Genomic DNA, 288,358 nt, shown 5'->3' with positions numbered 1-288,358 from the left:
TGTCATAATTTTCAGCTGATAAACCGTCTGCATCTTATTGTGATACATATATACAATTACTTTGATAGATCGAACTTAATTACTAAAAACTGGATGAAATTTAAATAATTATCGAGATGACTAACGTGTAATATAATCAATTGAGGAAAGTGATTTTGATATATCACGGTATGTTAATATAAATAATGGAATTAAATGTATTTTAATATTTACTGAGGCGTAATAATTATTTGCACAGTTACCAAGGTAGGTATTTTGTTATTTTTGAATTATGAGATTCGTTTGTTATGAAATGCCCCACACAACGTTTGGGCGATTTTGATGACGTTGGGTATGTAGGTGTAGTGCGTCACTACAAACACAGTTGTGATATCATTTACATGTACTTTATTTAGGAATTGGGGGAGGGGGTTGGGGATCGTTTGGGGGACATACGTAACGTGCCCGTTACAATTAGCACTCGTTTTATATGTAGAACGTATATTTCAAATAATACTACATAGTACAGAGATGCTTTATACTAGGCATGCTGTTTTTATACGAGAATATATAAAATTAAATGTTTCATTCTGAGACATGTTTGCCTTTAAATTACTCACTGGTATTCAGTAAATGTATACTGATTGCGTATTCAAAATTTATAGTACTTTCTAAACAATTCATAATATACATTAATGGCTTTTCAGTGAGATACGCTGATGGTTTAAAGCAATATCGATATATATTAACGTTTAACTACAGTTTACATACTTTTTTATGGAAACGTCGATGAATTTTCGTGACATAATTTTCGGCATGCTAATTATTAGATCATGAATAATATCAAGCAATTTCAAAGACAGGTATTTCGGTAGGAAAGGTCAGTTATTGTTATCATGAATATTAAACAATAGATGTAGATTCCTTAGTCTATAAGTCATAGTTATAATCATCATTCTATGAAGTGGATCGTAAGATAATTTCAAACTTACCCTTTCCCTTGGTTGAACTCACAGTTATATCGAACTCGTATTTTACATGCATAGAAGTGATACAAATTTACAGAAGTTAGGAAACATAAATTTATTCAAATCAGTCTGAGACGGTTAATACTATTGCTACTATATACGACGCTACTTCTGGCGGACTAAAGATTAGCACCATGGGAAACGATATACAGAAAGTGCAGCCATCACCGCAATAATGATTTAGTACGAAAAAGCATGTCAACCACGTGTCACATACCGAGTAGATAAACTACCTGATCCAGGTTAAAAATATAATTAACAAACTTAAATATCTATACTAAAAGGTAACATGTAAATTACGTAATGGCTGAGTTAGTTTATGTATTTATTTATTACTGTAATTAAGTTGATTAGGTTTTTTCCAACACATTTCCCCTTATTTATCTAATTTCAATTTAATTACTTGATCGACATCGTAAATTATTTCAACGACTCATTTATGTCTATGATGTTTATATTATATCAGTTTATTGTCGAAAAAAAAGATGTTTTATTATACATTTTCTATAAAAAAAAATTGTGATAAAAGGAAATTCGCATATACAGCGATAAAACGTTACACTTGGTCGAATTAAGGACACATCGACTTGCGTAGTTTAGTCATAAAACGGATGTTCATACTTGGTATTGTAATTATCGCCTTGTAAGCTTTTCCGCGTAATCATAGCAAGTAATATTCATATGACACTCACGATAAAACACAAAATAGTTTATCATTAAAACATCTACACAAAATGAAGAGGGTTCTTCAGAAAAAAAGTAGATGACGCTGATGTTTGTAAATAAAACCTACTTATAGCTACTGCGCTTTGTTTAACAGTTCAAAATAGCATTAGGCACGAGATAAACATTTGATAAACATACTTGAACAAAGACGTAGTTTGTACATGACGGATGCCTAATTAAAGGAACCCTATCAACCATGCTTACATACATCTACCTAATAACATATATTTGATGATCGGTAAGTTTTATCTCTCACAGTTTGTTTTTGTAAAACTTACTGGGTCCTATCTTAACAATACAATTAAGACTGCTATATGTGTCTTGGCGACACGTGGTATAACAAGTCTAAACTTGTAATGTTGATATATTGATGCAAAATATAGAAAAGGCAAAGAAAAGACGGCTAGGTGAGATAAACGACGAACTGATCAGGGCCCAGTTGTTCAAAAGGCGATTAGCTTAATCACTTGATGAGTGAAAATCTCATTTCTCCTTAACATCAACACCCAAGTGTGTGTGTTCCATAAAATAAGCCTGTAGTAAGACTAACAAGTGTTATAGCCTTACAGTTACAGTTATAGTTTTACCAGAAATTATTTATCAGGATTTGTTAAACTGTGCTTAATCACCTTTTGAAAAATATGGGCCAGGGTAATGAGGTTTTTCAGTTGCTGTTATTTACAGCTATTTTTATCATAACATGACCGAATTCATTCAGTTCGAGATACTGTCTTGATTTTGTTTTAATATCCCTTCATTTCAAACACGGCCTTGTAACTTTTAGATTTAGAGTGTCGTCAAAGAAGCATCCCATTTTGAGGATGTGACTAAACCTGGTTTCGACCAAAGATTTGCGAAGAAGCATTGCTTACCTGTGCGGGACGCATGGCCTTTTTTCCTCAAAACATGTTTGCGAGGGACTTCATGCTCTGTCACCAGAAAATATTGTTAATGGGATAAATAGTTTTAAAAGTTATTGCTATATACTCATACATTAATAAATCAAGTTCAAATTCACTTATAATATTATGATTATATTAAGTTATGCTCTATACAAAGAATCTGATTAAATTTGTGTTAAAGTTATGTATTTACGCGGCGTTGTATTTATTATTAAAATGATATATACCATTTTATAGATAGTAATCCTTTATGCAAGTCAAGCTGCATCGGAGTTATTAAACTGAACGTTCCTATCAACTACGATCTACGTCTTTATCGTATAAATTTTGTATAAATTGTTTTGTCCTTTTTTGTTCAAACTTTTTTGTCTTCACTATGGCTCTGATGAAAACTGCGTTTGTATAAATATCGTCATATAGGAATCGTTTGAAATTCAGTTGAATCCTTTTCAAAATATGATTTTTTTTTTAAATTTCACCCTTTTCAAGCATACTGTGTTCAATATAATGGGGTTTCCCAAATATTTCGATAAGAGAAATTGTATTGCCCTTTAACACTCCGTACAAAGTCTGTACGATTGAGGGATGACCTGCATGAAAAAATGTTATACTCTACAACTAGTACAAGAACTTGTCAAAAAGTGCGCATGTCCAACGATTATCACATCATAAATGTTACATTATATTAACTTAACTCTGTGCGTTGGACCAGATACCTTTATATTAATATCTATTTTGCTGATTGGGCCAACATTTAGCATATAGAATCTATGTTAGTCTTGTTAACACAGTATTTCTGCAAATTAGATAACGTTCGCGTTCTATTATGAAGGAAACATATTCAGTTTTAGTGGTAAATAACATGAAGAGAGAATCCAATATTTAATACGTTACATAGGTATATAGAACAGACATGCTATATATTATATAAGACTACCTATATATGTGCGAATTTTATGCATTGCATTGTGGTATTTCAAGTCTGGATATTATTTCTTAACTAAACAAAAATTGCTGAATTTTGAACTTTTAATCTGATCCATTTACTCGGTTGAGAATTTCGCTCCTTGTAGCATTTTCCCCCTTTTGCATTTGGTTGCAATACCGAAATTGGTACTATATAAACTGACAGGTAACTATATAACGAATTCCCTGTTTAAGACCACGTGGCTATACAAGTATGTCAATCTGGCACTCCCTTGACTGGGCAAACCTGTATCCTCCTCCCACGCCCGAAGGTAACGGCGTACCACTCCTTCACTGTTCTCGTTCTCGACCCTGTCCTTATTCCCACCAAACCGCCAACAGTCAGCAGTCTTGTTTCCTTAGACATTGTCATTGCATTATAGTTATAAAGGGTCATAATCGATTTCAAAGGTTTTACCAACACTTCTCTGTATATTATTCTGGTTGATCAACAAGGTCTTGATACGTCCATATGACCAAGAATGAAAAAGATTTCCCCAAGGGTCCGACCTCAAGATCACTTAATAGTTAAGTTAATCCACTTTCTTGGTTTTAAATGCAAGATTTCAGAGAATGACATGTCGATTCATCTAATTACACATGTTTCGTTTTTAATTGTTTTGTCTACATACTTCTTAAACCGTTACACACACATATATATATACTTACTACATAACGTGGAGAATCTTGACGCGGTTGACCTTAGAGCATCTGCCTTTTAATTAATCTATCTAAACCATTTGAAAATTAAGTGCTGTTGACCTTATGGAAACCGGTATTTTTGCTAATTCCAAAAATCTTCATTTGCCTATTTTAGGCTTTATGAAAAATCACTTGCAAAACAATTGTTAACAGTTCCAATATTTAACTAGAAACACTACACAATTTTGTCAACATACACGGCTGAAAATCTGCACATAATTTGCATTTCACGTTGATGGCAAGAACTTATTTTGTACTGACTTTATAGGTAATGGAAATTTTAGCCATATAAATCAATAATTGACGCAGACCTTTGTAACTCGATATAATTAGGCTTCCTGATATATCTATCAATTTCACATGTTACAATATGCGAGTGTGTGTGTGATATTCCATCCATCAGCGTCCTGCTATATTAACGATAAATATTGTAAAATGCCACTACATTTATTCCCGTTTAATTGTTGATGTTCATTTATAAAATGACGTCACGCTATTGTCTCAGTGATGAAATGTGGCATTTGGCCAATCGCCGCTATACAGAGGAAAGAATTGAAAAAATACATGGATAAGCATGCTTCTCGAGATCTATAATGAATAAAATGTACCCCGAGTGTCATGTGGTATTGATATAATGTTAATATTTCATGAACGCTCGTTTTGAATGCTTTATTTACATGATATCGATTTGCTCTTGCACAAAATGTTACATTTCAACAGCAGTATATCACATAAATCGATGTGCCATGTATATGACGCCTACAAATGACAAATTAAATTAAGTCCATGCAAGCATTAATTTACATGTACGTGATTACTTAATGTTTGTCTCAGTTTTTAAAGATTGTCAACACTTACGGGATTTATATTTTCGCTGCATTCATAAACACGTCTAAAGACTCAACATGTATTAACTCATAAAACACTGGTAAAATATGACACGTACAATTTTATTCAAGCAGACTGGTAAAATATGACACATATTCACGCAGACTGGCAAAATATGACACATTTTCACGCAGACCATGAAAAGCTACAAAGAAAACAGACCAGGTGTTCTGGAAGTTTGAGCGCATGCTGCTTCATCGATGACACCTTATATCAAAATTAAGGTTTATCACGCTCTCATAATGAGAAAGTCATAAAGAGAGAATCAAACACGTCCAACTTCATGACACATCAAGAAATTAATAAAACCTTATTTAGATAAGTCACATACGATACATATCAGTATACACTTCACGTTATGAAGATCGGACGGTGGTCCGTCAGGGCTCATTTTTCAGCTGACACCAATGCTTACATCATAACGGGATTTGTTGGCCAAGCAAAACGCGTTTCTTATATGTCTGGTCGGCGGTATGTTCGAATCTAAACAGTGTTTAATCATGTGAATTCATACTCTGGTATGTCCGTTGTTTGCTACTTTCAATTCGGTCCGGGGTAGTTTCCGTTGCAACAAAGAGAAAAATCAAGACATTGTACATATAAATACATCGTTTTAGGTGTGTAGTGACTTGCGATGGGCGTGACAATCTTAGTTTGATAGACAGTCGTATATTATCAATTCAATAACGGCCAACCATGACGGGTGCTGACAAGAAACCGAATCTTGCAAAGGTTTATCATTTTAATTGGTTGATTGAAACATGAAGAAAATGAACATGATTCCCACCGTCAGATATTCATAACGTAACATAATGATGATCTATATCTCAATAGGATTGAAATAGATATATCCGAAGGGAGTAGCGATGACTTCATCAGCCTGTTTTTTTTTTAAATCTATTTATTATAAAACTTTCGTAAGAGATCGCCACTTACATTTATGTATCGAGGACACAGTGGTTTGGAAACGCGACATTGAATATCGATTTGGCTATGACATGTAAACACCGTGCGGTAAGTAGGTTTGTGACTGTCAAGAAATGGGAAGATAGCAATATTTATGTTCGTATGGGAATGATACAGCTTAATGGTAGACTTGTCTCTGACGAGTACGTTGTGAATAAACATCGAAATAAACTTCTAAGTGGCTTTAATCTTCTTGATTTCAAATTCTTTGGGGTATATATAGACTAGTCAATGAATTTTAAATGTTTTAAAGACAGCGTACCATCACTATACCGGTATATTTGCTTCCTCTGACAAGCTTCTCGGCGAATTCAGCTTCTTATACCATGCAGGGCGATAAAGTAGAAATTTTGTTTTTGCTGAAGGTAATACAAAACATTGTTAACCATGTAATTCAAGTTTCATTACATTATTAGTTACTTATATTATAATTATTCAAAATGGTGTATTGGTAACATATGACTGTATCATAAAATGTCTAAGAATAGGGAAGACACTTGATTCATATAGTACGAAGGTCTTGACCTAAGCGTAAGCTGGTCCAGATATCTAGTTCTATTTTTACACTGCAAATATTTATATCCAGATCTTTTTTTTTAATTTAAGATTTCACTGTCTTGATCGTACGATAAAATGTAATTTCATTGATTTTCATTAAATCCCATTGTATCGTTGTGTTAAAGAGCAATATATTAGTTATGTATATATACTTAGGCATATTCCACTGCATGTTGATGTATATGGAGTGAGTATATTTCATGTTCATTGTTATTTTTGTTATTTACTTTTACTTGACATTACTATTTGTAGTATATTCCACTATTAATACATGTATAAGGTAGAAATGACCTATACGATAATTAAAAAGATATTTTCAATGGTATGTTTTCAATCTTGAGACTGCTGAGGGATAAGCCTGCTTGGTTGCCTTTAGTAGCTTCCGAGATTTGCATGTTTAAGTATCTATGTGATATACACAATTTGTAGTTATTTCAAACTGATCCTATTTCTAACTTTTACCTAAGAAATTGAATATGGACCTAATCCTCTTCTCTCGTATACATTTGGGTTTGGTTGGCTGATTTTCCTAACTTCCTTTTTGGATTCTCAAATTTTGAATGTCTACCATCATTGACGAGGGAATAAATAAACAGCTGTAAGGCGAGTTTGATATTCAGTTTTTTTTTGTTTTTTGTTTTGACATTTACGCTCTATCTTTTCTTAATTCGGCATATTTTAGAGTGGTACTATTGGCTTGAATAATGACTCTTTTGCGCAATTCTATTCAGGGTTTGATATTTCTTTCAAACGTTTTTGAGTTCGCCTCCTGTAGGTATCAATCATTAGAACCTTAGTATCACTGATGAGCCTAGAATAATTAATTTGGTTCTACTGCCTCCAACTCTTCACTGGTTTTGAAAGCTGCTGATATCTTGCCTTTTGTAGAATCTCCCGAGCCAAACGACTACAAGGAACATTGTTACATCACAAATATGTAAATTGGGTATACTCCCCAAAAGGGTTCCGAGTAAATTTGTGGTGTACTGCAAGTACACTGAAAGTCAATCAGTAAAGATTAATTATCAGATGATCCTTAATTAAAACATGTTATGTAAAGATGTTGTACCGCCAATAGTACTGGTAATGCCAACATGATATTAATATATAAACAGTATATATCAGTCATGTAAGATGTCGTCTAAGCGATGATTTTAAATAACTTATAAAAGCGCTACCTTTGCACTGAGGAGCAAATAAATCGAGAAAGAATGGTAAATAATGAGAGCAAAGAATAAAAACAATGATAGAAGGTGATGATGTTTTGTAAGTCACTTACAATAGATGATAAAGTGATTAATGTTTTGGAGGAATTAGGGTAAAATTTGTATGTGCTTGTTTGTGTTTTGTAAATTTTGGATTATTTTGTCTTAAAATTAATTACATTATAATTATGTTAATTGCTACTATTCTATCGTTTGTTCAATCAATTAATCAAGCAATCAATCTTTGAATTAATATCAATCGATCAATGTACAATTTAACAGTCAGTCTTAGATGTATATAGCGCTACGAAATTACAATTACAATTTTAATTGTGCCTAATTGATTACATTCTTTATATCATAAGATTTTAATGAATATAGATATTTTTGTTTATATATATGTTAACCTCTGAGGTGGTCTACCACTATTATAAAGTGTTTATCGTACTCTTTCGCCTTCGATACACATGTCGTAATCCTTAGTGTAATTCTCACCCTATAATTGACATATATATTGAATGTCCATAGTAGGTCGTGGGTATATATAAATACTCTCGGAACGCCTCTGGCTGTCACTGATTGGTCGGATAGCGAGCTGCTTCAGGTTTGTCCGAGAATTCCGAGGTTATTTTGAATTCAAATCAAACGAACCCGAGCGAAATCCACATGTTGCACAGGTGTGGTAAGTGTTTGTTCTAATTTTATATGTTACTGATTTTATTTTAACCGACCAAACATTTCTAATGTGTATTTTACTTAATTCAATTTCAAATGTCATTATAGCTGTAGGCAAACTTAGTCTTCCGAGGTATTCAAAATGTTTGTTAAATCGACTTGTCAAAGATGAGTTTGATTGGATTAAGGTATTCCTGGAGCATGATAGACATATATATATATATATATATCCAAGGTACATGTACAAACAGTAAAACTACGGAGCTGTGACTCAACCACTTAACTTGTGATTGCATAAAAGGAAAGAATTCTTGACACGGCACAAAACTTTACGTGAATAGACTTGAGACATACAAATGACATGTATAACACAATTATCACCCTGTCAATCCACGACGATATTATGTTTGAATTTAACAGGCAAGGGGTGATTTTTTTTAACAAAATAAAAAAGTTTGGGTGATTTCACACGGAACTATTTTAAAAATCAATAAAAATCATGTGTAAATTAATGGGTGCAGTTGAGAGATTGATATCGGATGAGTTAATGTTGTGTCGTGAAAGTCTTCCTGTACATTGATAAAAATCTAGGGGAAATATTTCGCAATAATGTTCCTATATAGTCTATATTTGTGTATATCCTCTATGTAGTTGTTGCTATGACTCCATGCAATGACATGATATTCGATCCGGAATGTTGACAACGCCTGTGTTTGTTTTATTTATTCTTATATCGTTAGGCGCATGATTTAATATGTTATGTTCTGTATAAGCTATTCATTAAATAAGCTAAGTTATTTATGCCCCTTTACTTGTTTGTTGTCATTGTTTCATGAAACAAATCAATTTCTTAAACAATCAATATCAAGTTTTTCTTGCTGAATTTTATTCAAATACACTGTTGTAACGAAAACTATTTCTCTAATACTTTATTACATTAATTATTACATTATTGATCTGGTATGTGACTGGTCAATTAGTAATACAATGTATCTCGATAGATACAATGATATGTATATAGTATTAATTAAGTCAATAGTGTCGTTGCGTATAAGACTGACCATAGTTCGGAGTACTTTCCCTTGGCTAACGCTATTGAGTGGTCGATATGTTTTATACAATAAGTGTCCTTATGATCAATATTTGTATGGACATGTATGCACTGTTGTTTTACGCCATTTATTTCCTTTTAATGTTGTTAAGATTCATATTATTGATTGAGGTTATTATACAAAATATGTGCAATAGAAAGTAATCCTGATCTTTTATGAATGTATGGCTGGTCTGCACTAAAATAATATAAACTATTTCTCTATAAAACTTATGATGATGGCTTACGCTGGCATTACTTATCTATGTTCTAATAATAGAAATATTTCTGTATAAAGATGATGATTTATAAAGGTTCGACTAGTCTATATTCTAATATGTTTATATAAATGTTATATTGTATAAATGTCATGATATAAATGTCATATGGGATAAATATCATATTGTATAAGTGCCATATGATGTCATATAGTACAAATGTCAAATCATATAAATGTCATTTTATAAATGTCATATGTCATATGGTGTAAATGTCAAATTGTATAAATGTCATACCGTATAAAATAGGATAAATATAATTTGGCATAAATATCATGTGGTATGAATATATCATGGTGTAAATGCCATTTGGTATAAATATGTGGCAGAAATTTCATATTGTATAAATGTTATATGATGTAAATGTCATATTGAAGAAATGCCATATGGTTTGAATATCACATTGAAAAAGTGTCATATGGTATAAATGTCAAATTGCATAAATGTAATTTTGTATAAATCTACTTTTACTTTTCTTATCACATACATATTATTCAATTTTCGATCAATGTTCTACATTTAACAAACTCCTGACTTTTCACATGGATGTATAAAGTATTGATGAAAACCAAACCATTGTTTTTCCCCTTGATAATTCAAAAGTACAAACATTTTACTGTTCTATATTTATGTGCAGGCACATCTTTATCAATAATATACATATCCTTGTGCATAGGAAATTGTAGCTAGGTTGTATAGTAATATGATTATATCAGTTTTATTAAATTTTACACAATAACAAATCATTACCAATATTGATTAAATCGTAAACACTGGGACGCCTAATGAATGTATAAGCCTTTGTTGTGTTAGGTCGCATATCGGTAGTAAATATCACGTATATATTGATTAGAGTATCCATGTATCACATTTAACATTTCATATGGAGAATTATGTATGAGTGATATCCTGGTCATGGTATGCAATCATTCTATTACATTAATCTACTGTACGAGTGTATTAGGTAGTGAAATACATGTATATGGAATATTGATATTTTCTAGGAAGTGAAGTTTATGGAATATCATTATTCATTAAGTAGTGAAGTATATGGAATATCATTTTATGCTAAGTAGTGAAATGTATGGAATACCATTTTATACTAAGTAGTGAAAGATACAGAATACCATTTTATACTAAGTAGTGAAATGTATGGAATACCATTTTATACTAAGTAGCGAAATATATGGAATACCATTTTATACTAAGTAGTGAAATGTATGGAATACCATTTTATACTAAGTAGTGAAAGATACAGAATATAATTTTATACTAAGTAGTGAAATGTATGGAATATAATTTTATACCAAGTAGTGAAGTGTATAGAATATAATTTTATACCAAGTAGTGAAGTGTATAGAATATAATTTTATACCAAGTAGTAAACATATATGGAATGTCGTTATTCATTATGTATTGAATTATATGGAATACCATTATATATACTACGTAGTGAAATATATAGAATATCATTTTATACTAAGTAGTGAAATATATTGAATATCAGTATATACTAAGAAGTGAAATATATGGAATATCATTTCATACTAAGTAGTGAAATATATGGAAAATCATTATATACTAAGTAGTGAAATATATGGAATATCATTATTCAGTAAGTAGTGAAATATATGGAAAATCATTATATACTAAGTAGTGAAATATATGGAATATCATTTTATACTAAGTTGTGAAGCATAAAAGATGTTGTAATACAAATATATTAGTACATATGTATATATTGCATGAAATGATTTTATGCAAAATCATAAAAAACATAAGGCAAACGGGATAGCGAGTATACATCATTATTAGATAAAACTTTTGAATAGATATGGAGCATAAAACATACCACCCTGAAAAATTGACATTTACCACCTGAAAACATTGTGCAAATTTAGTAATGAAATTCCATGGTCCTAATTTGAAGTCAGTGTCAACCTTCCAAGAAAAAAGTATGTATATATATTTAAGATTTAAAACAAATCTGTATATGTATCAAATATGTACATGTACTACACAAACTTATCAAATTCTAAAAATTCTGTAAATAAATAGGTATTGCGGCCTTGTTAATTCGTTGACAGGGTATAAAGCAACTATTCATTTAGTAAGATGTATAGCGCCCATACAGATACATGTATACATTTTTTTTCAGTTAAACGAGCTTCGTATAGAAACAATACTAAGATAAACATTTACCCGGAAGCATGCTCACATTGAACATAAATGAAAGCCACATTATTCCAAGCGTCACCGAGTACAGAAGCTGTCCACGTGTCGCAGTTACAGGGAGATTTCGTCACGAAAAGTCAGTGAAATATGTGAGCATCAAATGGATTGATCGACATTGACAATTCCGAATTCTCTTTGTGAGCATTCTCAGTCCTGTTTGTGAGTATATGAGGGGTTATTTGACGAATAAAACTTCCAGTTCAACTTTTCAGTATTGGAGGTGTTAGTTGACAACGTCAACTCTCAGTCCTATCCATAAGTTTTGGACATAGAACACTTTCAATTCCCTTTGTGAGGGAGTTAATTGACGGAGTATAGGTTGATTGACAACGAAAATTCCCATGCCTTTTGAGTATTGGATGCGTTCGTTGACAATGAAACTTTCAGCAATGTTTAGGAGTAATAGACGAACTACGTACAAGTCAATGAAGGCTGTCAGCCCACCTCGTGAGAACATTGGAAGGGGACATTGTCAAGGAAGGAAATGTACCCTCTGTGTGAGTATGCAAGATAGTTATTATCAACGAAGGATGTTACAAGCTGTTTGTAAGTATTTTTGGGGATCCTGTACAATTCTCTAAGAAATATCCCTTTCTTTGTATTGAATGGGGGCAGGGGGAGGGGGTTATAGTGAAGGTTAAAGGGGGTAATTTCATTGTTAGCGAACGATGGAAACATTAGCGTTATACCGCCACTACCCCCTCATATCGACCGTCAGTACAATTATAAACCGTAATGAAGGAATATTGTATTATAAATCATGTCGTGTTAATTAGAAAAAGAATGGATATCAGTGTTAATTTAATATCATATAACATCTGAGGTTGACTCTTTTAAATCTATTTATAAGTTTTATAAGGTAAATGGTCCTAATACACGTTTCAAGTAATTGAGATATTGTGTTAATGAAAAAAATTAATATCATTACCCACTCATCTTTAAAAGTTAATAAACAATCTATCTAAAATGATTAGTCCTTCTTAAAGCTAAATTTAGTCCTAAGATCTAAGTATTTTATTGTCACATAACTATATTAAGATTAAGTTTTGTGGTGTATTTATTTGATATCGTGTTTCCACTTGTTCCTCATTAAGGAATATAACGCTGTAGTGCATAGCTGACACAGTTGATCAATTCCGAGTGTTCGAATCATATCACCTCGAAAAACGTGTTACCACAAACTACATTATGTAGCGATATGATAGTGTCTCACATTAAAATATTATAGCGTCTCTTATACACTCTAACTCATCAGTACTTTTAGAGATATTTTCCAGCTCGTGTGCGTTTATGATGTGTAGTAAACCCATCTGGTGCATAGGAACAACATGTCACATGTTTGTTTGCAGTATATGTATACTTTACAGCGCTGCTAATGTTAGAGATACATTCTCACGCCTTTTCACTATTCACCGTACAGGTATAAGATTAAACCAAGTTTTACTTTCTTTACATTCGATATACGACTGTAGGGCTGTATGTGTATTACGTACTATGTATTTAATACACATGTGAATGTGTGCGGACGTCTTTATCCAATCAACGTATTGATTTGCTGTTACTACAAAACACACGGCTAAACATATATATATATATATATATATACATGTATGGTGTCGGTCACGCTCGCTTTATCAATCGTATTTCGAAATAGCTATGCGTGGCACCGTGTTACTACGCTTGTTTTCAGGGAAAACCCACATGTCCAACCAATCAGGTTACTGAGACAATCCGTCTAGTTACTGGTCAATATATCCCGTAATAGACCATACCACGTGTTTTTGGTGTTTGCACGGGATCGACTGATAATCAAACTTATCTTAATATACTAAAGTACTTATTTATAACGATCAATCTATACAACTACAGTCATGGTAGAATTAGATGTAATACCTATAAATAGCATTGATATCATCATACGTGGACGTCTTACAAAGCAAATTTGAATGTGACGTCATTATAGACACACCCACACACGAGCATGTGAATGGATTCTACTATATCTGACCCTAAGTGACATATGGAGCATTATGTTAGGCGGGAAATATTGTCTAAATACATACGTGTTGCGTGAGCATTGCCTTGCCAGCACCCGGCGTGTGACGGAAGGTCTGAGGAACATTCTGGTAACTCGGGTGTGTTATGTCAATAACATATTATATATTTATTTCTAATGGGATTTTACATACGGATACCAGGACTATGTATCTGAACGACAGCAGGTGATATTTTGGTGAATTTCTACCATTATTTTGTTATGGATCAAGTAAGTTTACTGATCGTTGGATGAGTGTATTACCGGCCGGTTTATACGGGTTGATCAATAATGGGTCCACCCATTCTGCTATTCAATACTGACTTAACCGATGCGTGGGTGTTGAACTTTCTAACGATTATTTGAATTGGATAAAAGCGGCACTAGCTTTAACGAGAGGTAACTGTCAGCGGTACATTACGACATTTAAAAAATATATTATTTCCTAAAACCGACCAGGTGAGTTATATAGTAGATCCCGAGGAATGAATTTAACGTTGTGTTATATTAGTGTTTACCTATATAATCTGTCTTTTTTTGTGTAGATTTGAATTGACAAAAATCTATATTAACAGTGATTGGTTTTCCCATTTCTTATATTTTACCGTTAGCACGGGACTTAACAACCGGACAGCCATCTCCCGCCAGCGGTGGACAGAACAAGGAGCCACATGGTGGCCCCACGTCAGACTGTGAATCCTTACTCGTTGGGGCCTTTGCGTGCCTGTCATGTTTTAGTTACCATACTGGCCTGCAAAATCCCAAATGGAGTAAGTTTCTTCCTGCATTGTGTATCTGCATTAACTGGAAATGACTACCTCCTGTGAAAGATGGGCGGAAATTTTATCATCAGAATTCAATGGGATTAGGCGTTTTCTGTTTCTACGCAGTTCCCCGTGTCGCTTGCTCGATTGTACAGTCAATGTTCTATTTTAAGACATTGTGCAATGATGGTGGATCTGCATCAGTACTGCTTCTAGTGTTTTTTTGTTTGTGTCTATCGTTACTCTCTGTGTTGGCTTTAATTTCGCTGTTTGTTTGTTGTCTCTCTATTAATCTATAATTTTGTCGGTTCCATGACAATGTTTTATTAATATGTTTTATAACGGCTTTAGAATCAATGTCTGTTCCTTCCATTTTGTTGTCCCTGTTTATATTATCTGTCATGTTTTTTCTGTCTTTGTTTGACTATGAAATTATTATCTGCTGTTTTTAACTGTCTATCTACTGTCTGCCGTTTATTTGACTGTCAATCTCTTGTCTACCGTTTATTTGACTGTCAATCTTCTGTCTACCGTTTATTTGACTGTCAATCTCTTGTCTACCGTTTATTTGTCTGTCAATCTCTTGTCTACCGTTTATTTGACTGTCAATCTCTTGTCTACTGTTTATTTGACTGTCAATCTCTTGTCTATAGTTTATTTGACTGTCAATCTCTTGTCCACCGTTTATTTGACTGTCAATCTCCGGTCTGCCGTTTATTTGACTGTCAATCTCCTGTCTACCGTTTATTTTACTGTCAATCTCCTGTCTACCGTTTATTTGACTGTTAATCTCCTGTCTACCGTTTATTTTACTGTCAATCTCCTGTCTACCGTTTATTTGACTGTTAATCTCCTGTCTACCGTTTATTTTACTGTCAATCTCCTGCCTACCGTTTATTTGACTGTCAATCTCCTGTCTACCGTTTATTTGACTGTCAATCTCCTGTCTACCGTTTATTTGACTGTCAATCTCCTGTCTACCGTTTATTTTACTGTCAATCTCCTGCCTACCGTTTATTTGACTGTCAATCTCCTGTCTACCGTTTATTTTACTGTCAACCTCCGGTCTGCCGTTTATTTGACTGTCAATCTCTTGTCTACCGTTTTTTTAATATCAATCTCCTTACTGTTGTTTATTGTCGTTTTCTATCCTTTTACAGTTTGCTATATGTCATTCTCTTGTTGTATCTTATCTAACCATCTGTAATTACCTATACATCTGCTCTACGTGTCTTGTCTGTCACACTGTTGCCATTTTCGATCGTCTCCCATGTTACTTATTTGGTTTCTGTCAATGTCTTCTCTTTCAACTGTGTTGTCCTTCTACACCCTTTTGTTGTCTGGCGTCAGCTCATGTTTGTAATTTGTTGTCTCTACTTTTATTGACTGTCAGTTCTTTATCTCCCCTTTGTTTTGCCTTTATATATTTTTCACTCATTCTGATATCTGACAAGAGCATGCCTCTCTCACGTCTGACAGTCGGTTTTCCATCAGCCTGCTGTATGTTTGTTGTCAATATATTGATATTGTTAATATAAAACGTCTGCTATAATAAAAACATTCAGATAATTAATTTTTGATAAATGTATATCTATGTTGATATTTTCCTACACGTGACATACAGGATTAAGTCACGCGATCACATTGATACAAGATCTATTTATAGTCCTGGCTCGAGACCAAGCGTGACCAATGCATGTGCTCTTTGAGTCATGATGAACTATTACTACGAATTTCGCTGAAATTGTTTAAAGGCGAAATACATGTTGGCTGTTTAATCACGACGGTGTGTGGATAAGGAGTATATATTAAGATACAGGAATGATAGACGCAATATTTAATTATATTCAGAATTCATCTGTTGATATTGAGATATTCACTACCTGAATTAGTTTATAATTATGGGTAAACTTGTAGGGTATCGGCCTGTACCGTGGCCTGTACCATATAATGTTTGTATTGTAGGTGTCCTGTGTAAAGCGGTTGAGGAACTAGGACATTACACAGTAGATTAATCAATAGGTATACCTCAGACTGTAGTATAACACACCTTGTGACGTGCATGTGGGGTTTCAGGTGAATCTTGGCAGCATCGACACGGATGTATAACGTGGTAATTTTACAACATTCTTGTTTATTCTGAGAGTTGAGTGAATTACGTAGACATGACTTTTTAACCCCTCAGTGAAATGAACACGGGGAGCTATAGAGGTCGTCCTTGGTTACCTGTTGTATTTGTTTGTGTCGTGATGTTTTGTTTTGGTCACCATAAGCCCACGGAACAGCGATACTTAATAGATTAAAATAGTACGTGCCGAACTTAATGGCTTCTCATTACACTGTGAATAAATCTGACGTCATTTGCTTAAGAAATCTAAAATTAGTCGACTCTGTTTGAAAGGGTGATATTTCATAGCAATACATATGACTACATTTCGTAAGGAGAGGAATATTACGAAAGAGGGCATTGTGTCAATTTGGACGGTCCAGTGTCATGTGTTTAAAGTCAATAGTTTATAATTGATATGAATAGTGACGAATGTTACACTCTCATGTGACGACTTGGAGAAATGTTGTGTATTAGATACCCTGTGTTGAACCCGTGTTGTATATCTCATGTACGTACGACGACGCCTTTCCGTGTAGATCCGTATTGGTGTGATAGCTTATATAACATTTAGAAAAGAGCAATAAATGAGAAGCAAAGAAAGAAAGACAGAAAGAAAGAAAGAAAGAAAGAAAGAAAGAGAGAAAAATTTTTTTTTAGTATCCTTTAAGGTATTGAATTATTTAAATCTAAATCTGACTCCAACAAAGCACTGATCTTTATTTATGTATTTATATAATTCATTCACTCACTTACTGGCCGATTAGCATGCATAATGTGTCGCTAAAGCAGAACAACTAATGCAAACCTAAAAGATCTGAGGCGGATATTTTTTTTTTTAATAGAATGTCACAATAAAAGTATTTTTTACAGCAAAAATTAAGTAAACAATAAATAAGATAAACAAGAACGTACATGCAGTTTGAAATTCTGAATCTGTGGTGTAAACAAGTATTTACTAACCATCATAAGTGTTGATATATGAATCAACAAGCATCAGGTTGTATTCCATACAGTGCGTTGTGGGGTGTGACGAACAGGTGTATACCATACAAACTCGCGGGGTGTTAAATTATTACGAAATGTACTTCGTCATCTGCCAGGTCAGCTGATCGGTACAATTTAGATATGATATGAGGGGATAAGGAAAGCATTGTCAGATGTACGGACAGTTAACAGATGATCTTTTCAAACAGATTTATTTCAATTACAATTCTTACATTTAAAGTAGCCTAATTCGTTAATATGTTATTACTGTTAAGTGACAACAACTGCTGAGTAATAGACACACCACAAGGAAGTTATATTTTCTTCCCCATGGTTTAACCTAGCTATATCCTGCGCTCTGAAGGTCACAGTGGTTTTCATGCACAGAAGATTTGAGAGAGTGAGAGAGAGAGAGAGAGAGAGAGGGGGGGGGGGGGGGGGGGGGGGGAGGAAATACTGTCAATTACACTTTAAAACACTTTATACACTTGATCTGATTAAGTTTGCAATACAATTAGGGTAAATATGAACAGGATATAGTTTAACTTAGATAGTGGATACCAAGACAAACGTCATCATATGTTTCAGAAGGAGAAGTCTGCTTCATCTACAAAAAAGTTGGAAGCCATCGTCATCAGAAACAAATATACCACTCACTGTCTTTTTGTCTGCGATAAGAACGACCAATCAATACATATCCGGCATGTCCTTTTGTTTATTTATCTATATATTTGTTTGTATATTATTTATTTATTTGTTTGTTTATTTATTTCATTATTATGAAAAAACAAGTTAATATTTTTGTTGAATTTATTTAGAAAACTCCTCATAATTTAATTTCTGTCATGTGACTTTTTTCCTTCGGAAGGACATCAACAATAGATGGAAACGAGTTAATTGATCAAAGTGTTTGGTGATAAACATTATGTTTGTCGCTGTATGAAATAAAAGTAACTCATTTAGTCATCTGTTCCTTCCTGCTTCCTCAAAGTGGTTCAAATATAGTGAGGTGTGTTGATATCGGAATATTTTCCTTGATCGCTAACACCTATTACAACACTAGCATACGATTATTTGACTGATTGAGACATTTTTTTGATGGACTTGTATGATAAACATGTACACCGTAATCAGCTGCCTGTCGCTTTTTATGCTCCAAATCTTCTTCTGATTACTAACATACCATGTTATTGTTCTCCGGTTACGAATTGTGTGTAATTAAATAGCGAATCCGAATTATACATAGCATACCATCATGTACCTCAAGGTTGACCTTTCATCATTTTTCATTGAAATGTGATCTGTACAAGTAGTTGAAGAGAGTAACAGAAAATTGAATGTGAAATCGAAATCATAATTGTAACTCAAAATCAATAAAACGAGCGTAAAATACGAACAAAATTGCATAACAGAAGACCGGCGTTCCGGAATGGTAAGCGTCCTCTACTTCACTGACGACCACCAGGCCAATTTATTGAGGAAATCCAACACATGATATTCTTAATGGTACCGATGGTCTTATTTTTATAAGGATTATCCGTTAATAAAAATGATCAAATTCATAAGCAATAAGACATTGTCTTTTGTGTAATTTGATTGTTTATAACACATAAAATGTTCTGTCTGCAAAAAAAAGGAATTATTGCTTATTAATAAAGCATCAGATTGGGTTTATATGGGATGTTTGTAGTGAATTATTATAGGCAGTAACACTGACATACAATAACTCGGGGACCAATAGATAACGATTACGTTTGTAATAGGTGTAATAGCTTTTGATCGTCTGCTCACTGGTATTGACTGATCGCCTGCTCGGCGATATTGACTAATCGTCTGCTCACTGGTATTGACTGATCGTTTGCTCAATGGTATTGACACAGTACTTCTGAAAAACTAATTTTAGAGTGAGTAGTTGGACGTAGTTTACAATACCACACTATATACCTAAGTCAACATTTTGTAGTACGCAGCTATAATAAGATCTCCAACACTCATCACTCTGTTTAACCCTAGTAACTGGTTTTCTTTTGAAACATCAGAATGTATGGGAAAAATATGTATGAACAATACTGTTATGTTTTTCTCGTCTTTATTTGCACGAATTTGTCAGATTTGAATGTCGGAACGATAATAGTACTCCATTGAGTGTTAAATTGAGTATTATTATACAATGTACATGTATATACATATACATGTGTTTATTGTACTGGTATTGATTGGTTAAAGGGACATTCCTTCGTTCGGACATCAAAAATATGCACAATTTCTATTCATGAATCTATGTCCGAACGATGATTATATGAGTGTCTGTGCCTACAAACAAGAAAAATGCGTATCGTATACAAATACCGTATGTCTTTGCTTTAATTAGTGATAATTCGGGTCGAATTAAGAATTCAGGATGCAATACTCGAAGAACTTTGGTTTATCTTGAGAGTAAAACTGCCTTATTGATGTAAAGATTATAACATTTACTACTTCCAGTAAGTTTAATTTTGACGACCTTAACTGTAGGAATGCACCATTATAGAAGAACAATGTATCTACTGCTTAAGATGGAACATGGCCAAGGTAAGAGATATGGTCTGGGCAGATTTAGTTATATGGCTAAATGTAAAATAATATATTGAATTTGAGCATTTTAATATCAAATTCATCAAATACTAAAACATTAAAATGCCTTCTTTGGTAAGAAGTTATTGTCCTATAATGCTCACCGGATTGCAGACAAATTGAATAATGCAAGTAAGCGCGTTGTGATTCTTTTGTATAAATTGTTGCAAGTTGCATTGATTATTTATTGAGGATAAAATACATGTTTAGCCAAAGGCTAATCTTCCAAATGGTCCCCTTGTTAGTAAATTACATGTGTCAGATATGACATATTAATTCATGAACTATTGATATCAATAATAAACATTATTACCAAAATAGGTCCATTGCATTAAAGTTACATAAATATCGTTATGCAATCGACATAGTATAAAATAATATCACAGCTATACATAATAAAAAATAAACACAGAATGCATATTTTTATGCAAAATTATTTTCGTCAGGTAAATGGCTTGACCGCACTTTGACATAGTAATAGGGTAAAACAGCATAATCTAAAAATATGTAGTTTTCTATCAGATAAGAAGTTAATTAAAACATAAAAAAATGATTTTCCTGCGAGTGTACTATATACATGACCCTGAGAACAGTGGCCAAGTAAAATTCTAAGAAATTAATGTACAAATATGCCTAGCAAGTTTTCGTTTAAAAGTGGTGAAATTTCCTATTTTCTTTAAGTCACTGGGCAAAACATTCCATTCATTTATGCTGTTACAAGGAAATGTCTGGAAAAAAACAGTTCTATGTTTTGACACTTGAAAATGTTCTTTAGTGGCATATCTTGTAATCCTACAGTGACCATTACGTGCGAGAGATACGATGTTTGATAAATATTCAGGCACAAGCTCATGGTGACATTTGTATAACATACACAACCTTCTGAACAGATAGTATCTATCAATTGGCATCCATCTAAGGAGCTGAAACATTTGCTGTGAAGGTGTTTCAAATGGTACATTTAAGATAAGTCTCGCTGCTTGGTTCTGGACCTTTACTAGTTGTCCCAATACATTTGCACTGCACCCTGACCATACTGTATTACAATACATGAAATGTGGGCAAACACAGGAATTGAAATAAAATCAGCTTTTTTGCATGCGTAGATTGGAACCATAATACAGAATTGTGTCAATTTTCTGTGTAAAACATCATGATCTACCAAATCGAACGTCTTTTTTTAACTCCTGTAATAAACCCATCATCTATGTGATTTGCCCAGGAGCTGACAATATTTAAAAGTGCTGTTTTGCATGAATAACACAGATATTGGCCTGTAGTTGATTACATCAGCAGTACTGCCACTTTTGTGCATGATAGTTACTCTTGCCTTCTTCTACTGCGTTTACCAGACTGAATACTAAGGTTCATAATATAGGTAAGGGACTCGGCTACTTCAGTATGAGCTATTTTTAACCACTTAGCACTATCCTAATCCATACCAGTAGCGTTTTTGCTCATCCAAACCCTTTAAAAACTTAATTACAAAATCTTGGGATATATCAGGAATAACTAAGTTTATATCATTGTCAAGTTTATCAGATATACACTCTTTAAACTTCTGGAAATAAGTTATAACATGTTCAAGTTAAGATGTTAGTTTACTGGCAATCTCAGCGAAGTATACATTTGAACTTGTTCGCCATTTCACTTTTGTCAAATACATTCTCGTCTCCTATCATTAACATATTTGCCGATGACATGCTTTGCTTTGGACCAAGTTCATTCATAAGCTTCCATAACTTTTAAGAATTGTCAAGGTTTGTTCCAAAAACAGTTTTGTAGTAGTCTGAGTTTGCTGTTCGAATCATAAAGGTAGCCCTGTTACTTTGTGTTTTATCATTCTCTAGGTCACCTTGACGTTTAAGTTCAACTCTAGCCCAAATATTCTCAAGAATGGCCTCGTCCATCCATTCTGTTTTTTGTTTTATGTTTTACCTTTTCCAAGGGTAGGTTAATCATATTTTGCAATCTACAGTGAATTCCTTCGAATAAGAAAATGTGACATGACATTTAAGTTTTAACGGTACTTAGATGGTGTTGATTTGTCTTCAGTCTCATATAATAGCTCTATATTGATATAACGTCGACTAAAGACAAAACTCTGACCTAATTCGATTTTTGTATCATTACCGATCTGCCTCAGTTGTTTAAAAGGTGCGAGAGAAGAATGATTAATTTGAAGAATGTCTTCATAGAATCTGCCTTGAGAGTGTTAAATCTCCAGCTAGATGGGTTGATATTACCTGGTTTTCTGACCAGAGATTCTTTCTGTGCCGTACCTTCTATGATAGGGGATAATTAGTTTCACCAATCATATTATCGCTTTATCCTTGGTTTGAGTGTGTGACAAAGAAATATCCGATCCCCTCTTGGGTGATTTTTTTGATTTTGTAACCCAAGGTTCTGCAGTGGGTTAGACAATCTAGAATGTCACCACGAGGATTTGGGATATCTTTGTCACGCCCTCAAGGTAGATTTCACCACAAGGGTTTGGGATATCTTTGTCACGCCCTCAAGGTAGATTTCACCACAAGGGTTTGGGATATCTTTGTCATAACCTCAAGGTAGATTTCACCACGAAGATTTTGGATTTCTTTGTCATACCCTCAAGGTAGATTTCACCACAAGGGTTTGGGATATCTTTGTCATACCCTCAAGGAAGATTTCACCCGAGGGTTTGGGATATCTTTGTCATACCCTCAAGGTAGATTTCACCACAAGGGTTTGGGATATCTTTGTCATACCCTCAAGGTAGATTTCACCACAAGGGTTTGGGATATCTTTGTCACGCCCTCAAGGTAGATTTCACCCGAGGGTTTGGGATATCTTTGTCATACCCTCAAGGTAGATTTCACCACAAGGGTTTGGGATATCTTTGTCACGCCCTCAAGGTAGATTTCACCCCGAGGGTTTGGGATATCTTTGTCATACCCTCAAGGTAGATTTCACCACAAGGGTTTGGGATATCTTTGTCATACCCTCAAGGTAGATTTCACCACAAGGGTCTGGGATTTCTCTGTCACGCCCTCAAGGTAGGGAATGATTATTTCTCTGTCACGTTAATCCTTTACTCCGGTTGAAATAATTTCAAATGGATGTGTTTACAAATGGCAGACGACGTGCGCAAATGTACTTCCGGTTAGCCTGTCTATGAAATCCTCGCTTTCTGTTCTGTCGCTTAATGTATTTACATTTCATGGCATCGTTTTACAACTGTCCATTTTCTTCTTTTTTACATATTACACACATTTTCTGTGTCTGCCACCATGTTATCACAATATTCGGTTAACCTCTATTGTCCGTACAGGAAGACCAGGGTTATGTTGTTATGTCACATGACTTGTAAATAGTATTTATTACATTTACATTTATTACCCACGACCCTTTATCTATGAATTCAGATTCCAAGAACCATTCTATCTGTGAATTCATGACCCATGACCCCGCTTACCTGTATATACATGAATTATGAACTGCGAAACTGTGAAAATATTACGTGGGTAACTATGACCAAAGTTAGTTGTAAATGCATGGCCCTAGAACTCATCAATTTATGAATTCATGACCCATGACCCCGTTTACCTGTATATACACGAATTATGGCCCCGGACCTGTGAAAATATTACCGGGTATAACTGACAAAATCGAGTTGTAAATGCAAGGCCTGTGAAGTTGCGTGAACTCATCTATCTGTGAATTCATGACCCATAACTCTATTTGTCAGTGAAGACATGATCCACAACTCAATATATAGGTGATTATAACCATTGAATCCAGCTATGTACATGTGTACGTGTATCTACATGACCATGAACGCATCTTTTTGTTAATCAAGCTTTATGTGAATTCGTGACCCATGCCTCGTTGTACCGGTAAAAACAAGATCTATTACCGCACTTATCTGTGAAAACCTGACGAATCTATCTCTATCTGTGAATATTACAAAAATACACCATTTAGCGTATTCTGATTCACATATGTATGTATTAAAAAATCCACATCTCTTGCTTATATATATTTGCAGGACTGGAATTCCGCCAATCCCATCATTAAATTAACGGTCATCAATTTGACTTGTATGAAAAAAAGACGTTTCAACTGACCTTAACTAAAAAAAGTCCAGTTTAGTTTGTCATTTTACAAACAGAAGTAGATAAACCTATCGTTAGTTGTTTGAATACATATAATTCATATACTGCAAGCTAACTTATCGTTAACTATAAATGAGGCCTTATCATTTGAATAACGATATATAGCCTCCCCTAAAATCAGCATATGGCCAATCTGAACCCTAAACACTGTCGTATAATGTCTAGCCAATGTAAATAAAGGCATGTCGGTGGATTTGTTTTTGAACAACTGGCGCGTTTGTTTAATTGATTATTGACGTCAAGATACGTTGTGATGTCGTAACATGAAATTCAAACGTTTGTAGTAACAGCCATTTTGATAAGAAAATGCCAAATGATAATTTATTTTGAACGAACGGTCGATATTGTTATTCTTCTGTTTAGCTCTACCAGTCTACCAACAAAATGTTGTGTTTCTCATGATTTGTGTGTCCAGACAGAACATGACGGGGGAGTAACAGTCACCAGACTAACGTGTACACATAGAGAAATGCTAACTACGAGTTGTATTGATAACGCATTGCATAACTTGTTTGCTCTACGCAAATTCTAAGCAACATGCAAAACACATGGTAAACAACGTGCATATTTTTGTATATAATAGTCCCGAACACCAAATAAGTGATGTAGCACTAGTTTTCCATGACCTATATTTATACAGGTATATATATATTAATAATAAATCCGATTTTCTGGTCATGCTCACCTCGTAAATGTCAATAACGTTACAACACAGAAATAATACACCCTGATTATTGGTTATATATGGATATATAACTTGAAATCAATACTCGTTTGAAATTATTTGTTACATAAAATCCGTATTATTTGTACCAATTAAAACAGCTACATATACCATTGTGGTGGGAAATCGCTGTATACTCGTGTGGAATAGCCGACGCCATCTGTCCTCAATTGTGTCGTGCTATATAAAGGCCAATAATAGGCTCGCTATCATGTCATGTAGCCACGCTATCACTGACCCGGTTTTCCTTTTGAGGACGTCTCATTGTTTATGATATATGGTTGCCCTAGAAATGTCATAGATGACGTAAAAACAAAACAAAACCCATTTTTAATAATCGATCGACCTTTAAAATGGTTATGAAAATTTCATTGGTATGTCACAAGTTCATATTTTGCCTTCGTTCATCATTTTTTGGTTTTTGTTGTTGTTGTTTTTGTTGTTGTTTTTTTTTCCATTATTTTTTTTATTTATTTTTTTATTTCTGTTGTTGTTTGTTTTGTTTAACGTCTTTCTTTAAACCTTGGTATTCACTGGTTGGAAAGGGGGATGCGCACCTGTTTAACCTAACGGTTATGTGTACAGTATATTGTGTATAGAAAATGCTGTCTCTCGCTGTTTTTTGTTCTGTATCGTGTTTAAACGATAATGTGCAAATAGTTGTAAGTAACGACATTTGTGTACGTTTGTATCATTTTAGTTATGATATGTACAGAAAATAGTCAGTAACAGCTTATGTACTTTTAAATAGGGTAACATGTTTAGCAACGTTTTCACAGTCCGCTGTCGGGATAACAGGTGGACTTGTAGTGAATGTGATTCTCTATTAGACTCTATGTAATGATCCTACCTCGATATCCGTTACACAGTTTATATACGTAACTCGGGGCCTGCAACATTAATTTTGTCTGTTTCTATTTCATTATATACACAACTCAATATTTCTTTATGCATTTAATAAACAGTTGCGTTGTACGTAATATCAACCTGTTCTAACTCTTGTTTGGTCGGATGGCAGCCCGTGAAGAGTCTTACTCTGGGATGTAAGTGTCCCCGGGGGTCTTACTGTGGGATGTAAATGGTGTCCCCGGGGGTCTTACTGTGGGATGTAAATGGTGTCCCCGGGGGTCTTACTGTGGGATGTAAATGGTGTCCCAGGGGGTCTTACTGTGGTGGAATGTAAATGGTGCCCCGGGGGTCTTACTGTGGGATGTAAATGGTGTCCCCGGGGGTCTTACTGTGGGATGTAAGTGCCCCAGGGTGTCTTACTGTGGGATGTAAATGTTGTCCCCGGCGGTCTTACTGTGGGATGTAAATGGTGTCCCCGTGGGTCTTACTGTGGGATGTAAATGTTGTCCCCGGGGGTCTTACTGTGGGATGTAAATGGTGTCCCCGGGGGTCTGACTGAGGGATGTGAGTGGTGTCCCCGGGGGTCTTACTGTGGGATGTAAGTGGTGTCCCCGGGGGTCTTACTGTGGTGGGATGTAAATGGTGTCCCCGGGGATCTTACTGTGGGATGTAAATGGTATCCCCATGGGTCTTACTGTGGGATGTAAATGGCGTCCCCGGGGGTCTTACTGTGGGATGTAAATGGTGTCCCCGGGGGTCTTACTGTGGGATGTAAATGGTGTCCCCGGGGGTCTTACTGTGGGATGTAAATGGTGTCCCCGGGGGTCTTACTGTGGGATGTAAATGGTGTCCCCGGGGGTCTTACTGTTGGATGTAAGTGGTGTCCCCGGGGGTCTTACTGTGGGATGTAAATGGTGTCCCAGGGGGTCTTACTGTGGGATGTAAATGGTGTCCCCGGAGGTCTTACTGTGGGATGTAAATGGTGTCCCCGGGGGTCTTACTGTGGGATGTGAATGGTGTCCCAGGGGGTCTTACTGTGGGATGTAAATGGTGTCCCCGGGGGTCTGACTGAGGGATGTAAGTGGTGTCCCCGGGGGTCTTACTGTGGGATGTAAGTAGTGTCCTCGAGGGTGTTACTGTGGTGGGATGTAAATGGTGTCCCCGGGGGTCTTACTGTGGGATGTAAATGGTGTCCCCGTGGGTCTTACTGTGGGATGTAAATGGTGTCCCCGTGGGTCTTACTGTTGGATGTAAATGGTGTCCCCGGAGGTCTTACTGTGGGATGTAAATGGTGTCCCCGGGGGTCTTACTGTGGGATGTAAATGGTGTCCCAGGGGGTCTTACTGTGGGATGTGAATGGTGTCCCAGGGGGTCTTACTGTGGGATGTAAATGGTGTCCCAGGGGGTCTTACTGTGGGATGTAAATGGTGTTCCCGGGGGTCTTACTGTGGGATGTAAATGGTGTCCCAGGGGGTCTTACTGTGGGATGTAAGTAGTGTCCCCGAGGGTCTTACTGTGGTGGGATGTAAATGGTGTCCCAGGGGGTCTTACTGTTGGATGTAAATGGTGTCCCCGGGGGTCTTACTGTGGGATGTAAATGGTGTCCCCGGGGGTATTACTGTGGGATGTAAATGGTGTCCCAGGGGGTCTTACTGTGGGATGTAAATGGTGTCCCCGGGGGTCTTACTGTGGGATGTAAATGGTGTCCCCGGGGGTCTTACTGTGGGATGTGAATGATGTCCCCGGGGAAAACTCGCTTGGTCAAGAAGTCACCCCATACCATTTTACTCCTGATTGGAGATTCGAACCCTGGTCGCGTAGGTAGACACGAGTGCGTTACACTTGGCCACCCGACCACCGTTTTATAGTAGCGAATATAATCAAGTGGATCCCGGGGGTATAATCACATATATGATACTATCTATCATAGCATCGGTCGGTATCTGCTTTAATATAACCCAAACAACATTTTGTCTAAATCTAAAATCAAATTTGAAAAAGGTTTAAACAGGTTTTTTATTGTTGGTTTGAGATATATATATTGCCATTATCTCTGTCAATAACAGCTCCACTAAACAAACTTACTAACGATGACTGGATCAATAGAATGTCATAGTCTATTGGCTTGACCTTTCGCCGTTGTATGACGAACGGAATAAGAACAATGGTCTTACAATACCAAAAACAGTTAGAGATAGGGGATTCGATCACACACCAGCAATCAAAGGCTAGCGTCCAGAGCAGTACCTGGCGATGGTGTGTGTGATCAAGTAAACGCCGTGTACTTTGTAAGACAATTTACGAGGTTTGTTAGCATTGTGTAAAGGTAAGTTATTACCAATGCGTCTGTCCTGTCTACAAAGCGGGAAATATCGCCCATTGTACGAGGTGTTGGGCTATGATTGTATCAGTTACGTAACCATAGCGAGAGACCCACAACGCCAAGTGCACTAGACCTCCATAGCGATCGTGATGATCGACATGCTCTTTGTTAGGGTAATGTCAATATAGCTAACACCAAATTATTTGCATTAACAACGTATTTACAAATCGATTTAATATTTTCATAATCCATGACCCTCCAAATGTGAAACAGAAACCTTTTTAGTGACCATGTATGGAATGCTACAAATTCATCTCAATTGCATTGGTGTGATATTGAATGTTTGGTTTTTAATCCAGTTTTGATAAACATATATCTATATGTTATGAAATATTACCAACGTACTTCTGATGATGATTTACCTGCAAACGTTTATGATTGTAATTGAATTATGTTATCTTTTGACCATGCCTAATTAACCAGAGATAATTGCCTAATCGAGTGAACACAACACAATCCGATAACAAGGGTATGACGGGACGATTGCTTTGGTGCCAGATAATGCGTACTTATCTCTAGTATGTAAAATATGTTAAAATGTTAGCTAAGAGTATAACAATTGTCTACTGATGGAAATATTGTTATTATATTACTTCTAACTAGTATTAATTACTGTTAGACCAAGTATTTGATTTCTGATAGCTGTTGGAATCGATCACTGCCTGTTAGGAGTATGAAAAATGAAAAAAAAAATGGGAAGACTATTAGGTAGAAGAGCGAGATTTGCTTACTGTTAGGTAGAAGAGTGAGATTTGTTTACTGTTAGGTAGAAGAGTGATATGTTGCCTATTGTTACGTAGAAGAACGAGATTTGCTTAGTTTAGTTAGAAGAGCGAAATTTTGCCTATTATTAGATAGAAGAGCTAAAGTTTGCTGTAAGGCAGAAGAGTGAGATTTGCTAATTGTTTCGTAAAAGAGTGATATTTGCTGAATGTTTGGTAGAAGAGTGAGATCTACTTATTGTTAAATAAAAGAGGGAAATTTGCCTGTTGTAAGGAAGAAGAGTGAGGTTTTGCTTCTATAAGATTAGAACGGGAATTTGCCTGCCTATAGGGATTTTCTGAATGATAGCTAAGGACATGACATTTGATTCTTAATAGATAGGTATAGGAGATTTGGCTACTGAAAGCTGGATATAGGCTTTTGCTTACTAAAAGCTAAGAATACAAATTTGGTAACTGATAGTTTGGTGTAGGATATTTGGTTACTGATAGCTAGGTATAGGAGATTTGGTTACTGATAGTTTGGTGTAGGAGATTTGGTTACTGATAGCTAGGTATAGGAGATTTGGTTACTGATAGTTTGGTGTAGGAGATTTGGTTACTGATAGTTTGGTATAGGAGATTTGGTTACTGATAGTTTGGTGTAGGAGATTTGGTTACTGATAGCTAGGTATAGGAGATTTGGTTACTGATAGTTTGGTGTAGGAGATTTGGTTACTGATAGCTAGGTATAGGAGATTTGGTTACTGATAGTTTGGTGTAGGAGATTTGGTTACTGATAGTTTGGTGTAGGAGATTTGGTTACTGATAGCTAGGTATAGGAGATTTGGTTACTGATAGTTTGGTGTAGGAGATTTGGTTACTGATAGCTAGGTATAGGAGATTTGGTTACTGATAGTTTGGTGTAGGAGATTAGGTTACTGATAGTTTGGTATAGGAGATTTGGTTACTGATAGTTTGGTGTAGGAGATTTGGTTACTGATAGCTAGGTATAGGAGATTTGGTTACTGATAGTTTGGTATAGGAGATTTGGTTACTGATAGTTTGGTATAGGAGATTTGGTTACTGATAGTTTGGTGTAGGAGATTTGGTTACTGATAGTTTGGTGTAGGAGAGTTGGTTACTGATAGTTTGGTATAGGAGATTTGGTTACTGATAGCTTGGTATAGGAGATTTGGTTACTGATAGCTTGGTGTAGGAGAGTTGGTTACTGATAGATAAGGGCATGAGAGTTGGTAACTGCAAGGTAGAAAAGTTGGAAATAATTATGTTTAGGTAGAAAAGATTGAATTTGTTACTGCTAGGCAGACAAGTAGGAATTTTTTACGGCCTTCGTAGAAAAAGGGGAAGTTGTCACTGCTACGAATAGAGGATTTCGTTACTGTCAGTTAGGATTATGGGGATCGTAACTGTTTAAGCAAAATATGAATCATCAATTTATGAAATATCAAATTTCAGTAATGGATGGCATAAGAATATATTCCATCATTACGCGCTATCAGTATTGCATATTACAAATAACATCGAAAACCTCGTATTTCTGTATAAAAAAAACGAGAATTCCTATTCCGTAGCTTCTGAGAATACCATTGATTAAAAATACGACAGCATTATATGTATTGAAGCAAGAGACAAAAGACTCACTATCAAAGCAGTTATAACAAAGAACCTCGTGTGTATAACATTGGTCCACATTTCAGATCGCTTTGTACAGATCAACGGATCTTATTACCACTTACGTAATAGACTTTGTAGGACTTCGAATTGTTGGTAACTTTTCAAAACTTAAAACAACAGAATGTGTCTAGCCAAGCAAATTCTACGTTTTGATGACACCTGCACATAACTAATAATTGTTCATGGGAAAATAAAACAATAGAACCAAACTCATGGTATTTAATAACCTTGACGAGTAGTCCTGTCCTTAGTCCTTCTTAGTACTAGCTCAGTAGATTACACAATCAGTAAGTTTAAGTTTCTTCTTTTATCAAAACTTACATTATTGTATATCTTAAATCATTTCCTGTCTTTAAAGAATTTTCTTTCCAAATGTCAGGTTTATTGTACTCTAGAACTTTACATATGTTCAAAAGAGTGAATACATTCGTTTCCTAAAGACAAAAAATATCAATAAAAAGTTACATAAAATTATAAGGTTTATCCCATATTTCCTCGTGACGACAGCAGGCTTTAGGGGATATCTTTGATATGTTACAAACTTCAAATATACTTACATTGTATACTATATACCATTTGATAGCTGGAATATAACTAATAAAATGACTATATTCAAAATATATATAAATGCTACGTGAAACGTCGAATATCGTTTGAATCAAGGACAGCACCTAATACTCTGTTACTAATTATAGCCATGTGTGACTGTAAATGTGGAAAAGTCACTGTCTATCAAAAACTGCTACAGGACTGTGATAGTTCATCGTGAAGATGGGAGAAACTCAGTTATCGTGAAGTTACTGTCTATCCAAAACCATTACAGGACTGTGATAGTTCATCATGAAGAGGGGAGAAAACTCAGTTATCGTGAAGTTACTGGAGTGACGTATATCAAACTATGTCATAATGATAAAATGACGTTATGCTTTCAATTTTCTATCAATTAAATTGTTATCATTCTGTCATTGTGTATCATGTACGTACGTGTTATGTGTAAACAGCACAACAGGTAATATATATTTTTTTATTATTATTTTGATAAATGTTATATTTTTACACAGGTTGAAGTAATTTATTTTGGTTATGAGAGGGGATTTACCAGTATGCTGAGAATAAGAATGAAAAGCCCAGCATAACTGCTCATATTGGTGAAAAACATACATTATCATAAACCGATATAACTTATCGTTTAATATAGTGACCAAACATACACTAGAAACCTATACTGGTATGGTGAAAACCTACAATTGAATATATCACTGGTATTGTGAAAATCTACAGTAGAAAACTACGCTGGTATGGTGAAACCTAAAGCAGAAAACTACACTGATTTGGTGAAAACCAACATTAGAAAACTCATATACTGATACTTCTACAATGACTACTTTAAAGAATTACTCACATTTTACTATTTATATGATTTGGTACACTTACCTAGATGAATACATTCATGACGACATGGGAATACAGTGGATCATATTTGCATAAGGTTCATACCAGTTAATGTCTTCTTATAAGAGTAGAATGGTAGCAAGTTATCCATTCAAATTTCCTTAAAGCCTCACTCTAAAATAAGCAGTTCTGTAATTTCAGTACTATGTATTACCATTCCAAAGTTATTCCTCAGATGTATAAAATTCCAAATATATTTCAACACATAGATGATTTAGTTTATAGAAATATTTGTATATTTGTCTATCATTGTCACTATGCTTTGTGTCAAAAGGAAAATAAAAAACATTTTGAAAAACAAACAAACCGTTGAAATTGGTATGGTGAACACCTACATTAGAAATCTACACTGGTATGGTGAACACCTACATTAGAAATCTACACTGGTATGGTGAAAACCTACAGTAGAAATCTACACTGGTATGGTGACCTACGGTAGAAATCTACAGTGGTATGGTGACCTACGGTAGAAATCTACAGTGGTATGGTGAAAACTTACATTAGAAAACTATACCGGGGTATGGTGAAAACCCGCATTTGAAATCTACACTGATATGGTGAAAACCTACAATAGAAAAACTATACTGGTATGATGAAAACTTACATTAGAAAACTATACTTGTATGGTGAACACCTACATTAGAAAACTATACTGGGGTATGGTGAAAACTTACATTAGAAAACTATACTGGTGTGGTGAAAACTTACATTAGAAAACTATACTTGTATGGTGAAAACCTACAGTAGAACACTATACTTGTATGGTGAAAACCTACATTAGAAATCTATACTTGTATGGTGAAAACTTACATTAGAAAACTATACTGGTATGGTGAAAACCTAGAGTAGAAAACTATACTGGTTTGGTGACAATACATTAGAAATCTACACTGGTATGGTAAAAACCTACAGTTGAAATCTACACTGGTATGATGGAAACCTACAGTTGAAATCTACACTGGTATGGTAAAAACCTACCGTAAAAAACTATCTTGGTATGGTCAAAATCTACAGTAGAAAACAATCATTGGTATGACAAAAATGGATAAGTAAAGAACAATACTGGCATGACGAAATTGTTCCTTTGAGATAAGTAGGTATAGTGGTAATAAGAAAACAATGGCTTGATGCCAATGTGGTCCTTAGTGATAAGTCCATACCTTGCAGGAAGACACTTTATCTTAACACCAATTTCTATATGTATATCAGCTCATAGATAATTTAAGTGTCAAACAGGCTCCAGATGGATCATTTAGTTTATTTTTAGCTGAAACAGTTTTGATCAATTTCTTTTAAGAAAAAACCCCGCTAGCATTATGGAAATGATGGTTGCAATGATCAATGAGCCCGGTAGAGATGGGGATGGGAATAAAATACAATATGTACCATCCGGGACCTTTGTTGATGCCGTGACGTCATTACGCGTGGATGAATTGTTCATTAACTCGTAATTCGATACCGTGACGGTAAAATGACATTAGATTACGTACTGGGACACTGTGAGACTAAAAGCTGATATCTACAACAATAGATTACAATAAACATTTCTGTTGGTAAAGCAACACGAATTTTATTGTTACGACAGGTTATATTTGTTACACCAGGAAGCACATTGTTCCACCTGCTTATCTTTAACATTTTTAACGAATCACAGTACATACAAAGACGCGTTGTGTAAAATATACACTGCATCTGGTTGTGACGTACACACCATCGAATCAACAGATATTTAAATTAATGAAATTTACATCAGTCCTTTAGAAAGACTTTATGTCTGAAACGAGGGTGAATCATTGACGTATCATGCAATGGTTGCTGACGCATTGGTGCTATAAAATGACGATTGTACCATAGAAATATTTCCTTAAAAGAATGTGTTGGAAGGTTATGTTACGTTACAAGAAGACTGTTTACGCAATTCTAACAATGTTTATTACATTAGATGTGATGTCTAAACCGTAATCAGATATATTTAAACGGAATTAAAATAACATTTTGGAAACATTTTGTCTTTTGTATTATTTATAAGTGATATAATTATTGTGAGCAAATATTGTAAAAATCTAATTATAATACCATCGTATGAAGTAAGGAACTCTGTACCATGTACATTACCTTGAGAACTAATCATTCAATATTTACCATTGTATGGCACTGCCACTATATAACCCTACCAATTCAGTTGCGAGTTCACCAGCTTATGAACTGCCAACTGAAATTTGAATTTGAAAATTTCAAAAAAAAAAAATCGCACGACAAATAAAAAATCGCAGATGGTAAATATAAGCATTGAACGGCTTTCAGTTGGCATTCATAGTCAATATGAATGCCAACTGGACAGAGGCAAATTCAACATGAAGCGCTAGGGCGCTTCATGGAATTTGCCTCTGTCCAGTTGGTATTCATATTGACTATGAATGCCAACTGAAAGCCGTTCAATGCTTAGAAATACGTCAGGAATGTAGAACCATGACATCAGATTTGTAGCTACATAAGACATAATTGGATTAATTATGATGTCACCAAATATTTAAGTTTTATGACATACATGTAGGTTATTTTATAGACAACAGCTAATACTCTAAATGTCTTACTTCAAATGAATGCAAATAGTCTGCAGTTCAACGTTCTGTGCTTTTTGTCAAAATAGAATACATGTACGCCACCGAATGTAATGCGCTTAGCTAGAGCTGTGTAAAGCGGCATTGTTCATACCTTTGTAAATTTACTTTTATAGAACCCATTTCAATCAGGTCAGTACATGTAATTTAGAACAGTATATGTTGTATTCCTTTTTGCAAAACTCTCATCTATTGCTTCAATGCCTCAATGGTCTAATCGCTATGAACGTAACAAATGATGCCGATTTATGTCCTAGTCTCTCACAAAACAGGGAATTCTATGGGGGCTGATGAGTGCAATTTTCGCTTTTTCAAGTTAAGATTGAAACGCAAAAATGGAACTTAACAGTTACCGTAGAATACCGATATGTACATGAAATAATATTTCTTATTCTATTGTTGTTTTGTTTTTGTTTTTTTTATTCTTTTATGGTTAAAATGTTACACAAGTTAATAACCTTTTAAAATTTATATTTATTTGTACAATGTACTTCATATACCGAATATAGAATGTAAAACTACATCCGTCATTTCTGTATATGACAAGAAAGTCATCCTCGGTGTATTCACAGCAAATATTCTACGCCCCGGATATGAAAAGTTTGTTTTATACAAACCAAACCCTATAACAACTATAGGCTCCTTTGCACATTTATTGCGTAGTTTTCTATTCAGGAAAAGAACAGGAACCTCGCGTGACATTTTCTATCCTGCCAATTTATACAGTGTATGTCTAACATATCTCTCTGGCGATCTGTATTTGGATGCTCGGGTTACAAATCCCCTCCAACCTAGCTTAGAGAAGGTTCTTCTGTTTTCGTCTGATTACGGCAATTGGAGGTTAGGAATGACTTTACGGAAATTGACGACGAATTTCGATTCACGTCTAAAATACACCGCTTGTTTGATATTGGTCCAGGCTTAGTCGAGCTGGATGCATGCTTAATGTCCCTTTTATACGTAATGGATATACTTAGTACATGGATTTCAAAAACTCTACATAATTGCGCCGTTAGCGACATTCTGTAATGCGTAAGACAAGACTGTCGTGAATCGTATTGAGGTCATTGAATGTTCTGGCCCGATATCACAGTTATCCTCTAAATTAATCATTATAGATAGCTGGGCCTAGTTAAAGGTCAATACACTTTTGACTTTTCGTAACATCTTTAAACGGAAATGAAATATCATTTCGATTGATCCTTGCGCTACCTCGTTCCAGCAGCATGATTCGCCTTACGAGACTATTCATATACAATATCTGTCAATGTTCCTATTAAAACGATGTTATTTATTTATTTAAACAGGTTTTACAAAATACTTGTATACAGGAGAGAGCTAGTACTGAACTGTTTATGTGACCTTTTTATAAGCCACTGTCCATTGAAATGTACATGATCTGCACTCACCCGCGAGACATATATAAATATATTTGTAAAAGGTTGGATTTACAAAGGATAAAGAGTGAAAATGATTTAATTTAAGCACGACCCCCATCTAGGTAGACTGTAGTATCTCCTCGTCGTAAATCTGGTATTACCAGTGTTGGGTAAATATCTCAAGTTGGCTCTGAAGATCCCGTCTCAAGGAGCAATCTATTCTAGAATTTGAAACTCGATGAATGGAAACGTTTCATCATCAACATCCCCTTCTTTACCAAATAAAAGATAAAGTTAAATTGGACACATTATCATTGAATTTGAAATTATTTTACAATATAAACTAAACAAGATAAGATTTACGTACTGATTAATCGTCTAATTAAATACAAATCGGGTATAATATTAGGCTCCCCATTAAATACCATTTTAGCTGAGAATTGTGCACTCACACCATTATACAACTCCTCGAACTCTCAATTTTACTGTTATGCTTACCAAAAATAAATTATTCTCACAATTAATCTCGACAACAATGTGAAATTTTCATTCTGCATTATAGGTCCTAAAGCTCCACTCGGATCTGACACTAACATCTCATTAAAATTACAATCCCCATTCTATCCATTGTGTTATTGCTGGAGGGATTACACGAGTAAATAACCTTTTTAAGTACAGACTTGTAAACAAAATAAATACAAAACATATCATCTCAATGTATCATCACAATACAGTTGTTTTTCTCGTTTGTGTTGCTAGGGGGCCAAAAAAAAGTGTAGAAGGCTGAACAAATGTTCAAAAATACAATGCGAAATCTGTTTGTCCAAATGTGATGGTATTTATAGCATGTTACTGTGTCTTTAAACCAGACAAGCCAGATTTCATGATACCAAGGTTTAATTTTTAATGTCTACACTGGTATGGAGACGGATATTAACATAGCCCTTAACTCCTATGTTAACTTCTTCGTGAAAGAGAGATAAATTATCAACAGGCAATGAAATGTAGCTACATAGATTACTAAACGTAACTTACAGTAAAGACACGCACGGCGCTCTGTATGGTCAACGACAGTAAATTGATGATAAGTGAAATATGCAAGTCTTTCCCCAAATATCCTGTCAAATGGAATTTAACTGTAAAAATTACCGTTGGAAAATATAATCAGGCGTACTTTTTTGTAACATCAAACAAAGAAAATTAAAAGTGTCCGCAGCCGTGTTTTGTAAGTAAATAAACAAATCAGTGCAAAAAACATTTTGCAGGTCCATCAAGAGTGCATGTTACCGCTCCTACATGGAAACAGATTGCAGTGCAGACTCGCATGACTTCATTCCCTACACACATCACAAGAGGTAAACACTGTTTTAAAACTCGTAAAAATATATTTACAGATTTTATGCGGTATAAGCTCATACATTGCTATATCTAGACCCAATTTCTCTATGAGTATGAAATCTACAGTTAAGTATACGAATACCTTCTGTTGGTGATTATAACATGTTTGATGCTCGATGATAGTTCTGTTTTCCACTACCTCCCCACCCAGGTTTTCAGTTTAAGGTTGTAAACTAACAGGATTTGACCAGATTTGTATGGCGAGTACCAGTGTCGTCCGTGAAGCAGAAGACGTGTATCCTTCCGAAGCACGTGTTCTTATTCCTATTCTGATTTTCATTACATTTTGAATGGCCCCCTCGCAAATCTATATTTTACTCATATTTGGTTCTTGTTTTACAGATTTCGAGTGAGAAGTACGTCTACAAGTGTCTGGCTACTGCCATCTCACCATAAATGAACAATCTCAAAACCATGGAGAATCTAGAGGCGCATCTGGTATAAAACAACTTAATTAAATAATCCATTTTTATCATACGTTATAAATGTGACCATGTATACTATTAAGGTTTGTTTCGGATAATGACAAATTGTGTCTATAAGTTATCAAGCACATATGACTTGATGACAGTGCCTACATTTACATGTATGTAGTCTGTATTACTTACAAGGTGATATACGATGTTTGATTTTTTGTTTACTTGTAACCATTGGTTACATTGTATAAATATTAAGATACCTAGGTTAATTGTTTTTTCTATAGTTGATATATATTGGAGAATGTGTGTGCATAACATGTATAAGTCGTTATAACTTGTTCCGCATTTGCTGTAAAAATAGGTAATGTTTACAAAGATGCATACATTTACATAGAGTGTTCTATATGTACATTAAATAGGGACTAATTTGAACCAGTTGTACACGAACTTTTAATATAATCTTATCATAAATCAACCACACGATACAGAATATTTTAACATTTACATATCTATTTTAACACTGGAGTGTATTATAACATTAAGCTCTCTACCAGCACTACGTAACCTGTATTAATCGTGTTGATGCGTCTTTAAGTTTCAATTAAATCGAATCATTCTGCCAAATTAATACGCGTTTTAATCATATCGATTTTTGGCAAACCCCGCGTGACAGGGACGACATGAATTAAATGATAAACTCGTGTGATTTAGAAACAGCCAGTCGACAGATAACTTGAGATATCTCGAATAATGTACCTAATGACACCTATTGTGTCTGCTCGACATTCCGTCTGTTGTTCTCAGACGTTCCTTTGTCCGCCAAAATTCAATAAAAATATAATGTATTTTATTGTCAGACATTACAATCAATAGCTAATGCATGTTTTAAAAAAGTATTTGTCGTAAGAGTTTTTGACGTCACTGAAACATGTCCAGTTAAAATATACAGATGACGGGGCCTCTCAAGTGTCACAATTCAGAATGCATTCTCGCTGAAATACGATTACTTACTGTATCACGAGCCAAGAGGTAACCTGTCTTTACGGTGTGGTTACATATGTACCTGAAAATAAAGCCTGTAAAATGAAGCAATGATTTCTGTCGTTTTTTTAGAAATTGTCTGAAAGTCTTTATAGTAAACCTAAAAAACAGTCATTCAAAGCAATTTGTTTTGGTTCTCCTTAGTTCTTCTTTTCCTCGAGTCTCCTCATTTCTTTTTCCCTCCGAGTCTCCTCATTTTTTCTCTCTATGTCTCCTAATTTCTCCTTTCCCATTTGTCTCCTTATTGCCTTTTTGCTTTTGTTTCGTCATTCCTTTTTCTCGGTATCTCACAATTTCCCTTTTCCCATGTGTCTCCTTGTGTGGTGTCTTCTTTCAGTCTAGCAAATCCTCAAAGAACTTCTTTTTTTTTCGGGTTCTCGTCAGTTCCTGTTGTTCGGTACCTTAAATGACCTTAGCTGTTTATAGGACGATAAACAAAATAAACCAAACCAAACCAAACCTTGGATTTCAAATTGTTTAGTTGTGATCTTGTTTGAGTTTATGTATTATTATAATCATTATATCATAATTGTCATTAAAAGAAGTATATGTACTTCATCTTTAGTTAATCAATCTTAAACGATAATACACATTCAAAGTACATGTTAAGTCGAGCCTCGTTATCTCGAGATCAGCTGGGCCATGAAAAACATCGAGATATCCCGAGTATTCAAGTTAAATATAGTATACATATATCTATTTATTCACTGTTGAAAAAGAATCTGAATTTCGAGTTAAGCAGAGTCTTACGGTTATAAGAGTTCGACATAACAAAGTTCGAATGTATTATCATCTTAAAGTTACCTGTAGGATTATAATAATATAGTATCATTCTTATGATTCGTTTATACAATTTCAAATGTTGACATCTTAAATATTAAGATTAAATCGTAATGTTCAATTTCAATTGTTATTTAGTTTTTGTTTATTAAAACATATATGGACATATACTCCTTTCATTACGTAGAAAGAAGAACTGTTTTTTGTTTGTTTCACAATCAAATAATAATGATAAGCCATACAGTTATGTTAATTCCACTGTTTGACCCGCATTGACGCGCACCCTTACTGAAAGAAAACTCCCTATAGCTAACACAGATATACGCAGTAACATCATAATCAGAAAGAAAGTAGATTATGGAAAGAAAACTCCCTATAGCTAACATAGATATACGCAATAACATAATCGGGAAGAAAGTAGATATACTCCTTTCATTACGGTAGAAAGGTACTCTAAAACTCATTTATATTAATCATTCTTGTTGACCCGGATGTAAACGCTACTCTGTAGGGTGTAAAACGCCCTTCAGCTAAAACGGCGGTCAAAATAAACCCGACTGGCTATTTATCAGTTTGTTTATTAATTCATTTGTGACCTTTATGAATAACCTTCCGCCAGGAAAGATAACGTCCCTACTACAATATACGTCTCCGTGTACAAATGTAATCATAATGAGGATTATTCTGACAGACATGTGCGCTGTCAGCCCGGAATAAGTTTTAAGACAGACAAACACATATTGTCTTGTTAGATTAATTTGTTATCAAACAAAAACAGCTAAACAATTAATCCTAAAGAACATGTTTCTGTCACTATGATGAATTGCCATTTTATAATATACCATCAAGTGCTTTAACACTTCCGAAAAAACAAAAGGAATACATATAATTATATACCGACAACGAGGCCCATGCTTATCTTAATGGGAAATTTCAAGGATCACAATGGTATCAAAACTATTTTAAACATAAAATCAATATTTCCATGGGTGAGTATTGGTATGTAAATCATTGTGCTCTTGACAGATTTTATCTAGCTTCCTGGTGAGACGACAACCTGACAGTGAGAGGAAATGTTGTTATAAATATATCTCACCGACATTCATACCATATGTGTATACATCATACAACTATATCTTCACCTTCCTTGAGCATATTCCAAAATTATGTTACTCCAGATTAAAATACATTAAATCGTTCTTGTTATTATGGCTTCAGCGATAGGTAAATTAGTATAAATCATACGGAGTTAAGGTACCAAAACAGTTCTTTTAAATATGATTAATGTCGAGTAAACCTGGTAGAAAATGTAGAATGCACTTTGGGTAACCCTTGAGAAAACACCGTTCATTTTTTTTCTAATTTTTATTGTCCACCTTTTGATATGCAGAGGCGTTTACTTTTTCATAGTCTCTAAATTTTAGATGCCGTTATTAACTTAGAGTTACTTCTTTGTGGAAATGAACATCTGCCCTTAGACACAAACATAATTATATTAAGAAATGTGCAAAGATTTGCTAATGTATAAAATTAGTTTCTCCTTTACTCCCTGAGCTTTTGAATCTTCAGAGAACAGTGTTACAAAAAAATTTAATTGATGACCTTCACTTGTTTTTCAAACTGATGAACTTTTGAAATGCTTTGGGAAAGGGTTTTAATACTGTTGTTAAAACTTGTACCCAATCCTATATGCTTTGTGCTATGGCAATAAAAATATGTTTAAATAAATCACTCTATAGGTTCAGAAATATATTAATCTTAATGAAGTAGCGCTAGTACAACTCGGTCATATATTTGAGTTAATATGCGACAGACTTGCAAATGGTTTTTTTCTCACCTGTTTTAATTTCAATAACATTTACTCAAACTGACAAATGAATGGAATTGAATAGGAGATAATATAGAATGGTTTATTTCCATTTAAACTGGACACCTTAAAACTACTTTTACCAGATGGATATTGGCCGTGCTTGTGATAATGTATGTGCTTTCCATGTTCAGTAATATTTGCATCAGAGACGGTCTGTGAAAATTTCCCCAAAGTCTTTGCATAAGTTTCGGCAACAATGGCAGACGTGTGAAAATATATTCCCTCCGATTAAAAACGAATTTGTTGAATTAAGATACATGTATAATGATAGAATCTTGCTTTGTCGATTTCAAACGACGATGAATTCAAATTGGTCTTGATGACACACTCAACTTTGTTTAAATACCATCTTAATTTATCCACCCATGAAATCGAAATAAAAACAAGGCTCATTTGATGACAGTGGCCACGAATAAAATGGGTTACCCCCTGGCGCGTTGATAGCATCATTTTACTGAACAGAGCGATACCTTCATCCGGTCACAGTATACCCGCAATGGACGAAGTAGTCCCTACCGCAAATATTTAGCTGAACGTCGCGCAGAAAGCACCAATATACTACAACGTAGAGGAGAACACTAAAGTGCAATACTGGGCGATGGCAACGGCGTCAAAAATAAGAAAAAAACATTGGATATAAAGAAGAGAAAAGATAACATCTGAAATAGGCGCAATGGGGGCAATAAGTACATTTCTTACGGTCCTTCCTACAGAGCAGTAGTATTTAATAACGAACTGCACTAAAATAACCAGGAAAAGACGTCAGCAGACTCTACGGATAATATAGCTCAAACATGTTCATAACTTATATCTAACCCTATTCACTGGTTACTTTTGTAATCCTTACGTTGTATGGGGTTAATAGATAGGACAGTTAACAAGGCGTGTACAGGAATAAAGGTATTATGCATACTGAATTGCAAAGATAACAGAAAACAATTCGTTTAATAGTTTATTGGCCTTTAGACTTTCGACTAATCAGTATAAACATGTACAACTCATAATACAATAGACATTGGGTAGGTGATTCATGGTACTACAGACATCATGGAGGATGGACAATTTGGACATTTCACCTAAGGGTAGTAGCAGCAATGAGAAATTAAGAGAGATTATTTAATTTCTTCTTGTTTTTAATAGTAAGTAGTTTGATTAACTTGAACATAGATGGTCGTGTTCTATAATATCTATCAGTGACCTACATTAGATAATGTGTGATTTGTTTTGGGCAAATGCACCAACCCAACGGAGAACACTTGTTTTAGCATGTGCAAAGCTATGGACATAAAAGTATCAAAGGATTTGGCGTCCCAACAAAATGTATGTGAAATAGGCCAACTACAATGTAGTCAGTTGATATTTTGTTAAGTTTGAAATTAGTGATAGCTATTAACAGTATTGACCGAATATGGAATAAGTTTGCGAATTTGATCTGTCTTCAATTAAAACAAAACATATATATTATATAAGTCACTGAAACTATTATATGACGTCTTGTTTAAAGTTCTGGAAGTCTTTATGAACAAGAAAAAGACAATTAAAGAATAACAGAGTTTTCACTATTACAATCTATATTGAAAATGTTAAGCTACAATTTTTCTTGTTTAGACTATATATGCTATAATAAGGTACTCGATCTTAAATCCGTATTCCATATATTGGATAATGCTATGTTTCATTGTTTCTTTATACTTTTGAATAATATAAATTGTTTATATTTCTTTGTATACGTTCCCAAATATTTCAATTCTACATCCATCCCGTTGGTTGTCGTGTTCCTGACACCATAGATTCTTGATATTTAAAAAACAATAAGAATTGAATAAAAACATTCTGGCTGAATAAAGTGAAACTCTACGTATCTTTGTATACACTTAAGCTTTCATCGAATGATCGTTAGATAATGATAGAATATGTTATTTCCATATTTTTTATGTATGCATAGTGTCAATTTTTCGGATTATAAGCAATGTTCTTGATGAAATTTCCCTGTCTACATATTATATAACTACTTGGTGTAAACTTTCCTGTCTACATATTATATAACTACTGGGTGTAAACTTGCCTGTCTACATATTGTATAACTACTGGGTGTAAACTTGCCTGTCTACATATTATATAACTACTGGGTGTAAACTTCCCTGTCTACATATTATATAACTACTGGGTGTAAACGTCCCTGTATACATATTATATTACTACTGGGTGTAAACTTCCCTGTCTACATATTATATAACTACTGGGTGTGAACGTCCCTGTCTACATATTATATAACTACTGGGTGTAAACTTCCCTGTCTACATATTTTATAACTACTGGGTGTAAACTTACCTGTCTACATATTATATAACTACTGGGTGTAAACTTGCCTGTCTACATATTTTATAACTACTGGGTGTAAACTTCCCTGTCTACATATTTTATAACTACTGGGTGTAAACTTGCCTGTCTACATATTATATAACTACTGGGTGTAAACTTCCCTGTCTACATATTGTATAACTACTGGGTGTAAACTTCCCTGTCTACATATTATATAACTACTGGGTGTAAACTTCCCTGTCTACATATTATGTAACTACTGGGTGTAAACTTCCCTGTCTACATATTATATAACTATGGGTGTAAACTTGCCTGTCTACATATTATATAACTACTGGGTGTAAACTTCCCTGTCTACATATTATATAACTACTGGGTGTAAACTTCCCTGTCTACATATTATATAACTACTGGGTGTAAACTTCCCTGTCTACATATTATATAACTACTGGGTGTAAACTTCCCTGTCTACATATTATATAACTACTGGGTGTAAACTTCCCTGTCTACATATTATATAACTACTGAGTGTAAACTTCCCTGTCTACATATTATATAACTACTGGGTGTAAACTTCCCTGTCTACATATTATGTAACTGCTGGGTGTAAACTTCCCTGTCTACATATTGTATTACTACTGAGTGTAAACTTCCCTGTCTACATATTATATAACTACTGGGTGTAAACTTGCCTGTCTACATATTTTATAACTACTGGGTGTAAACTTCCCTGTCTACATATTATATAACTATTTGGTGTAAACTTGCCTGTCTACATATTATATAACTACTGGGTGTAAACTTCCCTGTCTATATATTATATTACTACTGGGTGTAAACTTCCCTGTGTACATATTATATAACTACTGGGTGTAAACTTCCCTGTCTACATATTATATAACTACTGGGTGTAAACTTCCCTGTCTATATATTGTATAACTACTGGGTGTAAACTTCCCTGTCTACATATTATATAACTTCTGGGTGTAAACTTCCCTGTCTACATATTGTATAACTACTGGGTGTAAACTTGCCTGTCTACATATTGTATAACTGCTGGGTGCAAACTTCCCTGTCTACATATTATATAACTACTGGGTGTAAACTTCCCTGTTTATATATTATATTACTACTGGGTGTAAACTTCCCTGTCTACATATTATATAACTACTGGGTGTAAACTTCCCTGTCTACATATTGTATAACTACTGGGTGTAAACTTCCCTGTCTACATATTGTATAACTTCTGGGTGTAAACTTCCCTGTCTACATATTATATAACTACTGGGTGTAAACTTGCCTGTCTACATATTGTATAACTACTGGGTGTAAACCTTCCCTGTCTACATATTGTATAACTACTGGGTGTAAACTTCCCTGTCTACATATTGTATAACTACTTGGTGTAAACCTTCCCTGTCTACATATTATATAACTACTGGGTGTAATTATTATCAGTCGTATAACGACATCTGTATTACAACATACATTATCACATTTCATGTTTAATTTCCTCGGGTTCTGTTAATACTACAAACACTTAAATATCGCTGCTTGCTTACAAACCCATTTAACATATATTACGGATGTCGTATCTTTACAATATTTCTGTGAGAAATTTTCTGCTAAATTTACATGTTAAGAAATATACCAAACACTACCTACAAATGTCACTCAAGATTTAACGACAAACATCATTCGATTGTTTATTTAAGATTTAAGAGACGTTCTTGTTCTAATCTGTATTCCTGCTATTTTTTAAAAGATTTGAGAACTGTTAAAATTCTGTTTTCCTGTTATTTGTGTTACAGATATGGGAGACCACCGACAAAGCCCACGCGAAACTTTAGGAATATTTTATTGGAAAAACCCGGAATGTTGTAGCGGCCATTGTTGAATTAAGATGACCTCATCAAGTAGTAATCTGTTTAAGATATCTACCAAGCTATTTTCTAACAATTAATGAAAATTTGAAGCATGAGTAAACAAACTTATCTTAGATCAGTTGAAGCATCAGCATCCCTATTCAGTTTAGCCAAGTTCGGCCTGTATTGATTACAACATTAGAAGTAAGAAGTCTCAGTGGTGTATTTGTCTTAGGGACTTGGCTCGAATTTCCAACCCACAGTTCATATTATATATATCATATTATAAAAGAATCCACCATGGACTGGGATTCCTGCCAAGTCCCTGTGGTATTTGTTTCTTCATATTTTACATGTTAAGCAAACACTATAAACACATCACTTGAACATATTTGCTGTTTCTACACAAAAATAGAAACTCAAAACTTCAACATGATTTATGAAGATCAAACAATATGCGGAGTGAACTTGTGACGTCTTAACGACAGGCTTGTACAACCACGCTTCCCAGTCACAATACTATCATGTTTTACAGGTTTTGTTTACGCAAGCATAAGGAACTCGTTTGTAGCTTTAAAACATTGTCATTCACATAATTTGACACATCTGTGGCGGTGTTAGAGCGTTAAAAACAATAAAGATTCCTGTGTAAACAAGTCGTACAAGGCTATGTTCCACACCTTCGTGACATTGGCGGGTAACTGCTGTCCAAGGCCTTCTGTGAAACAGAAGTCGTGCTAGAACATTTAGACTCGATTTTTACACAGTGATCGAAATCCAAGGTCAAAGTTTTTAAATGGAACCAGTGATAGTTCTCCATTACAACTAAGAACAAGTAAACGCGGTCTTCCGCGTGTAAGAATATAACTTTTATGTAAAATTCTTAAGCAGCGATCGGTATCCGAGGTCAAAGTTGTTAATCTGGAACGGATTGTAGTTCTCTGTAGTAAGAACACGTGAACTCAGTCTCTCACATGTAAGGACAGGCGAGGCAATGCTCCGTCACTAGTTTGGAAGAACATGGAAAATATATTCCAGACACCGTCCAAGCAAGAGTCGACCCCGTGTTCCCCAGCGTGATGATTCCCAGCTCTACCAACTAAGCCAAAGAAAATATACACTATCATTAATAGCACCATGTACGGGTAACGCCGGCCCGTTTTTTATACTGACATTTTTTTTATCTCTTTTTTTTTTATATTTATTTAATTTTTTTGTTTTTTTTTTGAACGGAGGTTCGTTTGACGTACATGTATGTCGACAAGAAATAGGAAGCACACATTGAACCCACATCTTCGGAGTGATCGTTCATCCCTATATCACCATAGGAAAGGATATTTACATTCCACTTCATATACCATAAACATGCCAATATCACCATCCCTCGCAGGTTCATTGCCTCATTTAACATTACGATTTTCTCATTCATATAGTTTCAATATCCACCACTGCAGTGCTACAACACCTAATAAGAAATATACCTTCATTGCATATCATGCTATCTATCATCGGATATTGGATAGAGAGTTTTAAACATGTTATGGTATTCTAATTTGGTACAATTGGTACCGAATGTTTACTTAACCCCCCCCCCCCCCCCCCCCCCCCCCTCAATAACGCTATAACGCGGGATAGGTCCAAATCCATATATTCCTGTTGTTGCATTAAACAATAAAAATATGTCTAAATCAAATACAGATCAACAAATTGTCTTGTTCCTTAGGTCTAATCGTACTGGTTTGCCAGAAACTGTCTCATGGTCACGCATATGTGTATTCAATCTCTCGTACAGGCATCGGCAGGTTGATATCATTGAGCATCATTAAGCATTTAGCAGGCTATGGTAGGCATATCAAATAACGCGTGATACACTGATTGGGCATGAAGGACGAGATCCTGGTTCAATATACGTAACGTTACGACGGGGTTGTGAAATGTTCATTAATATAGGTGTGTTGGTAACATCGAAATACAACAGTAACACATGAGTTGAAGATACATAAGGCATTTCAATTAAATACATATAAGTTATAGGTTTTTTTCACATAGGGGCTCGGTTCGGGGATTCTGAGTAACATATGACACCAGTTAATAACCATAACCACTATATATTAGGTATTCATATACATTCTAAAACTTTATAAAAATCGGGGTTATCGATGTATAAAAAATGAACATTTTGTATATGAATACTTAATTTATATAGTATTAACTGATGTCGTATGTTACTCAGAATCCCGAAACCGAGCCTCTGTGGTTTTTTATGCCGTGGCCACATGATTTGAATGGTGTAGTAGCCATTATGTTTGTTTCTTCTTTTGAATTTGTAAAATGTTATTAATTAATATATAAATAGTGTTAAATAGATAACGTACAGATATGGTCCAGCTACGCCCCTGAGTTAATCAAATACAAGAAATTATGTGGAAGTGATGTCGCCATAGTTCGCTCCCTTTAATTATGCAAAAACCTAGGGCCTGTTCGTTAATGCGGACAAACCGGTTCGTCATTTTTTAAATGTGATATTTCAAACAGATATCTTGACGGACCTGCAAATGTTAATGCAAGTCTTGGTAGTCTTTGTCAAGGCTCGTCTGAATACAATATAAAATCTCGAGATCCGTCTTTATTTCATAAATTAACAAGACCGGTCCAACTGGTCCGTCAGTTTGGACCGCAAAAACGAAAACGGCCCCATGTAGAGCTAATGATAAAAGGACATGTGATCACATTTTTTCCAAATAGGAGACAGGGGTATTGTTTTTGGAACGTGGAAACTACCTGACGCGGATTGAGGGACACGTAAGCTTAAGGTGTAGGTCGGATGTACATTGTACTATAGAGGAGGCAAGGGAGGTAATAAGATAGAACAAAAATCCACCTTTAATTGTATTTAGTTTTAAGGTCATCCCCTCTTAATGTATTGGAACATGATATGACAGTATTTAGATAAGTATATTTGATTTATGTATACATACATGTATTATGAGTTCATCGTGTGAGAATCTAAGATATGATAAAAACGGGTGAAAATTAATATATATATATATATATTTTTTTTTAAACTTTGACAAAGTTTTCTTGATTCTAAAATTAAAACTGAATATATATATATATATATAAATTGGTAAAAATCGTATAGATGGCATTGTGTTTATGTACATGTATTTCCTCTGTTAAGCTTATCATGTCGAAATCCTATGCTTTAAAATCTCTTTTTGTCCCAACGGTAAATTATAAAGATTTTAAATCACGAAACTCGTGATCGAGGGAGTGCTCTCCCCTTATATACTAGGTGTTTACCAACGCCAACAAACTAATGAAAACTTTCATTTAAAACATTCGGATAAATACGTTAAAATATTTACAATTTAATAAAATCAACTGATTATTTTCACTGCAGAGATATTTAAGTTCTGGTGACACGATGTGTTGCTTCATTAAATCCAAACTGTTTTCTGTAATTGTTGGTAAATAAGGGTACATCATTGTTAGTAAAATACTGAATTAAGGTGTAGGAAAAATCACATGGTACCGCGCAAGTACCGTTAAGGTTTCGCCAGAAATCAAGTAAAAAAATGGTTAAGGAGGAAGAGACCTCATCAATGTGCATGGAAATGAGAGATTTTATTGACAGATAAAATGACAAGGGTAACAGTAAAAAAACATAGACAGGTTGGTGTTCCTAGAAATCATACAGGAAAAACACCTGTTTAGACAGGTTGATGGTTCATAAAAAACCCACAGTGGATCATAAGGAAACATAGAATAAAAACACATACTAAGACATGTTGATGGTTCATAAGAAAACATAGAGTAAAAACACATACTAAGACCGGTTGATGGTTCATAAGAAAACTAAGAGTAAAAACACATACTAAGCCATGTTGATGGTTCATAAAAACAGAGTAAAAACACATACTCAGACCGGTTGATGGTTCATAAGAAAACATAGAGTAAAAACACATACTAAGACATGTTGATGATTCATAAGAAAACATAGAGTAAAAACACATACTAAGACCGGTTGGTGGTTCATAAAAACACAGTAAAAACACATACTAAGACCGGTTGGTGGTTCATAAGAAAACATAGAGTAAAAAAACATACTAAGACATGTTGATGGTTCATAAGGAAACATCGAGTAAAAACAAATACTAAGACCGGTTGATGGTTCATAAAAACACAGTAAAAACACATACAAAGACATGTTGATGGTTCATAAGAAAACATAGAGTAAATACACCTACTAAGACATGTTGATGGTTCATAAGGAAACATAGAATAAAAACACATACTAAGACATGTTGATGGTGGTTCATAAGAAAACATAGAGTAAAAACACATACTAAGACATGTTGATGGTTCATAAAAACACAGTAAAAACACATACTAAGACATGTTGATGGTTCATAAGAAAACATAGAGTAAAACACATACTAAGACAGGTTGATGGTTCATAAGAAAACTAAGAGTAAAAACACATACTAAGACATGTTGATGGTTCATAAAAACACAATAAAAACACATACAAAGACAGGTTGATGGTTCATAAAAACACAGTAAAAACACATACTAAGCCATGTTGATGGTTCATAAAAACACAGTAAAAACACATACTAAGCCATGTTGATGGTTCATAAAAACACAATAAAAACACATACTAAGACCGGTTGATGGTTCATAAAAACACAGTAAAAACACATACTAAGCCATGTTGATGGTTCATAAAAACACAGTAAAAACACATACTAAGACATGTTGATGGTGGTTCATAAGAAAACATAGAGTAAAAACACATACTAAGACAGGTTGATGGTTCATAAAAACACAATAAAAACACATACTAAGACATGTTGATGGTGGTTCATAAGAAAACATAGAGTAAAAACACATACTAAGACAGGTTGATGGTTCATAAAAACACAGTAAAAACACATACTAAGACATGTTGATGGTTCATAAAAACACAATAAAAACACATACTAAGACATGTTGATGGTGGTTCATAAGAAAACATAGAGTAAAAACACATACTAAGACAGGTTGATGGTTCATAAAAACACAGTAAAAACACATACTAAGACATGTTGATGGTTCATAAAAACACAATAAAAACACATACTAAGACCGGTTGATGGTTCATAAGAAAACATAGAGTAAAAACACATACTAAGACAGGTTGATGGTTCATAAAACACAGTAAAAACACATACTAAGCCATGTTGATGGTTCATAAAAACACAGTAAAAACACGTACTAAGACCGGTTGATGGTTCATAAGGAAACATAGAGTAAAAACACATACTAAGACAGGTTGATGGTTCATAAAAACACAGTAAAAACACATACTAAGACAGGTTGATGGTTCATAAGGAAACATAGAGTAAAAACACATACTAAGACATGTTGATGGTTCATAAAAACAGAGTAAAAACACATACTAAGACCGGTTGATGGTTCATAAGAAAACATAGAGTAAAACACATACTAAGACATGTTGATGGTTCATAAGGAAACATAGTATAAGATAAAGATAAAATGACAGATAACTACACTGTTCAAATATTAGCGATATATTTCATGTACGTAACATGTTTTCATATAAATGATAGAAAGCAGATATTCTCTTGCTTAGGTAGGAAGAGTTAGCTCCCCTCCAAACTGTCAAAGGGAAGTTACTCGTCATGTCTCCGCGTATGTATATCACACTTGTCCAACGCCGAACTGTTGTTCGCCAACTCAAAGGCTATAGGACTTGTCAACAATGGTGACAAATCAAAGAATGAGGAAAGTGACATCTATGTTGTGGATTGCACATTTCTGAATATCTGATGACATCATGAATAGCCACATGGAATGTAAGATGATAGACGATCGCAATTAAGGTCCAAAACCAGAATAAATGACCTTTCGGTCCGTCTGATAATTTTGCACATCCTCGATGTAACCACAAAATTTCTACAAATACAATCCACTCTTCTACATCAGAAAAACACGTTTGTGGTTCTTAATATCCGCTCGCAATTCAATCGGCAACGTACAGGACCGCTATTCTGTTCCAAAGTACCGACTGTTATTAAAAAAAAATCATAATGAATATACATATACACGATTTTAAGTATTCAATTTTACATTACATGTGCACTTGATACTAAGATATACATCTCTACATGAAAATTACATATTAATCTTTGTTTTTTGTTGTTGTTTTTTTCAGATGCTTTTAATTTCAGTTGCGAAAATGACCCGCAAAAGAACACGTTTTCCTTTGGTTAAACCGGCCCATGAAAAGGCAAGTGGATTTTTTTGGTAATAATTGACGATAATAAAGTCCTCCTTGTGCCTATAAAGCCGTTACAAAAGGCATAAAATAGATACAATGTTTTCCGGTATACACTGGCAAAACATTGTATATCGTGTGCAGATCTATAATGAAAATCAAAGATATTCCTAATTCGTACTTTTGTTTGGATTCGTGATCAGGCAAAGTATGATAACATGTATATTGTGCAGACAACAAATGTATTACCGATGACTACAGGGATATATCACGTGTCCATTTGATGCCTTTAATGTGTAATGGTTTTGCTTGCACGAGGAGGACGTATAATTGTCTATCATTACTTTCAGTGTTTTATTTTCCTGTATATCCACTCTATTGAGGCCCTAAGTGCGTGTGCTGCTCTTTTCCTAAGGAAAATCTGCTTTCTTTTGCGGGTCATTTTCGCGACTATTACATTTAAGTATGAATTGTTAAACGATGATATTGAATACCTCAGCCTAAAACAATTAAGATTTTTGTCTCAGATGTTTAAAACATATGAACCACTTAACTTTCAATATTTCTCCAATGCCTTTTTTACTTTTAAGATATCTATGTACATATATATAAGATTTGTCGGCATGTTGTTTGTACTTTAAAATTCTGTTGATGAAATGTTCATTCTGTGGGGGAAATAAAGAGAATAGGGTAAAATGATTCACATACGTAAATATTAAGTGAAACCGTGTTTATATATAAATTATGATTTTGAATAACAGCCGATGTGTTGGAAAAGAATAACATCCGGTACCTTGGCGAAATAATCGTACATGGATACTAATACGTGAGTATAAAAACCACAAACGTGTTTTACTTACGTAGCAGTATGATTTAAATAGTATTTGTATTATTTAGAAGGCCGAATGGTCATTTCGTCTCCAGTTCGCAGCAACTTATTATGGTTTTAAATTTAACTGTTGGCATCTTTACACAACTCAATGCTCCAGTGTTAAAGATTGGAATATCCGACATTACTGTACGTGTGAATATCCAGGATGCTATAAGACATTCGGAATAGTGAAAACAACGACATAGATTCACTTTCCTCTCCCTCTGTCGCCATTGTTGACTATAGCCAAGGAGTTGGCTGTCCGGCGTTGAATTTGTCGCCGGTGCTTTTCCTTTTACCACTTTGATGGGTCTGCGGGTAGCTATAGGGCGTAATATTTTCTTATGCTACCCGCAGTGAAGGAGGCAAATAAATTATATATAATTAGCGGGCTGAGTTAGCAGCAGATTCGTTATGCGTTATTGGGGATTCGAATAACGAACGAAGGTGTTATTCGAATCCCCAATGACGAATAACGAATCTGCAGCTAACTTCAGCCCGCTAACAAAATTGGGAATCTTATCTTTCTCTTCTTTTTAACAAATTCACTTTTCAAGATGTCACTCTATGCCCCTAGCTCGGCCATGACCTTTAGTCGAGCGTTCGCGCCTGGGAGGAATGCTTGTGGATACACATAGACTGTAACAAATTCTCAAATTCAATTAGAAGCGGCAAGAATAGTTACAGGTTTAACTTCTTTCGCAAGTCGGCAATCTCTATACTTAGAAACTGGGTGGGAACCACTATCTGAAAGACGGAAACAAAAGAAATTGTTATTATTTTATAAAATGCACCATAATTTGGCTCCGTCTTACTTAAATATCATTTTGCCAAACAGAGTTAACGAAAATATTAATTATAACTTAAGAAATAATCAAAATTATATACCACCTAGATGTCGCCTTACATTATTTGAAAAATCATTCCTTCCTAGTACTGTGAAATTTTGGAATTCTTTAGACATTTCAATACGGTCTTCAGAAATTGTGTCAAAATTTAAACAAAAAATTAAACCGAAAAAACCTGTAACTAGACTGTTCATAGGAAACAGAAAACTTGATGTTATACATACAAGACTCCGACATGGTTGTAGTGCATTAAATGGTGACCTCTATAAAGTTAATATAATTCTGTATCCATTTTGCAATTGTTCCTTTCCTGTTGAAAACGCATTTCATTACTTTTTCGAGTGTAATCAATTTAATAACCAACGTGCAATTCTTTTGAGAAAATTATCAATACACAGTGTTAACATTGATTTGAAGTTGATACTTAATGGATCTGATGACCTAAGCGAAAAAGATAATGAAAATATACGTTTAATAGTCCAAGAATACATAAAAAATACTGAACGTTTTCTGTAGTGGTTTAATTTTCATGACTTATAGTACAGTGTATTTTATATCTTCAGCTACATAATTATAGTATATATCTTATGATATGTATACAAAACGCCATGTAATGGAAAGCTTACTTTCTATATAAATTATGGGTACTGGTATGCCAAGTGTATTATTTCTTGTCACCTATAATAATTAATGTTGTGTTTCTTTTATATATACGTATATATGTCAACATCATTCATTATAATTGCTGCCATTGTATATATCATCTCATACTTGTATATGGAAAAGGACGATATATAAGTTGAATAACTTGTGTCCAATTCCTATTGAATTTTTCAATAAAAATATGTTTAAGCTAAAACGAATTCTCTTAAACCTGCGGTCACTTTAATGTGATCGGGTAGGGCATATGTATATACTTCAGTGAGCTAGCCTCCCACACACCACGCATGTATCTCGCACACAGTAGAGGTCATGACATTAATTAATAACTGCTCCGAAACAATCAACGAATGAATGAACGAAATATTTTTGAAATAGCTGTACACAATGTATTTATTCATTCAAAATTCAATAATAAAAAATTGCCAGAAAAATAATTTGGATGGACGAATTATAAGAGTATTTCACTTAGCTTCAATTATGAGGTCATATTTGCAGTATATATGGGATGGATTGTACCAGGAAATAAAGACAATAAACGGTTTATATATCACAATGATCCATGTATAGGTTTTCGGACGGCCTAATCTATTTAGTATATGTTTCCGGGCGGCGTGGTCTAAATACTTACGTTTCCGGGGGCGTGGTCTATTTTGTAGCGTGTCAGAAAGATTTGTTAGTACTTGATTTCATTTGTTGATACCTTGTTGCCCAACAACTAGATTCAAAGGCGAAAAAGCACCAGAATAAGATCCCAAGTTCTACAATCGGACAGCAATTAATTTCTGACCTCTATATTCTATAATGTAGCCAAATTAAAAGACACAGAAGAAATATGCAGGATGTCCACTTTTAGTCTTCTCGGCTACGATCTAAATGTACAGGAAGACAATGGGCTCGTGCTCCCGATATGATCCAGACAAAAGACCGAGAACAAACCACTGTGGTCCTGTAGGGACCCACAACTAGTCACCACTTACATTTGTACATTTGTACATGACATGCGATGAGCTACAGTTCTATTCCAGATCCTGAACATGTTTTAATAATCACAAGTAAAAACGAAGTACATGCATAATTTTTAAAAAATCAACTAAGCTGATATTCATATTTAAATAAAATTGCAATACTGTAAATCACTTATATTTCGCGTAGGATTTATTTTCACGTGTAAACACAGAAAAGTCAATCGCGAATTCGAACCCTGCGCAATTATTTGCACGTAAATAACATCTTTGGATAGTGGCCAAGCTATCACACAACAGTCCCCTATGATAGTTATAAATATATAATACAGGTGAGACAGGTATCACACAACAGTCCCCGGTGATAGTTATAAATACAAGGGCCCGTTGGAGGGCCACAACATACGCCCGCCGCAATATTTGACACTTGGGAGGGAATGGTTTCACAGGTTGTAATGCTTTAAAATGAAGTATCATTGTTGGAAAGTTATATGTGCCCGAAGTAAAATCATGAAAGGGGAATAACTCCACAAATAAGGGGGTAGGGGGTATGATTTTGGTATGCGACACTTCGGCTCATCAAGATGTATATTTGTGTCAAGTATGGAGAGCCTTGGTCGAGTAGTATTGGAGTTATGGACCGGACAAGTAAAATCATCAAAGGGGAATAACTCCGCAAATACGGGGGTAAGGGGCATGGTTTTGGTATGCGACACTCCGGCTCATCAAGAAGTATATTTGTGTCAAGTATGGAGAGCGTGGGTCGAGAAGTACTGGAGATATGGTCCGGAAAAGTTAATTCATCAAAGGGGAATAACTCCGCAAATACGGGGGTAAGGGGCATGCTTTTGGTATGCGACACTCTGGTTCATCAAAAATGTATATTTGTGTCAAGTATGGAGAGCCTGTGCCGGGTAGTATTGGAGTTATGGTCCGGACAATTAAAATCATCAAAGGGGAATAACTCCGCAAATACGGGGGTAAGGAGCATGATTTCGGTATGCGACACTCCAGCTCATCAAGATGTATATTTGTGTCAAGTATGGAGAGCCTGGGTCGAGAAGTATTAGAGTTATGGTCCAGACAATTAATATCATCAAAGGGGAATAACTCCACAAATACGGGGGTAAGGGGCATGCTTTTGGTATGCAACACTCCTGCTCATCAAGATGTATATGTGTGTCAAGTATGGAAAGCCTGGGTCGAATAGTATTGGAGTTATGGTCCGGAAAAGATAATTCATCAAAGGGATATAACTCCGCAAATACGGGGGAAAGGGGCATGAAATTGGTATGCGACACTCTGGCTCATCAAGATGTATATGTGTGTCAAGTATGGAGAGCCTGGGCCGGGTAGTATTAGAGTTATGGTCCGAACAATTAATATCATCAAAGGGGAATAACTCCGCAAATACGGGGGTAAGGGGCATGCTTTTGGTATGCAACACTCCTGCTCATCAATATGTATATTTGTGACAAGTATGGAGAGCCTGGGTCAAGTAGTACTGGAGATATGGTCCGGACACCATATGTGCCCGAAGTAAAATCATCAAAGGGGAATAACTCCACACATAAGGGGCATGATTTTGGTATGCGACACTCCGGCACATCAAGATGTATATTTGTGTAAAGTATGGAGAGCCTGGGTCGAGTAGTACTGGAGATATGGTCCGGACACCATATGTGCCCGAAGTAAAATCATCAAAGGGGAATAACACCACAAATAAGGGGGTAAGGGGCATGATTTTGGTATGCGACACTCCGGCTCATCAATATATATGTTTGTGTCAAGTATGGAGAGCCTGGGTCGAGAAGTATTGGAGTTATGGTCCGGACAATTAAAATCATCAAAGGGGAATAACTCAGCAAATACGGGGGTAAAGGGGCATGCTTTTGGTATGCGACACTCCGGCTCATCAATATGTATGGTCGAGTAGTATTGGAGATATGGTCCGGACACCATATGTGCCCGCCCGCCCGCCCGCCAACATGATAACATAATATGTCCCGTCTTTCGTCGGGCGTATAATAATACAGATTAGACAGGTATCACACCACAGTTCCCTGTAAAAGTTATAATGAATGTAATATAAGGGAGGTAGGTATCACACATTAGTCCCCTGTGATAGTTAAACTATAATACAGGTGAGACAGGTATCACACAACAGTCCCCTGTGATAGTTAAAATATAATACAGGTGAGACAGGTATCACACCACTGTCCCCTGTGATAGTGATAATAAATGTATCATAGGGGAGGTAGGTATCATACCACAGTTCCCTGTGATAGTTATAATGAATAAAATACAAATTAGACAGAAATCACACAACAGTCCCCTGTGATAGTTATAATAGATATAATACAGGTGAGACAGATGTCACCCAACAGTCCCCTGTGATATTTATAATAAATGTAATTAAGGGGAGATATGTATAATACCACTGTCCCCTGGATAGTTATAATGAATAAAATACAAATAAGACAGAAATCACACAACAGTCCCCTGTGATGGTTATAATAGATATGATACGGATGCGAGAGAAATCACACAACAGTCCCCTGAGGTAACTATATATACTATAGGGGCGACAAGTATCATACACAGTCCCCTGTGGTAGTTTAGTTAGTTTAACAATATTTTATATTAAAAACTGATTCACCCTGTACTAGTGATACTACATGTAAAATAGGGGAGACCAGTATAATCCTCAGTGCTAATTATATGTATGTTGTATAGACGACAAGTTTCAGTCCCCTGTGATAATTACATATATGTGGTATAGAGGACACACTACAGTCCCCTATGATAATTACATATATGTGGTACATAGAACACACTACAGTCCCCTGTGATATTTACATATATGTGGTATAGAGGACACACTACAGTCCCCTGTGATAATTACATATATGTGGTATAGAGGACACACTACAGTCCCCTATGATAATTACATATAGGTGGTATAGACGACATGCTACAGTCCCCTATGATAATTACATATATGTGGTTTATAGAACACACTACAGTCTCCTGTGATAATTACATATATGTGGTATATAGAACACACTACAGTCTCCTGTGATAATTACATATATGTGGTTTATAGAACACACTACAGTCCCCTATGATAATTACATATATGTGGTTTATAGAACACACTACAGTCCCCTATGATAATTATATATATGTGGTATATAGAACACACTACAGTCCCCTATGATAATTACATATATGTGGTTTATAGAACACACTACAGTCCCCTATGATAATTACATATATGTGGTACATAGGACACACTACAGTCCCCTATGATATTTACATATATGTGGTATAGAGGACACGCTACAGTCCCCTGTGATAATTACATATATGTGGTATAGAGGACACGCTACAGTCCCCTATGATAATTACATATATGTGGTACATAGAACACACTACAGTCCCCTGTGATATTTACATATATGTGGTATAGAGGACACACTACAGTCCCCTGTGATAATAACATATATGTGGTATAGAGGACACACTACAGTCCCTTATGATAATTACATATGTATGTTATATAGAACACACTACAGTCCCCTATGATATTTACATATATGTGGTATAGAGGACGCGCTACAGTCCCCTATGATAATTACATATATGATGTATAGACGACACACTACAGTCCCCTATGATATTTACATATATGTGGTATATAGAACACACTACAGTCCCCTATGATAATAACATATATGTGGTATAGAGGACACACTACAGTCCCCTGTGATAATTACATATATGTGGTATAGAGGACACACTACAGTCCCCTATGATAATTACATATATGTGGTATAGAGGGCACGCTACAGTCCCCTGTGATAATTACATATATGTGGTATATAGAACACACTACAGTCCGCTGTGATAATAACATATGTGTGGTATAGAGGTCACACTACAGTCCCCTATGATAATTACATATATGTGATATAAAGGACACGCTACAGTCCCCTGTGATAATTACATTTATGTGGTATAGAGGACACACTACAGTCCCCTGTGAAAATTACATATATGTGGTATATAGAACACACTACAGTCCCCTGTGATAATTACATATCTGTGGTATATAGAACACACTACAGTCCCCTGTGATAATTACATATATGTGGTATAGAGGACACGCTACAGTCCCCTGTGATAATTACATATATGTGGTATAGAGGAAACACTACAGTCCCCTGTGATAATTACATATGTATGTTATATAGAACACACTACAGTCCCCTATGATAATTACATATATGTGATATAGAGGACACGCTACAGTCCCCTATGATAATTACATATATGTGGTTTATATAGAACACACTACAGTCCCCTATGATAATTACATATATGTGGTATAGAGGACACACTACAGTCCCCTATGATAATTACATATATGTGGTATATGGAACACACTACAGTCCCCTGTGATATTTACATATATGTGGTATAGACGACACACTACAGTCCCCTATGATAATTACATATATGTGGTATAGAGGACACGCTACAGTCCCCTATGATAATTACATATATGTGGTATAGACGACACACTATAGTCCCCTATGATAATTATATATATGTGGTATAAAGGACACGCTACAGTTCCCTATGATAATTACATATATGTGGTATAGAGGACACGCTACAGTCCCCTGTGATAATTATATATATGTGGTATAAAGGACACACTACAGTCCCCTGTGATAATCACATTTATGTGGTATAGAGGACACGCTACAGTCCCCTATGATAATTACATATATGTGGTATAAAGAACACACTACAGTCCCCTATGATAATTACATATATGTGGTACATAGAACACACTACAGTCCCCTGTGATAATTACATATATGTGGTATAGAGGACACGCTACAGTCGCCTATGATAATTACATATATGTGGTATAAAGAACACACTACAGTCCCCTATGATAATTACATCTTTGTAATGTAGGAGGCTAACTATAGTTTCCGGTGCTAAATACATGTATGTTGGTGTTATACGCTGCAATTCCTTGTGCTAGTTTTATTGTGTGATACAGAGGCCACGCTTCAGTCCCCTATGATAATAACATTTATGTGGTATAGAGGACACGGTGCTAGATACATGTATGTTGATGTTATACGCTACAATCCCCTGTGCTAGTTATATATATGTCTGTAAGTGACACACTACAGTCCCCTGTTCAGTCCCTTGTGCTGTGTTAGAGGCACCGATCTTGCTAGTCTGTGGTAATGAAATATTACATGTATTAAAAACTATTTTTCAAATATTGAACTCTATTCCACTGGTTCAAGTGTACATGAGCGCCGACAGTGGCGATAATTGTAGGGATGACTAGCTGAATTACTTAGGAAGGATTACCTGTTAATTTGTACCAAATCAGAGTCACCTGGATGGTATTCACATAGAGACGAACTAGAGTATAATCAACTTTAATAGTTAACTTAACATGCCAAATTAACATTAATCAATAAGTGTTCAAAACTTAATCCAGGTTTACGGAAATAAATATCCGCACTATTTTGCAAAGTGAAACTCAACTTTCAAATGAAAGTACATCATAGTAAATAAACCCATGAGTTAATATCGTCATTGAACTCCAGTTGGTATACTTTTAATTTGACTATTTTATCAGACACGGTCTTACTAAACATCGACGTTTTTAGGTCGTATGCGTGAACTGACCTCTCAAGTAGCAGCTGGAATTTTGCTCTCACACGTTATCAAATTAAATACTTGTCCCTGACGTTTTGAATCGTAGGCTCGATTTCGTTCTACTCCGCCTGAGTCGTGAATCCACAATCTTTGTTTTGATATCCAAATTTCATGCATTCGTAATCACATGCATTGTTTAAATTTTCCGGATGATAATGATATGAATTGGTGTTAGCTCGTAGGTTATTTTTACATTCTGAAACAACTTCAGAAATTCTTTCTGTGAAGTCAAACTCTACAGTGAAAGAAAAACCTAATGCAAAGTCAAACTCTACAGTAAAAGAAAAAAAAAACATCACCACAATGAAATTAAAACCAAATAAAAAGTAAAACTCTACAGTGAAAGAAAAACCAAATACAAAGACAAACTTCAAAGTGAAGGAAAAACAAATACAAAGACAAACTTCAAAGTGAAAGAAAAACAAATACTCAGCTTAACTGAACAGACAAACAAACGACAAATACACAACTTCCTAGCACGAACGTAGTAAAAAGTTCAATTCTACGTATAAAAAAAAACACACAAAAAATTCAACATTATATCTCAAGAAAAGCATAGATAACATAGTTAAACTCCACGTCCAAAGGAAAGATAAACACAAAGTATTACTCCACAACTGAACACACAAAGTATTACTCCACAACTAAACACACAAAGTATTACTCCACAACTAAACACACAAAGTATTACTCCACAACAAAAGAATGGACAAACAAACAAAGTATTACTCCACAACAAAAGAATGGACAAACACACAAAGTATTACTCCACAACAAAAGAATGGACAAACACACAAAGTATTACTCCACAACTAAACACACAAAGTATTACTCCACAACAAAAGGAAGGACAAGCACACAAATTATTACTCCACAACAAAAGGAAGGACAAACACACAAAGTATTACTCCACAACAAAAGAATGGACAAACAAACAAAGTATTACTCCACAACAAAAGAATGGACAAACACACAAAGTATTACTCCACAACTAAACACACAAAGTATTACTCCACAACAAAAAAATGGACAAACAAAGTATTACTCCACAACTAAACACACAAAGTATTACTCCACAACAAAAGAATGGACAAACACACAAAGTATTACTCCACAACTAAACACACAAAATATTATTCCACAACCAAAGGAAGGACAAATGCACTTAGAATTATTCCACAACCAAAAGCCACCAATGTATATATTTATATTTTATAACAATAAAGCAGTAAGGTTCAGCTCAATATCAACATTTAATTTTGTAATCTTTATTTTTTATCTAAACCGGAGAATTTTGAAATCGCAGAAAAGTCACCACAGCACCTGTACACTACTCACTTTTTAACTTATTAATTATTATTTTTTTGTTATAATTTAGCCAATAAGCAAGTTAACGCTTTCTTCAGAAAGTTCAAGATATCGTCTTTGTCGAGTGCCGGGGGAACTTGCCCGAAGGCATCGCTTTCACCCCCAAGAAGGAGAAAGCTGTCGTATAATGAATTGTACCATTATTAATTTTCTGTTCTGGGTATTAAATAAATTAGATATTTACTTGTTTTACTGAAAACTCTTTCGAATCTCTGTTATGATAAATACAATACTAATATATTTACAGTCCATACCAATTAATTATTAAGTGCCGTTATCCTATTTTACGAAGAATAATTCAAAACAAAAGTGTTTCATAGAAGATAACAATTCAATACTCTATTGTCATCTCTCACGTAAAGAGTTCTAGAAACAAGGAAGAAATTAATTTGATCACTAATGTTTGCCCATAACTACATCCGGCGATGGCGTTTAAATCTGTTCGGTCTATTGTACTGTTTGGACATGATGACCTGACGATGTCAGGATTCTTCCTCGTCTGACATATTCGATTCCTTCCTTCCTGTTGTCGAATAACAATAACTCGGTATCCGACATCAGTGTCAACAGGATAACTGGAAGTCGGTACTAATAGATACTCACTAGATGGACATGTGAACGCTAGATTTATTTGAAATTTTGGATTGTCATTTCCTGATTTTCATCATTACCTGAAATGTTATAGGCGCAGCTAATCATTTTCGTGCAGCCAAGCTGCTCAGTATATAACTAAAGCAGACCAAACAAGTATTACAGTTTACAGAGTGTCTGACAGTAAGGAACATGTAAGTATGAACATTCGCACAATGATATATCTAATCTAATAGAAATACTTATTATTCTAAACTATTTGTATGGAATGTAAATTCTGGCATCATTGATAATCAATACTTGATGTTTCAGTGCGAGTTGGGTCATAAGCATCCTGTTAACAATATGGGTATCACATGCGAATTCTAGTTCAACACACACAAGATATTAGAACTTTTTTTTATAGTAATTGAAGTTAGAAAAAGTAAAGCTAAAATGAATTTAACTGCATAACAACAGCTGTTTCGTTTCTCCAATAAAGTCAATAAACTTTGGACATTTGGCAGACAAATATGGAATGTGGAATTTCTGGAAGCTTGAATAGCCAATTAAAATGCATTGTAATATTTTAATTGTATTATGGTATCTGTCACTTCTGTTTTTATTAAGAGACAATTTAACTGTAGATGCTGTCTTTATCACGATACATATTGGTTTAAAGCGACTATAGCTGCGAAAATCACTGATGGAAAATATAATCTGGCGTGAATTAATATATGAAAAATAACAGTTTGCTTATGTTACGCTGTGCGAACTCGTCACGTGCACGTACCCACGTGGCTCCATTCGGCGTTCTCCGTGTAGCATTGTTTACAAACATCAATTAAAGTTAACGGTTAACATATATTTACAGAGGTTAAAGGTTTAAGGTATAATAGGCTCGCGTATAGCTACATATTTCATGTAAAGTATCGACAGAGCGCGTGTCACCTCATGTTTGAAAAGATATTCAATTTGATGCAATAGTATAAGGATGCAATTCAATGATGCTCCATCTCCGATAAAGAGTTATCATGATGGATTGAAAATAAGATTAAGTTGGTATATATTTTGTATAGTACCAAAAGTTACAGGCTTTACACCATTATCAGCCTCCAAAATATTGAACTTCTAATTTTATCTTTTGAATTTAAAGTGGATAAATATTCAATTTCATCCAGAAGAATATGTTTAATGCAGATTTCGGTCTTTTAAGATATCCTTATTAAGATGCAGTAAATAATGCTATTCATTTGTTTAAATTAGATATGAGAAGCTGCGTGCTGTATACGTTGTCAGCGATGTAACATACGAATCTTTCAAAAAAGAAAGAAAAAATGAAGCTACTGTTTTAAGCATTTTTTTTTGTTTTTTTGTTTGTTTGTTTGTTTTTTTTGGTTTTTACATTACGTTTTCCCTTTTTTTCTTTTTTGTTTGTTTGTTTTTTTATTTTGTGTTTTGTTGTTTTTTTTTGTTTTTTTTTGTTTTGTTTTGTTTTTTTAATATTCTCAATTTCCTCTTTTCCTTTGCATTTAATGCCGACTGAATTCAGTTAATTCTTGTCGAAAAAAAAATCATACATGTACATAATGTATGTCATTTTATAAAAACGATATGCCGACGCATTAAGTTGACACTCTCTTGTGTCAATTAACTCTCCGAACATGCAAGATTATTGACAAAAAACGATCAACATTTACGATCTATAAAAAATATTATTAAAAGTCAACTATATAACAACGGTTTGTTATGATGAACATGTTAATTTCAGCTTAATTTGCTTTGACTCGTTCAATGCATAAAGAAATCATCCATGTAATTCCATAGCATGTTATTTGGTAAAGTCCATTGAATACATGTTTGTATTACAGCAGTACAATGCTTGGCCAATAAAGACCTTGAGTATAACTCGCTGGAATGCACCATACATCGACACTGCTATATAAACTGTCATGATGTGTCATGTTCAAAGTAAGTTAAGAAACATATCGGAGTTACACTAAAAGAGACAGGATTTATGCTTGCGTGTCTCCGTGTCTGAGTTAGAATCCACCCTAATGTCCCCCATACATATACACGTTATATACAAAATGAAACTAACACACCGGGTAAGGGTTATTACCGTGAACTGGTTCTATTGTTCCACTTCTGAGAAAAGCATGCTTTAACCGGTTGATTTGAGTTTGGAAACTTCACGACGCATTCAAAATGGAATTTATTTATCAACGAAGACGCACGTGATTTGGGGTTTCTGTTGGCATCTCTTTCCTTACTTTTAATGAAAATGCCCCCAGAAATCCTAAATAAAACGTGTAATAATCATCGGAGAGACTCCCATACCAGGACAATCAATTGACGGTGGAATAGCGAGTTCAATATTAGCAGCACAAGCCAGACAGGTAAGTATTGTTTTACGTTGACAATAAATGCAGCTTGTTTCATTTGCATTGTTATCTAATCAATTGAAATAAATAAGCTTCATACAAGTTGTGTTTGATATGTATTGATTTATTTGAAATATTATATTTAGCTCTTTCTTTTCAGAAATCGGACCTGTTATACTGACTTATTTTTAAACATTCAATTGTGAACAGTATGTAACGTTGAAAGACCGACGTACTAGCCCTGAAATATATACCTTATATACATATATATAAACATATATACGTATGTGCATATATACCCTTTATATATAGAGACATTTCGAACAAGAGAAATTTACTTCCGCGTTCCAACATTCTGATTGGTCGATCGAAACAACGTTGATTGGCTTAGAGTTAAACACCTTGTCCCATATATTCACATACCTGATCTGCGGTGTACATGTCTATATATATATCGCAATGAATATATCATCAGCCCTACGAATACGTCATACTTACCTACTGTGGGTCTGTGACGTCTCAATCTGCAGAGGAAGGGATTTGATTAATCAAGGGACATCTAAACAGCAAATCCAGTCAAAATAGTGATATATTACAAGTCTATAAATTCCTATTATGGTGCAATTTAACAGAAATGAACTTTTAGTATGTATCATGGCAAACCGTTGGACACGTGTTGACGTGTAATTTGTTAACCTTTTTGTAAATTTCAACAAAACATACGAAAAATGCATGTTTCAGGGGGACATTATAAGCTCAAATAGGAGCATTGGTTTGACCATATTTGACTTTCCTATATGTATAAACACTGTTTAAACTTTTAATACCCCTACCCTGTGCTAAAGACACTTGTGAGTATAACAGCTTGGCTATTTGTCAGGTCTGGTCATTTGCTTGATTAAGAATTATTCCATGCTACACCTCACAACAGGGTAACTCTATAGAAGGAACTGATAACATCTATAAAGCAAATTATTGGTGTTTGTATAGATGACCCTTAAATATGCATTTATATTGTAGCAGTTGTATTTATATTATGTTTTTTTAGATATTGTTCCGCATTGTAATTTAAGCTACTATCTTGCTTAATGGTATATGCTCAACCTCTATATCAGACATCAGACTTGCAATCTATACATAACTCTGTTATACATTGAAATTTATGTATAATACCTTTCTGTAACAGATATTGCGGATTTTTTTTAATATGAATATTGCACACATATCCTTACATTAAGGATTAGCATATTTAACTCTATGGTTAGTTTAAACTGTATAAATCAATACAAGTAATTAGCAGTACAGCAACATTAATGTAAATAGTCTATGGTTGTATGCTAAACCTACAGAGGTTACAACATGGCCTTTGCCTGGTACATTGAAATCATACATGGTTTCATCATGTAAAGGCGCACATTGATAATATTACAAATTGTTTGTCATTTACCTTAATAGTAAATATATTATACATTTTATAAAACACGGGAATCATCACATTTAAGACAGCATTTATAAATATTTAAATAAGTAAATACTAAAATGTGATTCTGGAGCTTGAAGTTGAAAAAGTGCAAAATAAAAACTTCAGAATATGAGTATTAATAATTGGAATGCAAGGATCGGTGCAGTTTTTATAAGGTAAGTACATATTTTTTTCAACGAAACGTGTGCACACATACTTGCCAATGTACACATGATAAAATATCACCTATTCAATTTAGTATCGATGTGAATGTAACTTCATTTTCCCCTGTCTGTTTCAAAAAATGTAATAATAGTATTCGTTAAAGACGAGGAATGATCATGGTGAGCTTTAATATATGTTACACAACTTTGTGATAAATAAAGGATAATATTGTTACTACACGCTATATCCATTATGTGAAATCACAAACCCAGTCGTGGACTATACAATTTTGGGTTTGAAGTAACAGTTAATCTGCATTTGCTTCCAGGTAACAAGAAATGTAAATAATTGGATTTTTTTCGTTGATATTTTCATAATTTTAACCACAGATGTTACAATGAAAATAATAAATGGTTGGAATATCTATAGTTCTGTTTTGATCTAACTTGTTAATATCCAAATACCCAGAAAAAAATGCAAATTTCAATACGCTAATATCGTATTCGATACAAATATTCAAGTGGATATGTTATTATAAACAATTAGTCGTATGGTATGTTCAAAGTGATATCTTACATATATAAAACATAGGCTAAAAAGTAACTCAAATGTTACTTATCAAACAAATTTGTGTAAAATGATGAATACAAATCTACCCTATGTAAATCTTACGTCACGTCTTGTACGTTAAACAATTTGTCATATATGATATTATATTTTATATTTGACATAAGTTAATCTACATAAACAGATGCATGTGGTATGTAAATTGAATTAGAATGTACATGCATATTGATGTTTAAATATAAAACAACAATTTTTCATTACGTCCCTTATATAATATGAAACAAGTGTCTGCATAATAAATTATAAAATATTCTTATTAACTGTGTAAGGATCTTATAAGTATGCATTGAAATGTCCACACGCTTTTTGTAGCTAATATTTCAAAATATCCATATAGCATTTTATATTTTAAATGTGTACATTAAAAGAATGTATTCGGTTTATAAATACTATCTCATAGTATGTAATCTAGAAATATATGGATGTGTAAAACATAAATATGATATTGACATCACGTCTTGTATATACTATACACACCGAAAATATATACACGTTTGCATATAGTGATAAGATAATTGTAGAGATAATTGAACGATTGTGTATATATTAAACCATCAACATTGAAAAATTTTCAACATCGCATGAGTTACCGGGCTTTGTTTAAAGGAACACCAAACTTAAGCCCACACGACCTATTGACCCGATAGTTTCTATGTTAATGCATGTTTCAAAGTGATTTATTACATAACATCCTCCAAATAATGTCACAGAAATGTCCAGTAATTCACTTTTATAAATGATATTAAGAATTTTACCCGCCCAAAAGAATATCCCTCGTTATCTTATGTTATGAGATATATTAGTCCCTGGGAAATAGGCCAGATAACCCAGCCACTACGTTTGAATATGACATAATTGACATGGGCAAACAAAGAGACTTAACAATTTGATAGATGCGTTCACACTCGATCTTGTTCCTAAGTCTCTGTCTGTTCCAGTAAATACGCACCCAACAAAAACACCTATTTGTTGAAAAATACATGACATTGGCTGTTAAATGAAGACAAGCATTTGTTTTAAATTCCAATAAAACAACACCTGGTAATTACCATTACTCATCCTATACAAAGATAACAAGTAAAAAGCATCTATAAATGTGAACTTGATGAAACATAAGATGAACACCAAATAATCAATGTCAAACTGCATAATACAAACACTTTTGTTCAAGAACACATCAGTGATGCAAGTGGCGGACAAATGAATGAATGCCAAAGGGGATATCAGAAAAATCTAAACAAAGCGACCCAGAAAAAACACATTTCTTGAAAATTAGATAATTTTAATATAACAATTTTAAAATCCTGATAAAATCACTCTTGGTGATTAACAACTCTCAATACTACTCTACAGTCTCGTCCTACCTGTCTCTCTTACGGAAGATAATACACAATGTTTGAAGTAAAGAATAAATGAGATTTGCACTAATCAAATGATTAAGCTAATCACCTTTTGAACAACTGGGCCCGAGATAAGAAAAAGCTAATTCTCTCGACAACTACAGAAGATTATGTTGACTATTTATGTTATAAAGTTTTAATAATACGGACCAAACTATTTCTTTTGAAGATGGTACAGAACTAAAACCAAAATTGCATTTCTGACAACTTATGTTTAGACCGATAGTTTTTATCTACATTACAATATCAATCCAGACAGTACAAGGTCACAAACAATCGCTTGCTTCTATGTGTTTACTACAAGTCATCCTTGTTTGTTAGTTACCATGACGGACGTTTAACCAAACTGTGTCTGAGTAGCCCTATACACTTGTCTGGGATAAATAATTAGTCTTCCACATGCAACATACTTCACTAACAACACAAGTTTACATAAACATCATTGCCATGAATTATATAATGATTATGATGTTATGTCTTACATCATATTTACCTATTCTCAGAGTTGAAGCATTTCATTTGCTTCTCCTTTTAAACAAAATCTTTTAAATTTATTCTATAGCAATATCTGTACAATTCAAATCTTTATCTTCGGATCACTAACACATAGTGCATATGATACATTGTGTTATTTATTTGATATATAACATACATGTAGTAACACAATTGACAAAGGAAGAAAACTTTATGACTCGTGTTATATATCAAATAATTAGAACAATTTACCGTATGCACTATGTGTTGGTGATCCGACTGTGATGGATATTAATAATATGAGTACAATTCGCATCCATGTATGTAAATACATTGCATCCAGGTATTCATATCATCTAATAGACGACTTCCAGTAGGATAATGTCAGGATATCAGGCCGACCATCACTGCGCCATTGAAACGGTTTTTTTTAGCTGCGGGTATTTTTGGCTAGGCGATTGGGTGCCGTAGATCGTGAGTTCGAGGCCCGGTCAGGGCACGAGTAATAAAGTTGTCTTCTTCGTCAATTGTGTTACTTTCTTTGATATCGAGAAAAAAGTTCGTGTCCATGTAGAGTTGGATATATATATATAACAACTTAACGACAAACTTTCTAGCGCTTTCACAGCTCTTGCTGCTCTTCAGGAAAGTTTATTTTTGAAAGGACAACTTGATTACGTCACAAATAACGTCACAATGTACATTCGTTCACATGAATGTTATCGATATAATGGTACTACATTGAATTGATCACCAGCACAGTTATGAATATGCTTATTGACATATAAATTACGTAATGAGCGAGTCTTTGCTTGCTGCCTATGTACAGTCATACGAGTTCTAATTTCATTACTAGTTTGACCAATTTAAAATCACTACAATGAGAACAAATTATGGCATATATCACACACTTTGATTTACAATTCAGATTGGCTTTTACAGTAAAATATGTCATTTTAAACGTATACGTACTAAATTCAATAATCATTGGGCATGTAAGGTGTCTTATATTTAAACACCCCGAGGTTAACACTTGGATTGTCAAATTTAGAACATGTCGATATTTGTTTTAAATTTGTATGTTGACGTCTACAATGTAAAATAGTATGTTTATATATATATTTCTTTCGGTACAACTACGACAGGAAATTCAAATCTATATCTTCGGATCACCAACACATAGTGTATATGATACATTGTGCTAATAAATAGATATATAACATAGAAACACAAATGACAAGGAAGACAACTTTTTGACTCGTGCACTGACTCTTTAAGAACGCCGATGTGGCGCAGGGGTATAAGCTGTGGGTATTTCTGGCTAGGCGATTTGATGCCGTAGATAGTGAGTTAGAGGCCCGGTCAGGGCACGAGTCAAAAAGTTGTCTTCCTTCGTCATTTGTGTTTCTATGTTACATGCTATATATATAACAGATATAAACTAATAAGTTATATATCTATTTGTTAGCACAATGTATCATATATACTATGTGTTGGTGATCCGTAGATATAGATTTGAATTTCCTGTCGTAGTTGTACCGAGAGAAATATTTATAATATATGTACAATTCGTATCCATGTATATAAATACATTGCGATCCAGGTATTCATATCATCTAATAGACGACGTCCACAATGATCATGTCAGGGTATCGGAAACGTTCTTTTTTAAGAATGCCGATGTGGCGCAGCGGTATAGACTGAGGGAATTTCTGGCTATGCGATTGGGTGCCGTAGATCGTGAGTTCAAGGCCCGGTTAGGGCACGAGTCAAAAAGTTGTCTTCCTTCGTCATTTGTGTTTCTATGTTACATACTATATATATAACAGATATAAACTAATAACTACTCTCTAAGAAAACCGGATATCCGTTACACCAATTATAGCTGTTATATGCTATGTGTGGGGTAATATACACGAGTCAGAAAGTTGTCTGATAAGAACTACCAGCTTGATTCCAAGTTTACTTTTTGATAAAAAATAAACATAGCAACATTTGATATTTTATATTTCAATTCCTAAACTGTTAAGCTTTAAAAACATGTATTTGCTATAAAAGACGTAACATACAATGTATACTGTTTAGATATGTGACATCACGTTATAACATTAGATGGAGTGTAGCTGTTGTTGTCTGAGATGTTGGATGGCCTGTTTTTTTCCGGTGTAGATTTTCCAGGGTCACCACGTAAAATCTTGTTATGGAATACTCCACCAAGAATGCTTCCACCATCCATGTTACTCAAGCTATCACGAACGGCTACGTATGAGGGCAATTTATTGCAGATATTTCGAGTTTTGCCATATCGGGTTAAACCCTCTGTCTAAAAGTTAATCTTTACTATCATCCGGTAATGTTTAGCTAGAATCTAGAAGTTTGATCTATATAATGCATTTAACTTTATTGAATCACACACACATAAAATATATATATTATATGTGTATATAAAACTACGCATGTTATAATTTCATATGCTAAATGATTGCACTACCCGAGCTGACACGCTATGCCTTTGTATATGTATCATATCGATGAGATGTATACTCTCAAGACTAAAAATGATCGAATTAAATAATGTCTATAGCAAATCATCGTGCAAAAACGTTTTGGTTATTTCCGTGTGATATAATCGTTATATTTAAGTTTAAATGTAACAATGGTAATGCTTTGTCAAAATTGCTTTCGTTGCTTTTTTACATTTCGTAGTAGAAATAGTTCTTTCACACGTATATGGACAGTGCACAGCGACTCAACCAATCAGTGCGTCTGAAGGTAATTTTAGAGGTGTGTAGCCTAGTATATATTATTCATTATTTGGTCTTAGTACTATGACAACGCGGTACACATGAACAAACCTTGTTTGTGTGCAATTCTCTAAAGGGAAAAATTGTATCTGGAAAGAAAAAATCATGTGAAAAGTATCAGGTTATCATTCGAAAATTAATGGACAGAAAGTTATATGGCTGATAACATGAAACAACATGATAGTCTAAAACTCACATATTCTTTCTTTACCGAGAGGCCATACATGGGACTAAAAATCCGATTCTACAATACTCACTGCCTCAACAACTTACGATTGCTGCCTGATAAATTTCTTTATACAAGGTATGCTAATGTGTTCGTGTCAGTTAATAAAAAACCCAACTTGAATGGTATTATATTCGCTGAAATTCTTAATTCATACGAATGTCTTACATATTTAACTTTTATATATACTTGTAGGTCCATGTAATACTTACGTGTTTAACCTTTGTTTTGCCATGTTAGTGTCTAGCCATGTAATTGCATTTCCGTTCGTTCACCTATCTGTTTGATTTCTGCATATGACAAGGACGTGAACGGAATTTATGTCATTAATTAGGCGTATAGGAGCCGGAACGGTGATACATGTATAAGCCACTGCATTATTACGTAAAACAAAGAAAACATTTCGACAGAAAAATTGTTTTGATAACTGATAAAGCATGTATAGTCTGACCCGGCTTCTCAATAAGATTGTCACAGAAAAATACTGAAATACAATGAAAGATGAATCTATAAACAAGTTGGTAAATGATTTCTTAAAATATATGAAAGGACTTTGTTATGAACATTATCAATTTCAAAGCTTCACAATAAGATGCGGACATTGGTTCACAAAGTCGGCAAAAGTTGTAATTGAGAATTTAAGAGTAATTAAGAATTTAATTGATTGTAATGCAGCTACAATAACGATAACCATAAAATCACAATATGTACATTTTATTATGGTACTATCGTCGACTGTCTTGCCTACACCCAGTTTATGCAATGCACATATTAGTTTGTCTCCATGTTGAAACCAGAGATCCCTTTTCTCACGTATCCTTACTGACACCCTGTCGAATGCTCTCTTAGCTTGTCGACCATGACACTGAATGTCTATAAAGGTAGAGAGCTTCCCCAGTGTAAAGTATTATGTAATACCATTCAAAGTTGTGAACTTGACTGTGATGTTTATCGACGCGGAATACCTCACTGAGGAACACGAGAGGAGATATAAAACATTTACTTCTCTTGATAATCATTGGGTTATCATTACATATCCTATAATATTATTAACAAGGAAGGTGTGTGTTCTTTTCAGACTTAAAGTCGTGCAAAAAACAAGATTGTTTTGTTAATATAGCCTAACTATTATTGCTATCTTAAATGTCAATATGACCTTACCACTGTTAGTTTTTCTAATTCGGTACACGAAAGAATTTCCAAACATATGTACAGTGAACATTCTTTACTATAATTGATTAGGAAGCTTGCTGAAAAACCTTATTTCAAAGAAGCTCCACAGCCGACGGCGTATTCACCCCTTGTCATAAAAATACATTAATTGACACCCAAACGGCCCTGTCATTTCTAACATCGAAACTTACATACCAAGGAATATCTTCAAAATGCAATAAATTATTCTTATTTAATTAAAATTTAAATCTTAAAAATTCATTTCTTTTTAATTAGAAATTGAAAAGGAAAAGCAGCTCAAATGTATCTTTTGCAAGAGTCTCTTGTTGTTTTCAGTCTTTCAAACACGTCCTTACTATACGATGGTCAATTGCTGTGTGTAAACAAATTTAATTTCCGGAACTAATGGCGTATAACTGTTGGAAGTAAATATACACAACCCATATCTTATTTTTCAATTAAACATATTACATAGAAAACAATACTTTTATATTGGTATTATGTATATCAATTCCTTTTGAATTATTTACTTGATATATATTACAAGATAGTACATATAATGCACGATCGATATTCAATAATTGATTTGATAAATCATATGATTATTACATGCAAAGACTTTCTTACATGTATATCACAGCCAGATTAGGGTCAATCTGTCATCTTCATCAGATTTCCCTGTAGATGAAGGTGACAGAGTGTATTGTCCGTTAAACATCATACATGAAAGGTGTGACATTTTCACATGTACATACTTACCAGAGTTCTTTACGCAAGATAATCATCCTTAATTTTGTAATAGCAAAGCATTACAAAATTAGATATTTCTTTTTCATTAGATGCAAATATACTTTCTTATGGAAAGTGTTATGATAAAAGATGTACTTTGGTTAAAGAGCGTTGAAGAGGAAATCAAAGCTTTTTTTTTCTTAAGAAAGCATTGGAGAATTTAAGAAAAAAAACATCAGTTAAGGGGTTCTGATTTGTTATAACTGAGATTTATTGGTCTTTAAACTACCTTTCATACTTTGAAAAATATTCTTAAAATTCTAGTATTTCATTGATGAAACCATCTTTACTGATTTTTCATTTTTTTGTGATTTAATACTCCATTTATAACAATTGCGTCTTCAATATCTGATGACTCTTGTGCATACAATACAAGTACAGTTTATGTTTCTTATCGTAATTTGCTATAACATTTTAAGTGAACAATTTTTCTTGAATAAAGTTCTGTAGTAATTTCCATTTTCTGATACAATTTCAGATTTATTACAATTATAATTCCTTGCTTATAATTGTTTTATTAATGTAATTGCGCGATTTTAATCTTCAGAAATGTTTCTTCCTTCTTTCTCCATATTGCTTGCCATAATTTCGCCAATTTATTTAACTATACTAATAAATAGTAATTAATACAGAGACAGAAAATCGAAAAAGATGACGACGCCGGATTGTAAGAGACGAGTGGTGAAAAATGCACCAATGTGCATGCGACAGCACCGTTAACACAGACTCTTTTCTCAAAGACAGTTTACAACAGTAACCTAATTTGAATAACACAATAATCGAAAAAAAATTGTCATGGCAATTATCTACTGATCAAAATATTCATTGTAACACGCATAATATAAAATGTGTAAGAAATTATAAATCATACAATTACAGAATTATGTATGCAATAATAACATTTAGATTTTTGTAAATTATGCAATAACTAGGCAAAATATTGGTCCGACAGGATATGCTACGACTGAAAATATGAAATATTCAGATGTGCCATATAAACATTTACGAAGTACAATATTTGAATTATAATCGCCAGGGCACGGATAACGCATAACACTTTTCTGAAATCTAATGATATATTTTGCAATGTTTTTTTTTGTTTTAAGAGGGGTTTAACGTCCTTACAAAAATCCTTCGTCAGATGGGAACGGATCCTGAAGATGTTTTACTGTTTCAACTTTAATTTCGGTTACAATATCCTTGTTGATCACTAAAAGTTTATCTTTTTCTGTGATGATTTTGTTTATTTATAAAACGAAATTTTTATAGTTATTTAAGAAAAAACAACGAGGAACACCAAATAAACAGTTTTGACGAATTATTCCAGTTAGACAGTTTAAAATTTCCTGGAAAATGCAATGAAGGATGGCTTATGAGTCAGATGTTTATCACACATGTATTGTATCCTGTTTCGCTGATAATAAATAAAGTCTACGAGACCATAACCACAAGCCATGTTTGCCGACCCGCCTACTTTTGTCAGTGGTACTTCATCGTATCCGGAAATTGACCTTTTGAGATGGATTTTAGCAGGGATCACGTTTGTGCCTGTCTGTGGGGAGACATAATACACATGTAGAATTCCATTCAAAAGGTAGTGTTATTACCATTTTTACCTTGTTTATATAAACAGAATGACGTAATACTATCATCATATTAATTGTACATAGACATCCATTTACATATATACGCCATAAAGAAAACAAAAGGAAATACCCGACAGTAATCAACAAAATCCCAAAGTAAAATGGAAATTATATAGGTGTTTTGTTACTTATCTGGTAGGGCCATCTTTTCTTAAATATACATGTATGGAAATCAGTTACCAGCTGCAAATAATGATAAATGATTAAATTAAATTAAAATCAATTTTACTGCAAAAATATTACACAAAAGGATCGATGATTGAAGAAGGAAAACTAAAATATATGAATACATTACGTTTAATGAACATATCTAATCTACGCCTTCCAAACCTAATTCTTGTAAAACACCATGCAGTACATGTTAAGTGGACACAATCAAGAAAACGATGACCAATTATTAAATTTGAGGAATTAAACAAGACTTTTATTTACCTCTATACATGACATTGTGTGTACGACTGAAATTAAATCGTATATTGGGAAGGCATTGTTTCCCAACTTACTGGATCTCCTACCAACGTGAATAAGTGGTGATGTATAGCGAAATTCAAACATAAAATTCAAAGCAAATCATAGTATTGTTTGTCATTATATTCTTTAAAAGTAAGAAAATTAAATTTATATGATAAAAAAAGAATGTGTTGAATTAGCGTTTCAAAATAATGCCGGACAGAGGTTAAAATCAACAAAACGTATTTGAACTTTAACTCAGATAGGCAGGAGAAACATACAGCTAGTCTTGTTAGACTCATTATTCGTTCTGATATATTTCATTTTCATTTTCAAGCAAAGAAAAAAGTTTACTTCTATTATTTTTACAAATATGATATTTATTATTCCATCTGTCCACATTGTTCATGTAAAACGAAAAAAATGATCTGACGACAGACTGCAATGATATTGTTATGACGCGGTAAAATGGCAAACACAATCGAGAAACGTTAGGTGGTGATAAACATTTGATATATAAATGGAGATGAGAAATGAAGAAAAGAAAAAACAAAAAGGAAATGGAACAAAGAGAAATACGAACACCCGTCAAATTGTATCGGTTACTCAGCATTCAAAGGTAAGTATTTTATATATTTTTAAAAACATAACTAAGACGACTTTGCGAAGTGTTAACAAATAAAGTTTGACATGGTATTAAGTGATAACAGTATGTGTTGATTTAACGGTACAAAGGATTTGTACCATAAATGAAACCGAAACAAATACATAGCGTAGACAGAAACGTCCAATGCAATTTGACCCATTAATAAGGGACAGAGACTTACATACAGATGTCTGTTATTGGTCACTAACGATTACGTACTTAAATGGTAATTACATAAATTCAACAGGTCAGTCCATTTTGATGGGAAATCAATCTTAATAAGTCCAGACATTTAGAAAGAGGAGATATATTGAGAAGTTATCAACGAAAATATGTGTTGACATTCTTAGAAGTTGGAAATAATTACTAATGAAATAATATTTTCTATGTTGATCTAGTTGATGTGTGATCCTTAGACAGCCATATCAAGTTTGACCATTTAAATAAAATATATATTCAATTACATGCTGGACTAAGATATTACACGTAATATAAACATACCATATGTTTGATACCAATGTTATACACCTAATGTGCTTCAAACTTAAATATAAAATGATATATATTTTCAATAAAATCATATTTTCCCATAGATCTAGACGTAAGTGCGACCGTTTGATATCTTTATTCATTTATACCACTGTTTCAAAATTTGGATGTCTCATTAGGAGAGGCAATAACATATTAAAATCTCTATTTTACACGTCATATACATCAAATATAATACAAATATCTTACCGCTTATGTGCCTCGAAATTCATCAATACACGAAACTCAGACATAAATAATCAAATACGTAACCAAATACAGAAAGAGATATCAAAAACAAAGATCACATATCAACTAAACATAGATCACATGTTAACTAAACATAGATCACATATCAACTAAACATAGATCACATATCAACTAAACAAAGAGCACATATCAACTAAATTTAGATCACATATCAACTAAACATAGATCACATATCAACTAAACATAGATCACATATCAACTAAACATAGATCACATATCAACTAAACATAGATCACATATCAACTAAACATAGATCACATATCAACTAAACATAGATCACATATCAACTAAACATAGATCACATATCAACTAAACATAGATCACATATCAACTAAATTTAGATCACATCAACTAAACATAGATCACATATCAACTAAATTTAGATCACATATCAACTAAATTTAGATCACATATCAACTAAATTTAGATCACATATCAACTAAACATAGATCACATATCAATTAAACATAGATCACATATCAACTAAAACATAGATTGCTGTTCTTTGTGTTTTGTCCGATACTATATGTCTTCATGTTGTATGCGAGTAGGAATGTAAGGTGGGTTGGATCTAAAATAATTATAGTTTGATCAATTAATCTGTTCAAATGAGAAAATGAAGAAAATTGTGAGCGAGTAATTATAGAATTGTACTTGTGAAATGTAACCTGTTGTTGTTTATCATGCAAAATGTTTAAAAAATAAAAGAAATATCTATATATATAAAAGAAAAAGAAAAAAGAACATAGATCACATATTAACTAAACATAGATCACATAGCAACTAAACATATGTCACATATAAACTAAACATAGATCACATATCAACTTTACTTAGATCGCCTATTAACTAAACACCGATCACATATCAACTTTACTTAGATCGCCTATCAACTAAACATACATCACATATCAACTTAGCTTAGATCGCCTATTAACTAAACTAAGATCACATATCAACTAAAGACAGATTTCATTCAACTAAACATAGATCACATATCAACTTAGCTTAGAACACATATCAACTAAATTTAGATCTCTCAACAAAACTTGGATCACATTCAACTAAATTTCGATCACATATCAACTAAACTTAAATCACATTCAACTAAATTGCGATCACAAATCAACTGAACAGAGATCACATATAAACTTGACTTATATCACAAATCAACTTTTCTTAGATCGCATATCAACTAAACATACTGTAGATCACATATCAATTAAACATAGATCACATATCAATTTAACATAGATCACATATCAATTAAACATAGATCACATATCAACTAAATTTAGAACACATATCAACTAAATTTAGATCGCATATTAACTAAATTAGGATCACATATCAACTAAATTTAGATCACGATCACATATCAACCAAATTTAGATCACCTATCAACTAAATTTAGAACACATATCAACTAAATTTAGATCACATAACAACTAAATTTAGGTCGCATATTAACTAAATTAGGATCACATATCAACTAAATTTAGATCACGATCACATATCAACCAAATTTAGATCACCTATCAACTAAATTTAGAACACATATCAACTAAATTTAGATCACATAACAACTAAATTTAGACCTCATATCAACTATACTTAGATCACATAATAACTAAAACTATGTACCTGAACGAACATTTCCAAATATATTATCAATTGTCAATTTAAATGACCAAAGAGATTTGGTTTTGAATAAGCTATTTCAGAATCAACTCCCTGCAGATCCTAAGCTTGATGATAAAAAGCAGCTAGTATTAGTTAAAGAGTAAAATTGGTATGAAGAAGAGGCAATACTATTGCTTAACCTAAAAAGAACGAAAAATTTGCATAGATGTCTACTAAAAGTAAATTTGTAACACACATGTAAAATATAGCGTTGTTTTTAACGTTTCTATTATCTACTCACCTCCGAGGGATTGATGATTTAGTTGCAAATGAAATACTTAGTGTTAGGAAGCGTTGATACAGTGTTTGATAATATTGAAAAAGATAAAAGAGTTAAATTATCAGCAGATGAGATAAAATTTATTGTTGAAAGCCAAAACTTCACTAAAGCATTGGGTGTAGTCGTTGGTAGTCTTTCAGATATCAATAAAATTGATCTAATGCAATGTATAGTATGATTTATTGATACTGCATGAATCATAAAAAGCATGCTTGACTAAATTGTCCCTTTAAGTTAGACGAACATAGAAAAATGATAATGTACCAATTTGACTTTTTGCAAAAAACACATGTTTATCAGATATTGGACCATCAAGTTGATATACATATACAATGTACATATATATAACCGTTCACATGTGAGGAATAAATTGCACCAATTAAGCCTACTTATATACAAAATATAAGGAATAATGTAACTACTGTATATAAGTGGTGTTTACTTCATTATCAAATCATTCAGTTGTTAATTGTCAAAATAGTATCGGTCACCTAATGAATAAGACTGTTCATAATTACGCAGACCAACCGGGTGTTTTAACAAATAGATCAAACATTGTAAAACTACTCCTATATGAAATTCTAGGAAGTGATCACCTTGCTAGGTCAGAATTCTGCGAAATTGGAGAAAGATAAAAAAAAAATGTTAACCACCTCAGTTTTAAATACTTTGGCGTTGTAGATAGCCTTATTCGGTGGACTAAATAACATGTGAAATTGCATGCAGTCAACAAACGATTTTATTCTTTAACAAACTTTGATCATGGTGGTTCAGTAAAACAGATTTTGTTTCGTCTCTTCGGCTGATTTTTATATGGGGTCATCCTTTACGTTGATGAACTATGTTTAATTGATGTAACGCTCTATATTCCGGATGGTACGCTATTTATTCCGGATGTTAGGCTCTATATTCCGGATATTGCGCTCTATATTTTGGATGTTAGGCTTTATATTCCAGATGTTAGGCTCTATATCCGGAATATAAGGCTCTGTATTCCAGATGTTAGGCTCCATATTCCGGATGTTACGCTCTATACTCCAGATGTTTCGCTCTTTATCCCGGATGTTAGGCTCCATATTCCGGATGTTACGCTCTTTTTTCCGGATGATGCGCTCTATATTCCGGATGATAGACTCTATATTCCGGATGTTAGGCTCTATATTCTGGATGTTTCGTTCTATATTCCGAATGTTCAACTCTCAAATCAGGATGTTACGCTTTACATTTCGGATGTTACGCTTTATATTCCGGATGTAAGTCTCTACATTTCGGATGCTAGGCTCTATATTCCGGATGTTTTGCTCTATATTCCGGATGATAGACTCTATATTCCGGATGTATCGCTCTGTATTTCGGATGTTACGCTCTACATTCCGGATGTTACGCTATACATTCCGGATGTTACGCTCTTTATTCCGGATGTTTCGCTCTATATTTCGGATGGTACTCTCTTTATTTCGGATGTTACATTCTTTATTCCGGATGTTACGCTCTATATCCGCAATATTACATCAACAACAAAGAAGGTGTACTTTATGCAACAATAAGATGCCCATCATTCTTTCCTTTATAATGTAAATTTCCTAGGCGCCAGTTTCATAGATATTTTAATAATATTAAGAACATTACCTAAATTCAATTTTTGAATAAAAAAAGGTCTACGAAATTGAAGGAAAGTTCTTTAAATACTATACATTTTCTTTATCAAATACGTTTTTCTATGGATTTTGTTTTGTATCCAAAACTTGATCTATAGTAATTAATTTTTAAAACCAAGGACATGAAACCAGCTGGGGCTAGAAGTGGTTAAGTCGGCTTTTTTATATTATAGTCTACTGCATCATGTATTTAACCATCTATCTATAATGGAAAACTAATTAGAAGCATAGAATGAAAACAGCATAAAGTTGCCTAAAATATGGAAGATGTGGAGACCAAAACCCAAATTAGCACTAAACATAAAATCCTAGACATAAAAATGTACACAAGGCCAGGATGCACCTTAAACTTAAAGCTAACAACGGTGTTGACGAAGATGTAACAGGTAAGACGTATCACATGTGATGTCTGATAAAACGCTAGGGCATTGAAAAGAGTCTATCATTAGTATACATAGTAACAGTGCTTGTATTTCCCTTTTCTTGTTACAAAACGAAAGATTTTAACAACTTTTAATTGAAACAAGATAAATGAACTCCAAATACCGATATGGAGGAAACTGTCAATTGACTAGCTAGGATGTACCCTACAAAATGAAACTACCAGCCACGTTTTGTAGTTTAATCCTGGTGTCGAGTCGATGGAAGCGATACATTCTTGATTGTGTCTACAATGTTCGCTTTATGCATCGAGGATTTGATTGAAATCAAGTGTAATTTAACCAAGTATGCAATTTAGATAAACCTAGACCTACCCTAGTATACACGTGGGGAAATCACGTACTACCAGGACCGCAGTTTAACTACATGTGGTGTCTTTACGATAGAGCTATCATAACGATTTCCACAATGTGATAAGTAGATCACTATGACGATACGTCCTCCGCCATGAAGACTATCTTAGGTAGTATGCTCTCAACAGTCACTTGTGTTGTTGATTTATACTGTGCACTAAGTACAATAATGTACAACCGATATGTGTTAAGAGTAAGATAACATTCTGTTATGGGTGGTTTTATCATCAAATTTCTTCTAAAAACGTAAGCCTGCGAACATAGCAAATTCTGTGTTGAACAAATATAGATATTGAAGAACTGGAGACATTGTTCAATTTTAAACTTGACGGAAATGGTTTTAAAGAAATAAAATAAGTTTGTTGATTTGTTTAGCATACTGGTGTCGGTATTTGTATCCTGTGTCGCGTTGAGACAATACAATAATATGTTCTATTCTTTGCTCGTGTCATGCATCAATATCTTTCGAGATTTTATTTTTAACGAAATGCCCATGAAGGTTTGAATAAACATCTCTCTGGTCCTGATACCAATATTGGATATTTGGATTAAAGCGACCATACTTGGCATTACAATTGGTCGCTATACCAGCCATGTTGTGGGAATTGCACATGGATATAAATAATCTGTCTTTGATTGGCTCGCTAGCATTATTTGTTTAACTGCTATTTGTGATGTCACCATTTGCAGAGGGACCGTTAGGGAAATTATTTGCAAGCAAATGTGATTATGATAACATCAGAGAGACCCGAAAGTTCAAACATGTTTGTTGAACATTGTTCTGCTATTACACGCACGGTGGTGCTGTTTTTAAAATGGTCAGAAATAGATAAAATCAGAGAGATATGTGTATGAAAGAAACTCCACAGTACCACCCGACAGATAGCAGGTTTGCAGTTGTCCGCTTGTTGACGCACTTTACACCACATGAGAATAGCGTCTAAAAGGCGAGGAGTCTATCTAGTTTTGGTACAATTGATAACAGCGTAAGAATTAGAGATTCATGTATATCATTCCATTAGTTTAACCACACCATGGAATAAACCGTAAAATTACCCGATTCAAACATTTACCAAAGCAATTAAAACAAGTCTAGCATTGTTGAAAATGAAGTTGTAGTTACCAATGCTTTCCTAGGTACCACTGTCTATAAAGATCGTGATCAATTGTCATAAACTTAAGATAATCAGTATAATTTGGTCACGGTAGGACTTTCGTTGAAATGCACCATTAAAACTTCAGTTAAGGTTAAATTGCACATGTCCCATTGTTCTATAAATAGATAGGATGAAGAAGGTGATATATGGATCGCCACATTTTCGCGATGTAAGGTGCGAGGTACCGAGAAGCCCGTTAAATATATCCTGTTTAAAAGATAATGACAATTTCAGTCCATATTTTATCTATAGGACAATCATATTTAGTACAATACGATGGACAAGTCATCATCCAGACACCCATCTAAATGTGTGTTTTGTCTTACAATGTCCATCTTACGCATGCTATGCAATCGCCATTTGATGCGATAATATCGACATATTTCTTGTCAGAAATGTATGCGTTGTCGATTATTATCAAAGTGTATTTTATTATGCTGTTTCAAAAGAAAACTTGCTTTATCTGTCTAATACTGAGACGATTCGTGGATAAGGGCATTTCAGATGCATAGGCCTGTCGCCAGCTTTTACGTGCTCAGCTCTTGGGTGGATGACAGCTCCGTTGTAACCCCGGTATGCGTTACACTATCATAGCATGGATGGAACACTATTTATTGATAGTAAAATGGTATGCATGCTCTGGAGGCTTGATATGTGGGGTGCAGTCATATACATGTACATGGAAATACAACCTCCACTTAACCACATCATGTGACCCAGGTACTCTCTCTACCTCTGTTGCTGGTGTCTCTTCGCCACAAATGTACCTTTTGATAATAATATTTTGCTGACTACACTGCGTACCATAGTTTAATAGATTAACTTTTTAGCAGAGTACGTATGCCGTTACATAATAAGTAAACGGTCACGGTGAATTAAGAGAGATGTGAAATCCAGTGCCACATCCTGTCTGACTGAAATCAAAAGGGGGATTAATTATATCAAATTTCACATTGCCTAATATCTTGGGGTTCTATTACCGATTTAAGCCGTGCATTTTACATGTATTTGTATACTAATTCAGAGTCATGGTACACTCTTTATTATTACAAGCTGTAACACATCACCTGTTATTCATGTTTTCCCTATTTTATGGAGAATTATAACAGGTGTATAAGATACGTGTACATCGATTATTCATGTATGCCGCTTTTAGGTGTACAACAAGGAGATCTGTCGTAACCGTCCGTATTTCAAAGAGCCAATGAAGTAACACGGCATCCAAGCATAAATGCATGTACTATGCAGGATATGAAACGTTCCATTTGCGATTTTAAGACATTATTTTGCGACAAATGACGAATTAAGGAAGCCAATTTATGACCCGTGTTCTAACCGGTCACGGGCGGTTCATTGTTTCATTAAAATTCACGACATACAGTGTAAGGTTCTGTATATTGATAATATTTGCGTAGAATTTAATTTCGCTATACTCGCGATCATGGATAGAATTGTTTACTGCCGAATATTTATCATAACGCTATGGTTGCGCAAAATATACCCTCAAGCTAAGTCCGACTGGAACAACTGCGAAAAAATTACCCTCTGAAAAAAACATACTTTCCGTATGGATGAAATGCCTTTACAAAATGTAATCGCTTTTATAAATTTGATTTAGACTTATTTATGTTTTCATTCTCAATTCTTCAGTGTCACATAAAACAGGTGTAAGTTCCGTTACCCACGCCCCAAATACTTATACCCCCATGTCTGATGCTGTTTTAGTACATAAATTCCACTACCAAGGAAAGTATACAGACACCTTCGTCTGGCCACTGCCAAACCCAGGCCGTAAATATTGGACATGAAAGTTCATTAGTTAGTTGATTGGTAAGTCAGTGAGTTAGTTAGTTAGTTATCGTTCGTTCGTTCGTTACAGGTTTATGGAATTTGCCTATACGTGACTCGTCTCTCTAGGCAACTAAATTGTATTAGGTGATTAATTTGATCTTGTTGATGAGAAGCAAACTTCCCGAGCATTAGTCACACGGTGTTCTAAAGAGTTGGCTGAGGCAGAAAGGATGAAAGTCTACACAAATTAGTTAGTATGGCTGTTTATATAATTGTTTTAGGATTTCAGATCCTAATTCTTGTTATAATTTTGATGGATATTCTTTTATATTAGCTTCGTCAAATTAATTTATTTTTTTAAATATGATAAAGTTACAAATTGTCACAATCATTACATTGATAACGTGAAATTCAGTTCAGAGTGATGTTTTAAAGTCAAAACATTATACTGTAAAAAACACATATCTAATGTATGCATAACATTTTTATTAATTTGATTATAACGTTTGTTTTAAATTACACTTAGAAATGTCATCATTCATCAGGTAATGCGCGCAAAATTGAATGACAACTCTCAAACCAAGTTGTCATTAATATCATAGAGTATTTTGAATGTGTGTCAAGATCAGTATCCTAAGATATCCTATAATCAAAGAAGAAATATCTTGCTTTATATGAGATATATTAAGTAAACTTAATTTATATGTAAGATATTTGATATACATTGGAAGATATCTTATATAATAAATGATTATTTTATACTGTGTCATGCAAGATATCTCATTTAATAAATAAGGTATTTATCAAATAAATACAGCAATACAGTATATCTCATAAAGTAGATCAAAATAAAATATTTATATATTATGAAGAAAATCATCGTAAAATTGCACATATTTTTATATAATATCTCTGATTGATGCAAACCATGAGGTTAGGCATCACATGGACTATTAGGCCATGTATATTATTTGGGATTAGATTCTTGCTTGTGGCGAACTTTTTCATTGGCTTGTTATCAAGCGATAGGCCTAACGTAAAAATATGACGTCGCCGTTTGAACGCCGCGTTGGACTACTCTATACCAGAGACTTGTATATACTGTATAACGAGGCTACTGTACAGTTGCGTGAACATTTCTAAGGGAAAAATGTCTTTTATTGATAGTACAGTAGAGCAAATTCTATTTTTGTGTGTGTTATGGTTCCATAACATAAAATATATAATCAAGCTATTTCTTTTAATTTAATTTTGAATTCCGGAAATCTTGGATAGTATGGGTCGTAATATTACAACTTTTTATTCAGTTCCTGTTTACATTGGTTGGGAAAAGATTAGGCTTTAGGCCTAGGATATCAAATGATATCATGTCCGAAAATCATAGCGTCAATCTAGTTTTTGAAAAGGTTTCCTTCGTGAATAAGGTAAGCACTCCTTAGATTTATCATCATATGCACTGGTAGATAAACATAGACTGTTTGTTAGGTTTGACAAGTCATTTATTATGATAATATTCAGCTAAAGACAACGTTATATTTTAGATGAATACAACATTATTTGTGCGGTCGTATGATTTTTACTTGCATTTGTGCAGACTTTCGTAATAAATGAATATTGGTACATATTTTTGTTTGGATCATAACGACTGTAATAATTACAAAAAACTACTGTAACTGTACATGAACATCTGATACTTTCAGTTTACGTATTGTTTGCATTATCATTGACTGAACATGTAATTCTTAATTCTTCCAGATCAGCATTATATTGAAAGCTACTTCAGATGATGATAAACCGATACCTGGTTATCTTTACCAAGAAATAAGCAGTATCCTTGATCAATATCCAGTTTAATTACCCCTTACAAATATAATATATTTACAGTACATAATATGACTCATATTATGATGTACATGAATGCCTATAGCTACAACATCATCGTCGGAGACCCTCGGTTGATTGCACTACGCTAACTGCTACACTTGTGATAAGTGTAGCGTATAGCATAGTGCAATCAACCGTGGGTCTACGACAATGCTACAACATCTACATGAAGTTAAAGTATAATTATAGGTTTTGTAGCTATGGAGATGTCAGATGTATATATAGTTGTTGTTATACATTTGTAGTTGTTGAAGAATGACAAGTCGTTGATTGTTGGTTCCTCTGTTTATTGGTGTAGGTATATATGTTGTATCCGTATAAAGATGGTTAGGAGTGACGTGTCCGTACGATGTACGGGAAGGAGTGACAATGTAATCAGCAAAATGGTATTCTTTATATACTTATATAATTATCATAATGTGCATCGGCCGGACAGATAGATTTCCCCTGACTTAATTATAATATGGTCATGGGGTTCGTGACCTGAAGTCTACATGCATATGTAAATACCACATTAATTAGAACTACATGAAGATAATTGAATACAACTAGTATTACATAAACATAGTTTAGATAACATCCAAGTTGTTTAGAGAATCAAGGTTTATCTAATTACTGGCAAATAATTAGCTAACACGTGTACATGTAGATATGATGATTAACAGGTTCTATGTATAAGTATACAAACTGCTACTCAACATATTAAAGTACAAAGTCAACTTCCCAAATTTGTAGCTACATTGTTCATACATATACCGTATAGTAATTTTCAAAAATAATCTAGTTATTGAAATCTTGCATATCTAGAGAGAATGATGAATGTTTTTTTTACATTGTGTAACACTTAAAGTTAGACAATGTTACAATAGTCAAATGGGTACAGTGTAAGGGCTTTTAAGTGAATCAGTATTTAATTCATATATAATTTACATTATGAAAATCCTGTTCTTTTATATATCACACTATTTTATGGGAATATAGATATAATGATACACAAAAAGATTCATTTTTACAATTCCTTCATTTTTTAAATTCCTTCATAACTAATAAGAAATTACCCATGAATCTGATGGTTACTGTGAAAGTACCCTGGAGTACCTTGTGGACCGGCTGGAGAAGAACTCGTGTCACATCAAACTGAAGGTTATTGCATAGCATGGATATAATGAGTGTTTGGCTGATTTTCAATAAATTATAAATCATATTATAATGATATTAAATTACTAAAATTGAAGGGGGGGGGGGGGGGGGGGGGGGGATCATTTCTTTCTCATGTATTGACAAAATCAGAAATATACTATGATTTTTAGAAATTAGATTATAATAAGAGACTAGTAGAATTAACAGGTTAGTTTCTTTACACAAACATAAAGTGTGTATGTATATTAAAAAAACATGCAATAAAGAAAAATTTAGTGCAGTATTTATAAAAAAATTAAGTTTTTATAAAGACAAGATGACTGCAATTATATTTTATAATGTTTTAAAAGTTTTTAGAATAAAACATCGTGGTAATACATCATCATGTACAAGTGAAATGAAAAAAAAAATCCTTTCAATACTATATTAAGCACTTTGTTTGTTTGCAGGTGATAAAAGTGATGAAATATTTGCTAGAAAATGGGCACAGGAACTTCAGATTTGGTTTATTGAAAAATGCCAGAGGTATTACTGCAGCCACTAGTAAGTGTTACCATTTCTTTAAAATTACTGAAAATTAAGATATATATTGACATGATTCCTTCCATAGGCCAGTCATTATGAATCAATCTTTATATGATGTGATTTTTAAATTATTTATCTTTTCAACAGATACCTTTAAATAATGGATATTTATGAAATGAAATATTAACTTAAAACTTTTTAACTGTACATGATATATCCCATTTTGACAAATAATCCCATAGGTTTGAAAAAGTTCCATATTATGCAGAACTCATTAAAGATTACTTCATAAAACACAGTATAATGACTAAATGATATTTCTATTATTGTATTTAATAATATTTTGATTGTCTCCCACAGCAGTATTAGCAGATGAGACTACAGTACATGTCAGCTTTTAATTTCTACCTTAACATCGGTTGTAACAAGAGAATTAAGACTTGAAATTCTTTTTTATTAGAATTCAGTGGTGCTCCTGATCCTTTGCATGGAAATGTACCCTACCTCATGGTCCGCAAAGCTGCACAGGTGAAAACATTTATCATTTTGTAACCCATATTTCTGATTCAGGATTTATAATGGTAAAATTTGAACTTGATTCATAAACTGTAAGAAGCCTTATTATGAAGAATATGCAGACCTCAAACAACAAAATGAATGGTTTATTAGATGGGTTAAATGTTATGATAAAAATATCTACAGTAAATGTGTATTTGGTTACAGGAGCTATCGGAAGTGTTGTTTGATACAGAGACGTTTGAGGGGAACCAAGAAGGCGAGCCTACCAGCCTTATCAATACAGGTGAACATCCAGTATCAGTATATCTTATATACCTACATATATACTACAGGATATCTTAAAATATATAGATACTGAAGAAGTCTGGGAGGGCAAAACCGGTCGACAAGTACCAAAGAAATTAAGAAAACATCCACTCTTTATGCTGTTGTGAACGATACATGTATCTAGATCTGATTTTCTCTATTGCTCGATCACCCTGTATACCATTGTGTATCCAGCTGAGGAGTAAGGAACTTATTACTGCCCAACCAAAGCAAATCATGTTGGCTCTATTACCCGAACTCTTCTTTTAAATATATAGTATATATTCTATACAAAGGTTACATTGTTTGGAGTCTATTCTATTTGTCTAACATCTGCATTCAGTCATTAAATACACAGGGAGTTGGCACAAGTTTCAAACTAACAGGGACTGCATTGGCACAATATAACTCCCCAGATGGAAAATGCTAATTTAAAAAAAAAATCAAATTGTCTTTTAGAAATTTTGCAGGATAGGAACTAAAGTTATATGTATATTAATGTATAAAGAAATGTTTTTATCTAACAACAGTACTGGTATATTTTATTTTTATCATATCACAGTTTGCTTAATTTCATCATTTGAACGCTCAATCGAAAGATTACCCGGGTAAATATGTGCATTAAATACTGAACACAAACACAATAAATGGTAATAATCAATACCCTTTTACTCTGCGCATTGAAAATTACCTCTCGATAAACTAGTTTGTAAGAAGTTATCTTTAATTTTACTGTGGATTTGAGCCAGGGAACAGCCATATTGTAAAATTTTTAAACTGAGGTTTTGAGATAGGGAACAGCCATATTGAAATTTTTTAAACTCTGACAGTTATTATACATGTATTGACTTTTCAATTTTTAAAATCAGTTGGTTTTATTTTATTTTTGATCACCCCATCACTACTAATCAGTGAATTGTGTTTCTTCCTACAGATAGCCTTGGCTCATCAAATTATCAGAAAGGAAAGTTGGAAGGATTTGGAAATTCCCCTGCTGTACAAAAAAGTATCTATCGAAATATAAATAACAAGTATATATAAAATGTATGAAGGTAACTTCATGCATGATTGACTTGTTTAAAACATGTTGTCTTTCAAAATTCTTTTCTGTGATTACCCAGTAATAATTGATCATCAATTGAGAAAAATATAAACAGGCTGAATTTCTTCTTTTATTTCATTGAGAAGTTTGATGACAATGTTTGTAGAAGCATTGGAAAACAGCATAATTGACAAAACTTGGTAAATGTACTGTACCTTCAATATTTAATTTTTTTTTTTTCTACATTGGCCATGTTTATATATTGCTTATAGATATACTGTATGTTTTGTATAAGTGTGATTGACAGTGTACATGTGTATAAGTGTGATTGACAGTGTACATGTGTATAAGTGTGATTGACAGTGTACATGTGTATAAGTGTGATTGACAGTGTACATGTGTATAAGTGTGATTGACAGTGTACATGTGTATAAGTGTGATTGACAGTGTACATGTGTATAAGTGTGATTGACAGTGTACATGTGTATAAGTGTGATTGACAGTGTACATGTGTATAAGTGTGATTGACAGTGTACATGTGTATAAGTGTGATTGACAGTGTACATGTGTATAAGTGTGATTGACAGTGTACATGTGTATACAATCTTTACAGATACACTTGGAGACAGCCTGATTGATAATGTATACAAAATGGCTGAAAAGATGAGTGAACAGCCAGCGGACCGCCAGCGGGAGCTGTTGAAGACTGTACAGGATGTTGGAGGGTACAAACCACCGATAAACTACCCAGCTGACATGGCGCCACTTGTTGTACCATTTATAAAGCCAGAAATCAAAGCTCACCCAGGTACACTGATTTGTAATTTCATATCAAAAGTCAGCTTCGCTAGCCAAGGGTGTTCAATACGATACTCTCCTTTTTGATTGGTCGGGTATTACGTAAATGGAAGGGGCGCAACTGTGAATATCCAGCACATGGCACAGTGCGGAAACATCGATTTTGTCATGAGATCTGCCAATGGTGAAAAGGAGAGTATCGTATTGAACACCTTTGGCTAACGAAGTTGATCAAAATGACAATCATTTGTTATCTCCTCTAATCTAAAGACATTCAAGTCATGACATAGTACTGAACTAAATAGGAGATCCATAGAGCAGTAGGATTAATCAATGGGTCTTAGGATCCAAGACAAAATAACATTTCACCAAATCTGATACTGTGGTAGATTTTGGAATCTGAAGACATGATTCACACCAACCATTTATATGAAGTTTTTACCACAAACGTCAGAAAAGGAAGAATATTTAGTTTTTCAGTATGCCTTTCTATTCATGTTCAAGAATTTTAGACTGATTGTTGATATAATCATCAGAAATGAAAGTGTTTATCTGTAGCAACATTTCACAGATGATATTTATGAGTTCAATAATTTGTGCTTGAAAACAAAGAATAAATTCCTACTCTCTTTAGCTCACTAATCAGGATTAATCTATTGAATGTCAATATTGTGTTAAAATCCTAAAAGTCTTGGATATCTAGTCAGAGAGACCTACAAGACCTACAGACAGCACAGACAAAACAGATTGACCAACAGACAGAAAGGTGAGGCTAACTATAAGGCACCCTCAGTATTTCTATACACCACAGATGTGTACATGTAGGCCCTATTTGAAAGGTGTAAGTACTATAGCTATGACTGCTTCCACTTCTCCCTAAAAACTACAATGCAACTACTGTGATTGCATCAAACGTGATATAATTATCTATATGTAGTCGAGCCGCTGAGGAAACATATTCCAGGAAAGGCAGGTGGAGGCTGGGATGACAGTGATGATGACGACGCTGATAGTTGCCCTGCACACAGCCAGTCCTCTGGCAAAAAAAGTACAGGAAGTAACGATCTATTAGAAAGGTACTTTATTGTTATGTTTAAGACATTTTACTGGAAAAGTCGTTATGTGTGTGAGGATTACTATTTCATAACAGAAACATTTGTACAACTCTGAAGCATAGGTATCGAGGTACACTGTTAATAATTATAGTTATTTAATATGTTACCATGCTGTCCATCTCTTTGTTTACACAATATGACCCAATTTTCACATGAATATTTTGAGATTCGGTTGTTACTATAGATACTCCCAATTTCAACTGAATAGTATTAGATTATAGTGAGAGGATAACATATCTCATTTATAACCTGGACTTTTTGAGTACTTGTGACTGTAACTCATCAGGCTGGATATTGAACTCGTTAGATACATGTATAGCAACAATTTAGTCCCAGTATTTTTACTGAATATACCACATATGGTTCATGTGATAAGGATCACATAAGTTTTTATATTCGAATTTCATAAAGAGAATGCAGCATCAAATTAAAATGAAATATAATAAAGGGAGATAACTCCTAGTCATTCTGAACCCCTCTTTAACATTCCTCACTATTGTGTTGGATGTGACAGCTGTTTTAAAATATTGTGTTGTTTTCTGTCATTTTCTGCAGGATGGACGGTGTAACACTGGAAGACTGGAGTGGGGAGGAAAGTCTAGTGACCAATACAGTGGACAATGGTCAATCATTCCTACTGAAGAGGACGGAGATAAAAATTTTTATAATGAGCTGTCATCAATTAGGATGTTATAAAATCCTTGAACTTTTGAATCAGCGGTTAAAATCAGGAGTCGACAACCACACAATGGTGAGTCTTTTACTGTTAAAAAAATGATGATAAAGTGAGGACTATTCCAGTAAAATTTCTACCCAACCATAGGATAAGCTGCGTTTTCTCCAACACCCAGCATACATAGGACTTATTTTACCCTCGAATCCATTGGCTATATATTATATTAGATTAACCCTGATACAGGATTACATTATTTAACTCAATAATTGAGGACAGATTTGAACATGATGTAATTCATTTATAGACATTTGATATGTGTAACAGATCATTAATTGCACATCATTTATTAGGAATGCTAGAAATTTATTTCAATAAAATATTTATTTCTGTAAGATATACAGCTGTAAACCTTATGCTCATTTAAAGAAAAATGTTTTGTTGTTTTAATTCTATCCTTGCATAAATTCTATATATATTAATATTGATCTCATAACTGATATGTCATGTTATACAGCTGTGTCATAGATTGTGAAGTAACTCTTGTGACATCAAAAACAACTGACATTATGATGATGTCACATGATTGTTACGTGGTGGAAAACTTAATGACTGAGTTAAAATTAGCAAGTTCCAAAAAAACTCATGTCATATTAAATTATAGAATTGTTTAATATATTCCAAAATACATTGAAAGTCATGTAAAATTCTCTATGTATAAGATTGTACTTTTCATTTGAACAATGTTTTCCTCTGTTATGACCTTTCACAGAGGTCATTATTGCTGGTGGAGAACCTGCTCACTACAGATTTGATAAGTGTTGATCGAATGGTTCGGACATGCAAGGAAAGCCTGGTCTGGTTAGTAGCGAACTGTAGTGGACCAATAGCATCCAAGGCAAACAAGGTATGTCTGAGTAGAAACACAACATACATGTTATGAATGAGTAATTGTTTTCTTCAAAGGAAAACATTAGAATTAAAAAACAAAACAAGACTTGATCAAGCATTAAAGATTGTTCATAGTGGAAGGGAGACAATTAAACTATTTTTCAATTCAAACATACAATTTCATTTAAATTTTGATGATACTTTAATTACACTTTGAATTGTGTTGCTATCATATTTTGAAATGTTGTAACTTTAATTACACTTTGAATTGCCTTGCTATTATATTTAAATGTTGTAAATGAAAGTTTTGTCGTCAAAAAAATTACACGTAATGCACTCTAGCGACTTTCAATACCTACATTTAGTAAGGCAGTTCAGTACTTATATAATACATTTCACGATAACTCACCATAACAAAATTTATGACATTGTGACAGGTGCACTCTGGATGGCATTTACAGTCCTATAAATCACATTACATTCTATTTAGTATATATTGCTGTTGTAAATTTGGGGTTTAAAAGACATAAACAGGCAGTAGTGAGTGCATATATACATTATTGTATACTAAACAGGGACCTGAACATGTGATACATAAATATAACTTGATTGTGAATTTGTACTTATTTTTTTAGATCATTAAAATTTTGGAGAAGTTATCAAACAGCAGTTTACTTGGAGGAACACTAAACAATACTGTTAATGCCAATGCCTGGCGATCTGACCTGCTGGATCAGGACCAGCCAGAACATGATGAGGGACCACAGTGTGATGTCAAAGAGGAAGTAAATACAAATACAAGACAAGACATAGAGTTATTATTACAACCAGACCCTAGTGTTAATCTTAACAGGACAGAAACACCCTGGGACACCAATAGGACCAATATGGATGTCACCTAGTCTGCAGTATAATTATAGCTGGGGGATAGCGACGAGACGCTACTCATATAACATACCGTCAGAACTTAGAAATGTGTGATTCTTGCTATATATCAATGCCCGTTTGTCTTCCATTTAAATAATTATCACTGAAACGTTGGATATTAATTTGGGGTCGTTCGTTCGTCTGTCCCTCTGGCATGCTTCTTTTCCATGCAATAACTATAACAAATGTCAAACATTGTTATCTGCTGTTTCCATGAAACAACTGGAACAGATGTTACCAGATTTTCTTCAGACTTGATAACAAGTTTAAATGCCTTTAAGGCAAGGCATTATTTGATTGCCCCTTTTTTCTGGACTTTTTTGGCAGAGTTATGGCCCCTTGATTAACTAAAAACGTAGTTTTCTGTTGTTTCTGTGAAATAACTGGATCAGTTGTTACCAGATTTTCATTAAACTTGATAACATGCTTAGATGCATTGAGGGCTAGTCGAAGTTTGATTGCGACTTTTGACCGACATTATTTCACAGAGTTATGACCCCTTGATTAATTGTTTTTTTCTGCTGTTTTCATGCATATACGATTATCATGAAACTCAGCAACAAAGTTAACACCCCTCGAGTTATGAACTACATTGCTATTTGCAGTTAATTAACTCTTCAAAATATTTTCCAAAAGTCTTCAAACTTTGGAAGAGGATTTAATGTTTAAAGGGCTCTCAACCAAATTTGTGACAGGGATTAGTAATAACAGATGCGAAGAGAAGTTTTGCAAAATCAGTTTTTATCTCATAATATAATACCACTAGCTTCTGTACAAGGCTTTATTTTTTCTTCAAGTTTCAAGCAATGGTTCAACAGAATTTATCATTCTGTCAAACTATAATTACTCAAAAATGTTTACCTTAAATGTCTGGTACATTTATGTCAGGAAGGCAGGGGATATGAATTCCACAAATTTGCTTGTTTGTTTTTGTGTCCCAACATTTACCTATGTTAGTAACTTACCCATGTTTTTGTGCAATATATTACTTTGTTATCACATGTTAATGTTCATCATTTTATTATTGGGTATTGTTTTGAAAAAAATGAAATGTGTATATTAGTTCATAGAATAAATGATAAAACCTATGAAGATTTTTATTTCTTTTGTGTGAAGCAAATTCAACATTACATTAATTTTTTTCTATTCAATCACCATACACATCTAGTCTAAGACCTGAGATGCACATTGCGATTTGCCAATAGATAAGAATCTCCCTTTGGTATAGCACTATATATCATCAAAATGTGATACACCAATCGACAATTATCGCCTTTTGGTACAGCACTATAATTAATTTTCCATAATTTGTACGCAGAATGCGGCTTTCTGATTGGTTTAAAAAAATGTTCATACCACTGAAAAAAATTCCGAGAAATTGATATCAATGCTTAAATAAATTATAATGTGATAGGTCTCCCACAACTAATTCGGCCAATCAGGTGCTGGTTTCCTTGAACCAAGTCCCGGAAGAAAATGTATTTCTTATAGGTTCGTAGCGGTTTTAAGTACAGCACTATATATTATAATTCCTCTATTTCTATAGATAAATCAAATACCTTTTAATGATCAAGTGACTGACAAGATATTGACATAGTCTGTCAAATATCTATAGGATTTTAAATAGTTTTCGTTTCATATGAGATGTAATGAATTAAACAGCATGTCAGGCATTACTTAATGGATAAACAAGGTAACAGAAAAGGTGGTCATTTGGTACATAAGTGATGCGTGGGTAGAATGATCTTTTTGGATATATATAAATAGAAAGTGGCAAGAACACATTGCGCAACCTAGTCGTGGTAATAAGGACGTAATATGAAAGTGACACCTGCATAGTTGTCCATTTTGAACAGTCCTCATAGTCATTGAGTGTGATAAGGGTTTCAAACAGAATATGACCATCTGGTGTGAACTAAAGAACTTGAAACCATTGGGATCATGTCTTATGTGAAATCAACGACAATAAAGAATGATACATGAACTGTCAAACCAAACAAGTGGTACTAGTGTACTTCATTATTTGTCTCCCATTTGAAAACAGTATCTTTGTCAACCTCTTAGGGAATGACAAATTGTGCACACTGACCTAGTGATCACGCATGAGAGATGATTGAGTGACAACGATAGTAAGTTTAGAAACACATATTTACTAACCTTGTGTGGACACAGACACATTCCAGACACAGACACATGGCCTAGGTGAGCATGTCAACACCACCCTTTGAGGCCCCATAGGTTGAATGGTCTTGTAAAGCTATTTTGGAAGCTACGCTGGACATGTTGACAATAACACCTCCTTGTTTCCTCACTATCATTCCTTTAACACACACCTGGTAATGAAATTATCAACATCATTCTAATTAATTAAAGATGTAAAACTGTATTTGTTTATAAAAATGTAATATACAGTCAATAATATTTTATCTACCAGTAAATACAAAAACTGTAGACGCTCAGTGAAATTATTTAAGCATTGATGTCATTTTTTTAGTTTCATCGGGGTATATTTACCATTGTATGGCACTACCACTATATAACCCTACCAATTCAGTTGCGAGTTCACCAGCCTATGAACTGCCAACAGGAAGTGATCTCTGCTACTGGTAAGCGCGGGAAATTTGAATTTGAAAATTTCAAAACAAAAATCGCATGACAAATAAAAAATCGCAGATGGTAAATATAAGAATTGAACGGCTTTCAGTTGGAATTCATGGTCAATATGAATTCCAACTGGACAGAGGCAAATTCAACATGAAGCGCTTGCGCGCTTCATGGAATTTGCCTCTGTCCAGTTGGCATTTATATTGACTATGAATGCCAACTGAAAGCCGTTCAATGCTTAAATGAAACAAATTTTGTTTGCAAACTATAAATCCGCGTAGTGGATTCTTACAGAAGTTTGCAAACAAAATTTGTTTCATACCCCGATGAAACTAAAAAATAATTGACATCAACGCTTATAATTAATTTTTGAAAATGATTTTCTAATTTAAAACATGTTTTATGTACAATTTTACTGGTTTTAAATGGGATTCTTTTTCTCAAATCATTACGCAACGTCAATTGTCGTATTGTGACGTCACATTTTTCGCGCCATTCTCGGAATTTCTTTCATAGAAGAATGAAAAGAATTTTTCGACCAAACACATTTGAGTATTTACCATGAAAACAAAGAAAAATTAATTATTTAAGCATTGAACTGTTACCAAATGGTAGTATACAGTCGATATGAATACAATTTGGGTGACAGATAAATAGAATAAAATATTACGCTGGTGTAACGTCCAGTCCATTATCCATTACGACAGTAATAATTAAGGTCCGAGTGAGACAGGCCTGTATTTTAATTAATTTTACTCGTGTCACGGCTTATCTGTCTAGGCCCCGATCATGATTATTACACAGGTGTATACCGACACTGTGTTTTGTATCTGTATCAGTAGGCACCATAGCCATATAGCAATAAACATGTAGTTAGCACATACAGAGTCTGTCTTTAATTTAATTACGACAGCTGGATATTTCCGCGTCGTTCCGTAGTTTACCTCTGTGACCATAAACCCTTGGGTCACTTGGTTATTGAGAAGATGTTTGTTGAAGTCTATTTCACAAAATTACACATTCGAACCTTTACCCATGCCGATAACCGGAAGTTTATGTTTGACAAAAAAAAGTTTCCTTAAAAAGATTATTTATTTTTTCTTCTTGAAAACTTAACAAAGGATGAATTAATTACATTAAGCCATTAATGAGTTATGGCGATTAAGGTATTTACGGATATGATGTCATGGAAGGCATTTTGTTTTTTCAAAGCTGTCTAAAACTTTGGGAAAGCATTAATTATATTCTTGCTATATTATTACTCATTTGACGCAAACAATACAACGTAAGAAAATTTAATTAACATACATGTCCCTCAGAACAGAAACAGTAGGTTTAGTGAAAAGCGTTGATTATATTGTACACTCTAGTTTTACTTAAACGACTACCATCGTGAATTACCAATCCTTCAACAAAATTGTAGCCAACATACAAAAAATGTAGGTTTTATCCTCTTGTGTAAAGTTAACCACTAAATTATCAGACTTTAAGGAGTCCAACTCCACCAGCTTCTTTGCAATTTCACGCCCAATACCTGTTTAGATTAGATATAAATGATAACCGGCCTACGGTCAGTACCTGGCAACTGCCACACGTAGGTTTCGAACTCGCAACCCAGATGTGGCGGGCTAGTGATAAAGTGTCGGGACACCTTAACCACTCGGCCACCATAAAGGTAATCGAAGGTCAACATGTAACAGCAAAAGACATTATTAATCTATGATTCCTTCAAAGTTCAAATCATGATATATTTCATCCCCAAAAACTCGGTTAAAACTGGGGACAATGGGTAGCAATGAAATCAATATTTTTTGGATGAGTCAACCGGATATCGTGACCTAAAATAAGACTTTTCGACTACCCTTTCAATTGATTTTTAATATCCAATCTAGGCTTTTCTATATACATTAGAATTACTTATATGTTTATTCAATTTTCGTTAAATTTAAACATAGCACTTTAGGAATATGATATTCTAATCATACTGATTGCCACCCGACATTGTCATTACATCCCGCAGTTTTGACAGAGTTTTCTAGGACAAAATTACTTGTGTCTAAATAAAGGACCCTGCCTCTGAATTGGTCTCCAATTTCCCCTATATTGTACTCCTTACAGCATGCACACGACATTACATTAACATACACATTAAGTGTATTACACGTCATAGAAAATTGATTGTAAACGATATCCCTTTTAAATAGTATGTTTTACCATCTTCTATGAGGGGCCGCGGTGGCCGAGTGGTTAAGGTGTCCCGACACTTTATCACTAGCCCTCCACCTCTGGGTTGCGAGTTTGAACGTGGGGCAGTTGCCAGGTACTGATCGTAGGCCGGTGGTTTTTCTCCGGGTACTCCGGCTTTCCTCCACCTCCTAAACCTGGCACGTCCTTAAATGACCCTGGCTGTTAATAGGACGTTAAACAAAAACAAACAAACAAACCATCTTCTATGAATGCAGGATTTGGAAAACATATAACAGAGCGCATGATTAATTGAATTTAAGTCACTGTCACCGCTAGTGGTCTATCCCGGGACCTCTTACTAATCTATGCTCGACCGATCGAGCTAATGAGAAGATCTCTAGGCGAGCGGTATATTGCGGCTATTTACCAGAGTTACATACAGTTACGAGTGGCTTTAGTGCGTTTTCATTGTTTTTTCCTTTTCACTTGAAGCAAGGTTTTTTGTCAAGCTGAAGTTTGTTTGATTCCGTCTTGGACGATTTTTCGTGGATAATTTTGTTGTTAAGTACATTGTATGTATACAACTCACGCAGTTGGCATTTCTGACCTTTTCTGCGCTGACTTTCGTGTAGTTATAGGGTATGCTTCGTTTAGTGTGCCCCGGGTGACATGAACTAAAATGAAGGTATTGATGTGTATCTGTAGGCTTGTAATAGTTGTCCGTATTGATAAGTTTACTCATTTTCTTTACTAGAATATCAAGATATGCTACTTGATTGCAATATATGGCTATAGTGAAATTGATATGTATGTATCCAGAGATTTAAGTAGTTCCTAAATCTCTAATGATTTGTCATAATCATGCTGCCGTATGCTCCTAGGTATCTGAATGTGTTGCATAGGTAGGTGTAACTTTGGTGCCCATCGCTGTTCCCTTGGCCTGTTTAAAATGTTAATTTTTTAAGAAAATGTCTTGGTTTTTAGAACCGGTTCCATTGGGTTTAAAATGAATCTTTTGAGAAAGCGTTGATGAATGTTGAGTCTACTCGTGGTGTCTCCCTTGTGTCGCCTTCCACAGTAAAACACTACTGTACTAATGAAGGAGTTCCAACAAAAGTTGTGCTTTAGCATATTGATCTACTTCCAAGTTACCTCAATCTGTTTCTAGACTTAGTATGCTGTCCTTAATTCTTTGTTTCGATCCGACATATTTCCAAAAGGTTCTCAGGTTGGTCTTGCGATCCTGTGAAACTTTTCACTGATACTCCCAAACTCATTTCCGTTCTCGTTGCCAAAGTTTCCTTTTTTGTTTAACTCCATCTATTACTGGTTTCTTTATCCAAGGTTTGTGTACTCTTGATACTGTCTCATAACTTGTCGACAAAGAAAATCCATGTTTCCCTAGTTCCTAAATCCTTAATATGTATATCCTATTACTAATAACAGATTATTATCCTATGATTAATAACTGTTGATGAGTCATGGGGTAAAAGACACTAACGTTTTTATAACGATACGATAGTGACATGGCCCTATGCTTCATATGCGCCTGTTTCACAAGAATTCTGCTATATGATATCAGATTCTTCCTGGATCTTCCTTCGATCTTTTCTTCTTACCGACACATTGAAGACGGAATAAATAACCAAAGCAGAGTTAATGATATCGAAAGGAACAACCAAGATATTATATATAACTAACACAAAAACTGTACAAGAATCCCCTGTGTGAGTATGACGAAAGATAATACCAGAAAGAAAATAACCACCTATTTGAGGCAAGAAATAAGAATAAAATGACCTTGAAGATCAAGTATCTCGTACAATAACCCTAAAGAACAAGGACCAGTGTGTAATATCTTGGAGGACAAAACAGAAAACCTGGAGCTACTGGACAGATTTAACCATAACAGTTCTTCACATAGTCTCCTACATTGTAGTTAGTGATTTGAACAATAAACAGATCGATTGACAATCGAACACAATATACTTTGGATACAACCTCCAGCCTACAAGTTCTTATCCAAGATACAAAACTGCGTACTTTTACAACGAGTCTTGGAGCCAGCCAGATAAGGAGAGGGTCAACAAAGCAACGCCCTAGACCTAGATTTTTTAACAAACGAGGAAGGGATGGTCGATAATCTGGTATGTAATCCAAGTACGGGATTAAGCAACCATTGATTACTCTCATTTTATCTCATTGATTATACGGAATGAGTTTCGGGATCTTAAAATCGCCCATAGACCGAAAGGTCACAAGCGAGATTATACAACCATCTGTAATAATGTCAGACAAATCCACAAAGGAAATTCAGCAAAGCATTTGATAAAGTATGTCTCAGTCTCCTACTTTACAAAATAACGAACAGTGTTCGAGTGGTGACATTGTTCCAGTAACAAGCAGTGTCCCTCAAGGAAGTGTCCTGGAGTCAATACTGTTTTCTCATCTATATGAACGATTTACCAGGAGTGGTATCATGCCTAGTCAAATTACTGCGGACGACACAAAGATCTACTCGAAAACTGCAAATCTCGCTAAAAAGCAAGGACTACGAAACAATATTGTGATCTGATTAACTTTTTCTGACCAAGTAAATTCTGCAGCATCTAAAGCAAAGCAAAAATAATGGGTAAAACAGGACTTTTATCCACATCGATCCGGATCTATTCAAAACTGGAATATGTGACCAATGTCTGATACAAAAGATAAAACCATAATAGAAAATGCCAAGAAAAGGACCACAACAAGTGTGCCATCCCTCAGAGACCTACCCTATGAAAATCGTCTGAGACTACTGGGTCTTCCTACGCTGGAGTATCGTCGCAAAGTAATTGATAAAAACTATCAAATAGACTCAAAGAGAATGTATAGCAAACAGACTTATAGAGCAATAAGAGGAAACACATATTTACAATTCCAAAAAAGTTCCGACTCAATAACAGTAGGAATAACATTTTCAAGCAGAGTCGTTTGCCTTTGGAATGATTTATCAATCAAGGTTGTTGCTGCGAAAACTGTCATTAGCTTCAAATCGAAACCCAACAAACATTGGAGGAACAACAGGGATAAGTTCTCGGCAAATGATGTCAACGAATGGTAACAGTCCTGCAAAGAAATTCAATCAACTGATAAATAATCAGGTCGGTTTGTTCGTCAGTTAATAAGAGACATTATATAACATATGTAAAATAAATATATTAGTGTGCCCTAGAACAAGTCTTTTGGGGGTTGATCCGCCACTTGTCGGGCCACAATTAAAGTATGAGCTTATGAGTAATTTTATGAATGGAGCTACCACCGTTCAAGTTCAGTTGTTCAACCAGGGGCGTATAGTAGGCCTACATACATTCATGTATGTTCTAGTTCCACATTTCTACACTTATTGATAGACTCCTGTTCTCAGTTGCAATTTTAAAAGTGTAAAACAAGTAACAATATTTCCATGATATAATGTTGTGTAAAATGATTCCAAAATCAGCAATCGGAACACCTCGCCTCCGCCAACCTTGGAAGTAAGTGTATGAATACACAGGAAAAGATAGGTCAAGGTGATTCGCCGGACGATGACCAAATTACCGCAAACTATATCTGTCGACAGCAACAGTACCTGCCAGCGTGCATCCGCGACTGTACTTGTCTCTGTCTATACAGAAAGTCCCAAACTGCACTGCGGCGCGTTCGAATTAAAACGCTGATGTTGTTGTTATCTTTGTATATTGTAGGGTTGAAACTGTCTATCGTCAAGGAAACTTTATCAAGATTTTGATAAAGAATCGGTTATTAAGTTTAAGACGATACATTGGTAATTGCTTATTATGACCGACTTGTATCATAAAGCACTATCATTGTTCAAATAATTTATAATAACATACAACTGACATCCAACGTTGTAGAATACATAGCTCCAAACCAATTTATACTTTTAAGCCTGCGCTATGTATCAATATTGGTATGGGTTCTGATATTGACCGGTAAAGTCAGGGATGTAAGTCAAAGTTGTATTATATCGTTGATACAGGTACTGATGTTGACCGGTACAGTCAGGGATGTAATTTAAAGCTGTAGTATATCATAAATACATGTACTGATGTTGACCGGTACGGTCAGGGATGTAAACTAAATATGTATTATATCATAAATACAAGAACTAATGTTGACCGATACAGTCAATGATATCATTGATACAGTTACTGATGTTGAGCGGTACAGTCAGGGATGTAATTTAATGTTGTATCATATCATTGATACAGTTACTGATGTTGACAGGAACCGTCAGGAATGTACTGATGTTCGGCCAGGGATGCAAGTTAAAGTTTTTAATATTATTAAGTGTTGATGTTGCCCATAAGGTCAAGGATGTAAATTAAAGTTGTAGTATATTATAAATAAAGGTACTGATGTTGACCGGTACAATCGGATATGTAAATTAAGGTTGTATTATATAATTAAGGGATGTAAATTAAAGTTGTATTATATTATCAATACAGGTACTAATGATGACTGGAACGTTCAGGGATGTAAATTAAAGTTGTAATATATCATTTTTACAGGTACTGATGTTGACCGGTATGGTCAGGGATGTAAATTAAAGCTGTAGTGTGTCGTAAATACAGGGACTCATGTTTCCTTCGTACACGACTTGTATGCATTTATACGAAAAATGTCAGGTTTTGTTTCTGAGTGAATTAGTTGCATATGTAACACGTAATTTTGATAACCAACCAACATAATTTTGTTATAACATATTTTTCACGCTTTGTGACTGGCTAAACCATTGTGAAGTGATTCCCAATAAAAAGACATCTTAACCGGCCATACAAAAAAAAAAAGCTGTTAAGAATGCTGGTTGACTGGATGCTCTTTAAAGTAGATCAATCATCAGTCCCTTCCCCTTGGTGTTGCCCAACTGTGCCAGATATATTGCACGCTATTGAAGCATGACAAACAATAACTCTGAATGTTCAAAAGTTATCAAAATGATGAGTGTGCTGCATTAGTTAATTTGGATTGTGCTGTGTTTAAATTAAATCATCAATACATTGTATTTATCAACCAGTCTTCATTCCATGTACAAGTGTAAATTAATTACAAATCATAAAACCAAATTGTTATAGGCCTTGGTTTCGGCCAATACCTTATCAATTATAATATCATAATGAGCAATAATATATGCATGATATACATAGTGCAACTTCTACACTGTTTTGACATCTTATTAATTGTGCACAAGGCATTAATATGACTTACATGTTACATAGGCAAAGTGAGGAGTGTAGAAGATGGTTTCATCCTGGTTGTGTTGATGCTGTACGGTAAAAACTTAACCGCTTTATCGGAAGTAAAAGAAAATACACTCTTTATTTTAAACATGTTAGTGGCCAGCCCATGCTCCATATGGTTTAGATGTTAATGCGTGAACAAATCAAGTCAGGGTATTTTTTCATATGATTTTAAGAGTCTTTCTAAATGGATATATGTTCGGCGATTGTTTTTTTGTTTTTATCAATGAGCCACCATGTCTGTCGAAAGTTGATGCCCTTGTGTTATTTTGTGTAAAATACCTACAGTCAATATTAATATTGTCGAAAATGTCGATTATTCTCTCTCTTACTTCCAATGGTTATCCAGCGATTGTTAGGGTTTGGTTTGGTTTGGTTTGGCTTAGTATTGCTTAATGTCTCATCAACAACTAAGATAATTTAATCAAGGCCTCCCCTTTGCGCGATATGCATGCACAAGGTGTATGCATGTGTATTTTGTGAGGCTGCAGTATGTTTATGTTCGTCTCACATGTCTTCGAAGACAGCAGGACATGCCACCCGGTCACATTATACTGTCAACCGGCAAACCAATCGTCCCACTGACTCATGTCTTTACAGGGGTGGGTAAAAACAGCTGACACGTACGCTAGTACATCAAAATAATGAATTGTAGACTTGACAGAATTATATTTTTCCCGGGAAGTCAGAAGTCAGGAATTGGAATCGCCATCTCAACCATAGGGTTTTCGTTTTGTGATGGACGAATTACATATATCTTTATTTCGACTGGATTTTGTTTTCTTTATTGATGAACATGTAAGAAAACGTATCAAACATTGGCATGTTCTATGGACGGGGATCTCGAACTTCCTTTAAGAGGTTAGCTGGCCAGCACACGACAAACCTTGTACTGGACAACCAGAATGTTGCACTCTAATTCAGATAACCCTGTCCACGGAACGGACCCATCAAAGGACCGATGACCTTATGCCAAGGCGCTTCATCCGTTGCCCGTCCGTCCATCAACTTTCCGTTTAAACTAAAGCTGGTCGTACTGAATGGATTTGGACTTTTGCATCAACAGTGACCAAATCCGACGCTGAATCTCGTGTCTTTTGAAACTTTAAACAAAATAACTTACTCGTGTGAAATAGATTCTATATCCAACAACCACTCGTTGTGTAACCTCTATTTAGGCGATAACTTGTGAATAAATACAGTAATTACATCTTCATGCAACTTTAATCGTAGTTGTGCATCACCCACAGGCAATGTGTTGTATACTATAATGGATCATAGTAGTCATCATTTCTAGTCAAATTGAGTACAAAATTTCAATATCCAGTTAGAGAACATGGGATTCGTATTTTGTTTACTATTGATAAAAAAATTCATTATATATAAAAATACATGTAAAATTTAATGCAATTTCATCAGCATTTTCGCAACCTCTGTTCACACGATTACTCTAAGAATAACTCCATTATTAATCATCCTGTTCAGTCCAAAATATACATCGAGTCTTTATTTGCACAGTCCGTTCCATATGTCCTTCATCCGAGGAGAGAGAAATCACAGACATGGATTTGGAATTGACTTTCGAAGTAACTGTTAACGGTTAAGCATATTCTCAAGGCGACTAATTATAAATAACCCACCAATATATCGTTCAGTCAACATTAATAATCTCAACAAGGATATTTTAAAACTCCCTGTTTATTGTTTGTCATATGGTAGACTACCTCAGTTCTACACATAGAGCCAGATGTGTTAGCAATGCTTGATCCTGCTGTCGATAAAAAACATTCTATGTACATCGAATAGATAAACCATTTGTGGTAACCTCTAACCACAAACTTTTACTATAAACACTTTTTAAACAAAAATGTAAAGACACAAAAACAAGTGGTGGTTTTCTGAAAGCTATGAAGCTTGCAAGAAAATAATCTATCAATACATGCAAAGGGCTGGCATTTTCAAAAAGTTTTTCCTTTCGGGCAGATATATTTTCTAAAGAGACACAGTTGAGATTTAACTGCTTTGAAAAGAAAGATTAACTAAATCCAAAGCGTTTCGTGCGATCTTTATTATTTACGATGACCGAAAACGGCAAACCAAAACAGTATTACTACATAGATCGTGGCAAAAAACTATTACTCTATACGAATATTCATCTGCACACAAAATATCTCTAGCATGAAAAACGTCGCAGATAAGGCACGCTGTGGTTGTAAGCGCAGCAACTATTATGTTAACATATCTATTTCATTATCATGATAGTGTAGGTACATAACTAAATTTCTCTTTAAGTGTCATTCTACACCTACACTGTACCTTACCTCGCAATGAGCCCCAATTTATCTTCGGAACCAAACCAGTTAATGCTTATAATTACTGCAGGGACCCTTGATGGGTCCTTGCGATAATACACTGGCGTGGATGGACTGAACAGTGACATAAAACATGGAGTGAGTAAGTGATCGTGCGCGTGGATGTTCGCACTAACTGGAACTTGATCTGAATGGTTTATGTATTTGAACGTCCATTTTAATTTGTTTATTGATAATTCCTTTGTTTCATATCAATCACTTGGAATTAATAAAAACTATTTGGAAACTGATCCTTTGCCACAAGTACACGTTCAAGTGTGATTAAGGTTAATTGGAATTTGTCACTGCAAATTATTAGTCAATATAGAACCGCGTAGCGATCAGCCACAAAATAAAGGAATGTAAATTGATATTCTGTGCAACAAATTTTTGCGTACACATTGTATGCCAAAAATACGATGGCCGACACCGGACTGTCAAAACGTTGCTTGACTAACGATTTTTTGTACCAAGATATTTACACCATTAATTACAAACAGCTATCAATGACAGCGCTTTCTGTACATATTACATATCCCAATACAAGCTCCGATGTGTCATTAATAATCCTGATAAAAATAAAGAACGATCCATCATGTTCTATTATGTAAAACATGATATACGTGTAAATTCCTTAAATCGTATCATATTTAAAATATCATAGACTGAAGTAATGTTTCTTATGATTTGTAAATATGACCTGTTGGTTGGTGAATCACGGTAGACATTTGATTTAGTTACCTAGCCAGATAGATATACCCTCATCAATTAAGTGGAATTGAAAGAAATATTTCAACAATGAAGTATATTATATGGAACAACTTACTTTTGATATTAAAAGCATAAGGAATACCAACAGAAACTAATATTGCATATATTTAGGGAAAGCAATCGAATTCCCATAAAGGGCCATTGATATAAAATACTACATTGTGTAATTTTATTTTCAAAAATAGATGTGCAATCAAATTGATTGCCAACAAGTGTAATAGTAATGCCATATATATGGTAATAATATGCCATTAAAACACTTTTTCACTACAATGCACAATGTATTTAATGATATAACCTTACAATACAACACATACCTTTACATATTGTCCTATTTTACACGTTTGTTATCTGGCCGAAAACCATGGGAAAATCACATATCTCCTTTTTATGTGATTCTTTTATATCCCTACAACATTATATAAATCTCAGACACTCGGCACAACCGTAGATGATATATCAACAGTCATTGTAAATAGAACGGTTGCTGTCAGTCATAATTGAAGCACGTGTCAATATCGCAATATCATTAGATTGGACTAAGTGGTGATTAATTTATTTTCTTGACAGGCTCTGAAAATCACAAATCTGATAGTAGGACATGTATAATTTATTTTGGACTACATCATATATGAAACATATATTATAAATTGCTAGTAGTTTTACCATTGACACTCTAATGTTTGACCTGAGATGCTTGTTGTGTCATCCATACTCAATAACTCTTATTAAACTCCTCTGATCATATAACACACTTGCGTACATCATAACTCAAAAGATGTTTTCCTACGAGCGGCTAAAATCGGTGTATAAGAGTGTTTGTCAAAGTATGAATAACATGTTAGATATCAACAATATAATCCATTCCATAGTGCTACCGTACAGGCATCCAAATATTACAGAGTATGTTATACTGAACTTAAAAAGAGATGTACGAGGGCTGATTGATAAGTTGTAAACCTCGTATTAAAATATTTGAATTTTGCCGGACATATTGTACTATTTTTTAACATAATCCAATTCAGTATCAATACATTTTTGCCAGTGGTGTTTAAGGGCCTCAATGCCACTTTAATAGAACTCCCTTTTTTAGCTATTCAGAAAGTCTTCCACTGTACTGTTAGGGTAAAAGAAAGTCTATCGATATTCTGGTTGTTTTATTTTTACCCATGGCACAGATCAAATGGACGTATCTTTGGTTTTGCCAAACTACAGAGATGCGCAGAGAAGATGTATAACGGAGACCTTGGATTTTGAAGACTCCATAGAGGTTAAGAACAAACAAATGAAATAGGAATGAATATTACCCTTAACATATAGTAATGAAATGATAAATATGTATAATAATATATATTTATGTAATATGACACGATTCCGTCACGATTTACCATCTTAGACTCATTTTTATATATCAAACTTTAATCAATTATTAATTTCAAATTGTCAATAATTATTACACAACAGTTGTAAATGATTGACATCCACTTCAAACATAATTGAAGATCATGATTAATGAGTGTGATAGCAGGTTCTCTAGCTACAACACAGTCCTCCTTCCAATAGCATGGAGGTACCATTGACCATTGCACTCTTGTCACTCAGCAGGAACAGAGTGGCATTCACAACATCTTCTAACTCTGTCAATGAAAACAAGACACATATCAGATTCAGTGTCCATTCCACACTACTTTTATGCTCACATTATAGTGTTTGACATAAACTTGATACTACAGATAACAGTTTACTTGTATATATTTACATTTCTCCTTCCTTCAGCTTTGTTAACTCTGACTTTGAATCAATTAGATTATACGCAGTTACAAAAGACTCAGCAGATTAATAAGCGCGGGAATCGGTGATATTATCATGACGTCGTCTCTTTGTGATGTTATCGGAACGTCATCTAGACAGAACCATTTTAAAAGGACTGATCAATGCAATTTTAGCGTTTTCGCCTGTTCTCTCTGTACATAACGTTAACGTCAAGTGAGTATTTTGTCAAAAACTAAACTGAATAATGCGGAAAGGGGTGCATATTTAACTTCTCCAGGTGGTAAGCTAACAACAAATGGCTGAAGCGTACAGTTCTAACACAACATTTGAAAAGGTTACTACTAAATCTGTGTCAATACACTCTGTGCTTGACAAACATAGTTAATCTGAGACGAAACTTCTGGATTGTCAATATAATATAATGAATTAATTAAAAACGTAAAAGGTATTTAACAAAAATGTTGAGTTGTTTCTTTTAATTTTGTTAACAGTACAGGTGTCTTTACGTAGCTTCACTGGAACTTTATTATCTTAGTAGCCATGGCTGCCGCAGTTACCAACGTCGCAACACACCATGAGTTTTCTTTTCTTCGCACTGTATTTAAACGATTTGTTTGATGTGAATATAAGGATTTGACCACAGGGAATGTTCGTTGCCAACTGCCGGCAAACTACCGTATACGCAGTCAAAATTAGGTGCCATCCCTTAATGATACAACTCACTTGCAAACTTATTTAATGGAGTTCTTGCCAACTTTGGGCCAGACTTAGCCGGATCACCCCATCCTTTCTCACTCATCCTTGTCCTTACACTAGTCGGATTCACAGAATTTACTCTTATCTACAAGTGAAAAGTACCGGTATAAAAACTTTGCTTTTCCTTTGTACAAAGGCATTTTCCTCTTAAAGCAATTTGAATATCTCATTTAAATGAAGTACAAGTTACTCCATGCCCGTTAAAAGCTTAGGTAGCAGACGATAGTAGCCGGGGCTGGCTTCTGGATGATATATATGCTAATTCTAAATAAACCCTTCACAATAATTGATAGTCATTTTGAAGTAGTTAACAGGGGAAGGCTTGCTATCTTTCATCATATAATATCTGTATTCAATTTGGCCAGTATCAAATCTACTTCCACACGAAAAGCTATTGATGTTTAACTTACATGTACATTGATTTGTGCTAATGTAGTTTAGTTTAAACATATATACTGTCCGTGTATAATAATTGTACTTAAAACACTGGATTAAAGTCATTTCCTGCATCACGTTTGTTCCAATCACAAGTATATGTAGAACATGACAACATAGAGCTCTACACCTTGTTCTGATTTATGGACAACAGGTTAATCACGATGCTCAAGCTGCACTTTCGATACTGAGACGAAAGAAGGGAAGACAAACTAGTCTTTGTTGTGAGCACCTTGGCATTTTGTTGAAAGAAGACGGACATTCGCAATTGATTATAATTAGATAATGACATAAAAAAAAACAGCATGTCAAGCAGTACTTACTAGGAGAACGCAGTGGGAACGAAATTGGCACGTTAAACATGCGTAGTGCGAGCATAGAAATATATTTTGGCTTTAAAAAGAAAGAAGTAAGAACACATTGATCATGATGGATGCATAATGATGCGAATCCTAAGGATTTTTTGGAAACGTCTTTCACTACTGTGACAGCAACAACAATCAATAATGATTTATCAATTGTCAGGCTAAACTAGCGCTCGTGAAATGTATGTTAGAGAAACCAAATTCTATAGGGATGAGCTTTTCTCCCATCAATCATTATTTGTCTCCCATTTAAGTTTAACCAGTTTCATTGTCAACCCCCAGGGTATGATAGAGTGCACTCGCTGACATATAGTGATATATAGTGACCATGCACTGGAAGCGATCGAGTGTCATCTACAGTAACATTAGACATACAAATCGCTAACCTTGTGTGGACCAAGTTCCAGACACATGATCTTGGTGATCATGTCTACAGCACCCTTTGAGGCACCATAGCTTGAATAGTCTTGAAAAGCCATTGTGGAAGCTACGCTGGACATGTTGACAATAGCACCTCCTTGTCCCCTCTCTATCATTCCTTTTACACACACCTGATAATGAAATTATAAACATCATTCAAGATGTAAACCTGCACTTGTTCATACAAATATAATATACTGTCACTTATCTTTTATTTACGAGTACATAGACGTTCAGTTGGCAATCATTAATGACATTGACCCCAACACACCATAAATGTGATGGCCATCATTATTGTACGTTTAACTCTGATAATACTAAACTTACTTATAATTTGTTTATGAATGAAATTGGGCAACAGCTACCATCATTATGGTGAATGACTTATAGACTGTGAAATTAGTTTGATCTAATTAATTGTGAAATATATTGATACTATTATATGTACTGTTCAGCGATTATGAAATCAATTCCATCGATTTTCAGATCAGTTAATGTTAAATGATTGTTTAATGAACAATATCCTTTCATCGTCCCATCACTATTCCCTACCCATTTGACCAGTTGAGCTATTATTAAAAGAAATGTTCATTCCAACACCAATAACTTACCTGTGATACATTTACTATAGCCTTCAAGTTAATGTCAAATGTACTGAAAGAAGAAACAGAAGTTACCAACCTAAGGAATGTGCCTGTACAATCCAAAAGTATTTATAAAACAGACATTTCAGAACACCTGTCGTTGTCTATTAAAATCATTGCCAAATATTTATTTTGTCTTATTTCCATACACACTAATTAATGTTCATTAATTGTTATTCAGTAAACATGTAATTGATAAATAGTGAAACTATTTTTTGCTTTTTTGAACGCTTCTATGGCATCTTTAAACAGAACTGGTGATTGTTTTAAAACATTTTATTCGATAGGCTGATTCATTCTGAAAATCATTATAATTGCCACACAATCCATTTTAACCAAAACTTACAAGATCTTTTTAGGATCATTTGATTACCTATTAAGTTGGCATGACCAGCATTTACCCAGCTTATATAGATGACAATAAAAAGAAACAGCCATGGTCATTTTGAGGCAGGACCTCTTCGTAGTAGTTGGTGCTACTTCACTGAACAACATACGGGAGGCCCGTCACATATCATTCAGAGCAATAGTAGTGTAAAGGACACAGCTACACTAGCACAGATTGGTCCGTTTCTCAGAAATGGTGGTCGCAGATGGACAGGAGCATTCCAATTATACATTTCATGTAAATATTGATAGCCTATCAACTATTATACAATAGTATTTGGCGGATATGAATTCTTACTTAATATGCATTCAATCTCTAAACAATAAGATGAATAATCATTTATAGATATTGTAAACAATCACATACAAATCAAGTTGCTCCTTCTTGACCTCCAGGAATGGAGCATTCCTCGCCACTCCAGCATTGTTGACAAGAAGATCAATGGGACCAAGCTGTTCAACAATTTTCCTTGAACCATCCCAGTCTTGTAAATTAGCCTGCACAATGTTCATGCTAGGTACCTGTGTCAAAGACAAATATAGCATTTTCACTCAGTCTGTACATTGCTGAATACACAGGTACAACACTTTTCCATTCACAATTATATTATTTGCATTTTCCTTTCTTATACAAATAAATGCACCTGCAGGAAGATAGTAGCACAGATACAATAGAGCCCTTTTTGCCAAAAACTGACAGTTTACGAAAATCTCCATAAGAGACAGCTATCTCAATAGTATTAAAATCAATGCATTACTTGATTAGTTGCAGAGGTAGATGTGAATACAACTGATATTTAAGGATATTAATACTGATTTTGAGTGATTTAACAACTACATGTGTACTCGACTACTTCACCTCAGACTTTAAGGAGTCCAGGTCTGCCTGTGTCCTACTGAGGGCAAACGTTTCTGCTCCACATTCTACTAGCTTCTTTGCAATTTCACGTCCAATACCTGTTTTATATATAAATTGCGAAAAATACACTTACATGTTGTTTTTTACTGTAAATGGTTAACATATCATAGAATGCAACAAATGACAAACAATGATCTGACTATAATTCCTTTAAAGTTCAAAGGTCTGCTCTTACTGGCTTTGATTATTGGCATTTGCCGAGTGCTGTTTTAAACGCGTCTCGACTGATTTAGTGCTGACTGTACTTTCGTACAGCTTGTTTTATTCTCTCACGGGTAGGTTGTGAATTCGTGTTAGGCCAGCATCTGATGCCTGATAATATGCCTATTAGCCGCTGTTGTATTTGCGTCTCTCTACCCTGCTTTGATGTTAAGTTTTCCCAGTTTGTGTCCGGCCAATTGAAGCTTCCTGTTATTATGATGCCTTGTTTGGATGTTTTTCAAGTTCCTGTGGGTCTTTATTTATCTATTTATTTGTGGCATTTCGAAACTAGACATGTGCCTGTCCTGATGTTGGATGTTGCTATTTTGATCGATTCTAGTTCACATTACTTAATGAGATCTTGCTGCTCCTTGTAGATGATGCTGTTCCTTACGTTTAGGCTGCTGGTCTTGATTATGCAAAATACAGTTAGATCTTATAGATCAATAGCATCTAACATGGGTATGTTCCGCGGACAGGGATATCTCAACCTGAGTGTAAGAGTTTGGCAAGCAAGAATGTGACTTGCCGAGTGCTGGCCCGACAAACTCTTACACGAGGGTTGGGATATACTTTTTCGCGGGACAGACCCATGCGTTGTTATTTTTCTCACATACTTGCAAGCAAATGTAATTTTTATAAAAGTTTTCCATCGCGCCATCTACAATGCTCCATGGAATGTGTGTAAAAATGCCTACGACATCATTTACGAAATGGTTACTCAACGCAAAATAATGCAAATACGTAACTGTGAGCAGCGAGGAGTGTTACATCATAGTTCATTTATATCTGTGATTGTCGAATCATTTCTAAAACAGTTAGTTGCCAATCAAATTGTTGTTGCGGCTGTGTTATTCTTCTGGCTTGAAGACACGTATTAATTCCTTCATCTGCGCATGAGCACCTGTTCCACAAGAATTATCTGACTACTATGCTATCTGATTCTTGATCTTTTTGCGATTGTCCTATTCAGTACATATTTTGAAATGAAAAACTTTACCAACACCTGTCGAATAGATATATAAAAGGAACAGTGGTTTTAGTAAAAATTTATATTTTTGTCTGGCGAACAAACACACGTATGACGTAGACTCTACTTGAGTGTAAAGTACTTTCATATTTTGTCACGAAATTGATAAGTTTTTAACCGCGGTTCAATAGCTCCGTATTTCGGTTTGGTCCTGAATAAGTAGGCCTAAGTTCATAGTTTTTTGCAATCGATTGTAGTTGTTTGGTGACAGCAAAGGCGTGTCTTATTTATGTCATATCTCAATCGCTACACGCCTCTGACTCCGTACATTGTAACCCGAGATTCCTCTGGAACTGACACCATGTCAACATGTGTCACTTCTGGCTTCGCACTACGTAGTCGTGCAACCGCAATGATATAAACACAAATTAAACACTTTTTTTCTCAGGATTTACGACTTCAATCAGGTCTGTGTATATATCTAAAATTACCAGGAAACAGACAGGAAATAGGCAGCTGCGAATTAAACTGGATACAACACTTGGGGCGCAATTCAGAAAAAAAACATGAAAACATACGACAATATGAGGCGTTTTAATTTGTGCTGAAACCGTTTTATACCTGTAACCCGATTTCGTAGTGGCGTATGTATGATCACGGCTGGTATGGCATGGTATTGTATGGGCCAACATTGATGAGGTATAGGCCGTAGTGTACACCAATTCAATAATATTCATTTTATGATTCTAGTCAGATTGTCAGAGCTGATGATGCATGTGCAAAATACATACATAATAACAAGAAGTAATATAGCAATAGAAAGTTAGTTAAAATGGAGACTGAAATGTTTACAGGGCATGATATAAAGAAGGAAAGAACATAATCGTGCAATGATGCACTAAATACACATAAATTGTTCAAAGGAGACTGAGATATTTGCATGATATGATGTCATGATGTAAATAAGATATATGATTCAACAATCAACTTTAGATGGGACAGTTGTGGACATTGATGTACCTAATATAAGTGGCATGTTCTTTGTTTTGGTATCTCTATACTCAATATCGTACGAAGAGGACTAGTAGACAATGGTATATACTATATGTGTTTTGATATATGGTTTTTGTTTTACATAATTAAGTTTGTGTAATTATTCTACTTGTGATCGATTTTGAATAAGACATGAATGATACATACATAACATTGTTGTCTGCACCGAACCGAAATAACCGAAAACCGACAGTAAAACTGATGTCAGAACCGAACCGAACCGAGAAAACTCCTAAACCTTGACATCCCTACTAAGCATATATATATATATTAAAAAATGAAACCTGAACAGAATTTGTATAATGGTTATATCAATGACAGAAACTATATCTTTTGAAAATAAGCTTGCCAGTTTTCTGTGGCGTGTGAAAACTCCTATGGCGTGTCTATGGCGTAAATTAGTTTTAGTGTTAAACAATCTATTTTTATTTTTGTAAAAATGGCATTTGGCATAAATGCCTATTAACATGCATCCATCGTGTAATCGACAAATATATTTTCAAAAATACGATCACAGATGATGTAACCGGCGAGCAACTGGCATGTTGACATACATCCATCGTGTAACCGACACATATGTATACCACCGTTCCAGTTGTTCCATGTTCCTAGAGTTACACTAGAGAACATATGCGCGTGTTGCTTTTTTTTTTTTAAATAGAACGTCTAATTCCGAGGGTCTCTTCTTAAAGTGTAAAACAAGTAACAAGTTACCTTTACCAGCACCTGTCACGAGTGCCCGTTTGCCGTGAAAAGATATGTCCATGATGATGTTTGAAACAGCTCCAAAATCAGCTGCAGATGCATTCGGTACACCTCGGAGGATTCATCATCATGATCCATCACCACAGTTTCGTATGACCACTATAACAAATAATTATGCAGGAATTTTGCTTTTATTATTGATAAAATTAGCATTATATAATAATATGATATTTCCAATCACATATATTGAAAGTATTTATAAAAGACAATTTGCAATCATGCACTCAAACGACTGGAATAATCCCGAGTCATTCCAATTCACTTCGAGGGCGGCACGTAGATTTAACCCATACTACACCATACTGATACAAACAACCCATCATAAGTCATAATAGCAGATATATTAAGTAAAAGAATTATTTTATGCTATAACTGTAACAAAGTAATGGGCTTGTTATTGACTAATTGGCTGTTTGGTTTTAGAGGAAATTTTGCAATAGAAACCTGTATGATCACGTTACGGAATAGAGCAATGTTATCGCTGGGTAGGATAGACGTTACATTTGTGTTATCTCACATTGTTTGGCAGACGGTCCTCGAACAGGTTAGAACTATAACATTAGTATCTGGAGTAATTATTGTTTTGTCTTGCTATGTGATGTGACGTATATCTGTATATTTTAATGAGTTTGTGTGTCTGTTTGTGTATATGTATACTTTGTTGTAAATATGTCTTTACCTTTCTTATTTCTCCTGTGCAGTTTTTTTCTCGCTTTATATACATGTATTACTTATGAAATTGATTAATGAGAGATGTAATAACGAAACTATTTTGATTTTGAAAAAATACAAGAATATAATAATAAGATATAATTGCATTTTCTGTTAATTAAAAAAAAATATGAAATCATTTAAATACAGTAGCACTTTTAATAAGTCATAGTTCTCTTGTCAAAAGTCATTGACAATCTCTATATTTTTTTACTTGTTAATAGAGAAAACTGGAACATTCAAACTATTAACAAACATTTTTAATCTACTCTATGCTCTCTTAACATGCACATATTATAATTTCTCTTTTATGTCAATCGTTTTTGAATTTATATAATGATAACTAAAATCTCGAAATAAAACTTTTTTTTTTGAATTACCATTGTGTGAATGGACTAGACAGACATGAGGTCAGAATGATGTATGATGAAAGTAAAACAAAAGGTTGAGTGCAAAATGAGAGAGACCCCCTGCGTGGGGCTATATGCTGTCAGAGAATTGACGCCAGGGCTCCCAGCCCTGGACATCTTACAAAATTCCGCTGGGGAAATAAAAAATGTATTTGCAAAAAAAAAAAGTACCTTGAGTAAACATCTCGATATGATTAGGCAACAGTAGCATAATCTTAATATAAAAGGCACCCGGCACACGGGGCAGTAAGTGATTGAATTCATGTAGTTGATAGAGTGGATAAAAAAGACAGTGGTTTTATAGTTCGAGAGGCCAAAGGCAGAGATAGGGCAGAGGCATTGAGAGCCCGAGAGGACAAGACAGTGTCTCCAGAAAAACGAAACCATGGCTCCAATCATGATAGACATTAGAGTAGTGTATTAACAGTTTGTCTTCTAGAACTTTGGTACGTGTACATGTATTGATACTGTGAATAAGAATAAACAATGCTATCAGCTATTATGAAAGTGTGCACGCCTTTTTGTGTTACATAAATGGTGAATTTATTTGATTAATTGGAGACGGGTTCTAGTACTATCATGATCAGGAGTGAACCGGAACAAGGAAGGGCCGTTTCACATACAATGTACTAATAATCATTTTCGGTGTATGTTCATTATATAACCTTGCTAACGAATACATCGTTATCAAGTGTGTAAATTTCAAATTTGACGCGTAGGAATACAAGCTGGGCCGGTGCACACGTGGGCAATTTGTGTGAAAGCGCTATTACTATTTTCGTTTCTGTTTTATCCTTTTTTAATAAAATATTAATAGAATTCTGTAGAATTGACCAAAACATAACTATAGAAAAATAAGAAGTTACATCTAACAGGAATCGAATTTAAAAAAAAAACGATGTTACTGTTGAACTATATTTTGCTTAATCCTGCAGTTGGCAACCTTTCCCGCCAGATTGGAATATGTTGTTTAGCGATTCCGTTAATTGTTCGAATGTTACGTCTTTTCGTATAAAGCCGAAAAAATAATACCAATTTATATTTTGAATAACATTAAATAAAAACATAGGTTAAAATATAAATTAAGGAATAATAATCTTTTTATCGTTTACTGATGTGTAAATTGCATTTTTACAGGATTTTTCAACATGACGCACTAACGTTACTTAGATAGATATATCCCTATTTGATACGGAAGCTTATCACATAATTATTATATCTCAATATTTTGACATGATTTTTCCTGGTAAAGAATTCCATCTCCTCATCTTATTATTGGCAACAGTATTACAAGGACTTATCGTTATATCAAATATCCCAATCTGTAAGTTATAACTATTAATCTTACTCACTTATCTTTGGTCTGTTGTTATAGCTATCTTATAAGTATTGAAAAGATAAAGGTACTTAATCTTCATATAATAAACTTACTTAATGCTTATTGAAAAAAATTGTAGCAGTATACATATTAAAACGCGTTGCTTATTTGCATGTACATACTTATAACTAGCAAAACGGAGTGTATGTTCATCTGTGTGTCAAGCTGACGCTTCACATTTTGGCCATCAGAATGCATATTAGAACAATGAGCATTTTGTCCAGGCTCAATAAACAAGGCATATTAGCCAAGTCTGAGTGACACTTACTGATAGAACAGCTACCCTGCGTCAATTAAAAGACCCCCTCAACTGTGACAAATACCGACTGCCGCTTGTGGGATAAACTCACCCCTTTACCTACCAGAAGTTGCTGAACTGCATTGTTTTCAGAAATCATTTTAATCATTGAAATATCTAAGCTATACCAAACTGTTATTAATGCAAATAAATGTCTAAAAACGTAATGCTTACTTGTAATCAAGTCTGCTACAAACCAGATCGCAATAGGCCTAGTCTGATGCATGTGAAACATCGATGTCAGCCATATTGATTTTAATAATCAGAAGAATCTTAGACATTCAAGGTAACAGGAGTCAAATAGGATACAATCTTAAACAAATTTTTCCGAATAACCGATAGGCCCTGCGAGTTGATAGTAGGTCTGTGGCATGCTGGAGTGAAACGTTACCAAGTTTGTTCATATGAAATACCTTTACGTACATTCGCGGTCATAGCGATAAAATAGGCTAAGATATATAAGCGACTTCTTCACAATAACCAAGAGGTCCACAATAATGCAAACAGAGAGATGGACAACATGGTAATATGTTTCCAGGTGCAGGCGTAAAAATAACACTATAATTAATAATGGCTACCTTAATACCTAAGCTTCAGAGTTTTACTAATACTTATTTTGCCGGAGGACTTGTTGTGTGTGGGGGAGCTGTCGGCGTCATCATCATCATCATCAATGTCATCTCAGCCACCACCTGCCTTTCCCGGGATATGTTTCCTCAATGACTCCACTACATATAGAGTTATATATCACATGATGTCTGATGCAATCACAGTAGTTACATAAAATTTTAAGTGAAAAGTGATAGTAGTCAGAGCTTTAGCACAGACACTTTTCAAATAGGGTCTATAGCGCTTCATGCAATATATTGCTTTGTTATTCTTTTTTTTCCCATTGTTGTATTGCTGAATATTGTTTTTTTAAATGTGTGTTTATTTGATATTTTTACTTCGTAGGTGGAGGATACAAATCATCGCGTTGCTGTAATAGGTCACTTTTCGTTGTTGCATTTTTGAGAGGATACATGATTAAATATTCTATCTTGCAACCTTGTCAACTCCATTTTAGAAACATATTGCTAAACTTAACATTTCATATTCTTTGAGTCTTGTAATTGAAAAAAAAAATGTGTTAACAAAACTGATAAAACGGTTTTTTCAGTGTGTTTATCTTTTAGAAAAGGAATTGAGTAAATATTTTTTTTTACTTTTTGATAATCCACGAGAGGGCGTCCGACAGTTTACGTTACTTGAACAAATAATCCACATGATCATGGCACAAATTTCAAGTGCATTGTCCACTTTATGGTGTATGGACCTTGGAGTGGGAAGTGACAAGTCCCTGCTTTTCAGGGAGAAATTGGCATAACTTCTCTGTTTTGTTACACTAGTACCTTGATAAATGCCCTGTGTGCTTAAATATGGTGAATTTGTGAGAGACTTAAACACCAACTCAAGAATTTCATTTTTAGAAATTATTTTATTTAGTTATACAATAATCTCGAAGATCTTCTATCTTTAAAGTGGGAACATCACGGTTCTAGAGATCTTGGATTCTAAAACAGCGAGTCTTACTTTGAATTCAATGCATTACGGGTGTTTTTAAAGTGACATAAGGATTATAATATAAAACATTAAATGAGAAAGCTACATAAAAATATACATGACTATGGGTAAAGATTTCACTTTGTAGGCGAGTACATTTCTGTTTGACAGAAAGCATAGCATTAATTTCTCTAAAGAGCTATCATACCTCAAATTAACCATTGAATGTAATTCATGACTGCAAAACATGAACAACTCTTCAAACATTTAAAGATTTGTTTTTGAGATCCCCCTACCTCGCCCCAATAGGGGTGAAAGATTATATTGGTCCTTTGGCTACAGCACTATGAATAATCATAGCATAATTTCTCTTCCTCTAAATATAAATCACATATATTTTTAATGGTCAAGTGACTGACAAGACATTGACACAACCTGTCAAATACATATAATGAGTTTTCGTTTCATATGAGATTTTACGAAACCAGTCTTTTCATTATTGCTAGCAACATTAACATTTCCAGAGGCATTTTATAGATGTGAACATATTCTAAATACAAAATATCATTATCACTTAACTCAGAAAACCTATGTTTTGACTGGTTAAACAGAGTCAGGCATTCTGTTGTGCCATTAACACATTTACATGTTGTGATTATCAATATTATGACTACACAATCGATATTTGAATGGCGCATCCAGTAATAAACTGTCCAGGGTATATTACACCGACGACATATAAAAAAAAAAATATTGCACGGGTGAATTCACTAGCAACCGTTGAATAGTGTGATAAATATGCTAATATGATTTCTTCAAAATCAAGCACTTACAGTGTGATCACTAAGTTATTTCCCCCCCCCCCCCCCCCCTAATTATGTGACATACAAAAGTCCTAACAAGACCACATTGCAGATAATGACTGGTTCTGTATAACAATAGCAATGAATAATACAGCAGCATTACGAGAAGTTTAATGCCGTCAGACTTGAACTTTAATAATCTCTTAAAGAAGGAGTTCCTGGACTGTCTTTTCTGGTTGTTTCATTTTTACACCTGGCACCGATCAAATGGACGTGTCTTTGGTTTTACCAAAATACAGAGATGTGCAGTGAAGGTATATGATGGGAACCTTGGATTTTGAAGACTGCATATAGGTTAAGAAAAAACAAATGAAAAAGGAATGATTACTACACCTAATATATAGTAATGAAATGATAAAAATATATAATCATATACACATGTAATATGACACGATTCTGTCACGATTTACCATCTTAGCCTGATTTTTACGTGATGAATTATTTATTTCAATTATCAATAACTATTACAAACAAGTCAATCAATGATTGACATCCAAGAAGATCATGATTAGTGAGTGTGATAGCCGGTTTTCTAGCTACAACACAGTCCTCCTTCCAATAACATGGCGGTACCATTGACCATTGCACTCTTGTCACTCAGCAGAAACAGGGTGGCATTCACAACATCTTCTAACTCTGTCAATGAAAACAAGACGCATATCAGTTTCAGTGTTCATCCCACACTACTTCTAGCTCACATTACAGTCCTTGATATAAACGCACTGATACTTCAGATAACAACAGTTTACTTGTATGTGTTACAGCTCACCTGCAAACTTATTTAATGGAGTTCTTGCCAACATGGGCCCAGACTTAGCCGGGTCACTCCATCCTGACTTTCCCATCTTTGTCCATACAACTGTCGGATTCAGAGAATTTACTCTTATCTACAAGAGAAAAATACCGGTATGAAAGTTTGCAAAAAATAAAACCCTTTTAAATTAATATTTAACCTACATGTACATCAATTAATTGTGCTAAAATGAAAGTGATGTTTGATTTAATTAGATGGGTCTTAGGAGAAATATTAGGAGTAATATGAAAGTGAAACCTGCATAGTTGTCCATTTTGACCACGACCCTGTTGGGTTTCTTTTTGTTTTTGTTTTTTGTTTTTTTATTTTTTTTTTATTTTTATTTTTTTGCAGTCCTCATAGTCATTGAGTTTGATAAGGATTTCACACAGAATAGGACCATCTTGTGTGGACTAAAGAACTAGAAACCTTTAAATTTGTGACCATGTCTTCTGTGAAATGAACGACAATGAAAAGTGATATATGAATTGTCAAACCAAACTATGTTAGAGAATGAGTGGTGCGAGTGTAGAATGATCTTTTTGCATCTGGAAAGGGAGAAGTAAGAAAACATTGCACTGTATTTATATGCGTTATCATGTGCATATTTATGAATATTTGGAAACTTTTGCACGCAGTAAGAACCTAGAAGTGACGTAATGAGGCCTCAATATGAAAGTGAAACCTGCAGAGTTGTCCATTCTGACCACGACAATAAAGAATGATATATGAATTGTAAGACCAAAACCAGTGCTACTAAAATGTATATTAGAGAAACAAAATTCTCGAAATATACATGAAATATATATGGATGAGCTTTTCTTCCATCATGCAGTATTTGTCTCCCATTTGAAAACAGTTTCTTTGTCTACCCCAAAGGAATGACAGAGTGTGCACACTGACCAAATGATCATGAATAAGAGATGATCGAGTGACATCGATAGTAAGTTTAGAAACACAGATTTACTAACCTTGTGCGGACCAAGTTCCAGACACATGACCTTGGTGAGCATGTCTAACGCAGCCTTCGAGGCACCATAGCTTGTATGGTTTTTTAAAGCCATTTTGGAAGCTATGCTTGACATGTTGACAATAGCACCTCCTTGTCCCCTCTCTATCATTCCTTTTACACACACCTAATAATGACATTAGAAACATCATTCAAGATGTAAATCTGGATATGTTTAAAATATGTATAAAATACAGTCAATAATTTTTCATTTACCAGTACATAGACGCTCAGGTGAAAATTACCGACAGTTTTAAAGTCATTGAGCTCAAAACACCATAAATGTGATATCTGAGGAAACGCATTACTGTAATTTTAACTCGGAAATACTGAACTTACCTAGAATTTCAATATGAATGAATGAAATTTGACAACTAATATTATTATTATGATAAAAATATTATACACATGTAGGCTGTGAAATTTGCTCTAATTCATAGTGAAACATATTCGTATTACATACATTGATCATCGGTTATGAACATTTCCATAAACTTTCGAACAGTTCATTCCTACAACAATTACTTACCTGCGATACATTGACTACAGCCTTCAAATTAACGTCAAGTATACTGAAAGGAGAAACAAAAGTTATCGATATAAAGAATGCATTGTATCTGTATAATCAAAAAGTATAAAAAGTATTTATAAAACACAGACATGTACAAGGGGGTGGGAGTGGGGATTGGGGGTTGGGAGGGGGGTGTTGAGCGTGAAACAGCAAAATAATTGGGAGGGTTTTGTCAGACTGTCTTGACCCCTATTTCTCATAATAGTATCCGATCTTGTCAAGTTATGTCTGATATAACGAATTAATTTAGTCGAAAGAATCATCAGTTGTTGTTTCTGAAATTCCGGGATTTTATGTTTTGGATGTGGGACAGAATAAAGTGAGGGCGGAGTTTGGTGACCACTTAGGCCCTCCGAGACACTGGTGATAAAATGATGCGAAATTCTTCTGACACTTTCTCAATGCTGACTAATGGAGAAAACAATAAGATATGGTAAATTGTATATTAAGATTTCTTTGTATCCCCACAGAAATTCTCAAAATCTTAGTGTTAGGAATCAATTATTTCGTTTCTTTTTTAGCAAAGACGGGGTTTATTTTGTCATCAATCAAGTTAGCATTAACAGTATTTCCACAGGTGATAATTATCACCCTATGGACAGCCAGAATTATTGAACATAGTAGCATTACCATTGTACATTTAATGCATAAACTGACAGTCTACTAATTATGATATAAAAGTATGGCTGAGATGAATAATTAATTAATTCATGATAACGGTTCTAAACAATAAGATGAAAAATCATTGGTAAATACTGTAGAAACTAACATACAAATCAAGTTCCTCCTTCTTGACCTCTAGGAATGGAGAACCTCTCCCCACTGCTGCATTGTTGACAAGAAGGTCAATGGGACCAAGCTGTTCAACGATTTTCCTTGAACCATCCCAGTCTTGTAAATCAGCCTGCACAATATTCATGCTAGGTACCTGTGTCAAAAACAAATATAGCATTTTTTTCACTCAGACTGTACTTTGCTGAATACATAGGTACATTACAATATACATAATTGATTTGAAATGTCCCAAAAGAATTATGACAGTCAGGATAACGAAAAGAATCTTGACCAAAAGTATGCTTTTAATATTTTTTCAATGCCTTTATAAAAAAAACGCCTTAATAAAAACAAGTCGGTTAATTGTTTCAGAATCAAATTTATATACTAGAAATTGAGACAGTTTGACAAGTTTTTCACCTACATTACACACAATACAAGGCTTTTAAATGTAGAAACGAGTGTAAAGTAATTCATAGACATCTATCCAAATTAAATAGTTGTTTTCAGTCCCAAATACAACCACATTCGGAGTTATTATGAGTCAATATGTATAGCGTATACAGATAAGCAAGAGTTGTCTCCCCTTGCCCATACAAATCTAATGCTTCACAAATTAAGCAATAGAAATTTGTCCCCTACCGAATAAACATCACCCCAACATGTTATAGACCAAAATAAGGTTTGGCATTCCGTTATTGAGATAGTGCGTTTTGAAAATGTTCTGCATCATTGAACCCAGTGACCTTGAAATTCATATTAAGAAATTTTATACCAAGAGCTAGAACATATTGCTCACCAAACATTGTGACATTGGGTCACTTAGTCATTTAATATTTAATTCCTGCCTAAAACGGGAAGTTTTCCTTTGATGGTCCATCTAGTGCATACGCTTGACAGCCCGCCATTGACAAAATATCAATACGCTAGGTATCTCCGTTATTTCGTGTTGACCTCTTTGACCATAAGACCTTGGGTCACTTGGTTATTGAGAAGTTTTCTGAAGTTTATTTCACAAAATTATACATTCGAACTTTTACCCTGATGAAAAACCGGAAGTTGATGCTTGACAGAAAACAAATCAAAAGATGATTTAATTACATTAAGCCATTAATGAGTTATGGCGATTAAGGTATAAACGCTTATTTTGTCATGGTGGCATTTTTTCACAGAAGTATAAAGCTTTAAAATGATATGTGGGAAAACATTAATTATATTCTTGCTATAAATTACATTACTCTTTTGACGCAAGCTATACAATTTAAGAAAATTTCATTGACAAACCTCAGCACAATATCAGTAGGTTTAGTGGAAAGCCCTGATTATATTGTATACTTTAACTTAAACAACTACCATCATGAATTACCAATTCTTCAATAAAATTGTAGCCAACATACAAAATTGAAGGCTTTATCCTCTTGTGTAATTATCAATTATATAATTGCTGAATGGAAGTTAGCTGCAAAATTCACTTTAAATGATTTGCAGTGATTTAACAACTACACTCGACTACTTCACCTCAGACTTTAAGGAGTCCAGGTCTGCCTGTGTCCTACTGAGGGCAAACGTTTCAGCTCCACATTCTACCAGCTTCTTTGCAATTTCACGTCCAATACCTGTTTTGATTATATATAAATAACAATAAGTACACTTACCTGTATTTTGCTGTAATCAAAGGTTAACATGTACAATGTAATAGAATGCAGCAAAAGACGAAACATGATCAAACTATGATTCCTTTAAGGTTCAAATCAGGATATATTTCGTCCCATAATACTAAACTCGGTCAAAATTGTGGGTAGCAATGACAACAAGATTTTTTCGGATTAGTCAACCGGATATCGTGACCTAAAAATAAGACTTTTCCACCACCCTTCAATTGATTTTTAACGTTCAATCTAGGCTTTTCTATATACATTTGAATTAGATATTTATTCAATTTACGTTTAATTTAAACATACTACTTCTAGTCAGGAATAAGGGATGCTAATCATACTGATTGCCACCCGACTCTGTCGATTGCTATCCGCAGTTTTGGCCGAGTTTTCTGGGACGAAATGAACCAACTGTGGAGATAAACAAAAACATTTGCTATATGGCACGCGCTGACTTGATAAAGGGACAGATTGCCGCTAAAATTCTACAATTTACGCTATTACTACAAAACAAATCATAAATATATTATATATCTATAGTTCAAATAAGAGAAACACGTTGTGTGTATATGTATAGAATGAAATAGTGTTTAAAACAGAAAAGATTTGATTCAGTTTATTTTCAGTTTATATTCAGATGCTCATCTGTCGTTACATAGTAACAATAGTACATGATGACATCATAGATTTGTTGACGTCACACTATATGTACGAATCTTAAATCCAAAACAGACTAGCTTAGGTTTAAACAATTTGATGACAAACTTTTCTCACTTTTCTTAATAAAGCAGTGTTTGTTTACATTTTATAAAAAGGATTATTTTGAAGTTATTTTGTCCACATACAAAATGTACATCAAGATGTCCAGTTAGATGCATTTTCCTATATTCAGGAGAGTGCATATGCTGCTTGTGCACTCGGACCCTGCCTCTGAAATGGTCTCCAATTTCTCCTATTTAGTACTCCTTACAACCTGTACACGTAATTACACCAAGTACATTTAGTGTATTGCACGGCATAGAAGAATTGATTGTAAATATCATCCCTTTTAAATCTTTGATTTGCCATATTCTTAAAATGCACATGTGCCATATCTAGGGTCCTTACATCAAATTTTGCTGACTTAAAATGTCTCTTCTGTTTTCAGTTTTGATTTGCTTAATGTTCATTTAAGAATTTTCAGTTCCATTTTTGCTGTTGTTGATTTTTGACTTCTCAAGTACTCTTTCCGTTTTTTGGTCGTAACTCAATATTTCCTGAAGGATTTTGGCTGTTGGATATATGCAACAGAGCGCATGATTGATTGATTTTAGATCACTGTCTCCGCTTGGGATCAATCCCGGGACCTCTGGCTTGCTTATCTTATACGCTCAACCGATTGATCTAAAGAGAAAATCTCCCTAGCCGAGCGGTATCTTGTGGCTATTTACCAGGGTTACAAACATATTCTTGTTCCGGGTTATGCGTTGTTACGGGTGACATTAATATGTTTTCATCGTCTTTTCTCTTGAAGCTAGGTTTTTCTGTCAAGCTTTAGAGTTATTTCGATTCCGTCTTGGACCACTTTCGTGGTTAGTTTTGTTGTTAAGTATTTATACAACTCATGCAGATGGACATTTCCTACCTCTTCTTCGCTGTGTAGATTGTCTTTGCCAAGTTATAGGGTATACTGCGTGTAGTGTACCCGGATAGCATGAGCTAAAATGAAGGTATTGATGTGTATCTGTAAGCTTGTATTAAATTCCGTATTGATGTTTTCACTCATTTTCTTATCTAAAATATAAAAAATGCTACTTGATTACAATATATTGCCGTAATGAAATGTAAATGTGTATCCAGATAATTTAGTAATTCCTTAAACTCCAACGATTTGTAATCATCATGCATATGCTTCTAGGTATCTGAATGTGTTGCATAGGTAGTTACAACTTTGGTGCCCATCGCTGTTCCCATGATCTGTACAAAATGTTCATTTTTAAGGAAAATGTGTTTTTAGAACCAGTTCCATTGGATTTAAAATGAATCTTTTGAAAAAGCGTTGATGAATTTTGAGTCTACTCGTGGTGTCTCCCTTGTGTCATCTTCCACAGTAAAAACACTACTCTACTAATGAAGGAGTTCAAACAAAAGTTGTGCTTGTAGCAATATTGATCTACTTCCAAGTTACAATGTACATCCGTCTGTTTCTAGACTTAGTATCCTGTCCTTAACTCTTGTTTTTGATCCGACAAATCTCCAAAAGGTTCTAGGATTGGTCTTTGGATCTTGTGACACTTTTCCCTCATACAACCAAACTCATTTTCTTTGTGTTGTTGTTGCTCTATTTCTTGCTATCCTGTATTGTTCATGATTCCCAGGTGTTTTATCTCTCAGGAATTGTTGCCCGAATTTCCTTTTTGGTTTTAGTCCATCTATTACTGGTTTGTTTATCCAAGGTTTGTGTACTCTTGATACTGTTTAACAACGTGTCGACAAAGAAATTCCATGTTTTTGTCTAGTTCCTAAATTCTTAATATGTCTGATTACCCTATGACTCATAACAGTTTATGAGTCATAGTATAAAAAGACACATCAAGTGTTTACAAAGCGATACGATAGTGACATGGCCCTGTGCTTCATCTACGCCGGTTTCACAAGAATTCTTTGACTGCTATGGTATCTGATTCTTCCTTGATCTTTCATCGATTTTTTTATTTCTTACTGACACATTCAAGACGAATATACAATTGACCAAAGCAGAGTTGATGGAAGACTTAAAGGACGACGTACATGAACTGGTAGACAGAATAAAAAAAGAACGACAAGAACGATGTTCAAAGGAAGATATTATCCTCTTCTATGTGCCAGAAAGCGATAGCATGAACGGCAATGTAATAAGACCCCATCATGTCTTTGCAGACCTTTGTTTAATTCTTGGAGAAAAGGTCCCAGAAATTCGGTCATCAAATAGTCTTGACAGATACAACAGAGACATTACCAAACTCTTTGTGATAGTGTTAAAAAAATAAACAAACAGGAACATAAATGATTACTGGAGAGTTCACGACGTATAAAATCCACGGCCTCGGGTGAATTGATGAAGGTCATGCTAACCATGGACCTGACTTATATATATGTCCAAAGAGATTAGAGGAAAACAAAATATCTAGCCAAGCAAGCCTCTAAAATAAGGAAAAAGAGGACCTCATACGGGGGAAAATGGAAACATCTAACTAAGTGAAATACATTACAAACGTTAACAACACAGGGAAATGGCTTGTTGTCTGAAGATTGCGCTCTGCAACATGCCCCTTACCTGTTGCAGAATGAGAGCTCCCCAAAATCAGAAATAAAAAAGAAATTATCAACAAATTACATCAGTCTTATTAGGAGCGTGACATCGGGAGTAAGACTAGTTACAGCAGAAGTATACAATGATACTACCCTAAATTCCTCTCAACTCCTAATGGTGAAACGTTGGCCTCTATTATAATCACTGATGATTATCCGGCCACTGATGCACTAGTTTCCATGGGAAATGAAACACTAACCAAGTCCGATAGGAAACATGCTTTAACACTTTTAAAAGATTTGCATTTAAATCATCCAGAAACTGCAAACTCTCCAAAAAACTATCAGTTTAATATATACTCTAACAGTGATACCCGGACATCTACATCGAAAGGAAGAGCCAGGTATTATATACCATACCAAACAACTGTGCAAGAATTCCCTGTGTGAGTATGACAAAAGACAATACAAGAAAGAAAATAACCACATATTTGAGGCAAAAAATAATAATCAGGAATCAGAAATGCACACAAAAATTTAATTAAGATTAATTCTCATTTCATTTGACTAGATAACCTTAAAGATCAAATAGCTCGTACAATAAACCTAAAGAACAAGAACCAGTGTGTAATATCTTGGCGGATAATAACATAAATAATGGAGCTACTGGACAGTTTTAACCATAAATACTGGAGCTACTGGACAGAATTAACCATAAATACTGGAGCTCCTGGATAGAATTAACCATGAATACTGGAGCTACTGGACAGAATTAACCATAAATACTGGAGCTACTGGACAGAATTAACCATAAATAATGGAGCTACTGGACAGAATTAACCATAAATAATGGAGCTACTGCACAGAATTAACCATAACAGTTCTTATCCAACATCAAAAACTGCGTCCTCCTACAACGAGTCTTAGAGTCTGCCATATAAGGAGAGGGTCAACAAAGCAACACCCTAGACTTATAGAGTTTTACAAACGAGGAAGGGATGGTCGATAATCTGGTATATAATCCAATTATGGGATTAAGCAACCACTGATTATTCTCATTTGACCTCATGGCCTATACAGAATTAAACCAGGATCTTAAAAACGCCCCTAGCCGTAAGGTCACAAGGGGGATTATACAACCATCTGTAATAATCTCAGACAAATCGACAAAGGAAATTCAGCAAAGCATTTGACACAGTATGTGACAGTCTCCTACTTTACAAAATTGAGCAATATTGGGCTAATGAAAGCTTCTGAAATGGATCAAGGACTTCTCATATTATGGCTCAGAGTATTTATTAACGGACAGTGTATCAACAGTGTTCCAGTAACAAGCGTGTCCCTCAGGGAAGTGTCCTTCAGCCAATACTTTTTTTCTTATCTATGTGAACGATTTACCAGAAGTGGTATCCTGCCTAGTTGAAATTTTCGCGGGCGACACATACTCGAAAACTGCAGACCTCGTTAAGGAGAACTACAAAACAATATTGATGAGATTGTGAACTTGTCAGAAGGCTGGCTTATGAAGTTGAACCTCACTAAATGTAAACACATGGAAATTGGCAATAGTACTAAATCATCCAGCTATGACATTAATTCCGGGGATACTAAATCCAGCATCCATCAATTGAAAGGTGAAACAGACCTGTTCCTAACCAGGTAAATTCTGCAGCATCTAAAGCAAACAAGATAGTGGATGTAATCTTCAGGAGTTTTACCTATATGGATCCGGACCTATTCAAAACCCTCTATAAAACTTCCGTGTGGTCACAGCTAAAATATGTGACCAATGTCTGGTACATAGCTCTCAAAAAATAAAGCCATGATACATAATCCCAAGAAAAGAACCACAACAAGTGTGCCATCCCTCAGAGACCTACCCTATGAAAATCGTCTGAGACTACTGGGTCTTCCTACGCTGGAGTATCGTCGCTAACCTTCTGATTTGATTCAACTCTACACAATAATTGATAAAATTATCAAATAGACTCGAACATAATATTTAGCAAAAAACTTGCACAGCAATAAGAGGAAACACATATGTTCTATTCAACACATTTTCAAACAGGGTTATTAACCATTGGAATGGTCTACCAAACAAGGTTGTTGCTGCGAAAACTGTCATTAGCTTCAAATCCAAACCCAACAAACATTGCAGGAACCACAGGGAAAATTTCTCGGCAAATGATGTCAACTATAATGGTAGTTGAAATAGTAACAGTCCTGCTAAAAAATTCAATCGACTGGTAAATAATCGGGTCGGGTTATTTGCCAGCTGATAAGAGACATTATTTTATTTTTGTATAAGTGTACCCATGAACAAGTCGATTGGGTGTTGATCCGCCACTTGTCAGGCATCAACTATAGGATTTTTGAAAAAGTAGGTCATTAAATTCCATTAAAATAAGCACAAATACAGGTGCATGCATAATTTTCTATGTCACTGTATTTTTAACAATGCATATATTAGTTATATGAAACCGGAACTCATAAGTCTGTGTAGGAGGGGAAATACCCAAACTTGACACGAGGTCGAATAGCTGCGAACCACTATAGCGAGCTGCCACCGTTACAGTTCAGTTGTTCAACCAGGGGCGTATAGTAGGCCTACATTACATGTACTTTTCATATGTATGTACACTATATACGTTCCTGGTCCCACATTTCTACACTAATTGATAAACTCCTTTTGCATTTTTTGCAGTGTAAAACAAGTAACAAGTTACCTTTACCAGCACCTGTCACGAGTGCCCGTTTGCCGTGAAAAGATATTTCCATGATGTAATGATGTGTAAAACGATTCCACAATCAACTGCTAGATGCTTTCGGCATACCTCGGCAAATTCATTCAATGATCCATAACCGCAGTTTCGTATGACCAGTATAACAAATAATTTAGAAGGAATATAGCTTTCATTATTGGATAGAATTAGCATACTATGACAATATGATATTTGCAATCATATTCATGTAGAAATATTTACATATTATGTAAAGCAAGTATTTCAAATAAAATTTCTGAAAATGACTTGAAACATTCTTACGTAAACAGTGCAGTGACTGCTTTTGATAAGATGGGAAGCGTTAACCTTTCAATGTTATTTTTTGGCGCCAAAATACAGATATGAAGGATAAGCATACGATTTTAACACCTGACCATTTCTAAGTCGCCTGCCCGAAGGGCAAGTGAGCTTATGCCGCACGTGGTGAGGCGTCCATCCGTCCGGCATCAACTTTTTTCTTCTAAACAACTTCTCAATAACCATGAGCCACAGCTCGTCATTACATTGGGTGTGTAGCATGCTTGGGTAAAGGGCTAACAGATTCAAATATGCTAAAATCTTTAAACAATTCATTCTCAATAACCAAGAGGCCAAGTGATTTGATATTCAGCCTATAGTATGCCCGGATAAAAGGTTACGAAGTTTGTTCAAATGAATGACCCTGACATGTATTCAAGGTCAACCTAAAAATCTTTGAACAACTTCTTCTCAATAACCGAGAGACCAAGGGAGTTGACATTGAGTCTCTTGCGTGCTCTGGTAAAGGGCTTCCAATTGTGTTTTAATGAAAGACCTTGACCTCAATTCAAGGTCAGGTCAATTAGGCTAAAATCTTAAATAATGACTTCTTCTCCATAACCAAGAAATTCAGTGTGTTGATATGGGGTCTGTATCAGGCTGGGAAGAAGGTTTACCAACTTGTTCAAATGAATGAATTCAATATGCATTCAAGGTCACGGGAGCAAAATAAGCTAAATCATTAAATGACTTCTACTATAATGTAAACAAAGAGATGGAAAACATGGTAGCATATTTCTAGGAGCAGGCGTAAAACATATGTTTTAGGGTCGTGCTAATGTTCTTGTTATGAAATAGTAATCCTCACACACATAAACATAACAATTAAGTACCTATCTAATAGATCGTTACTTCCTGTACTGTTTTTGCTGGAGGACTGGCTGTGTGCAGGGTAACTTTCAGCGTCGTCATCACAATCAACTCAGCCATTACCTGCTTTTCCTGGAATAATTCCTCAACGGCTCCACTACATATAGAGAAATATATCACATGTTTGATGCAATCACAGTAGTTGCATTGTATTTTTTAGGGAGAAGCATCGCGGCAGTCATAGCTGTAGCACTTATAGAAATATTGAGAGTGTCTTACAGTGAGCCTTGCCGTGACATTCTATCTGTGTGTTTTGTCTGTGCTGTCTCTCTGACTAGAAGACATATTAGGAATATTGGAATCAAATAGATTAATTCATATTCGTGAGTTAAATTACGTAGGAGTTGATCAAGAACTTAAAAATGTGTGATTCTTACTTATCAGTGTTGGTTTGTCTTCCTCCGTTCAAATCATTAGATTCTGTGTTCCAACATTTACCTTTGTTACATATTATTTTTTATACAATATATTACTTTGTTACCTTATGTTAATGTTCATCATTGTATTGCTGAATATTGCCTAAAAAAAGAATGTGTATCTATTTGACTAAATGATAAAACGTGTGAAGATTTTAAATTTATTTTGTGTGGAGGATACAGATTTTCACGTTTGCTGTAATAAGTTCCCCCTCTGTAATCAAGCTATATCTCTCCCAACTTCATCCTCCATCCTCGTCAATTGCAGTACACAAAAAAAGTACTAAACTTAACATTTCAGATTCTTGAGCTTGTAATTGAATCAAGACCGATAAAACAGTTTGTATCTTAGAATAGGAATGGAGTAAATCTTTCGAAAATTTTGGATTTTCCACGAGGTGTTCAAATAGTTATGCATTACTTATACATTTACACAGGATCTTGAAACAAATTTCCAACCCATGGTCCATTATATGGTGTATGGACCTTGCAGTGAGAAATGCCATGTCCCTGTGTTACAAAGAAAAATTGGCATAACTTCTGTTTTGTTACACTAGTATCTTAATAAATGCCCTGTGCGGTAAATATGGTGGAAATTGCATGTCCATGCATTTGTGAAAAGACCAAAACATCAACTCAAGAATTTTAGTCATAGAGTTAAATTTATTTTGTTATAAAAAATGATGATGTCCCAAAGATTTTCTATGCAATGTGAACATCATGGATTAAGAGAGCTTAAATGTTTAAACAGCTAATCTTAATTAAATTACAACAAATTAACGGTGTATCATCGTGACATAAAAATTATATCAAAAAACATAAAATGAGAAAATCAGATAAAAATACACGTGTACATGGATAAAGATTATGTTTCAATTTGTAGGTGGTACATTTCTGTGTGACAGATAGTATAGTATGAATTTCTCTAAAAACTACCTCCACTGCCACCCACTGAATGACTTTCTCATAAATGCACATATCTTCAAACATTTAAAAAATATTTTGTAAATGTTTGCATGAACTTTGCTGGTAGATACACTGTATCCACAATTGAATTAATTTGCAATCACATTTATGTGGAAAAAAAGACACAGGTGTCATTAATATCAGTCAATAATATTATATCAAAATTCATAAACTTCTAGTCCAAAACTCCATGCATAATATATACCAACAGACAATCATCTCTCTTAGGCACTATCAACTAACATGTGATACGCTTATAAACAAATAATCTCCCTTCCGTACCGCACTATAAATTATCATCATGTCATACACCAATAGACAATTATCTTTGTTGGGTACAGCAATATAGAACAGTTTGGTACAGCACTTTCATCACAATGTGATATACCAACAGACAAATATTTGTCTTAGGTATAGCATTATCAATCATCATAATATGTACCAATAGACATTTAATTATCTCTGATTAAATAATTATAATGTGATATATACCAATAGACAATTATCTCCCTCTGGTATAGCTTTATAAATTATCATGATATAACATACCAATAGATAGTTAATTATCTCTGATTAAATAATTATAATGTGATACACCGATAGATATTTACTTTTGTATCTCCATTTGATACAGCACTATAAATTATCATATTGTGCTATACCAATAGACGGTTATCCCCCTTTGTATAACACTTTAAATTATCAGGTGATACACCAATAGACAATTATCTCCCTTAGGTATAGCACTATCAATTATGACACACCAATAGATAATTATCTCCCTTAAGTACAGATAATTTTAATGGTCAAGTGACTGACAAGATATTGACACAGCCTGTCATACATCTATAGGATCATAAATGAGTTTTCATTTCATATGAGATTTTATGAAACAAGTCTTTCTTTTTTTTCTTTTTTATTTTTGCAAGCCTTAGTTTGCGAAAATTAAAACTACCAGGCAAATTTCATAAAAATCTCATGAAAAAAAAAGAAAAAAAAAAGATTTAAGATACTTTTTATCACATAACTCAGAAAACCTATGCTTTGACACAAGTTTTACAAATGCAGAGGACTTAATCAAACAAAGACCACCACTTTGTTGCACCATTTACACTTCTTGACATGTCATTGTCCATATTTTGACTTCAGAATACGGTGTACATATCTGACTGGCACAGCCAATGATAAAAACTCCAGGGAATATTACACTATGGCACATACAAAACATTTACACAGGTGAAATCATTAGATAGCAGGCTTATTATGTAATAAATATGCTATATGATATCTTCAAAATCTAGCATTTACAGTGTCACCATATAATTCCTCTGCCCCCTTATATGATGTCATAAAAAAAGATCCTGTATTGCAAACAATAAAATTTGACTGATTCTGTATAACAAAAACATCAAATTGAATCTACCAGCAGGATTACAGTAAAGTTCTATCTCAGCATTGGCCTGTAATAATCTTTTAAAGGGCATATTTCTGGACTGTCTATCAATATTCTTATTCTAAATTGTTGTTTTTTTACATCTGGCATCGACCATATGGAGCATAAATCTTTAGATTTGCCATCATACAGAGATGTGCAGAAGAGGTTCAGAACAAAGAAATGAAAAAGGAATGAATAATACCCTTAATATACAGTTAATTATTACCCCTAAAGAGACATTATGGTAAAATCATTATTTCTTTTATTGATTGTACTTTTTTGATACATTTCTAGTTACGCTTCTCTGTTATCCTGATATTCACATTTATTTCCAGTATCCAACTTGAACATAAAATTTAGTCAGGAAGCTCCTTTCAAATATAACGCTAATAATATCACTTGGCTGTTTTGAAAAAGAGGTAGACATTGTGTAAACAGGAACCCCTGATGCACGTGGAGACACAGTACGCAAACACCTGTTTTTTGAAATTGGATTAGATAAAGTTGTGGCAGATATTATTTGATAACTCAAAATCAATTCAGAATTAGAAAAAGATGACATTTATTCCCAGTATTGTATCAAATATATAATATGTGTACACAACAGGCAGAGCTAACCATACATTCACATTTGCCTTGTCTGTCAATACACACTTATAGACAATGCTGCAGAACATGTGCATTGTCCAGATAGTCGCAGCTTGCATGAACAGCTCCCGTTTGTTATACATGTTGCTTCCCTAGCAAAATGCAAGGGGTTTCTTTTGCCCATTTGACAATCTTTCATATATTTTTGTAACTAATGCTGTAGCCCTATTAAACAGCAGCTGATTCACTTGGGAATCCATGTTTGTTTACAGGTGTGTGGTATATGTCTTGTGCGCATGGGCATGTGTGCATCACACATGACGCAAACAAAAAAATCCAGACTGTAGGAGGTTCATTCCCTTTTATAGTCATTAATTCACGTCTTCATGTACATATTTCAGCAAAATCCAATTGTCATTGTTCATAAGGTGATACACTTGATATATATCGAATAACAAAAACAGTTTCAAAAAATGTTTTATCATGATATATACAGAGGAACTTCATTAACTCTTACTGGGAAAACTCAAATACCCTGCTTCACTTGAAGTATGTTGTCACTCCTGGCTGAATTCTCTCTTTATCCTTGTAAAAAAAAAACTCAGAAAACTCGGAATCGGAAATCTCGGATAATATGAAGTGAAAATTAAGTCCCAACAATAAAAATCCTACTTGAAATGAACAAATAATTCAAAGTATTGGGTTTTTGTTTAACAACGATCAGTGGTGAAAGCAGACATTTTTTTAACATCGAATTTCCTTTTGCGATAGGCACTTAAACCTACCGATTACGGTATTATATGCTATTATAAGTGTTTAATAATTTGTCTGTGGAATCTTATAACAAATCTCGCTGATAAAAAGTACTGCTTTACTTACTTCAGGTAATTTCCCAAGGCAATCGCCGATAATAATACACACAACAGTCAACAACTCATCTACCAGCTCACCCAAGCGGAACTAATCTCTGACACACTAGTACTCGGATGATGTTTTACAGGTGTAAAAAAGAAAGTCACCACTGCTTATTAAATATTTCAACCACTGAAACAATAGCTTAGGTGTTCAGAATACGTCTGTATTAATGGTCACTGCTGTCTATTAAATCAGATGACATGCCAACTCAATAACAGTAACAATTTATACGCACTTCCACAACTCAACTTCCTGTGTTAATAATACACATGGAAATGGGGTTGTTATTGGTGAAACACAAGAAGGCCTATCAAACAGCATTTTATATGTCAAATACAAGGTAATGGTCAAGGTCGGAAACAAGATTTTCAGTTGGGGGGGGGGGGGGGGGGGGGGGGTTCTAGTGTATTTCACGATAGATTCATACAATTTTAATTTTAGGGGGGGCATGCGCCCCTCACACTCCCCCTTAAATCCGCCAGTGGTGTTTCTGTTACATTTTACATATAATCTGTGTTCTATTTAAACGGTTATTTGACTTGATGTTAGTAAATTGTTATTTGGTTGAATTCCGTTTTATCGTTATTCCTTTTGCAAACATAACATGTACATTATACCGTTATTGAAGTGACCAAGTGAAAGAAACTCTATCGTGAATGTATATTGGCAAAACTACCCCAAACTATGAGTGACAGGATGAAATATTACATATGCATGTACATGTATTGACCAGTCTTTAAAATAAACAGATGAGTGACAGAGCGGAGTTAATGATTATATAATTTTGACAAATATTCACCAAACTTTGCACCGAAAATGACAACTCGCTTAATTCAAACACTCGGATAACTCCAAGTTTTCTCGTGGTCCTGTCGAGTTCGAGTTAATGAAGTTCGATCCACTGTATAGTAATAAAATAATAAAAATACATAATCATATATCATATATCATATGGCACGATTCTGGCTTGATTTGTCATCTAAGTCTCATTTTCACGTATCTCTCTGTGTGAACTGTGATCAATTGATCAATTATGAATTTCAATTATCAATAACTATTACAATTATAAATGATAGACATCCACTTTAACATAGTTGAAGAGCAAGATAAGTGAGTGTGATATCTTCAGACAGCAGGATTTCTAGCTGCAAGACAGTCCTCCTTCCAGTAGCATGGAGGTACCATTGACCATTGCACTCTTGTCACTCAGCAGGAACAGGGTGGCATTCACAACATCTTCTATCTCTGTCAATTAAAACAAGACACATATCAGTTTCAGTGTTCATTCCACACTAGTTTTAGTATTTGACATTAAGCACCGATACTATAGATAACTGTTCATTTATGTTACAACTTACCTACAAACTTATTCAATGGAATCCTTGCCAGGAGGGGACCAGACTTAGCCGAATCACTCCATTCTGCCTTACCCATCTCAGTCCAAACAACAGTTGGATTCACAGTATTTACCCTTATCTACAAGAGAAAAATCACATATATCAGAAGTTCCTGAAAATCCTCTGTACAAGACATTTTCTTCTCAAAGTACTGTGAATGGTCATTTAAAGTAAATACAACCTAGCTACACTGTACATGTACTCTTATAAAGTTAAGATATAATTCCTACTGTTAAAGAGTGAATTAATAATGATCTGAAATGCAAGTGGTAAATTGATAGATTATCTTTCAATTATAGACTGTCTTGTTAACCTGTGCAGGAACATAACAATTTTATAGCTATCTGGGCACTAGCTGGCTTGCTGGCGGATTGCATCTATGGGTTAAATTAAGGTCAATTGATCATGATGCCCTCTATGGATTAAGGCACAACTTCATTCAAGCCTCTTTCCATATGATAGTTGTTTAGAGAATGAATTGTTATGTAAAGGTATATCGAGGGAATCCTGTATGTAACAAGAGGCCTACGGGCATTAACGGTCATCTGACTCTAAAGACCCTTCTACTAATGTAGCTAGTATACAATGTAAATACTCTATAGCAATTATAGTGACACTGTTGACCATAGCAGTCATCTTCGATTTTTGACAGACCCGAAATATACCTAATAACACTTGAGCAGGACCATGTGACCTCAGGATCATTTCAGGTAAGTTAAAGCTGAAACTTGAAATAGGTGTTATCTAGCAAAACCATGATTGCGAAATCATGTTACAAAATGGCTGTCATGGCAGCCATGTCAAAGTTTTTACAGGGCTTAACAATAACAACACTTTGTTGGCTCCCATTCCTTAACATCTTTACCAATTTTCAGCTCAATGGCACCAATGGAACTGGAGAAGATGTTTATTTTATTTTTTTTAAATGGCTGCCATGGCGGCCATGTTGGCCATGTTGGATTTCAGACCGACCATAAAAATAACAACACTTGGTCAGGACTATTTCAGAGCTAAATGCCACTGGTAGAACTTGGATTGAGAAGAAGTTTGAAATGTGAAAAGTTTAAGCGCAAGTCAGTTCCATTGTAAGCCTCCGAGTAGGCAAATATCTATGCTAACTGTCAAGTCTAATGAAAATAGTATCAGACGATTGGAATTTAAATTGTTATACAGTATCGGGGACTGTGAGGTTGTACCTACCATCAGAATTGTAGAAGTTAAAATTCAAGATTGTTCAATGGAGGGCAGCTAGTACGTACATGCCAATACCCTTATCTTAGCAGAGAAATGGGCTAGGGTGCTGTTAGTCATTAGTTTGATTCCCAGAATTATTGTCAGACCAGACTATAGGGCTACTAAGAATAAATATTATGAATGACCGAAGATGCAACAGCTACTCATGGACACTGCCCCTAGTGGTGTCACTTTATAGAGTTATAGTATCTAGTAGTATTCCTATCATTTCTTGTTTGTGATGTAGCTCTCTTTGTTGTCTTAAATGACGAGTAATGTGGCATGGATGCTCTAAGGAATGGAATCGAAGTGCATGCCTAATTCTCCCAATATATATATACTGTTTGCATTCGGATCATGTGATCAGGTAAATGGATATACATGCATGTATGTAAGAAAGACCAAATTCTAGAAACATGGATGAGCATTTCTCCCTCCATTCATTTGCAATGTATTTGTTTCACATTTGTGTTGAAATACTTTCTTTGTCAACCCTTAGGATATGACAGATTGCACACACTGACTTAGTGATCATGAACAAGAAATGATGCTGTGTCATCTACAGCATCTTTAGAAATAACAATTTACTAACCTTGTGTGGACCAAGTTCCAGACACATGACCTTGGTGAGCATGTCTACAGCACCCTTTGAGGCACCATAGCTTGTATGGTATTTTAAAGCCTTTGTAGAAGCTATGCTTGACATGTTGACAATAGCACCTCCTTGTCCCCTCTCTATCATTCCTTTTGCACACACCTAATAATGAAATTATAAACATCATTCTAATTCATTTAAGCATTGATGTCATTTTTTCTTAGTTTCATCGGGGTATGAAACAAATTTTGTTTACAAACTGTATGAATCCGCATAGCGGATTCTTACAGAAGTTTGCAAACAAAATTTGTTTCATACCCCGATGAAACTAAAAAATATATATTATAATTATAATTAATTTTTGAAAATAATTTTCTAATTTAAAACATTTTTTATGTACAATTTTACTGGTTTTAAATGGGATTCTTTTTCTCAAATCAATACGCAACGTCAATTGTCGTATTGTGACGTCACATTTTTTTGCGTCATTCTCGGAATTTCTTTCATAGAAGAATGAAAAATTCTTCGACCAATCAGATTTGAGTATTTACCATGAAAAATTCCTCGACCAATCAGATTTGAGTATTTACCATGAAAACAAAGAAAAATTAATTATTCAAGATGTAAAACTGTATTTATTTGTTCGATAGAAATACTTTGCAGCCACAGACCATTATAAAAAGATATCTAATATACTGTCCTCTTTTTTTTAATTTACCAGTACATAAATGGATGTTCAGATGGCAATTAAAACAGTTCAAATATCAATGACCTCAACACACTATAAAAATTTGACATCTGAGAACATTGTTATTGTAAGTTTAACTCAGAAATACTGAACTTACCTAGAAATTGCATATGAATGAAATTTGTCAACAACTGGACATCATTATCGTAATTTATAGGCTGTTAAATAATTTTGATCAAATTCATAATGAAGAATATTTATATATATGTACTGGTCAATGATTATCAAAAATTACCATACACTATCAGATCAGCTGATGTGAAATCAACATCCTATCACTATTCTTTACCCATTTGACTAGGTGAACTATAAATAAGAGAAATGTTCATTCCTACAACAATTACTTACCTGTGATACATTTACTATAGCCTTCACATTAATGTCAAATGTACTGAAAAAAGAAACAAAAGTTACCAATATAAGGAATAGATTGTTCCTGTATAATCTAAAAGTATTTATAAGACCAAGACATGTATAACCGATACAATTGCCGATGATTTCGCATGGGAAAATTATAAATACCATAAATTTTTGATTGACTTGAATTTCATGGACAGGACAATAATATTGTGTAGTTTTAATTAGTGGTTATAATTAGCTACAAACATGCAATTAATGACCATGAATGGTTAAGGTAATGAACACTTTTATTTTTAGATCATCTGTTGTTGTCGATCTGATAAAATCAATGGCAATCATTTTCTCTTATACATATCAATTAATGTGAATGATCTCGATTTAACAGAATACAAATCTGTAGGTACATGCCAATGTTAAAATATTTTTGATCTCTTCGATACAGTAAACTCCACATTTCACGAAGTCGGATTTAACGATATACTGCATTTCACAAAGTCTTGAGAAATCTCCTACCGAGCCGCTATATAATCTTGCTTAATTTGTACGAATTATCCTTTATACAATATAGTCTGGGGGTCCCTGCGGGGAAGTTTACCTATTTGAACGAACCACCGACACTTCAAAAAACACTGTACATTGTCCTGAAAACAACTCAGCTGTTCAATGTTAATTATACCGGTATAGATAGCTGTAAAAACAAGTCACTGTTCATATACATGTAGGTTTGTCACTTTACAAACGTATACCTGAATAGGAAGGGGTGAAAATGACTACTCCTAGAAAAAGAAAGATTTTGGATATCCAGACTAAACTAAACTAAACTAAACAACTTTTGATTGACGTTGACAAAGGAATTCAATCCAAAAAAGCTAAAGCTGAAGCATATGGAATACCACAAAATTCTTTGAGTATGTTGTTAAATGGTTTCAAATAGAATTTGCTTTTAATACTGGAAATTTCAGTCCAAAACGGAAATATTTACGGGCTGCAAACCACACTGTGGAAGCCTCATTTAAATGGTTTTATAATGTGTATGATAAAATAACCTTTGTAATTATAAACTGATAAGTGAAGTGTATTTTGCCGCTTGAGTACAGTCACACTTACACTAGGCCTAGCCTAGTAGAAAGGTGACCAGAATATTGTGTCTAATTTTAGACGGATAACCCTTGCTGTGTTTCATGAAGTCCGGTTTCTACGAAGTTCTTCTGTACGTACTGTACCGTTATTGAAGATTATGGTAAAACCACATTTTAATTTGATAAACCGTAGGCTGATGCATTCTTAAAATCATTATAAAATCCACACTATCCATTTCAACCAAAACCTAAAAAGATGTTTTTAGGATTATTTGTGGATGGTCATAGATGACAATTAAAAGAGACAGTATTTGTTTATTTCTTTGGTTTATTGCTCCATGAACAGCCAGGGTCACTTTGCGGCTAGGGCTTCTTTGTTAATATCTGGTTGCTACATGTAACTCACTAAACAACATAAAGGAGGCCCATCATATGTTACCCAGAGCAATATTAGGGTAAAACCCAAGGACACAACCACAGCAGCAAAATCTGGTCCATTCTCAGCTTCCCTAGAAGGTAAGGAGCATCAAACCAAACACTTTGCATCTTCACCTGAAGTTACATAGGCCGTCGCTCTAAACGACTGAGATACTGCGTCACCTCTCACAAGAAACAATTAAGGTATCACTGAAAAAAATAATCCCTCCCAAATCGTCTTTTTGACCTGAAAATCCCATTTGAGTCATTGTCCAGAAACTAAATTTCTATTTAAAGTGACAGTGACCAATGCCTTTGACATTTTATACCTAACTAGAGCTGTCACCGAGGGGGTGACAAGTATACCCCCCGCTTTTCCATGATTGGTTTGGATACTTTGTGAAGCTGCCTATTTATGGTACTATAACCAAATCAAACATGTTCTTAAAATGTTTAGGTAAGAACTAAGTGAATGCATAGCCGAACAAAATTTTGCTCGTTTTTAAAGAAAAAGGGGCATAACTCTATTAGAACTAGTAATTCCGCAAATTCTTTGCATAGAGCTAAGCCTCATAGGACCCTCTAACTACATACCAAATTTTAGTAAAATCCATTGAAAACAAAGCAAATGCATAGCCGGACAAGCTAGTAACCATTTTTTACATAAAGGGCATAACTCTGTATAAAGGTATTTTTTTGGAAGAAGCCGTTACTGGAGACAAAACTTCATGCCATCCTTCAACTCAGTATGAAGTTTCAAGAAAATCCATCAAAAACTAAGTGAATGCATAGCCGGACAAAATTATGACACATTTTGTATGAAAAAGGGGCATAACTCTTTTAAAAAGGGCTAAAGTGCACTGTGGCATAATTTGTTTAATAGGACTACTTGGGGAAAATCACAACACCATATGGTCTTTTAAGTACTATACACCAATTTTGTGAAAACTGAGGAAACGCATAACTGGACAAAATTATAACCATTTTTCAAATAAAGGGGCATAACTATGTAAAAAGCATATTTTCGGAAAAAGCATTTACTGGAGGCACAAGTGCATGCAGTCCTTCAACTGTGTAAAAAGTTTCAAGAAAATCCATAGAAAACAAAGCAAATGCATAGCCGGACAAGCTAGTTACCATTTTTTACATAAAGGGGCATAACTCTGTAAAAAGGTTTTTTTCTGAAGAAGCTGTTACTGGAGACACAACTTCATGCCATCCTTCAACTCTGTATAAAGTTTCAAGAAAATCCATCAAAAACTAAGTGAATGCATAGCCGGACAATATTATGACACATTTTGTATGAAAAAGGGGCATAACTCTGTTAAAAAGGGCTAAATCGCGAAATCACTGCAGGGGACACAAGTTCATATGGTCTTCTAACTATATACCTAATTTGAGTGAAATCCATAAAGAAATGAGCGAAAGCATAGCCGAGCAAATTTTGTGACAGATGGACGGCCGGACGGCCGGACAAGGTGTTCCAGTATACCCCCCTAACTTTGTTGCGGGGGAGTATAAAAAGAAATCCCAAGCATCGGCACTTTTGATGTGTGAAGTTTGAGCTTGATCAGTAGACTCAATAATAACAACACCAAGACGAAACGTCTTATAAATATTGTAGAAAATCACATACAAATCAAGTTCATCCTTCTTGACCTCCAGGAATGAAGCATTTCTTGCCACTCCTGCATTGTTGACAAGGAGGTCAATAGGACCAAGCTGTTCAACGATTTTCCTTGAACCATCCCAGTCTTGTAAATCAGCCTGCACTATATTCATGCTAGGTACCTGTAACATATAACATTTTTCTCTTCACAATCTTATCATATGTTTTTGCCTTTCTCAGGCAAATAAATGCACATGCAGGAAGGCCATATCACAGATACAAAAGAACCCTTTCTGCCAAAAACTGACTGACAGTTCATGAAAATCTCCCTTAGAGACAGTCATGTCCCTTGTCTTAAAAATCTAAGCATTATTTGATAAGTTGCAGATATTGATGTACATGAACACAACTCCTGGAATTTCAGGGATATACAATCACTAAAGTATCTATCTATGACTAATCCAAAATATTCCTATTTAATATACCTCTGACAGCAAGTGCAATTCAAAATTTCCCAACTGGACAACCATACCAAATCTCCTGACTGACAAAAAATGCAACCTCTCAAAAAATCTCAAACTCTCTTAGTCATACTAAGTCTTCCTGACAACTTTAGATTATAAATATTGTACATATGTATAGTGGTACCCCTGAACAAGTTAAAGCAACCATCCAAATAACTGACATATCAAAAATCCCAAGGGTATACTAAATCAATTTATATTCAAATTAAATACCTTTCATGGATTTGTTCAAGAGTTTCCCCATAATATCTAAGTAACCTTTGAAAGTTTTCAACAACGAATAGATTATAATTACCTGGTAACATTTTAAAAATGTGGATATTTAAATAAGCCTTACAAAAACAAAGGCCATGCAGGTTCAAATTTGATATGATTCCTGTCTGTGATGATTAAGTATGATATCACTGAACAATTTCTTTGATTTTAATCATTTAAGATAAATTCAGTTAAAGGGAACAGTGCAGATTGATCAATACACATATATTCAATACAATTTATATCATTAATCAGATGAATATTGAAAATGATGCTCTAAGAAAAAAGATACTTCATGAACTTGAACAATTTTTGATAGAACAAAAGTATCTGATGTCATTGATCTCATATTGTCAGTATCAAAAAAGCAATGACTATTCCAAGCAAGGAACTTTGTACGCCCAAGGAGAAGAGCAACAGTATTTATTCAGATTTTTTGGTTGGCGATAACTTTTGTGTTTTTCATAATTTTTTTTTCATCTTGTCTAATCCATCCAAAATGGTCATTTTTGTTTAAATTTTCTCACTGATTTGGGGGTTATTTGGGTTATGTATCATGATTAACGGCAGTATAGTTCCGTCCCTCTTCTCTTTTGGCGTACAAAGTTCTGTGATTGGTATTGCCCTAGCTTTTTTGATATCGTATGAGATCAATGACATCGGATACTTTTGTTCTATCAAAAATTGTTCAAGTTCATGAAGTCTCTTTTTTCTTAGAGCATCATTTTCAATTATTGTACATATTCGATGAATGCTGGTCGTTTTGGTAATAAGTCGTTTCGGGAGTCCCGAAAAGTCTTGGGGTCGTTTCCGCGCGTACATGTACATATGCAAGATTTTTCGGGACGTTTCGGTACTTAATGAAACCAGAGATCTATATATTTAAGTCTCTGATGAAACAATGCAGATTCTATCATTTTTGTGTTTTCATTGCATTTTTAAGTGACTATAATTACATCAACAATCTATTATTGGTATATATAATGCTATAATACTTACTAACCACGACTTAATGTCCCTAAAGACGTTTACTGTAGACTACCATGTGATAACGTTAAATGATCATCAAAAAAACAACAAAACTCTTGCTATTTTTTTTTATTAATATCAAACAATCATAATATACCATCCATAACAATAATATTGATAATTAATATAACTTGATATTATAAATCAACAACAAAAATGAGATGCGACCGTTGGACACACAGCTTAATTTTACCATTGGGCCAACGTCGGCATATGACCGTCGCGTTTGTGCCGTTGGCCCAGCAATGTAGCTTGCTATCTGTTTTCTTCCATTCTGATATCCGTTTCATGTGTGCCGCCCGGATCGGGAAGGATCAGAAACATGACCTATAAATGTTTGGAATTAATTCAATTATACTTAATCGATTAGAAAAAAAAACATTAATATATTATATGGATAAATGGAGCATTTTGGATTAAGTTGTTTCTGTAATTATAGAAAAAATGGCATGGAGAGGGGGCAGTTAAAACTACGATTACTGTATAAGATGAAAAATAATCTAACTCCAGATTTTTAAAATATTCTAGTGTCCCAATCTGTTGGTCTAAACACTCCTTATGCATTGAGATATTATAGAAATAATTTTGTTATTCCCAACTATAGGCTTTCTAATACAAATTTATCCTTTTTACCTTCAACTCTTTGTCTATATCAAAATAATAATAATAATGATATTAGATCTTCTCCTAGTTTGAGCATTTTCCGAAATGCTATTATGCCAGATATGAATACATTAAAACCTCAAAGTTATTATGGTTTTGGTGATAGGAAAATTAATATATTTCATACTAAGTTAAGGTATCAAAACAGCTCTCTCAAATATGACTTATTTCGTTTTAACCTGGTAGAAAATGATGAATGTATTTGTGGTAACCCTTGTGAAAATGCCTTTCATGTTTTCTTTATATTTCTATATCTATATCTCTCTATCTTTACATATTTCTATACATGTATATACTTCTCTATCTTCACATATTTCTATATAGTATACATGTATATATTTCTCTATCTTCGCGTATTTCTATGCATGTACATATTTCTCTATCTTCATGTATTTCTATATAGTATACATGTACACTGTATATATTTCTCTATCTTTACATATTTCTATACCTTAACATATATTTCTCTATCTATATGTATTTTTCTATCTTTACTTATTTCTATATCTTTACATATATATTTCTCCAACTTAACGTACTTCTATACCTATAATAATATGTATATATATATATTTGTCTCAATTTTAAATACGTAATGATTTAACAAACCTAATACAAAATCAAAAAAAGTAATGAAATCATCTTGCAAACTTTATTTCTCGGGCAAGTTGTTTATTCTAATTTTGATTGAAAGTACCGAAACGACTTGTTCATGTCTCCCGAAACGACCCGGACTTCTACCGAAACGACTTCCGAATGTCCCGAAACAACTTCCGAAAAAGTACAGTAAACGACTTGTTACCGAAACGAACCTGACACCTATTTGACATGCTAAACAAAATGGAGTATTTACTTTAGTGTGCTTGGGATGGGATGACAGTCTGTCAGGGTTACAAAAATAATCTTGGTAAAATATGCAGTTAATGAGTATGAAATTATGAATACATATCAATGTATATATGTAATTGTTTCAGAATGAAATATTTGTTACATTGCATACTTTAACTTAAAAAACTACTAATTAATCCTATGTAGCCAACATGTATCATATCCTCTTAGTAAACTACTAAATTATAAATTATTTGACTGCTGATTTAAAATTTAACTCGATCCTATCAGGGCATCCAGTAGACCCTTGAGAGTATATGTTTTTGACTCCCCAAACTGAGATCTGACTCTAGGGTTTGAAGGGACATGTCTATGTGACATATGTTTTGACCCTTCAGATTTCCCAGAAATAGTTATTTGACTTCTGAAATTGCTAAAAGTCAAGGGTCAACTAGGGTCCTCTTATAGTTCACTTTTCAATAAGTAAACTTATAAATATATACATTGATTTGGAGTGATTTAACAACTACACTCGACTACTTCACCTCAGACTTTAAGGAGTCCAGGTCTGCCTGTGTCCTACTGAGGGCAAACGTTTCTGCTCCACATTCTACCAGCTTCCTTGCAATTTCACGTCCAATACCTGTGTTGATTATATATAAATAACAATTAAATAACAAAAATACACTTACATGTGTTTTGCTGTAATCAAAGTTAACACGTAAAAGAATGCAACAACAACAGACAAAACATGATCAGACTATAACTCCTAAAGTTCAAATATATAGGCCATTGACCGATGGTACATTGTACATGCACTCTGGCACAGCTATTACTAGAACGAATATTCATACCCTGCCTACACTGTACCATCTGTCAGAAATTGTCCGTCCGTCGTCCAGAGCTACGTTATCGCAGCTAAGCTATTACATGTAAATGTAGGTCATACTGTTAAATAATCTAATTTTATCTTAAACACGGGGATTTGGCACAAATACCTATTAACACACATCCATCGTATAATCGACAAATATATTTCAAACAATTTAACAGAAGTAATACGATCACATATTATGTAGACTGGCATGCAACTGGCAATGACTGGGCTACTGTCTGCCTGTACCAGAGACATATATACAGAGAGATTGGCAGCTCTCTATTTGCCCTTGTGTTTACATAGTGGCCCCTGACCTTCCCACAATCCTTTGCAGTCGCTCGGTTCAGTCTTCACCAGACGCCATATATTGGAGAAAACTTGAAAACCAGACACATAATTATCGATAATTTCTATTTGAAATCATCACCAAGATCCAATTATGTGCTTTAATTTTATTAATATCAAAGTGCAGAAGTGTCATCAATATGAAATATATCACAATTTGCTGTCCAAGTGTTTGTATTTTGAGTATGAAAGTCAAGCACAACGCAGGAAAGATCGGCGGGAATCTCCAATTTTCGAAAAGTCCCTATGGGGTTTTCGAGAATACGGATAAATGACAACAATGTGCATGATAATCAAGACCACATTCCATAAGTATGATAGTTTTTGGTTAATGTGGTAACTTTTGTAGTGGCCTAGATAAAACAATGTGCTTTTTGTGTGCGTTTAAAATTGACGATGTTTTGGTCGGACGTAATGGCTGCTTAATTACAAAACTTGGACATGTCGATAAGACCCAATGGATTTTAGAAAATACGGATAAATGGCAACAATATGCATGATCAATAAGACTTTATCCCATAAGTTTGATAGTTTTTGGTTAATGTGGTAACTTTTGTAGTGGCCTAAATAAAACGATGTGCTTTTTGTGTGCGTTTAAAATTGACGATGTTTTGGTCTGACGTAATGGCGGCTTAATTACAAACTTGGACATATCGAATAGGACCCAATGGATTTTCGAAAATACGGATAAATGACAACAATATGCATGATCAATAAGACCATATCCCATAAGTTTGATAGTTTTTGGTTAATGTGGTAACTTTTGTAGTGGCCAAAATAAAACGATGTGCTTTCTGTGTGTATTTAAAATGACGATGTTTTGGTCTGACGTAATGGCGGATTAACCAGAACATGTCGAATAAGTTCCAATACTACGATACACACATGCGCAAAGCCCGATTTACCTGCGCTCGCGTGTGTTTGATAGGAGACAAGACGCTCTCGATAAGGGATATGCTTGAGTTGTCACGAATAAAGGGAGCCACTACGTGTACGGGGAAATAGCGATGTTACTAATCTCTCTGTATATATGTCTCTGCCTGTACCTAGCACAGTTCCAGTTGTTCCACGTTACAGAATGATAGAACGTCAATTTCCTATCGTCTGTCGCACTTTCCGAATTGTAGAACAAGTAAAAAAATTACCTTTACCGGCACCTGTCACAAGTGCCCGTTTGCCGTGAAAAGCTATTTCCATTGATGATGTGTGAAACGATTCCCCCCTCAAATTAGCTGCAGTCTGCAGACGAAGCCAAAATGACTTTTAAATCGAGTCGTTGAAATGCTTGTAGGCTACGTGATTTCATCGAACTTGAAAAGAAGCATCTGCTCTATTATGATTATGATCAGGATCCCCTGTGCGTTTCTAGTAGTGAAAAATAGAGAACCTTTTGTTGACATGGATGAATAGGAAAATGCCTTGACGCTAGGGTTTATTCGTCTACAACAAACTTTGCAGTATGCATTCGATTTTCTCATTTAAAAGAAAAGCCAAAAACTGATGGAAGTAAAACGAAAGAAGTCATCTAGAGTAAGTTTACATAACACATTCTTCATTTATACGAAATTCTCTAGATTTTCAAGTTTATAAATTACGAGTTTCGTCTGGAGACTGGACCCAGGCTCAGGCAGCTAAAGTCGAGTATTTTGACAGTTTGACCACTGGGGTGCGTTTAAAAATATTTTATATATGAGATGGATCGCACATAAATATTGTTTGACAGATATATAGATAAAATCAATTACACTGTACCTGACACAGGTGATGCATTTGAAAAAAGCATACCGTACCCGTAGTCGCGATCGTAGCACAGGCGTCTGAAGTTCTGACAGTAAACTGAGATATAATACCATAGAAAAAATAAGAGTATCTACTATTATTTTTTCTATGGTATTATATCTCAGTTTACTGTCAGAACTTCAGACGCCTGTGATCGTAGGCTAGAACTAGAATATTTTCAGTCATATGTGCATGTCTTCTGAAGATTTAGCCCGAGTGGTTTCCTCTAGCTCTGAATCTATGTTAATGTAAGTCTAAGAATTCCACGTTTTCATATAGTGGTGGGTTTGGCTGTATACCAGACATGATGTCCGGGCCAGAGGAAACTCGGGCAACTGATCATGATCATGAAGATTATATATTTACATTTTTAGCTCACCTGGACCGAAGGTAGAAAGGTCCGGTGAGCTTATGTCATGGTGCGGCGTCCGTCGTCCGTCCGTTGTCCATCAACATTTGCTTCAAATCGCTACTAGTCAAAAAGTTCTTGTTGGATTTTGACCAAATTTGATCAGAAACATCCTTGGGGATCAGATTTTACATAAATGGTGACTCTGACCCCCAAGGGGACAAAGGGGCGGGTTTTAATAGGGGAAATAGAGGTCATTCCTTTAAACCGCCACTTGTCATAAAGTTATGAATGGATTTCAACCCAATTTAGTCAGAAACATCCTTGGGGAAGGGGAACAGATTTTGCATAATTCGTGACTCTGACTCTCAAGGGGCCAGAGGGGCGGGGCCCAATAGGGGAAATTGAGGCATTCCTTTAAATCGCTACTAATCATAAAGTTATCTATGGATTTAAACCCAATTTGGTCAGAAACATCCTTGGGGGAAGCTTAAGGGGAACAGATTTTGCTTAAATGGTGACTGATCTGACTCTCAAGGAGCCAAAGGGGCGGGGCCCAATAGGAGAAATAGTTGTAATTCCTTTAAATCGCCACTTGTCATAAAGTTATGAAAGGATTTGATCCCAATTAATGAATTTGGTCAGAAACATCCTTGGGGGAAGGGGTACACATTTTGCATAAATGGTGACTCTGACCCCAAGGGGCCAAAGGGGCGGGTTTCAATAGGGGAAATAGAGGTAATTCCTTTAAATCGCTACTTGTCATAAAGTTATGAATGGATTTCAACCCAATTTAGTCAGAAACATCCTTGGGGGAAGGGGAACAGATTTTGCATAATTCGTGACTCTGACTCTCCAGGGGCCAAAGGGGCGGGGCCCAATAGGGGAAATAGTTGTAATTCCTTTACATGGCTACAAATAATAAAGATTTGAATGGATTTGAACTTAATTAAGTCAGAAACATCCTTGTGGGAAGAAGAACAGATTTTGCATAAATGGCAACTCTGACCCCCAAGTGGCCGGAGGGGCGGGGATCATAAGGGGAAATAGAGGTAATTCCTTTAAATTACTACTAGTTATAAAGTTATGAATGGATTTCAACCCAATTTGGTCAGAAACATCCTTGGAGAATATAAATTAAATATAAAGCAAAACAGATTTTGCATTAATGATGACTTTGACCCCCAAGGGGCCAAAGGGGCGGGGCCCAATATGGGAAATAGAGATAATTCCTTTAAATCGCTACTAGTCATTAAGTTATGAATGGATTTGAACCCAATTTGATCAGAAACATCCTTGGAAAATGACTTTGACCCCCGTGGGACCAAAGGGATGGGGCCCCATAGGGTAAATAATGGTAATTCCTTTTAAATCGCTACTAGTCATAAAGTTATGAATGCATGTTGTAAACTTAGAGACTCAGAGTCTGGACTTCATTATTTCTTTAAAGCAGCTGGGATCCCCACACTATAACCATATATAGCACTGTTTGAGGTTGACAAACAAAATGAATTGAACATGAACATTATTTTGACATTTGGTCAAATCCAACCAGGTGAGCGATACAGGTCCCATGGGCCTCTTGTTCATGCAACAGAGCAGAGACGTGTATATCATCCTGATATATACAAGTCTCTGAACAGAGTAAATATTGGATGCCTTGGCACTGGAGTAGAACAAGCGATATTCATTTGAAGAAATTACAGTTTTTTTTGTAGGATACACCGACATTTTCACACATAATTAATTTGACGAAAAAAAATGTATATATATTTTAAAGGACATGGTCAAATTATGTTAAGAATATGTAGGTAGGAATATCTTGCATCACAAAAGAAAAAACAGAGGATGTTCTTCACACATATAGATACAATGTAGCATATAGCATGTGTATAGGGTTTGTAATGATAAGAAAAAATGTTCAGATCAATGTAACATAATGCTCAGTTCAATGTTTATGTTGATCTCCACTCTTTTGATTAATAATATAAAAACAGGTATTGCCTGACACAAATGCAGCATCTAACTGTACACACATATAGACTATAGTGCACTGCAGTTACTTTTTTTTTTTCGATAAAACAGACTGATGTAAAATAAATAGGAATGAAGATAAAAGTATTTGAATGATTAATATATGTAGTTCAAAAGAAATAAAGATTATTTTAGACCTGTCTGTGGCCTTAGCTTGTTGTAATGTTATTGGTGTGGTAAAAATAGGGACAGCAAAGGAACTTCATATTTGGATGCATTATAATTATCAATTATAAAATGCTTTCTGTATTATAAAAAGTCTATTGGTAATTAACTTTCATATATATCCTGACATTATATTCTTAATTTATCACGCTTAATCGTGTAGAAAAAGAAACAAAGCTTCTTGCAGTGAGGGGAAAACAGAAAAGTTCAAAGAATCTTTGGTTTCTGTTTTTAAAGAAGCACAAATTTTACTTATCTCAAGTAAAAAAAATCACTTTCACATTATAGAGATATTTTTAGAAAGTATGGAAAAAATTATTAGTATTGTAAATGTTAAAGACTGTGGTAGCTCTAGATCTATATGCTTGCTAATTGTGTGACAAAGGATTCTGGGAGCATAGTATTTCAATGTTACCATGACTACAATTGTTTGTACATGTTACTGGAAAAGAGCCTCTTGTGGCTACGCTGCAAGAAGAGCTGTGCTCTTATTATAAATTTATTATTGCAGACTCTACTGCTGTGAACATAGAGTAAACCATACATGAACTTTTTTTGTACTTTAATTTCAGATTCAAGTTACATGAAAGAAGCTTCACCAAAATGGACAATTTTCTACCACTCCTCTCTGCAGTAGAAGCACTTGTTTATTCAAAATTGTCTGTAAACAAACTGTAATTATTTTGACTGAAAACGTTTTACTGATGATTGCCATTGCAACAAATTTGTGTGAAAAGTATATGATGCTGGCAGGGAGACTTTCATCAGTTTTGATGTTTTTCTTTCGCTTTGCCTGGCATTCTAGATTCACATTACCAAGCATCCTTGTAACAGCATGGACACTTAATATTCGTGTTCGAGTAGAGATTGAATTTCAAAATGTAGGATAATCTAATATGTCTTGAAATTTGTGCTGTTTTCTTTTAAATATCAATATAATAAGTCTGATAGCTGTAATAATGTAATCAGTAGTAAAAACTGATTTTCTTCACATTCCGTCCAAACAACCTGTGATATTTTATCGACAATGAGTCGTGGTGTAAGAGACTTGCGTGAACTGATATGTGTTTCCCGTCTGACCTTTCGGACCAGTGATGACGAAGAACCCCAATTTCTCACAGATGAGGAAGTGGTAACCAAAGACTTTGATCAGTTATCTATAAGTAGTTCCGATTCAGTAGGAGGCATAGAGGCAACTAATGGAGGGAGGCACATATCTCCAGATTCTGGGTGTGTTACCAATGGAAGCACCCCTCCAGAACTGCCTATTGAGGAGGATACACCCCAATCCACCACACCTATCATTGTCAAATCTCCACCTGTCCCTACCAAGGTGGGCAGGGCTAGAAGAAAGACAAAGAGGGCTCGTCACAAAGTTTTGAGCACAGAACCGTCTAGACACGAACTACCAAAACCACCAAGAATCCCTCCATTGCGATCACAATACAAGAAAAGCTTAAGTTCTGATAATGACTCTGATGTGGATATGGAGTCTAGGCCTGTGCACAGATACAGCTCACAGATGACAAAGTCACAGGCTGAGGGGAACTTTGATGACATTCTGTGCTATATGGATGCTACTATTGTCTCCAACTGGTTGGAAAGAGCCAACAAGATGGTCTCCGAGATAACTGCCTACTGTAACAGTGAGGACAACTTTGTGACATTTGCACATTTCTGGTTTTCTGGTTTCGAAGATGTCCAGAAAATTGAATTGTTTGATTTAGAGCATAGTATTTTAATTGAGGAGATGAGCTTTGCTTTTGCGGTGGGGAAAGACCAGGGGAAAGTGAATCAAAGAGACATCAATAACTTTATCAGAGCCTTGTTCAGGGAATATCCAGACAAACTGCTAAGTACCAAAGGACCAAATATGTTCTTGAACCACTTGGATGTTCTGTCATCACAGAAACACGCTCAGTATAAAATGCTGTTGTCAGATGTCAAGTGTTCTACAAAAAACAAACAATATGCCCAATGGATACTGGCCACTCGTTCATTTGCCTTAGTCAGTGTTTGGTCAGCTGTAGTGAACTTTTATCGGAATCTACTGGGTAAGGTATTGCCACCAAGGCCGTCCTCAAGTCGTCCCTCTCCAGACGAGGACATCAACCTCACACGACTAGGACAGGCCATCAGATTGGGTTTTGTGGATGTGGTGCACTACTACTTCACTGAAGGTCTTATTAAACCACACTTCATTGATGCACATGGTCGCACCTTCATCTTCTCTGCTGTTATGTACAACCAGTGTAGTGTGGTACACTACCTCACCAGCAGAGTAAGTGATAATTCTATACTTTATATGATAGTGACACCATACCTCATTAACAAGGTAAGTAATAAAATACTGCCTTAATAATAGAGTAAGTATTGTATGTGGAAATACAATATGATCCGCAATTAAGCCCCATCCCCTACTGTAAACATTTTTTAGCTCGTCTCTTCGAAGAAGAGTCAGAGCTTATGTTGTCACTCCAGCGTCGGCGTTGGTTTTTCAAGTGTTATGTTTTTGGTGCAAATGTTGAAAGGCATAGTAATTCCTCCTGCTGGAGTTTAACTAAAAGATTTTTTTGGGGAAAAAAACAGAATTTTGAAATTGTTGGTACAAGTATTGAAAGGTATTAATACATCACTTTATAACTGTACTAGGGTGCTGATATTTGGCAATAGAGTCCCTCTGGAGTTAAAATATCCCCTGCCAGAGTTAAACTTCAAGATTTTTTTGAAAAGAAACCCAGATTTTTCAAATTTAGAATATTTCTGCGTTAAGGTTTTGGTGCAAGTGTTAAGAGGTTTTAATATATCACTTTATAATTGTACTAGGGTGCTGATATTTGGCAATAGAGTCCCTATGGAGTAAGACAGTCCCTTCCTGGAGTAAAACCTTTTTAAAAAAATTGGATTTTTTCTTTTTAAATCTGTGTTTTTTTGTTTTTTTGTTTTTAAATCTTTGGACTTTGTGTTAAGTTTATGTTGTGAGTGTTGAAAGGCATAGCAATACATGGTATTAGGTTCCCTGTGGGGGTTAAACTATCCCTTGCCGGAGTTCAACTGAAATATTTTTTGGGGGAAAAAACAGATTTTTTAAAATTTTTGTGCAAATGTTGAAAGCTATTAACACATCACTTTATGATTGTACTAGGGTGCTGATATTTGGTAAAAGAGTCCCTATGGAGTTACACTATCCCTTCTTGGAGTGAAACTGAAAAAAAAACAATGTGAAAATGCTCACATTAGACAATTTATACCGGTCCACATTTTTCAAGGGAGACAACTCTCATAAGGATAATATTTTATCAAAAAATTAAAGAAATATGTCCAAAAGCAATTACATTTCTATTTAATATATTCATTCAATCTACAACAGCATAGCTTGTCTCCAGAATATTTGTCAATAAATAATTTATATATATATATCAATTGGTATGGTTTTGAAAATTGCATGAATTCACAAAACAATCTGATCAAGTAAACAATATAAATATTATTAATGCAATTTGCGAAACCATTCCAATTAATAAATATTAATCATTTATTGACAAACATTTGCGAGACGAGCTATGCTGTTCTCCAACAGCTCTTGTTTTAAGATTGGAGTAGTGGGCTAATATTTTTTATCATTTGTGATCGGAAACCACCATTTGTCTTAAGTGACTGTTTTGAAATTGATTAATCTGCAAAATTACCTTCAGGGTAAGACAAGGAGACCTCAACCCCAGGGAGGCAAACACAAGGTGGTATTTTTTGCGCTAATTGGGGAAGTACTATCAACAGGTCTAATTTAATTTTAGCTTCGATATTAAAACAGAAACTAGAAGTATAAGTACATATTCTTGAAATACATACTGATTAACATTTCTTCATACAAATGATATTACAGGGACTCTTGAACAATTTTCCGATTGGGTTAATATGAACATGAAATTGGCAAAATACAACACAATCTCACTATAGTGCAGTGATAAAGGGCCTTTATTCGGCCCCAAAAAAATGTACCCAAAAGAAATCACTGGACTCTGCACAAATTCCTAGCTCTACACAAGTATATATACATTATGTACATGGACAATTTTGGGTTGAGAATTTATGTGAATTTCCTGTGATTCTGCCACGAAATCAAATGCCATACATGCATGTACATAGGTATATACCATGGGCTGTATATTGAGATCACCATGCATGAAATGTTGGGCTAATTTGCTGTTAACTCTAAGGTGACCACGTACACTTTCCCTGTTAATTAACTTAAATTTCAAATTAAATGCCAATTAAAGGGCTTTATCTAAGGGCTCTTTGGGACCAATAATGGGTCCCATTTCCAATCAAATTTATTTCATATCTAAGCCAAATTACCAAAATTTGCAGTTTACTCCTGAAAATCTCCTGCCTAACTCTTTAGCTTTCTTCCCAACTCCTGAAAATCTCCTTCCCAATTCTTTAGCTTTCTTCCCATCATGAGACAAAAATGTCCCATCCCAAATCAGTGATAAAAAGCCTTGATGCTGTAGTGCCATACCTTGAGATGTATATTGCTTTTAACCTTAATTTGACCCGTCTTAATTACAAATTTCTTCATTTGTTAGGTGAAGCCTGTGATAGATGTGAACCAGCCATCTGACACTGGTAACACTCCCCTACATGCAGCAGCAAACAGTGGTAACGATCGGCTGGTGGAGATTTTGTTACGATGTCCCAACATTAATGTAAACACCATCAACCCGCAGTGTGAAGATTCTACACCTCTACACCTGGCAGTTATGCACGGTATTGATCATCTTGTACAGAACATATCAGCCATTTAATAAAACAACTGAAACTGTCTTTAAATAAATAATTTTACGAAAACTGAGTCAAAATTTCATAACATAATTAAATAAATTATAATGTATACTACATGTATATATACACAATGCAACATGTAGTTTTACCTTTTCTTGACATTTTTACAAAAGCAGTTCCTATTTTCTTCAAGCTGTAAAGATAGAGAAATGGAATGTCACTGCATTAATCATTTTATCCTTCTAGTATACCGATATATCTGTTTAAAAATACATCGTGATTTTTTTTTGATTTTTTTTTTTAGACAACATGATTATGACTACTCCAGACACAAATGTATATAATCGGAACTAAGATCTTTTCACTTGATGTATTTTATAATGTAATTTATTATTGTATATTTTGCCTGTTTTAGGTCACAAAACTGTGGTTGAAATGCTTGTTAAAGCCAAAGCTGACTTGTCACTAAAGATGGGAGATTTGAATGCAGAGGACATTGCTAAACAGTTTGGTAGCTTCTCTACTTTACGGGTGCTAAGAGATTGTGCAAGACCGTAGCAAGGTGAAAGTATGAAAGTCATTTTGTTTTGACTCTATGTACAAGCCAAGCATTTCTTTGTGTTACAAGTGACTTGAGAGGATAAGCAACTGTTTGCTTATACTGTAACTGAAGATATTTTCAATACACGATGTGTGAAAGGAGAGCACTATTTATAAGTTGTTTGTTGATAAATGTATTTGTTGACTAATACTTCATTAGGACTATATTATATATGTATATATATATTCTTACTACTACATGTATAAATTGTACATGTAGCAAGATAAAAAAAACTACCCTAGTTTTTTGGCTAAAGTATCTGTACAAGAGAGTGGTTGTATTTTTTGTAAATTTGTTTCATTGTAGGCAGTTTGACTCACCACCAGGGAGACAATCAAACAATTCTATAGTGAAAGGTCATAATGATGTGCTTATATTGGGCAACTTAATACAAAGTATTGATTGTTTGATAGAATGTATAATTTATTAAGTGTTTGTGATAAATCCTATGTGCAGATGGCAATTAAACATTGTCGTAGTACATTTATTTATTTTTTACTTGAGTAGATTTTATGACAGATGTGTTGTTTTTGGATTGATTTGTGAAATGTGATGTTTACAAGTTAGTATGACTTTCTTATAAGTTATAACTGTGCTTGATAATTTACAAGTATTAACCTGGTACAAAATATGGTGTATTCTGATTACCAGAGTTACTTCCCTTCATTTTACTAGCGGTACTGCTTATTGATGAAAAATAATAGATTCCAATTCCCTCCTCCCTCAATGATGTGTTCTCTTCCGAGAAAAAAACTATAATACCATTTTGCCTGTAAATATTTGAGCCATATACAAATCCTGAATAAACATTTTGCTAAACCATGGCCTTATATGTATGTATAGGTAGTTGTCATGGACAGAACGTGTACAGAATGAAAGGTTTTTAATATCTAGAAGTACAGCTTGCCTGATCACCTTCCTTAACACTGCACATTTGCTATGTTTGTTACATATAAAATGAATGTTATTGTTATATAGTTTAATTTGCTGACCATGTTATCAGCCTAATAAGAATTTTAACTTATATTTCTATTCTTTTACCCTACAATACACTCTAGTATTAGATTTTGTGACACATCACTTGATCAAATTGATAAATCTGCCAAAGAGTTTAATTATAAATGCCTTTAACTTTACAGCACTTAATATTTCCATTGTGTCAATATTTTTCGTAACTCTTTAAATATAATAATATATGATTCAAAAACAAAGAAGATTTTTGAAAAGATAACATGCTGATAGCTTCTTGAAAAGGCAAACTACTGTATATTTAAGATGGAGACAACACATTTTTTCCTGCATGTTTATGTGCTGGTTAACGTTGCTGATTTTTCTTAAGGTTAGGATATACATTTCAATGATGCACTTGCATAACCATTCTTGAATTCAATTACCACATAGACAGCAAAGGGTTATCCAAACGTGTAGATGCTTTGAATCTTTCTTAAATATAAGATTAGGATATTTAGGAGATATAAACAACTGTAATTAGAGAGCCAATGCAACAGACTGTTCTTAACCTTTGATGATTGAGTTCAGTATTAAAATTAAAGTGATATATTTCATGAAAGAATACAAAATACTGCTTGAATGGAAAACTCATTCTCTGTACTACCTACCTATAATTGCTGTCAAGATTTGAGCCGACTCATAATGCCAACAGTCATTTTGAAATGGCTAATTAAGTGTACTGATAAGAAGTCTCTGTCACCTGAAAATATTGTTCATATCACATAGAATTATTAATGTACATTAAAATAGAATTACAGTTATAATTTTCCATTCTCAATATAAATCTATCCATCTGTTGTTTTTTTAGCATACCTCTAAAACAGTTCAACACTTCATAAAACATCAATCAAGTGGTTTGTTAGTGCCTTTGCTATGAAGCACTTTTCAGTTTAAATATTTCCATGGTTTCCATGGAAACAAATAGTCCAAATATTTCGAAAATAGCTTATTAATAAGATAAATTCATAAAACTTTCTACACTCATTAATCCAGTGGTCTAGTATTGCTTTTGCTGTTATTATAATACAGGAGTTTTCAATTTTGATATTTCTTTAATTATGAAAACAGCTTGTCTAATTCACTGGTTCCAGTGTTTCCTGAACATATCTGCAGAGCTTTCAAAATCACTTCCTTTAACTTTATACATCCAATGTGTTTATCAGAGTTTAATCACCAATTCCGTTCTATCCTTCTTGTTGACTTTTACCTCTAAACATTCAGATAAATAATCACAGCGTGACATGCCCATGACTAGGCTCTCTTGGCGAAGGATGTATGATGCCAGATTTCAGTTGTATGGTCTCATTTAACAGAACATTAAGGTATCAGTATAATATTGTTATCAATGCATATCAAGCTGTATTCCAGTGTTGTTGAGTATACATTGTATGTATGCCGGTTGCCTTCAGTCTTTGGTGAGCTGCTGTGATGTCTTAGTTATAATTACATCAGGAAACCAGAAAAAAACTCTTTTGTATAATAAAGTGTTTGTTATATCTATGTTTTCGTTATGTCTGGTGATATATTTATAAGCTCCCCTGGTCCGTCCGTCTGTCAACAATTGACTTCTTCTCCATAACTGCAGATCGGAATTTGACCAAATTTGGTCAGAAGCATCCATATGGGGTGGGGACTCAAAATTGTGCAAATGGTGGGGCTGACCCCCTGGAGCCTGAAGGGTGGGGCAAAATTGATCAATTTGGCTAAATTAATATCAACAACTTATTCTCTAAAACTAAGCAATGGATATCTCTCATATTTGACTGGAAGCACCAACCCATAACCATATGCAGCATCGCTGGCCACCACGAGATAACCACAATCCTGTTGTAGAAATAGGCCCTTGGGTCTTTCCCCACCCCTAGGGGACTATTATTTACTTTAAACACAATCATGTTGTAGAAGCAATCCTTGGGATCTTTCCACTCTGAGGGAGACTTGACTGTATTTCTGGATTTTATCATTGAAGCAGTTGAGGTCCCTTCCCCATAACTGTATATATAGTGTTGTTATAAAGCTATTAACAAATTGAACATGAACATATTTCGACATTTGGTCAAACCCACCCAGGTGAGTGATACAGACCCTCTGGGCCTCTTGTTGATACAAATGGTACAAGAACTGATATTTTAGCATAGTTATTTGAAATAGTTTCTTGATTCACCAACCTATAGGGATATTTATGCAGGTGCAATCCCAAACAAACACTTTCAGTTTGATGAGTGAAGGAAACTAAGGATACTAATTTTCGTTCTCGGATTATTAGGTCTGAATTAAGTTACATGAATCTTGCCTTCGACACCAAACCGTGAATAGCAATCTTAAACTCTGAGATTAGTCTGGGTTAGATAAACTATTTATGGTATATGACAATCTTCTGATGCCTTTAAAAATGAATGAAAGCTTTATACTTTATTAGTAAATGTACTTATTGCTCAAATGGTGTATGGGCGAAGACCTATTTCAATTTAGTACGACGTTTTCAAACGAATGAAATGAAATATTGATTTTACCTATTTTAGAATTTTAAAAAAAACTGCTTTAATTCTTATTCAAATGTTCAGATATGTATTTTAAAATCGATCTCATTTGTTAAAACATATTTCAATAATATAACGACAAATATTGGAAATGATGAATTGTTGCTATCGTATGAGGTTTTATTGATTATTTCCCCATACTTTAATATTAATTTAACACTATATAATCAATACGTCCCGACAATATACCGAACAACAGAAGTTCATTTTATTGTTATAGAACACATGCTAACACGTTCAATGGTAACATAATTACCACGTCCTCAAATCTAAACTGAGAACCGAGATGGTGACAATGCGTCGAACAAGTCGTAACTTCACATCGGCCAAGGAAGTAGAATATGTGCCAAGTGAGACCACGATGTCGACCTAAACCTTACATAAGGTCTGCATCGACCTGCATCTCTCCAAACACACAATGCAATTGTGATAATTGGAACAGGTCCTTGAATATTGAATCAACTGGGACGTGTAAACAACGAAAGTAGGAAAAGAGGGGATGCTACTATCTAGAAATGGAAAATCAATTTCTGGAAATTTGAATCAATAACTCTTATACAGCTTCATGTTCTCCTTGCTGGTTAGGTTATATATAAAGATGTAGGTAGTTGTTGATGTTGAATGATCTGTAGTGACCTAATTTAAACGACAACGACCAGTGAGGGTTTTTATTTGGTGATCAGATCCAAGTGAAGCCATATAAGGATAGAGAAAACTCTTACATATATATATATCTAAATATATGATCACAGGGATTTAATTGGAACGAATTTCCAACAAACGGTTAATATATATTTATAGATTTATGGTACTATAATACAAACATGTATATATTTATTTATAAATGGACCGCGTCCACTGTCCATGGGTGTATAATTATGTAAAAATAAATAAATAAGAGAAAATGAGAATGGAACCTATCGACTGCTACTCCATTACAATGATGGAAAAAAGTATTTCAATATGTCGCTATCTGCACAGGCGTCTGAAGTTCTGAAAGTAAACTGAGATATAATACCATATAGAAAATAAGACTTTTTAGGTCATCTGACCCAAAGGGTCAGGATGACCTATAGTCATCGTGCTTCGTCCGTCGTCGTGCGCCGTCCGTAAACTTTTTCTTTCAAAACGCTACTCCTCCTTAACGCTTGGGTGGATTACTTCCAAATTTGGTTTGAAGCATCATTGGGGGAGGGCAATCATATTTTATATAAATGAGGCTGGTCTGACCCCTGGGGCCAGAAGGGCGGAGCGCCAAAAAGGGAACTTAGGTGAATATTACTATAAAATCCTACTCCTCCTTTACCCTTTGGTGGATTACATCTAAATTTGGTGTGAAACATCATTGAGGGAGGGCGGTCATATTTTATATAAATGAAGTTGGTGTGACCCCTGGGGCCTGAGGGGCAGGGCCCCAAAAGGGGAACTTTGATTAAATTTTGCTATAAAATCCTACTCCTCCTTAACCCTTTGGTGGATTTCAACCAGATATTGTGTGAAACATCATTTGGGGAGGGTGAACATATTTTATATAAATGAGGCTGGTGTGACCCCTAGGGCCTGAGGGGCGGGGCCCCAAATGGGGAATTTTGATGAAATTTTGCTATAAAATCCTACTCCTCCTTAACCCTTTAGTGGATTTCAACCAGATATGTTGTGAAACATCATTTGGGGAGGGCGGTCATATTTTATATAAATGAGGTTAGTGTGACCCCTGGGGCCTGAGAGGCGGGGCCCCAAATGGGGAACTTTGATGAAATTTTGCTATAAAATCCTACTCCTCCTTAACCCTTTAGTAGATTTCAACCAGATATGTTGTGAAACATCATTTGGGGAGGGCGGTCATATTTTATATAAATGAGGCTAGTGTGACCCCTGGGGCCTGAGGGACGGGGCCCCAAATGGGGAACTTTGATGAAATTTTGCTATAAAATCCTACTCCTCCTTAACCCTTTAGTGGATTTTAACCAGATATGTTGTGAAACATCATTTGGGGAGGGTGGTCATATTTTGTATAAATGAGGCTAGTGTGACCCCTGGGGCCAGAGGTGCGAGGCCCCAAAAGGGCAACTTTGATGAAATTTTGCTTTAAAATACTACTCCTCCAAAACCCAAAAGTAGATTATTACAAAATTTGGTGTGGAACATCGTTGGAGGAGGACAATCATATTTTATATAAATGCGGCTGGTTTGACCCCTAGGGCCAGATGGATGGGGGCCTCAAAAGGGGAACTTTGGTGAATTTTTGCTATAAATCCTACTTCTCTCTAACCCTTGGGTGGATTAATACGAAATATGGTGTGAAACATCCTTTGGGAAGGGTAGTCATATTTTATATAAGCGAGGCTAGTGTGACCCCTGGGGCCTGAGGGGCAGGGCCCCAAAAGGGGAACTTTGGTGAATATTTGCTGTTAAATCCTAATCCTCCCTAACCTTTTGGTGGATTACAACCTAATTTGATGTGAAACATAAGGTGACAGCAATCATATTTTTTAATGAGACAGGTCTGACCCCTGGGGAAAAAAAGATGGGGCAAAAGGAGCGCTTAGGTTAAACATTTCTTAAAAATGCAATTCCTCCTTAATGCCTTAATTGATTACAACCATATTTAGTATGAAACATCATTGGGGAAAGGCAATCCTAATTAATATAAATGAGTCTTGTCTGACCCATTGGGACAGAGGGGCATCATCCCCAAAAATGGGAACTTGGCTAAAATTTTGCTTTATGATGCTGCTCTTCCTGGACAAGCTAAATGGATAAAAACCAAATTTGATCTAAAACATAACTGGCTGCGATAAATAATTTATGGTAATAATGCTGGATTGAGGGTGTATCCCTGCTGTAAGTGTCAGTGTTTGTCAGATGACCGTTAAGGCCCATGGGCCTCTTGTTTTATAGTAGAATCTAGATACTGTTATCTTTTATATGGTATTATATCTCAGTTTACTGTCAGAACTGCAGACGCCTGTGCTATCTGTGAGACCTATCCAGATGCAACATATTGATTTGTCTCACACAGACACATCACGTACAATACACTTGTTTGGCTAATTAAAAAAATATTCGATCTCATCGAAAACTGAATTATATCAAAAAGTAAACCTATTCTCTCTGGGTGGGTATATATATCAATGATGATATATCTACTTTAGAAGAAACCACGACAATAATGAGACAGATTTGTAGTCTATTTAAACGACATGTACAACTGCTAGGATGACAGTCGGCTACCAGTAATTTGGTATGAGGATGTCAGGCTACCTATCTGTAATGCTCATGTCTTCTCTGATTGGTAAGTTACTTTTCTACATTAAAAAGAAAACTAACGATATTAGCAAATAATTGAATCATATTTTTGTAACAAATATTCCAATTTATGTTATCAGTCCTTTACAAAAAAAAAAAAAAAAAAAAGATGACATCGCCGTTAGTTACGTACGTCTCTTTTGACTGGTTAATACAGCTGCGTAATAATATGTAGGGAAAAAGAGTCCGTCGATTAAAGTGGACTTTCACATGGCCGGATTGTGTTCAGTAAATCAAATTGAAAGGATTACTGTAAACGTACATATTTTAGCGGTAATGTTATTTTTAGCGTTTTTCATGCTGGAATCAGTCCGCTAAATCCTGATTACGCTTATTGTAGTTTATCTACAATGTTTTCTATGACAATCATTATTGGCGCGCTTATTCATCATTTCGTCAATGTGGGTTTTTTTGGGTTTTTTTTAGGTTCAAAAAAAAAATTATTAAAAAAAAGACAACATTTTACAAAAAAATTGTCCACACGCAGGAGGAGACTCATTCGCCATACACTATCATAACACACTTATAATTGCTAATATTTTAATTTGGATTTGCACTAAAATTTGAATGCATCAAATTAAGTAAGCTTAGAGAGACTTGAACACATACTCATGGAGCTGTAACACTTCGCTGTGTATTACGTAAAAATAAGATTTTTGTGTTATATCTCCACAAAATAAAAATGTATTCAAGTTGATGCTTAAAGACACAGATAAGGAACAGCGTTGTTAGAATGTACAATGTAGATTACATCTGTACCATAGCATACTGAATACCGACATGTACGTGAAATCACCATTCTAACTTAAAATTGATAAAACGACGGCGAAACGAACAAATATAGATAAACATGGTACACCGGAAAAAGATCAAAAGTAATAAACATTCATAAAGGGTATGCTGTAAGCGATTTTAGCTTCATTGACAGCACATGCATATATAGGTAAAATCTTATTTCATGTCCAAAATGAGAGCCCGGATAAAGGTGATAAAGGAATTACCTACTAAACATCAACGAGCATTGAATTGGTCTGACTTCATATCGCTCAGGCAAATAGAATTGTTCCGAATGATAATCATATACATACTGTTTGCACTGTTTCTAGGTCATTGGAAAGCTCAAAGCTTGTGTGACCGCTCTCATAAGGTTCTTAAATCCTTGTGTACTTTTTAGGATTTGCGCCTGGCGTTATGGCGATAAGAAATATGCTGTACAATTAATTAGTGGTTAGGAGGAATTGTAGTAAAAGGTACATTTTGGTTATACGGTATAAAAATTTTAGATTTCTAAAATGTGTAGCAACGCAACAATTTTCATTACTGTACACGTAAAATGCTTCATGCTCACTTATTTGTTTTTTTTCCGTCTGATGCAAGCATCATTTTGCTATAACTTTCAATAATATATCTTCAAAGTGTTTGTTACCATCACTGACCGACCTTTTTTTTTTATCTCTTGTGTCCAAACCTTTACTTTACGTTGAATTGATAAAGTTTTGAACGTGTTACTAAATAATGTGATATTTTTGTTGAAATGCTTCATGCTTCAAAAGTTGAACTTATCAAATACAATAACGCTTACGGCAAAACATTATCACAAATCTGTTGAGTCCAAAGATTTTATACCAATGAATCAAGAAATATCACGGTGATAAATAACAATAAAACAATCTACTGGTTTTTCACTACAGCGGCGAGCCATGAGATGGACAGATCTGCTGGATTTCGACACATGATCGGTTTCATGGGTAACAAGATAGGAGAGGACACCAAACTGGAGATAACGATCACCAACCCAAATGATAACATCACAAATGTGTCTGTTGCTCTTCATCCAGATCAATCGTTTAGCCCCATGGAAAATGGGTTTCTGCTCTATCCAGGTGGCTATCGAAATATTACTATGCCGTCGAATTTTGCAGTCAATGAGTCTGGGAAAGGTGAGACGGGTGTTCGGATCGAATCTGATAACCCCACGATTGTCTATGGGAGCAGCATAGAGACGGGTCATACCTCAATGGATTCCTTCCTAAGTATCCCACAGATAGCACTTGGAAATCTATACTATGCTATTACTGGGATTAATAGAGCTCAACTATTGGTTGTCGGCCTGCATCCTAGGACATCAGTGAACATAACTCTTCGAACTGACCGTGACGCATCCTACCAAGGCAGTTTTTATTCCTCCGGACAAACAATTCAAGAGACACTGAATGAATACCAAACACTCCAGGTAGAAAGTAAAAGACCAAATGCCGACTTTACTGGGACTTCAATACGGTCATCCAAACCTGTCAGTGTATACAGCGGAAGCAGGTTTTCTTCGTCAAGTTTTCTGGTTGAACAAATGCCGACAGTGGCATTTTGGGACACGCATCACGTGACTGTTCCTCCTGACGACAATTCAATATACAACACGACAATTGTTTCAGCATGTAAGGATACCCTTGTCAGGTCCTTATGTACCGATGGCTCAAAAATGTTTTTTACATTAACGGGGCATGGAAACTTTCAACGAATGCCCCCTTCAAATGCATCGTGCTCGATTTTGACTTCTGAACCGGTAGAAGTAGCGATTGAAATATACGGTCCAACTAATGACGCATCCATGACAATCATACAGCCGATGAGAAAAGTTTTCAAGGATCTGAAGTTTCTTGTCCCTGATATTATCAGAAACATGCACTTCACGTTGGTGTTCGTTACCTACTGCGATACCTACCTCAGTCTTGACGGAGTGACTATCAGCAGTCTTAAGTTGACGGCGTTGGACGAAGATTCAGTCATTTGTATGGGACGTATTTCCATCGGTAGTGGTGGCCATGTCATCAGTAGCTCAGGTGTCAACTTCTTCATCTCGGGATATTTACATGGAACAAAAGGCTACAACACTATCGCTTTCCCGTTAGTGCCACATCTTGATTCAGTAAGTATATATCACATTTGTTAATCGGACCGGTATTCGTATTTACAACGCTTAATTTGTCCAGCCACCAGCCCGTAAGGAATCATGGAGACCAAAATCAGAGTCTCAATTTTATTTATAATTTTAGTGTTTTAACGTCTAATTCATTTTGGCTCTACTGTATCCAACCTCTATTGATTTTGAAAGGTGCTTACATTTTTTTTTTTTTTTTTTTTTCACTTATTTGTTTCTTTTATAATTCTTTAAAAAGAAAGGAGGGACAAAGGCGCCGCGCGTGCATGCTTGAATGTGCTAGCAACGATCATTTCTATTTTTCTACGGTCATATTTGTTTTTGATGAATTAGAACTATCTCAATGTCATTTATAAAATAGTTAAAGGAGACGCACTATCTTTTAAAGCAATCAATGTATACAATTTACGAATTTCGTATCTTAATGAATGCCAAACATATTGTGTTTTCCGAAATGAAATTGTGTATCCATACCACTCAAGTATTTTCATTGCATCAAGATAAGTCAGAATCATTGTTGAAGAAGGAAGAATATTTGACATAAGAGTGTAATTATAATGAACGCCAATGCACGGCATTATTTACCTTGGACAAATATGTATAGTGATTCACTGTGTATACTTACAGGAAGGTGAACAGCCGATACATACATGCGATTATACAAGTATTGGTAAGTGACCGCAAACTGAACTTTAATTCACTTAGTTCAACATTATTATTTATCAATATATCTCAACAACTGATTTCTTTTAGGGGGAGTGGCTATTTGTAATGTACTTGGTTGGTATTTAAAAAATTGTTTACAAAATAGAACGACAGAAATCAAGTCTTCAAACATCGTCTTCTTTCTGTGACGACCGTCCTGTCTGACAGAAAGATGCCATATGCAGGTAGTATGATACATCCTCAAAGAAACAGAACATATAGGACTTAAGCGAATGAAAAACTGGAAAGTACTTATGTACATATCCCTTCAAGAACTCATTTTCTCAGGATGGATGGACGGGACCCAGTGAACATATCTGTGCAGTTGCACAGCAAAGCGTCGAATGAAATACAAGGGCAGCTTTTGACCTGCCCAACCCTTACTGACAAGCAATTTACGTGCATATTCTTCATCACTTACTAGCCAATCGCAACCTCGTGCATTTACGTAGCTCCGCCAGTATGAACTAAGCCACGCCCCAACAATTACACCACAATTAAATTCTTTAACGTTGGTATTATATTCATACGTCCTAATTCCCGACGAAAGATCAATATATTTTACTAATTAATCGACCCTTCATTTAGGGCGTAAGGATTCATGACTAAATTTGTTATCTTATCGATCTCTTCTCTTCTTTCTAAACAACTTTCTTCTTCATCTGAATGTCTCCATTGACACTGCCTCAAGTTTGGCCTTTCGTTGAGCGTTCGCCCCTGTGAGGAAGACATTTGGTTCTGCCCCTAGCCGAGACATACCTAAAAAATGGTAGTTACTACTAATATTTGATGCTCTGTATTTTTGGAATGGGATGACTGGTTTGTGTGTTGTCAGTGTAATGTGACCGGGTTGGATGTCTTCGGCAGTATACTTCAGTGAAGAACAAATACGTGGCACTATCAAGTGGACAAAACACAAACATACTACAGACTCTAAAAACACACTCACCACACCAATGTATCTCGCAAACTAACTAACAATACGCAACCAAACTAAACCAGTTTTTATGTAATCCATTTTACCAACCTTTTATTAGTAACCATATACATGTACATTGTAATTCTAACATCATTTTACATGCTACGAACGGTAGTCTGAAAGTGCATCTACAAAAATAATTCCTAATTATAGTTTATTGAAACCATGTGTTTGACATAATACTTCATCCTAAATGTAATTGCAGTCTAAAAAAAAAAAAATTCAAAAAATAAACTAGTTAAGTAGCATTACTGTAAGCGTACATACAGTGTATTTTGGTGGTAATCACGTTTAAGAGACATTCCGCTAAATTTTAATAAGGCTATAACTACTTGCGCCCATTTTTATATTGTTTTCTACGACAAGTACTTTGAGTGCGCCATTTCATCATTCTGCTAATCTGTTTCAATTTATGCGCTAAAATGTGTGTACGCCATATTTCATGAATTTGCAGTTTTTCCATTTATGATGAGTGGTGATTTTTCTTTTTCTTTAAGACTCGTCATCTCCTGGTACAAGTATTACGACCACAGGGAGGGATTATGAGATGGAGCGAAATGAAATAAAAACAACTATGGAAACTACAGTAGAAGCTACAGTAGAAGCTACAACGGAAACTACAATAAAAACTACCATGGAAATTACAGTAGAAGCTACCATGGAAATTACAGGAGAAGCTACCATGGAAACTACAGTAGAAGCTACCATGGGACCTACAGTAGAAGCTACCATGGGACCTACATTAGAATCTACCACGGAAGCCGCTATGGACACTGATAATGGAATGTCGTCACCGAGTACTCGTGAAACTTCCGGACCACTAACGTCTGTTTCCGGAGAAACCGATACATCACCTTCACGCAGTCTGGAAGGCTTATGCAGATGTAGTTGTTCGTATAAAACTAATGATAGGAACACTACATTAAAAACCATGAAAAATAAACTGTCTATCCCCAGGAACAAGACAAGAAGATACATCAGGTCTTTGACCTCAGCTCCAGATGACAGGCCGTCCTCCAAGACCATTGGCATTACGGCATCAGTGGTTATCGGACTGGTATTATTTACCATTTTATTTCTGGACTGTACACACCTAATGGGCATGTTTAGACGTATCAAACGTATGTCACGTCACTGCTATAATGGATAAGCAACAAGGATCGGTTCAGATTTGAAGAAATGACGAAATACCCTATTTTTATCCCCCGCCATGAAAATGGGGTGGGGTGAGTGGGTGGGGTAAGTGGGTGGGGCGGGGGTTCCTGTCTTGTCCCGTCGTGTTCCGTCCCGTCCCGTCCCGTCCCGATAGCTAATCTCAGAAACTGATGATGCCATCCTCACCAAACTATGTTTCGAGGTGTCAAGTGGCAGCAGGGACATTTATGTCTTAGTTATTTTCTAGTTTTAGATCTAAATGACAAATATGTATTTAATTGTCTAGGCAAATTATGTGTTACCCGTCTTTTTATCTTATCGATATTTTCAATGCTATTTTTATATCAATGATATGATTATGCCATATGAGTTTCATAAGCTAGTATGTCTATTAAATAGAAATATGTTAGGAAGTGCTACGTGTTTTTTAACTAAACATCAGTCCGTTTGCCAGCAGGAAATTAGGAGCTTTGTCAGCTTTCACTTTCAAATATATGCGTCTGTAAATTTTGTCTCGAGAACATCAGATTCAAGAAATGTAGACTTTGATATTGTTTTCATTTTTTATTTCATATAGAGTATTTTATACTTAATAATAAGCAATTAATATGAAAATACTGAAGAACTGTTATGATTTGCTGCCAACGACACTCGGCCAAGTAGGAAATGTCTCGAAATTTGCTGTTTTGTTGATAAATGTTTGTGCATATATGTTTATCATAGATTTGATTATTAGAAAATACATCTTTTGAATTTTTTTCATATGCTTGATGAGAAGGTCATCATTTGATATATATTTTTTGAGAATTAATCAATCGATTAAATCTTTTACGTTGGTTTCGTTTTATGTATTTTTTATTTGTTATTTCTTCAATGCGCTGTGTATTTAGGACAGAAAGAATAGCAGACAGTATCAACAGGCATGCAACTAAAACGTAACATCCATACTATACTACCTAACTGCTCAATTAAACATTGTTTAACGGAAATGCCTCGGTTTGTAACAATTTGAAACACATGATATGGCTAGAAAAACTTGCTAATTTGAATTTTTAATAGATTTTTTTCTGCTTAGTCATTTGACGATGATATTTAAACAAAAGGTCAAGTCGACGTCGGGAACTAACCTTGTAACTTTGCATGAAGTGCAATGTGATGATTTTTAAGTGCAATGTGATGATTTTTGAAGTGCTATGTGATGGTATGTGAAGCGTGATGAGATATATTTCCTATAAAAGATGCTGAAGTACACGTATATGATTTTACCAAAGTGACCTTGATCGTATCAATTTCTGACCTCGTTAGCTATAAGAGAATACTCTGCGATCAGATACTTCAGCACTTTTTACTACTCTTGGGATATATTGGTTGTGATAGCATACACATATCATATCTAGTTTGTTAACATCCTGGCAACATTTAACGTTATATGGACTATATCACTAATAGAAAGAGCAGTTGGTAGGGGATGGATCAGAACATATTTAGTTTAATATATCCCAAGTATAGTAAATGCTGTAGTAAAAAACTACAGCTGGTCCAATGGCAGCCGTTTAGCATTGAACACACCACATCTATCTGTTCTTTCTGGAACATCCAGATTGATCAACACAACAGCACATACCGGGTAACATAAGATATTCGTGGGCATTTTTAAGCTTATTTTGTGTTATTATTTTTCGTGATTCATTATTAACCATGAAACTTGATATTCAGTTGTAACTCGGATTATTGTTCCAACTGGTCCGCTTAACTAGTACAGAAGGTCTCATAGTCTGCAACCTGAGCATTCTTACCATAAATTGTGTATTCAATCTGTGCAAAAAAGTAAATTATCATTGAGACAGCTTTCAAATCAAAATAATCGTACTGTAGAAGAAGTGAATATAAGCAATGCTTGTTGTTTTTGGGGTAAATATTGTATGTCTCGATTTTACTACTCTTCAGCGTTAGGAAGCTTATCAATTTAAAGTTTCCAAAGGGAGGCATCATCAATCTTATCAAAGGTTTATGATCAATATCTACCAGTAATTTTTTTGTGAGTTTACAGAGTAGAAAATGAACATCTAATGTTTAGTAGATTGAGGCATTAAAAATGTTCCTTAAATTTTGTAAAGCTTTCAATCGGAAATTTGTACTCAAAAACTATTCCCTTGGGTTAAGGATTGGTGAACAAGGGACTCGCTACAATATATATAATACACAAGCTTTATGTAAACCGATCCGGATGTTTGGTGACTAGACCTGTTTACCAGTGGCTGACACATGTCACTTGAGAAAAGATACACTATGACAGATCGGTCGACCTAGTACATGTATGACATGACGGCAAAATAAAAGTTAAACGACATCAGCGGAGAAGATTTGTTTATGTTGATTTCAAAATCAATGTATATATAATTTAAATCAAATCCAAAATAACAAAACATTTCTAGACTTCATATTAAAGCAAATTATTCTAAATCACCTTACACTTATCACTAGCCGCGTGGCAATGATTATCTTTTGAAGATATGTATTGTATAACTGCTTAAAACACCATATGTAAATGAAGTGGTTGAGCAGTTTGTTCATTTAAGATGCGTAATAGTTATATACACATGTATGTATATTTGAGTGATATAAATGTATCAGGTATGCATTGATTATCGCTCTATACATTGCTGAGTAGGCCCAGTGGGGCTTGATACAATGAACAGACGCCCATAACTTTTTATCAGCATTTGGTAATTGGTTTAACAGTGGAAATGAACTCCAAAATTCCCCCCGCTGAGAGCTGTCCATGTTACCCAAGACGACAATCAGTACATATCTTTGAAGGTCAGTCTTGGCATAGATCGATGCACGAATTTTGTACATCTGAACTCTTTTTCCTTTATATATATTTTCCATGTTTGAAATGACATAAGATATGCAGACATATTTCAACAAGATTCTGAAATTAGGTATGCTGGATTGCACGTGCACGTGAGTACCGACTGGACTTCTCGCGTCGGCGCGGGACGAGCTAGGAAGCGGACCGTTTTCCCACCATGAAGTGACTCATCAATACAATACAATATTATCGTTTCATTATACACCAGTGTGGCCGTCTGCAGCCTATTGCTGCACATGACTAGCAAAAACTGTTACCTGTCAAGGACTTATACATAAATGTAGTAAGTCGTTTATTTCTTACGGTATATTGATGTAATCTCTTTGCACAGCACTTCCATCTGTTTAGCACAGACTTATTAATTACGCCGAGACTTATTTTAAGCTAACCAGACACTCGACATCCAAACATCGACTATACATCCGTCTATCCCCATCAGACACTCCTACACTGATGCTCGTTACATTAACAGGATCACGTTGTATACATTGCCCTCCAGGCTCGCTACGACATTAGTATATATTTTAATACACGCGCATCTTCTGGTAAATCCGATACTGACTAGATAGTCGCCCAGCACGCACCATATCACTCTTTGTAAGGAGGGGTTTGTCAGCTAGCAAGGAGAGTGAGGATGTGTGTGATTATGTTTACTCCGGTGAAATTTGTGGAGGTTATTTACGGCTGAGGAGTACAGTGTTCTAATGCCTTGATGCAAAGGGTTTCAACAAAAAACAGGTAAAGTAATCAACAATTGTTCCTCTGTAAATTGTGTGTAAGTAAAATTTTAAAACTGGTTAAGAAGTATATTTTAACACGTGTTTTTATAATTATTTTGTATGACGTATATCATGCCTAGGTACATGTGATACTTGTGATGTACGAGGCCATGTGTGGAATGCGATGTGTATTATGTGTTCTATTTATATCTCTACGTACAGGTACACACTGTGCATTGTCTTACTGTTGTAACAGGAAAGTCCCGTGCTTTCTTTGCAAGTGTCCATCTTCATGTGTATACCGTAATATATGTAAGAAATTATGAACTAGGTCATCACGACTTGCAAGACTAGACCAAATTATTATATTCCAAGAGTGTCCACTTGTGTAGCCTCTCGGTGTCTGCCCAATTTGTCATCAGACCGGCAAGTTGACATTTTGAGTGGTAGTACACGGACACTTAAAATTCCAGATGCTCGCTGCATCAGCTTACTGTGTATATGTATACAAGATCACATATAGTGTCGACCGCATATGCTCAAATTTTGTTCTGTAAAATTAATAATTGCAATATTCTAGGTGACTGTATAAATTACAACAAAGCCATTCTATATTACACACCGTCCATGGTCGTTGTTTTGTAAATGGATATACATGGCATCACAATATCACTGTTCCCCATAACAAACGATGGTCAATGATATGATAAAACGACGTTTCTCGTCTTATCTGTACGAGTCCACGCCCCTGGCACATGTGAAACATGATGTTGTTATCAAATTTTACTCTATCTACTGCTTCTTTAGCACAATATACACGTGATTGGTAGTCCACTGGCTGCTGTTAATCTCGTTTAGTTCATTGATTTCACCATGCCTGCTCTGGCAGTCACCACATTGCCTAACCGTTGGAGACTATGAATCAATATTGCTGCATAAACTTCATAACGTGCAGTATATAGACGCTGTCGTAAACATGGATGAAAAATCATTAACACATCCGGTCTAGCTGGAATTCGTGTGGACTAGCCAATTTAAGAGGCGTGGAATTATTTCATATCTCAATGAATTTATATGTTAGTATAACGAATATCAATGCACATGTTCCAGGGCTGTAGTTAATCGTTACGCTGTTTTAGCGGAGGTCATGCTAGTTATTATGTGTTACACCATTAAAGTAGAGACACAATGACAGAAGCATCAATATGATGTCTTTTAATTGTTTGTATTCGGTTTTACAAAAGACACGCATTGCCTACATCATTTATGTAGACAGCTTTAATGCTAGCCTGGCCCAAAATCCTATAATGTTTGCTTATGAACACTTGGAGTTAATGCATTCCTTAAGTTACGGAACGTTGATGAAACCGGGACCTGGTAAACCAACTATCGAAGGAGGTATATTGGTAGATATTTCAGTAAATATCCTAGCTTAAAAAAATCTCTATTGTTTCAACACCAGCCTAACGCCTCTTCGTAATACGGCACTCAGCCAGACTAGGTATATGTAGAGATAGGGATGCATAGAACGAGGATAGGATCGTATGAAAGATGTGCAAAAATATGGACGGTGCCATTGAGGACTTGGTCTGATCGGATCTTGTATAAAATGTGGTTGATAAGATAGAATGACAGGAGGGGTTAGAGGAGGGATACTTAAACGTTAAGACGCTGGAATAGAATGGCTCCTTTATCTAACGTTCGCGGTTTCGTATCCTAAAGCTGTCCATTTTACTAGGTTGGTGATGACGTCTGATGCTCGAAGACTGGGGTGTTTCAGTAGATAAGAACACTACCCAGAACAGGTGTACAGGGGGTTATACATATCACAGGCACTTGGCACGAATGTACAACCCACGGTCCATATATATAAGTCCATGTGATAGAAATATAGCGTCTACCAGAACGGCTACGTTTTCAGTAAAAATTGAATCTTCGCTAGCCAAGGCTTCTGATTGCGTTACACGTGAAGTTTAACGCAATCAAAAGGCCTTGGCTAGCAAAGATGATGAAAGTGTAAAGTGTTACAGTTTTTCATAATACACATTTCACTTAACTGCATAGAACAGCACACTTTATGTTTTCAAACGTACAGTACAATATGTACCACACAAAAGTGTAACGTGGGAAACAATTATGCGATGGCCGACATTTCATATCATTTTGCACTTTGCTACACTTTTATATGGTGCACAAATGTATGAAAATTGAACTATTTGCCTACCATAAAAATGTATTATGGTACTAAGATTTAAAAAAAAAAAAATCAAATTATTACTTATCGCGTTACCCTTTTCATTTCTTTTTGTTTTTCCAACAGTATAATATATATGAAAAAAGTAAGCCACTAAATAATCCGAATGTTTACTTTCGGTCGGCATGATCATAACTGACCCCGGACAGTAAAGCCCTACCTATTACTTTAACACAAAACATGAAGTTTATCAACCGAAAAATAGAATTAGTCAATTTGGTAAGTATTGGAATCCAGATTTGATCAAAAATAGGGCATCTGTATATTTCGTCATTTCCCTTGTTTTGATAGATTTTTAGATAGTAAAAGAGTCGTTTAACTAGATCATCATATTTCCAAAACGTATTTATCAAATCGTGCATATTTTTGGTGAAATTAACATAACATGTTATAAGATGTCATAGCATGTGACGACAGTCTTATCCGGATGTACTTTGTCATACTTTGTAACCTCTAATGCTGGTTTCACATGTGTTTGTATCACGACTGTGTTCGGCCGTTAATTTGGTACAAAACAATACACATATCTTTGTGTACCATACAGAAAGATATAAACATTCATATCATTTTGTCTGGCTCTGACTGGTCATTGTAGTTTTGACTTAACTATTAGTACAAAAGAATATAGTGTACCATATCCCATACCGGCCGGTGCACTTTGACATAGTTAAACGTGATCCTCAAAAATAAAACGCGGTACCCTTTTAAATGCCAAAGCAGTCAAATATGTACCACAATAACATAACGTGGTACCCTATAAACAGTAGAAATTGTTAATTGTGTTCCACAAAATAAAACGCGGTACTCTGTTAACAGTATAGTAAAATGTGTACCACAAAAATATAACGCAGTGCAGTTTTAACAGTAAAAATGATAAAATGTGTACCACAGAAATATAACGAATACCCTCTAAATAGTAAAAAATAGTCAAATATGTATCACAAACATGACGTGGTACACTCTAACAGTAAAATAATAGACAAATATGTATCACAAAAATATAACGTAGTACCCTTTTAACAGTATAGTATAACGTGTACCACAAAAATTTAACGCAGTACCCTTTTAACAGTAATAATAGACAAATATGTACCACAAAAATATAACGCAGTACCCTTTAACAGTATAGTCAAAATCGTCAGAAAATTCGGCAAAGGACATCTATTTATCTCTCCCAATAATAAAGTGGTAAAAACCATCACATTGATATATTAACATCTCTCCCTTTTGCGTTTACGCCAATTTATTCGCAGTCAGTTTACTTAGCTGAAGTAGGGAGAGATGTGAATGCATGACCATGAACTTATGGTCTTAGTCTACAAATAAATATGAGTTTATATATACTGAAATTAATGTACTTATGTGTAAGTGTGTGAAATGTTTCTTTCATAAGTTGCTTCGCCTTACCCTTGTGTTATTATAAGTTATTTTGTGTTATCTATTTTTCATTTCATTTGATAAATGGAAAAGCAAAACACTTTTAAGTATGATAGCATTTATAAGAGACAAGGCCGTTATCGGCCTTCGTCTTTAGGACACAGTAAGCACGTACTGCAAATAGACATGCTCTGTAAAAATTAAAAACATTGTATAAGTTGTGTAAGTGTAACAGAGCGCATGATTAATTAAATTTAAATCACTGCCTCCACCAGGGATCGAACCCGGGACCTCTGGCATACTAGTCTTACGCTCAACCGATCGAGCTAAAGAGAAGATCTCTCTAGCCGAGCGGTATATTGCGGCTAGTATTTACCAGGGTTACATAAGTAAACATTACAGAAATAACCAAATCTAAATATCGGTAGTATAGGCTTAATGACTAATGAACTTAAACTACCATTGTGTATTTGTTTCAGATCTCCAAAGATGAGCGAGTAATAGATGAAAAAAGTGTCCGTGACAAACCATCAATCAAACTACATCTTTGTATTCGGAAATAAAGCAATTCATCACAAGGACATAAAACGCACAATGGTCTACACGGTCCTTCTTTGCCTCCTACCTGTATTGCCTCTGGTGGCACCAGTCCAGTATCATACACTTGACACACCTTTAGGAAAAGTGGCTGGACGTCAGGTACCGGTTGGTACAGGAAATACAGTCTATAAGTTCCTGAAAATCCCATATGCAAAGCCACCTGTGGGTGAGTTACGGTTTCAAAAGCCCGTAGCTGTTGAAAGATGGAGCAGCATCCACGACAGCACCGAGCATGGACCGTCTTGTCTACAAGCGATTCCCGCAACAATCAAAAATGTGCTGGAGAACAAAGAGGTTTCGGAGGATTGTCTACACCTAAATGTTTACACGTCCGGCGGATTGTCTTCCACGACCAACAAGAGCGTTATGGTGTTTTTTCATGGCGGTGCGTTTGTTACTGGCCAAGCTCAGTTATACGACGGTTCAGGCCTAGCTCTCAATGGTGACGTCATTGTGGTAACCGCGAATTACAGATTGGGTGTTCTGGGATTCTTTAGCACTGGAGACTCAGTAGCAAGAGGAAACTATGGTCTTTGGGATCAAATCGAAGCCCTCAAGTGGGTGAAAAATAATATCAGATCATTTGGTGGAAATCCTGATTCCGTTACAATCTTTGGAGAATCAGCTGGGGGATTTAGTGTTTCACTTCTAGCTCTTATACCACAGAACAAAGGATTGTTCCATAGAGTCATCATGCAGAGTGGTACTTACAGTTCCGCGTATGCTATTAACGAAAAACCGAAAGATTTTGCTATTACATTTAGCTATCTATCTAAGTGTAAAAATGTACAAACTTCACAGGCTATTTTTGATTGTGTCCGAAATATTCCAACCGACCTTATCATTCCAACACAGACAAATGCCATTCGTATGGGACTATTAGCTCCTGATAGTCTGTTCCGTCCGTCATGCGCCCCAGTCGTTGATGGTGAACTCATCAAACGTGCCCCCATGGTGTCTATGAAAAATACGTCTTCTGATGTGTACGCGTTCTTTCAATCACTTGACGTAATTGCAGGATGTGTAAGTGCCGAAGGATCTCTACTCCACGCCTATATATATCCATATATGGAAGAAAGTTACGGATTCAATACGAGCGAAGGAGTTCCTTCGTCTTTACTTCGGTCATATTTTGCGCGGGTTGTCGCGGAACAACTTTACAAAAACCAAAGTAATGTTTGGAAGGCAATTGTTGACAAGTTCGGTTCAAGTGATATTCAAGTCCAGGCAAGAAAAATCATGGATTTGTATGGCGATATCTTTTTCTATATGCCAATGATTAAAACATTGGATATCCACGCTTCAAATAATAAAGATAGCAGCACCTTCCAGTACCTATTTAGTGAACCAAATCTTGTGTCATTATCTGGGAAACCACATCCATCTTGGTTCCGAGGATCTGAGCATGGTACAGAGTTGATTTTTCTATTTGGTATCGAACAAATGAAATCAATGAACATCAATATATCCTCCTCCACCTTGGACTTCGTAAAGCAGATTATAACGTACTGGGCTAACTTCGCCAAATACGGGTAAACATATCATATATTGTATTTTTATGGGGCATTGTATTTTATTCTTAGAATTTCATGCGTATAAGTCATCTTTTAATACCTTATGTGTTAATGATTTATTTACCTTTTATACCACTTATATGTTGTTCAGTTAGGTAGTCACCATCTTCTACAAGGATACCCGCATCAAAATGACCAAGGTTCTTTATGGGGCGTTGACCCAGCAAAGAAGTCCAATGACATTTTTTTGTGCTGTATAGTGATTTTATTATTTTGTTTTCCAAGATCCAATTAAGTTTTAGCACGATGGAGCATTGCAGCTCCATCGCAAAGTTAAAGATAAGGACGGAACTGATAAAAAAATCTTGAGACAAACAGACATGAACTGTCTAAAGATTTAAAATAAATTTCATTCCGTTTTGTAAAAAACTGATTGTCAAACACAATGCATTCTGGGAATAATGTAGCTGATTTCTCCGTCGTTTCAAACTATTATATATAAAATGAATGATATATTAAAATGCTGTTACTAATATTCCAAACTTATGTATGACATGCTAAGTGATTTTATATTATATTTACCTATGACATATGATTTATATTACATTGACAGCATCTCAGTCGACTACTAAGACTGGGCAGATGCCCTGGTTTCTGCACATGTTTCTGTTGTGGGAGGTGACAAAACGAGTTATTTTAAGTGGGGATAGTTTGAATTGATGTACTCTTCTATGGAGATCCCTTTGCAGGGCTTACATTCCAGAGCTTTGTTCCTGATAAGTTTTTTCTGTAGCCCATTCAGTTAATGTGAGCATATTTTGAAAACTTTAAAATACAAAACATATATATCAATTTGGTATCAACAGGTCCTACAATTGTATATGGAATGATATAGATCATAGATGCTGAACTTGAATTTTGAAAATAGAGTAACTGTGACCTACTTTTCGAAAAAAAATGCCACTGAACAATGAAAATTAACATCTTGGGTGACCTATAAATTCTTAATCTGATTTTATTAGAAATAATTAGGTTACAGTGACCTACTTTTCGTGACATTGCAATAGAACAGTGGAAATTTACATCTGGGTTGAGTAATAGATGCTGAACTTGAATTTTGCAAAATAAGGTCACTGTGAGCTACATTTGAAAAACAACCACAGAACAATGAACATTTATAATCATATTGATATACAGTAGATCCTGTTGTTTAGAATTAGGTCGCAGTGACCTACTTTTCTATAAATTGCAAAATCAGGTCATGATCACTGAGACCAATTAAAAAATATTCATTGGAATATCAAAATTGATATATGGAATGCTGAACTTGAAATTTGCAAAATCAGGTCAATGTTTGTCTAAGAAATTGTCATAAGGAATTTTTTTTTCCAAAAAGACCCCTTGTCATTTAAGAATGGCATACCCATGTATGTGATTATTTTGAAGCTAGGGCTACGGCTCATTCGGTATGTTGTTATAAACGTTATAATGACCTCAGTAATTTCAGTGATCACTTACTTGAATCTCTCAACATTTAATATAAACATTTTTGTCGACAATTGGTCAATCAAGAAACCACTCTATACGATTCATTGAACATTAATGAACTGGACCATCGTGCTACGAAGCCATTTGCCTCTTGTTATCAATCCCATTATACTGAATCCTATTTTCCTGTCCTATTTTAGGTTTTTGTTCTCGCATTGTTTTGTTTCTCCTCTTTTTTCATGTTGCAGTTGTCCATTAGAGTGTATTAAATTGTATGTGTTCATTTTATTTCGTGATTCTATTATCCTTATTCATTCCTGTTCATATAGTCCTATCATCATGTATTGTAATAATCCTAATATTCTGTGATGTAATTGCAGTGATCCTATAGTATTATGACGTGGTTGTAGTGATTAAATTAGTTTGGGTTGCAAATCATCTGACAGGAACATTTGTAGTGATCCTTTTATCTTGTGTTCTGGTTGAAATAGTCCTATCCTTTTGTTGTCCTATAATCATATTTCAAGAGCAGTTGCAGTGATCATATCATTTTTTGTTGTATTTTCAATGATCCTATTATTTTGTGTTGTAGTTGCAGTGGTCCTATTTTGGGGGGTTTTGGGTTCAATGATCCTATTTTTGTGTGACGTAGTTAAAATGATCCTATTATTTTGGGTTGCAATGATCCTATTATTTTGTGTTTTATTTGCAGTAATCCTATTATTTTGTGTTGTAGCTGTAATAATCATATCATTTTGTGTTCCTATATATATTACAGTAACAGTCACGGTGATTCTATCATTGTGTGTTGTAGTGATCCTAACCATGGGGCGGATGATGGTACCCGATGGCCGGAGTATGATGAAGTAAACCGTAGTTATATCGATCTCGCTGTGTCCTCCATCTCCCAACAGAAGTCAATGTTCCGGGATCGTGTCAAGTTCTGGGAGAAAGACCTTCCACTGATCGCTAGTACTCCGGTTACGGACAGAGCGGCGTCCCTGATGTCAGTCAAATGGACTCTACTTATTATGTTATTTCTTTATCACTTAATCCGTTGCCTTTAAATGTAAAGTTATGAATGTACCTTGTATGATAAAAATCACGTCCTCCTGAATTTCGCTTATCTGACTGAACTCCATCGTAAGAAAGAATATATGTGATCGTCAGGGAAATCAGTGTAATAGAAATCCGTTTATATTTACTTGGTAGATAGAATTGATTTGATAGCTTCTGTAGCTTTATATGATGAAAGACCTTTATCTACATATTAAATGATAGACATTTTCATTCGGTGGACATTGATTTGCCTGTATGTTGATATGTTTAAGAAATTAAAGTAAATGAAAACATGATAGGGCATTTTGGATGCCAACAAATCACATTTCCAATATCAGAATTATTTACCTGAACTGTTTTGATTACCGATATAAAATCAAACCATGGTATTGAACCCATACTCCTGAGTGCTTGTTGCAGATCTTAAGATTATATACTTGTAAAAATGCCTTCAGCTGCGTGAGAATTGTTATATGAAAGAGACGGGAGTCAGTGTGAGTGCAATTTTGTAAATCCAGATAGTGTTCATCAAATAAATTATTTACAACCAGACACTGTCCCTGTTTTTTGTTCATTGTTATCTCAAGTTCATCCAACAGGTTATCACTGTCTTAGTCATACAGCAGGTACGGTAATATTAACTTGCATTATCATTATAAGAGACTGTCATTTCTGAAGCTACTGACGTGAATACATGCTGTTTCCTTAAAAATCACATTGCCTGTACAATGCATATATGCTTATTTTACTTCCACTTCGAGTGTATTTGATTAAAATTATCGCAGCTATTTTTGGCATGTAGCATTTTGAAGTAACAGTTGACCATTGGGCCAGTTAAGCTGAATGTACAACCCCCGTTTGTAAACCAATGACTACCATGACATAGTAACCCTGTCAAAACCGTTAAGGGAGTCCAGTCCTCATCATGAAAAATGTCGTATTGTTAATTAATAAACAGTTCAGTGTGACAATAGATCAGTTAACACGTTTCCTTGAAATCGTTATAATTGTGACACTCCAAACTCTTTTGAGCTGTCAAGTTTGTTTTAAAAGATTTTGTTTCGCGGAAAAATCAAAAGTAACAAATTTGGTTCTTTTTGTACCCTTTGGGTATCCATGCATAAAAAGTGAAAAAATATCAAACAGATAAACGTGCTCCTACTTTAGTATATATATAAAAGTATATCATATATAAGTAAACAAGTCAGTTTTCATTTTTTTTTGTTATCAGAAATAGTTTTACTTATTTTGTTTACACACCAAAATCAGTTTTTACAAAATGGTAAAAACTCACAAGTCTTGCCATTTTGTAAAATTTAAGGTATTACATATAACACGTCCGTGTTAACAAAACCACGCCTCTCATCTTACTGTGTTATTATCACTGGTGATGTAACAATCCAACCCTGGGGGAAACAACCCACTGTAATAAGTAACACAAACTACAGAATATCAGTAGATGTGATTTGTGGGGAGGCTATCTTGTCTGGTGTCTCAGCATGTTGGATAAGTTGGGAGCTGTGCACTGAACTATCCTACATGTATCTGTAACAGTGGGTTTTCCTATCACTGTTTCATTTTGTTTTTATGTTTGCTTTTGTTTTGTAATCTCGCCATAGTATATGTGTTCTCGCCCCTAGCCAAATATCAGCTTGAGGTAATTAAGTGACGATGATATTTGTAAACAGCATGGCGCGTCTATATTACTCATTCAGATATAGATTACACATATGTACAAAATCCACAGCTGTAATCTCCAACTTTGTTACTTTATCAAAATAGAAACCGTAACGGACGCTACTGTTAGTGCCTTCAATCATAGAACTGAATAACTGAAGACTGGTCAAATCAAACTAGACTTTGACAACGCTATCTGAAAAAAAAACATTCAAAGCTTAACATGGAGTATTGATAAGATAAACATAAACGTCAAATGAACACTATGATAATTAATATATAAAGCAATTCACTGATTAGACAAAGCTGAACCGTAATTGACAGTGTAATGCAAAAATACAACTATAAATGATGAATGTATGAATGTCATATACCATTATATTTAGTTAAGTGCACCATTCCTGCTCCTTTTAACATTTACATTTAATTTTCACAAATTTTGAGCGAAAACCATATTTCCTTAACGATAATAGCACCATGAAATTGCGAAATGGGCAACAAGATGTTAACCAAAATGTTACTTTTAATCAAAATGGTGAACAGTCATAAAATTAACAAGTAAAAGTGAGATATACACAGACTCGTTGAAAAGGTGCAAGGGGGCTATGTTACGTGTGATATAAAACATAGATTAAATGATGCTTACGATGGCAGTATAAGATGTATGCGAGTCTGACATCTTTGATAATGCACTAATACTGTGATGTATTTTTGGTCTGTGAACCATAACATAACAACCGTCAGAGGACATTTGTATTTTCGATCAGCACGCCGCCTGGTGATTGATCGAGAGTGAGCTGACGATAATATCGAGCCTCGGTTGATCCACGTGACCGCGTGTGCGCGTGCCTCTCCGCTCAATCACTTGCCCCCTGGGGGACATGAAAGGAATCATACTTAAGTACTTTACCTCCGCCTCTTTCTGTATTTCACTGACAGTAATAGGGAATGCTATTTACCGTTTATTTACTTAAGTCATGATATTTCTATGTGCGATATTATAAAGCATAAATGCTTGGATAGTTTGATTTATCAGCACGACGGACAAAAAATCTTTTATCTTTACGATATTTTGATTGTATTAATTATTAATTACTTACTCTCTATATATATGCATTTGTATCGTCTCTTGTCTCGTACATACTGTCGGAATGCTTAGCTGGTATACAATATGTATATTAATTCACATTTCCTGATATTGAATTGAAGCACATGTGCATGAATGAATGACTAGTTTCGGTATTATATACCAAAACAATTCTATATTGCAAACAGAACAAGAAAATATCATAGCAACGTTCTATGGATGTGTTACAGAGGGTAAGTTAGATAAGACGGCGTAGTTACAGTGTTAGGAACTGAGGCTGGATATGAGCTGATGTATACAGATTTATTGGATAAGATATGTGTGTGTTGGTAGATAAAACGTATGTAAGAGCAGCTCTTATTGTAAAAGAGGTTTAAGTGATAACATTGGGATAACGGTCTACTTACATCCCAACACTGTCTATGCGTATAAAGGAAGCTAGAAGACAATCACAACTTGTAAAATCTAATGTTGAAATCGGCATAAAATGATAATAGAGAATCAGAATAACACCAAACTAAAACAAGAAGGGGAATTCATTCTTTTCAGGTTCAATTTTTATTTTTCTAAACCGAAAGCAAATACGTCAATGTTTAAACATCCACTTTATTTACATACCTTGTGAATAGGAACGATGCACGACCCACACTTTGATAACCATTATGCAGACTAAAGTACTAGAAGACTCGATGCTAAATAATGAGTTATGATGAATCATAAATACATTAATGTTTATTTCTTTATTCTGACGACCTGAGTAATTATTTTACCAGACACTTATCCGTCCTTCTGGGAATCGTCAGGAATTCCATGGACCAAAAATATGAAAACCAAAAAAGAAAGTCCAAGATGAGCATACTTAAGTCCAATAACTTAATCAATTTCGCATTTTGGATATTGAATCACTTAAAATAAATATTCTGAAATGGTTAGGCTATACAAAACTAAACACAAAGTATAAGCAAACTTAGGAAATGTACACGAAATTGTATGAAATTGCCAAATATTGCTGAAAACATTATTATCAACTAATAATCATACGAAGCTATCATATATAGTTATGAAGGATACGGAAACTAGGTCGTCACTGATATTTCACATGTAGTATTATCACTAACATTAACTTCCCTTGTTGTGTATGTAGACAACGCATATTGTTGGTGATCTCTGGGATACGATATCTGCGGTAAGTAATAGCACGTATAGGTGTACATATATATATATATAATTATACTGTAAGCATTCAACGTTATATATCCAACACAAGCAAATTTTCTAAATCGCCCTTTATGAAAAATATGCATAATTCAATAATCAAATATAAAAGGACGAAAACAACAATAAGTGGTTATAGAACGCCACAAAGGTCTATTGTAGATCAAAGATTAACCTTGTCCAAATCTCGTTGCTTACCATTGTGTGTTCAGTATACCTTCGTATAGTAACCAAATAGAGAGTATCTATTGTTTTTTTGTTATGCAAATTTTCACCGATGTGAAGGGCAACAAGCAAGAACACCAAGATTGATTATAGAACAATGCATTTTTGTTTATTAGATATAGCTACACATGTTGTTACAGAATGTGCATATTATGGTTACTTGAAGAACGTGTACATAAACAAAGACAAAACATGCCCGTCAATGATTTTAATGGAAGATTGCAGCTACTGAATGAGCACAACAATAATTTCTATGAGCAAAATATCCGATCATAAAACGAAATATATTAACTAATTGTAGCAAAAATAAGTTTGGATGTTAATGGCAGAAAATTAGGTGTAAACCCTGTCGTTATAGTATTTTATGACAAATGGTTAACTATTTTGGGCGGAATTTGGTAGTACATAGAGGCACTTGTTGTCAATTTTGACATCGCAGATAATACTTACAAACGATGAGACATAAACTGCTGTGGACATAGCATTGATTTTATCACAGCTACTATGGAGGAAGACCTATGTCCACTGATAATGATATCCATACCACATATAGCTGATCAGATTTGGTTTAAGTAGTATGATAGTATAAGTAAGCAGTAATATAAAGGAGGCGACGACAAACTATCTAATACCAGCAGTTATACAGCTGATTTTTTTTGGATGACATATGAAGTTCAACCAACATCACGAAGAAATGTACATACTGAGGATAACATATATATTATTAAAGGCAGCAAGTGTTAACATGTACCTGAACTTGACGCGACGGATAAGTCTGATATAAACAAATAGTTATGTAATTGCATACTTATCAGTAGTGTTATATTATAGGACAGCTATGCCATACCTAAGATACTGTCTATATATCAAATGGCTTTAAATATAATGTATTTAGTTAGTTACCCTTAAAAGTTTTTAGTCATCAAAAAGATGGTCTCATTTGCGCAATGCCAGAACTTCATAATTCAGTTTACTACAAGGTATTGGATATTAAAAGGGAGTAAAAAAAGGCTGATCACGAGACTATCTAGTAAATGACGCCTCTCAAATCAACGTTTTCATGTTCGTCAAATATGATGTGTTTGTTTAGTCTCCCTTGTTGGAGATCTTAAACTTTTAAGATAATTAAACGTTCTCGGTCAACAGAAAATAAACTCATTGAAATTACTAAAACCTTTGTTTACCTTCAGGAGAAGACCTCATGATGACTGCTTCAAAGTGGCTTCTGCAGGTGATATGTGTACTTGCAATCACCTCAACGGTAAGCAGATGTATGGAGACAAAGACTATAGTGACACCATCTGGAAAAATGATGGGTCTGAAAGTCGACACACCAGCCTTAGGTAGCTTTGTTTACCAGTTCCGGCGGATTCCATACGCCAAACCTCCTGTTGGTGATCTGCGGTTCGCAAAGCCCCAACCGATGGCACCATGGACAGACACTCTTAACGCCACCTATTTTGGACCGAACTGCATGCAGACTATCATCAATCCGGACGACCCGTTATTACCAAACAAAATATTATCTGAAGACTGTTTAGTGCTGAATGTTTACATGCCTCCAAATACAACAGAGAGTAGCAAAAAACCAGTTATGCTGTACATCCACGGAGGAAGTTATGTGGAAGGCACGGGCATGTTCTACGACGGTTCCTACCTTTCCATTCACGGCGACCAGATAATTGTCACTATCAATTACCGACTTGGTATATGGGGCTTCCTCACGACGGCAGACGTTCACTGCCCGGGGAACTTCGGTCTGTGGGATCAAAGACTAGCCATCCAATGGACCAAGAACAATATTCAGGCATTTGGTGGTGATCCTGATCTCATAACAATTTTTGGGGAATCGGCAGGCGGCTTTAGTGTCGGTATCCATTCTATATCTCCTGTCAACAAGGGCTTGTTCAAGAGGGCAATGTCTCATAGTGGCACAGCTAACTCATTTTTCGCCGTGACAGAGACCTCTTTTGCGAAACTATCACAAATTGGGACGGGCATTTTTCTGAAGTGTCTGGATGTTGAAAACAGTGTTAAGTTTTTAAAATGCATGAGAACAAAAAGCTCCGAAGAACTACTTGATGCGTCTGTCAAAATCGCTAACATTACCTTTAGTGATAAACACAACCTTCATTACGCATTGCCACTTGCACCTGTTGTTGATGGTGAATTTATCACGGATAATCCTGCAAAAGTCTTGAACGATCCTTCCAGTCCCGGGATGCAGTTATTCCGTTCAATTGATTTCGTAGACGGTGACGTTAATTCAGAAGGATCTCTAATTTTCCAAGAGCCACTTTATTCTTTTCAAAAGCCGAACCATTTTAACCTGTCAGAGGGAATCCCGTATAGGATATTATGCGATGACGTTATCGAAACGATGGTGAAGGAGTTCTTCCATAACAACCGTACACTGAAGGATGCTGCCTGCTCCCGATATAAATCTCCAAGTGGAGACGGTATCGAACAGAGTCGTCTTGCCGTTGACATTTATAGCGACATCTTCTTTTTCACACCTGGAATATTGACATTGAACGCACATGTAGGTGGCGCAGGGCGTACCTACCAATGGCTTTTGTCAAGAATGAGCAGGTTCGGATTCGGTTATCCGTATCCAAAGTGGTTTACTGGAGCGGGACACGCAGGGGAGATCGCCTTCCTGTTCGGAATTGAGCGATGGCCCGACTGTGGACCCCAAGACAAAACTCTAGCGGAACAGATGATGTCCTACTGGTCCAACTTCGCAAGAACAGGGTAAGTACTGCTAGTTACGATTAATGTAAATTCGATATAAAATCGATCATGTAATGTTTGAGAAGTAAGTGTAGTACATTTTAAGACTGCCAAGAAACATCTAGTTAAGATTTTGATCAAAACCAACATGCTGAGGATGTGCTGAATTGCCTACCAACAACTTTTCATGTATTCATGCTACCATGGTTTTCTTACGATGTTGTAGTTATCGAGTTTAGAATTGTCGGATAACAAAACTCAATAGTTTAGAATCGAAAGCCTCAATTTGCTTAATGAACCGAGCTTCTACGCGTTCCCTTATGTCTAATTGTGCCCGAGATTTGAGCTGTCCTCTTGCAGATGGCATATTTCTCATAAGTTCTGTTTATTTTCCAATGAATGGCCTTGGTGTTGTCTCAGTTGTGTTTTAAAGTTTAATAGTCCTGTATACACTAATAATGTAGCATCTTTGTTTGATTGAGTGAATTAACGGTATTTTACTTTTTCACGGTTTCAGGAACCCAAACAAAGGGTTAGCAGTGAAGATGCAGTGGCCGGAGTACAATGTCCAAGATCGCCGTTATATAAGCCTTAATGCGACGATAAGTACAGAGGAGGCAATGTACAAAGATAGAGTGGGTTTCTGGGCGTCCGTGTTGCCAAAAGCGTAACATCAACTATGTACACGCCAATGCCTGTTTGTTTCCTGTGTCGTCCAAAGCTGTTCTTATGTGCTCAAGCTTGCCTGTCTCTTATACATTCATAAGTATTATCTGTTACAAAATGAAGTTCCCTAAAAATTATTATTCATCACAGATCCCATATTCACCTGGATTAAAGATAATAATGAATTAAATACACGCGTTACTTGTGAATGAACTAACCAATAGTTAATTTGCGACTTGTGTTTTTGACGCAAATCTGTGATGTAGACCTTTAACGTGTCTTATAGATGTTGACCTATGACAAAAAACTGTGGTGTTGACTTGTGACGTAGATCTGTAAAATAAATGTTTGATGTTGACTTGTGACGTAGATCTGAGATGTAGTTTGTGATGTAATTCTGTGACGTAGATTAGTGACGTTGATTTATAGAGTATGGCATCTTATGTTCAGATTATAGAGCATATGGTATCTGATGTTCAGATTATAGAATATGGTATCTGATGTTTAGATTATAGAGTATGGTATCTGATGTTTAGATTATAGAGTATGGTATCTGATGTTCAGATTACAGAGTATGGTATCTTATGTTTAGATTATAGAGTATATGGTATCTGATGTTTAGATTATAGATTATGGTATCTGATGTTTAGATTATAGAGTATATGGTATCTGATGTTCAGATTATAGAGTATATGGTATCTGATGTTTAGATTATAGAGTATATGGTATCTGATGTTTAGATTATAGAGTATATGGCATCTGATGTTCAGATTATAGAGTATGGTATCTGATGTTTAGATTATAGAGTATGGTATCTGATGTTTAGATTATAGAGTATATGGTATATGATGTTTAGATTACAGAGTATGGTATCTGATGTTTAGATTATAGAGTATATGGTATATGATGTTTAGATTATAGAGTATATGGTATATGATGTTTAGATTATAGAGTATGGTATCTGATGTTTAGATTATAGAGTATATGGTATATGATGTTTAGATTATAGAGTATGGTATCTGATGTTTAGATTATAGAGTATATGGTATATGATGTTTAGATTATAGAGTATATGGTATATGATGTTTAGATTATAGAGTATGGTATCTGATGTTTAGATTATAGAGTATGGTATCTGATGTTTAGATTATAGAGTATGGTATCTGATGTTTAGATTATAGAGTATGGTATCTGATGTTTAGATTATAGAGTATATGGTATCTGATGTTTAGATTATAGAGTATATGGTATTTGATGTTTAGATTATAGAGTATGGTATCTGATGTTTAGATTATAGAGTATGGTATCTTATGTTTAGATTATAGAGTATATGGTATCTGATGTTTAGATTACAGAGTATGGTATCTGATGTTTAGATTATAGAGTATGGTATCTGATGTTTAGATTATAGAGTATGGTATCTTATGTTTAGATTATAGAGTATATGGTATCTGATGTTTAGATTATAGAGTATATGGTATCTGATGTTTAGATTATAGAGTATGGTATCTGATGTTTAGATTATAGAATATGGTATCTGATGTTTAGATTATAGAGTATATGGTATCTGATGTTTAGATTATAGAGTATATGGTATCTGATGTTTAGATTATAGAGTATGGTATCTGATGTCATATTACAGAGTATGGTTTCTTATGTTCTGTGACATAGATACTTATGTGGTGTGGACTTGTGACGTATACCTGTCATGTGGGCTTGTCACGTTGATCTGTGATTTTGACGTATGGTGTTGACATGTGACGCGGTCTTGAAGATTACAGATAATGCAACGTATTACGTGTCTCTTTCCATCATCCTATATTTGTTTTGTTTTGAATGTTTCAGTGCATTTTAATTAAGTGATCATTTGGAAATCCTATAGTAATCAAGGTGTCCGTTAAACTGTCTGCCCGTTCGTTGGTTTATCTTTCATTTTGTTTGTCTTTCCTTTATTTCAAAAAGTGTTGTTAAGACATCATGAGGGAAAGTCGTTGAATTAACACAAGTCACCATTTCAAAAGGAAATTAGGAAATAAAGCTGAAAGCAAGACGTCATCATACCAAAGGTCAAAATTGGTATGCACTTACTGGAAACACCAAGGCATTATCTAAACAAGACTTAGATATCAACTAGCCAATGTCAAACATGACGTCGTGAACAGTTTGGTATGGCATGATGAAACACATATTGTAGCTTGGTAGGAAGCAACTTGAATCCCGTGACAGCATTTCAAGATTTTTGAGTAAAAGAAATGCCCATTTTTGCGTCACTGGTAAACGAGATTGAGACGAAAGCTGACAAAACCAAGGTTATGAAATCGAAGTTCTAGGTCACTTAAAAAAGGGAAGAAAAAAAATAATTTTTTACGACATTATAAATCATTGGCCGGACGGCTGGTCAGAAATAACTAGGAGGTTAAATGAACAGAAATCAATGACAACGGGTCAAATAAAAAATCTTGGATTTCTATCCAAAACCAAACTGCTTTCTGACTATGGAAATATCAGTCAAACATCCTGAGGGGCTCTCGCTTACATCGCCTATGCTCATGGTTCGTTTCATGTACAGTAAGATATTAATTTTGATGTATGCCACATCTTTATTATTCGTAATTGTGAATTATCGTATGTGTTTATATGTGTAACACATGTCACTTTAAGGTTGGACCACTGTTTTGGCAATGTTACCAGTATTGTTCAATACGATAAAAACACTCGTTGGTTTAAAAGCAGGCACAAGTTGCATTGTGAAACCCAACCTTATTAATGCAAACAAAATATTACAGCACTTCTTATAAACAGGGGAAATGCTACTGATATGGCTGTTATGGAGATCACAGTAGTTCGTTCTATATCCCGATGTAGCAAGACCATCATTGTCCCAAACAGAATATGAGCATTTTTGTTTAAACATTTTCAACGAGAAAAACAAGCATAATACTATTCTATGTAAATCGATACGCCGTCACTAGTTCGAATACTCTCCGGAGTAAACATTTGTAGTCCCATCAACGATATTGTCCTACGTCAACGAACAAATACCATTGCAAAAACTACGTCAATGTATATATTCTTATACTTGTTACACGAACAACAGTATGTCCTACGTAAATGTATAGATACTTGTTACACGAACAACAGTATGTCCTACGTCAATGTATCGATACTCATTACACAAACAACAGTGTGTCCTACGTCAGTGTATAAATATGTGTTAAATAACCAACAGTGTATCCTACTTCAATGTTTAGATACTCATTACACAAACAACAGTGTGTCCTACGTCAATGTATAGATACTGATTACACAAACAACAGTATGTCCTACGTCAATGTATAGATACTGATTACACAAACAACAGTGTGTCCTACGTCAATGTTTAGATACTGAATACACAAACAACAGTGTGTCCTACGTCAATGTATAGATACTTGTTACACAAACAACAGTGTGTCCTTCGTCAATCTATAAATACATGTTACACAAACAACAGTGTGTCCAACTTAAATGTACCCGTCCGATAGATATCATTTTATCTATAGACTGTGTCAGTAAGTTCACTCGCTCTATCCACCAACAGCTATCCTATCAGTGCCGGGTCAACAATGAAGCACAGGTGGGCGGTTTGTAAGTACAGCCATGATTATACTATTGTTTACATCGATTTTCAACATTAAAATATGATTTTTTAAATTTCAGATCACACAAAAAGCCACATTAAGATCATGACAAGATGTTCTCCGATGATAGATTACTTAAAAAGCTTGTGATTTACCTTGGGTTGTAAATAGTTTTATCTCGGATATTCAATTACCCAGCATTTAAATAGATTATTTGTTGGGTCATTGGATTATCAATATAACATGTTAACACTACAATCAGATTAGTAACAAAACTACATATTTCTGTAACTGATAAAACAGCTGAGTATTTCTATATTTGTATCCAGTGTTCAGTTAGAGAGGGGGAGCGGCAATCTATTTATTTGTTTATTTTTGAGCTTCGTCGTTTGCTGTCAGATAAGACAAAGACAAATGGGTAGGTTAAAGTCACCTGTATGTTATGCAAGAAAACAGATAACTTATCAGTAGAAATTCACAGAATTCCTCTGTGTAAATATGTCAGACCGATCTGTATCTTTAAATTGTCCTTAAGCATACGACATGTGGAAGGCACCTACCATTGTAACTGAATCGGAAATCGGTAGACAAGGAATTGAGATCCTCTAAGTATTATGAAAAGCAACACGAAGTCGAATTAAAACAATATTACAATAATAAGTTCATCCCTTTCATTCCCAATCTGTAATGTAAGATTAACAAGATTGAGTGTTTTCGAGCTTAAATGAGTATAAATGGCTGATTAGTTCTTTACTTCATTAGTATTCAAGGTTTCAACCATAATAATACATAGGTTAAGATCACATACATTAATACCCCAGGGGTTACGATCACATACACTAATACCCCAGGGGTAACGATAGCATATACTAATACCCCAGGGGTTACGATCACATACACTAATACCCCAGGGGTTACGATCACATATACTAATACCCCAGGGGTTACGATCACATATACTAATACCCCAGGGGTTACGATAGCATATACTAATACCCCAGGGGTTACGATAGCATATACTAATACCCCAGGGGTTACGATCACATACACTAATACCCCAGGGGTTACGATAGCATATACTAATACCCCAGGGGTTACGATCACATACACTAATACCCCAGGGGTTACGATAGCATACACTAATACCCCAGGGGTAACGATCACATACACTAATACCCCAGGGGTTACGATCACATACACTAATACCCCAGGGGTTACGATCACATACACTAATACCCCAGGGGTTACGATCACATACACTAATACCCCAGGGGTTACGATCACATACACTAATATCCCAGGGGTTACGATCACATACACTAATACCCCAGGGGTTACGATCACATATACTAATACCCCAGGGGTAACGATAGCATATACTAATACCCCAGGGGTAACGATAGCATATACTAATACCCCAGGGGTAACGATAGCATATACTAATACCCCAGGGGTTACGATCACATACACTAATATCCCAGGGGCTACGATCACATATACTCAGACACAATTAATGGACGTAAACCTTTGAACTATTAATATACGGCCATACATTATTCCCTTTACAAAGAGTATGCAACGTACATCATGAATAGAAATATGACATTGTATAATAACGATCTCTATACTCAGCCATTACACTGTGTACGTCTACACATGTGCGTTGGTAGCATTATTTTAGTAATACTAATAGTATTATTTTGCCCAAACTCTTATTTTCCTTTCACAGGTACACAACCCCAAACTATGTCTGTGACGTTTCTTATCCTCGTGTCCTTGTTTGCGCCGTGTTTCTGCCAGAATGATACAAAGGTGGTGAACCTTACTACTGATACTGGGTTGCGCGGCATAATGGTCAACGTCCCGGCCTTCAACAGTTCCGTATATCAGTACCGAAAAATTCCATACGCCGAACCCCCGATAGGACACCTACGGTTCAGGATACCAATGAATACACAGCTATGGAGTGGTATACGTGACGCTACACAGTTTGGACCAATATGCATGCAAAACACCAACAGAAATGTAAGCATGTCCGAAGACTGTCTTTTTCTAAACGTATATGTCCCAGTCAACACGTCAGAATCTGATACTAAGCCTGTAATGGTGTTTATACATGGCGGTGCGTATATATCGGGAAGTGGCCAACTTTACGACGGATCGTATCTTGCTATTTCTGGTGACGTCATCGTGGTGAACTTGAATTACCGACTTGGCTTCATGGGATTCATGAGCACTCAAGACAATGCGTCATCCGGAAACTACGGACTCTGGGACCAACAGAAAGCTCTCTGGTGGGTTAAACTTCATATTGACAAGTTTGGAGGTGATCCTAATCGCATTACCATATTTGGAGAATCAGCCGGGGGGTTCAGTGTCGCCCTACAGTGTCTATACCCCCCAAACAAACAGATATTCCACCAGGCCATGGCACACAGCGGTGTGGCAAATTCTGTCCTAGCCACCTCGCCTTTAGCTAAACAGACCGCAAGAAACATAGGGGCTTCTGTTGGGTGCACATCTTCAACTTCTGATGAACTTGTTAATTGTTTAAGGGCAAAACCCGCCGAGGAAATTCAAAATGCGCTTCATACTAGCATTTCAAGCGACAATAAGACGCATTATATTTTGCTTCTGGCCCCTGTTGTAGACGGCTTCTTTTTAACAGATACACCATCCAATCTGCTCAGCAACAAGTCTTCGCCGGCTTATAAATTCTTCCGGTCTATAAATTTTGTTGTAGGAAACGTACAGTCTGAGGGATCGTTAATATTAGATCAAAATCTGATAGGATTGCAAAGTTTCTATAACTACAATCTAACGCTTGGAATTCCCTCTCGAATTCTGTGTGGTCTGATCATCCCCGGAATAGTCGGGTGACTGGATTGGAAATAACACTGACGTCTCTTCTGCTGTTTGCACTATGTATAGCGTGGAAGGCGGGAACACAACAAATATGGGGAAAGCAGGGCAATAAGGCAGTAGAAATGTATGGGGACTATTTCTTTTTTGTCCCTTCCATAGACACTCTGAATGTCCATGCACAGGGAAACACACAGTCGAAAACATTTCAGTTCTTACTGACCAGAAATGCCGGATGGGGTGTTGGTGAGCCCTATCCTTCCTGGCTTGAAGGCCCAGGGCATTATTCCGAAATTCCATACCTATTTGGAGCCCAGGACAGGCCCGGTGTACAACAGGAAGACGTAGTTTTATCAATACAGATGCTCAATTATTGGACTAACTTTGCAAGGAGCGGGTAAGTTGGAATACCGAATGTGACAAGTTTGTCGGATTAAAAAAAATATATATTATTTATTTATTTATTTTTTTATAGTTTGGAAAATGTGACCTAGTATACTAGCATTAATGTTAACAACTTAAACAGCCTGCAGCATAATGTATCCTATACGGGTTAAGTTGTCGGTATGCACCCAAACCTTTCTTGGTCAAAATTAAAGATCAGCTAAAATCTATGCATATTGAGGTATACAAATTGAAACGGCAAGTCGATTCGGGGTACCAGTTAACTGGTTGAGATATTTGATATTATGCATTTAATTGAATCTTTTACGAAAATATCCAAACACTTAATTAATTTTAATTTGCTGGTATTGTTGACCAGTAAAGATTGAAGTTTTGGCAAATATGAAAGCGGTAATATTTACACTTAGTTTGGGTCATTTAGTTACACTGTTTAAATTATACATGGTATATTCTAATTCATTCCATAACGTCCTAGCTGATAACATTATTTTGTTTCGCGTTACAGCGATCCTAATGTCGGGCGGACGCCGGAGGTAATATGGCCTTCCTACACTCCTATGGCTGGTGCTTACATGGATCTAGACGCGCCGTGTACGAACAGAACAAAGATGTTCGACAAACGTATTCGCTTCTGGAAGGATATCGTACAAAATATGATTATTATTGACAATGCATTGTCACGAGCGACGACTGTGTTCACGATCCTACCATTGTATGCCATCACATTTGGTCTTACTGGTGTAATTATGAAATGGCTTCAGTAAGCGAGATAACGAGATGACTTAATTTGTAATCTCGAGATAACTGAAGATAGCGTAAGTCGTAATAATGAGACAGCATAACTCGTGAAAATGAGATAACTAAACTCGTGATAACGAGAGAGCGTAACTCATGATAACGGATAAAGTATGCCTAGCTCGTAATAACGAGATATTTGTTTCATGTGACACTTTTCGTTTTCGTAAAGAATAAACCACTTAGATGCGAGAGATATAGTATTAAGTGTTGAGTCAGTATAAACCAGCAAAACACTATTGATTGATATTCTACCTGATTGTACAATAAAGTAGAATAAAGAGGTTGTTTTCGGACTTGCATGTATTGTGGATTTGATATTTTTGTAGGAGTAGAATAAAATAACTTTCCAGTCATGAAGCCATATGCATTTATTTATTTGATTCGAATCAACTGCAGAGGAGCTGACTTTCTGGACAATTAAGCATATGGAAATATTTTCTTAGGGGGTCGAAGTTCAGTCATAAACGCAACCACTGAAATTTCAAGGATGGAAGTTTATTCAAGCTTAGCGTTACATTTATATACATAATAGGGCTGCACGTTCAGATTACCATACCAGGTAATGTAGGAGAACAACTTAGAATTATTATTATTGATGTAAAAATACTTTATCAACAGTCATACAATCGTAGATACTTACTCTAAAGTAAAACAAAATAATGAAAAACTTGAATGGGGTTAATACAGCACCACGTGCACGTTACAAACAATTATTATAATATACTTTTTTTTGGGGGGGGGGGGTATCAATTATATAGCTTATGTCGATAATGGTGCATTATAAGCTCTGAGTCATACTTATAAGGACTTAAAAATGATTGTAGGTAGTGAAATATCAATGAACACGGACCTGGTGTTCCGAAAAGTGTATACGTCTTATGCTTTATCGACGATATCCGGGATACAAATCTAGGTCGAATACGGATGAAGTACCATTTTCAAAACGAGAACTATGTTAGTGAAAACGGAACCACTAGGCGTATCAATATTAGATTATAGACTGAGAGAAAAAAACAGACATTTTAAGCGGTGATAGATAAGCGGTAAAGAAATCACATGGTGAGAAATGCACATCATGTCTATTATTTCACTAGATGAAAGTATACGAAAGACATTAAGTTGTAGGTTTTGAGATGGCCAGAGGTGTTCCTATGTGAAAAGGAAAAATGAATACTGTTAACCAACACATATCGTGTGCAATTTATTTTCGTGATTAATCAATCGCAACTGGTTTTATTTCCTATTGTTGTCCAGGTGGAAAAGGGAAAAAACCTCCTTCACTTCTTAGAAGAGTGAAATGGCGAAAATTAATCATTGTGAAAGTAAGATTGTTAAACAAATTTGTCAAAACAATAAGGACATTTTAAGCAGAAAAGGATAACTAGGATCAATACATCAATATTTCGTATCACGTTGTTAGGAGATAATAAACATTAAATGCAGGAAGAGGGAAACAATTCCGAGAAGAACAATTGCTAGGAGACCAAGGTATTTCCTCAATGTGTTTGCATTGCCACCATGACGGGGTGTTTTTCTCGATACAAATCTACCCAAAACGTAAAGTGGGTGTAACCCAAACGGTGACACGAACGTCATAGTGACCAACCTGATAAATTCATATCTTGAGCTTTATCGCGTGACATTCTATGTTGTATCTGCAGGGAGAAGCTGTCATACATTCTCAGGTACGTATTATTATCACTTTTTCTTTTAAAATCATGCATTTTAACTACAAATATCAACTTTGGTTTTGGTATAATATGGTATGTGGGGAAAACTCGAAAACATGAAAGCGATTGAGATATCCATTCACAAAGGAAGTGATAATTGTCACTTATGTATGAAAATAATATGATGTGTAAATACATAAATCTTTTTAAAATTTAAACAACCCACGTGCCGTCATTTTTGTTGTGATCAACTTGCGGGATGTGATTTGGTATTCCTATCGTTGCCACATGATTACATGTTCAATGCATATTTATCTACTGTGTATACCTTTTTATAGGTCGTACAATTAATCTATTAAATTAATGAATGCAATTTATATACAACTGATTTATTTCTATGCATAAGGATGTCTGTAACATGTAAAACTTGATGTATTATCTGTACTAGGATAAACATATACTACATAAGATTTTGTTATACTTAACAATGGTAAATACTCACTATCTTTCTGTCTGAATTAAGTGTAATAGACACTAAATACCGTAATATTTATCTATTCTTCATCTAAATTTGTATTTAGGATATACCTGTTGTTAAAGAATAAAGCCGACCATTCTATACAAACAGAAAAGCTCTTCCTTATATCATTGGCATCGTCCATGTTTACTGGAGTGTGGTTGGTGAAGGGAGGGTGATAGATGTATCGGTGTGTTTGTGTGTGAATTATGTAATTTATTAGTAATAAACCGTTTTCGTGTCTAGTTTGGGTAGATGGAAAGGAAGAAGGTCGATTCTCGACTTGGAATTTGTATTTTTTTTTTATAAATGCCGTACGCCCTTAACATGACATCATAGTTTGCATACAACACTATCACGCATCAACAGAGATAACGCCACCAGGCTACCTCTAAGCACGGACAGCTTTACAGACAATACACATCCCGTTTTTTTTATAATAACTTCACAATACTTCGATACAATAACGTCTATTTGTAGTTCAATAACTCTGTAAACTTTTTTCTGATATTCAGAAAAAACTGATGATATATACTAAGATAAATTATTGTGTAAAAAGTAGAAATCTAAATTCAAGCACACTGAAATACGAAAGTGTTACAGCGATTGATCCGTTGACCACATCTGCCTTTATCTTTATCTCTCGCGTTCCTCCCAATGTGTGTACCTGTGTCATACTCCACCACAACACAGTCTCAAATATAACAATGTCTACCTGGACAGCGAGTGGTTTTAAATATAAAGTATTAGCATCAAACGTACAGAGAAGTAGAAGTGTTGTACCAAAGTCTAGCATCAATGTTCAGTCTCGTTATATATTATCCACTATCATTCTCGTTATATATTATCCACTATCATTCTCGTTATATATTATCCACTATCATTCTCGTTATATATTATCCACTATCATCCTCGTTATAAATTATCCACTACCATTCACGTTATATGTTATCCACTATCATTCACGTTATATATTATCCATTATCATTCACGTTATACATTATCCACTATCATTCTCGTTATACATTATCCACTATCATTAACGTTATATATTATCCACTATCATCCTCGTTATACATTATCAACAGTACAAATTGAGAATTAAGATACGATAGAGCAACCAATTAACCAATTAACCAATTCATAAATGGTGTCTAATGATTCTGTAGGAGGCTAAAGGCAACTGAAATCTGTAGTGCTACCAGCTGTAGTGATTTGTTGATTTGACCACCATTTATCCATTGATTAGTGGATAATAAATCCACCATACGTATTCAAACCTTTCTCTCCAATAATCCACTTACTGCTGATCGCGAATCAACTTAATTCATTGACCAACTACAAATTCATCACCCCCACTAATACAGCAAACGCTATATAGTCACCATTGATCCAGTCATCATTACTTCAGCACAAATTTAGTTACCTCTAACCTGGATGTCCAACTGTCCAGCTATAACTATTGTGGTTATGTCACTATTCAAATGAGCTATTGAAGTTAGATCACATGATATTTCCCTTTTCCAGACAATGATACAACTATTTGTCAAACTTTAAGTTTCATTATTGACATCAAATTCTCCCTACTTAGACCTACTAAAAACCTTTACACTTATAAACACATTCCAAGTCTCGATATGAATTACTCACTATCAGTCTCGTTATACATTATTCACTGTGAGTCTCGTTATACGTTATCTTTATCAGTCTCTTTATACATTATCTTTATCAGTCTCGTTATACATTATTCGCTGTCAGTCTCGTTATACATTATCTTTATCAGTCTCGTTATACATTACCTATATCAGTCTCGTTATACATTACCTATATCAGTCTCGTTATACATTATCTTTATCAGTCTCTTTATACATTACGTATATTAGTCTCGTTATACATTATCTTTACCAGTCTCGTTATACAAAATCTTTATCAGTCTCGTTATACATTATCCACTATCACTTTCAATATTCATTGTCTACTGTCAGTTTCGTTAAACATTATCCACTATCAGTCTCGTTATACATTATCTTTATCAGTCTCGTTATACATTACCTTTATCAGTCTCGTTATACATGATCTTTATCAGTCTTTTTATACATTATCCACTATCAGTCTCGTTATACATTATCTTTATCAGTCTCGTTATACATCATCTTTATCAGTCTCGTTATACATTACCTATATCAGTCTCGTTATACATTATCTTTATCAGTCTCGTTATACAAAATCTTTATCAGTCTCGTTATACATTACCTATATCAGTCTCGTTATACATTATCTTTACCAGTCTCGTTATACAAAATCTTTACCAGTCTCGTTATACATTATCCACTATCACTTTCAATATTCATTGTCTACTGTCAGTTTCGTTATACATTATCCACTATCAGTCTCGTTATACATTATTCACTGTGAGTCTCGTTATACATTACCTATATCAGTCTCGTTACATATTAATCTACTATCAGTCTCGTTATACATTATCTTTATCAGTCTCTTTATACATTACCTATATCAGTCTCGTTATACATGATCTTTATCAGTCTCGTTATACATTATCTTTACCAGTCTCGTTATACATTATCTTTATCAGTCTCGTTATACATTACCTATATCAGTCTCGTTATACATTATCTTTACCAGTCTCGTTATACAAAATCTTTACCAGTCTCGTTATACATTATCCACTATCACTTTCAATATTGATTTTCTACTGGCAGTTTCGTTATACATTATCCACTATCATTCTCGATATATGTTACCCACTATCAGTCTCGTTGTACATTTTTCACTATCAGTCCCGTTATACCGTTTCTACTATCATCCTCGTTATATATTATCCACTATCAGTCTCGTTATACATTATCCACTATCATTCTAGTTACACATTAATCTACTATCAGTCTCGTTATACATTATCCACTATCATTCTCGTTACACATTAATCTACTATCAGTCTCGTTATACATTATCCACTATCAGTCCCGTTATACAGTATCCACTATCAGTCTCGTTATACATTATCCACTATAAGTCTTGTTATGCATTAACCACTATCATTCTCGTTACACATTAATCTACTATCAGTCTCGTTATACATTACCTATATCAGTCTCGTTATACATTACCTATATCAGTCTCGTTATACATTATCCACTGGGAGTATCGTTATACAGTATCCACTATCAGTCTCGTTATACATTATCCAATATCACTCTCGTTATACATTACCTATATCAGTCTCGTTATACATTATCTGTATCAGTCTCGTTATACATTATCTTTACCAGTCTCGTTATACAAAATCTTTACCAGTCTCGTTATACATTATCCACTATCACTTTCAATATTGATTTTCTACTGGCAGTTTCGTTATACATTATCCACTATCATTCTCGATATATGTTACCCACTATCAGTCTCGTTGTACATTTTTCACTATCAGTCCCGTTATACCGTTTCTACTATCATCCTCGTTATATATTATCCACTATCAGTCTCGTTATACATTATCCACTATCATTCTAGTTACACATTAATCTACTATCAGTCTCGTTATACATTATCCACTATCATTCTCGTTACACATTAATCTACTATCAGTCTCGTTATACATTATCCACTATCAGTCCCGTTATACAGTATCCACTATCAGTCTCGTTATACATTATCCACTATAAGTCTTGTTATGCATTAACCACTATCATTCTCGTTACACATTAATCTACTATCAGTCTCGTTATACATTACCTATATCAGTCTCGTTATACATTACCTATATCAGTCTCGTTATACATTATCCACTGGGAGTATCGTTATACAGTATCCACTATCAGTCTCGTTATACATTATCCAATATCACTCTCGTTATACATTACCTATATCAGTCTCGTTATACATTATCTGTATCAGTCTCGTTATACATTATCTTTACCAGTCTCGTTATACATTACCTATATCAGTCTCGTTATACATTATCCACTGGGAGTATCGTTATACAGTATCCACTATCAGTCTCGTTATACATTATCCAATATCACTCTCGTTATACATTTTCTTTATCAGTCTCGTTATACATTATCTTTATCAGTCTCGTTATACATTATCTGTATCAGTCTCGTTATACATTATCTTTATCAGTCTCGTTATACATTATCTTTATCAGTCTCGTTATACATTATCTTTATCAGTCTCGTTATACATTACCTATATCAGTCTCGTTATACATTACCTATATCAGTCTCGTTATACATTATCTGTATCATTTTCAATATTCATTATCCACTTTCAGTCTTGTTATTCATTACCCACTATCATTCTCGATATATGTTACCCACTATCAGTCTCGTTATACATTATTCATTGTGAGTATCGTTATACATTATTCGCTGTCAGTCTCGTTATACATTATTCGCTGTCAGTCTCGTTATACATTACCTATATCAGTCTCGTTATACATTATCCACTGTGAGTATCGTTATACAGTATCCACTATCAGTCTCGTTATACATTATCCACTATCAGTCTTGTTATGCATTATCCACTATCAGTCTCGTTACACATTAATCTAATGTCAATCTCGTTATACACTATCCAATATCACTCTCGTTATACATTATCCAATATCACTCTCGTTATACATTATCCAATATCAGTCTCTTTATACATTATCAATTATCATTCTCGTTTTCGTTATCCACTATCGTTATACATTACCCACTATCAGTCTTGTTATACAGTATCCACTATCAGTATCGTTCATTAAAGTTTTTTTAGTTCTTCGCATTTATTTACTGAAACATTAACTACCTTATGAAAATACTAAATATGATTATCGTATGCATCTTAGCAAACGATTAAAATGCATTTTCTTGACGTATTGCCCGGTTGAATACACAACATTCCATGGCTCAAATTAGTGATAATACATCATGTAGATTATATCTGTAAGCAATCTAGAAGCCATTGCGAATTATCCCTTCGAAATGATGTAGGATTAAATGATGCTGTATATCACATGTATAATATTTCTGAAATCACCAGGGTATATGATCAGACACGGAAAAACATGAATGTGATTGTTTGTTGCATAATATACACTGCTAAACACTTGTCCATCTCCAAGTAGTTTTTTTCATGCGATATGATATAATTTGACTGACAGATATGTTTAAATTACATTGCAGATTTACTTCATTGAACAGAAATAAAGAGGAAAATGGCCTCTGTAATGTTTCTCTCGGTTTTCGTCATACTCCTTTGCCTTCAAACAGCTGTAAGGTAAGTTGGTGACCAAATATCTTGTTAAACCATCAACAATTAAAGCAGCATATCTAAATGTAATGTCTCTTTACTTAACTGTTTATGGGCGTTCAAAGTCGTTATACATTATCCACTATCAGTCTTGTTATGCATTATCCACTATCATTCTCGTTACACATTAATCTACTGTCAGTCTCGTTATACACTATCCAATATCACTCTCGTTATACATTATCCAATATCAGTCTCTTTATACATTAACGTCAACATTTCAGAGCAATTACGCTGATGGTGTATTAGCTATTTAGATTTTACTTTTAGTGATAATCTTTGCATTTTTATATCAAAAAGTGACTTTGATATTGGCATAAGCTAAGAATAAAGGAGTAATTTGTTATGATTTTTAAGTTACTGTTTTTCTAATAAACGTAAAAACGTATCTGCTTGTGTTATTTTGGAAATGGCATGCCTCAATTAACCATATAATAAAACATGAAATTTCAGTTCCGGATTTTCAAATGCGCTTTATTAATCGGTCTAATTATATATTGGGCGGGGGAATATGTCAATTTCATGCTAGCAATACATGCAGTTGTAAAAATAACTAGAAGTGTTCTTAAAATGTGCAGAACAATTAGAAAAAAATCCAACTTGTGCGACATATCCTTTAAAATATGCTGGCATTAATCAATTGATGTCAGTCTGAACACTACAGAATTGAAAATGCCATTCTTGTTACTAATATCTATAAACTTTTTTGCAATTTCATATATGTGGGGCAGCAAATAATGCTTGTTTGCTGTGGGGCGTATTTCTGTCGAATACCAAACTTAAGATGTAAACTGTCATACAATTAGTATTTTGTTCTAATACTGATGCGGAATTAGCCATATTATGATGAGCTTATGAGCTCAAAATATTCTGATGATACTAATTTTCATGTTTCTATAATAATTTTCAATTCAATCATTGGTTTTAGTTTTATGTGGAGCATGCATAAATATGCTTTAACACATTGATTTTCTTTTGTAATCGTATTCTGTATGGGGCCTTTGTATCCCGTTTGGGGCCCCGAGAGTATTCAGCACTTGCTGGACGCTGATTGGCTGTTAACTTTCCTTCACTTGGATTTTTTTTCCATCATCGCCATTTGGTTTTAATGCATCTAGCATTAAATCTTAAAATCAAGCTACAAAAAATGTATTTTGAAACCAACCCTCATTACGACCTTATAAAAGTAATACGGTTTTGCGTAATTCTGTCAAATATCCACCTAATGATGTAAATTGTCATACAATTTGTATTGTGTTCGAATACTGGCGTAATTCTGTCGAATACCAACCTAAGGATGTAAATTGTCATAGAATTTGTATTTTGTTCTAATGCTGATGCGGAATTAGCCATCTTATGATGAGTTTTTCAAAATATTCTGATGATAATAATTTTCATGTTTCTATAATAAATTGTCATCTTGTATAAGATAGCCTTTTCAATTCAATCATTGGTTTTAGTTTTATGTGAAGCATGCATAAATATATATAAATTCAATCGCATGACCATGACATGAATAAAATGATTTTTCATCCATAATTCAACTGACCAAAATATCATTCGTCAATGCTTATTCAGAATTGGTTCAATGTACTTGACTATTAGGTGATTTCAGTCATATAAAGGCGGATCAAAGTTATTCATTTCTGCTAACTTAAGAAAACCATACTCTGGCTCTCTTCATGCCAAATATCAGCACAAAATGGGAGTTTTTAACACATCTCATTGGTCACAATAAAAAGTGTATTCAATTAATTCATAGAAAAACAAGAAGAAAGACGTTTTACATTTTTAAAATCCAAAATAATTATTTGTTTTGGCATAATCCGTCTAAAGTATTTGTTTTTATTTTCTGTAGCCAAATGAATACTACTTCAGCACCAACTAAGAGTGGGACGGGAACTACCAATGAAGCTACCGACCCTAGTCATACGACAACTGCCAGTCCAACTACTGCTTCTAGTCCGACACCACCTGCAAATAGTTCTAAGACATCACTGAAACCGTTTCCATCTAGTACTTCTGTATTCATCACAACGAGTGTTCACCCAAACACCACTGATTCTGGTAGTGGGGTTAATGTCTTATCCATGACATTATTGTTTGTATCCATTGCCTCATCTTTCGTTTAATACAAAGTTAATCAATGTAAGCCTGCTTCATGGGTTTTCTTAACGTTTCTCGTTTTAAACATTTGTTTTCTGATTAACTTTAATTTACATTTCTTTTGTCCTCTTTTATACCTGTGTAATGTCCTTCAATCATCTCATGTGTTAGTATGTATGTTTAACGTTCAACATATGATAAATCATGTGGCGGGAGAGCTGTCCCAGTGACTTTATTAACAGTATCTGCTATCTGATAACGGACGAAGACTTTATCATTTGTCATCCCCAGTGTGCTGTTAGGTTATCTGTTGTTACTGAAATACTGATAGTATATCCACTAGTACTACCGGGTAGATATGGGAAGATAGTGGTAGACAGATACAAATGTATGGTACATCACGATAAATACCCAACATAATCGAGATTTTCTGTCTATAATGGTCATTGTGAACTTCACTTGATAATAGATACACAAAGTATACACCACATACTAGCAGCTAAATGAGTATGATTTGTCCTTGATAGAAAGTTAATGTATCTGGTTTGGAAATTTTCTTTTGTGTTCCTACATCCTGTACTTGTATTGAAGAATGGAGCTGTGCTTCCTCCTAATCAACTTATATTTTGTCATGGTGTATACAATATGTTATCAGTAGCGACATACCGCATGCGTCATTCTCTTTTTACATGTTCACTTACACAATGTATATTATATTATATTAAAAGTAGTAATTGTTGAATTGCTTAAACCATATAAAGTTTGATAACAAAGTGTTATTTGTCCTTCTACGATTAGTATATTTGTGGTGGAATGCTTTGCTTTTGTATGTGTATCCATCATTAAACAATTTCATTTACTTTCAATCATCATTACAGACGTACAGTTAAACCTCTTTATTTCGAAGTCTTTTTTCGACACATCCCATGTAATCAATGAAATTGGGTATAATATAAACAATTCTACTGTCGAAGCTGAATTGTTATTTCGTGTTAAGCAGGGACTTCGAGTTATCAGATTTCAAAGTAACGAAGTTTGACTATTTATCATTAGAAGGATAATATGTGATTTGAGAAAAAGAAGAAAACAATACATAGATTGATTAGATAGAGAAGAAGTACTATGACGGAAAGATGCCACCATACACGACGCCAAATTAGGATTATCCTTGACAATATTGTATTATACCTGAGTCTTCTTCTCAATTATACTCTAATAAACTAGTATGATATATAAAAAACGGTGTTAGTTTTTTTTATCTTCTTTAAAGGTGTTGATGCAACAGTGATCCTGTTAAATATACTGGCATTGCCATCATTTTCCCCTCTACTATGAATTGGGAGTTCTTATTTCAAACTCAAAGGATGCAATTCAAAGTCTTTGAGTTCATTTTCATCTATAATGACCAAATATTATTCCTTACGCTGCTGAAAATAATTTAATTAATTAGTTGATTTGAAACTGAATTGTTAGAGAAAGGTCAAAGGGAAGATGTGCGTATCATAACAGGCCTTCCTTCGTATGCACGTATAGAAAATCTACATTTTGAAACTCGTTTAGATACTCTTTTAAATCGTCGAAAACGTATAAGTCTCCAACTTTTATATGAAATGCATAATGTTATCTCCGGAGTATTTAAATGATCTTCCACAAACTGTTGCAGAAAATAACGGATACGCTCCAAGAAATAATAGTGATTATCGAGTTCCTCCTTTTGGGCTGTCTCTAACAAATCTCTCGTTTATACCTTCCACTATTCGTAGCTGGAACTTATTAGATCTATCTATACGACCATTGCCTTCCCCGAATGTGTTCAAAAACTCTTTAATCTCAAATGTACAACCATCTCCACCTACATACTACAGTTATAATGAAAGAAAGTTAAATACTTTACATTGAGGCACAAATGTAGTGTTTTCAAATGATCTGTATCAAGTAAATCTTATTAATGATCCGTTTTGCACCTGTGGACATCCAAGCGAAAATGCCTTTCACTTTTTCTTTCAATGCAAATTGTATTAATTGGAAAGATTGAATATGTTTCAAAGTTAAAATGCCTTTGGTTTGGTTTTGGTTTTAGATCTTCTCTTGTTTGGGAATTCATATCTTTCTGTAGACCGAAACTCTCTTGTGTTCCGACATGTGCAAAATTACATCAAATCCAGAAATAGATTTTGCTCTATATTCTTGTACTCTTTCTTGCAAACTTGTGTCTATGTCAGATAATATTTTCATGTAATGTATTTGTTTGATGGGAGAGGGCGTTTATAAGTTGAAAAAAAAATGAAACAATTAGTAGATATATCAGTAAAACCAACTAAAATGTATTACTAACTTGAGGCAAGGGAGGTAAATTCGTCATATAGTGAAGAATTATTTCCCTTTGCTCGCTGGCAGTGTGTGATCAAATAATTTTGGATTTACATGTATTAGTTATGCTTCCAAATTTTCTTACTTAGCTTTCTGTGTATTGCATGTGTTAAACTATCAACCCATGTTTATATTTTATCTTGGTTACCTATATCAACACGCTCTGGCCTCCCCTGCCTTCCTTAAAGTCGTTTTTCTAATATCTATATTATTTTCCAGTAAAGCCCTGTATTCGTATGCATGTTATCCGAAATTTAGTCGAGTTGTTGAATTCAGAGACATGCTTTAACTTTTCTTAAAGATATGATACGTTAATATTACAACAAAATTGTTATTGGTTATATAAGCTCTATCCAACATATCGTTTCTAATTTAAGTAACTTAAATTTGATAAGTAGCAATATAAAATGCTATGGTGAGATTCATAACTGTTTAATCTGATAACGTGTTAGTAAGCGATAGTGTGTTGTGTTGATTCGGCTTCATTTATAAATATCAATATTACGTATTACGTAAGTTAAAAAGAAAATAAAAAGCAAATAAATGTCTACTGGTTGATAATGCTAATTCAATTCAGTAAATTGATTCCTTTATATATCAAGTCATTTTTATTTCATACATGGTAATTCGTTTGATTTTCTCGTTTGTCCCCAATTGGGATAACGGGTGAACACTTTCTATGAGAGTATATACTTGTTATATTGATGGAATATTGTGTTGATGCCATCTACTGTTAACAATACTAGTTCATGGTATAATCATTTTCTCAAAAAAACATTAAGGTCAATATCTAGTATATAATTTAATTTTGTATGAAACACGTATTTTCATTGGCTGAAATAATTTTGTTATACCTCCATAACAAAATTTTTGACGTTGCGAAATGTAACGTCATTTTTGATTGGCTGATGACGTTGCGTAATAATTTATCACAGAAAAGAGGTCGCCAAAGAAAGTGAAATATCTTGGTGTGTAAAAGACGAAATTAAATTATAAGAATTAACATTAATTATTTTTTCTGTTATACAGTCATAACATAAAAAACTGGAGTGTACTCTCTTCATAAACCGCTTCGCGGTTTATTTAGAGTACACTCCAGTATTTTTTGTTATGACTGTATAACAGAAAAAAATAATTGATGTTAATCCTTAAATTATCCCTTCGAGTCATAAGATAAATGTACATAGGATATAATAGCATATAGCATATACTAACAGTCAAAGTATTTCTTATAACTTTGATCAATTTGAAGGAAATGAATGAATGTAGTTTTATTTCCGAAAAATGGTAAAGCTACATGCTGGTTTTGCACATTCCCTATGAAGTACACATATCTGTCAGGGAATAACGTGTGCTTACATTTTCCAGTAATCTGTGGCCGAGAGGCGATTGTTTCTGAGAATAAAAATGCACGTAAATACATACCACATGGCCGTATCGCATAGCCGATCGGCACATAACTGTCCTACAATACAATGGAGTGGTGATAGATGTAGTAATCGCCGGAGGGAAATGAATACAAAAGTAAATAAAAACAGATCAAACATATTTAAATGCTGGTTAAATGTACATGAATTCTGTTCACAAAATACTCTCTGAATATTTTCTCTGCGTTGATGCTCTATATTTTTCAGCTTTACAAAACGTGTACACACGTAAAATGAAGGTCATGCTAAATATACATGACAATAAATAACAAAACTACATTTATAAACTAACATTTAGAGAAGAGGTGCAATTCATTTAGAGAAGAGAGATAACTCGTATATCATAGTTTTATATTATTTTTCTAGCCACAGTAATTATGATACATAATGTAAACCAAGAGCTATTTCTTACTGACATCATTTTAAGGTTACTTTGATAGAATAGTAAATAATCTATAGTTAAAAGAGCAATGCGTTATTCACGTTATCAATTCATACAATAAATAATCAATCATGTAAGACGATTTTGGACAGAAAATGCCAGAAGCTGTCCGTCTGAAAAGAAATAATTCTTAATTTCCCCAAATCACTTAATTACAGAACGACATTTCAACTTGAATTATTACATATGTGAGTCAAATCATGGTATCGACTCTTTAAACAACAAAAATTGTAGAACAATTTGCACCTCGTGTTACATAATACTGTATGCTTGTTGTTTTTTTTTTTTTCATGAAGTATGTATGAAAAAAATCATAGAAAACATTCATTTTATTTTCAAAATAATTGGGGTATGCTAGATATTTTGTATATCATGTTGCAAATAACTGGTCTTCGACAGATCCATGTAAAGGAATATTATATAAGTAATAAATATATATAAACAGGTTATGTTATACTATGCACATACATACGTATAAATAAACCCTTTCATTTTCCTGAAACTTTACAACAATACCAATTTGATAGGTTATCAGGCTAGATGTCATAATAAGAAATTATTGCATTACTGATTAAGCAAATTATCTGCAGTAAAACATTGTTATGTCAAACCATATTCAGTCAAGAAATTACTGGTTTCTAATATCTTATAAATATAGCCTGCAGTTTTTGATGAGTTAATTCTTCTGACTGGTAAAATGTTGTTTTTAACATATCTTACTTACAGTCGACAGCGGGATATACAATTCTTCAAATAGTTTTATTCAAAATACTTCTGTTCTATTTTCCTGCAAACTTTTATGGAATTGTCCCGACGCCTGTTTTTTATATACACTTTATAAATAATAATATGCAGGTCAAATACAGCATCAAACTGCCGTGCGTATATGTAGTATGCCTAAAAGATATCACAAACAACTAACTATGTTTGTCAATTAATAACAAATGAGCATTTATTGAAATGTCAGCTACAAAAGTATGTTTAGTTTACATTATCTGAAATAATACTATTTGCAAAAGCCAACAAAATGTAAAATACCCCCTAATAATGTATATATATAAATGCAAGTTATGGCCCTATGTACATATATATTTGCATAGCTAATAATGTTTGCACAAACCAAAAAGATGGAAGTTGCTTCAAAATAAAAAGTAATAATTTATCAAAATGTCATTTTCAACATTATATACTAAGCATATCGTCTAATAAATGCAAACATATAATGTGACAATAAATGTCACGGTATGCCTACTTATGGACATAAACTGGAGGAATTGGAGAACATAATATGCATTTGAGAAGATAGATTAGAATATTATGCATTTTGAGTTACGAAACTTTTTGAGAACAAATCTGCAGAATTCACGTTATGAAGGTAAACCAAAATACTAAGAAATTGGAGAAGACGCCCCCTATCGGACGTTTCCTACAGAAATAATAAAGTTTACTCTATCTAGTAGTTATCATTTTAATCATAAGTAGCGTGATGCAACACATATTTTTCTTATCTACACCAAAATATCAATGAACTGTTTAGAAATAAATGTTATATCTAAGAATATGGATATTGGAAACGAAATAATGGAATTTGTTTTTTTTAAATTATATCCTATTTCGATTTTTATTAAAACTTAATTCCTAAATAATTCGATATGATTGTAAATTAAAAATAAATTAAACGCTTTCTGCGCTCTAAGTCCAAAGAAAAAGAATAGTTTTCAAACGTTTTGAAAAGTAAACCTTCAGTTAAAACAGCACTCAGACAACCGACGGTAAAGCAAAAGAAAGCAAAATAATACTAAGGTGTTTAAATGTAAGAAAATGTTACACCGTGACTAATAGTAAGGTAATTGCCCATGTTTCCTGCTTTTATATACAACATACTTCCATGACAAGGTTCCATTTTACACTTAACCCATGATGGGTCCACATTCAAATCAACATCATACATTCTCCAGAACATCAACTGTTTTTATTTCGATTCTCTTCCACATCTGCGCCTGAATGCCCCACGCCTGACTATGGCACTCTCTGAGCTATCCTCACTCGCGGGTGACTCACACTCATGTTCACGACTTTGGTCACGAGTGAGACAAGACAGAGTATCAACGCTACAGGGATGAATGTAAGTAGGATCCTCAACACCAATGATACTCTCGACACTATTGAAATACATCCCGTTATCCCAGGAAAGGCAACGCTTATATCGTCTGTCACCATCAGTCTCTAATCGAGAATTTTCTTTAGCATGGCATTGGTCTTTCGGTTCGATAGATCCTTGCTTTAACAAACAGTTTTCATAATATGGTTCTTGTAAGTCTGTTCCGAACTCATTGACATTAGCGTATAGTGAAAATCCTAAACATTCACCAACATCGTCACATTTTTCATACATATCCTCACTTGGGTCTCTGGGCATACTGAAGTCATGTGGTAGCGACATGTAGTGGTTGTCTATGGCCGTGTAGGGCCCAGATGCAGTCCTGCTAATGAACAATAAGGACTGTTCCGTATTTTCACTCGCTTTTCGACAGTAACACTTGATGTAATCTGTTTCCTTCCTAACAGATTCTGCTATGTGTGGGTATTTGTGTTTTAGGCAACCCAAAAGTAGATTCAGTCCGTAATCTTTAGCATATTTGATACATTTAAAGATAAGAATCCATGATTCTCGGCGACTTTTTCTTTGAAGTACGTTCTCAAGATCCTCGCGAAAAAGGACTCCTGTCCTGTACAATTTATCAACGACATCATTGATGTCCACGTCTCGGGCAATCTTACAAGCTAAGCACTCTTCGGTAGAAAGCATATCTTTGCTTTGAGATTCAGTCTTCTCAAGTTTGTCAAAGAGGTGCAAATGTGAGAAACGTAGGGCGTTTTTGAATCCGGCGAATTTTTTGGGACCATATCCCGCCAATTGCGTAAGCAGTTTTCTGGTCTTTTCTCTCCTATGCGGGATCCGCCTGAGCGACTCGGCGTTAGCCGTACAAATAACGTCCTCCTCCACTAATTTGTCTAGAATTTGAGTATGGTCTAATTGCAAGTCGTTCATCAAATACAGATGGTTTTCTCTTAACACCGTCTGGTAGGGCTCCTCTCGATGACAGGGGGATTCTGATGGATATAAGAAAAATATATGTACAGGTGAACTTTAACCTTAATAGAATGAACACAACAACATGAGTCACTAATACGTCTTCCGGATGGGTCATCCTTGGACGTGAAAATATAGGCTATGTTTTTTTGTTTTTTTTTGTTTTTTTTTTTTGCTCTTAGGTTTTCAATATTGATGAAAGGAAAGATGTAAGCAGTAACTTGTCACCCCTGTCTGTTGTATTTCACTAACTTTTGGCATTGGATCAAAGGGTTAGTTGGCAAGCCAAAGCCATCAATATTACACATTAGGGAAAGATATTTACAAACTTGAACTTTTGAAGTGTTTAAATGGCGTTTATTATAAGACTACAAGGAAATATCAAAGACCCAGGAGATCTTCTTTTAACACACTTTTTCTCCTACGGCAATTAAATTATTTATCATTTCACTCATCATTATCAAATTCCTTCAATATTTTTTTCGTTTTTGGAACAACGACTTCAAACTTTAAATATGCTATTGTTACATCACACAAACACACACACACACACACACACACACACACATATATATATATATATATATGTATATATATAGTACACACTTGCAATAGAATTGCAGGAAAAACAACAGGTTATATGCCACCATATACCCATGATCAAATTAACAAATACAAAATTTATCTGATGTCTTCGGTCATGACCTTTGGCACAAGTGATAGGATGTTTGATGGTGACATTAACTGTTGTTATATAGATATCACTAACGAGTAAATAAATGCATACAAATGTTACTATGTGTGCCTATAACCTCTGACCTTTTTTCCGTATTGAAATGTCATGCAACAGACGAACTAAGGTTTGAAATGTGGTATGCTATGATACGTTATGTGGTTGGTAATACAAAGTAAAACGGACAAACCTCTGTCGCACGGTTTGGCTGGAAGTCCGTATGCCGAGCCGTCACTGCAGTTGTCCTCGCTATTTGTAGCCACAACTGGTGTGTGCCTCTTTCTCTTTGCAGTGGGAAGGTTTGCCGGACGAGGAGCAGGACCAGTCGTTCTTACACATCCAAGGATGCGTTCCAATCGTGCCGCCATTGACTGTATCCTAAAAGCTGCTGCTTTCTCACGATCTTCTAATTCATTGGATAATTTGTTTAAGTCACTTGCAATCAGATGCAACTGCTCCTCGAGAGGATCCATCTAAAAATAACAAACAATTGTAGGACTTTTTTTCATATCAATCCAGAACAAAGCAAACTTCAATTAATCTTTGAAATAATTTGAAATAATTGTTTCTTTCGGTTTAAAGGGCATCATTTTCAGACATAGCGTGTAACAGATCTAGAACCGCGGAGGAGGAATGGTCTTATCTCTTGCTGAGATCTCAAATAATATCTATCAAATATTAGCAATAATTCTTCTGAAAGTGAATATATCACCACGCCCTTACGATAAGTCTCGGATTTTTTGACAGATATATTGATGTATATGTTAGATAACTACTCGTAAACTTATTGTTTACTAGATCTATACATCATGGTCATATCGTCACACTGTGTGAGCTAAGTTATAGGACAATAAAAGAGGATTTTGTTTCCCTACACACTGTGCACGTATGCATCACACCGATGATGAGTTTTGTATCTAAATTGTACAACAAAGAAGCGGATATGAGCCCCACCTGTATTAATATCGAACAAGGAAGAATACTTAGATTATCAAAGCCCTGCACGGTATCCTATGCAGGTATAATATTGAAAAAAGAGAAGGCGGGTGTTGTTTATAAATAGTGTTAAATAACTCTCTGTGACTCACTTCACGGAGTAATATTCTTTGGCTCTGGAGGCTTATTATCACGCCGGAGACCCGGGTTTGATTTCTGATTTGGGGCACTCGGCAGGAATGTGATTGTTTTGTTTTGTTTTGTTTTGTTTTTGTTGTTCTTTCACAATGTATTACACCTACAGAGAGGAATTGCTGTAATGTTGCGTCACTCTGAACGCAGCATTAAACAAATAAAGTAAGATATTTGGAAACTTTAAGCAGTCTCTGTATATTTGCACATCATGAAAACTCTCCTAACACTATAATACATATAATATGGACCATGGGTTGGGATCTAGTGTCAAGTATCTTTGCTTTAAACCACAAACATCACTGATGAGTTCTAAACATACAAATATATAATCATGTTTTTATCATATAATGGATCTGTTAACCAGGGAGTTCGCCTGTATACTATTTTTGCATATCTTACCATGGTAATATCCCCCGGGGAACTTTTCATTTGCTATGTCAGTCATCCTTATTTTGATTTTAAAACCTGTCAAAATGTGAGTTTTCTGAGATATGTGATAAAAGCATCTTCAATTAGTTTTTATTTCATGAAACTCCTCTCGAAACTTTAGAGGTCCGCAAAATGGAATCTTATACAAAGTTAAAACGCTTTTAAAATCCTATAACGGTTATATATCTGTTACAAAATTCACAGTAATGATGCTTTGTACTAGTGTTTAGTTTGAACAGTCTTTCTTAATCTGGCAGCCCTTCGTGGCATTTGATGTATGTTAACTACCTTTTTCCTAGTGTACCGAGATGATCTATTATCAGTCATATTATAATAGCGTTACATTATGCAAGTGTAATTAAACATCAAATTTAAACATATTAATTGCCAATGTCGTCACATGTTGACCTGTCGACCCTGAGCTCATTTGCTGCCTGATCAGTGAGTCTTTTTAACTCGGGCAAAATGACCTTTGACAAGTAATAATCTGATCTTAGTGTTGTATTACGTATGTTATGCAGTTGTAGTTAAACATTTAATTAAGTTGAATACTAATTGTCAATTTCATCCCAAGTTGACTTGTGGTATTTTAACTTTGTTTACAAGTTAATCATATTTTGTTTTTCTACATCATAGTTTAACTAACTATGCCAGCCTCATTGATCACATCTTGAATTACATGGGTACTAGCGGCCTTTAACAAGAAAAAAATATGTCACTTTAAATAACATTTGCATTTCTAAACCAGGTCCAAACTGTCATAAATAACAATAATTGGTCAATAGATGTGATGGTATAGTATCTGTATTCCACAATGAATACCGTCACGTAAGATCTCGAAGCGAAGACATAGCAATATGTGTCGATATAGAAGCAATAAAACTCTCACCACAACCACTGGGAGGGACTAAGAAAGCTATGATATCATATTGTCGGCCAGATATGCCCAAACTGACAGGTTCAGTTCTAAAACAAAAAGCTCGCCTGTCATGAACATTCGTACTTGATACGGCAGACAACGCATAATTTATTTCACATTAAAGTCAGAATAAGATTTAATATTGTATAAATTATAGTTCACATATTCATTTCATTCAAGTCTTTCCCGACTTTGCATCAATTACACCGTAACAAATGTTATCAATGACGTCACTTTTTAATCCATTCTATTAGTCGTGACCATGCTGGTTATAAAACATGTCCGATATTACATATACGGTGTTCTATCCAACTCATAAACACCACTTTTTTTTTTTTAAACTACAGCTTGCTTGCACTGCTATAACAAGAATTACACCAGGTTTAGTAAGTAATATACTCAGACTATTGTTGAAATGGCTGTTACATAAAGGTTATTGTTACCATGTTCAAACATTACTCTTCGGAAAATAAAGATCGAACAACAACCAAGACCAGTTACCTTCTTTATTTTGGTATAGATTAAGTCGAAATGATTCGACCGCTTGGTGGCCGCCACCAGGCCCGCTGATACCACTATCGATATATATATATATATATATATTAGTGTGATTTGTTTAGTTTCTTATGTTGTGACAAGTTTGATAATCAGCTGCATTTTACTGTTACTACAATATGTATGACGTAACGGATATAACGCTGACGCAATTGTTACTATGACGTAACGAGTACCTGTGATGGAGCAAGTATAACACTGACGTTATTGTTACTATGACGTAACGAGTACCTGTGACGGAGCGAGTATAACACTGTCGTTAATGTACCTGTGACGGAGCAAGTATAACACTGACGTAATTGTTACTATGACGTAACGAGTACCTGTGACGGAGCAAGTATAACACTGACGTAATTGTTACTATGACGTAACGAGTACCTGTGACGGAGCGAGTATAACTATGACGTTATCATTATTATGGCCTACAAGTATAATATAATGACATTAGATTAATGTAAGTATTATATGGATCGCGTTTGTTAAAAAGAATACGAGGAGAAGAGAAAAACTAACGGCGGAGAGTACTACCCGTGGTAACGCGGTCCCCGACATTACTACACACTGTGACGGCGGAGAGTACTACCCGTGGTAACGCGGTCCCCGACATAACTACACACTGTGACGGAGGAGAGTACTACCCGTGGTAACGCGGTCCCCGACATTACTACACACTGTGACGGCGGAGAGTACTACCCGTGGTAACGCGGTCCCCGACATATATAACTACATACAATAATGAAGCTAATGGTGTCCCGTGGTAACGCAGTCCCCGACATTACTACATACTATAATGAGGCTAATGGTGTTATGAAAAATGAATACAATTTTCGCATATGCTTCCAAGCATACTGAATGTAAATATTTGGTATTAATTACTATTCCGTAACCAGAGATTTGGCATTTCCCGACCGTCACTATACATACAATGTATATTGTGTCTATTGTAAGCAAGTAATCGTACTACCCTCCATTCATGTACACATGTAATAAGTTACTAAAAATAGCATACATGTCACCGGGTAAACGTCATACAAAAACACAAGCATGATGAAATATGTGCATACTAAATATTGCTTTTGTTATACATTTGGCAGTTTGTAAAGTTTGTATAAATCAGCGTTACTGCTATCAAATTATCGTTGCATATAATCATGATAATGTTCTGTGCATTTTGACTTTTCTTAAGATATCAATATACATGTACATTGTAAAATGAAAACTATCAATGCAACCATATAAATCGTTCTTCAACAAGAATTTCACTGCACACTAAAGATACCATATAACACAGGTGTGCGTATTTCATTAAGAGTCGTACCAGGCGCTACCACCCACCTATGCACTGCCACATTTGCAACGAAATTCACTTTTATGCATGCATACGAAAAAAACCCACGTTCATAGTAGTTTATCTATGATTCTACCTTAGACAGAAATGAAGATATCTGATACAGTCGGTCGGTGGAGTAGACTGGCCGGAAATTGACACAAGAACATATACATGACATTGCCGGTGGAGAAATCATGGTAATTGCCCACAACAGTTTACCATAAAAATACGTTTTGACAATATCCGATCACGGTCTTGTTACAAAAAAATGTTTACCTTACCTTAGATTACCTGTGAGGTCTAATCACATCGTAGTGGTTATATCGACGAGTCGGCGACAATCTCTGCTGTTCATGTTTGTACAAAAGACAAAGGCGTAATCTGCACTCACCTGGAAAGTCATTATGAATATTCATGATCCAAGACAGGTAAAGAGGTGTCTGGAAATTCCAGAATCATATCTAGGTTAGATATAAGCAGTTGTCTGTGCAAATCTTTTATTTTTAGCGTTCGGTATTTAAAACTGGCTTTTGGGTTGTATACTTAAAGATGAATAGGTAAATAAATAAATAAATAAATAAATTAATTAATTAATTAATTAATTTAAATTGATTGATTAATTAATAGGTGAGTTAATCACTATAAACCACAATCCTTTGATAGGAGTGAATGTCTTGTTCGAGTCTGTGTGCTTTACAGCCAAATAGCGAGATAAGTCAAATTTAATTCAAAAATATATAAAACAAACCATTTAATTCTGTCAAACAAGTTATTAAATTGATACTTAATTTACTATTCTCATTATGTTTTAAATATCTTGTCACTACGAGGCCAAACGTGAGACGTACACGTGGTCAGGGTTTTGATTATATGATTATATCATAAGGTCGGAACGAAGTAAGAATGAAAATCTTAAGTTTCTGAAATAAAATGTAATTGATAAAATATTAAGTACCTTCAGATATTTGATACTTTATTGTTCAAATATGAGGGGATATGGTTGTATTGTTTTTATTTCAGGTAACAGTCTCTGTGTGTTTTTTGCCAATAAACTTTGTGTCATTTTAAACATTGTTTGACGCATAATTGGAATAACCCCATTCGTATACTCGCGGGACATACTTGTAGTGTCAGTGTTTTATGTGCGAGATACGGGATATAATCGAATCACTCTTAAACAAGAACAATCCTGTGCTACCCGCCAAAGTATGGACAGGAGGGTTAAAGAGGCTTTCTGACTCCCATAGACAAGACTTATTTCCGGAAGTCGAGGGAAACCAGAATCTTGTTAACCCTGAAAAACGATAGTTTTTATAAAATAATTAAATAAGAAAAACGGAAATAGTGACGTTTTACCGTTGCCTCACTTTGGTCCGTAATAGTAATGATATTACAGATGAGTTCTATATAGTGGTACTGGAAACAGCTGTTTGACGCAATTTAATATTCAAGATTCTGCATACAGTGAACGTTTAATAAAATCATTAACGGTGCTATGCATATGTCTTCACCAGTGTGTTCATTAGATAAATACAAACCAATGGAAAATAACGAAGGGAGAGTATAAAGTGTTTTAGTTGAAAACAAAAGCTTACCTTTCTGGTTAGGAAGGCTTGCCCCTGGAATGGTCGTATGGAGTTTCACGAAGTCACACTCTTTTGGTGTCAACTTTTGACTTTCTTGAGTTTGAATTTAGTCCTTTGAATGTAGTTCTTATGTATTTAAAATGCTTTACTCCTTTCTCACTTTGGCAATAAATTACATTCAGCACAAAAAATAGCATTACATACTCTAATTCACGAATGAACCTGAAACACGATTCGTAACATTTTGTCAAATCAGCGCCTTTCTTATGCAGCGTCCACTTGCTGTGTAGGCAATGCGCTAAGGCACATCACACCTTTCCGTATACTGGAGATCGCAGTGGGTATAACAAGTAATACATAAAACATATACCAGGATATATATCATTATCTACATAAGGCACACTGCCTGTGACTGACCATGATCAATTTGATTGCTTACACGTGTCAAGGCTAAGGCCCGGGCCATGTTTTATATGAGATGGGCGATATTAACCGTATTGATATATTGATAGTCTGTCCGTATTCTGACGGCTTTATTACAGTGGTCGCTCATAGTTGGTCAGTGTGGTCGGCCGGACACGAGTGCCATAAAGGTCATGTATATATTGTACATGCATTGGCGACGAGCGAACGGAACACCACAGGTGTATAAAACAAGAACAGGCAAAAGTATGGATGCAGCGTGTACGGAAACTCATTCGGCAGCATTGTCATGTCTGAAAATAATGTGTAATGATAAGCCATTTAACATTTAACGATTAACTAATTTTAACGTATGAGTATTCTCTTACACCAAGAAGCAAGTACATATACAATGTTTTATTTGTTTATATATTTATTTTATGTTTATTACGACATCTTCCTTCACAAATTGAATTTAAGCTGTATTTCAATCTATCAGTTGAAACTTGTATTAACAATAACTAAATATAAGCTTAGTTTATATTATAACAATTGTGATACCAGTTATATATTTGTAATAATGTATGCACGGATTCATTTACGTTTAAAAGCTTTGCGACAAAAACAGTCCCGGGGTAAAATGCCACGCTGTTGATTATCGTGTAAACTGCAATGTTTACACAGATGCTGATCAGCTGAAGTTAAGTTCTCTTCATAACACAACATATCACTAATTTCAATCTCGGCATACTCACTGTCATCATGGTAAGTTATCGAGTTTTGTCCACTTTTACCAAATTTTGAATCAGAGAGTTGGTTAGTTGAAGCAATCATGGAACCCGGAAATGACGTATCCACACTATTGAAAGTTTCACAATGTTCTCTCTTCGAAAGGAGCGAAGGTTTGTGCCGGGGTTTTATTTGAGGCGGGGTGCACCTACTTGCGTCTCCCAAAATTAATTCACATCCACTCGAAATTCCTTTACAAGACGTACGTTGCCGTGCAGAAGTTGATAATGAATTTGTGGTCGGATTTTCTATTTGTTGAATTGTCTCGTAAATACCAGAGGACGAATCTCGTTCAGCAATACTTATATGGCCGAGTCTGTCCCTTGTGTGTATTTCGTTAGTAGCTTCTAAATTCTGTTCCTGGGTATTATTACAGCAAACTGATATACGCCTAACTGTATTTTGCTTGCCACATTCTGTGCAATATACCCTTTGATCACCAATGACAGTGATACTATCATACATGTTGTATTCTGAATCCTTAACTCCCGATAACCTTTGATATATATGTTCCCCATCTACAGATTCTAATTTACTGTATGTATGGTCACTGGCTTTGTTATCGACTGCTTTGTTCTGCCACTGCCAATGCTTTCTTCGAACACATTGAACTCTGATGGGATGTTTACATATTATCGCGATGTCGTTGCCGTCGATTCCTTTTTCAGATTCCTTAATTCCAGTCATATACATTTTCTCGATTACGGAAAGTGCCGAAGGTTCCCGATAGGTTCTTTTTTCAATTCAATGCATGTGGTACTATTTACTTCGCACCATTCTCGTCAAATGTGTTTATAGTTGAAAGATACTGAAACAAACAATATCAGGGTATACCTATTAAAAAAAATCATATAACTTGAGCATATTGTTAACTCAAGCAAATAGAATAGAATCAGGATCGTTTACAATAATGTTTTTCCTAAACTAATGGTGGCAGGCTGTGTCTTAGTCGGCAGGAGGTGTTGGGTGTGGTGGGATGTGTCTTAGTCGGCAGGAGGTGTTGGGTGTGGTGGGATGTGTCTTAGTCGGCAGGAGGTGGTGGGTGTGGTGGGTGTGGTGGGATGTGTCTTAGTCGGCAGGAGGTGGTGGGTGTGGTGGGATGTGTCTTAGTCGACAGGAGGTGGTGGGTGTGGTGGGATGTGTCTTAGTCGGCAGGAGGTGGTGGGAGGTGGTGGGTGTGGTGGGTGTGGTGGGATGTGTCTTAGTCGGCAGGAGGTGGTGGGTGTGGTGGGATGTGTCTTAGTCGGCAGGAGGTGGTGGGTGTGGTGGGATGTGTCTCAGTCGGCAGGAGGTGGTGGGTAGAGGTGGTGGGTGTGGTGGGTGTGGTGGGATGTGTCTCAGTCGGCAGGAGGTGGTGGGTGTGGTGGGTGTGGTGAGATGTGTCTTAGTCGGCAGGAGGTGGTGGGTGTGGTGGGTGTGGTGAGATGTGTCTTAGTCGGCAGGAGGTGGTGGGTGTGGTGAGATGTGTCTTAGTCGGCAGGAGGTGGTGGGTGTGGTGGGATGTGTCTTAGTCGGCAGGAGGTGGTGGGTGTGGTTGGATGTGTCTTAGTCGGCAGGAGGTGGTGGGTGTGGTGGGATGTGTCTTAGTCGGCAGGAGGTGGTGGGTGTGGCGGGATGTGTCTAAGTCGGCAGGAGGTGGTGGGTGTGGCGGGATGTGTCTTAGTCGGCAGGAGGTGGTGGGTGTGGTGGGATGTGTCGGTGGAAGTGTAGGGGATCTGGTACAAGTTACAGAGTGTGTTTATTTCATCACGATTAGACGGACTGTGGGTTGGGGTGTGTGGGTAGCAGTTATGATGGAGACTGGTGTCAAGATTGGTTGAACATGTATAAAGCACAAAATATACACATGCGAAATAAGTGTATAAAGATAAATATCTAAGACTTGTACAAATAGAAGATATATGTGTACAGTATCATAATATCTGAAAGGACATCAAAATATCGCATTAATAAGGTTATTAAGACAGAGAAAAGTTATTATGATCAACAATGGATAACAATGAATAAAAGAAGATCATGAGAAAAAATAGTTAAACTATGTAGCAATTTACATGTACATGTATTATACCTACGTTATTCACCTGAGGAACACAAGCCTGCGACTGATGAAGAAAAACAATATGTTTAACATACAGTCTGTTCGGTCATTCGTACCAATAACTGTCAATTATCACCAATATAGGTTGTATGCATGCTGTTATTGCAAATGGGATAATGATACCCAAGGTCATGACCTCACAAGTTATAACAATGCTCTCAGTGATTTGTATTGTGATTGACGGCAGTACAGTTTATCAGTTTCTCGATAAGGTATATCTGCGTTGTGCAACACTCGAATCTGATATATACAACATAACTAGCTTACCTGTACAGGCAATAGTGAATTAATAAATACAGTATATACTATTTATCATCCGTTTGGAACGAAAAGGAGGTCACTAGAATAATGCACCAGTGACGATTTCTGATGTAAATCGAGTGTTCTAACCTCTGCCAAAATTGATACTGAAGGATTGAACATGTGAATGTATCAAAGATCGACACGCGAGTGTATGTATCTGAAGATCACCTTCAAATAAAAAACAAGAGATCATCCCAGAGGGATCTTGGCGCCCACCATTGAATGATCATTATAGGTTTGATGTCAGATTGATCTTCTCTCTATTTTCCCCTTCCTCTTACTAATCTGTGTAAATTGAGAAACATTCCTCCAAGAGATTTAGCGATAATGGCTGTCTGTCTGCCATGTTATTTTCAGATTGGTCCCAAAATGCAATACGAGGGACCTAGGGGAACCTACATATGAAATTCAAGAAAGATCCCTTCAGTACTTTCCGCAACTATATAAAAGGATAAGTGTATTTATGTTGTAATGCCATCATTATTATATAAAAGGATAAGTGTATTTATGTTGTAATGTCATCATTTTTATATAAAAGGATAGATGTATTTATGTGGTAATGTCATCATTTTTATATAAAAGGATAGGTGTATTTATGTGGTAATGTCATCATTATTATATATAAGTATAGATGTATTTATGTGGTAATGTCATCATTATTATATAAAAGGATAGGTGTATTTATGTGGTGATGTCATCTTTATTATATAAAAGGATAAGTGTATTTATGTTATAATGTCATCATGATTATATAAAAGGATAGGTGTATTTATGTTGTAATGTCATCATTATAATATATAAGTATAGGTGTATTTATGTTGTAATCTCATCATGATTATATAAAAGGATAAGTGTATTTATGTTGTAATGTCATCATTATTATATAAAAGGATAGATGTATTTATCTTGTAATGTCATCATGATTATATAAAAGGATAGGTGTATTTATGTTGTAATGTCATCATGATTATATAAAAGGATAAGTGTATTTATGTTGTAATGTCATCATTATTATATAAAAGGATAAGTGTATTTATGTTGTAATGTCATCATTATTATATAAAGTATAGGTGTATTTATGTTGTAATGTCATCATTATTATATAAAAGGATAGGTGTATTTATCTTGTAATGTCATCATGATTATATAAAAGGATAGGTGTATTTATCTTGTAATGTCATCATGATTATATAAAAGGATATATGTGTTTATCCTGTAATGTCATCAGCTATGCATGCCACCATAGAAGTGATATACCGGTTTGTACAAAAGACGACATATTAGCCCCAGAAATTGAGACTCAGATACAATAAAGCAAACTTTTTATATAGCATTAAAACACTATAGAATGAATAACATGGCGTTCATATAGGTCGACGAATGGTTGTAGACTAGCAATGACTGATACAATTCGCGTTATGTATGAGTCAGATGAGAGCTGAATAACTAATCAAGCAAAATGGATCCCTAGATTAGCAGATTGTGCCGATAGCATTAATTCACGAAAATCAAGTATCCACGAAAGAGTTCTGATTTGAATAACCACAAAATTTTATCCCAACTTAAACATGCGATTTTACAGTTAATTTAAGTATGTTATATGTTCCTCTTAGGACACACGGAAGCACTATTTCCGCTATTTAAAGAGGGAAATAGTTAGTTGCCACAGATTAGACGGCCAAACTTACTGTCAATCTTTATATAAATGTATGAAGCGCACATTGTCATTCTTGAACATCCAGAGGGATATTGAGAAACCAACATTTATTAATTTAAAATTGACATTCAATAGTTATTTAGGAGAAAATATAATTAAAACCATAACTAATTAAAAGATAAGGAAAGTTTAACTAGGTACTTCAAATTAAAATGTAATTTTGATTTCGAACCATACACCTATATTCATTAATCAAGATAATATCCCAGTATTAAGATGCTCCAAATGTTTCCACATAGAGTAATGATAGTGAAATAGTCACATTATATCAATACGTTCCTCGATCTCAACATCCATGTACAAAATGTACCGACACTAGTTTGGGGATGGCCGAAAGTTAACGTGCTGATTTCATCCTACAAAAACAATAACGAGGGGAAAAAGATGCTTCACATCTAAAGCATGTACTTTCTCAACTCTAGATCCACTTTAAAACTCTACTTAAATACGGGGTCAATGAAGAAGTAAGACAGGGACATTTTTCATTTCATATAGAAGATCATTTAGATAGTATTATATAAACATATCCATGTAAATACATGTAGTATCATATAAATATTTCCTTGTAAATAGTATTACATTTGTATATAAACATATACTTGTAAATAGTATTATACAAACATATCCATGTAAAAATAGTATATCAACATATCCATGTAAATAGTATTATATAAACATATTTATTTAAATAATATTATATAAACATATCCATGTAAATAGTTTTATATAAAAAATATCCATGTATATAGTATTATATAAACATATCCATGTAGATAATATTGTACGGACATAGCCATATTTTACCATCCAACTGTTGGAAATTTGTGTATATTTATGATGGCAACCATCGATGTTCTTCTACATTAAGAGTTCCGATATACATAACAGTTACTTCTAGAAAAAAGTTTTTATCTTATCAAATATGTTTTTATAAAGTCACCACTTTTTGTAAAATTTCAGATTTATTCTACCCCTTTTTATTCCTTAAGAACTTATCTGCATTGAAGTGATTGTAAGATCTCTTTTGGTCGTTTCAAAATAACAAATCCCTTCAATACGCGTTTGTATGTGTTTTGTCATCTTCGCTAGCCAAGGCTTCTGGTTCGTGGAGTGAAACGTAATCAGAAGCCTTGGCTAGCGAAGATGAGGATATGTGACGTCAATGGATTGAAATTCGTTAATAATACTTCTCTGTTCCATACCCATGGGGTTTTCCCATTTAAACCCGGAACTCTATAAATAGATTTGATATATAAACACCTAATGGATAAATATTCACCAGTCTATATGGGACAGCCAGGTAAGTGAACGGTTTGCCCACTAAACAGTATAGACGACATACGAGTCCACTGTTCATAAAGTAAACTTAGGTATGTATGTTAGAATCATATGCATGCCATATAAAATGTCTAGATCTTTTCTTGAATGCCTCGTTACACGTTTGTAATCATTTAATTTTACATTACGGTATTTGTTTAGTCACTGAGCTATACACATGTATACATGTTTTGTGGGGCAAGACTGAGGTTAACATTGTTTATCATTGTGAAGCAACACTAAAACAAAGTAGTTATATTTACGTATATAATATAGGTTATTTTGGACATAACACGTGCAATGTATATTTTAAATTCTGTACAAAATGGCCGCCATGATACCTAACAGATAACACACAAATACCTATATTTCTATGACGACATGGCATACATGTAACTAAAACCTATCCGGGAGACTAAAGTAGAGGCGATATCAGGATGTATACGTGTGAACGACACATGTGTTTGTATGTGTTTGTGTTTGATGTAATGATTTAGTCGACGATAAAATAATGTAATAATCCAATAACATGAAGTTATAAAATCAAGTATGATTGTAAGACTGATCGACAGTCTCATTTCCGTTAATTTCGAAAATAAATCTACATGTATATATATAAGTGTTAAATAGGTGACGTAATGGTTTTCCGTTAATTCGTGTTTTTTTGTGGGTTTTTTTTAAATGTAGGTCACTCTACACAAACGGAGACATTACTTGCCCTTTGGTTGTTGCTATACATTGACATATATGAACCAATAGTTCCGCTTAACTTAACTTTTTCAGATTAAGGACAAAGAATGCATGGGATGTAGTGTAAAAACACCACATTTTTCACAATGGCCGAAGTCACCTCGTATCTCAAGGTATGTGTAATAACTTTCGGACCAGGAAGTAATGAATGGTAATTCATCCTATTGTTATCATCATAATATGTTTTTTTTGTGAATTGGAAACAATGTAAAGTAGAATGACTGTAGAACTCAACAATGTCCTAGACTCATTGTCTGTTATATCCTAAACACAAACACTCATATCGTTGCAAGTACATACATGTGTGTAACATACAATATAACTATACGTACTGGCCTGTTATCGCTACAAACTAAACACATACACATGTAGGTTGTCCATTCAGTGACATATTTGTCAGTATGTATTTTACATTCTGGCCTCATCAAAATAAAATTTCAACATTTAACATGCTTGATAAATTGAAGAAGTTTTCAACAAAATATCTATAAGGGACATATTTAAGTCGTAAGGCGGCAACTCGATGACAGAAATATGCCACCATAGTTTATATAATACATTTGTATGTACACAATGTCTACCGAAGGAGACAGTAAACAACTTTTTGCCTCTTACAATATAATCTATAATGTTCAAAGAAAGTAAACGCTTACACATTCTATGAACATTAACCCTCGAGTCGTATGTCACTATAAATCTCATTTCAATTATGGTTATGATTCAAACATGTTTTGATACCGGTACGTACGTTCACATTCTTTTCCCCAAGCAGAATAACCGTTGGTGAATTGATGTAAAAGCGTATGTTTAAAAAAAAACTTGTCTTGTCGTTGGAACAGTTTATCATGGATCATAATTGGTAAATTGAACTTACCAGATATTAATTTTGTAGCTGACTTTTTCTGTTTGGTACTGGAGTCTCCTAGATGTGTCACTTATGCACATGTAACTGATTACAGATTGATGATTGGAAAGTTGAAAGCTAATCATAAGATCATATTAGGTATATATGATAAACATTAGTTATTGGTTTATTGGTATTATTTCTTTTTAGCCCACCATCATCAGATGGTGGGCTATTCAAATCGCCCTGCGTCCGTGGTCCGTCGTCCGTCCGTCCGTCCGTCCCTCCCTCCGTCCGTCCGTCCGTCCGTAAACAATTCTTGTTATCGCTAATCCTCAGAAAGTACTGAAGGGATCTTTCTCAAATTTCATATGTAGGTTCCCCTTGGTGCGTAGTTATGCATATTGCATTTTGGGACCGATCGGAAAACAACATGGCCGACAGGCAGCCATCTTGGATTTTGACCATTGAAGTTTGTTATCGCTATTTCTGAGAAAGTACTGAAGGGATCTTTCTCAAATTTCATATGTAGGTTCCCCTTGAGGCCTAGTTATGCATATTGCATTTTGGGACCGATCGGAAAACAACATGGCCGACAGGCAGCCATCTTGGATTTTGACCATTGAAGTTTGTTATCGCTATTTCTGAGAAAGTACCGAAGGGATCTTTCTCAAATTTCATATGTAGGTTCCCCTTGGTGCCTAGTTATGCATATTGCATTTTGGGACCGATCGGAAAACAACATGGCCGACAGGCAGCCATCTTGGATTTTGACCATTGAAGTTTGTTATCGCTATTTCTGAGAAAGTACTGAAGGGATCTTTCTCAAATTTCATATGTAGGTTCCCCTTGGTGCGTAGTTATGCATATTGCATTTTGGGACCGATCGGAAAACAACATGGCCGACAGGCAGCCATCTTGGATTTTGACCATTGAAGTTTGTTATCGCTATTTCTGAGAAAGTACTGAAGGGATCTTTCTCAAATTTCATATGTAGGTTCCCCTTGGTGCGTAGTTATGCATATTGCATTTTGGGACCGATCGGAAAACAACATGGCCGACAGGCAGCCATCTTGGATTTTGACCATTGAAGTTTGTTATCGCTATTTCTGAGAAAGTACCGAAGGGATCTTTCTCAAATTTCATATGTAGGTTCCCCTTGGTGCCTAGTTATGCATATTGCATTTTGGGACCGATCGGAAAACAACATGGCCGACAGGCAGCCATCTTGGATTTTGACCATTGAAGTTTGTTATCGCTATTTCTGAGAAAGTACCGAAGGGATCTTTCTCAAATTTCATATGTAGGTTCCCCTTGGTGCCTAGTTATGCATATTGCATTTTGGGATTGATCGGAAAACAACATGGCCGACAGGCAGCCATCTTGGATTTTGACCATTGAAGTTTGTTATCGCTATTTCTGAGAAAGTACTGAAGGAATCTTTCTCAAATTTCATATGTAGGTTCCTCTTGGTGCCTTGTTATGCATATAGCATTTTGGGACCGATCGGAAAACAAGATGGCCGTCAGGCATCCATCTTGGATTATGACAATTGAAGTTTGTTATCGCTATTTCTGAGAAAGTACTGAAGGGATCTTTCTCAAATTTCATATGTAGGTTCCCCTTGGTGCCTAGTAATGCATATAGCATTTTGGGACTGATCGGAAAACAACATGGCCGACAGGCAGCCATCTTGGATTTTGACCATTGAAGTTTGTTATCGCTATTTCTGAGAAAGTACTGAAGGGATCTTTCTCCAATTTCATAGGTAGGTTCCCCTTGGTGCTTAGTTATGCATATTGCATTTTGAGACCAATCAGAAAACAACATGGCCGACAGGCAGCCATCTTGGATTTTGACAATTGAAGTTTGTTATCGATAATTCTCAGAAAGCACTAAAGGGATCTTCCTGAAATTTCATATGTAGGTTCCCCTTGGTGCCTAGTTATGCATATTGCATTTTGGGACCGATCGGAAAACAACATGGCCGACAGGCAGCCATCTTGGATTTTGACCATTGAAGTTTGTTATCGCTATTTCTGAGAAAGTACTGAAGGGGATCTTTCTCCAATTTCATAGGTAGGTTCCCCTTGGTGCTTAGTTTGGCATATTGCATTTTGGACCATCGAAAACAACATGGCTGACAGGAGCATCTTGGATTTTGACAATTGAAGTTTGTTATCGATATTCTCAGAAAGACCGAAGGGATCTTCCAAATTTCATATGTAGGTCCCCTTGGTGCCTAGTTATGCATATTGCATTTTGGGACGATCGGAAAACAACATGGCCGACAGGCAGCCATCTTGGATTTTGACATTGAAGTTTGTTATCGCTATTTCTGAGAAGTACCGAGGATCATTGCGTCACATTTGTATCGGAAAACAACAGGCCTTCTTTAAATATTACCATTGTATATAAACCATACTTGTAATAGTATTATATAACATATCCATGTAAAAATAGTATTCAACATTCCTGTAATATATTAATAACATATTATTAATAATATTTATAAACATATCCAGTAAATAGTTTTGTATAAAAATTCCATGTATATAGTATTATATAACATACCATGTAGATAATATTGTACGGACATAGCCATATTTTACCATCCAACTGTTGGAAATTTGTGTATATTTATGATGGCAACCATCGATGTTCTTCTACATTAAGAGTTCCGATATACATAACAGTTACTTCTAGAAAAAAAGTTTTTATCTTATCAAATATGTTTTTATAAAGTCACCACTTTTTGTAAAATTTCAGATTTATTCTACCCCTTTTTATTCCTTAAGAACTTATCTGCATTGAAGTGATTGTAAGATCTCTTTTGGTCGTTTCAAAATAACAAATCCCTTCAATACGCGTTTGTATGTGTTTTGTCATCTTCGCTAGCCAAGGCTTCTGGTTCGTGGAGTGAAACGTAATCAGAAGCCTTGGCTAGCGAAGATGAGGATATGTGACGTCAATGGATTGAAATTCGTTAATAATACTTCTCTGTTCCATACCAATGGGGTTTTTCCATTTAACCCGGAAGTCTATAAATAGATTTGATATATAAACTCCTAATGGATAAATATTCACCAGTCTATATCGGACAGCCAGGTAAGTAAACGTTTTGCCCACTAAACAGTATAGACGACATACGAGTCCACTGTTCATAAAGTAAACTTAGGTATGTATGTTAGAATCATATGCATGCCATATAAAATGTCTAGATCTTTTCTTGAATGCCTCGTTACACGTTTGTAATCATTTAATTTTACATTACGGTATTTGTTTAGTCACTGAGCTATACACATGTATAAATGTTTTGTGGGGCAAGACTGAGGTTAACATTGTTTATCATTGTGAAGCAACACTAAAACAAAGTAGTTATATTTACGTATATATTATAGGTTATTTTGGACATACCACGTGCAATGTATATTTTAAATTCTGTACAAAATGGCCGCCATGATACCTAACAGATAACACACAAATACCTATATTTCTATGACGACATGGCATACATGTAACTAAAACCTATCCGGGAGACTAAAGTAGAGGCGATATCAGGATGTATACGTGTGAACGACACGTGTTTGTATGTGTTTGTGTTTGATGTAATGATTTAGTCGACGATAAAATAATGTAATAATCCAATAACATGAAGTTATAAAATCAAGTATGATTGTAAGACTTAATTCGTTAATTTCGAAAATAAATCTACATGTATATATATAAGTGTTAAATAGGTGACGTAATGGTTTTCCGTTAATTCGTGTTTTTTTTGTGTTTTTTTTTAAATGTAGGTCACTCTACACAAACGGAGACATTACTTGCCCTTTGGTTGTTGCTATACATTGACATATATGAACCAATAGTTCCGCTTAACTTAACTTTTTCAGATTAAGGACAAAGAATGCATGGGATGTAGTGTAAAAACACCACATTTTTCACAATGGCCGAAGTCACCTCGTATCTCAAGGTATGTGTAATAACTTTCGGACCAGGAAGTAATGAATGGTAATTCATCCTATTGTTACCATCATAATATGTTTTTTTGTGAATTGAAAACAATGTAAAGTAGAATGACTGTAGAACTCAACAAAGTCCTAGACTCATTGTCTGTTATATCCTAAACACAAACACTCATATCGTTGCAAGTACATACATGTGTGTAACATATAATATAACTATACGTACTGGCCTGTTATCGCTACAAACTAAACACATACACATGTAGGTTGTCCATTCAGTGACATATTTGTCAGTATGTATTTTACATTCTGGCCTCATCAAAATAAAATTTTAACATTTAACATGCTGGATAAATTGAAGCAGTTTTCAACAAAATATCTATAAGGGACATATTTAAGTCGTAAGGCGGCAACTCGATGACAGAAATATGCCACCATAGTTTATATAATACATTTGTATGTACACAATGTCTACCGAAGGAGACAGTAAACAACTTTTTGCCTCTTACAATATAATCTATAATGTTCAAAGAAAGTAAACGCTTACACATTCTATGAACATTAACCCTCGAGTCGTATGTCACTATAAATCTCATTTCAATTATGGTTATGATTCAAACATGTTTTGATACCGGTACGTACGTTCACATTCTTTTCCCCAAGCAGAATAACCGTTGGTGAATTGATGTAAAAGCGTATGTTTAAAAAAAAAAACGTAATATGATTTGATATAATGCTAACAATATATCGGACAAGCATTTTTTTTTTGTCTTGTCGTTGGAACAGTTTATCATGGATCATAATTGGTAAATTGAACTTACCAGATATTAATTTTGTAGCTGACTTTTTCTGTTTGGTACTGGAGTCTCCTAGATGTGTCACTTGTGCACATGTTACTGATTACAGATTGATGATTGGAAAGTTGAAAGATAATCTTAAGAACATATTAGGTATATATGATAAACATTAGTTATTGGTTTATTGGTAAACCATGAAAACTGGAAATATTTCTTTTTTATAACTGCAGTGTCTTAATCAAATTAAAAGTGCATTGTACCCTATGTATCATAAACTACATATTATTATTCAATAAATTTAAAATAATTTTCATTTATACAATATATTTTATGCATACATGTTCATTTATATATTACTAGTATTATCTGAAAAACGTTTTACATTGTAACAATGTCTGAAGAGGGGATACATTAAAATTATGTCTATGAGAACATATTTATTTTCAGCTGTTATAACCACATAGTCTATTACTTAAAATAATTAACGTAAATACCCTTGACTAAGGTTAACTATACTTACAGTCATGATTTCGCTTAGACGAACTACAGTAGGATAGTTGTTAGTAAGGTTTCTGACCAAATTGGGTTCAAATCCATTCGTAACTTTATGACAAGTAGCGATTTACCTCTTTCTCCTCTACCGGGATCTGTCCCCTTGGGAGTCAGAGTCACCGTTTATGCAAAATCTATTCCCCTTACTCCAAGGATGTTTCTGAGCAAGTTGGGTTCAAATCCATGCATAACATTATGACTAGTATCTATTTAAAGGAAAAACCTCTACTTCCCATATTTGGCCCCGCCCCTGAGGCCTCAGGAGGGTCACAGCCACCATTTATGCAAAATCTGTTTGTTCCTATTAGAATCTTTCTGACCAAATTTGGTTCAAATCGATGCAGGACTTTTTGACAAGTAGCGATTTAAAGGAATAACCTCTATATCATATATTGGGCCCCGCTCCTTTGGCCCCATGGGGGTCAGGGTTATCATTTATGCAAAATCTATTCCCCTTACCCTAACAATGTTTAAGAGCAAATTAGGTTCAAATCCATTCATAACTTTGATTAGTAGCGATTCAAAGGAATAACCTTTATTGAGTTCGAATCCATTCATAACTTTATTACAAGTAGCGATTTAAAAGCATAACCTTTATTTCCCCTATTGGACCCTGCACTTCTGGCCCCTGGGGATCAGTCACTATCGATGCAAAATCTGTTCCCCTTACCCCAAGGATGGTTCTGACCAAATTGGGTTCAAATCCATCAATAACTTTAATTTATGACTAGTAGCGATTTAAATGTAATACCTTTATTTCCACTATTGGGCCCCGTCCCTTTGGCCCCTTGGGGTCAGTCACCATTGATGCAAAATCTGTTCCCCTTCCCCATGGATGTTTCTGACTAAATTGGGTTCAAATCCATTCGTAACTTTATGACTAGTAGCGATTTAAAAGTATAACTTGTATTTCCCTTATTGGGCCCCGCCCCTCTGGCCCCTAGGGCATCAGAGTCACCATTTATGCAAAATATGTTCCCCTTCTGCCAATGATGTTTATAGCTTAATTGGGTTCAAATCCATCAAACACTTTATGACTAGTAGCGATTTAGAGGAATTACATTTATTTTCCTATTGGGCCCCGCCCCTTTGGCACTTTTGGGGTCAGTCACAATTGATGCAAAATCTGTTCACCTTCCCCCAAAGATGTTTCTGACTAAATTGGGTTCAAATCCATTCATAATTTTATTACAAGTAGCGATTTAAAAGCATTACCTTTATTTCCCCTATTGGTAGCTGCCCTTCTGGCCCCTGGGAATCAGTCGCTATCGATGCAAAATCTGTTCCCCTTACCCCAAAGATGGTTCTGACCAAAGTGGGTTCAAATCCATCAATAACCTTATAATTAGTAGCGATTTAAATGAATTACTTCTATTTCCATTATAGGGCCCCGCCACTCTGGCCCCTAGGAGGTCAGAGTCACCATTTATGCAAAATCTGCTCCCCTTACCCCAAGGATGGTTCTGACCAAATTGGGTTCAAATCCATCAATAACCTTATGACTAGTAGCGATTTAAAAGCATTACCTCTATTTCCCCTATTGGGTACCGCCCTTCTGGCTCCTTGAGATCAGTCACCAGTTATGTAAAATCTGTTCCCCTTAGTCCAACAATGTTTAAGACCAAATTGGGTTCCATCAAAAACTTTGACTAGTAGCAATTTAAAGGAATTACCTCTACCCCCCCCCCCCCCCCCCCCCCCCCCCCCCCCCCCCCCCCCCCCCCAGGCCGCTCTGGCTCCTTGGGGGTCAAGAGTCACCACTTATGCAAAATCTGTTCCCGTTCCCCGAAGGATCTTTCTGGCCAAATTCGGTTTAAATCCACTAAGTAATTTATGACTAGTAGCGATTTAAAGCAAATGTTGACCGACGACGGATGGACGGACGGGCGGACGAACGGCCAAGGTCGACTAGTGGGGTGCAGTGTTTGTTTGTCAACTCGTGGGGTGCACGGCACAAATCGATCAGAATTTCAAAATCTGTTTTTATTTCCGTTCATTCCGTCGCTAAAATAGCACATGCGCAGTGAGATTTAATGTTGATTTATAGGTAAAAAAAATACTTTAAAATTCGTCTCCTATAGGCGACGAAGATATTTTGACGCAATAATTCGGTGAATGCACTCCAAAAGGATGTTGAGCGAGTAAAGATGGACGAAAACCGCGCCATGGCATAAGCTCATCGGAGCTTCGGTCCAGGTGAGCTAGTAATCATTATATATATAACATGGACCGTGGGTTGGGAAATCGTGCCTAGTCCCTGTGGCTAGTGCAATATCAATGACATTTGAACATTGTCATAAACTTCCACCAGCCTTTACTTCTATTCTTTTTAAGATGTGTACAGGTTAGCAATGGGAAATGTTTATATTTTACAGAAAAAAAGTCTAAATTTAAATTTTTTTTCAGTATTTGGAAAATCAAAAAAAAGATTTAGGAAAAAGTTTAAAAAGGAAGGCAATAGTGGGGAAATTTTTGTTAAGCAGGTATTTTTTTGGGGCGGAAAGAAAGTTCCCCCTCAAATTTCATATGTAGATTCCCCTTGGTGCCTAGTTATGCATATTGCATTTTGGGATTGATCGGAAACACATGCCGACAGCAGCCATCTTGGATTTGACCATTGAAGTTTGTTATCGCTATTTCTGAGAAAGTACTGAAGGAATCTTTCGTCAAATTTCATAGGTAGGTTCCTCTTGGTGCTTGTTATGCATATAGCATTTTGGGACCGATCGGAAAACAGATGGCCGTCAGGCATCCATCTGGATTTGACAATTGAAGTTTGTTATCGCTATTTCTGAGAAAGTACTGAAGGATCTTTCTCAAATTTCATATGTAGGTTCACCTTGGTTCCTAGTAATGCATATAGCATTTTGGGACTGATCGGAAAACAACATGGCCGACAGGCAGCCATCTTGGATTTTGACCATTGAAGTTTGTTATCGCTATTTCTGAGAAAGTCCTGAAGGGATCTTTCTCAAATTTCATAGGTAGGTTCCTCTTGGTGCTTAGTTATGCATATTGCATTTTGAGACCAATCAGAAAACAACATGGCCGACAGGCAGCCATCTTGGATTTTGACAATTGAAGTTTGTTATCGATAATTCTCAGAAAGCACTGAAGGGATCTTCCTGAAATTTCATATGTAGGTTCCCCTTGGTGCCTGGTTATGCATATTGTATTTTGAGACTAATCAGAAAACAACATGGCCGACAGGCAGCCATCTTGGATTTCGAAAATTGAAACTGGTTATTGCTATTTCTAAGAAACTAATGAAGGGATCTTCCTGAAATTTCATATGTAGGTTCCCCAAGGTGCCTAGTTATGCATATTGTATTTTGAGACCAATCGGAAAACAACATGGCCGATAGGCAGCCATCTTGGATTTTGACAATTGAAGTTTGTTATCGCTATTTCTCAGAAAGTACTGAAGGAATCTTTCTCAAATTCCATATATAGGTTCCATTTGGTGCCTTAATCTTAACTTTTACATATAGGTTTCCCTTGTTTGAAAAGTACTAGAGGTTTCTTCTGAATTTACACAGATTAGTAAGACTTAGAAGAAGAGAAAAGTAGAGAAAAGATCAATCTGACATGGAACCTATGAAGAACATTCAATGGTGGGCGCCAAGATCCCTCTGGGATCTCTTGTTTATAACTGCAGTGTCTTAATCAAATTAAAAGTGCATTGTACCCTATGTATCATAAACTACATATTATTATTCAATAAATTTAAAATAATTTTCATTTATACAATATATTTCATGCATACATGTTCATTTATATATTACTAGTATTATCTGAAAAACGTTTTACATTGTAACAATGTCTGAAGAGGGGATACATTAAAATTATGTCTATGAGAACATATTTATTTTCAGCTGTTATAACCACATAGTCTATTACTTAAAAGAATTAACGTAAATACCCTTGACTAAGGTTAACTATACTTAGTCATGATTTCGCTTAGACGAACTACAGGAGGATAGTTGTTAGTAAGGTTTCTGACCAAATTGGGTTCAAATCCATTCGTAACTTTATGACAAGTAGCGATTGAAAGGATTTACCTCTTTCTCCTCTATCGGGCTATGTCCCCTTGGGAGTCAGAGTCACCGTTTATGCAAAATCTATTCCCCCTACTCCAAGGATGTTTCTGAGCAAATTGGGTTCAAATCCGTGCATAACATTATGACTAGTATCTATTTAAAGGAATAACCTCTACTTCCCATATTTTGCCCCGCCCCTAAGGCCTCAGGAGGGTCACAGCCACCATTTATGCAAAATCTGTTTGTTCCCATTAGAATCTTTCTGACCAAATTTGGTTCAAATTGATGCAGGACTTTTTGACAAATAGCGATTTAAAGGAATAACCTCTATATCATATATTGGGCCCCGCTCCTTTGGCCCCATGGGGGTCAGGGTTATCATTTATGCAAAATCTATTCCCCTTACCCCAACAATGTTTAAGAGCAAATTAGGTTCAAATCCATTTATAACTTTGATTAGTAGCGATTCAAAGGAATAACCTTTATTGAGTTCGAATCCATTCATAACTTTATTACAAGTAGCGATTTAAAAGCATAACCTTGATTTCCCCTATTGGACCCTGCACTTCTGGCCCCTGGGGATCAGTCACTATCGATACAAAATCTGTTCCCCTTACCCCAAGGATGGTTCTGACCAAATTGGATTCAAATCCATCAATAACTTTAATTTATGACCAGTAGCGATTTAAATGTAATACCTTTATTTCCACTATTGGGCCCCGTCCCTTTGGCCCCTTGGGGTCAGTCACCATTGATGCAAAATCTGTTCCCCTTCCCCATGGATGTTTCTGACTAAATTGGGTTCAAATCCATTCGTAACTTTATGACTAGTAGCGATTTAAAAGTATAACCTGTATTTCCCTTATTGGGCCCCGCCCCTCTGGCCCCTAGGGCATCAGAGTCACTTATGCAAAATATGTCCCCCCCCCCCCCCCCCCCCCCCCCCCCCCCCCCTTCTGCCAATGATGTTTATAGCTTAATTGGGTTCAAATCCATCAAACACTTTATGACTAGTAGCGATTTAGAGGAATTACATTTATTTTCCTATTGGGCCCCGCCCCTTTGGCACATTTGGGGTCAGTCACAATTGATGCAAAATCTGTTCACCTTCCCCCAAAGATGTTTCTGACTAAATTGGGTTCAAATCCATTCATAATTTCATTACAAGTAGCGATTTAAAAGCATTACCTTTATTTCCCCTATTGGTAGCTGCCCTTCTGGCCCCTGGGAATCAGTCGCCATCGATGCAAAATCTGTTCCCCTTACCCCAAGGATGGTTCTGACCAAAGTGGGTTCAAATCCATCAATAACCTTATGATTAGTAGCGATTTAAATGAATTACCTCTATTTCCATTATAGGGCCCCGTCACTCTGGCCCCTAGGAGGTCAGAGTCACCATTTATGCAAAATCTGCTCCCCTTACCCCAAGGATGGTTCGGACCAAATTGGGTTCAAATCCATCAATAACCTTATGACTAGTAGCGATTTAAAAGCATTATCTCTATTTCCCCTATTGGGTACCGCCCTTCTGGTCCCTTGAGATCAGTCACCAGTTATGTAAAATCTGTTCACCTTAGTCCAACAATGTTTAAGACCAAATTGGGTTCAAATCCATCAAAAACTTTGACTAGTAGCAATTTAAAGGAATTACCTCTATTCCCCCCTCAGGCCGCTCTGGTCCCTTGGGGGTCAAGAGTCACCACTTATGCAAAATCTGTTCCCGTTCCCCGAAGGATCTTTCTGGCCAAATTCGGTTTAAATCCACTAAGTAATTTATGACTAGTAGCGATTTAAAGCAAATGTTGACCGACGACGGATCGACGGACGGGCGGACGAACGGCCAAGGTCGACTAGTGGGGTGCAGTGTTTGTTTGTCAACTTGTGGGGTGCACGGCACAAATCGATCAGAATTTCAAAATCTGTTTTTATTTCCGTTCATTCCGTCGCTAAAATAGCACATGCGCAGTGAGATTTAATGTTGATTTATAGGTAAAAAAGAAAAATACTTTAAAATTCGTCTCCTATAGGCGACGAAGATATTTTGACGCAATAATTCGGTGAATGCACTCCAAAAGGATGTTGAGCGAGTAAAGATGGACGAAAACCGCGCCATGGCATAAGCTCATCGGAGCTTCGGTCCAGGTGAGCTAGTAATCATTATATATATAACATGGACCGTGGGTTGGGAAATCGTGCCTAGTCCCTGTGGCTAGTGCAATATCAATGACATTTGAACATTGTCATAAAACTTCCACCAGCCTGTTACTTCTATTCGTTTTTAAGATGTGTACAAGAGTTATGCAATGGAAGTGTTTATAATTTGACAGAAAAAAATGTCTAATTTAATGTTTATTTCAGGCTATTTTGGAAAATCAAAAACAGATTCAGGACGCCACAAGAAGCAATAGTGTAAATATAGCGAGGATAGGCGGAGAGTTCACGACGACCCTCGGCAGTATCAAGACTCTCCTTCATGTACTCAACCATCGCATTGAGAACAATATCTTTTCCCCGTCTGTGTCGCGACATCATCGGTCACATCCAGGTCCTACACGCACAGGTACTTAAGTTCATTAATACCGCGTACGTAGCTATGGAATTAAATCATATTTCACTCTGGCTAAAAAACTACAATTTGGCAAATAGATCAGAATCATAAATTGTATATCCACTAGTTGCTTACTTCAGAGGTATATGCTCGTTACATTATTTATTACCATACGAGGATACTGCTGTGAACAATTACAGAATTTGGGACCATTTTTCCATTAGCACTTACATTCCTCTTGAAATCTTGGTTAATGCTTTGATGAAAATGTTCCAATATAAATGACAAACTAACGTGTCTATATACATTGTATCACTTTATTGATTAGCATAGAAGAAAACGGCGTTAACATTTTCAGCACAAGTGACAAATGTCTAGATTCATAGAACCATACCTGACTTTGGTTACAAAATAAGCGAATTTATCAACACAGAATGGACAAAATCTAAATATGTGTGAGAATCCGCCGCAGATATTGAAATGTAGTAAAGCTTAACATTTGTTCATACAAATAACATGTTACCGATTCAATTCGCCACAGCGCAGTATTGATAGATACTTTAAACAGATACACTTTCTTTATAAACAAAAACACTTACTGATTTGTAGATATACTGGCTGTATCTCTTTTCTCCTTTGCAGATGGTGACGGTGATGTTAGTGGAACTGAGGGTATACACAGGGAGTGCCTACAGGAACATCTCGAGTACATTGTCAAGCAGCTTGCAATAGATGGGACTACGCTCATCGACGAACTACAGGAGGATAGCTGTCTGACAGAAGGCGAGGCTTCTGACATACGCTACCAGAAAGATACAAAAACAAGGATACGGAAACTCATATATGCCATTTATACAAGGGATAGGCAGACATTTGCTAAATTCATGAAAAGACTTCAAGGTGAAAATACTCATGTTCATGAAAAAATCCAAAAAGCTTATTCCACGAAACTGGATGAAGGTCCTAGGTCATCGGAATGCCTAATATGTGTTATCAAACGTGATGTTGATATTCGACGTGTGGCTGACAAACTGTGTAGTCATTTCATCATAGACATGGAATACTTAAATACCTTCTTGTCTTATTCGGACCATAGTCTACCAAAAGTACGTAAAGAATTCTGGAAATATGTTTTCTCACAAATAGACCAATCTTCAAAGAGGGATGAACAAATTCTACAGCTGCGGAATGCATTGGCTGACAGTAAATACAACGGTCTTGCTGATAAGCTACAGAGTTGGTCACGTAAAGAATTGTCGTGCCATTGCAATTTATTTCCAACACTGTCGATTCAGACAAATTTTGCAGATTCATATAGTACTTGCACCACAAGTACTGGTGACCTAAGTACGACCTCAAATATCCGGTCAAAGAGCCAAATGAGCTTACAGTCCGTGTCCTCTCTAGATGAAGATGTAGGTTCAGAATGTATGCCCTATGGCGGGAATATGCCGTATACTGTGGAGTCGTTAAATAGCTCACCGGCAACAAATTTTAAGCACGACCCCTGGGAGTATCCGGAATCCAAGAAACAAATGAAATATTCTCAACCGATCAACACAGCTTTAGACTCGAGGCATGCTCGACCTGATAACACGGGAAAAGAAAACGAGAGTTCATTTTCACTTAAATCCATTGCCGATGCATTAAATGCTAGAGAATCGGAACATGAAATCCTTCCTAGATCAAACAGAGCCATTGAGAAATCAGACACGACACCAAGAGGTCCCCTAGATATGTCTACAGATGAACAGGAATCATCTTTAAAACCACGTCGACTAGAACTTGACGTAGCAGTTGCTAATGAACTAAAACAGATCATTGAACCAATCACCACACCTTTACCCACCGTTGATGTATACACTGGACGAAAGAAAGTCTACAAAAAGAAACGACACACACGAACCAGGTCTGACGACAGTTCTAAGATTCGGTTCGATCGTGACTTACACATAAGTGGAGACCAGGACAGACTACGGCTCATCAATGGGCTGTTGGACACTCCAGAAAGAGGCATTTCTGATATCTTCTATAATAGTATTAACAATATTCGACCAAAGAGTGCCTATTCAGATCAAGACGCTGGAATAGCATCGGGAGATAAGTCAGACAATGTTATTAAAAGTGAAACAAATGTTCAATCCAATCCAGATAATATAATCCCAGTAACAACTACAAATTGTGTCGAAGTGCTAAAGCAAACATCCAAGACTGAAACTGCAGTATCTCTTTACCGATTAAGGTCGCCGGATGGAAACAATAACCCAAAATACGTCACAGATCAGATAATAATGACTCCGTCAAGACACCTTGACCCACTTTCGTCTGGGCTAGGAACCCGTTCGGACAACACGTCTTCACGGAAATGGAGAAGAAATGGAAAGTGGCAACAAAATAAATCACATCGCAATAGATTTGATACTTGCTAAACTGAGGATTTAATATCTATCAAACATATATATGAATATCCGGAGCATTATCAATGACGTGCTATAAATTGAACAAAATAAACGTAAAAGTATGTATTTTTGTATTTACATTTCTAGAGGCAGTATTGGTGATGATATCATATACCCACATAGGCTTTACACGTTCGTATGACCCAAAATCGACAAGAAGCCCGTGTGCCTTAACGGTCACATGAGTTTTGAAAGATTACAGTTAATTTGACCTTTTTTTGCCCCGCTCAGCAGCAAAGGGGGCCAGTCAGAGCCAACATGTGCATACCATCAAGCTCTCATTTCATGCTAATAATGTTAACAAAGTTGGAATGAATTCCAATAGAAAACAATGATAGTCCAAAATAGGATTTCCCTTTATAAACTATAGTTAAGTATACCCCTCCCCAGTGGCAAACATGTCACCCAGGGTCAAGAAATTTCAGCTAATTTGGCCCTTTTTGGCCCCGCCCATAAGCCCCTGGGGTCAGTCAGTTCCAACATACACGTACTATTCAACATACATCCCATATCCCCATACTGTTCATTCTAACCAAGTTTGTATTATTTCCAATGGCAATTGGAACAAATAATGCTCAAAAATGTCATTTCCCTATATCCCTATATAAACTAAACAACACTTTAACCCCCCCCCCCCCCCCCCCCCCCCCCCCCCCTTCCAAATGGGAATTCAAAGACTCATGGGTCATGCAATTCACAATTTTGATGAAGGACCTTCAGACCTTTCGATCTGTGAAAAGTATTTGATTCTTGATTGGGAGTTGAGAAGGAAGAAGATTTTTGAAAATTTAGTCAACTTGATCCTTTTTGGCCCTGTCCATAAGCCCCTGGTGGGTCAGGACCATATAATTAGCATTTTTGGTTGACCTTTGGCCATGGATGGAAGCTAGCTTCCTGCCAAATTTTAATTTGGTTCGGCAGTTTTGGTGAAGAAGTCAAAAACGTAAACTATTACAGGACGGAAGACGCAAAAAGCGGTTAGAATAGGTAATTTAGACTCGGGTGACCTAAAATTTAACCCACGTGTAATTACATGTTATGGATTAAAGTACGAAAGCCTATTCGGTTCATTTTGAAAAGCAAAATAAAAATATGTATCTCGTAAAAACTCGATAGTTATCTCGTTAAAACGCCTTAGTTTTCTTATTAAAACGTGTTAGTTATCTCGTTAAACATGTTATGTTATTTTGTTTCTAATCAGTCTGTCTGAAAGTAGTAATGTCAAATTGAATCGACATATCGATAAACAAGTTCTACTCGGAGATAGTCGTAATGAGCGTTTTAACAAGTAATTATAGCGTTTTAACGAGATAGTTAACTCGTTTTAACGAGATGATTATCGCGTTTTAACGAGATAACTAGTTTTAACGACATAATTATCGCGTTATAACGAGATAACTTACTCGTTTTAACGAGATAATTATCGCGCTTTAAAGCGGAAGTAATTGCGTTACTTGCATATTTCATGACCTGGAAAAATATAAACCGAGGTCAAAAAACGAATAAAAAGGTGGAAATATACATGTACACATTCTGTTGAAAATCAGGTCTTTCGAAAATGGAAGTTTCTGCTTCTTCCTTAACGATACCTGCCACGCATATCTTGATAACTTCCAAGTGAACTCATGTTCTTAAAATGGGTGATGATGTAGTGACAACGGAACAATACGCAATATCGAACACATCAAACTTCATTTCACTTACGGAATCAGAACTCTTATTTTTTTTAAATACGTTTTTGTGATTAAATATCCTCACAATTATTTAATTTACAAGGTACTTTTATAGCTACATCTTTATTTACGATGTATAGGTGGTTTCTTTGCAAAGTGTCCATGAACATCAAAACCAGCAACTGAAACCAATATACCAACTGATACCAATATGATACCAACTGATACCATCTGATACCAATATGATACCAACTGATACCAATATGATACCAACTGATACCAATATGATACCAATATGATACCAATGATACCAACTGATACCAATATGATACCAATATGATGCCATCTGATACCAATATGATACCAACTGATACCAATATGATACAAACTGATACCAATATGATACCATCTGATACCAATATGATACCAATATGATACCATCTGATACCAATATGATACCAACTGATACCAATATGATACAAACTGATACCAATATGATACCATCTGATACCAATATGATACCAATATGATACCATCTGATACCAATATGATACCAACTGATACCAATATGCAGTTAAGAACTACCACAGATCAATCATCAGGTAGTTCAATATCTGTTTATAGATAAAATAAATATATATATAATATATATGCAAGTTCCTCAATCCTGAAAAGTTCTGGAAAGTATTTTTTATATTATTTTATATAAGTATCACATTGTTTGGTGTAAGTTTAATTAAGTTTAATACAAACAATCCAACGAAGCAATATACTGAAAATAGATATTTTATTTGTTAAAAAATGTATTTAACTGCGCAATATGCTACAGTCTCGCAAAGTATAAACATCCGTCAAGCTTGTACGACTTATCCATTCATGAATAGAGGTAACAAGGAATGTTGACATAATGACGAAACCATACTGACTAATTCCTAAAAAGTATTATTGCATATCATCGGCCCAACAAAATGCTTTTACAATGCCATCTACATTATTTTAATGAATCAAAATGTAGAAATACATACATATTGCACCATAAATGTGCAATGAGTATGTACAAGTGAAGTTCATGCAAAAAAATCGCAAATGCTTTTAACAAGTATGATGCTATACGTAGCCTTGTTTTCGTGTTTCGTTGTGGATTTAGAACTTGTAAACTGTTAAATATGAATATGATAAATATTTTCTCAGATGATAAAATCATCCATCAGAAAATGTAATGATCAATATATATATATATATGAGACGATGGTTTTCAAAGGTGTAATGAAAGACATACCAGTAGTGAAGCATCAGTGTACATACCAAATTAAAAAAATATACTTTACACTGCTGTTTTTAATCTATATTAAGAGTACCATTTCATTTACAAATTTGATACAAACAAATCTTAAAGCGACTGATCTATTCTCTTCGATTTCAGTGTTCTTGTAATTTAATAAAAAAGAACTAAATATAATGTAATTGATAATTCCTATATTATTATAGCAATTTCTTCTGGGTAAATTCCACAAATCATCGACAAACATTGGAATCGATTTCAATAGAACAATCTATTACAGGTTTACTAAGAAGTTGCTCATTAATTTGTAGGGACACAAGAGGCCCAATATTTACAATTGCAATTTTCACAGTATCATAGAAAACTAGTCAGAAGATGGTCTTAATTCCCTTCAATTTTATTCAGGTCATCCAAAACTTCAAAGATTTCATTCTTGTCGCCTAGAACTCTCTCGTGCTAACGCTCCCATTGCATTTTCAATAAAAAATGGGGGGAAATAGCATCTTAAAAACTGATATTTTCTAGGAAACCCTAAAGAACCAGCGTTGCTCTACTGGATATCAAACAATTAGTAATATAACATTTTCCGATGTGGGGATCTACATATCAGCAGCTTGGGGACATCGTTTTCTTAAACCATACATCATTGAATTTCATAGCTCCAAAAATAATCATGGAAAATTTACCTATGTTTCTCAATTCTGAACTGTCACTATTCCGCAAGTTGGATAGACTCTCAGATGAAAAAAAAAATTGATTCCTTATCACTTATTTAAATGCCAATCAAAATTTTGAAAAAAATTCCTTTAATATTGCCCTCTTTTCACCATAGCGCTAGCACTCTCTTCCTCTGACACCACAAAGCCTCTGGTTTTTTTTACCTTTGGTTCAGATTATAAAACACTGAATCCCCTTAACCTCATAATGCTTCGGACGACTTTGCTCAAAGTCCCTCAGTTTAAAAAGAGGGAAGGGATCGAAAACGTCTCGCTTAATTTCCCCAATTGGGCCCTGCACCATCGCCCTCAAATGATGCAAACGCTCTGCTACATGTTGCAGACAATTCAGATCCCATCCATTTATCTAAGACCTCAGAGAAAATGAAATCTTTTAATGATATATCTCTCCAGGCCTATTTCTGCATTTGGTCTCTCTGTCCTCACAGATGTTGTTCCTTTCTTTCATACAACATTAAATCCCATTCACCAAATATTGATCCAAACGAATATGTATTGTCAAAATTCAAAGTGGTGTTCTGCAATAATGTTAAATAAAGTTTTACAGACGACAAACTCATTTTCATAAGCTCACTGGTTCAGGGAGTGTTAAAACTAAATATACCTTAATAAAGTTTCAAGATTCATATATCTCCATATTTTCCATACAATGTATTTTGACAAACGAGGACCTAAATGCAACAAATATATAGTGAGATCAACATTCCACAGATCACGCAAATAAATGCATTTTGGCAGTTTGGTATGTTTTCATAAAAAAAATCAAGCCAGATAAAATTATAAAAATAATGAATTGACATAAAGAATGAGTATGGTAGTGGAAATTAAATACAATTGATCATCAATAGGTAAACAGTATACTGTTAACAATGGAATGCTTCTTCTATTGTAACAATATGAGTTTCTTAAATCATATTATTATTATTATTAAACTTACGAGGGCTCATTGATAAGTTGTGAGTCTAGTATTGAAGGAGGTACTCAATGATGTTCTTTTTAAGTCATACTATTCTGCGACCTTATAGGGCCGTGTACCCAAGGACTGGTCTCATTTGGTTAGTTTTTGTATCGACGGGGTAGCACTGTAAAGTAAACAAGACAAGCAGCTTTTGCGAAATGGACAAAATCGATTAGTGTGAAAGAGTCTGTCATTGCTATGGCTGCCGTTAGCGATATATAGTGGCTTTAAATTGATTGAGCATCTGCCCTATTCACCTGATCTCGCTCCATCAGACTTTCATCTATTTCCAAAACTGAAAACAGCTATTTTAGGCACCCTAACCCTAACATGCAAACGATGACATTCTGAACAGCCAAGAAAAGGAGTTCTATAAAAGTGGCATCGAGGCCCCTAAACACCGCTGGCAAAAGTGTATAGATACTGAAGGAGATTATGTTGAAAAATGATACAATATGTCCGTCAAAAGTCAAATCCTTCAATATGACAACTTATCAACAAGCCCTCGCAAAGTTACAAATGATTTGCTGGCAATGAACAGCCAAACTTCTTTATCTCAAACTTGAGGACCCTGCATTAACCTGAAGTAAACATTCAGTTCCAAACGTTAAAATCGATGTAAAATAAACTCAGTTATGTGTACTTCGAATACTCGGGATATTTCCACGTATTGTCTTCCACGTATTCTTGAGATAGCGTTGTTCAACTATAGTTTATATTACACAGTTTTTCAAAGCAAATTTACATGCATGAAAATATCATTTCAGATGTTGATAATATTTAACATACCGAGATACACACTTGGTTGCATGGAAATCGGATACAAAAACACGTCACAGAATGAGATGAGGATGGGTAAAGTTGAAGTAGTAGTGCTCCTGGAAACGTTTGTCCTTTGAGAAGTGAGGATGGTAGTTGTTGATGAGAGTAGATAACTCGGTGTCTATGTCGGGGAAGTGGTGGCTACTCTTCCTACCTACAGTTAAACAATGTTGAAAGATTAATACTGATAACTCGGTGTCTATGTCCGGGAAGTAGTGGCCACACTCTTACAATATAGAGTTAACCAATGTCAAAAGATTAATACTGATAACTCGGTGTCTATGTCCGGGAAGTGTTGGCCACTTTTCCTACCTACAGTTAAACAGGCCAATTTTTCCTACCTACAGTTAAACAATGTCGAAAGATTAATACTGATAACTCGGTGTCTATATCCGGGAAGTGGTGGTCACACTTTTACAATATAGAGTTAAACAATGTCAAAAGATTAATACTGATAACTCGGTGTCTATGTCCGGGAAGTGTGGCTACTCTTAAAAGCTTCCTACATACATGTACAGTTAAACAATGTCGAAAGATTGATACCAATAATCACTACAGGGGGGCTGTTGGCACAGCGTCCTTCATGGTAAAAATAAAGTCTTTGAAATCCTGATGACCTGCCATGGATATGATAGTATAAAGATATCTCCCTAAAAAAACAGGTAATAAGCTATAAGAATGGAGCTCAACACAATATATTTCCATATGCCCGTTGTCTATCCCAGGGTCCTGTTGTTCAAAAGGTGATTAGGCTAATTAACAGTTTAACAACAATTTTAAAATCATGATTAAATCGTTTCTTGTAAAACTAATTTGACAAAAGTTTATAAAACTATAGCACTCATCAGTCTCTTCCTGCCTGCCTATTTTAAGGAATATATATACACAGATTTTTAAGTAAAGGAGAAATGAGATTTTCACTAATCAAGTGATTAGGCTAATCACTTTTTGAACAACTGGGCCCTGTTCACTGTTTACATGCTTCGGCTCTAGTGGTTCTGATGACAAGTTACCCTTGAGCCGAAACATGTCAACAACACTCCAGAATAACCAACGGATATAAGGACGAACTATCGTGTTGGGCTCACTTCTTATAGCTTATTAATACCTATAGTTTAACATTACATTCATGTCTTAATATATGTACATACCCCCAGTAGGAAAGACACAAAGGTTGATTACACCTTTAATTCAGCATCAAATTGAATATATTTTTACGCCATGGAGCCATAATACAAAAAAAAATGGAGTGCATTTTGTGATGACAGCACGCTCCGGTTTTATGTGTAAAAGCTACATAACATAATAAAATATAGTCAAGTTAGTCCTTATAATTAAATCTAAAGTACACTACTGCTTTGGAAATTCTCTTTTATTAAGAAGTTATTGCACCATTGAATCAGCCTATCAAAAGCGATGTTATAAACTGAGATGTCATTTTGTTTGTCCGATGACACGATTTCTAAGCCAATAAGAATGCTTGTTTTAAGCTAGGTTAAATCTATAAATATAAATTATTTTTAAATAATATGCATAATGGATAACGATATTAGAAAGAATTCAAAGTAGGTCAAAAACTAAGATATGACTAACCTATTGCGTGTATTCTTTCGTAGTTAGGAGCTTTCAAAATATTTTGAGGGCACAAACTTTCGTGGTTAGCCCATGCCCAAATAATATAACAATAAAAAATACACTCGACAATACAAAACAACAAACGTTAATATACCATGAACATTTCATGTTCTGCTGTAAGGTAATTTTCATGTTTCATTTGATAACTAAATTTTCAAAGGAGCACCGAACAAAAATGCTTGTCAATGAATGGAATTATTTTGAAAGTTCTGGAATTACTTTTGATATTCTCTGAGACAATGCATTTGTATTTCCTGCTTTCTGATGGAATGACTGTCTAGACACCAATTAGAAATGGACCTAATAACTTTTTTGATACACAAAAATGTACATACAATTATATTTAGTATACATCTTCGCTAGCCAAGGCTTCTGATAGCCTTAAACTCCACAGCTATGGATTGAAACGCAATCAGAAGCCTTTGCTAGCAAAGATGGTTAGAATAAGGAGTCAACTAATGTGCAAATTGGACAAATAAATACTCTAGTAAATAGTTGTTGAACTTACATTCTTCAACGAAGAAGTCAGCAAAATACTGTGTAACCTTCACACCTCTCTTGGTGTGGGTCAACGCATCTCCAAGATCCCAGTCATATGGGACCTTCTCTGGGTGCCACTGGACTCCATAAAAAGGGTATTTTATGGCTGAAAGATCACGTAGATAAAAACTCCTGTACAAACCATTTGATTATAGATTTGATAAATTATCCTTTAAGATTTGACAGATCTATATCAAATCAGATTTCTGCACAAATTTACATACAAACTTTACAGTTGACCTGTCTGTTTATTTATTTATTCATAGAACAGCAACCTGTCTGTTTTATGTTTTAGACGGGAAAAATATATAACTTATTTTCAAAAAAAAAGTCTAGCAAAATATATCTTCTTGGGAATGATACTGTCAAGTAATAAACTTTGACAAGGTAGTTCTTCTGCAACAAAACATCTCAAGTTGCCGATTTATATAATTTCACTTACCTTCACCTTGATGTTTTTTTTTTAATTGTAAAGGCATTTCAGATTCTTATTTGCCAAGAAAAGTTTGCTTCTATAAGGATTTACACAGCACTGTAATCAATAGTACATTATATGTTCATTGCCAAACTTAAATCCTATGAGTTACATAAGAGCATGCATGATAACATCTTTAAGTCATTCCCTGAAAATATACAAACTTATACATGTATGGTATGTCTGAGTTTCTGTTTTTTTTGTTTTGTTGTTGTTGTTGAATTAATAAGACCTACATTAAATATGGGGAATACTTAGGGTCAGCATTACCCTACCGATTTCACAGTGTTACCAATCTCTCAGAATGAAATGTCAGGTTGACCCTTGAAAACAAGGGTAAATTCAAGGGATATTTTGGTATGTACATTTTTCATAATTTCCTTGATTTGTTACACTCAAAACATGGACAATTTTGTATGCAGTACAAAAAGTATGTTTGATTATTGTCTGACAATAACTTACCTTCAAATGTAGATATGAAATCTTTGCCATTATCAGCCACATTGGTGGACAATACTCTGTAAAAGGACCGAAGGGCCTGGTTCTGGCTGAAATTCTACAAAATTGATATAACTATGTATCAGTACTAGTGATTGGAATGTGTATGGTGTGCTTCGTGTTGAACTAAAAAGTACACATGTATAAAAATGAAAATCTTTATGTTACAAGAATTTTTAAAACAAAATGACATTTTGTGAAATATATTCATGCAATAAAGTCAAAAAAAGTTTAAAATACAATATAGTTCAATCGAAATTTGAATATTGCAATTAAACCAAAGAGCAATAACTCCTAAATTCAAATTTCAATGAGAATGATCAAAATTTGTAAGAATACTTTAAATAAATCTCTTCAATGGTAAATTATTTACTGGAATCCAGTCTACAATACATCACAGTATGACTATTGACTGGTATAATACATCACAGAGTGACTTTTTACCAGTACAATACATCACAGTATGACTATTTACTGGTATAATACATCACAGAGTGACTATTGACTGGTACAATACATCACAGAGTGACTATTGATTGGTATAATACATCACAGTATGACTATTTACTGGTATAATACATCACAGTATGACTATTTACTGGTATAATACATCACAGAGTGACTTTTTACCAGTACAATACATCACAGTATGACTATTTACTGGTATAATACATCACAGAGTGATTATTGACTGGTACAATACATCACAGAGTGACTATTGATTGGTATAATACATCACAGAGTCACTATTTACTGGTATCATACATCACAGAGTGACTATTTACTGGTATCACACATCACAGAGTGACTATTTACTGGTATCACACATCACAGAGTGACTATTGATTGGTATAATACATCACAGAGTGATTATTGACTGGTATAATACATCACAGAGTGACTTAATACATCACAGTATGACTATTTACTGGTATGACACATCACAGAGTGACTATTTACCAGTATAATACATCACAGAGTGACTATTTACCAGTATAATACATCACAGAGTGACTATTTACTGGTATAATACATCACAGAGTGATTATTGACTGGTATAATACATCACAGTATGACTATTTACTGGTATAATACATCACAGTATGACTATTTACTGGTATAATACATCACAGTATGACTATTTACCAGTATAATACATCACAGAGTGACTATTTACTGGTATAATACATCACAGAGTGATTATTGACTGGTATAATACATCACAGAGTGATTATTGACTGGTATAATACATCACAGAGTGACTATTGACTGGTATAATACATCACAGAGTGATTATTGACTGGTATAATACATCACAGAATGACTATTTACCAGTATAATACATCACAGTATGACTATTTACCAGTATAATACATCACAGAGTGATTATTGACTGGTATAATACATCACAGAGTGACTATTATAAAGACATTACATTGTAAGGTGACAGTTGACATATCACCAAAGAAACATTTTATTCATTAATTAAAATCTAAGATGAAGTATCTTCACTTTTGGCTGTCATATCAAAAGTAGATTATATTGAAGTGTATATAGAAACAAGTTTGTCACCCAAAGTTCACGTGTACCACTATTGCATCACAAATTAGCTTTTCAAGTTTGTCCAAATGCCAGTACTCAAACAAGATTATGGAATGAATTTTTACAATGCCATACACTTCTAATGAGCAATTTTGTGTACTCATATGGTTATATTAGCATGATCTTATGAATTTTTTTCTATTCTTTTTTTTTAGCCCAAAACAAAAGGCATATTGGTCTTGCTCACTCTGTTTTTGATATGTATTCTAAAGCAATATCTTTTAAATACAATAGATGGACATAATTAAAAATGTATTTTGGGTATCAACATCTATGGTCATTTAAGGATGGTGACAGCTGTTGTGAAGGAGTATTAACACAATTAAGATGTTGTGGTGAAGAGTTCATTGTGACCCATACAGAAATTTCCTAACCTAATTCACATGTGAATCTCACATGAGATTCTCATGTGAGATTCACATGTGATTTTTAACATGCAAATGAGGTTAGAAATCCATGTTAGAACATTTGCATAAGTGGTAAGATATAAAGGAAATCTCACGTGAGGACAAATTTTCACATGTGGAAAATTATCCTCACATGAGGAAAATTTTCCTCACATGAGGAAATCAATATTCCTCACGTGAGGAAATATTCCTCACGTGAGGAATGTATCCTCACGTGAGAAATATATCCTCACATGAGGAAATTTTCCACACGTGAGGAAGAAAATCCGGGTGGGGGCCAGTCCAGAAAATTAGGGGTGGGTTCGAGGAAACCATTGATAAAGCAGTGGAAAAAGAGGTGCTTAGAGGTCAAAGGCATCAAAAGTCATCACAACAGCGATGTTAGTGAAGCCCATGGGAAACTTGTTTAATAAACTAATGAATGAAAGATCAATTTTGGGTAGATTTAATAAATTCAGGAGGTCTGGATATGAATACCTAAAGCAAGCATGACACGATTTTAAATAACCTGGACAGATTTAAGTTAAGGTTGGCAGGTAAACCTCAACAGCTGCCTCAGTTGAGTTTGGATTGATATACAATTCTCTAAATATAAAAACGAACCACAACAAAGTATAACTGATTTTCATAATATTGCAGCTTTATATAGAAGAAATTGGAATTATTTCCTTTAAAAAGTGTGTCCATATAAATCCTTTAAAAGTGTGTCCAAATTAAACAATTTTTCCCCTCAAAATTGTTTTGCTAAGGTTTTTTGTTGTTGTCTGAATGTGTCCAAGCACTTTCTGTTGATGACTGTATTGGTGTCTGTGAATTTGAAGTTTCGGGACATGTAATCTGAAAAGAAATAAAAAGTTACATTTTTTTAACAGGGCCTTCAAAGTACCAGGTTCAATCTAAAACTGAAATTGAAATTTGAAAATACTTCAGCATTAAGGAAATACTATTTAGCATGTTATTGATAATGTGAACAATACAAAAAGCAAATGAAAACTACATATATACAGGTATATTAAATTTTTGACTTTCCCTAAAATAAATCTACTAACCCAACAGCAATTTTTTTCTTTTAAAACAAGCGAGTGAAAATATCATTGCAGTATTGAGGTAACTTCGAATATACCCTTATCTTTGACTTAAGATTTGGACTTATTTCATGTATTATAAGGTTTTTATTATTGCACAGTATATTTACCTCTGATTGGTGTCATGATTTCTTGAGGCAAACCTAACTTCGCTGATTTTTGTCCTGTTGCTGAATGGGCTGCCAGGTAGGATGGCTTGAAAAAGTATGCTGCCAGCTCCCTAACCATCTTCAGAGCGTCTTTTTTTGTTTTGCTTTTGATCGCCTGCAGTTTTGTGGCATCAATATACAGATCATGGCCTTCTATGAGTTTGATCTGAAGAAAAAGGTAAAACCTGGTAAGTATATATTATGTAGTTGTGTTTATATAAATGTGAACAGAACTAAATAATTCATCATGACATGATGTATGTGTTTGCATACATATGTAAAATTGAGTACATGTATAGTTATTCATATGAAAGACAAATTCTATTTTTTTTATAATTCTTTACCATGTGTAATATGAGTGTCGGCTATGCTATGTTGTCGGTCAAAATGTCATGTCATCATACAAAAATGTTATTTTCAGAAATGTTTCCAAAGATATGTTAGTTATATATGGTGAATGAAATATATCTCTTTCAATTTCATACCAGATTGAAGAAATTTGTATAATCTTTTCCTCAGAAGCTTGCTGATATTTCAAATAGATCTGACAAACTGTCATTAATCGAAACTTGTGTAAGATTCCTTTCAAAGAAATAATTCAATTTTGACGCATTCAATATAAACCTATAATCCCTAATAATAAACACCCTTATTACAAATTATTTTACAAAATGGGGTTACCTTATTCTCTGCTGGTTCGAAAAAGGTCTTATAATCGTCCACAGATTCAATGGAATCAACCTCTTTGTGTGAAGGTGTAACCGCTCGCGATGTCAATGGTGAAACAGATGCAGGAGACTTTTGCACACTCAACCGTAATGGTGTTGATATAGGTGCAAACAAAGAACCTTTAGATGGTGTTGGAGTGCTTCCTCTGTGGCTGTTGATAAGCCTTTGCAACTCATCCAACAATGCCGAGTCTCCTGCTCCTTTGTTCACTACAAAAGAACAAGAAATAAGAGATGAAAATTTCAATACTGAAGTACATTGATTTAAGTATATTTTATAACTTTATAAAAAATAACTGAATATGAAAAGTATCTAGCAATAAACCCTTGTACCCCTCGCCAATGCATTTCAGCAAACTGACGTTGTTTCAATATAGTACCAGTAATTGTAAAAGAGTACATTGTCATGCAAGGCATTATTATATGCCATATAGACTGTTACAACTTTAGTTTGATAATACAAATACAAACACCAAAATGTTAAAAAAAAATTGGTATAACTTACTTTTCAAAGCTTCATTCTCTGCCTTTAAGTCCTCTATCTCCGTTTCCATTTTCGATATCGTTGCTCTGTACGATGTACAATTGTTGCAATCCAAATCGGCTCCACCGTACAAAGAGCGATATCCTTGCCCAACAGCTGATGCTGTAGATACAAAATAAACTTGTTTATAAAATGAAATGATAAATTCTACAATAAAGTACCTGTGGAATAATTATTTATCAATTCTGTCATAAAGTGCGCATGAACCAATATAATAGGATTGGTTGCTATGGTTAATTGTCTTGCAGATCTATGCTAACATAATATTAGAACACTTCAAACCAGACAATATTCAGCATTAAAATAATAATTTGAAAAAAGTAGCAGCAGATTGGTGCAAGTAACATCCATGACACCAACATACACGTATATTATAATGTGAGGTTATGAAAAGTAATTATTGAATGTTGCTTACATAAGGAATAGTTGTCCCAAAACTCAATTTGTTGTTGTTCCTGGTATTGGTGTTGTTCCTGGTGTTGAGGTTGTTCCTGGAAACATGGTTGTTCCTGATGCCGAGGCTGTTCCTGGACTCGGGAATGTTCCTGATGTTGAGATTGTTCCTGATGCCGAGGCTGTTCCTGGTGTTGAGGTTGTTCCAGATGTCGAGGCTGTTCCTGATGTCAGGATTGTTGATCCTGATGTCGGGATTGTTGATCCTGGTGTCTGGGTTGTTTATCCTGATGTCTGGGTTGTTGATCCTGACGTCCGGGTTGTTGATCCTGGTGTCTGGGTTGTTGATCCTGATGTCTGGGTTGTTGATCCTGGTGTCTGGGTTGTTGATCCTGGTGTCTGGGTTGATCCTGTTGTCGGGATTGTTGATCCTGGTGTCGGGATTGTCGCTGGTATTTGGGTTGTTCCTGAAGTCGGGGTTGCTCCTGATGTTGAGGTTCTTCCTGGTGTCTAGTGCTCTGTATTTCTATAGTAGGTCGTAGATTAAATGGCATTGTTTTTATACAAAAGTCCTGTGACAGGCCATTTCTCTGGTTATCTGCGATGGGTAAAGGATTATTTTTACCCATGCACAGATCCTCTGAAAAGTCTAGGCTCTGCAGTACCGATGGATTACGGCTGTCAATGTGGTCTTGGTCTTGTGGAGGAAGAGTTGGTACATCTTTCTAAAAGGAAGAATACAGAAGTTTGTAACCCAGATAATTACTTCAAAACTGAGATATTCGAAAATCACAGCTGATATTTTCAATAATCAAGGTAACAAATTCTATACTAAACTACCAGACAAATTTAATACTTTTGTGCTTCATGAATCAAAATAAGTTTTTCAGGTGTGTGAGGGAAATTATTTTAACTGCATGCAGACAAGTTAAGATCTTATATGTAATATTTTGTAAGTGTATATTACATATCTGTTAATTAGATATATCAGATAACTGCATAAAATCTTCAGGAAAGAAGAAAATTAATTGATATTTTTCACTTACCTGTAGCTTTTTTTTGAAATATGCTGCAGCTTGTAGCTTTTGTGTTTCTGCAGTTAGAGCACCAGTCTTAATGGTAGATTTTTTGGGGGACTTCTTTGATCTTGTTGACTTTGCTGGTGAGTCTTCAAAGTCATCATTCTTTGATTTTTTTTTCTTATGTGGAGTGGATGGACAAGAAACAGCCTCCTCTTCCTCCTCAAATGACAGCAATCGACTGGATTTTTTTGGTTTTCTCTTTGCTGTTTGACTACCATCATTTAATTGGTCATTGAATGAGTTCGAAAGGTCTTCTAGTGTTTTCTGGTCTAAATCTTCATCACGCTCTGGAGGATTGTGTGTTTCAATATAGCGTAGCACTGCTGCTTTCTCTAGAAATATAAATTGTAATCTTTATAAGAACAGTTTGTGGTGTTTTAATTATTATATAACGAGACAACAAAGTTGGCATAAATTCCTTTAATTGATCACAATACAAATCATTTGTGTTAAAGAAAAGAAAAAAGTAATGTCATTCCTAAATTCATCCAAATATATGCCATCAGAATAATACAAGTTAAGAATTTAAACTTTATGTAATGTCATCATTTCATTAAACATTAGTTACAAGCTACAGCAGATTGGCAGATTCATATGAGTTCAAATGGAACAGACCAGATAAAGGAATGCATACAAATATATACATTACGCAAACTATATTGCCAGTAAGATTGTATTAGTACATTATCAAAGTATTTACTGAATATTAATAAATAATCCCCAGTTTTACATCTTGTCCGTCAACAGGCCGACAGATTTCGCCGAGTCCAGCTTACTGTTTTGATGTATCAGTATCACTGTATACCCAAGAGATATCTAATCAGGGCTTTTTCTGGAGGCTTTTGGGGGCCGTTAATGGGCCCCATTCCCTATTGAAATTATTTCATATTTAAGCCAAATTCCCAAATTTTGGAGTTTACTCCTGAAAAAGTCTTTCCCAATTCACCAAATTTCTTCCCAAAATGAGACAAAAAGGCCCCTTCCCAAACCAGTGAGAACAAGCCCTGCTAATTATCTATAGCACAGTTTGATACTTATATGATAATTACAATATTCTGAATCGATGTCTAGAACAAATGCAGAAGGTGCGCGTGAGGCCACCATTTCTTCAAATTGTTCAGGCCTCGTGAAATACAATAGGTCTTAATCAATCGTTGAAGTAGCCTAACAATAGATGCTCTTCATTAAAATAACCGTTATTGGTAGCTGGTCGATGTTATACAATGCATTGCAGTTAAGGCATACCTTTATAACGTGATGTTAACTGTTAAAATTGTTGCATGTAGGCCTAAGACTAAGACGTGCCAGTCGTAATATTTTTGCTAACGTCGTCTGCATCAAAACAGCTCTCTACGATAACCAGAATCACAAAAACGCTTAATTCGGAGGAATAAATCTCAAGCGTTTAACTGATAGTTGATTTCGCTAAGATAAAAATAAATCACGGACCTTTTTTCCGGATTTCAAATTTAATGTATGTTTATATATTAATCAAACTCGTCTCCTGTGTTTTTTAACGCTTTATCGGGTCCGTAATAAATAACTGGACAGCTAGAGTTATGTCTATATAACAATAACTATCATGACTATGAACATGTGCTAGAATTAAAATATGTCGACAATAACGCATGCGCAAAACAGGATTGGTTTTCTCCGTCGTGTAATCAATATTTGGTCGATAAAACACGTGTAAAATGGCTTGATGTTACTCAACAAAATCTCCCTCCGATCTTAGGTAGATTATACATGTCTCGCTATGGTAGAACTCGACCTATATGTATGGCCTATACATAAGTATCGAGTAAGAAATTTTGAATTCGAATTCACAGTAGCAGAGTTCGGCAGTTCTGATTTAAAAAAAAAAACCGTCAATGATATAATAAGATTTTATTTAGTCAGTAAGAATTTGAATTGCTATGCGATTAACACCACTTACCTTTGTTTTGGTAAAGTACAACTCCATCGTAATCAACATTCTTCTCCTTTTCTCGACCCGCGTCATCAAGCATCATTGTCTTGAAAGTAACAAACACGTGCTCGTTCAAGGAATAGGAAGTTTGGCGGCCGGTAACTCCTGAGATTTTCTTAATCTTTTTCACATTCATACACTCACACTTTCCATCTTGACTGAAAAACACTGCGGCAAACATGTTTACAAGGATAGCGATTGTACTGCGTTTCTAAAGTGGATCTTGGATCTTCGGATGTTCACTGTACATGTGGCGCGCACTCCTTATGAAATTTGATACAGATGGTGTTCGGTAACCCCCTGTGGTCAACTTGACCCGGTCAGTTGCGTTATCAGTTCCGGAGATGATAGAATTTGCCGAAACTTACCGACCATTTCTAAATTTGGAAAACAGCCAATATATTTATATTCACAAACAGTTAGTTTTGTAATTTTATTTGAGGATTTTTTTTGGGAAAACTTATGTCACTTTTAACTAGCATTAAATAATTAAGTAGATTCTCTTATTATTTAGAATCATGAGAAATTATTGCAAATGTATCCGTGATGCCCCACATCCATTCAAGTGTCGTGTTACAACGAAAATCTCGAAATGGTGTCTCGAGGCATCGGCCTAGTGCCGATCGCGTTCTGTCTACTGCTATTTGTAGAAAACAGCTTTCTCGGACAATGTCAACAGAGTTTAGCCTATATCAACACCAAAGAATTCGTTTCAATTCCAACATCCACGGAAGGTACGAAAGCAAAATTCATTAATTTAGTGTTCATTATGGTGACCATGTTAGAGAATCAGTCTACACTTGACTACAGATGCTGTGTCGCAAAATTTCCTAGATAAATGTATATAATGGTAATACATTATTTTCACCGCAATATTGAAAGTTTGCAAGTTTTTTTTAAATGTTTTATTTATTTCAACGAGCCTCTTTTTTTCATTTCCGCATTTAGTAACCGTCTACTTCCCGCATATTACTATTAATATCCAAACTTCCGGTTGAGGTTCTGTTTCCACGAGATCGGATAAACATCATATATTTTAAGACCATAAGTGAAGGTAAATTGGTTTAGACCTGTTATTTTGTTTGTTTACTTGTAAGAAACTGGATATTACTATTTTAAATAAATGAATTGAATTGAGCATCCGATATCCAATCCACATGTGCCACATGACGACGATCTCGGAGGCAAAGAAGAGGAGCAATGATCTGACGATTGAAATAAAACTTATCTAAAAATCTTAAGGAAATGAATCATATATATATAAATACTTTATAAATCCTACTACTTTTTCTTTCAAATTACAATGGATTGTTCTGTTAAGACGTTCCCGTGGTGTGTGACAAAATATAGTCCCTGCAAAGATTTGGGTTATTTTCTTAAGTAAAAAAACAACTGAAAACATAATAAAAGTTACAGACTCATCATAAATCGTACGTACATGCAATGAATGAGCACGCAGTGATAAGATTCGTAGCATGATTGACTCTTGGTTTTCTTCTTTATCATTGGCTAATTCCATCAAAAATGACAATTACATTATATTTAGCGATCTGTTTGAGAATGGGCGTGAAGAGGGTTATATACAGTGATTTTTTTACCAGTTATAAGTCATCACTATTTAAATGCTGTGCTTTGTATAATTTTACTTTTTACATATTTAAATGTTGCTTGTTCTACAGAGTTCATGATAGATTAAAGTGGACTATTCTTAAAGCTTTTGTAGCTGGACTAGGCTGAGTGTCTAAGAGTTAGGTCCCTGGTTCAAGTCACGGTTTAGTAATTCTGATTGCAATAATTTTTCCTCATGATCACTAGTTAGCTTATATATATTTTTTTCTCACAAAAATGTTGTAAGAATGCTGAATTTGTTTACATTTTATTTTACTTTCATTTTAATTTGTTTATTATCTTTTTGACAGATGCAGTACTAGTCAATGTCATCTTTCAACATGGATTCAATGCTGATCAAAATTCCAACAAGTATTGCACATCTTTTTGTGAACTCCTGACATCTGTTGGATATTTGGAAATTGGAGACCTTTCTTCAAAATACAAGAAACTGTTAACCTCACATTGCCAGTTTTGGAAGTACTATCTAAATGTTGGTGTTGTTACCAGAATTAATGCTATGATTACTCCCCTGTTTTTGTCAGAAAACAGTGATATGATACTGATATTTTACTTTCTCATCCTGTCTGGAGTGGAACAGAATCCAGGACCTGGAGATAACAATATTGGGAGGAAAAGATTTCGCAAATCTGGAATGACTTATAAATGTTATTTGACAAACAGATCATCTTTTGAAAATGCACCAAGAAAATTAAAAAATGCTGTTAAAGAAAGGGAAGCTTCGGATCATGTAGTTCCAACACCTGAAGTATTGGATCAGTCTATTACAAAAGATTTTCCAACTTTTCCTACATCATCAAGAGATACACCCTTGTTCAGCAGTTTTAATGAAACATCATGTATAGATCAATTAGCAGATTCTGATTCATCTGAAGAGAATAGTTTTGTACCAGATATGGAGTACCAGCAGTGCCTGGATTCAGAATCTGAATGTGAGGAAATCATAACATCTACAGATTGTGATTCATATCGAAGAGGATATTCATAAGTTTCCTATTTATGTCGGTGCTCAAGTCACATTAGGAGAAAGCATTCTTGCAATAATGCATTATGTAAAGAAACAAAATCTGACAGGTGAAGGATTTTCATTGCTACTGGATCTAATTGAATGCCATTGCAAAGAAGACAATTTGTTACCTAAAACTGTGTTCAATTTAAAACAATGGTTTCAGGAATTGCATATAAAACCAAACAAACATCATTACTGTGGTAAGTGTTTGCTATCAATTCCAGATGACTGCGACACATGTCCTAACACCAAATGTAACCGGACTTTCTCAAACAAGAACGAAAGGAGTTTTTTTGTGGAAGTATCTTTGATAGAACAGCTGAAGAAATTATATGCACAAAGTGACTTTAGAAAAGTTATAGCAACACAATTTGAAAGAGCCAGACAAAACTTTGGGAAGATCACAGATATTACTGATGGAGAATTTTATAAAACATCCAGTTTTTCTAAACATCTGTCTCCAAATGATTTGACATTTACATGGAATACAGATGGGGTCCCTCTATTTAAAAGTTCAAAATCATCCATGTGGCCATTGTTTCTATCCATTAATGAACTTCCATACAAGATGAGAAGAAATCCTGAAAACTTGCTTCTTATTGGCCTTTGGATTGGACCTAAAAAGCCAGAAATGATGACATTTCTCCAGCCATTTATTGACGACTTCCTTCAACTTGAAAATGGGATTCATATTGATATCACAAATGATTCTGGTGCCCATATGCCAATGACCTTTCGGGGATTCCTTCTCTCTGGTACAGCTGATCTACCTGCAAAATGTACTGTTCACAATATGATACAATTCAATGGAAAAAACAGCTGTCCATATTGCTTACAGACAGGTGAGACTGAACAGGCAGGAAAAGGTGTATGTCATGTGTTTCCATTTAATTTTGATGGACCAACTGAACCAAAACGTTCACATGATGAAGCAATGCAATTTGCTGAAATAGCTTGCAATAACGGAAAACCTGAATTTGGCATCAAGGGACCTTGTTGGTTTATGCAACTAAGCATGTATGATTTTGTTAAAAGTAATTGTATAGATTATATGCATTGTGTTTTACTTGGAGTGACAAAGCGCCTAATCAATTTGTGGTTTTCAAAAGAAAACTGCAGAAAGAAATTTAGCTTTTGGAACAAATTTGATGAGGTCAACCAAAAAATGTTAAACCTGAAACCACCATTAACAATCACTAGACCACCTAGGGCTTTATCTGAATTGAAATATTGGAAGGCTTCTGAATACCGTTCATTTTTACTCTTTTATGGACCAGTTATTTTGTTAAATGCTTTGAGTAGTGAATATTATTTTCACTTTTTACTTTTAAGCGAGGCAGTTTTTATTCTGTTAAAAGATTCTATTGAATTCCAAGAATTAGACCGTGCAGAAAACCTTCTTGAACATTTTGTTGCTACGTTTACAGGACTGTATGAACCACGATATCTAACATTAAATTTTCACCTTTTGCTACACTTAACAGATAATGTTAGACAACTAGGTCCTATCTGGGGGTATTCATGCTTCCCATTTGAAGATGCAAATGGCTTTTTGATGAACTTGGTGAAGGGAACCCAATCTGTTCATTGTCAACTAGTTGACTCCATGGCAATAATGCATGGATTGCCATATTTGAAAAAGAATTGTGTTGTTACTGGATCAAAGGCAGATCATTTTCTTGATAGAATCAATTGGAATGGTTCAAGGAAAACAACAGAACTTGTGAAAAATATTTATGCCTTAGGACGAATTATAGAATTAAGTACAGAAGCAATATCACAGGACTGTAACATTGCTTTAGCAAACTTTTTAAATCTTCCACCAAATGGTACTGTGTTTAGGTTCAAGAGATTGAAAATCCATGGAAATGTGATGCACTCCAAGGAATACACAAGAGTAAGAGTGAGGAATAGCTTTACTGTGAGTTACACTGGAATTAATGGCAAAATCATGTATGGGTTGATCAATTATTTTCTAGCATACAGGTCAAACACAAAGCCTTCAGAAACAGTTGTTCTTGCGATCATCACACAATTATTTGAAATGATAGATGAACAAACACATTATTTTCCCTATGACGAAATTACAAAAGAATATATGATGAACCATTTTAAAGTGTTTGGGCTTCCAAATTTCAATTCCCAGAGAAAAGCAATTAATGTTGAAAACATTCTGAAGTTATGTATATATATGCCACAGGACAACTGTGCATATGTGTGCCATCCACCGAATTTAGTGGAAAAAGAATAATAAAATTCATAAAAGTAAAGAAATACATTTGTACACAAAAGACAAAGGTAAATTTTTACCAATATATAGTAGTGAACATGATCTACAATAACATATATTTAATGAAGTTTTCAGTTGTTTCTACAGAATAATCACTTGTTCCAATAATTACCATTATAATGAGAAATTTAATTTGCCTAAAATCCAATGACATTGAGGTACATTTGTACAAAATATGGTAAATAATAAAATGATAAGCTTTACCTGATTTTCTTGTTGTATATCTTCTTAAATATCATAATCATATATACATGTAGCTTATGTTTAATTATTGTAATACAAATTAATATGCATATAAATATATATAGTGCCATCATTGAACAATTTGCAGGACATCTGAAAATTAGTATTTGAAGTTATAAATATAACAGTTATATTGAAATTTTACTTAAGTTCCCTTTTCATGATTCCTAGCTCACAGAGTGAAAATGGACTATGTTCTTCTTACAAAAATGTGTGCATATATCTCACTGAAATTTGCTAAGTTCCATTTTCTAACACGATTCCTCACGTGAGGAAAATGGACTCTGTTTACTTTTACAAAATATTGGGTATCTATACCAGACTGATATTTTCTAAGTCCATTTTCTCACTTGGTTCCTCACGTGAGAAAATAGGACTCTGTCAGTTACAGGGCACAAGTGGTATCAAAGCCATACTATTGGTATCGAAGATTTGTACCAAACATTTCCACATGTGAATATATTCACATGTGGAAATTTTCCTCATGTGAGGTTTCATGTTAGATTAAGCTGTTCACATGTGAACTAACATCTTCACATGTGAAAAAACTCATTTGCATACAATTCTCATGTGAATCTAACCTGTTTCACATGTGAATCATATGTGAACATGTTAGAAAATTCTGTACGGGGAGACCTTTGGAGACAACACCCAGTTATGGTGGCGGGTACATTGTGAGAATATACCTTTGGAGACAACCCATACTTATGGTGGAGAGTACATTGTGAGAATATACCTTTGGAGACAACCCCTACTTATGGTGGAGAGTACATTGTGAGAACATACCTTTGGAGACAGTCCCCAGTTATGGTGGAGGGTATGTTGTGAGAATATACCTTTGGAGACAACCCCCAGTTATGGTGGAGAGTACATTGTGAGAATATACCTTTGGAGACAGTCCCCAGTTGTGGTGGAGAGTATATTGTGAGAACATACCTTTGGAGACAGTCCCCAGTTGTGGTGGAGAGTATATTGTGAGAACATACCTTTGGAGACAGTCCCCAGTTGTGGTGGAGAGTATATGGTGAGAACATACCTTTGGAGACAGTCCCCAGTTGTGGTGGAGAGTATATTGTGAGAACATACCTTTGGAGACAGTCCCCAGTTATGGTGGAGGGTATGTTGTGAGAATATACCTTTGGAGACAACCCCCAGTTATGGTGGAGAGTACATTGTGAGAATATACCTTTGGAGACAGTCCCCAGTTGTGGTGGAGAGTATATTGTGAGAACATACCTTTGGAGACAGTCCCCAGTTGTGGTGATTTGCTGTCACATTGTACAATGTCAGAGATGTTAGTATATCTGCTGGAAGATCTGCAAAGAGCCGACTTTGACTGAAATCTACAAAATCAAAAAACACAAACTGAATATAGACTGCTATGGTATATGTAACAAGATCTTAAGCATACTATCCAGTATGTAATTGTATGATAATATAGATGTCAGTATCTTGACCGTTGAATTACTAGATACTAGATGCCAGATTGAAATTGATTATTAAAGAGCATGAGAAATTCTCCCATCCTTTGCATGACAATTAGACTTACATCAATATTCCAAGTCAGAGGTATGCTGGGTATAAGAAAAGGACAAGAATGTAATGCTTTTAATTAATTTTGTGTAACAATGACAAGTACATTTTATTGTATTTCTATTATCTGGTATATAAGTTAACATGCAAACTCAACCGTGCTTTTAATTATAAAATACAAATATACCTGTAAAGTATTGTTGAGAGTGCAATGCACAGCAGTAAGGTCAGATAGGCTGTGCTGGTGAGAGACAGAAATACCTGATGTGAGGATATCTGGACAGGTGAGAGTGTAATTCACCCAGGGTAAGGTCTGATATAGGCTGGTGAGAGACAGATGTACCTGATGTGAGGATATCTGGACAGGTGAGAGTGTAATTCACCCAGGGTAAGGTCTGATATAGGCTGGTGAGAGACAGAAATACCTAATGTGAGGATATCTGGACAGGTGAGAGTGGAATTCACTCAAGGTGAGGTCAGATATAGGCTGGTGAGAGACAGAAATACCTGATGTGAGGATATCTGGACAGGTGAGAGTGTAATTCACCCAGGGTAAGGTCTGATATAGGCTGGTGAGAGACAGATGTACCTGATGTGAGGTTAATGGGCAGGTGAGAGAGAAATGCACCTAAAGAGAGGTCGGAATGTCTTGTCAGAGACAGACGTAACCAATATGAGGATATCTGGACAGGTGAAAGAGAAATGCCCCAAAAGTAAGGTCAGATATAGGCTAGCTGGTACATTGTATGTGAGGATATCTAGACAGGTGAGAGTGTAATTCACCCAGGGTAAAGTCAGATATAGGCTGGTGAGAGACAGATGTACCTGATGTGAGGTTAATGGGCAGCATTCTGTGAGCATGAAGATAGCTGAGGAGATCCTGTCCCGATGTGAGAACAGTGAGCTGCTGGAATCCCTGACAGGTGCCCCACAAAGGGAAGTAATCCCCATCATCATTAGCCTGAAATTCATTCTTTTATTTATGTATTTGTTTATATAAATGTTATCATAAGTAAAAAAAACATTAAGTGACACATCCTGTTAGAGAAGCTGTATGCAGCTAGTTTAATACATCAATTCAGAATCAATAGCAAAATATTCCATTCTTTAAATTTAGCATATACTGAGCTTCACATAAAACTCATTTTGAGTCTATTTTGTTTTCTAGAGGACAAATTAGTTTAAGTTATAATTAACACAGGTGTAGTTTTGCAATACAGATATTTGCAAAGTGTCTTGTTTAAGTACACAACCACAATGTACATCTGACCATGCATATATTGTGTCTACAAATTCATTATGATAGATTAAATACATAGCTATAGGCACAACTGTTTTGATCAGTATTTATCCTCTATTATTCACATGCATAAAGACATGGCAAAACATGACTGAAAAGAAATTAAGTTACAAAAAATACAGAAAAAATAATAATGAATATAATATTTGATTTCCTTGCATTTCTGCCTGAATGGATTTCCACTGGATAGACTAATTTAGCTTTCAACTACTTTAAAATGCAAACATGACATGTGCATTAGTTACCAACCCTCTATATTTGCGAGAGAAACTCCTGACTTCAATTCCGAAAATTCACACTACGTGTATTAAAGACAGAATGATGGATGTGACAAGATATTAATTATAACCTAGCTGACATGGCAAATCAGGGCTCACATGAGCAAACAATAAATCAAAACTATAAAAAAAAATTCAGTTAATTAATACGCAATGAATACATATATCTTATATATAGCAATATAATATACAGATTATGAAAGCATGAGAATCTGCTTTTTACCTTCAGAGCCATGTTGTACAACAGTTTGGCTGCTTTGGCGAAGTAGGATGTCACGATATTGATGCCTCCTCCAGGAAACACCACACTACAAAAGGATTAAATTACATGAATTACCATTTCTTTATCTAAATTAATGAAAAAAGTCTCAAAATTTAGAAGTTAAGTAAAGGGAGATAACTTATGTTCCTAACCTATATCAGTATTACCCGAATTTCTTGTATACAATGCATTCTTTAAATGATTTAAGACATTATTTAATCAAAAAGCTATTTAATCATTTTAATCAACCGTTCTGCTTTAATTTGATCATTAAGATTAAGATTATGATGACAGAGAATATAATATAATTGGTATATTTGTCTATAATTAATTAACTTACCCATTAATACGTTTGAACAGTGTCTCATAGTACTGGTCACTCTCCTTAACTCTGTAAAGATAACCTTGTGTGTATATTGGACAGTAAACTCCTATGAATTGGTCAGTATAATCTGATGTGAATTGGTCGGTATAACCTGATGTGACTTGGTCAGTATTATCTGATGTGAATTGGTCAGTAACCTTATGTGAATTGGTCAGTAACCTAATTTGAATTGGAGAGTTACCTCATGTGATTAGTTGATAATCTTATGTGAGTTGGTTCATGTAAATTGGTTATGTGGACTTGATTATGTTCATTGGACAGTATACTCATGTGAATTGGTCAGTAACCTCAAGTGAATTGGTCAGTAACCTCAAGTGAATAGGTCAGTAACCTCATGTGAATTGGTCAATCTCATTATTCAAACAATTTTACGGAGAAAATTTATAAGTAATGATTCATGAAATAATAACTTAATCAGAAGATAATTGTACTTAGTCTATTACTGCCTGAGGCATTTTTGAAACCTAAAATTATTTTACATATGAGTACCTGTACTTCTCTTAATAAACACATGCACTGACACAGAACTGGCTTAAGCTCGTGGCTGATAATTATTATAGTACACTTGTATGTACATTTGTACATACCTGATGGGAACAACCCTTGCTCCTCCTGACTCCAACCACTTCACATATGTACTAGGGATATAGGTATCACCAATGTAAGGATCAGCTTTAGGGTCACAACTTTGAGCCAAAACACCTGCCATGTGACAAATAAATCTTCTTAATGCCATAAACATTTATGTAATTTTACAAATAAAAAACAATGAACATAAAACAAACAAAACTAAAATATGTTTAATAATTCTTTGAAAATATAGCTAAATCTCATTAATCTGATTCTGGTTTTTCTAACTCTTACCAAATAAGCCCATGGATGACAATTGTCCTTCCCATACATATTACAGTTTATTAAAGATACAAACTTTGTATATTATCCTTGTCCTGCAATAAGCTCACTCCCCTTTTTAAGTCAAATATTATCATTGGAATTTTCAATAATCTGGATATGTCTGTTGAATGGCCAAATGGATTTCAATGGCTCTTGTCCGAGATCTCCAGCCATTGTTCAATCCAAGATATAACAGCAACAGTGACCTTGACCTTTCACCTTCAGGCACATTGAAAATAACTTTAAAACAAGCATTTTAGTAGGGAAACAGCATACATTTGATCAACCCAACAAAACCTTGCAAAGAAATTGATCCTCTATTATTAACTGTAACATTGACCTTTTGACTTTCAGACCTAGAAAGCAATCCAAGCAAGCACAGTCCATAACAAACCCTAATTCTGAAGTTGAGTTGAACAACTTAGGAATTCTGAAGTTTTGCATGGATATAGTTATCTAACTATATCAAGAAATGGCCTTGAACTTTGATCTTGAGAGCAGAAAAACAATTCCAAGGAAATAATTTCCATAAGGAAGCAGCTTTGAAAGGTGAGTTTTATCTGACAACAGGAACTGAAGTTGACATGAAAAAATTACATGCAAATTAATAAGCAGACAACTCTCCTCTAACTAGCAGTAAGCTGATGTAACAATCATGCAATAACAATATATCGTTGTGTACAGAATATTTACGTAACTGTGGTACATATTTCCGATAACTCTATTTGATGTGAAGGGTATGGAGGCGGTCACTTGCCTGAACCACATGGGCACAGTTACATTGTACTTCCTCCAATATTAGACAATGCCAACAAGAGTGATTGATAATATAAGCTTATATAAGTCTTACCTTATTGTTGGACAATAAAGAAAATCACATTTACACAGAAATTAAATGGAACTTAGACAAGTTGCAAAATCTTTTTATGTATAGTGGAACTAGACAGGGCTGAATGCCAATGGTCAGTTAGCTCAAATTGTTAAAGCATCTGTCTAAGAGCTTGGAGGTCCGGGGTTTGAGTCCTAGTCTGGTCGTTACATTTTTCCTCTCCTATTACATATGGCGCCCAACTAAATCCCAACAGTGGTTGTATAGGGTCTTGTGTGTGTTTTCGGGGTCGAAGACTTTGTTGAATAGTGAGGAATGTAGTGGAACTGGACTGGGCTATACGCTGGTGGTCAGGTAGCTTAAATGGTTAAAGTGTTCATCTAGAGGTCAGAGGTGCAGTCCGTCTAGAGGTCAGAGGTGCAGTCCGTCTAGAGGTCAGAGGTGCAGTCCGTCTAGAGGTCAGAGGTGCAGTCCGTCTAGAGGTCAGAGAACCTGGGTTCGAGTGACGGTCTGGTCGTTACATTTTTCTCTCCTGTTACATGATACAATCTAAACCATTGTGGTTTCTTTACAGATTTTCAATATACAGCACTTAAAATTATGTTTCTAATGTTGTACAATATTTTTGTATCTTACCAATGATCGGTCTTGAATTGAGGTTCTCATCACAGATAGTGGGTCGTAGCTGGATGACAAAGCTGATGACTATTGTGACCATAGCACTATACATCACTGCAATCTATAAGGTGCAGTGGAAAATGTATGCTGAATAAAATATTATATCTATATAAAGAAGAGCAGTGTACATCATCAAATATGCCTATTTATTGTAGATATGATCATAATAATTATTGATGCAAATCTCAAAACCTTATAGATTTGCAACTACAATATATACATTCATGCACAATACAATTGTTTCTGCAATTAACTTTTAAAATGACTTTCTCGTTTATAATTACAATGTATGACTACATAAACAATTAATTTCAGTTCTGAATTTAGTTACTGAATTGTACATGTACGTCTTAAATTTTGATAGACCTATAGCACATGTGAAAAAAAACCAGATTGCATGTCTACAGTCTGACATCAATGCAGGAGCTCTTTTCCAATCTGAAATCATGTTATAAATATTTGAAAAATACATGTTTTATATGTAAAGAACAATAATCCACCAAGCCTATGTACATTGCCCAGTGAATGCCTTATAGCCTTTTAGTCTAAGGCCCAATAGTCTGAAGGCCCAATAGTCCAAAAGACCTAATACATCGAAGGCCTGATAGTTCAAAAATAGGCAATATTATAATGTGGATAAATGATAATATACATTACATGGATGGTTTCCCATGGAGTATAACATATGTATTAAAAGTATGACAGAATATATATAAATACAGGGAAAAAAATGAAATAAAAAAAAATAAAAAAAAAAATCTTAGTGCAAAAAAGTGTAGTGATCAGTAATAAAAGACGGCACCATTTTGAATGAACTGATCAACACAATTTAAGAGTTTTCTGATTTTGAAAAAAAATGCTTCCAAGCAAGTATTGTATAAAGAAATGAATATTGATATAAAGTGAAATTATTAAATTTTCTATACCTGTTAATTGCTTTTATCCAATCTCTTTCCAGAAATTTTTGTTGTGACACATTACATTAAGGAGTGATATTAATGTTGCATTGTGGCTTCATTGTGTTGTCGAGCTACAGAAGCAGTTGTTCACATGATATTGTTAAAATTGAAGTCTGATAATATGTATTGTAAACCAATGATCATCAATCTATTTTTAACACGCTAGCTGAACATTCATTAAATGCCAGAATAGATTTTTTTCATGCCAGGTCTGTATCTATGTATTGTACGTTTCCTATGAAGCATTTGTGATTGAATCTGCAATTAACTAATTACTGATTTTTAAAAATGCAATTAAAAAAAACAAACTCAAGTAACAATTTAAAGTAATGCTGACAAAAAGAGATTAATCAACATTTCGATACAACATGTATTAATACTTACATATTTTCAGACTATCTGGCCTTTGGACTATCAGGCTTTCAGACTATTTGGGCCTTTGTGCTATCCGACCTTTGGATTATTGGGCCTTCCCTTCGTATTAAAGGGCATTCCGAATATAAGGGTGTCATCCATTGAACCAAAGTAATATAATTATATATTTCATAATCTTATTGACATGGATACAGAGACGACCAGCATGCGTCCATACTTTATTCTAGAAAAATGTGTAGAATGAAGAAGTTGCTTCTTGAAAATTGTAACAAATTCCTAGATAACACGTTTTATATTTTAAAAGTGCTAATCTTACAACTGTACCTGCAAATGTACATACAAACAGTATGGCAAGCTGTTTGGGTTTTTACCTATTGAAATGAAGATATCTCTATTTAATTAAAGATATCTCTATTTAATTAGAGATATCTGTAATTTAAATAAAGATATCTCTATTTAAATAAAAATATGTCTAATTCAAATACAGATATCTCTATTTCTACTGAAAATAGAGATATCTTCTTTTAAATTACAGATATCTATATTTCAAATTCAGATATCTCTATTTGAATTACAAATATCTTTAATTGTAATTGAGATATCTTTATTTTAAATAGAGATATCTTTAATTCTTGTCCAATTAAATATATCTTTATTTAAAATAGAGATATCCCTATTTGAATTAAAATTATCCCCATTTTAAATAGAGATATCTTTAATTTTGTTTAAATAGAGATGTCTTCATTTAAATACAGATATCTCTTATTCAAATACAGATATCTCTAATTCAATTAAAGATATCTCTAATTCAATTAAAGATATCTCTATTTTAAATAGAGATATCTTTAATTGAATTAGAGATATCTGCAATTACTTTGCAATACAGATATCTCTATTTGAATTAAAGATATCTGTATTTACACATGTTTGCTCAGTGCGAAGATTAATATTGAAACACAAAGAAAATAATGATTACGGTACTCCCTAATCCTGATCAGTGTTAACGAAACGTTTGTAATTAAATTGGACTATCCGGATCCCATATGCATGCATGAGAGATGTAGGTCTAAACCGATAAACTTGCCACTTGGAAGGGATTTCTAAAGAACAGAACATGGCAACTGTTCTACGGGAAATAGAGCGAACTGTTGCGGCTTATAATAATACGCAGTACCATTGAAAGCAGCCTGCCATTTTGCGTCACTACTGCTTTACTTTCGTTTTTCCTATTTGATGGTTAAATACAGATATCTCTATTTCATGTCAAATAAAGATATCTTTAATTCAAATAGAGATATCTGTATTTAAAATAAAGATATCTGTATTTCTATAACAATTAGAGATATCTGTATTTGAAATAGAGATATCTTTAATTGAATTAGAGATATCTGTATTTGAATTAGAGATATCTGTATTTGAATTAAAGATATCTTTATTTTAAACACAGATATCTTTATTTACAATGAAATGCAGATATCTCTAATTGAAATAAAGATATCTTTAATTGAATTAGAGATATCTGTATTTGAATTAGAGATATCTCTATTTCGTGTTTAATTAGAGATATCTGTATTTTAAATAGAGATATCTCTAATTCAAATAGAGATATATCTAATTCAATTAAAGATATTTCTATTTGAATACAGATATCTGTATTTAATAGGTAAAAACCCAAACGGCTTGCCATACAAACAGTTGGACAGTGAACATATCTTTAGATACATGCACATATAACAATTTATGTATTCTTTGAACAGACGTAATTACATTTTCTTTCAACAGTCAACAAGGAAGTCGTACATACAAAAATGTAATAGGCCTAGTTATCACTGGTTTACACTGTACATCTAAAAAAAGGTCAAAATGAAAGTAAAAGTAAAATTCAGTAAAGTTAGATCTAGTCTACTGTCTAAAATAGGAGTTCATATTCTAATATATATACCCGATTTCGAGTAAAATAGAGCTCTTGTCATTTTCACTTACTTTATTGAGAAATATTCCTTTAACGTTATACGTCCTTCTTCCTGGCCTGTGTAATTATTACTATAAGCTTGTAGGCCAATCGCAACTTCTCGTACAATTCCGTCAAAGCTCGGAATCATATCTCTGATTCCGAGCTTTGACGGAATTGTACGAGAAGTTGCGATTGCTTGTAGGCATGTGACTGTCTCAAGTGGCGAGAGTGGTCTCCCCTTGGTATGTATGATTTCCGCTGTGTGTTGTGGTTGTGAAGAGGGTTCAACTTCAGGGGTTGTCTGGAATATGGGATCTAGCTTCCCCAAGGCCTAGGTATCAAATATTGACTATCGTGGTAAGGAGCATGTCGGTCTGTCAGGGTTTAATGGTGTTGACGTTTGCTTGTTTGTAAAAATAACCGTGTCACAGCGCAGGAGACATAACTAGCTATAGGTAACGTCAGTACACTAAATAACGATACTAGCCCGAGTTTCCTCTGGCCCTGACACCATGATGGGTGTGCGAAATTATAATTCTGATCGTCTTCAAACCCAGAAATAAACACAGGTTAAAACAAGAAAAGTTATTGACGCAAGCGTCAAAGTGGGCCGCAATATACTTACAGAATGAAAATTGACCCCACCTCCCTTCATTAGTATGATAAATTAAATGCTCACATATGTAGCTTAGTTCATTTTTTCATCGATGAGGATGACCATGGTATTGAAAAATTTATAGATTAACTGATCACATGTGATGTAATTGTTGTGCTGTCGTACGTCACTCTCCCGTTTTCCCAAATGGAAATTTGGCAAGACATAAATTTTATATATTGATCATGACTTAAAAGAAAAAGAAATAAATTATTATTGAAAATAACATTTATTATCTGATATATAACAAATACAATATTGAATTTTTATTCAACTAAAGGCACTTGGAATACAGAATATAGATGTGCATTTGCTGTACATACCAATGCAAGGTTTACTACAACAGCATTTTCAGCAAGATATTTAAAGTTATTTGTATTTAAATTTAAAGAAAAAAATTATTACAGGACCAAGAATAATGAATAAGAAATATTAACTTTTCCAATAATTTTTGGGAATTTTTAAATCTTAAAACCTGTTTACTAATGTCTTCAATTTTTTTTATTTCTCCAATGTAATATATTCGTTTAAAATCATGCAACAATCATAAAATATACAACTAACACAGTATAAAAATATACATGTATGTATAAATCAAAAACCAAATGGACAAACACAACCAGTTGAATATTGAATTGCAACAAACTGTAAAATATACTATTTTTTTGTTTACCTAACAAAGAAAACTAAAACAAATATAAAAAAAAAATGGGAATGATAATATATTTATTTAAGAAATACAGTACATTTTTATAAGGTCTTTCTACTGATCACACTGCTCCACCGCATGTTAGCCCCGCAGCAATTAAAGGGGGTGTCCCTGCGCATGTTAGCCCCGCAGCAATTAAAGGGGGTGTCCCTGTATACATGGCACAGCCTTGTGGTGTGCAGCCGTGATAGCAGTGAAAAATATACATTGTACATGTCTAAAAATAGATTGTGAGTAGTCTGCTGGATGTACGTGTGTTTCAGTTTATAATAGCATATTTAAACTAGACCAGATGACATATTTGTAAAACAAATAGCAATGACAATATATTCTTTTAACAATACTGTATACAGCACATTTTTTATTAGTCTTATCTCTACTAAACAAACTAATTAAAATACATGTTAGCTCCGCAGCAACGCATGCATTTTATCTAAAACTATACAATATAATGGCCCGGCTCCTGCCGGCCCATAATTAACAACAGTGCCCATGCGCATTGATGTGTGTGCACATCAGGGGCTACACACGAAATTAAGACTAAGTCGGACGTTTCGCACCACGATGTTTCGCACTCTATGAAAAGACGTTTCGCACCCCAATTTTTTTCACTTGTTTTAAACCTTAATAATAGTTAAGGTAGCAGTGTACAGTAAAAATGCCAAATTCTGAAAAATATGGCACATGCTTTAGATATGTAAACATTGCCAGTTAACCTTACATATAACCTCTAATAAAGTACATATATTTGAAATCTGTACAACATTTGCAATTTTAATAGAGCTCTGAAGGATAAGTAAACTGATATTTTCTGTGATTTTTAGAGCTGTGAATACCATGGTAACAGCTTAAAAAATTCTCAAAAATTGCAAAATATTATGATATTTGACCCAAAATGGCACAATTCTCTACACAATTTTTTTTCTGAAACCTATTTAAAATTAAATATCTCTATCCCAAAGACAGAATTAATCTTGTTTGGACATATGTTGTAAATTAAGTTTTTCCGCTATCTTACCTTTTCTGTGGGCTTCCATTTTGCGCTGTAGGCGAAACTAAATTTCCTGTGTAAACACACGTTCGCAAAATCCGGATATTTAAAATCCGGAACCAATTTATTGATTTTTGTTTTAATAAATGTGAAGCCTGTATGTACTACTTCATGCTGGATATACCAATTATAGTGTACATTTATTTTTTCATTTTTTATACATATCATAATACAGGAGTTATTTGCCTAACAAAAAAATTGCCCATGGCCAGGCTGTCTTACTGTGGTGTGCTACCTAATGTTGTGTTATGTTGATACTATAGTCGTTATTATTGTTATTATTTTTTTTTGTGGGATTTTCTTTTTACAGGAAATTGGGCGAGTTGCTGCGTATTGTGTGTAGGAGTTATCTCTCTTTGTGCAGATAAAAAAAACCTTGGTGAGCTTTGTTTCTCTGATAACTGATGTGCATATTGATATATCTCGGAGATATATATACTTCATTTTCTCTGAGATTGTTTTACTATTTTTCTATACTGTGAATATCTCAGATTTGCATAAAAAATAACCCAAAGATGAGAAATATTTTATCAATAACATAAACATTACTTATTCAATAAAATTCAAACAACACACAAAACATTTAACATGACTAACATTTTCGAACAAAAGATGTAGTTGATAGCTACAATTTATTAGGTTTAAAAAGCCTCAACTTATAGCTACACCCTAAACAAACCAGAATAGGAATTAACATATATTATATATAACATGTAAGTCATTATTAAAACTGAGTTATAACATAAAACAGCACTAAACAACACAATTGAACTCACACTGTATAATTGTTAGGTATACGTTTATCATTTTTTTATTTCAATAAACATGTTTTACTGGGGCGAACCGTCTTTTTTTTTGTGTGGTGCGAACCGTCTCTGTTGGGTCGAACCGACTTGGTGCAAAACGTGTTGGATGCGAAACGTCTGGAAACGGTTACACGCTTCTACAGTCAACTTCGCTGGCCAAGGGTAAAGGAGAGTATCGTATTGAACACCCTTGCCTAGCGAAGTTGTTCTACAGTAATATATGTTAAAAAAGCATTTGTATGTCTAACAAATGTAAGGTACCCTTTCTTGATTTGAAATGAATTTGATGGAAATATATTGAAATAGTGTGCAAAATTATGTACCCCCACTCTACATGTGTATTTTACTTACACAAGTTAAAGATATTATAATTAGTGTTTATCATTGTTCATTTGACACCAATCTATTGTGAATTGTACAATTGTACATGGCTTTAATTTGTCATCTCCTTGATTTCCTAGATTAGTACATGAGTCTGTGTTGTTTCAAACTGCAAAATAATACTTATGATTTAAATTTCAATTCATAGAAAATGGCAGAGAAAGTGAAAATTTGTTTATTGTATGAAGATAAACCAGACCTTTTTGGTATCATTAAACAGTACAGGAACAAATATCATATATCTGTATATATACGTACTGAACATACCTCAGAGTAGTAACATTGAATAAATATACTCCATGCACTAATTGTTGACTAGATATCAAGATACCTGATATTTGCATTAAAATGAAATTACTTTTTATTTGTATTTATATTATAGATCAGTTAAGGGACTGACCAGTATTGTGACCATTATCCCTGACGATGACATAGGACATCATTATGGATATGTGCAGTCGACTGAAATACTATGAAGAGTTGTCGCGCGGCCTTGTGTCAATGTGGCAGGCAGGCTGCTTCACCGACGTAGAAGTGGTGGTGGAGGAGGAGAGTTATCACTGCCACAGAGTAGTCCTGGGGGCCATGTCGGACTACTTCAATGCCATGTTTAGCTCAGGTAATCTTATAAATAGTCAGGTAATCGTAACCAGGTAGTCTTTGACAGGAAGAGGTACAGACTCAGTCAGGAAATCTTGGTCAGAAACATGTACATTTATGTATTGTATACTTATCAGGATAAGGTATTTTAAATTGTGGGAAATCTTAGCCAGGGAATTTTATAAGTTATGTTAGGAAATCTTATTCAGGCAATAATAGTTCAAATATCTTAATCTGATAGTACAGAATTCTTAAAACTGTATGGAATTATGTTATATTCAGTATATTTCATTCTGAATAATGAAAGTGAAATAATCAAGTTATGGCCATTTTCTCTTTTCACTTTTAGTCATTATACATGTACAATGTACATAATTATGTACTACATTAGAATCAATTGATTTTTATCATCATTAGACTTCTGCTTGGTGATATGCATGTGGGATATCAATATTCCAGCATGGAGCCAGGTGGTCTGGTGCACAGTTCATATTTTCTACCACAAAATAAATGTGTTTCAGTATAGATGATTATCTCCCCTTACAGATTTAATGATAGACCTACTGTATCCCACTGCATGCTGTTGAGCTATCCATGACCTCTTTAAAGTCTGTCGTTTGTTTTCTTTACTCTTAAAGTACCTTCCCTTTCCTATACATGACTGTCACCCTTGAGACTTGTTTTCATCTACTGTACATAATAGTACTATCATACTACTATGACCTTAAAAAATCTATAGTTAATTGTGCTTCAAGGATGTTAAAGTAAAAACAAAGCAAACCAACCATTCTTGAATCTCTATGATCCTACACTGATGACAGGGCCATCCTTTCCAAGTTAATCCTTAAGTTTCCAATAATGATTAAATTAGATTATAAAGGTGTCTAATGTGGCATGTATGTAATATATATATGTGTATTGTATATCATATGTATTGTATGACAAAAGGCGACATTGTCTCAGTACTGCAAAATCACATCTTCAAAGTCAAAATTCTTTTTAAGGTTCATATTACAGTAGATCAAATATTAAAATAACACAAATATATTTTTTGCTCACATAGCACAAAGTGTGAATAAGCTTATTGTATGGTGCAGGGGTTGGTGTCTGCCATCTCTCTGTCCGTCAGCTTTTAACTTCTTATAGAAAATTTACGTGTATAAGCAATTGGGTACTGATAATTGGCCAGTGGGTACCTGGGGTAGAGTACTTTAAAAAAGTTTCCTCAAATGAATGGTCATGATCATGATCTATTCACAAAGTCGCAGAGGTCAAATATGTTAAAAGCATATGTTCAAAATGACCCGGAGGCTTGTTATTTTGGGTCAAATACGTTTAAAATTTCAAAAATTTCTCAAGTTTGAGAAGACCAAGAGGCTTTATATTTTGCCAGTGAGTCCAGTGAGAGCAAAATTCTTTCCTCATAAAAATGATGTTTGCATATTTTCAAGATAACTGAAGTCAAATACATGTAGTTAAAAATGTTAAGGGTTAATTAGCGTAAGGGGTTCAAGATCATCTTCTAAGTTCTAGAAGACCCAGATGCCTGATACATTCTGTATTTAGCCTGCAATTACCTGGGATGAAATGATATTAAGTTTCCTGATACAAATGGCCTGGAACATTTTTCAGGATTACATGAGTCAAATAGGTAAATTTCCTTTTCTATTTAACTATATTTAGATCCAGAGACCTGATACTTGGCCAGTAGGTACCTGTAGTTAGGTACTGAAACTTTTTTAAACTACCTTGCTTTAAATCTTCCTTAAATCTTACCAAAGGGATCAAATGGTTGAAATTCTTTTGAGAATCTTCCTCACATCGTTTACTTGATTTCCGAGGTCACTGAGATAAAATATGTTAAAAACCTTCATTTTCTTGTAATTAAAGTACTATTAAAGACTGACAATGCATGGATGCAAAATCCTACATTATGATTTACAAAGGCCATCAGTGAATAATATCACCTATCTTAGAAAATTGTTTACCATTTCCTGTAACATCACAAACATATTAGAGTCAACATGATAATTAAAAATAGTAATTATGCCATTGTATATAATCATTCCTTATATTTTATAAGCCTTATGAGTAATTTCATGGACATGATTGTGGGATGCACTTTACCTGGTTTGTTAAGTAGTTATAAGTTTTGAGGAGGTTTTATTTTATTGCATATATTAATTGTTTGCTTGTAAAGTTTTAAATGGTTCATATTTCTAAAAATGTTAATCTATTGACACAGGTTTTCGGGAGAGTAATGAAAAACGAGTGATTCTCCAGGGTGTAGACAGGCAAACTTTTGAGATGATCCTGTCCTTTCTGTACACTGGGGAGGACCATATCAACAATGATAATGTGAGCCAGCTCCTGATGGCCTCTGTAATGCTACAGGTGACCAGCCTACAAACTATCTGTGAGAATTTCCTTCGCCAAAACCTCAACATTTCCAACTGTGTGGGAGTATGGAGAATCGCCACATCTCACGGCCTTCAGCATCTTGTCAAGACCAGTTGGACTTTCATCATGAAGTACTTCCCTGAGATATGTGGAGAGGAAGAATTTGATGGCATGACTGCCGATGAACTTACTCTAATCATTGATGACAAGGATTTGTATACTTCATCTGAGGAGCTGGTGTGTGATGCTGCCATAAAATGGGTGAAAGTCGATATAGTATCAAGATCAAGTGACATGAAAGAAATATTTAGCCATCTTCGGCTAAATCTGATGGACACCGATTATCTGAAGAAGCTTTTAGCCATGGATGTTATTAAAGAGTGTGATTGTGTGAATATGGTGCAGGAAATTCTAGATAGGTCAAGTGAGGAAGAAGATAGTATCACTGTTAGTGACTACAGAGAGGAGGAAGTTATATGCATGGTCGGCACTCGAAGTAGAAATCCTGACCCACAGAAGACTGAGATACAATGCTACAGTTATCGCCATCGGAAAACATTTACACTGATGGACCTTCCTAAGGAAACGGGTCCCTGCTTCGCCGTCTGCACTGATGGTAAAGATATATTCATATCAGGTGGTTATGTGGAAAGAAATATCATTCTTCATTTTGTGGCCAAAGAAAACAAATGGGTAGAAAGCAGTATGAATGAAGGACGATGGAGCCATGCAATGGCAGCTTGTGGAGATGCTGTTTTTCTTATAGGTGGGATGTCACAGACAAATGCAACGATGTCATGCATTGAAAAATTTGACATTCACAAAAAGTCCTGTACAAAGGTTGGGGAACTACAAGTGCCTGTTTCATCTATGACTCTAGCTGTACTGGGGAAAAGGATATACATATTTGGAGGAAAACATAGCAACCGTCAACCAGCCACAGTAATCCAATGTTACAACACTCAAACTGGTGGATGTGTAGTGGTTGGTGATCTACCCAGCTCCTGTGCGGGGAGTGTTGGACGAGCAGTGAATTTTGAGGACAGGGTCTATCTGATCCTCAGAGAAGGCCAGATTGTGGAATTTCAAAATCACTGTGCTACACAGGTGTGTGGTATCACAAAGTTTGATCACTTTGGTGCAGTTGAGTTTGAGGGTCGTATCCTAATTGTAGGGACACTGAGTGGAAAGTTCTCCATGTTTCAGTTTGACCCTCAATCTAAAAAATATAATGAGGTAGAGGAGTCACATGTTCTATTCAAAGCAGCAATGTGTAACTTTCACTGCCTGAAGATGGTTCTAAGTAAGAAATTCCTTATATAGGTAATTGAAAAATAATCCCTTAAACATGCTGTTGAATTCCACATTCAAAAACATTGATATCTTTCTGCTTGACTTTGTGAATCAACTTATTGTATAAGTAAATGTCTTAATTTTCAAACTGGTGGACATATAGTGGTTTATGATCTACCCAGCTCCTGTGCTGGGAGTGTCATGAACAAGCAGTGAATTTTGAGGACAGGGTCTCTAGCTGATCCTCAGTGAGGGTCAGATTGTGGAATTTGAGTTTTGAGGGTTGTATTCTGATTGTAAGGACACTGCATGAGTGGAATTGTGTATCTGTTCGACCCTCAATAAATGAGGTAGAGCTCGAGGTAATTTGAGTTTTTAGGGTTGTATTCTGATTGTAAGGACACTGCATGAGTGGAATTGTGTATCTGTTCGACCCTCAATAAATGAGGTAGAGGAGTCCCAGTATTTCCTCCGCCTAGATATAGCTTTGAAAAATTTTGACAAATAAGATTTTTGAAGTTCATTCTGAAATTATGTGTGATTAAACAGATTCGCCTTATGGATCATTTGTTTATGTATTAGACTCTCTGAGTTCAGTTATATATGCCTGTTTTTTTTTTTTTTTGCCTAGTGAGTAGTCGTGTTGTTTGTTTGAATTACCTATGTGGTATATAATTATGCTTCCCTTGTTTCCTTCCTAGACTGGTTTTAATAAGATCACCTAAGATGAATTCTCAGGTGATCTATTGCATTCACCTTCTGTGCGTCATCTTGCATTTCATAATTATTATTGTCTGTCATATAAAGAGGTCCAGGGTCATAATATTAGGCCAGTAGCATGCATGGTGGGATAAATGATTTACCAAGTTTGTTCAAATGAATGGTCTTGACCTTCTTTCAAGGTCACAGGGGCCAACTGTGTAAAAATCTTGAAAAAGCTTCTTCTCAATAACCATGAAGCACAGGAGGGCCATGGTATTATGCCAGTAACATGCTTGGGTGAACGACTACAAATGTTGATCAAATGGATGACCTTGACCTACTTTGACCAAATTTAGCCACCCATCATCTATACAAACAATTTTGTGTTTAAATCAATTTGAAGATAGATATGTGGTAGTGGGACAAGTATTAAAAGAAATTTTAACTTGACGGACCTTAAAATGTTTACAATAGAATTGGCTTACAATCTTTCATTATAATCCTTATCATCGGTAATTATGAGAGATTTTATTAAGGTTAGCAAAATAGCCTACTATAAATATATATAAATAGTAACTGAATCTTGATACTTAACTGATTGCCAGTCTAAATTATCTTTTACAAAAAGTGCTTTTAGATATCTTATCATTGAAACATACATTGCTAAATTTTTGAAAAAAGCAAATGAAAAGTGAAATTTCCTTAAAACTGATCATAAAGTTATGGAATTCTCTGAAGTGCATGGATAATTTTGGACATGTTAACTATTTAAGTGAGAAAATATTACCTGAAATCAGTCTGAGAATTAAAACATTCGTTTAAGTTGTATACGAGTAATTAGGATATTGTTTTCAGATTTAAGGATCTAGAGTGTGTGATATGATTGAAATATATTTGTTAAAGGTTGTTGTTCAGAATGCTCGTTAATTGATATGATGGGGAAACTGTTTTTATTCTGAGTATTAATCATTTTAACTTGCACTGTTACTTTTTAAACCTTTACTAGGCTATTTATTGATATCTATCTGTACACCGCCTAAGATGTTTTTTAACTAATTATGGACCAATATAAAAGGTATCATTAACAAAAACATAACAATATTGTTCATTGTTTATCTAATAAACTTATATAACTGTTTCATGTTCTCTGTCTGTATGTGATCGTTTGCAATTTACTTGTGTTTTTAAGTTGATAAAGGGGTGGATTGCCTCGAAAATTTGACAATTTATTATAATTACTTGTCTGTACTGTCGTTAATATTACTACATAACGAATTATATAATCATATATAAATCTATATATTATATTATTTCAAATGCATTAACATATACATATATTTACATTTGCTCTGCATTTCCCCATTGACACAATGTTAAGAGGCAGTTGCCACCATACGCCTATAACACCCAGTGCCTTGAGGCTATAACACCCAGTGGGTCATGTGACATTAAAAAAGGCGGGATTTTTTTTGGTTGGTTCAGTTTTTTTCAAAGTTGACGGAAATTGTAAGACAATGTAAATATAAGTATTGAACAGTGGTTTTA

The 288,358-nt window shown here is 34.8% G+C and overlaps 15 protein-coding genes and 1 long non-coding RNA gene across 29 annotated transcripts; 10 read left to right on the top strand and 6 right to left on the bottom strand.

The window, feature by feature from the left end:
* Positions 1-76,662: 76,662 nt before the first annotated feature.
* LOC117333561 (AP-4 complex accessory subunit Tepsin-like) lies at positions 76,663-96,997 on the top strand. Of its 5 annotated transcripts, none has more exons than XM_033892927.1 (12): positions 76,663-76,780; positions 87,845-87,917; positions 89,025-89,116; positions 89,563-89,656; positions 90,099-90,166; positions 90,362-90,440; positions 91,398-91,469; positions 92,119-92,313; positions 93,241-93,379; positions 93,974-94,169; positions 94,864-94,998; positions 95,618-96,997. In XM_033892927.1, the coding sequence occupies exons 4-12, from the start codon at positions 89,575-89,577 to the stop codon at positions 95,882-95,884; spliced, it is 1,233 nt and encodes a 410-aa protein (XP_033748818.1). In that variant the 5' UTR covers positions 76,663-76,780; positions 87,845-87,917; positions 89,025-89,116; positions 89,563-89,574; the 3' UTR covers positions 95,885-96,997. The 5 variants fall into 5 exon arrangements, with proteins under 5 accessions (XP_033748818.1, XP_033748824.1, XP_033748792.1 ...); XM_033892901.1 differs by lacking the exon at positions 76,663-76,780 and adding an exon at positions 77,121-77,901; XM_033892910.1 differs by lacking the exon at positions 76,663-76,780 and adding an exon at positions 87,385-87,513.
* Positions 96,998-110,628: 13,631 nt separating this feature from the next.
* On the bottom strand, positions 110,629-117,867 carry LOC117342719 (L-xylulose reductase-like). Its single transcript, XM_033904978.1, has 7 exons — positions 117,742-117,867; positions 114,744-114,841; positions 114,252-114,406; positions 113,465-113,507; positions 112,820-112,984; positions 111,601-111,718; positions 110,629-110,741 (listed from the first exon to the last, which is right to left on the bottom strand). The coding sequence occupies exons 1-7, from the start codon at positions 117,791-117,793 to the stop codon at positions 110,638-110,640; spliced, it is 735 nt and encodes a 244-aa protein (XP_033760869.1). The 5' UTR covers positions 117,794-117,867; the 3' UTR covers positions 110,629-110,637.
* A 4,179-nt stretch (positions 117,868-122,046) lies between these two features.
* Positions 122,047-133,904, bottom strand: LOC117333541 (L-xylulose reductase-like). The gene is made up of 7 exons (XM_033892880.1): positions 133,793-133,904; positions 127,660-127,757; positions 126,141-126,295; positions 125,326-125,368; positions 124,759-124,923; positions 123,764-123,881; positions 122,047-123,630 (listed from the first exon to the last, which is right to left on the bottom strand). The coding sequence occupies exons 1-7, from the start codon at positions 133,842-133,844 to the stop codon at positions 123,527-123,529; spliced, it is 735 nt and encodes a 244-aa protein (XP_033748771.1). The 5' UTR covers positions 133,845-133,904; the 3' UTR covers positions 122,047-123,526.
* A 2,171-nt stretch (positions 133,905-136,075) lies between these two features.
* Positions 136,076-152,550, bottom strand: LOC117333551 (L-xylulose reductase-like). The gene is made up of 7 exons (XM_033892890.1): positions 152,441-152,550; positions 150,619-150,716; positions 146,802-146,956; positions 143,658-143,700; positions 142,559-142,723; positions 140,695-140,812; positions 136,076-140,581 (listed from the first exon to the last, which is right to left on the bottom strand). Exons 1-7 carry the CDS (start codon positions 152,490-152,492, stop codon positions 140,478-140,480), a joined length of 735 nt encoding a protein of 244 aa, XP_033748781.1. The 5' UTR covers positions 152,493-152,550; the 3' UTR covers positions 136,076-140,477.
* A 144-nt stretch (positions 152,551-152,694) lies between these two features.
* Positions 152,695-163,516, top strand: LOC117333531. Its single transcript, XM_033892869.1, has 4 exons — positions 152,695-152,825; positions 156,195-157,903; positions 160,209-160,389; positions 160,820-163,516. Exons 2-4 carry the CDS (start codon positions 156,650-156,652, stop codon positions 160,960-160,962), a joined length of 1,578 nt encoding a protein of 525 aa, XP_033748760.1. The 5' UTR covers positions 152,695-152,825; positions 156,195-156,649; the 3' UTR covers positions 160,963-163,516.
* A 6,065-nt stretch (positions 163,517-169,581) lies between these two features.
* On the top strand, positions 169,582-173,703 carry LOC117333526. The gene is made up of 3 exons (XM_033892857.1): positions 169,582-170,791; positions 171,431-171,473; positions 172,985-173,703. The coding sequence occupies exons 1-3, from the start codon at positions 169,598-169,600 to the stop codon at positions 173,635-173,637; spliced, it is 1,890 nt and encodes a 629-aa protein (XP_033748748.1). The 5' UTR covers positions 169,582-169,597; the 3' UTR covers positions 173,638-173,703.
* A 3,010-nt stretch (positions 173,704-176,713) lies between these two features.
* Positions 176,714-186,080, top strand: LOC117333356 (carboxylesterase 1D-like). Its single transcript, XM_033892623.1, has 3 exons — positions 176,714-177,255; positions 181,347-182,999; positions 185,284-186,080. The coding sequence occupies exons 2-3, from the start codon at positions 181,372-181,374 to the stop codon at positions 185,534-185,536; spliced, it is 1,881 nt and encodes a 626-aa protein (XP_033748514.1). The 5' UTR covers positions 176,714-177,255; positions 181,347-181,371; the 3' UTR covers positions 185,537-186,080.
* A 3,336-nt stretch (positions 186,081-189,416) lies between these two features.
* Positions 189,417-193,327, top strand: LOC117333375 (acetylcholinesterase-like). 2 transcript variants are annotated; one of them, XM_033892645.1, is made up of 3 exons: positions 189,417-189,478; positions 190,923-192,486; positions 192,983-193,327. In XM_033892645.1, the coding sequence occupies exons 2-3, from the start codon at positions 190,934-190,936 to the stop codon at positions 193,134-193,136; spliced, it is 1,707 nt and encodes a 568-aa protein (XP_033748536.1). In that variant the 5' UTR covers positions 189,417-189,478; positions 190,923-190,933; the 3' UTR covers positions 193,137-193,327. The 2 variants fall into 2 exon arrangements, with proteins under 2 accessions (XP_033748536.1, XP_033748545.1); XM_033892654.1 differs by lacking the exon at positions 189,417-189,478 and adding an exon at positions 189,638-190,712.
* Positions 193,328-196,714: 3,387 nt separating this feature from the next.
* Positions 196,715-201,169, top strand: LOC117333485 (putative inactive carboxylesterase 4). Its single transcript, XM_033892799.1, has 3 exons — positions 196,715-196,758; positions 198,481-200,010; positions 200,524-201,169. Exons 1-2 carry the CDS (start codon positions 196,737-196,739, stop codon positions 199,629-199,631), a joined length of 1,173 nt encoding a protein of 390 aa, XP_033748690.1. The 5' UTR covers positions 196,715-196,736; the 3' UTR covers positions 199,632-200,010; positions 200,524-201,169.
* Positions 201,170-202,364: 1,195 nt separating this feature from the next.
* Positions 202,365-211,495, top strand: LOC117333516. Its single transcript, XR_004533921.1, has 3 exons — positions 202,365-202,501; positions 208,190-208,283; positions 210,175-211,495. It is a non-coding gene; the product is annotated as an uncharacterized LOC117333516 (long non-coding RNA).
* A 2,552-nt stretch (positions 211,496-214,047) lies between these two features.
* Positions 214,048-225,230, bottom strand: LOC117333425. 3 transcript variants are annotated; one of them, XM_033892733.1, is made up of 4 exons: positions 224,448-225,230; positions 223,134-223,243; positions 218,679-218,961; positions 214,048-217,775 (listed from the first exon to the last, which is right to left on the bottom strand). In XM_033892733.1, the coding sequence occupies exons 3-4, from the start codon at positions 218,959-218,961 to the stop codon at positions 216,634-216,636; spliced, it is 1,425 nt and encodes a 474-aa protein (XP_033748624.1). In that variant the 5' UTR covers positions 223,134-223,243; positions 224,448-225,230; the 3' UTR covers positions 214,048-216,633. The 3 variants fall into 3 exon arrangements, with proteins under 3 accessions (XP_033748624.1, XP_033748616.1, XP_033748607.1); XM_033892725.1 differs by lacking the exons at positions 223,134-223,243; positions 224,448-225,230 and adding exons at positions 220,019-221,790; positions 221,846-222,084; XM_033892716.1 differs by lacking the exons at positions 223,134-223,243; positions 224,448-225,230 and adding an exon at positions 220,019-222,084.
* A 10,501-nt stretch (positions 225,231-235,731) lies between these two features.
* LOC117333342 lies at positions 235,732-247,085 on the top strand. Of its 2 annotated transcripts, none has more exons than XM_033892603.1 (4): positions 235,732-235,836; positions 236,552-236,631; positions 244,371-244,572; positions 245,203-247,085. In XM_033892603.1, the coding sequence occupies exons 2-4, from the start codon at positions 236,605-236,607 to the stop codon at positions 246,987-246,989; spliced, it is 2,016 nt and encodes a 671-aa protein (XP_033748494.1). In that variant the 5' UTR covers positions 235,732-235,836; positions 236,552-236,604; the 3' UTR covers positions 246,990-247,085. The 2 variants fall into 2 exon arrangements, with proteins under 2 accessions (XP_033748494.1, XP_033748501.1); XM_033892610.1 differs by having other exon boundaries at positions 235,736-235,766.
* Positions 247,086-252,055: 4,970 nt separating this feature from the next.
* LOC117333501 (gamma-glutamyl hydrolase-like) lies at positions 252,056-278,321 on the bottom strand. Of its 2 annotated transcripts, none has more exons than XM_033892821.1 (10): positions 278,246-278,321; positions 274,887-274,989; positions 273,115-273,229; positions 272,483-272,533; positions 272,104-272,188; positions 271,128-271,263; positions 270,006-270,112; positions 255,604-255,697; positions 254,635-254,772; positions 252,056-252,645 (listed from the first exon to the last, which is right to left on the bottom strand). In XM_033892821.1, the coding sequence occupies exons 2-10, from the start codon at positions 274,978-274,980 to the stop codon at positions 252,503-252,505; spliced, it is 963 nt and encodes a 320-aa protein (XP_033748712.1). In that variant the 5' UTR covers positions 274,981-274,989; positions 278,246-278,321; the 3' UTR covers positions 252,056-252,502. The 2 variants fall into 2 exon arrangements, with proteins under 2 accessions (XP_033748712.1, XP_033748721.1); XM_033892830.1 differs by lacking the exon at positions 278,246-278,321 and adding an exon at positions 276,272-276,378.
* Positions 260,576-264,200, bottom strand: LOC117333494 (RNA polymerase II degradation factor 1-like). Its single transcript, XM_033892812.1, has 3 exons — positions 263,566-264,200; positions 261,594-261,961; positions 260,576-261,272 (listed from the first exon to the last, which is right to left on the bottom strand). The coding sequence occupies exons 1-3, from the start codon at positions 263,777-263,779 to the stop codon at positions 260,778-260,780; spliced, it is 1,077 nt and encodes a 358-aa protein (XP_033748703.1). The 5' UTR covers positions 263,780-264,200; the 3' UTR covers positions 260,576-260,777.
* On the top strand, positions 264,222-268,729 carry LOC117333331. 2 transcript variants are annotated; one of them, XM_033892582.1, is made up of 2 exons: positions 264,222-264,332; positions 265,518-268,729. In XM_033892582.1, exon 2 carries the CDS (start codon positions 266,271-266,273, stop codon positions 268,485-268,487), a length of 2,217 nt encoding a protein of 738 aa, XP_033748473.1. In that variant the 5' UTR covers positions 264,222-264,332; positions 265,518-266,270; the 3' UTR covers positions 268,488-268,729. The 2 variants fall into 2 exon arrangements, with proteins under 2 accessions (XP_033748473.1, XP_033748482.1); XM_033892591.1 differs by lacking the exon at positions 264,222-264,332 and adding an exon at positions 264,613-264,652.
* LOC117333388 (kelch-like protein 6) lies at positions 273,453-288,096 on the top strand. 4 transcript variants are annotated; one of them, XR_004533890.1, is made up of 4 exons: positions 278,445-278,573; positions 282,201-282,437; positions 284,664-286,461; positions 286,560-288,096. XR_004533890.1 is itself a non-coding variant. In XM_033892674.1 (4 exons), the coding sequence occupies exons 3-4, from the start codon at positions 282,263-282,265 to the stop codon at positions 286,139-286,141; spliced, it is 1,653 nt and encodes a 550-aa protein (XP_033748565.1). In that variant the 5' UTR covers positions 278,473-278,573; positions 280,942-281,010; positions 282,201-282,262; the 3' UTR covers positions 286,142-286,477. The 4 variants fall into 4 exon arrangements, 3 of the variants coding, with proteins under 3 accessions (XP_033748574.1, XP_033748556.1, XP_033748565.1); XM_033892674.1 differs by lacking the exon at positions 286,560-288,096 and adding an exon at positions 280,942-281,010 and having other exon boundaries at positions 278,473-278,573; positions 284,664-286,477; XM_033892683.1 differs by lacking the exons at positions 278,445-278,573; positions 286,560-288,096 and adding an exon at positions 273,453-273,970 and having other exon boundaries at positions 284,664-286,477.
* Positions 288,097-288,358: the final 262 nt, after the last annotated feature.

Source organism: Pecten maximus, chromosome 1 (assembly GCF_902652985.1).
Source record: "Pecten maximus chromosome 1, xPecMax1.1, whole genome shotgun sequence".
NCBI classification, from domain to species: domain Eukaryota; kingdom Metazoa; phylum Mollusca; class Bivalvia; order Pectinida; family Pectinidae; genus Pecten; species Pecten maximus.
This window is presented reverse-complemented; position numbering and strand designations above follow the sequence as displayed.

Bases quoted from the DNA above. Each gene is read 5' to 3' on its own strand.
- LOC117342719 (XM_033904978.1), bottom strand. From the start codon at position 117,793: ATGGACATATCTTTTCACGGCAAACGGGCACTCGTGACAGGTGCTGGT. The intron at 114,407-114,743 runs GTGAAGTAGTCG...TCTTTGACACAG, and splicing joins TGGACTCCTTAAAGTCTGAG to GTACCTAGCATGAACATTGT. The intron at 112,985-113,464 runs GTAAGTTATTGG...TTTCATTATCAG, and splicing joins CTATAGTAAATGTATCACAG to GTGTGTGTAAAAGGAATGAT.
- LOC117333425 (XM_033892716.1), bottom strand. From the start codon at position 220,048: ATGAAAAGTTCCCCGGGGGATATTACCATG. The intron at 218,962-220,018 runs GTAAGATATGCA...TGTTATTTTTAG, and splicing joins CCCCGGGGGATATTACCATG to ATGGATCCTCTCGAGGAGCA. The intron at 217,776-218,678 runs GTTTGTCCGTTT...TATATCCATCAG, and splicing joins AGCCAAACCGTGCGACAGAG to AATCCCCCTGTCATCGAGAG.
- LOC117333356 (XM_033892623.1), top strand. From the start codon at position 181,372: ATGAAAAAAGTGTCCGTGACAAACCATCAATCAAACTACATCTTTGTA. The intron at 183,000-185,283 runs GTAAACATATCA...TGTGTGTTGTAG, and splicing joins GCTAACTTCGCCAAATACGG to TGATCCTAACCATGGGGCGG.
- LOC117333531 (XM_033892869.1), top strand. From the start codon at position 156,650: ATGAGTCGTGGTGTAAGAGACTTGCGTGAACTGATATGTGTTTCCCGT. The intron at 157,904-160,208 runs GTAAGTGATAAT...TTCATTTGTTAG, and splicing joins TACACTACCTCACCAGCAGA to GTGAAGCCTGTGATAGATGT. The intron at 160,390-160,819 runs GTATTGATCATC...TGCCTGTTTTAG, and splicing joins ACACCTGGCAGTTATGCACG to GTCACAAAACTGTGGTTGAA.
- LOC117333561 (XM_033892901.1), top strand. From the start codon at position 77,803: ATGGAGATGAGAAATGAAGAAAAGAAAAAACAAAAAGGAAATGGAACA. The intron at 89,117-89,562 runs GTTATTGCATAG...GTTTGTTTGCAG, and splicing joins CGTGTCACATCAAACTGAAG to GTGATAAAAGTGATGAAATA. The intron at 93,380-93,973 runs GTACTTTATTGT...CATTTTCTGCAG, and splicing joins AGTAACGATCTATTAGAAAG to GATGGACGGTGTAACACTGG.
- LOC117333494 (XM_033892812.1), bottom strand. From the start codon at position 263,779: ATGTTTGCCGCAGTGTTTTTCAGTCAAGATGGAAAGTGTGAGTGTATG. The intron at 261,962-263,565 runs GTAAGTGGTGTT...TTATATTTCTAG, and splicing joins TGTACTTTACCAAAACAAAG to AGAAAGCAGCAGTGCTACGC. The intron at 261,273-261,593 runs GTAAGTGAAAAA...TCTTCCTTTTAG, and splicing joins ATTTCAAAAAAAAGCTACAG to AAAGATGTACCAACTCTTCC.
- LOC117333331 (XM_033892582.1), top strand. From the start codon at position 266,271: ATGCATTATGTAAAGAAACAAAATCTGACAGGTGAAGGATTTTCATTG.
- LOC117333526 (XM_033892857.1), top strand. From the start codon at position 169,598: ATGATCGGTTTCATGGGTAACAAGATAGGAGAGGACACCAAACTGGAG. The intron at 170,792-171,430 runs GTAAGTATATAT...GTATACTTACAG, and splicing joins TAGTGCCACATCTTGATTCA to GAAGGTGAACAGCCGATACA. The intron at 171,474-172,984 runs GTAAGTGACCGC...TTTTTCTTTAAG, and splicing joins ATGCGATTATACAAGTATTG to ACTCGTCATCTCCTGGTACA.
- LOC117333342 (XM_033892603.1), top strand. From the start codon at position 236,605: ATGGCCGAAGTCACCTCGTATCTCAAG. The intron at 236,632-244,370 runs GTATGTGTAATA...TGTTTATTTCAG, and splicing joins AAGTCACCTCGTATCTCAAG to GCTATTTTGGAAAATCAAAA. The intron at 244,573-245,202 runs GTACTTAAGTTC...TCTCCTTTGCAG, and splicing joins TCCAGGTCCTACACGCACAG to ATGGTGACGGTGATGTTAGT.
- LOC117333501 (XM_033892821.1), bottom strand. From the start codon at position 274,980: ATGTATAGTGCTATGGTCACAATAGTCATCAGCTTTGTCATCCAGCTA. The intron at 273,230-274,886 runs GTAAGATACAAA...GTCACATGGCAG, and splicing joins CAATTCAAGACCGATCATTG to GTGTTTTGGCTCAAAGTTGT. The intron at 255,698-270,005 runs GTATGTTCTCAC...TCAATTTTGTAG, and splicing joins ACTGGGGACTGTCTCCAAAG to AATTTCAGCCAGAACCAGGC.
- LOC117333388 (XM_033892683.1), top strand. From the start codon at position 282,263: ATGGATATGTGCAGTCGACTGAAATACTATGAAGAGTTGTCGCGCGGC. The intron at 282,438-284,663 runs GTAATCTTATAA...CTATTGACACAG, and splicing joins CAATGCCATGTTTAGCTCAG to GTTTTCGGGAGAGTAATGAA.
- LOC117333375 (XM_033892645.1), top strand. From the start codon at position 190,934: ATGATGACTGCTTCAAAGTGGCTTCTGCAGGTGATATGTGTACTTGCA. The intron at 192,487-192,982 runs GTAAGTACTGCT...TCACGGTTTCAG, and splicing joins TCCAACTTCGCAAGAACAGG to GAACCCAAACAAAGGGTTAG.
- LOC117333551 (XM_033892890.1), bottom strand. From the start codon at position 152,492: ATGGAAATAGCTTTTCACGGCAAACGGGCACTTGTGACAGGTGCCGGT. The intron at 146,957-150,618 runs GTGAAGTAGTCG...TATATGTTACAG, and splicing joins TGGACTCCTTAAAGTCTGAG to GTACCTAGCATGAATATAGT. The intron at 140,582-140,694 runs GTAAGTTGTAAC...TTTAATTGACAG, and splicing joins TCCATTGAATAAGTTTGTAG to AGATAGAAGATGTTGTGAAT.
- LOC117333485 (XM_033892799.1), top strand. From the start codon at position 196,737: ATGAAGCACAGGTGGGCGGTTT. The intron at 196,759-198,480 runs GTAAGTACAGCC...TTCCTTTCACAG, and splicing joins GAAGCACAGGTGGGCGGTTT to GTACACAACCCCAAACTATG.
- LOC117333541 (XM_033892880.1), bottom strand. From the start codon at position 133,844: ATGGAAATATCTTTTCACGGCAAACGGGCACTCGTGACAGGTGCTGGT. The intron at 124,924-125,325 runs GTAAGTAATTGT...TGTCATTATTAG, and splicing joins CTGTAGTCAATGTATCGCAG to GTGTGTGTAAAAGGAATGAT. The intron at 123,882-124,758 runs GTTAGTAAATCT...TTTCTCTTGTAG, and splicing joins TGGAACTTGGTCCGCACAAG to ATAAGAGTAAATTCTCTGAA.